General features: G+C 53.6%; 9 protein-coding genes and 1 pseudogene across 27 annotated transcripts in view; 6 read left to right on the forward strand and 4 right to left on the reverse strand.

Moving 5' to 3' along the window:
• Positions 1-2,208: 2,208 nt before the first annotated feature.
• On the forward strand, positions 2,209-49,032 carry NPRL3 (NPR3 like, GATOR1 complex subunit). 6 transcript variants are annotated; one of them, XM_066275482.1, is made up of 15 exons: positions 2,210-2,605; positions 7,783-7,852; positions 13,848-13,886; positions 17,641-17,770; positions 19,047-19,121; positions 27,429-27,582; positions 29,227-29,308; positions 38,554-38,691; positions 39,787-39,943; positions 42,677-42,783; positions 43,668-43,797; positions 45,032-45,070; positions 45,830-46,019; positions 46,642-46,834; positions 48,389-49,032. In XM_066275482.1, exons 1-15 carry the CDS (start codon positions 2,488-2,490, stop codon positions 48,552-48,554), a joined length of 1,788 nt encoding a protein of 595 aa, XP_066131579.1. In that variant the 5' UTR covers positions 2,210-2,487; the 3' UTR covers positions 48,555-49,032. The 6 variants fall into 6 exon arrangements, with proteins under 6 accessions (XP_066131584.1, XP_066131579.1, XP_066131580.1 ...); XM_066275487.1 differs by lacking the exon at positions 13,848-13,886 and having other exon boundaries at positions 2,209-2,298; XM_066275483.1 differs by lacking the exon at positions 45,032-45,070.
• Positions 49,033-49,182: 150 nt separating this feature from the next.
• On the reverse strand, positions 49,183-57,675 carry MPG (N-methylpurine DNA glycosylase). The gene is made up of 4 exons (XM_066275488.1): positions 57,535-57,675; positions 55,229-55,462; positions 52,122-52,326; positions 49,183-49,627 (listed from the first exon to the last, which is right to left on the reverse strand). Exons 1-4 carry the CDS (start codon positions 57,556-57,558, stop codon positions 49,251-49,253), a joined length of 840 nt encoding a protein of 279 aa, XP_066131585.1. The 5' UTR covers positions 57,559-57,675; the 3' UTR covers positions 49,183-49,250.
• A 5,598-nt stretch (positions 57,676-63,273) lies between these two features.
• RHBDF1 (rhomboid 5 homolog 1) lies at positions 63,274-79,973 on the forward strand. 4 transcript variants are annotated; one of them, XM_066275460.1, is made up of 19 exons: positions 63,274-63,399; positions 71,578-71,717; positions 71,787-71,917; positions 72,189-72,293; positions 72,836-73,049; positions 73,464-73,673; positions 73,745-73,867; positions 73,939-74,096; positions 74,488-74,745; positions 74,853-74,964; positions 75,088-75,162; positions 75,251-75,412; positions 77,604-77,704; positions 77,852-77,915; positions 78,307-78,401; positions 78,629-78,704; positions 78,778-78,878; positions 78,994-79,147; positions 79,270-79,973. In XM_066275460.1, exons 2-19 carry the CDS (start codon positions 71,601-71,603, stop codon positions 79,687-79,689), a joined length of 2,676 nt encoding a protein of 891 aa, XP_066131557.1. In that variant the 5' UTR covers positions 63,274-63,399; positions 71,578-71,600; the 3' UTR covers positions 79,690-79,973. The 4 variants fall into 4 exon arrangements, with proteins under 4 accessions (XP_066131557.1, XP_066131560.1, XP_066131558.1 ...); XM_066275463.1 differs by having other exon boundaries at positions 78,778-78,828; positions 79,270-79,407; XM_066275461.1 differs by lacking the exon at positions 72,189-72,293.
• Positions 79,974-80,324: 351 nt separating this feature from the next.
• On the reverse strand, positions 80,325-83,456 carry SNRNP25 (small nuclear ribonucleoprotein U11/U12 subunit 25). Its single transcript, XM_066275464.1, has 5 exons — positions 83,203-83,456; positions 81,926-82,016; positions 81,596-81,701; positions 81,263-81,337; positions 80,325-80,829 (listed from the first exon to the last, which is right to left on the reverse strand). The coding sequence occupies exons 1-5, from the start codon at positions 83,242-83,244 to the stop codon at positions 80,772-80,774; spliced, it is 372 nt and encodes a 123-aa protein (XP_066131561.1). The 5' UTR covers positions 83,245-83,456; the 3' UTR covers positions 80,325-80,771.
• A 129-nt stretch (positions 83,457-83,585) lies between these two features.
• Positions 83,586-87,918, forward strand: POLR3K (RNA polymerase III subunit K). Its single transcript, XM_066275466.1, has 3 exons — positions 83,586-83,810; positions 85,584-85,671; positions 87,635-87,918. Exons 1-3 carry the CDS (start codon positions 83,700-83,702, stop codon positions 87,760-87,762), a joined length of 327 nt encoding a protein of 108 aa, XP_066131563.1. The 5' UTR covers positions 83,586-83,699; the 3' UTR covers positions 87,763-87,918.
• Positions 87,919-96,256: 8,338 nt separating this feature from the next.
• Positions 96,257-107,384, forward strand: IL9R (interleukin 9 receptor). The gene is made up of 9 exons (XM_066278392.1): positions 96,257-96,284; positions 100,776-100,877; positions 101,196-101,307; positions 101,435-101,613; positions 102,130-102,275; positions 102,759-102,960; positions 103,318-103,423; positions 105,110-105,194; positions 106,784-107,384. The coding sequence occupies exons 1-9, from the start codon at positions 96,257-96,259 to the stop codon at positions 107,273-107,275; spliced, it is 1,452 nt and encodes a 483-aa protein (XP_066134489.1). The 3' UTR covers positions 107,276-107,384.
• A 1,111-nt stretch (positions 107,385-108,495) lies between these two features.
• Positions 108,496-116,068, reverse strand: LOC136335742 (pre-mRNA-splicing regulator WTAP-like; annotated as a pseudogene).
• Positions 116,069-122,976: 6,908 nt separating this feature from the next.
• Positions 122,977-180,235, forward strand: LOC136334795 (interleukin-4 receptor subunit alpha-like). Of its 10 annotated transcripts, none has more exons than XM_066275481.1 (10): positions 122,977-123,114; positions 158,425-158,515; positions 162,523-162,661; positions 164,399-164,553; positions 166,287-166,438; positions 169,297-169,453; positions 172,790-172,889; positions 174,979-175,054; positions 176,457-176,506; positions 177,333-180,235. In XM_066275481.1, the coding sequence occupies exons 2-10, from the start codon at positions 158,446-158,448 to the stop codon at positions 178,873-178,875; spliced, it is 2,442 nt and encodes an 813-aa protein (XP_066131578.1). In that variant the 5' UTR covers positions 122,977-123,114; positions 158,425-158,445; the 3' UTR covers positions 178,876-180,235. The 10 variants fall into 10 exon arrangements, with proteins under 10 accessions (XP_066131578.1, XP_066131575.1, XP_066131576.1 ...); XM_066275478.1 differs by lacking the exon at positions 122,977-123,114 and adding an exon at positions 135,538-135,657 and having other exon boundaries at positions 158,428-158,515; XM_066275479.1 differs by lacking the exon at positions 122,977-123,114 and adding an exon at positions 135,551-135,657.
• A 46,595-nt stretch (positions 180,236-226,830) lies between these two features.
• On the forward strand, positions 226,831-261,837 carry IL21R (interleukin 21 receptor). Of its 2 annotated transcripts, none has more exons than XM_066275489.1 (9): positions 226,831-227,385; positions 245,739-245,802; positions 247,807-247,909; positions 251,269-251,468; positions 255,408-255,556; positions 256,492-256,669; positions 257,084-257,183; positions 258,614-258,695; positions 260,460-261,837. In XM_066275489.1, exons 2-9 carry the CDS (start codon positions 245,754-245,756, stop codon positions 261,219-261,221), a joined length of 1,623 nt encoding a protein of 540 aa, XP_066131586.1. In that variant the 5' UTR covers positions 226,831-227,385; positions 245,739-245,753; the 3' UTR covers positions 261,222-261,837. The 2 variants fall into 2 exon arrangements, with proteins under 2 accessions (XP_066131586.1, XP_066131588.1); XM_066275491.1 differs by lacking the exon at positions 226,831-227,385 and adding an exon at positions 228,601-228,755.
• Positions 261,838-272,629: 10,792 nt separating this feature from the next.
• Positions 272,630-277,692, reverse strand: part of GTF3C1 (general transcription factor IIIC subunit 1) — a 78,323-nt gene continuing 73,260 nt past the window's right edge. Inside the window, exons 34-37 of the mRNA XM_066275493.1 lie at positions 277,046-277,595; positions 276,345-276,396; positions 274,564-274,756; positions 272,630-273,945 (exon numbers count right to left, since the gene is read on the reverse strand). Of these exons, the coding sequence (XP_066131590.1) occupies positions 273,733-273,945; positions 274,564-274,756; positions 276,345-276,396; positions 277,046-277,595 (1,008 nt within the window). The 3' untranslated portion in view covers positions 272,630-273,732. The remainder of the gene's footprint in view (positions 273,946-274,563; positions 274,757-276,344; positions 276,397-277,045; positions 277,596-277,692) is intronic.

Here is a 277,692-nt window from a genome sequence, read left to right on the forward strand (position 1 = left end):
TTAGTAGAATGGTATAAACTTTACCACAAATTTAGAACCCCCAAAGAAACCCCATAGCAGTCACATACCTCCAATTACCCTAGTCCTAGACAACCTAGGAATCTGTTTTCTGTTTCTGTGGATTTGCCTATTCTGGACATTTATATAAATGAAATCATACACTATGTATTTTTTCAAAGTTCATTCATGTGTCAGTTCTTCATTCCTTTTTATGACTACATACCATTCTATTGTATGGACTATCCCAAATTTTATTCACTCACTTATCAATCGATGGACATTTGGTTTGTTTGCACTTTTTGACTATTACAAATAATGTTGCTATGAACATGCAAGTTTTTTTAATTGAACTTATTGGGGTGATATTGGTTAATAAAATTATATATGTTTTAGATACATAATTCTGTAATACATCAATTGTATATTGTATTGTGTGTTTACCACCCCAAGTCAGGTTTCCTTCCATCACCATTTATCCTCCTTGAATATGCAAATTTGTGTGTGGAATTATGTTTTAATTTCTCTTGGGTATATACCTAGGAATGAAATAGTTGGGTTGTATGAAAATGCTATATTTAAGCTTTTGAGAAACAGCCACCATTTTATATGCCCTCCAGCAGTGTGTAAAGATTCCAATTTCTGCCTGGCTTGTGGTGGTGCAGTGGATAAACCATCCGCCTGGAATGCTGAGGTCACTGATTTGAAGTCCTGGGCTTGCCTGGTCAAGGCACATACAACAAGCAAGCAATGAACAACTATAGTGAAGCAACTATGAGTTGATACTTCTTGCTCTAACACCCTCTCTCTGTAAAATCAGTAAATAAAATAAAATCTTTAATTATATATAAAAAAAACCGATTTCAATTTCTCCACCTTCCTTGCCAACACTTGTTATGTTGTCTTATTATTATTTTTTTTGTATTTTTCTGAAGCTGGAAACGGGGAGAGACAGTCAGACAGACTCCCGCATGCGCCCCACCGGGATCCACCCGGCACGTGGGCAACGCTCTGCCCACCAGGGGGCGATGCTCTGCCCCTCCGGGGTCTCGCTCTGCTGCGACCAGAGCCACTCTAGCGCCTGGGGCAGAGGCCAAGGAGCCATCCCCAGCGCCCGGGCCATCTCTGCTCCAATGGAGCCTTGGCTGCGGGAGGGGAAGAGAGAGACAGAGAGGAAGGGGGGAGGGGGGAGAAGCAAATGGGCGCCTCTCCTATGTGCCCTGGCAGGGAATCGAACCCGGGTCCCCCGCACGCCAGGCTGACGCTCTACCGCTGAGCCAACCGGCCAGGGCCCACGTTGTCTTATTTAGTATAGCCATCCAGTCATCCTAGAGGGTGTGATGTGGTATTTCGTTTTTATTGATTTTTTTTTTTTTTTTTTGAGAGAGAGAGACAGAGAGGAAAGGAGGGAAGGAGGGAGAAAGAGGGACAGAAGCATTCATTTGTTGTCCTACTTAGTTGAGCATTAATTGGTGACTTCCCAAATGTACCCTGACCTCCGAGATCCAACCTATTTCTTTTTGGCTTTTTCATTTCCCTAAGGCGTAATGATGCTGAACATTTTCATGTGCTTATTGGCCATTTAACTATATTCTTTGGAGAAATATCAATTCACTTCTTTTTGCGTATTTTTCAGTTGGTCGCTTGTCTTTTTATTGTTGAGTTGTAAGAGTTTTTAAAAACTATATTTGGATACAATTTCCCAGATATATAAATTGTAAATATTCTTTTCCTATTCTGTGGGTGCTCTTTCTACTTTCTTGTTGGTGTCCTTTGAAGCACTAAAGTGTTTAATTTGATAACGTCCAATGAAGTTTTTTTTATTGCCTTTGCATTTGGTGTCATATATAAGTAATCACTGTCCCGTCCAACCTCACGAATATTTACCTCTAAGCTTTTTTGTAGGACTTTCATAGTGTTAGCTCTTACATTTAGGTCTATGATCCATGCAGTGATTTTTAAAACCTGTTTTTATTTTAGTACTTGATAAGTTTAAACTTCCTGCTCAAAGCAAGTGCTACTTTTGTAACGAAGAATGCACCATTTAGATACAGGTGCTTTGACCTCTACAGCTGAGCTGGCCCCAGTTTCGCCTTCACGGAGGTGGGCGGATCCCTTCCCTCAAGCTAGAAAGGGCGGTTCCACGCGCACGCGTAGCTTCCCAGATGGAGCCTCGCGCCTGCGCACAGGGAGGCCCGCGCCTGCGCAAATGCCGCTGGTCCGCACAGCGGCACCTTCCGCGCTTTTGCCTGGCCCTGTAGCCGAAATCTCGCAAACCGGGCGGGACGAGCTCGGTGGCGCGTAGGTTTGGTGTATGTGGGTGCTGGCTCGGTCGGCCTGGCTCTCCGCCCCGGGCTTTTCCGGGACCTCTCTTGTGTCCTTGTCGGCCCCCTTTCCGTTTCCCCGCTCCGGGCGCGTCTTCCTAAGGCCCCCCACCCCAGACTCGTGCTCAGAGCCCCTCCACCCCCGCCCTCGGGGCCCCACGGTAGGATGGGGGACAACACCAGCCCCATCAGCGTGATTCTGGTGAGCTCGGGGAGCAGGGGCAATAAACTGCTGTTCAGGTACCCCTTCCAGAGAAGCCAGGAGCACCCGGCGTCCCAGACAAGTAAGTGGGCGCTGGGGCAGTGGGCCTGCCGCTCCCGGGCATGTGCCTGGCGCTGGACCCGAGCCCCGGCCGCAGGGGCCCCTTCCCTCGTCGCCCTGCGCACTAACATTTCAAGCCTCCCCCCCCTTTTGTGATCACACAGTCGCTGCCCACAATCGGCAAGTGTAGACAAGTGAAAAGAAACAGGAGAAAAATCACTTAGGCCAGAGCCGCTATTGTTAACATTTCATCCATGTCTGCAGCCTTAAAAAAAAATTGTGTGTGTGTGTGACTATAATCTTAGCATTGCACGTGTTAATCTAAAAATAAAAGACCAAATTGAGAGGCAACAAGTATTTATTTGAAATCGATGAGAATAGCTATTTGAAATGCCTCAAATACTGTTCTGATTAAGAGACAAAGGCATTGGGTATTTATGAGAAAGGGCAGGGGAGCGATTTTATTAATAGAAGGCATTTATTTCTATCGGTCTGATAACATATTGATGTTAACTCTAAACAGTGTTTTTAACTTTCAGTCCAGCAGTGTAAGGCAGATGGTCATCAGTCAGGCAGTCACAGTCTCTGCTTTCTTGTATCTTTGCAATCAGTGCTTCAGGGCACAAGGTTGCTGAGGCGTGCAATTCAAAGATGGTTTTGTCCTGTTTTACCATTTTAATGGTTTGAGGCATTAGACATGCAAGGCAGTTCCTCTGGCGCTCCAGTTCCGTTTTAAAGTGGTTCCATTTATTGTTGTTTTTTGACATAAAAATGTATTCAGCTTAGAAAAAATATGAAATTACAGATGCAGCTGAAGTTTTCTTTGACTACCTATCCTCAGTTGTCCCCCATTGCAGGGATAACTGCTTACCATCTTAGTAATTGTCGCTCCTGTACATAGGTGCCAACCATGCATCCGTAGGAAAACAGCGGTTGTTTGGGGGACTTTCCCCCCCCCCCTTACATAAATGTATTCTGCAGTGGCTCTTTTTTCCATTGAACAGTTTTTGGGTTTTTTTTCTGTTGAACAGCCTTGGAGAAGTACTTTGTGATTTAGTAAACAGAGATCACCCTCACTCAGTTGTATAAAATTACTTTTAGATTTTGCATTGGTACAAAGTTTTAAAGGTACAAACAGATTTAGGTTATGAAAAGAAAATTCTTTCCCACCATTGGCCACTCAGCGACCCAGCCACCCATTTCCCCTTGTAGGAGCAGCTCCTGTTGCCATTTCCAGTCCTCTGAGTCAATACAAGCATATGGAGGCATTATTTTACCTTTCTTCTAAGCACAAGTGAACACTCTGTATACAGACACGGTTCTGCGGTGCTGTTTTCATTTTCACTTTACATCTTGGATATAATTTCAAAATTATAATCAGAATAACGGAATGAACATACTGTGATTTATTTATCCAGTCCTCTGTTGATGGGCATTTAAGTTGTTTCCAATCTTTTGCTGCTGTAGCCAGTGCAACTGCCCTTTCTGTATATATCACTGTTTTGCTGGATAGAAGATTAATTCCCAGAAGTGAGATGGTAGGAGCTAAGGAATAATGAGCATATTTCTTTTTTCTTTATTTAAATTTGCCAACTACAGTTATATATTCAATATTATTTTGTGTTAGTTTCAGGTGTACAGTATAATGGGTAGACATTAATATAATTTGTTAAGTGATCCCTGGATAAGTCTAGTACCCACCTTGCACCATACATAGTTATTACAGTATTTTTTTTTAAAGATTTTATTGATTTGAGATAGAAAGAGAGAGTGAGAGGTGGTAGAGGTGGATCGGGAAGCATTAGCTTGTTTTAGTTACTTCTTGTATGTGCCTGGACCAGGCAAGCTCAGGGTTTCAAACTGGCAACCTCAGCATTTCAGGTCGACGTTTTATCCACTGCGCCACCACAGGTCAGGCTATAGTATTATTGAATGTATTTCCTATGCTGTACTTGACATCCTGTGACTATTTTGTAACAACTTATTTGTACTTCCGAATCCCTTCACTTTCTTACCCAGCTTCCCAGCCCCCCCTACTTGGCAACCATCAGTTTTCTGTATTTATGAGTCTATTTCTGCTTTATTTTGTTCTTTAGATTCCACATATGAGTGAAATAATATGATATTTGTTTTTCTCTGACTTATTTCACTTAGTCTAATACCCTCTAGGTCCATTCATGTTGTTACAAAAGGCAAGATTTCATTGTTTTTTATGGCCGAGTAATATTTCATTATATATACACACACACACACACACACACACACTATATCATCTTTATCTTGTCATCTATTGATGGGCACTTAGATAGCTTCCATGTCTTGGGTATTTATTATAAATAATGCAGTAATGAGCATAAGAGTGCATATATCTTTTTGAATTAGTGCTTTGGGTTTCTTTGGACAAATTCTCAGAAGTGGAATTGCTGGGTCATAAGGTAGTTCTATTTTTAATTTTTGGGTAAACTTCATACTGTTTTTTTTTTATTTTTTTTATTTTATTTATTTATTTATTTTTACAGAGACAGAGAGAGTCAGAGAGAGGGATAGACAGGGACAGACAGACAGGAACAGAGAGAGATGAGAAGCATCAATCATTAGTTTTTCGTTGTGCATTGCAACACCTTAGTTGTTCATTGATTGTTTTCTCATATGTGCCTTGACCGTGGGCCTTCAGCAGACCGAGTAACCCCTTGCTTGAGCCAGCGACCTTGGGCTCAAGCTGGTGAGCTTTTTGCTCAAACCAGATGAGCCCGTGCTCAAGCTGGCGACCTCAGGGTCTCGAACCTGGGTCCTTCCTCATCCCAGTCTGATGCTCTATCCACTGCGCCACCGCCTGGTCAGGCTCATACTGTTTTTTATAGTGGTTGCACCAGTTTGCAAGCCCACCAACAGTGTGTGAGCGTTCCCTTTTCTTCACATCCTCACCAACACTTGCAGATTTATTGATTATTGATGGTAGCCATTCTGACAGGTGTGAGGTAATAGCTTATTATGATATTAATTGGCATTTCTCTGATTTCTTATGTCTAATCTGTATTTTCTCTTTGGAGAAATGTCTATTCAGGTCCTCTGCCCATTTTTAAAGTGGATTTTTTTTTTTTAATGAAGTGAGAGGCAGGGAGGTGGTGAGACAGATTCCCACATGCACCCCTACTAGGATCTCCCCAGCAAGCTCCTACCAGTTGATGCTCTGCCCATCTGGGGCTGCTGCTCTGTTGCTTGACAACTAAGCTATTTTTAGTACCTGATGCGAGGCCATGGAGTCATCCTCAGCATCTGGGGCCAACTTGCTTGAACTGTTTGAGCCATGGCTTTGGGGTGGGGTGAGAGAGAGAGAGAGAGAGAAAGAAAGAGGGAGGGAGAGGGACAGACAGGAAGGGAGAGAAATGAAAAGCATCAACTTGTTGCATTACTTTAGTTCAGGGGTAGTCAACCTTTTTATACCTACCGCTCACTTTTCTATCTCTGTTAGTAGTAAAATTTTCTAATTACCCACCGGTTCCACAGTAATGGTGGTTTATAAAGTAGGGAAGTAACTTTACTTTATACAATTTATAAAGAAGAGTTACAGCAAGTTAAAGCATATAATAATAATTACTTACCAAGTACTTTATGTCAGATTTTCGCTGTTTGGCAGAATAAATCTTTATAAAACAACTTACTATTGTTAAATCTATCTTTTTATTTATACTCTGGTTGCTCCGCTACTGCCCACCATGAAAGCTGGAACGCCCACTAGTGGGCGGTAGGGACCAGGTTGAATACCACTGCTTTAATTTTTTTTTTTTTCTTACAGAGACAGAGAAAGAGTCAGAGAGAGGGATAGACAGGGACAGACAAACAGGAACGGAGAGAGATGAGAAGCATCAATCATTAGTTTTTCGCATTGTGACACCTTAGTTCATTGATTGCTTTCTCATATGTGCCTTGACCACGGACCTTCAGCAGACCAAGTAACCCCTTGCTCAAGCCAGCGACCTTGGGTCCAAGCTGGTGAGCTTTTGCTCAAACCAGATGAGCCCGTGCTCAAGCTGGCGAGCTCAGGGTCTCGAACCTGGGTCCTCTGCGTCCTAGTCCGACGCTCTATCCACTGCGCCACCACCTGGTCAGGCGACTACCACTGCTTTAGTTGTTCATTGATTACTTCTCATATGTGCCTTGATTGGGGGACTCAGGCTGAGCCAGTGACCCCTTCCTCAAGCCAGTGACCTTTGGGCTCAAGCCAGTGACCATGGGATAATGATCATGATCTCATGCTCAAGCCAGCAACCCCATCCATGCTCAAACTGGATAAGCCCATGCTCAAGCTGGTGACCTCAGGGTTTCGAACCTGGGACATCAGCATCCCAGGTTGATGCTCTATTCACCGCCCTGCCACCAGTCAGGCAAGCATATTAATTTTACTAGATCAGATTTTTCTATCTGTTTCATGAGCCTCTTGTGCATGGTGAACTTAGGTTCACCCTTAGGTCTGGTAAGGTGTTATTGTTTGTGTACATGTAGGATATTGATATATGGACATTTAAAAAATCTTTCTGTTGCCTTTGCTTTTTTCAATCTAGTTGACATCATACACTGAGAGGATGTGTGTGTATCTATGTGTGTATATATATATATATATATACACACATATATATATATATTCTTTTTTTCCCCTAGCTTAATAGTATCAAAACATTTCTAATGTTATCATTATGGGAACCATGTTTTTAAAAAATTTTTATTATGCCAAAAAATATATATTCTAAAATTTGCCATTTTAACCTTTTTTAGTGTATAGCTCAGTGGCATTAATCATATTCACCATAATTTATTCACCATACTGTATAACCGGTACCACTATTTCCAAAATTTTTTATTACCCCAAACTGAAACTTGTAGCCAAGCAATGACTCCCCATTTCCCCTGCCCTCAGCCTCTGGTAACCTCTAATCTACTTTCCATTTCTATGGATTTGCCTGTTGTAGATATTTTATGTAAGTGCAGTATTTGTCCATTTGTGTCTGGGTTCTTAGCATAATGTTTTTAAGTTCATCCACGTTGCAGCATGTCTCAGAACGTCATTTCTTTTTATGGCTGATTACTATTCCGCTGAGTGTATGTACCACGTTTTACCATCACTTCTACTGGCTCCACAAGCCTCCGGTATGTGGCTGGATCCTGGTTTTTAGCCACTATCTCCTTTTTGCCCTCACTCAGATAAGCCTCGTAGCAGATATGCTGTCAACAACACCGGAGATCATGCTGAGGACCAGGACGGTGACTCCAGGTAAGGGTTCTGATGTCACTCTACGATGGACCTAGTCCTGTCCCAGTCCTGTCCCTGGCATTGGCAAAGTCTCACCTCCTATTGACCTAGATGTTTTCCCAGAGAAACCTGGTGCTTTTTCCCCATTTGGTGGGTGTTTGGGGAACGCAGAGCTGGGGACTGTTTTGCCAGTCTGGCTTGCTGCGTAATCCAGCCGCGCGTTCCAGCGGTGGGCTGTGTGATTGGTAAAGCAGGTCAGAGAACAGGTGAGGCCGTGTTTCTGTAGGACATATATCTCCCGGGAGAGGAGCGTGGAGGAAAGCAGACCCCAGTGCTGGCCTCTGACCTTACTCCTTAAGCACGTGCCCAGAGGTCAGATGTAGCTACTTGGATGCAGTACAGCCTGTCCAGGTGGTGATACGGGCTGAGAACTTGGCTGATTTGACCCTTGCTCTCTTAGGGCACAGATGCAAAGCAGGTCTTGTTCCTTTCTCTGTGCCTTCCTATTCTCTGTGTTAAGGGCTATCGAGCAAACGTGAGAAATGACTGCTTCTGCCTTCTTAGGTTCATAGTAACACTGGCCTAGATGAGAGAGGAAAGATTGTAAATTGTCTGTTCTAGTTCCCCTAAACATAGCCAGGTCTTTGTGAGCTGAAGGACTTAGCCTCCACAGTTCCAGTCACTCAGTTCTCTGACAAGTCACCACAGCTACTATAGTGTTGTGTTGTACAGTTCCAAGAGTATTTTTTTTTTTAGGTGAGATGAGGGGAGATAGTGAGGCAGGCTCCCACATGCACCTGACTGGGCAACCCTATCTGGGGCTGATGCTCAAGTACTGAACTATGTTTAGCACCTGAGGCTGATGCACTCCAGTGGAGCTATCCTCAGCACCTGGGGCCACACTCAAACTATTTGAGCCACTGGTTGCAGGAGGGGAAGAGGGAAAGAAGGGGGAGCAGGAGAGGTGGAGAAGCAGATGGTCGCTTCTCTTGTGTGCCCTGACTGGGAATTGAACCTGGGACGTTCATATGCCAGCTGACTCTCTATCCACTAAGCCACTGGTCAGGGCTGAATATGGTTTTTATTATCTTTGTGTGAGGACGTTGGGGGCCTCTGGCATGACCAATGACTGTCTCTGAAGAGACTGGGCTTTGGAAGAGGGACTGGCAGGAGGGAAAGAGGATGTGGGAACAATTGGACATTCCATGGGTCCTTCTGCTTTTTTTTTTTTTTTTTTTTTTGTATTTTTCTGAAGCTGGAAACGGGGAGAGCCAGTCAGACAGACTCCCACATGCGCCCGACCGGGATCCACCCGGCACGCCCACCAGGGGCCACGCTTTGCCCACCAGGGGGCGACGCTCTGCCCCTCCGGGGCGTCGCTCTGCCGAGACCAGAGCCACTCTAGCGCCTGGGGCAGAGGCCGAGGAGCCATCCCCAGCGCCCGGGCCATCTTTGCTCCAATGGAGCCTTGGCTGCGGGAGGGAAAGAGAGAGACAGAGAGGAAGGGGGGGTGGAGAAGCAAATGGGCACTTCTCCTATGTGCCCTGGCCGGGAATCGATCCTGGGTCCCCCGCATGCCAGGCCGACGTCCTACCGCTGAGCCAACCAGCCAGGGTCTCCTTCTGCTTGATGTACAGGCACACAGAACGCTTTTTGCCCCCGCACACCAAGCGGGTGCGTTTTGTCCTGTGCCACAGACTAGTTTAGAGCAGCGCTGGCTGGCCGCCTGCTGTTCTTCCTCCAGGCTCCATGGATGTGAGGCTCAGGATGTGAAAACTCAGAAAGAGCTCTTGGAATGGTCTATGTGGAGGTGTTTTTTAGGAGTCTGTAATTCCTGCAGTTAATTTTCAGAGGCTTATAATAAAATGACTATGAGGTAATGTCCTTTGGTCATGTTAGCATATTATAGCATCTGATGATCTCACTTGCCACGTTTTCAGAGATGTAGGTTCATATCCTTCGGGCCCAGCCTTATTGTGTCACATAGGCCTGCCTAGCTGCTACTCTGCACCTGGCTCCTGGGGTGACCCTGTTGTACCTCAGACGCTTTCCTGGAGCACCGCAGGAAGGTGCATCATGACTGTTCCGTTTCCCTTGATTGTCGTTCTCAAAGGTGCTTTTCTTCTGGAACCAGCGGAATGTTCCTGCTTGTCAGTGTGCGGGCTTGAAGCAATGTTAACAGGCCACATGGTAACTTCTCAGTGTGGTGGTGGCCTGCCGTAGGGAAATGAGGGCCCAAGGCTGTGCTGCCCAGTGGTATAGTCACTGGCCAGTGTGATCATTTAAATGGAAATGAACCGAATTCAAATAAAATTGAAAATGTGTTTCTTCAGTTGCACTTGCCACATATCAGGTGCTCAGGGCCACATGTAACTAGTGGCGTATATTGAATGGCGTAGATTTTTTTTTTTTTTTTTTTGGCATTTTTCTGAAGCTGGAAACGGAGAGACAGTCAGACAGACTCCCGCATGCGCCCGACCGGGATCCACCTGGCACGCCCACCAGGGGCGAAGCTCTGCCCACCAGGGGGCGATGCTCTGCCCATCCTGGGCGTCGCCATGTTGCGACCAGAGCCACTCTAGCGCCTGAGGCAGAGGCCACAGAGCCATCCCCAGCGCCCGGGCCATCTTTGCTCCAATGGAGCCTTGGCTGCAGGAGGGGAAGAGAGAGACAGAGAGGAAGGCGCGGCGGAGGGGTGGAGAAGCAAATGGGCGCTTCTCCTGTGTGCCCTGGCTGGGAATCGAACCCGGGTCCTCCGCATGCTAGGCCGACGCTCTACCGCTGAGCCAACTGGCCAGGGCTGAATGGCGTAGATTTAGATGATTTCTGTCACTGCAGAAACTCTGACAGCGCCGGGTTAGAGGGTAGGCTGGCTTTATAAGGTGAATCATCGAGATGATGTGTTTTAGGGTAAAGGTTAACAGCCACTTTAAAAACCCTACTAAAATTCAGAAGGGAGAGAAGAAAATAGATACTGTCTGTTGTCCCTAAGGCTTGAAATTCAAGTTTACAAAAGTTGTGGTGTCCTTGTTTGTTGGGTATTAGGGGCCAAGGAGCTAATGCTTAATTCCGTCTCTGGTTTAATGAGCCCACACCTGCAGGGACAGAGCCATCTGGAGAGGTACAACAGGGAGCCTGGTGTCCACCGGAAAGGCTGTTGTGGGCCAGACCTCCTGATGTGGTGGCCATCTCTGGCCTCCTCTCCATGTTTCAAGCAGTATTCTGAGAAGGAGGTGCTGGTGGCTTGGAGAAGAGTTGACTTCATTTGAAACGCCCTGAAATCATTTTTATTTTTTTTTAAAAAAAGATTTTATTTATTCATTTTGAAGACGAAAGAGAGAGAGAAAGAGAGAGAGAGAGAGAGGAGCAGGAAGCATCAACTCCCGTATGTGCCTTGACCAGGCAAGCCTGGGGTTTCGAACCAGCGACCTCAGAGTTCCAGGTCAATGCTTTATCCATGGCGCCACCACAGGTCAGGCACAGATCATTTTTCTATAGACATCACCCAGAAGACCTTCCCAGAGCTGTGACTGGGTTCTGCCTCTGCCCTTTCTCTCCCCTTTGCACTGTAGGGCACTGGAATCAGGTGGCGCTGCGGCCTTTCTCAGACTTAGCTACCTTTCTTGAAGCAGCGGGTCCAGCTTCTAGGCACTGATGCCTAGGCCAGACGGGGGCCTCGGCCAGGTGAGCTGCGGCACACACTGGCACACTACATGCAAGTCCTCCATCCCAGGCACGCCTGGGGCTCCCCCGCGGCCTCTTTGGACAGCTTTGCCTGTGTGGCACATGTGCAGAGATATGTTGAAAGATGCCCCTACTTGCAGGAGTTGAGGTCAACACACAGAATGCAGATAAGCAGTGTTGCCCCCAAGCTTGGGTATCTTCTTTCCCTCTTCCTGCCCCCGCCGAATCCACACTGGTATCCACATCGGCATGTCCCTGCAGGGTAGTGTGCTGGGACAAGTGCAGGTTTAGGGTCCCAGGTCTGATTCTCAGTCTGTGTCCTACAGGATATGACCTTGGGCCTGTGCCTTAGGCAGCGAGCCTCCTCTGTAAGATGCCTGCAGGTGGCAAGGCACCTCTGCCTTGCCCTCTTCGGTCTAGAGGTCATGGGGACATCTGTGTCTAGGTGAGAGGTCTTGCTGATGGCTCTGCCTCCCTCAGAGGGGCAGACACAAGTCCATAAAACATGTCACCAGCACTCCCCAGTAAGGAAAGGAACACTGCTGACACTCGGACTCCGCCTGTGCTGCTTCCCTTTCGAAAGTGAAGGCATTTTGTTGTGACTTGTCTCGTGGTAGGAGTTACACTCAAGCTCCTTCGGATTCTGACTTTCTTAGTGATCTTGGGAAAGTCCACAAAACAACTTGCCCCTTTAATGCTGTATAATCTGATGAGCTAAAATTTGGCAGCTACTGGAAGAAGGTTTTTTGTTTGTTTGTTTGTTTGTTTTACAGAGACAGAGAGTCAGAGAGAGAGATAGATAGGGACAGACAGGAACGGAGAGAGATGAGAAGCATCAATCATCAGTTTTTTATTGTGGCACTTCAGTTGTTCATTGATTGCTTTCTCATAGGTGCCTTGACCGTGGGGCTACAGCAGACCGAGTAACCCCTTGCTCAAGCCAGGGACCATGGGTCCAAGCTGGTGAGCTTTTTTTTTTTGTTCATTCCAGATGAGCTGGCAACCTCAGAGTCTCGAACCTGGGTCTTCCGCATCCCAGTCCAGTGCTCTACCCACTGCGCCACCGCCTGGTCAGGCGGAAGAAGGGTTTTTTATTGTGTGTTTCACTGTGGGTGTTTGGCAATGCATGTTTCTTGGTGAAAGCTGTGGTAGCAGCAGTCCCAGGAGGGCAGCCCAGTGGACCTGACGTGACGTCACGGCAGGCTCTCCCCCTCCGATGCTGTCTGCACCGTGGGGCTCAGGCCAACTTCCTGTTTCCAGGAAGCTCGGAAAGCACGTCCCAGGACACAGGCCTCTGTAGAAGAGCTTTGACTCTTTTTTAGTGTGTGTATTTTTCTGAAGCTGGAAACAGAGAGAGACAGTCAGATAGACTCCTGCATGCGCCCGACCGGGATCCACCCGGCACGCCCACCAGGGGGCGACGCTCTGCCCACCAGGGGGCGATGCTCTGCCCCTCCGGGGTGTCGCTCTGTTGTGACCAGAGCCACTCTAGCGCCTGGGGCAGAGGCCAAGGAGCCATCCCCAGCGCCTGGGCCATCTTTGCTCCAATGGAGCCTCGGCTGCGGGAGGGGAAGAGACAGAGAGGAAGGAGAGGGGGAGGGGTGGAGAAGCAGATGGGTGCTTCTCCTGTGTGCCCTGGCCGGGAATCGAACCCGGGACTTCTGCACGCCAGGCCGACGCTCTACCACTGAGCCAACCGGCCAGGGCAAAGAGCTTTGACTCTTAAATATACTTTCTAAAACACCTCAGGTCGGATAGTGCAGAGGTCTCAGGTGTTTTGCAGTATAAATCTCTACAGATCTGCCGTGACTGCCTGGCTGCTGAAGGGCCACAGTCATGTTCTGGACAAAGGCTCGGTGACATCAGCTATGCAGGTGGTCACAGCATCTTAAGAATTGGGGCCGAGATTTTCAGTGGCATTCTACAGGTTTCATAAGGCTTTTACCAGTGGGGATCTTATTTGATCCTGTTGAGATGGTTTGGCAGATTAAATACTTGTGCCCAGGCATCTAGCCAGTGTGTGTGGTGCTAGGCTCTGAGCCAGGTCTTCCGACTTTCCTCTTGCTCCTGCATCCTGACCCTCCTTCTTGCCCAGTCTGTGTTTACGTGAGAGAATTTGAGCTTTAGTGAGAAAACTGTGGTAAGTCTTCAACTTGGGGAGTGTCTGTATCCATTCTTGTCTGGTAAGTTGCATAGCCTTCATCTCAACAGTTAATGCTTAATGGTGGTACTTCTGCTAGACTTTAATACTGTTTGGATAAAACAACTAAGTTGTCATGATTTTTAGTCAATGTGTTTTTGTTTGGTCTTGATGATCCTGTTCCCATTTCAGCGAGCCCTGTCCTCCAACCGATGAGCAATTGGTTGCAGGGTAAGACCAAGACTTCTCCACAGTTTTTCTGTCTTGATTCCTGCTACCTTCTCTTCTTGTAATTGTGCTTAATCACTGATTTCCCTCCATGTTGAAGAATGACTAATGAGGCACACAGGCTCTTGCTCGGACGCACTGCCCTGATCCCCCACGAGTACCTAGGCTTCCTACAGCCCTTGCTTTTTCTCCACTTGGAGTTATTCAGCTATTTCACATTTACCCAAGGGGCCCAGGCGAGGCTGGCTGGCACCAGGGAGGCTTCTGGGACTAGGCATGCACTCAGACCTCCTCCTCTAGGCAGGTACCCGTGGCCCTGTGAGGGTGGTGGGTGAGCAGGAGTAGGGTTTCCTGTCTCCCTAGCTTACCACCCTCCTAGAGAGACCCTTGATTACTGCTTCTTTCCTTCATTTCTCAGAGCGTGTTAGTGGGGGCCTCTCCCAAGGGCGGGGGTTAAATGTACTGCTGGAGCGTAGATGCTGTTGTGTGTGCCCTTTAGAGTCAAAAATGTACTCACGGAGTTTTTACGGCACTTCTCCAAGAGGGTGCGAGTAAGGTGGGCCCGTCCTTGCCCCGACAGGACAACTCCATGCATTGGCGGTGTATAGGACGTCTTTGAGCCGGCACCCGTAGCAGGAGGGGGGACAGGGGCGCTCCCTGCCGTGCCAGAGAGCAAGCCCTGCTCCTGAGTGTCTCCGGAGGGACGGGAGGTCTTGCCTGTTTTCCGCCTGGGCTGGTTCATCTTCTTAGATGTGTGTGTGGTTTTTTATTTCTAAGTTATTCTAGGAATATTAGTTTTTTAGGGTTTTTTTTTTTTTGGAATATTAGTTTTTTGTAACAGCTATATTATTGTGCAAAATATATTTCACCGGGCTTTTTATCATCAAAGCAAAGAAAAAGGATATTTGTAAATTTTGGAAACAACAAATATTGTCACTTGTTTTTGTTTCAATATGCTATTTATAATAGTTATGTTCCCTACCCCCAAATCTCATGATAAAGCTCTGTGCCTTTGTGTATGTCAGCAGACACACTATAAAAAGTATAAAGCCACTCAAGTGGTGTTTTCATAGTAAGCGTTAATATTACGGCAGTGAGTGGATTTCTGTGAGGGCCAGACATGCTCAAACAGAGCGACAAGCGCCATCCTGCTGGCCGCCCCAGAGGGCCCCTCCTACGCGGCCCCTTAGGGCATTGTGGCTTCTAACTTCAGCAGCACATGGCTTTCCAGCCGGCGCCTCCTGCAGACCCTGGCCTCTCTGGTCGTGGGGAAAGCACTTTTCATTTGGCACTTGGAAGGGTGCTTTCAGATTTGGGTATTTATAGCTGTCGCTAGACCACCACTGCTTGCCTCTGCCAGACTACTCAGGCTCCGGAGCTTGTGGCTGAGGGCCGGGCTGAGGCTCATCTGTGGGTCTTGAGGAGAACAGAGGTTTTTAATGGAGGTATTTGGATATAACAAGAAAGAGGGAACTCTCTGGAGTAGTGGAAAGTTGTTTTCTGTACCTTATCTCTGTGTCCGAGTCCCTGGGTGCAGAGTGGAAGGGCCATTTGTTCTGATAGGATGTGAAGTGCTGTCACTGGACCAGTCATTAGGGCAGAAGTGTTTCTTCGGGTTTATCACCCTGAACCGTCCCTCAAGTCACCATGTCCCTCAGACAGGAGTTACAGGGCAGAGTGAGCGAGGCAGAGTTTTTGAAGAAAGCATATACTGCCTCTGGTCTAAGAGACTGCAATCTTCTATCTCTGGTCTAATCATTATGGAGAGCAGTGTTCCAGGGAAGAGAGACCCACAGTGGGCAGCTAAGGACTTGAGCTGTGGGTCCCACGTTTCCCAGACCGTCTCTGACAACCTTGGTGTCAAAGGGCCAGGTGCAGGTCTGATGGTGCAAGAGCAGACCCTCTGCATCTGGTTTGTCTGGGGGCCACAGGGCCACCTAGGATGCCTAGGGGACCATGTCAATCCTGGGGAAAACTGGAGACCAATGTGACACCCTCCCCCTCCCCAAGGCCGTAGCGGTTCTAGTCCCCCCCCCCCAATTTGTCGGGGAGAGACTTGGAAAGAGGCCCCTAGCTGCTTTCTTGCAGCTTGTCCGAGTGCTGGTTGATCAGCAAGGCTGGCTCTAAGTTACTCTTACAGTAGGTTGTGGGCCCTGCCATGTGTAAGGAGCCCAGAGCAGATGGCCCCTTCCTGGGTCCCTTTATCCCAGAGTCACTTGTTATTTTAGAGTTGAGCTGAAGCAGCAGTTTGTAGCAGACACCAGACTGTCTTTTTTTTTTTTTTCTGAGAAAGAGAAACAGGAAGGGAGAAAGATGAGAAGCATCAACTTGTAGTTGTGTCACTTTAGTTGTTCATTGATTGCTTTTTTTACATGCCTTGACCATCGGGCTCCCGCCAAGCCAGTGGCCCTTTGCTCAAGCCAGCAACCATGGGGTCATCTCTGTGATCCCACACTCAAGTTGGCGACCCTGCACTCGAGCTGAATGAGCCCACACCCAAAAGGTTTCAAACCCGGGACCTCAGCGTCCCAGGGGGATGCTCTCTCTGCTGCGCCGCCCCAGTCGGCCGTGCAGGCCGTCTTTTCTCTTTAGAGAGTGGAGAGCTGTGGTGTTAGTTGCCCCTTCCTCCCACGTCCTCCAGGAGAAAGCATGTGGACGATGCCTGATTCGCTGTAGTTCACAGCAGAGGCCCAGGACACACGCTGGAGTGTCTGTCCTCAGTAGCTTGTAGGACGGTTGGGCTCTCTCTGCCCAGGGGCAGAGCATGGCCCACGGGGAGCTGGAGCCACTTCCCCCAACACAGTGTGCCCTCCCAACCTGGATGCTAGAAATGCCTCCCTCAGCTGGAGAGGTGAGCACAGGGCTGGGCTCTCTTCTGGCTCCAGCTCAGACTTGGTGCGTCAGTGTTTCTAAAGCGGAGGCCCCTCTCCAGGCCTGGGCTTGGAGATAAGAGTCCACACCGCACCCTCCAGCACTCTCCTCCCTGTGGTGACTCCCTTATCTGCCCCCCTCCCCCACCGCAGGAAGGAACAGGGTTGCCAGTAAGAAAATGTAAGTGCACAGGTGCACCTTGCAGAGGGTGGACTTGTGTCCAAGTTCGTGCTCACCTGCTCCACAGTCGTGCCCACTCCGCGGTGCCCAGCCCTGTGCATCCTGTGTTCATATACCAGTCGATCTGCACGTACATATCTTAAAAGTTTCTCCTGATAAAAACTGGAAGGTTGGAATGTTCAGGATAGGGAGAGCCAGGCAGCTGTGGTGAGGAAGGTAATGAGCAAGCTGCAGTCAGTGCTGTACCCTGGCCCTTTACACAGCACGAGGGCTTGGGGGTTCCTGGGAGTCGAGGGGTACAGCCCGGTAAACCTGGGCCTGGTGGTGGAGCCCCCACCCCACACCTGCGAGCCTTAATGAGCAGCTAGCTCCTCAGGGCAGCGCCAAGCTTCAGCTGTTCCTCCTTTTAAAAGCAAACTGCAACTTGTTTCTCTCCTGAATTTCAAAGAGCATGCCCAAAATTGACAGCATGTGCCTTCAGTCTATGCTTCTCATGCCTGTGACCTTGTAATTTTGGTGATTTTGTGTCTTGAATCTTGGGGATTGCTTCAGAAGGCGACTGGTAGACGCTTTCAGGCCATCAGTGGGGCCCAGCCACTTCATGCGCAGAGCGACCATACACTGAGGTCCTTCTCCTCTTAGGGCAAGGGTCTGGGGCTGTGACACTTGTTTACTTATTTCCACTCTACCTCTTTTTAATTTTAAGGTTTTCAGATGTCATTCTGGCAACAATTTTGGCAACCAAGTCTGAAATGTGTGGCCAAAAATTTGAACTGAAGATTGATAACGTGCGTTTTGTTGGGCACCCGACGCTCCTGCAGCATGTGCTGGGGCAGGTAAGGGCCCCCCTGGGCAGACGGGCCCTCCCGGGCAGGCCTGGTTCACCCTGGTCTGGGCCCTCGGAACTGACACAGGCTGTGGGAAAGGCCGCCACTGTGCAGCAGGCTCGATGGGCTCCTTGCTGTCAGCTGCACATTGTCTTAGGTCCCGAGGTCCCTCAGAGAAAGAGACGGGCATCCTTAGCCCCAGAGTTTCAGTCCCTGACCCTAGCTTTTGTGAAGTGGTGTAAGCACTTCTTCCTGTTAAGTCATATTATAGCCAATATGACTATTAATTTCGCTCTTACTGTGGTGCTGAACCCTGTGCATGCATTCTCTGATGAATGAAACGCTGCAGTACTGGGAGCTTCAAGAAGATCGCATGTACGGTGACCCGAGGGAATTTGCACACCAGAACCTGCCTGTCAGTCCTTCTCACACAGGCAGAATCAGCGACAGCATCAGTCAGATTCGGGAGGGTTTTGATTTGACAGTGTAAGATTTAGCTCCATTTATATGATCCAGAAAGATGAGGGTCTGTGATGTGGTCCTCAGATCTCCATGCCTGAGCACATGGAAGGAGCTTCTGGGGTGGTTGGGGGTGCCAAGACAGGAGGCCCCGGCACACCCTCCCTCCTCCCTGAAACCACCGCGGGCGGGGATTAGTCCCTAACTGGGACCTGTGGGTGCTAGAGGGTAGACATGGCAGCCTGCCAGCAGTCAGAAGTGCACAAAACTGGAGTGACAAGGTGATGAGTCAGTGGGATGGGTCAGGGAGAGCTGGGGTCCTGGCCTCTTATGCCCCCTGGCGGTAACTCTTGTAATCAGCTTGGTGTCTGTGATGGGTTGGCTGGATGCCAGAGTGGCAGCCTCGTCTCTGCTGCCTCTGAGCGTCGTTCTATCCCAGGTCATCCTGAGTTCTCATCATGCCTGGCAGAGACAGCCTGAAGAACTCAGGTGGACACTGGGGATGGCAGTGGTGGGAGTCTGGGCAGAGAACACTCCATCTTATCTTGTCCTCTGGGCACTTCAGCTCACTTCCAGTGACTGGGACAGCCTCGTCACTTTGGGTCATAGCACCAACCTGTTCTTATCTAAGTGGTGACTCATCTGTCCATGCAGCCACCACCAGCTCATGCAAAGGCACTGATCACTTTTCCAAGACCCTGGGCTTCTGTTTTCTTCTGGTTCTGCTATTCTGGAACCTTCTCCCATGCCTGAAGTAGAATAGCTCTAATCAGCCCTTTTTGGGAAGTGGTGGCTCTCATTCATTAGAATTATGCCTCTTTTACAGGTTTCCAAAACAGACCCGTCCCCGAAGAGGGAAGCGCCCACCATGATTCTTTTCAATGTGGTGTTCGCTCTGAGGGTGAGTGCTTGTGCAAGTGGCTGACAGGCGCCGGCCGGTCAGGGAGGAGGGGCAGGGGAGTACCTGCAGCTCATCTCCGGTGGCTGTGTCACTGACCGAGCTCAGACTCAGTGGACGGGCACTGGTCTACTCCCACTGCTTTCCTCTTTTAAAATAATTAAATACACATAAAGTAAAATTTACCATTTTAACCATTTTAAAGTGTAGTTTGGTGGCATCTAGGAACATTGTTTTGTAACCATCACTATTAATAGTTTCAGAATGCCCTAAAGGGGACTAATTATTCACCTTTCTCTCCCCCGCCCCTTCCCAGTCCTTAGAAACCACCAATCTGTTTTCTTTCTCTGTGAAATGGAACCCTACAGAATGTGACCTTTGGTGTCTGGTTTCTTTCACCGGGCATAGTGATTCTGAGATTATCTCCTTATATATGTATCACTACTTTCTTCCTTTTTATGGTCAAATTATATTCCATTGTATGGATATACCACTTATCTAATCATTGTTGGTGAATATTTGGGCTGTTTTTACCTTTTGGCTATTATGAACAATGCTATTAAAGACATTTCTGTACAAATTCTTGTGTGGACACATGTTTTCGTTTCCTTGGGCACATACTAGGAGTGGAATTGCTGGGTTATATGGTAACTCTTTGTTTAACCAGACTGCTCTTCACTGTGGCTGCACCATTCTATTTATACATTCCCATCAGCAATGTTCGAGGGGTCTCATTTCTTTACATCCTGATAACACTTGTTATTTTCCATTGTTCAAATAATTAAGCCTGATTGTTCATAAAGCAGTTCTCAGTGTTGTCTGAAGTTATGGGTGTTTTTTTTGGGGAGGGGGTTGTTGTTATTGTTAGCAAGAGAGAGACAGAAAAAAGAGAGAGAGGAAGGTAGAGAGAGATGAGGAGCATCAACTCATAACTGCATCACTTTAGTTATTCATTGGTTGCTTCTCATATGTGCTTTGACTGGAGAGCTCCAGCCAAACCAGTGACCCCTTGCTCGAGCCAGTGACCTCTAGGCTCAAGCCAGTGACCACGGGATCTGCACTCAAGCTGGTGAGCCTGCGCTCAAGCCAGCAACCTCGGGGTTTTGAACCTGCGACCTCAGTGTCCTAGGTCAAAGCTCTATCCGCTGCAGCACCACTGGTCAGACTAAAGTTGTGCTTTTATTTGTTTCAGGTAATTCCTTTTCAGTAAAGCTGTCAAAATATAAGGAATGCAAATAAACATGGAAAGCACCCCTTGGTAAAAACTGGCTTATACCTTCAAATCCCTGGGCTTGCCCGGTCAAGGCACATACAGGAAGCAACTACTATGAGTAGATGCTTCTTGCTTCTCCCCCCGCTTTCTCACTCTCCTTCTCTTTCTCTCTCTCTTTCCCCCCTCTCTCCAAAAAAAAAATCTTAAAAAAAAAAAAATACTGGCTTTTATTATGAAGAAACTTTGGAATACCTATGAAATTTATATTCAGTGACATTTATTTATTTACTTTTTAAAAGATTTTATTTATTGAGTTTTAGAGAGAGGAGAGAGATAGAGAAGTGGGGAGGAGCGGGAAGCATCAGCTTAGTTGCTTTTCATATGTCCCTTGACTGGGCAAGCCCAGGGTTTTGAACCGGTGACCTCAGCATCCCAGGTCAGCGCTCTATCCACTGCGCCACCACAGGCCAGGCTACGCAGTGGCTGTTAAATAATGGCATTCCTCTGAAATGTCCCAGTATCAGTTTTCACCAAAGAACCTAGTAGTTCTTTCTGGTTGGGCGCGTGATCTGTGCGATGGCTTTTGTGCTGCAGAAATATGAGCGAGAAAATGACTGGATTTCAGTAGCAAGGAACAGGATGTGCTCTGCAAACCTTCAGAGTAGCGGAAACGAGACTGAATATAAAGAGAACCTATAAAATTAGATGCCATTCTAAGGCCCAAGGTGTTGGTTTTTTTCTATGGTGGCTTTTTTGGTGTGGAGACAATAGGTCTCACTGTGAATGGTTCAAAATCAAGATAATGCTAGAGACAAAAGCTCCATTAGAATGAAGCTAAGTGTGCCTGACCTGTGGTGGCTCAGTGGATAAATCATTGACCTGAAACACTGAGGTCACTGGTTTAGAACCCTGGGCTTGCCTGGTCGAGGCACATAGGGGAGTTGAAATTTCTTGTTCCTTCCCCCATTCTCTGTCTTCTCTAAAATGAATAAATAAATAAAAAATTCTTAGAAGCTAAATTTTTAAAACTGGTGTACCTTGTTAATAATAAGGAACTACAAAGTAGAATAAAATGACTTGTTAATGGGGGGGCACGAGGTTCCAAGAGCCCTTCCTACATTGTACACTTCCTTCCGTACTTGCAGCTTCACAATATCCTTGTATTATCTAAGTACATAATACAAAACATCCACAAAGGGAACTCAAATTAAGTGAAAAACGAACAAAAACTATGACAGACCACCTCATACCTGTTAGAATGGGTGTTGTCAATAAGACACGTGATAACAAGTGTTGGAGAGGTTGGAGAGAAAAAGACCTCCCACTTGCTGCTGGTCGGAATGTAAACTGACACGGCCACTATGGAAACAGTATGGTGGTTCCTCAAAAAATTAAGAAGAGGCCCTGGCCGGTTGGCTCAGCGGTGGAGCGTCGGCCTGGCGTGCGGGGGGACCCGGGTTCGATTCCCGGCCAGGGCACATGGGAGAGGCGCCCATTTGCTTCTCCACGCCCCCCTCCTTCCTCTCTGTCTCTCTCTTCCCCTCCCGCAGCCAAGGCTCCATTGGAGCAGAGATGGCCCGGGCGCTGGGGATGGCTCCTTGGCCTCTGCCCCAGGCGCTAGAGTGGCTCTGGTCGCCGCAGAGCGACGCCCCGGAGGGGCAGAACATCACCTCCTGGTGGGCAGAGCGGCGCCCCTGGTGGGCGTGCCGGGTGGATCCCGGTCGGGCACATGCGGGAGTCTGTCTGTCTCTCCCCTTTCCAGCTTCAGAAAGGTAAAAAAAAAAAAAAAAAAAAAATTAAGAGTTACCATATGACCCAGCAATCCTTCTTCTGGGTATCTTCCCAAAAAAACTCAAAAACATTTATTCACAAAGATATATGCACCCCTATGTTCATTGCAGCATTCTTCACAGTGACCAAGACGTGGAGAGAACCAATGTCCTTTGACAGGACTGGACAAAGGTGTGGTACATGTGTACTGTGGATCACTACTCAGCCATAAGAAATGAGGACATCCTGTCATTTCTGACAACATGGGTGGACCTTGAGAATATTCTGCTAAGCGAAATAAGTCAGTCAGAAAAGACTAAGAGCCATACAATTTCACTCATGTGGGCTATAAAACAGAAACTCGTGGACACACAGCAGAGGGAAGGTTCACCAGAGGGAAGGGGTGAGGGGAGGAAAGGGTATAGGGGGCTGAATATGTGGTGATGGGAGATGATTTGACTTTGGGTGGTGGGCACACAGATGTCATAGAAATGTACACCTGAACCCTATATGACCCTATTGACCGGTGTCATGCCAATAAATTTAGGTCTTTTTGTTTTTTGTTTTTGTTTTTGTGGCAGAGACAGAGTCAGAGAGAGGCACAGACAGACAGGAAGGGAGAGAGATGAGAAACATCAATTCTTCGTTGCGGCTCCTTAGTTGTTCATTGAGTGATTTCTCATATGTGCCTTGTCCAGGGGAGGGCTACAGCAGACTGAGTGACCCCTTGCTCGAGCCAGCAGCCTTGGGCTCAAGCTGGTGAGCTTTGTTCAAATCCGAAGAGCCTGTGCTCAAGCTGGCGACCTCAGGGTCTCGAACCTGGGTCCTCCACATCCCAGTCCTACGCTCTATCCACTGCGCTACCACCTGGTCAGGCAAATTTAGTTTTTAAAAAAGAAAATACACAAATAACAGAACAAAAATCCAGTTTAACATAGTCATTGCAAGGAAAGAAAAAGCAGGAAGAGGAACACATTGGCTCAAAGACAGTTAAGAGAGAAAATGCCAGTTCCTGGTAATAATATACAGCAACAGGACCTCTGTGCATTGCGGGCATAATTCTGAGTGTTACTACATTCAGTTTGTCAGCTTCTTATAAAGCTAAATAAAGTCTTACTAGAGGATGCACTCAGTGTGTTCCTAAGTATTCATCCAACTGATATCAAGACTTGTGTGCACACATAAGCCTGTGTGTAATGTTAGTAATGGCTTTCTTCATAATACCCAAAACTGAAAGCAGTCAGGACATCCTTTAGTAGGTGAATGTCTAAACAAATGATGGTTCGTCCATACAGTGGGAAATTGTTTAGTCATAACAAATAAGCCATCTAGCAACTCATGGAATGACATAGGTGAAAATTAGGTGCATATTTCTAAGTGAAGGCAGTCTGAAAGGCTGCATACTATTTGATTCTAATTATTTGACATCCAGAAGACAAACTGGAGAATAAAAGAATCAGCGGTTGTGAGGAATTTGGGAGGAGAGAGGGGGTTGAGTAGGTGAAACACAGGACTTTTTAGGGGGGTCAGACTGTTCTGTATGATACCATATGTGGGTATAGGATTGTAAGCATTTTTTTAAAAAAGATTTTATTTACAGATTTTACAGGGGGAGGGGAGCAATAAAGATCAACTCATAGTTGCTTCACTTTAGTTCATAGCTTGCTTGTTGTATGTGTCTTGACCAGGGAAGCCCAGGGTTTTGAACCCGCGACTTCAGCATTCCAGGTTGATGCTCTATCCCCTGCGTCACCACAGGCCAGGCAGACAGTAAGCATTTGTCAAAACTCACTGAACTTTGTATCACAAAGAATGAACTGTAATGTGTATACCAGGTTAAAAATCCGTTTAGGAAGTCGGGAATTCCATGATGAAATGCAGAATGTGACAAAACAATCTAAGTCCATTACAAATCTCTGAAACAACTCTCTACAGGGGTGGGGAGAAAAGATGCTAACATAAGTGAATTTGGAAAGGAGTAGAGCTGGGAAAACAAAGTAAAAGAAACTGCGCACAATAGTATATACCAGCTGATGAGGGCGTTTCCCGTCGGGGTGCAGGTTAGCAGGTACATGTACACTGGAACTGAACACTTACCTACACAGATGGCTCTGGCCCCGTGGCCTGCTTGGTTAGAGCATTGTACTGATGCATGGAGGTTGCCAGTTTGATCCCTGGTGAGGGCACAAACAGGGACAGATTGATGTTCTTGTCTCTTTCCCTCTTCTTTTCTCTAAAATCAATGAATATATTTTTAAAAAATTAAAAAGAAATAGATGGCAGAAGATGTAAGCCAGGTTTCTTACTGTTGGAGTGGGAGTTTATAGATAAGTGAGAAAGTGGCTCGAGTAATCCATTTGTTCATAAGTTAGTGCTGGAGACATCAGTATAAACTTATGATTAGCTTACTGTGGATATAGATGGGCACAGAGACATTTGTAGATGTGTGCATGGACACAGGTTAACACACGCACACGTTACTTTGCTCAGCCTGGCCTGCGGTGGCGCGGTGAGTAAAGCGCAGGGCTGGAACGCCGAGGTCGCGGTTTCGAAACCCCGAGCTTGCCCGGTCAAAGCACCTATGAGAAGCAACAAGCAACCATGACCAACTAAAGTGAAGCAACTATGAGTCGATACTTCTCGCTCCCCCTCTCGTCTGTAAAATCAGTAAATTAGAGAAAAACACATGATGAATCCTGTCCGCCTGTCAGCCCTGATAGCCGCTGTGGGCGGGGCCGAGAGGAGCAGCCGCAGCCCCGCCCCAGGTGCTGCCGGCAGGCCCTCCTCCTGGGCGGCCTGTGATAGCATGTGCAGCAGTCAAGAAAACAGACCTAGTTTGAAGTTGTGTAAAGATCTTTATAATGATAATTAGGCTGGAAATAGTTCTGGTGTCCAGTAGTTGAGGAATGATGGGAAAAGGTGGTGGTTATTGTACCCTGGCCTTCCTGTGGCCATGACAGAAGAGAACGGGACCATACCAGGACCCGGAGGATTGTAGGTTACCGCCAGGTAAAAGCAGGCACCGAGAGCGTAGGACTTCACATAGTCCGCGCCATTACGTTGAAGAGTGGGAGGAATTTTAAATAATGTCAAGAGTTGGTATTTTAGGGTAGACAACTTTTTTTTTCTTTTCAGTAGTCATATAAAAATGTGTACTTTTTTTTTTTTTTTAATTTTAAACAAACCCCGAACTAGTGCTATTAGGTTGATAAACCTCTACGCCGGCCTCTCTGATCCCACAGCTAGTGCCTTTGCACCCTGGCTGCATTTGCATTTACCCCCCCCCCCAGGCATTTCAGAACAAGCCAGACCTCATGTCTGTGTGCATTCCTACGTACTTCAGAAGGCATCGCTGTGAAAACGTAGACATTGATTTTATACCAGAACACCCTTTTCAGACTGGAGAAAATCCACTACAAGTTGGTATCAAGTAGTACATGGTTCGTTGAAACTTTCCCAGTTGCCACAACATTTGGTCCAGTTGGCTCGTCTGAACCAGGATGGAAACCAGCCCTCGCAGCATGTTGTGCTGTCTGTAGATCTCTGCCAGTCTAGGCCTCTGTCCTGCCTTTGTCAGACTTGCTCTCTGCCCCTGTATTTCCTGCAAATGAGATGTTAGCTCTGAAGGCCTGATGACATTTGGGTATGAGTTTTGGGGACAAGAAAGCCTCACAGGTGATGCCCTAAACTTCATGCTGCTTCACATCACATATGGGGAAAGGGTGGCATTTCTACGAGCTCCCACTCAGGGCTGGCATGTCCTAGGTGGTTACTCTCAGGGTGGCCACACGGCCTCAGGCTCAGCAGGCACCTCGAGCAGTGCCTGCCTGTGCAGCCGAGCAGGACACCCTGGCACACTCCGTCCGTGCTGTCGCTGGGCCTGGCCTGGGTAAACGCCACCTTGCCTGTCGGGAATGTGGAAGAGTCAGGCCCTGCGCATCTGACACTGTCATGCCCAGCCAGCCGGACCTCTAGCAGGGGGTCAGGTTCTCAGGTGTGACTCGATTACTTCTTCAAGGGAACAGTAATGCCCGGGATCAGTCTCCTGCCTCAGCTATGCTGTGGGAGGATTTTTATGCAGATTCTTCCCTTAAGTGTTTTTGTTTTGAGACAATTGTATATGCTCTATAACCGAGACCCTGCAGTTTTGTAATCTTGCAGGGAGCACTGTTGAGGGGATGATGCCCTTGACACGAAGGGGCAGGGCTGCCGCCCAGTGGTGGACGTGGCGTGGGAGCACAGGAATGCTGCCAGGTCTTAGTTCTGTTTGTGAACATGAGGTCTGCTAGGAGTTTAGGAAACCTCTCCAGCTGCAGGTGATGGGGGTGTTTACGATGGACACTGTGGGCAGGGCCCTGCCTAGCAGATAAACTAGAGAGGGAGGCAGCACCAGGGGCTCTAATCAGCGGCACCACTTGTCCCTCTTCCTTCTCCCACCCCGCCCCTGGGATGACTCAGTTGCCCTGCGGGCCTCCTGAAGCACTGAGTCATGGTTGGCCGCCTATCTGCTCCAAGGGGCATCTTCACAGCCACCTGCTCCGCCCTGGGCCCTGCCTGACTGCGGCCCCTGATAGTTTCCAAGTTAACACGGGCATGGAGGATGGAGGGAGCTCAGGGGAGGGGCGGCTGGAGCCTGCTGGCTTCCCATCTTAGCCAGGGTTATTTCTGCTGGGAAGAGCTGCTTAATCTTGAGGACAGGAAATATTCAGTGGACAGTTAGCCTGGTGTCTGTCTATTATACTGTGTATGTCCCTGTTGTAATAGGGGCCATGAAACTGCATTCTCACATAGCAGTCCGGTCCCCCAGCCTTCAGCAGGACACTGGTGACCACAGACGCTGTCTGGGTGTTTGCTCTGGACAGGCTTTGTTCTGAGCACTTGACATTTCTGACTAATGGGTGAGGGAGGTGCCACTGTTGTCCCTTCTCAGGTGGGAGCCTGTGACCCAGGGTCAAACAGCAGGTGGGTGCAGAGACCTGCCCTTCCCCTGCCCCACTGGCTGCCTCTGCCAGGCCCAGGGTGGATGGCAGGCCTGCGGCATGGGAGCCTCTCTCTACCTGTTAGAAACGTCTGGGTCCCCACCCCACCCTGGCTGACCCCGCAGAGCGTCTCTGCTGCCATTCAGGCAGCTGTCCCCAAGATAGGATGCTGAGCGGGCTGGCATTTGTGGGCAGCCCTAGAGGGACACAGGAAATTGGGGGCAGCAGTGGCACCAGGAACGGGAATCGAGGAGGGTCCTTTATGGTGTGAGGTTTTGCGCTGTGTGTGTATGTGTGTACCCCCCGGGTGCGTACGTTGCGTCTGACCGTGTGTGGCCTCTCCCGCAGGCCAACGCCGACCCCTCGGTGATCAGCTGCCTGCACAACCTGTCCCGCCGCATCGCCACGGTGCTGCAGCACGAGGAGCGCCGCTGCCAGTACCTCACCCGGGAGGCCAAGCTCATCCTCGCGCTGCAGGACGAGGTGTCCGCCATGGCCGACGGTGAGTGCGCGGGGGCGCTCCCGTCCCAGCGCCACGCAGCCCGCGTTTCCCGGCCAGACGCTGACCCGGTGTTGCAGGCTGGGAAACGGAGGTACTCAGAGGTTCCGTGATCTTCACTCCGCGCTGAGCATGCCCGGGAGCAGGGGAAGAGTCCCTGGGCGTGTAGCTGTAGACCCCCTTTCTTGAACTGATGTGCTAAAATTGATTCCTTAGCCCGAAACGGTCTCCTCGCCCACAAATGCTGCATGATGGCTCTTCCTGCGGGTCCGGCCCTGCCACCTGCTGGCCTGCTTCCCTGGGCAGCGGACATGCCGGCGGGGGTGGGGACAGCGGGAATATCGGGCTGGCAAAGGGGTGCTTTCCAGTTCTTTGCTTTCAACTATATTAAAGGAGGACGTAATGGAGTTATCAACTGGCAAATTATTAAAAATAATTATCACTGGTACATTACCATGTGGATTTTGGCATACCATCAACATTCCAGAGCTCAGAGAGACACCCACCTGTAATAAACCGCCTCCACCTGCTCAGGTGAGCACCTCTGAAACAGAAGAGAAGGCTAGGCACACCTCTGAAGGGGAACCCAGGCTCCTTTAGCAATAAGCACACCTACTGATCACATGAACTCCCTCACTCAGGGGCACTTTTTTTTTTTTTTTTTTTTTGGTGGCAGAGGCAGAGAGAGTCAGAGAGAGGGATAGATAGGGACAGACAAGACAGGAAGGGAGAGAGATGAGAAACATCAGTTCTTCATTGCAGTTCCTTAGTTGTTCATTGATTGATCTCCCATACGTGCCCTGACTGGGGGGCTACAACAGACCAAGCGACTCCCCACTCGAGTCAGCGACCCCGGGCTCAAGCTGGTGAGCCTCGCTCAAACCAGATGAACCCGCGCTCCAGCTGGCGACCTCGGGGGTCCTGAACCTGGGTCCTCCACATCCCAGTCCGACGCTCCATCCACTACACCACCGCCTGGTCAGGCCAGGTGCATTTTCAGTAAAAATTTATTTTTTATGTTTGACAATTTGCTGTCAAAGTTTGCTTCTGTGTTAGCCACTTATGTATTAATTAATAATGAAGTTTTATTTTAAAAAATATTTTCTTTAAAGTCTGTGACTTTATCACAGGAATTTAATTTAGGCCTGACTGATGGTGGCATAGTGGATAGCATCATCCTGGGACTCTGAGGACCCAGGTTTGAAACCCTGAGGTCGCTGGCTTGAGCACAGGCTTGCTGGCTTGAGCGTGGGATCATCAACATGACCCATGGTGGCTGGCTTGAGCCTAAAGGTCACACTGGCTTAAAGCGCAAGGTTGCTGGCTTGAGCAAGGGGTCACTGGCTCAGCTGGAGGCCCCCTGGTCAAGGCACATATGAGAAAACAATCAATGAACAACTAAAGTGCCACAACAAAGAATTGATGCTTCCCATCTCTCTCCCTACCTGTTTGTCCCTATCTTCCCCCCTCGCCAAAAAAAAAAAAAAAAAATTGTAAGAAGCAGTTGTGAATATCCTGACATTCGATTTGAAGTTACTTAAAATTCTTTTTAAGTTAAACTTGTTTTTAAAGGTATTTTCTATTCTAGTCCATGCAGGTTTTCTTGCTTTGGAGATTCTAAATGCTTCTGTGTTGCAATTCTTACAGCAAATGATGGTCCTCAGTCCCCGTTCCATCACATCCTGCCCAAGTGCAAGCTGGCCAGGGACCTCAAGGAGGCCTACGACAGGTGAGAGGGCGGGAGCACACGCTCCCTGCACTTCCTTCCCGTGGGCTTGTTGCCTGAGTGGTGTCTGAAGATGGAACTCCCTCTGCTGGGTGCTGTTCTCTTGTGCTGCTGCTGCAATGGGCTGAGAGAGGGCTGGTAGTCCGACCCCTCTGATGTGTGCCCTCTGGAGCAGACTTCTCTTAAACCAGAAAATGGACCTCAATTATACGTGAGAGCGTGAAAGTGCTTTTGTGTCCTCAAATGCAAGGTGATTGTACTGAGCATTACACAGTGCCAAGTTCTGGGTCTGCCTTCCTTAGGTAGGTGTCATTGTCACCCTTTCACCCTGGAGGAAACGGGCTCAGAGGACAGAGCTGGGGTTGGCCCTGTTCCTCCTGCGGGGGGGGGGGGGACTTGTGGGTCTGAGACACTAAGTGTATGAGTGCAGCAGGTGTTGGACACACAGTGGAAACCTCACGGTTGTTCTGATTATATTTGTGGCTCAGCATCTACTCTCTTAAATGTGGATAAGCTAAGAACTTCCTTTCTTTTTAAAGGAGGTTCTTGTGGCTCTGACCACCACTCCCTGGCCCTGGGTCTGCAGTGGGGAGACTGAGGATTTGGTGGGCGCAGGTACCCAAGTGACAGCCCACCTGGCAGTTTTGCCTTCTCTGCCCTGCCTGGCCCGTTGGCTCCTCGGGGTCATCACTCACAGCAGAGGGTACCACACGGCACCGGCCAGACAGCATGTACGTGCCGGCCTCTGGTCCATCTGCCTTCTCTTCCTCCCTCCATCCCTCTCTCACTTTCCCTCGTTCTCTTCGTGAGTGCATGCCGCTCAGTGCTGCCTCCTGGCCTTCCCAGGCTCCACTCGGTCCCACTGGACACTTCTCCCCACTGCGATGGCCCTGATCTGACAACTGTGGCCAGTGACACCACGTGTCGTCTAAGCCCAGAGTTGGTTTGGCCAGGATCCTTTCCCTTTTTTATGTTAATGTTTCTTAAATTTTTTTCCCCAGATTTTACTAACATATAGACATTTAGGAAATACAGAAAAGCATAAAGAAAATAAATGTCATTTATAACATTATACCCAGTAATAACCACTATAAACATTTTGATAAACTTCTTTTTAACTTGAGCTTTTGAAAAGGTCACATATTCAAGTCTGAAAAATAGTGTTGAGTTTTTCTTCTGCGGCACTGCCACCGGCTTCTCATCCTGGGGGCAGGATGAGCCCCGGCGGGCGGCTGCGGGTCCGCGGGTCCGGCCTCCTTCCTCAGCGTGTGCGGGCAAGTGCCCCGCCTCCCTTCACCCAGCGCCAGCACGTGCGCACTTAGCCTGCCCTGCTGCGGGTCCGGCCTCCTTCCTCAGCGTGTGCGGGCAAGGGCCCCGCTTCCCTTGCACCCAGCGCCGGCACCTGCGCACTTAGTCAGCCTGCCCTGCTTCATTCAGCACTGTGCTTAGACTTCTGCCTGTCCTGGTAAATGAAGACTTTTTCTTGTTCTCTTCTCCTCTTTTTCTTTCCCTTTTTCTTTTCTTTGCAGCGAGAGAGAGAGAGAGAGAAGAGGAAGGACAGACAGACAGAAGGGAGAGAGATGAGAAGCATCAACTGGTAGTTGTGGCACTTTAGTTCATTGATTTTTTTTGCCGTATGTTAGCTAGCCCCTCCCTTGGGCATTTAGTTGGTTACACCTCTGGCGGCTGTAGGACATGCTGCGCATCCGCATGCGTGTGTTATTTTGCACATGTACCCACATATGCACAACAGAAATGTCTAAAAGTGGAACTGCTGGGCCAAACAGGTAACATGCCTTTTCCTCTGTGGGTTTGTGCCTCCGTCTGCACTCCCACCGGCAACACGTGGGATGCCTGTCAATACTGGGTCTCCGTGAGCTTTTCGGTTTTAACCAGTGTAGTGAATACAGCTTGATAACTCAGTATAGCTTCCCATGTTTAAACTATCCTGTGTTCTGTTAGCTCTCTGTGCAGATCCCTGGCTCGTTCTTCTGTTGGGAGGTGTAGGTGCCTTTATAAAAGAGGAACATTTGTCCTTTGTGAGGGCAGCTTGTGTGTTTCCTTTGTCTTTATTTTGGCGACCTGTGGGTGTGGCTTCTGGGTGTTAGAGAACATCATAGCAGCCTGAAACAGTCCTTGCTGAGTGATTGCTTTGGTTTCTGGTCCTTCCCGCTCTGGAGAACTTGACCCAGAATGGGATTTTGGCCTGTAAAGCTGCCCCTGTCTTTCCATCCCCTGTGATCACATTGATGTTCTCTGCAGTGAAAGAGTAACTGCCCTCTGGTCTTGGGTTGACTGGTATCAGAAACCCCTTCCTGGGAAACTGTCCCCTTATCTGAATGGCCATTTTCATGCCTCAGCTGGGACTTGATCTTAGCCAAAAGGCCAAGAAGTGATCTCAGCGAGGATTAGACTACAGCAAAATTCAGGCTAACTTGGACTTAAATAAAAATCAAACCAGAAACAGACTTAATATTCCTAAAGAAAGAATGGACTGTGATTTCTTACGTTTGGACGGTACTGGGCAGCTAGGGGGATGAGATCCTGAGTTGTGTGTCTGAGGGCCCGCTGCAGCTCAGAGACGAGGCAGCCAGTGCCCCCTAGTGGGCATCAGTTTGAAGAAGGACAGGAGTCGGTTTTTGACAAGACAGCTCCCAGGATCTCCTGTCCAGCACTTAGCTTCCTTCCTCTAACTCAGGCTTGCTGTTCGGCTCAGGAAAGAACTTCCTCCAGGCGAACCGCCATCCTACCCTGTTCCCAGAACCCACCCTAATCAGTACTGGTCCTGGGTCCATCCCCAGGGAAGCCATGGGCAGTTGTATCCACTTCTGTACCGTCCCAGCCTGGCTGCGGCAGTGGCTCGGTGACTGTTCGGGAGCCTCTCTGGCCTGTGGCCTTCCCTCTGACCGTGTCCCACCGGGTCGGTGTTGGCCTCAGGGTCTGGCCTTGCTGGCCCCCACCAAGGGAGAGACTGAGTGTCCATTACTGATGAGATGACATAGGACGCTGATAGTGACTTCCTGAAGACCCTGGGACAGGTTCTCTCACAGCAGAAGCGGGAGACAGGAGGCTGGGAGACTTCATGTTGGAGAGTGGGGTGGAACTTTTCAAAGGAATTGTTCTGGATTTGGTGGGTTTTTTATTTGTTTCGTTTTTTTTTTAAGTGAGAGGAAGGGAGATATCCTGCATGCGCCCCGACTGGGATCTACCCGGTAAAGCTCGTCTGGGGCTGATGCTCTGCCCATCTGGGACCATGCTCACTACTGAGCTATTTTTAGTACCTGAGATGGAGGCTCAAGGAGCCATCCTCAGCACCTGGGGCCAGTATGCTTGAATCAATCAAGCCATTATTGTGGGAAGGGGAAAGAGAGTGAGAGAGAGAGAAGGGGGGGGGGGGGAGAAGCAGATGGTTGCCTCTCCTGTGTGCCCTGACTGGGAATCAAACCCAGGACTTCCACATGCTGAATTGATGCACAAATGCTGAGCCAACTGGCCAGGGCTGGCTTTGATGATTTAATTAAAACCTAGGCTATGGTATGGCCTGGTCGCCCTGTGCTCTGTGCATATAGGCTGGTAGTATGAACCCCTTGGGAGGCCACCCCACTGTTCTAGCACCTTTGTCTTCCTTTGGAACTTGGTTCCCTCAGTGATAACGGCCCACTCATCTGAGTGGCTGTCAGGTTGGGTCTCCCACAAGGTCAGGGACACCCCTTCACTTTTCCATAACGTAGCCCTTGTGCTCGCCATGTGGAGAAGCACAGCTCGTCCACGCATGGTCGAAAGGAAGAGCAGATCGGAGTCACGTCGATGTGGAGTCTGTCGTGTGAAGAAGCGTTTGTAGACTGGCTCTCTGTAGTTACCAGGGCCTGGGGCGGGGGGTCCAGGAGGCTGTCCAGGGCCGGCTGGGCAGTGGTGATGGTGGGGAGTCTGCGGCTGCTCCTCCCTGCCTCGCACGGCGGCCTGCCCAGAGTGGACAGGGGTCCGCAGACATCTCCACGAGTACCCGGGGACGCCGTCTCTATTTCCATAAAGTGTATCTGCATAGAAACTTCAGATGGCATTTCGAGGCGGGCCTTTTGGAGCCCCGCCAGACCTCTGGGATCGGGGGCAGCATTTCACTGGCTGCCGGAGAGCAAAGGGACCAGGGTGCAGGGCCGGCTCGGAAGGCCTCTGGCCGAGGGTGGGAAGAAGGGTGACCAAAATACGTTTCAGTTTTTAGCCAAAGGCTGGGAACTGAAGTTCTTCCTCAGGTGCTAAGGTCTAGGGTGATGGGCTGAGTGGTGAGCGTTTCTGCCTGGGCTGTGGGGGAAGATAAGAGCACGTGTCAGGCAGCACTCGGCCTCGTGCACAGTCAGGCCGGGCTCTGGGCGCGGGTGGCTATCTCTCGCTGCAGACAGGGGTTGGCTCCCCCTTCTGGCCCAGAGCCATGTGAGGGGCTGGATAAGCCTCACACGGGACAGCGTTTCCCCCCCAGTGCTTCCAGATCAAACCATTAACTGCCCTACAAAGAGAAGTACAGCGTACTAGGAACCTTTGAGGGCCCAAACCCCTACTCTGCTAGTCAGGTCTTTTTTTTTTTTTTTGAGACAAAGAGAAAGACAGGGACAGTCAGGAAGGGAGAGAGATGAGAAGCATCAACTCGTAGTTGCAGTGACCCCTTGCTTAAGCAGTGACCTAGGGCTCAAGCCATCGACTTTGGGCTTCAATCCAGTGACCTCAGGGTTTCAAACCTGGGTCCTCCGCATCCCAGTCCAGCGCTCTATCCACTGCACCACAACCTGGTCAGGCTCATGTCTTAAAACTGTACTTTACCAACAGGCACAAACCTTCCTCTTCCTCCTCTTCCCAGGTTTCAGTGCAATTCCTAGTTCACCTCTTGACGTGAGGGGTTTACAGGGCTTCTCTGGGAGCTTGAGGGCCATTCCCCCTCCCCCTGACTCGCTCAGGGCTTTCCAGGGACTCTGGGGCCTGTGGCTGGCTGTATGGGACGCTGCTGGGGGTCCACACTGTTTGTACAGAGGCACCAGCCTTGGTGCCGAGTTCTCCAGGGGAAGGGTTCTGACAGGTGAGCAGATGCTTGGAGAAGTGCAGAAACATTCACATGGAAACCAGGAAATCAACATGGGCATGTCCCCCCAGCCCAAGGAGAGGACCTCATGCCCCTGTACACCAGATAGTATGGCAGGGCTCCGGGGACAGCTGACGTGTGGACATGCTACCTGGGCCTCATTCACTTCCCTTGCACCTAGATCGGGCACTTGCTGCTGTCTCTTCACGAGGCCCGCCCCAAGCCCCGAACATCTGCCCCACCACGCACACCCCGGCACCCTCCTGCTGTCCCTTTTCCTGCAGCTCTCTCCAGCTCCTCATGTTTCATACAACTTGCTTTCCCAGCCCTGCTGAGTCAGAGCCCCCCAGATGTAGAGCTGTAAGTTTTATCCCAGGAGCCTGAACCAGTGCTCGGAGCCTCAGCACATGACTGGTCGTTGGCAGTTTGCACACGGCACCACTGGGCACCTGGGTGGATCAAAACCAGCTACCTTCAAAACGATAGGAGTCTCTTTAATTCTGATTCTGTGGTGTTCAAACAGCTACTCTGAGCCATATATGAAAGAGGATAACTCAAAAATAGAAAGGCTTTCATTTTCAGTTGACCAGCCTTTCTGACCAGGTGTGAAGTGAAACGGGAGCCTGGGCATTTCATTCTGCCGACAGCCCCTGGTTTTCACTGTGCTGCTTTTCTTCTTCTTTTTTTTTTTTTTTTTTTTTTTTTTTTTTTTTTTTTTTTTTTTTTTTTTTTTTTTGCATTTTTCTGAAGCTGGAAACAGGGAGAGACAGTCAGACAGACTCCCGCATGCGCCCGACCGGGATCCACCCGGCACGCCCACCAGGGGCGACGCTCTGCCCACCAGGGGGCGATGCTCTGCCCATCCTGGGCGTCGCCATGTTGCGACCAGAGCCACTCTAGCGCCTGGGGCAGAGGCCACAGAGCCATCCCCAGCGCCTGGGCCATCTTTGCTCCAATGGAGCCTTGGCTGCGGGAGGGGAAGAGAGAGACAGAAAGGAAGGCGCGGCGGAGGGGTGGAGAAGCAAATGGGCGCTTGTCCTATGTGCCCTGGCCGGGAATCGAACCCGGGTCCTCCGCACGCTAGGCCGACGCTCTACCGCTGAGCCAACCGACCAGGGCCTCTTCTTCCTTTTTTTTTAAGTGAGAGGAGGGGATAGTGAGGCAGGCTTCCACATGTGCCCTGACCAGGATCCATCCGGCCGCCCTGACTGGGGCCGATGCTTGGATGCCAACTGTTTTTAGCACCTGAGGCTGGTGCAGTCCAACAGAGCCATCCTCAGTGCCTGGGGCCACAATCGAGCCACTGGCTACAGGAGGGGAAGAGGGAGAGAAAGTGGAGAGGGGCAGGGAGAGAAGCAGATGGTCGCTTCTCCTGTGTACCTTGACCAGGAATCGAACCCAGGATGTTCATATGCTGGGCTAATGCTCTATCCACTGAGCCACCAACCAGGGCCTTATTTCTCTTCTGTATATGGATACCGAGAGCATAAATACTGCTCCTGTAATCAAGTGGAGCGACTAACTGGGTCTCCTGGGCAGCCCTCATGGTGTGAGCTTTGATTCCTTAAGGGGCTGGGCCGTTTCTCAGGGTTTGGTATTCATCCAGCAGAAACCTGCAGCCAGGGATGGGCAAGGCTATGGGATCCTTCATCTGCTTAGATGTACTTGTTTAACACTCAGTTCTGGAGGAGGCAAGAGTGGAGTCCTCCTCTGGGACCTTGGGGAAAGACCCTGCATCTCTTCCCTAAATGATGACACTCATCAGACCTATTCGTAGGCTCCACCCTGCAGGACTGTGCTGCCAGCAGCCCAGACCTTCCCTTGCAGCCTCAGCTGCAGCCACAGCCATAGCCACAGCCCCCACCCCGTCACCTGCAGCCAGGACTCCGAGGTGGCATTGAAATCCTGGGGGAGTGGCATGGATGTTCCCAGTGCCTTCGAGGCAGGGCGGAGACGGTGTTTGGGAGCTCTGGGGCAGTTTGGCAGGAGTCCTAGGAGTAGTTGAGATGAGAGATGTGCTCTGTTCCTCCCACTGTTTTCTCTCCCCGTTGCCATTCCCTGCTTGAGAGAATCCAGACTTACTTTTGCATTTGACACTGCTGACCACAGATTCTGTCGGCCCTCCAGTGGGCCTGTGGGGAGAAGCTTGGGGTCCAGGTTTGCTGCTTGAGACTCGAGGGGAGAGACTGGAAGAACAGCTTGTGGACGTGGGAGTGAGGGCCCCAGGGCTGCTCCCAACACCGCGCACTTGGCTGCCCCCAAGAGCAGGCTGAGGCCTGGGCGACGAGCCAGCTCCCGGCAAGCCTCCGCAGCCTCTGGCCTGCCCCACACTCAGCCGATGTGGGCACCGGGGCCCATCCCGCCACCTGGGAACAGTTGTCAGGGTTGGAATGTGGTGTGAAGGGCACCGCTTAACCTGGCTGGGGCACGGCAGGCCGGGCTTTCACGGGGGCACAGGACGGGTCAGCGCCAGGAGTTTCTCCTCCTCTGCACTGAGCGCAGGGGCGGGCAGCCAGGCCGTGGGGCGGAGGTCAGAGAGCTTCTCTGTGGGCAGTTTCAGAAGCTCCTGCTGGAAACGGCCCCTTTCAATGTGGTTCCCCAGTGCGGGGAGTATGCAGCCATCCGGAGCTGCCAGGAGCCCGCTTTCTGGGCAAGGGCTTCTGAGAGTCCGCCAGAGCCAGAGACACATTCCCCGGGCCCTTTCCTTGCTCCATTTATGAACTGCCCAGTGCCCCCAAGTGTCCCACACTGAGCCACCATACCGTGAGCAGTGAACAAAACACAGGACCCGACCTCATGGCTGAGTTCTGGTTGAGGAAACAGCATTAACCAGCAGACAAGTAGTTGTGTCCTATGGTCAGGCGCTCAGGACACATGTGACAAGCGAGCAGCAGTCAGATGGCCTGTGGATCTGGGGCCGGCGTCAGGGTCCACCTCACTGAGGAGGTGGCACTTGAGTTGAAACCTGAAGGAGGGAAGGAGCTGGGGCACCTGGAGGGGGACTTGTGGTCAAGGGCCAGGACAAGGGCCCAGAGAGCAGCAGGTCCTGCTGTAGCTGGACCTGCCTGGGTAGCAAGCAAGGTCAGAGAAATGTGGACAGGTCACGCACTGCTGCTGGCATTTTGGGGTCCTGGCTGGGACAGCTGAGATGGGAGCCATGGGGGTCTGTGGAGGAGGGTGGGCAGCGGGGGCCAGTGCTGAGAAGGTCTGGACTTTGTAGGTCCCTGCATGTGTCACAAGGATTTGCTAATGGGACTGACCAGGCAGTGGCTCAGTGGCTCGAGCGTCGGCCTGGGACACTGTGAACCCAGGTTCGAAACCCCGAGGTTGTTGGCTTGCGAGCAGGCTCACCAGCTTGAGCACAGGGTCACCGGCTTGAACATGGGATCATAGACATGACCCCATGGTCACTGGCTCAGCTGGAGCCCCCCCCCCACGCCCCAGCCCAGGCACATAGAGAAAACAATCAATGAACAAGTAAAGTGCCACAGCTATAAGGTGATGCTTCTCATCTCTCTCCCTTCCTGTCTCTCTCTCTCGCTAAAAAGAAAAAAAGGATTTGCTAATGGTTTGAGGTGGGCATGAGAGGAATGAGGGGTCAGGGACAGAGTTGCCGTGTTTGGCCTGAGCAGGACCCAAGCACCTGGAAGAGTGAAATTGTTTTCACCAAGGCTGGTTTGGATAGTGGCTGTGGCGCTGTGGGGCGCTGCTGGCGTCTGGAGGCTGTGTGCCCTGCCTGACAGGACATCCTGAGACGCTTGGCACCCCCACCCTTCTCCTCTGGGAGATAGGCCGGGCCCGGCCGGGCTGCCCACCTGTGATGGGCCCCGTCAGGTGTGCAGGAAGAGGCACGAGAGCCCCCGGCGCACTGAGCCTCTGGGCAGGAGGTCAAGCTTCCCTCCGGCCCTCACGCTCTGGCTGGACTGGAGTCCAGGAGGACTGCCCAGAAATACAGTTTGTGTGTGTGTTCCAAACACACTTTCTTCTCTTCACCTGCTGAGGTCTGCAAAGATACTTTCTTGCCACGGAGGTTTGTTTTGCACTGGTAGTTTCTCCCGACCAGCAGGAGTCCTGTACTGGGTCGAAGCCCTCAGCAGGGTTTGGTGTGAGCTGTGTCTGGGTAGGCACTGCTGTGTCAGTGGACGGTGGCTCCCACAGTGATGGAGTGTGCTGTCTGCAGCTTGTGTACGTCTGGCGTGGTGCGGCTGCACATCAACAGCTGGCTGGAGGTGAGCTTCTGCCTGCCGCACAAGATCCACTATGCTGCTGCCAGCCTCATCCCCCCCGAGGCCATCGAGCGGAGCCTGAAGGCCATCCGGTGAGTGCCGGCCTGAGCGCACTCCCTGGGTCCCCTTCTCTCCGCTGAAGTTTCACCACGTACTTTGTTCCAAAAGTTCTGTTCCTCTTCTGCCACAGAAGCTGGCAAATAGGGCTCTTCCGTTTACAGAAGTAAAAACACACGTTTTTGTGTCTGGTTTTGTATAGAAGTGACCAGTCCCTCTTCCCCCTGGGCCTCTGGGCACTGCCTGGGTGCCTGAGGCCCCAGGCTGAGGTCTTCGCCCTTAGTCCTTGTCCTGTGGGGTCGGACCTGTGTTGGGCGGGGTGGGAGACGCACCTCCTCCGGAGGGATGTCCCCGCATGGTGTTGCTCACTGGTCTGGCATTTGAATCTGAACGTGTGGGATCTCTCTTTCTTAATTTGGCTAATTTCCTGCAAAGAAAGAGCTGAACCCAATTTCCTCTAGTCTCCGCCCCCAACCAAGTCCCCAGTTCCTTAAATGTTTTTTAACTAAAAAAAGAAATCTGAGCAAATTACGGAAATTGGGAAGAAGACAGAAGCAGAGCACTGCTTCATTCCCTCCACCCCCAGTCTGCTCCGAGTCCGCGCCTGCCCTCCTGCCTCCCCTGCTAAGTGTACTTTCACACAGTTCTGTTCCTAGTCGCAGCCACGGTCTTCCTTTTCCATATTTGGGACTCTTTCCTTAGGAAAGATTCATTCATTTTTTTTCAATCAACAAATGTTTGCTGGGCCATCCCAGAGGTGGGAGATGGAGTCAGGTCATCAGACCTTCCTCAGTTTTGTTCTGATTTGTTTTTTTTTCTGAAAGCGACAGTAATCCTTGCAGATGTTTAAAGGACGCTGGACAGAGCACGGCCCTTGTGTCTAATTCCTCCCGTGGTCTCCGCTCTCCGAGGCTCAGTGCCTGCAGGCGCCCGCTGCACCTCTGTATTCCAGGTGCACAGCCGGTGCAGGAGCCTGTGGCTCACCCGTCCTGCTGTCCGACTGCCCCACAGCCCGTACCATGCCCTGCTGCTGCTCAGTGCCTGCAGGCCCCCGCTGCACCTCTATTCCAGGTGCACAGCCGGTGCGGGGGCCTGTGGCTCACTCGTCCTGCTGGCCGACCGCCCCACAGCCCGTACCATGCCCTGCTGCTGCTCAGTGACGAGAAGGCCCTACTGGCTGAGCTGCCGCTCGACTGCTCCCCGGCCCTGGTGCGCGTGATCAAGACCACGTCTGCCGTGAAGAACCTGCAGCAGCTGGCCCAGGACGCGGACCTGGCCTTGCTGCAGGTAGTGCTCTGTGGTCCGGTCCGGTCTGGGGGCCACCGTGGTGGGGAAGGCGGGCGGGAGGAGGGGCCGGGCACATCACAGCCGGTGACCCTTGTTTGAAGCTGGGAGGTGCTGGGGTGTCAGGAGAGCAGGCTGCTGATGGCCAGACGTCCAGACGAGCTGGTGACAGGCAGTTCTGGGCCCGGCTGGAGGTTCTGGAAGCTGAGTCAGGCTTGGATTCAGGCTTGGCCTGTGAACTAGCTGCAGGGCTGACTGACTTCCTTTCTGAGGGTGGTCAGGCTGCAGCAGGGAGCAGCAAGGCCCTCCGGAGCTGGGCAGACAGGATGCCAGGGCAGGGTGGCGTGCCGGGCTGAAGCAGGGCAGTGTGGCCACATGAGAAAGCAGGACTGCATCCTTGAGGTGGGAGTAGGGAGAGCAGGACACAGTGTGGCTCTGCCCACACGCACAGCTGGGACCTAACTTCAGGGCCTTGACCACCCTCCGAGGGTGGGCGTTCTGTGCAGGCTGCCAGCTCCTGGCTGCACCGTGTGCTTGCGGGCTGCCCTTTCTGATTGGAGGAGGGCCCCTCAGCCTGGTTGTGGGTCTGATTGGAGCCTGGGCAGGGGTCAGGAGGTGAGGAAAAGCACAGCAAGAAATTGTAGGCCAGGGGCAGGGGCCCCTCAGGTGCTGGTGACAGTGGGCACCATGTGGCCACCAGAGGGCAGCAGAGTCTGTCTCACCCACATGTGGTTCCTGCAAAGGCCAGTGGGCGGCAGCTTGCTCGGGCTGGGCTGGGGAGGAGGAGCCCAGGAAGAGGCTGGCCCCCTGGGGCCCATGAAGGGCGGCAGAGAAGCTTGTCCAACTGGCCTGACTCTCAGGCCGGGTTTTCCCAGAGCAGTCATTTTGGATTCTGTCATCCAGAATTGGGCCTTCCCTCATCTGTACCTATGACCTTTGTCTGCCCCCTGTTGAGAACATTTGTGGGATTCTGCCTTGGTATTTCCCGTGGGCTCCAGTGAGGACCATGTCCTGCCTGCCTTCACAGCACCTTAAATATGCACTGCCGAGTTTGTATCCTGAGCAGTAGTGGCTAACGGCAGTTCCCATCTCAAGCTTTACAAGATGCTGACCCTTCACTGTCCACTGAGGCTGCCCGGCATGAAGTCTGTCTGGACGCCATGCCTCACCTTGCTGTCAGTCTCCTCGGACAAAGACACAGCTTTGATGATGTCCCCTTAGCTTCCCTCCTGGCCTTGTCGTGGGGAGACTGTTTTAGTTCCCTTGCATACCCACTACTGGCTGGTTGTACGGCAGCCCCTGGGCCCAGGCCTGGGGACGGACCTCACCAATGTCTGGGACGCCTGCTTCCCACAGTGGGTGGCCCAGTGCGGGTCCGTGTCAGCGTCAGGTGTGACCATCACCAGTGATTTTAAATCTACAAGTAAATGTGTTCAGATTTTTTGGTCATGATAGAATTAATATGTTCTTTCTTATAAAAGTTTAAGTAGCCCACAAATGACAGACACAAAGAGAAAGTCCCCACAATCCAATATCCCAGACGTAAACACTGTAGATTTCTCTAGGTTTTTCTCATTGGTTTTGAATAACAAAATTAGGATCACACTACATTAACTGAACAATGCCCACAGGCCTCCACATTCTGATCCACAGGACCTGTGAAAGTGACCTTGTGTGGGACTTCGCAGGTGTGATTAAGGATCTTGAGATGGGGCAATGTCCTGTATCCTCTGGGTGGGCCCAGTATAGTCACAAGGACTCTTGTAAGGGAGCCAGAGGGAGTGTGCCCGCTCTGTGGCCATGTGCCAAGGAGCGCTGCAGCTGGCCGAGGCAGAGGGCAGTCTTCCTTAGAGTCTCTGGACAGAGCTGTTCTGCCGATACCTGTGCCCAGCCACGTGACAGTGACTTTAGACATCTGGACTCTGGAATGGCGCTCTGGCTGCCGGGAGGCGGGAGGTGGAGACCACCGGGGAAAGGTTGTGGTCAGTGGGACTTGGGATGGCAGAGAAGAGGGTCAGGGATAGAACTGAAGTTTCTGTTGTGCTCAAGGGGGTGGCACCACCGGAGGGCCCATGTGCCAAGGTGAAGCACGGGTTTCTTCAGCAGTGCCATAGGCATTGCATGCAGTTAGGGGTGACTCGTCCCCTTGGAGGATCTCAGTGGTGAGGAGGGGCAGCGGGCCCGCCGGGGCAGTGCCTGCCGAGGGTGATGCAGAAGCCAGAATGCCCAGTCCCCTCTCTCCCTGAAGCGAGGTGGTGCTGTGTTCTCAGACCTGGCCTCCCATTGTGAGGCTGGAGGGGATTTCTGCCATTTTGGTCTTTCTGTGGCCCATCCTGATGTCCAAGGGTCCAGGAGAGCAGGGCAGTGGGATGTTCTCCAGGATTCTGGGGCACACAGGGGTGGGTGCCTGGGGTAGAGGGCAGTTCAGTGACCCACATCTAGTATCACGTGGAAACTCATCCCCATGCCAGAGTCCTGGTGGAGGTGGGGAGCCGGCCACTGCCAGAATGTCCAGCCAAGCCCCTTGCCCAGCTGACCTGACCCAGTGATGCACAGAGTCCTGGTGGGAAATGACAGTCCCTGTACGGGGACCAGTGATAAAAAGGCTTGTTGCTCTGAGCACAGAGAACGGTGTGTGCTAGCTGTGCCAGGCACCCTGGGGAGGCTGGGCTGTCGGGGCGGAAGCCACAGTGGGTCAGCCTCCCGGCACTGTCCCGCCGGACCCTCTCCCTGCAGGTCTTCCAGCTTGCAGCTCACCTGGTGTACTGGGGCAAGGCCATCATCATCTACCCGCTGTGCGAGAACAACGTCTACATGCTCTCTCCCAATGCCAGCGTGTGTCTGTGCGTACCGCTGTCTGTCTGCCAGGGCCCAGGGCCCCGAATGGGATGGGGGGGTACTGCTGTCTGCCAGGGCCCAGGGCCCCTGAATGGGGGAGTACCGCTGTCTGCCAGGGCCCAGGGCCCCAAATGGGAGGGGGGTACCGCTGTCTGCCAGGGCCCAGGGCCCCGAATGGGGGGGGTTACCGCTGTCTGCCAGGGCCCAGGGCCCCGGAATGGGGGGGTACCGCTGTCTGCCAGAGCCCAGGGCCCTGAATGGGAGGGGGGTACCGTTGTCTGCCAGAGCCCAGGGCCCCGGGATGGGGGGCGTGTGGCTGGCAGGGCCCAGGGCCCCGGGATGGGGGGTACCGCTGTCTGCCAGAACCCAGGGCCCCGGGATGGGGGGTACCACTGTCTGCCAGAGCCCAGGGCCCTGGAATGGAGGGCGTGTGGCTGGCAGGGCCTTCCTGGGGGTGCTCCGCAGGTCAGCCAGGCCTTCCCTGGGACCACATACCTGGCCTCTGCTGTACCCAGGTCCCAGGTCTCGCCTGGCCCAGCACCCTGTGGCGCTCCCTGGGCCTGTGCTCCCCCGGCACCTGCAGCCTCCAGGAGGGCCTGCGTCTGCCATGTCTACAGCCAGTGAACTCGGGGGGGGGGGTGCCTGCTGGGAGGTCAGGAGCCTTGGCCTTGACTTAGTCGCTCAGAGGGGTTGTGGGGCAGCCTGTGCCCGTGGCTTCTGCTGCCCCTCGAGGAAAAGCAACTGGGGTCTTGTCTCATAGGGCCCACTGTGCCCTGCCTTCCCTGCTGCACTTCCTGGCTGCCCGGCGCAGGCTCAGGGCCTGGGCACGGGGGCTGGGAAGCCTGCTGGGGAGGCTGCGGGGCCCGTAGACACCGCCTCCCTCTCCCAGGTACTCCCCGCTCGCGGAGCAGTTCTCACTCCAGTTCCCGTCGCATGACCTGCCATCTGTCCTCGCCAAGTTCTCCTTACCCGTCTCCTTGTCAGAGTTCAGGAACCCCCTCGCACCCCCTGTGCAAGAGGTGAGTTGTCAGAGCTGGGGGAGCCCAGGAACCGCACACCCAGCCTGGGGTTCTGGTCCGGGGCCCTCAGTGCTGCGGCTCCCTCAGCTCTGGTGGCGGGAGGGCAGGGCCTTGCTGTGTAGGGTGCACAGCCCTACCGGGGAAAGTGAAACTGGCTCCCAGCCCGGCCGCCTGCACGTGCTTGGCCAGTGACCCAGCGTGTGGACAGACAGTCCCGGACCCTCCAGCCTCCACCCCCTGGAGCCCACCCGGCTGCAGTAGGCTGTTGTCAGGGTTAGAACCGCAGTCAGAGCCCCAGTCAGCAGGGTGCTGATCTTCCCTGGGGGGGGGGGGCAGAGCCACCTGGTGCCCGCTTCTGGGCCTGGGTCCCACACACGGAGGATGAGAGGTAGTGTTGTTTTCACTTGGCCTGGGCTTGCCCTGCTTTTCCCTCCCATCATGATCCAGGTGGTCCCTGGGTCTAGGCTCACTGGTACCCAGAATCTCATCCAGGAGGACCCGGAGAGGCTATGCTAGGCTGGGACCCCCCAGTGGATCTGGGCCAGGGCGAGGGGCAGGTGGAGGGGCTCCCGGGAGATGTGAGGCATGTGGAGTGGACGGTGAGTTCTGTCCGGGGCTGTGGCAGGGCTGAGTGTGGCCTGGATCTTCCCCTCCCCCGAATGCCCGGCTCTGGGCAGGACCAGATGGGACAGGTGTCGGAGATGCGGCTGGGTACTGTCCAAGTTTTGCCTTCAGAAGTAAAGTCTTTGCTTTAATAAGCGGATGTGTTAGGCAAAACCAGTTTCTTGAAGCAAGCCGTTTTCTTTGTCAAATTGTGAATGAGAAGGCGATCCTGGTTCCTCGGTTCATTTAGATGCGGAGTGAGACGGAGCTCTAAATGCCGTCTTTCATGGAGCCTTGGCCTCCAGGAACCGTGCCAGCTCATGCCAGCCGAAAGAAAGACACATTTTGCATCTGTGCCTGCCCCTCCCCAACAGAAACTTCCTGATGGTCTGGAAGGTGGGTGGGTTTTTCAGGCCCTGCCTGAGGGGCAGCCTCACGCCTTCACGCCTTGTCAGGGGCCTGGATGGAGCTGGTTTCCGGCTGCACAGTCCCTGGGGGAGGCTGCCGGCCTCTCCCCTCCTGCTTCCGGTCTGGAAGATGCTCTTCGGTGCTTATGGAGCCTCTGGTTTATTTGTTAATTGAATTTTAAGTTTATTTTACAATCCTTTTCAATTTTATTTGGTTTGACCAGGTCATACATGCCCATGGTACACCCCTATTTCCATGCCTGGTAAGCGAGCCCCTCCCAGGAGGGGACCCCCCAAAGATGAGCAAGTAGTGTATGTATCTGAGAACACGGCCACCACCTGCATGCATTTTCCTACTCACCAGTCCTGGCGTTCTGCCCGCGCAGGGCTCCTCGCTGCTCCTGGTCAGGTGCTAGCTTTGTGGGCGAGGGGTGGAAGCCAGGCCCTGGGGACCGCCCGCTCAGCAGGGTCCCCGGCCGTGGGCAGGCTTTCGGGCTGACCTGAAGAGAGGGCTCTGCTCTCGGGGCGGCCACCCGCAGCCTCTTTCTGAACAGCATCCAGGCCACAGGGCGGGGTCCCAGACCCAGCTCCGGGTGGTGGTGGGCTCAATGGCAGGGCCCAGTGGACTGGGGGAGACAGGGCAGAGGGGCAGCTCCGAGCAGGGGCACGTGTGCTCCCACATCACAGGTCCTGCTCCTCCGGTCTGGGCAAGGCCAGGCCCGAGGGTAGCCCAGGTGCATGGTGGGAGAAGTGCAGGTGAGGCCCGCGGCTCTCCCGGCTATGCTGCTGTCCCTGGAGCGGTTGGGCTTGCAGACCAGCCGGCGGCTCACAGCTCCTTCCTGAGCAGGGGCCTTCCTGCCCGAAGGCGGGGCTCTGGAGCTCGGGCACCCCCTGCCTGATTTCCAGGGTGACTGGGGGCGATGTCTTAGGCCGTGGCCCCCCAGTCCCAGCAGGGAGGGAACGGGGCAGCGGGGGCGGGCAGCCTCCCCTAGGGCCCAGGCCTTATGCCGCCTGTCCCACAGACCCAGCTCATCCAGATGGTGGTGTGGATGCTGCAGCACAGGCTCCTGGTCCAGCTGCACACCTACGTCTGCCTGATGGCCTCGCCCAGCCAGGACGAGCCTCGCCCACGCGAGGACGAGGTCCCCTTCACCACCAGGGTCGGCGGCCGCAGCCTCAGCACCCCCAATGCCCTCAGCTTCGGCTCCCCAAGTAGGAGTCCCCTCCCAGGGCATCTCTCTGGGGGGAGCACCTGGGGGCTTGGGAGTGGTGGCCGGGAGGTCCAAGCAGGGCTCTGCTGGGAGTGGTGAGCGACCTTCACGTGGCCGTACGTGCACACGCCTGTCTCTCGTGTGAGCAGCGGGGCCTCATGCACACAGCCTTCCTGAAAGGGGGACAGGAGACCCCTCCCCCACTGCCCTGCCCTCCGTGGTTCTGAGAAGGAGGCTGTACCTTTGGGTTCTTGAGCAGGGGCTTGCTCAAGTCAGGAGCAGCCTTTCCCAGCCTGCCCTGTCACCCATCACTGGGAGGACAATTGAAACCTTGTACCCCAGGGCCTGTGAGGAGACAGTTACTGTCATGGTCCCTCCTTGAAAGAGCCATTGTGGCCAAGCATGACCCCCAAGGCAGCAGCGCATTTTCAAGCCCCAGTTCCCTAGGCTTGGGGAAGAGGAGGGGCTGGGAGGCTTGGTGGGCAGCACCTCCCCAGGCTGAGGCCTGGCCGTGGGCTTTAGGCTCTGTTAGGACCTGGCCTGCCCAGTGCTCCCTGTCATCCGTATGGGGTGGGAGGGGAGTCCTTGGGGCCCAGCCGCGCTCTGACCCGTGCCCATCACAGCCAGCAGCGACGACATGACCCTGACCAGCCCCAGCATGGACACCTCCAGTGCAGAGCTGCTCCCCAGTGGGGACTCGCCGCTCAACAGGAGGATGACAGAGAGCCTGCTGGCCAGCCTGTCGGAGCACGAGCGGGCGGCCATCCTCAGTGTGCCCGCGGCCCAGAACCCCGAGGACCTCCGCATGTTTGCCAGGTGGGGGCTAGGGGCCTGCTGGGCTGGGGCCAGGGCTGGGGTCGGGACAGAGGGACGGGACATACCCAACAACCCAGCCTGAGTCCATGGGTAACAGGTGGCTCTCATGGTCAAGGGGTGTCCCATGCACTCGGATGTGCCTCCTGGTGCCTGTGTGTGCCGGTGTGAGGCGCTGTCGTTGCTGACACACCGGGTCGGGAGCCTCTGTCCTGTAACTCTCCAGCACTTCCTGAGCATTTCTTGTCACTCCGGAAGCAGCAGCAACTCCTCAGTCTCATGGGGCATGGCAGGGATTTTCCCAGGACTCGGCCTGGGAGTCAGGGGACCCAGATCTCCACATCACAGGTGACCCCCCCCCCATCATAGGTGACATAGACTTTGCCACACCTACCTGTGACTAAGGAGGCATGTAGATATATGGTTTTCTGTAACCGGTCAGGCTGTCAGGACCTGAGCCCCTGTTAAGAACCACATGCCAGGCAGCTTTTTTTTTTTTTTTTGAGAGGGAGAGTGAGGGGAAGGGGGAGAGAAAGAGTGTGTGAGGAGAAAGGAGAGAGAGAAGCATCAACCTGTTGCACTTAGTTGTGCACTCATTGATTTAAAAAAAAAATTTTTTTTATTTATTGAGAGGAGGGGAGGCACACAGTCCTGCATGCACCCTGACCGGGATCCACCCAGCATACCCACCAGGGGGCGATGCTCTGCCCATCTGGGGTGTCACTCTGTTGCAACCAGAGCCATTCTAGCGCCTGAGGCGGAGGCCATGGAGCCATCCTCAGTGCCTGGCTCAGTGCCTGGGACCAACTCACTCCAGTTGAGCCATGGCTGCAAGAGCAGAGAAAAAGAAAAAGAGAGAGAAGGGGAAGGGTAGAGAAGCAGATGGGCGCTTCTCCTGTGTGCCCTAACCAGGAATCGAACCGGGGACATTTACATGTCGGGTTGACACTCTACCACAAAGAGCCAGGGCCCATTGATTGCTTTTCATACTGGGACTCAAACCAGCAACTTTGGAGTCGATGCCGTGACCTCAGGATCTAGCTAGTTCCCTCAGGATCCAGCCAGTGACCCCAGGGTTGAAATGGCAGCCTTGGCACTCCAGGATGACACTCCGTCCACTGTGCCACAGGCCAGGACCAGGCAGCTCTTTAAGCAGCTGGCCCAGGCATGGGTTCAGCCCCAGCTGCAGATGCCGCCTGGAACAGTGACCCATTTGGATGCAGAGCTACTTGGGGCTCGCTGCCACAGTATCATGAAAAAGAGACACCTCTAGCAGACCTGTCCCCCGTGCGACCCCACCCACGCCAGAATGCTGAGGGTGGGTGTGGCCTGCAGGCTCAGATGGGCTTCAGGGTTTCAACAGCCATGTGTCCCTGTGGCCCCACTTCAGGGGACTGGTGGGAAGTGGGTCCAGGACACTTACTTGCTCCTGTTGGGGGGGCGTGGGTGGCTGCTTCCCTGGGCCTGAGACCCCCCGGCCCCCCGCCAGCTCTGCTGTGGGCTGTGGCTGCTCCATGGCTGTGAGCACAGGCCAGCAGGCACTGTGCTCCCCCCCAGGCTGCTGCAGTACTTCCGGGGCCGCCACCACCTGGAGGAGATCATGTACAATGAGAACACCAGGCGCTCCCAGCTGCTCATGCTCTTCGACAAGTTCCGCAGCGTGCTGGTGGTGGCCACCCACGAAGACCCCGTCATCGCTGTCTTTCAGGCACTGCTTACGTGAGGCAGGCGCTGCAGAGGGTGAGGGCACCAGCATCTCCCCACCCCAGGGCTCCCTCCCTACTGCCTGGCCTGAGTCCTCAGCTCTGAGGCCTCACTTCAGGCCAGTTCAGCTGCCCAATGGGGCTGCTGCCCTCGGCATTCTCTCCGATGCAGTCCTCAAACCATCGGGTGTCTGAGCTGAGAAGGCGAGGCTCTGAGGTGGGCGGGGCCTGCACCTGTCCCCCGTTTCCCTGTCCTTGCCCCCAATCCTGCCTGTGTTCCTGGCTCCTCCAAGACCAAGGGCAGAGTGCCTGGTCCATTTTGTGGGCCTAGCACGGCCTGGCCGTCACCAGAGCCCTGTTAGCCTTCAGGAGGTTCATGGCCACGCCGTCCACTCCCCTTGGCTGCCTGAAGCACGGGCCTGGGCTGGTCCCTGGTGCGTACTTGGCTGCCCCTTGCGGGTGGGTCGGCACTGGCGCTCCCAGTCCTCCCTCACGGGGGTGGGGGGTACCTCCATCGGGCCTGAGGGAAGAAGTGTCTGTGCTGGCCCAGCTCTCTGCCACCCTGCTGCATACACAGGGCCCGATGTCCCCTTCCTGGGGGAAGAGCTGATCACTGAGGGCGGTTCTGGCTGAGACACAAGACACATATTTTCTAGAAAGGAAGCATTTATTTGGTTTGTAAACAATTAAAAAGCCTGTCAGGAGCAGACCCTTGCTCAGACCCGTGCGTCCTGCTCGGCCACTCTGTCTACCACACTGACCCAGGGGCTGCCCTGGACGTAGAAGCGCAGAGGCTTCTGGGCCCACTCTCCTGCGCTGCCAATGCCCACTCGGGCTGCGGCCACCACAGCCAACTCCCTGGGCCACGAGGGGCTGTGCTCTAGCCACACGGCCTTGTCCTTGGTCAGGTCCCGCTGGTCAAAGCTCTTGTCAATGGCCAGGGCCTGGCAGAGTTTGGAGGGGCCACTGCAGAGCTCACGGTCTTTGAGGGCTCGGCTGGTCTTGCCTTTCCGGTAGGTGCTGCGAAGCTGCCGCATGGTCTCCAGGCCCCCCAGGGGCTCCAGCGCTCGGAGCAGGACACACGCGCCATCCCCTGTGGGACAGACAGCGGGCAGTTGGTCCTCCCTACCCCAGGGCACAACCAGTGCGGCAGGGACTACGCAGCTGCCTTCCTGAGCACTCCTGTCCTCATTCACTGTGCAGACCCTGCCTGCCCCTCCTCCTGCACACCCACACCCCGGGGCCCTGGCTGGGGCCTCCCGCTGGCCACCTCTGGTTTGGTGATCAGCAGCAGTGCTGAGGCCTGTAAAGGAAACCTCTGGGCATGGTCACCCCACCAGGAAGCTGAGGCAGAAAGCTTTGGGCCTAGCCCAGACCCCTGCTCTGCCCCAGGATCCCCCATCTGCCTCTCCCCACTGAGTGTATACTGGGCAAGCAGGAGGTGGGCTCAGAGCAGCTACCAGTATGCAGAGGGTACTGGGTGCGCCCATCCCATGACGCGGTGGGGAGACCAGCAGGGCGGAAGTGCCTGCCAACAGGACCCCTCGCCTCCCTTGGGATCTCTGCTGGCCCAGCACTACCCCACCAGCCCAGGCTGCTTCGGTGGCCAGACAGTAAACTGACACCCTGGGCCCAAGACGACACGTTTGTCCAAATTCCCTTGGCCCTGCACTGCTGGGGGCAGTGGTTATCTGAAGTCTGGCCAAGGAGCCACAATCCTGGGACACCAGCTCTCCCAACTCACACCTACCCTTCCACCTGGGAGTCAGGCTCAGCCTGAGGTGTGGCCAGGCCGATCCCCACTCTTGGGCCTCAGCAGCACCTGGAAGCTGGCCCTGCGTGGACATAGCAGCCACACCCTCCTGCCCAGCCAGCAGCTGGCAAGTGGGGTTTTTGTGACCAGACACTTTTAATCAGCCACTTTCATAGGACCTCAAGATACACTTCAGTAGAAACAAAGTTCCAGCCCCTCTGGGCCTTTCCCAGCCCACCAGCCTCACGGCTCCGTGTCCACCCTGAGCTGTGGATGTCACATGTCCCCCACTGTCTCCCCAGGCCCCCAGGGGGGGTGGAAGGAGCAACCTATGCCATCTGTCACCGCCCCACCAGGCCGTCTCCTGGAGCAGTCCCTAGTCCTGCATCCTGACATGAAGTCTCAACGCCCTGGCTTCCCCACCGAGCCTCCGATCCCACTCCTGCCCCTCTGCCGGCACCGCCTCACCTGCTTGGCCTCCACAATCTCCCCTGCCTGCTCTCCTGGTCCTTCCTGCAGCGCGTCCACACAGGCGGGTGGGCAGGGATCATGGACACGGCCTCCCCTCTCCCTGATGCACCTGGATAACCTGTGACCCTGACTGTACCCATGGGTTTCCTTCCCCCTTAAACTAGGGCATCTTGGGTCATGTGTCTAGAAAGTAATCGCCACCTCCCATGTCTGCCTGTCTGACCTCAGAAGCCCTGGCCTGGCCCCCTTGCTGACCACAGCCCAGGCACCGCTGGACTTAGTCTCCTTATCTGAATTCAGCCCCGCCTCACACAGGAGGAGGTTGGCTGTTGCCAAAGAAATGCTCGAGGACCAAAATAAGCTCTCCAGGATGATAACAGGGCTGTGTGGGGTGGTCCCCAGCATCCTCTGACATCTGGTCACTCAGTTTCACTAACACCTTTTACTGGGCCAGGCACGGGTTCCCCCACCCCTCTGCCCCTGCAGCCCTGGCACTGAACATGCCCCGCTGTCCTCTCTGGGCCATCACAGCTCCCACACCCCAGAATCATTCAGCAAACATGTCTGGCTTCCAGGGTAACAACCCATGCCCGCACTGGCCGCCTCAGGCATTCGCATATCTTGGGACCAGCAAGAGGCTTGGCAGATGGATGCCAGGACTGGCTGGTCGGAGTGGGATGGGCAGACCGGCTCCTAATCAGCAGTGGCTCCAACAGAATGGTGCCGTGGGCTCTTCAGAGGACCGGCCACCAGAAAACAGCCACTTGCTCACAAAGGAGGGAGGCTGCCCCCCAAGGTCCCATGAGGTGTGTGGGTCTTCCTGGGGGCACCAGAGCAGCACCTCCCTGCTCTGCTGACATTTGGAGTGGATGGTTTCCTGTCCATCATGAGCTGTTCAGTACCGTCCCAGCAGCTGTGATGACCAGAAAGGCCCCCAGACATTGTCTAACGTTCCCCCAGGGTGGCCGAAGCACCCCCAGCTGAGAACAGCTGATTCAGACTCCATAGCTGGCTGCCAGGCAAGGCTCCGACTCAACTAAAATAGATTCCTCCCTCCTTTCCCTGCAGTCAGCCCCCTCATGAGTCTGGGCTAGCGGTGATGCCAGCTCTGAGCTCTGGGACCAGCGGTGGCCTCAGGGAACCTGTCTGCCAGTGTTCAGGTCAGCCCATGACCTCTGTATTTCACAGGCCCCCTGCCCCTCTGTGAGAACAGCCAGAGCTCCTGAAACCCTGACCTAGACCAGCAATGGCGTCTTCCACTCAAGCATGTGCCCCACCCTGGTCCCCGCAGGGGTCTGTCTCCCAGCTGCCAGCTGAGGGGCCTGTGCCCAGGCTTCCTGCTCCGGCCCCCAGCAGTGCTCACCTTGGCTGGAGACATTCATGCAGAAGTACATGCCATAGATGAGGTACACGTACAGGGTCCCCGGCTTCATGAACATCCCACGGTTGCGGGGGGTCTGCCGGCCACCCCTCGAGTGGGCAGCTTCATCCTCCGGCCCCAAGTATGCCTCAGTCTCCACAATGCGGCCACGGAGCTCTGTGCCGTCGTCCAGTTGCCGGACCAAGACCTGCAGGCAGCCGGTGTCAGCTCAGGGCAGGAAGGGATGGGTCTCCTCCACCTGACAGTCCATAGTCTGAACCTTGCCTCCCCAGCTCAGGACACACCAGGGCCAGCCACTTGCCCGTCCCGTCTTGCTGGACCACTGGAAACAGACCTTATCACAGCCATTTCATACTCTGGCCATGGCTGGGCTGCAAAGCGGCACTACTGAATTCACACACTGTCCTCTCAAGGGGCTTTCCGTCACACTGCCTCCTCCCCGGGTACCCCTGAACTTCCTCGCTCAGGCTGGGGCAGGGCAGTGGGTTTTCCGATGGCTTTAGGCGACCCCTGTGTTTTGGTCGTCCGACCCCCGCCGGGGTCACGACCCACAGGTTGAGAACCGCTGCTCCAGAGCCTGTGGCACTCCCTCTTTGACCTCAACACAAAGGATGGCACCCTCAGCTCCCACCCACCAGCTCTGAAAGGCCGTTCTGAGCAGCAGGACCAGCTGCCCCCTATGGCCTGGGCTGTATCTGGCTCCACTAGAAATGCGGTGTGTGGGCAGAGGCCAGGATCAGCCTAGCTGTGGCTGGCTGGGACAGCGCCCTGGGAAAGGGCAGGGCAGTGTGGAGGGCACACCAACGGGAAGGAAGGCCCTGTTCCATCTCTGAGGCCCAACTTGCATCTTTCCAGGAGCTCCACGGGGCGTCCCCCATTAGCGCCACTCTCCATGGTCCCACACCTCCAGGAGGCCGATTTGGGGACCAGGTACCCTTCTGTAGAGGAGCTTCTCGTGGTCCTTTTCTTGCTGTCATTGTTTTCTGTTTGATTTTTCCACTCTGATAAAATTTCCAGGTAGCAGATGTTGGCTGCCTTCCATGCTCCTTACAGACATCTCTCCCCTTTGCCGGTGGAGGGTCCTGGGGAAGGGAGCCCTCTTCCCAGCCAAGAGGGTGACGGGAGAATGGTCTGGGTGTCATGGCAACTCACTGCTCCTTGCAATGACCTGTAGAGGAATGCCCAAGCCTGGCCAAGGGGTCAGCAAGGACATCCCTGGGGAGGCTGTCTCCCTGACCAAAGGGACACAGAGCAAAGTACCCCCTTCTCTGCTGGATCCCACCCTGTCCACCCTCGGGCTCAAGCAGGCACGATGGCGGCCTATGGGGAAATTGTGACATCCTGAGGTCCTTGGGCCCCTGACCTGATGCTGGGACTCCCCTCTCCCATTATGTGAGATCATAAACCCTCATTATTTAGGGTTCTTCTAGAAGGATCTGTTGGCCCTTGCAGCTGAAGCACTCTCATGGGCACAGATCTGGTCCTGACCCACCGAGTCCCACTCTGGGTTACACTCCCCTGGCCCACGTTTGAGGGCCTATTCCTCTCCGCGCCCAACTCCTGGCACTAATTTTTCTATCAGTCACAGAAACTGACTTACCTTGGCCATTTTAACCTGGAGGCAGCCTCCTGAAATGACACAAGGTAAGCTGTGGAACCTCTAAGAGGACCAGAAAAACAGGCCTGGAGTTTGACCCCCAGTAACGGCACAGAGATGGTGCTCCAGACAGATGTGGCTAATGCCGCCGTTGCTGGCACGCGCGCCCTGCACAATGCCTGCTTCCCAGTCCAGACCCTGGGCCTGGAGGGGCTCCCGGGGAGCCAGCACCAGCACCATGAACTGCTGCGGTGGGAAAGAGGCTATCACATTGCCCTGCCCCAGCCTGAGCGAGGAAGTTCAGGGGTACCCGGGGAGGAGGCAGTGTGACGGAAAGCCCCCTGAGAGGACAGTGTGTGAATTCAGTAGTGCCGCTTTGCAGCCCAGCCATGGCCAGAGTGTGAAATGGCTGTGATAAGAAGGTCTGTTTCCAGTGGTCCAGCAAGAGGACCCTGACAGCAACCCTGCCACTGGGCAGTCTGCGGGCCATGGCCGCCACTCTCATGTGGCCAATGCTGTTACTGTTAAACGTTCAGATGCGCAACAGAGGTGCACTAACTGTATCAGGGGTCAGGGTAGGCAAAGTTACCTTCTCACCAATACTGGGGCCAGCACATGAAGGGAACCTGCCTCTCCATCCCCCCAAAAATAACAATAAAAGAAAAAGAGAAAAATACAAGCTATGGCCCTGCCCGGTTGGCTCAGTAGATGAGTGTTAGCCCCGTGTATGGACATGCAGGGTTTGATTCCCAGTCAGGGCACACAAGAAGCAACCATCTGCTTCTCTTCCCCTCCTTCTCCCCCTCTTTCTCTTCCCCTCACAGCCAGTGGCTTGACTAGTTCAAGTGTTGGCCCCAGGTGCTGAGGATAGCTCGGTTGTTTCAAGTGTTGGCTAAAGACGGGTTGCCGGGTGGATCCCAGTCGGGGCTCATGCAGGAGTTTCACTATCACCCCTCCTCTCATTTAAAAAAACAGCCTGACCTGTGGTGGTACAGTGGGGTAAAGCATCGACCTGGAGTGCTAAGGTCGCCGGTTCAAAACCCCGGGCTTGCCTGGTCAAGGCACATATAGGAGTTTATGCTTTCTGCTCCTCCCCCTTTCTCTCTCTCTCTCTCTCTGTCTCTGCCTCCTCTCTCTAAAATGAATGAATAAAAAAACAAAAAAAAAAAAATACAAAAAACAGAAAAAGAAAAAAAGAAAACAAGCTCTCCCAAGGGCAATATCAGGTGAGAAGGCAGGCTAATGTCCCCAGTGCCCAGAGCACGCAGGCAGACACGGGCTCCCCTGCCTCCACTGAGGGCAAACACCACTAACCACCTCAGCGCCTTTCCCAACGGATCCCGGCCCCAACCACTGAGGTGAAGCTATCTAGGAACAAGTGTGCACAAAACAGGTCCGAGTCAGGGATGTGTGCTCTGCAGTCAGAGGTCTGGGGCCCAGACGTTGCACGGCGATGACCACCTCAGCAGAGGCCGCGTCACTACGTCATTACCTGTCCCAGAAACGCCTGGGCCAGGGGGATTGCAGGCTGGTCGAAAAAGTCTAATCCCAGTCGAGCAGCGTGATCCTTTGGGCTTGAGAAATAGATACTGCGCTGGGGGCTCAGGGTCGTGGGCCGACCCCGGCGGGGCACCTTGGGGAAAGGTGTGTGGGCTTCATCTGGTAGGCTCTGATGCTGCTCTGTCTCCAAAGGTCGCTGCTTTCTTTGCCCCAGTTTGCGGGAAAGCTGGAATGAGAAAGACAAAGCCTCTGACCAGGAGAGGGCAGAGGACTGTGCGGTGACGTCAGACTCGCAGAGCATCAGGACCACATTTGACTGCCTGCCTCAGTTTTCCATCTGGAAAATGAGGGACCCACTCTGTGCAAACAGAATGCCAGACCAGATGTCCTCAGCCCCTTGGGTACAAGCGGGCCCCAGGAGGCCTCAGAAAATGAGTGCATGTGAGGAAAGGCTGGTGGCAGCAGCGACAGGGTAACCATTCTGCTTCACATGCCCACCACATGCAGGAGATATACAACTCGGTGGCAAAGGGCTGCAAGGCCCAGGAAGGGGACAGTAGCACCTGAGCCTGGGACAAGAGGGCTGCTATCTTCCGATTCCCATTTAGCACATGGATCCCAGATGAACTTCTGAGCTTGTTTCTGGAAACCTGCCCTTTGCGCTTGACCTTAACCAGGACTTGGAGGAATGAATTGTGGGTCACATCGACCCCCCCAGCCCCCGTGGACACATCCACTGTGACAGACCCCACCTCAGAATGACCTCTCACACACAGGTGGGTAAGGACCAGGCTGACCATCTGCTTGGCCCCACTCTAAGCACATGACCCCCTAGTGAGTCCCCAGCTATCCTCTGCCTCAGGACCCAGGGTGTCAGAATGATCAGGAGCAAGTAGGGCGAAGGTGAGTTCTCCTGAGGGATGAGGAGGACCTGCTGAGACACCCCCAACACACACTTTCTGCCTCTTACCTGCCCCACCCCCACCCTGAAACCTGAGCACCTGCCCTGTGCTGTTCTAGGGACAGCTGATCTTCAGGGGGAGATAAAGGGAACAGGGGGAGATAACGGGAACAGGCAAGCATCAGGGCCTGGAAGCACCATCCTCAAGGGTTGAGCGTCACTATGCTAAGTACCCATGTCTCCTTAGCATGTGACAGACCCATTATTTTTATCATAAGCGCTGACATCCCATGTCAAGTGGAGACCGCCAGTCTGCTGAGAACGGACACTGACGTGACCGTCTTTGCAGTCCAGCCCGTCTGTCAGCACCCACCACGGGACCAGACTCTGGGACGCTGCAGCCCCCGCTCTCACCTCGAGTTTGGCCCCTGGTCTGCCCCATAGCACTCGGGTCACGTGGGTCTCTGCCTTGGCCCACCTGGGTGCTGGGACACTCCTATGGCAGTCCAGGGACTGGGCTCAGAGAGGCATCGCTTCCCCATTTAGACCTAGCATTGGAAACTGCCTCCAAGGCCTTCATGGTTGTTTAACCCGGGGGCTGAGGAATGGGGTGACCCTGCTGTTGCAACCCAGAGTGTTACCTCAAACCGTCCACCTGGGCACCTCACACGCATCACCTGGCCCTGGTTAATAATGAAGGTTCCCTGGGTAAGAAGGCCCAGAAAATGCCCAAAGGTGTCCGCCACTGTTTCCTCATCTACCGTAAGAGAACCAACAACATCGGCACTGGAACTGAAATGGGAGAAACCAGGGAAGCACTTGGCTGCCACACAGCAAGCACTCAACGAATCTAACGTTAGAAGAAACACTCTCCACCGGAAATACCCACAGGCAAGACTTGGGACAACAGTCCCTTGCCAGGCTGAGAGGGCGTGGCCTGGGTGGAGGGGTCTCCAAGGGACCCATCAGCCCTTCATCAAAACCTGGGCGAACAAGGGACAAGTAAAGAACGGGAGAGCATTCATATGGCTGTGACAGACTCGAGGGGTAACGACTAGGCCAGTCCCATGGTCATTTTTGACGGGAGGCTGGCGCCTGGGCAGAGGCATCTGAGCTGGCCTCTAACCAGTGTCGGTGCCAGGGTCTCCTCCCAGAACTCCTCGGAGACCTCGGACCTGGCCTCGACTTGACTTCTGGCAAATGGCGCCCAGCCGGGAGCCCGACCCCGCGGGTGCGCCCTTGCCTGGGAACCGGAGGCCCTGTCGGGGGCCAGCGGTGCGCACGTTACTGGTGTTCTGCGGGCTGGGCGACTCCGGGTGAGATTTTCGCCTTCGAAGGCTGATTGATCCTCGGCCACACGTGGAGCGAGAAGCGCGCTCACCCAGGCGCGCACTCACCTGGGTCCCGCCACGCACCGGCATCCCGCAGCTCCCGCGGGGCGTCTTTCGGGACTGGGACCAGCCCGGAGCAGAGACCACCCACGAGCTAACCCCGGAAGCTCCACTCTTCCCCTGGTGGGGTGTCGGGGTTGGGGGTGGGCGGGGATGGAGCCGGCGCCTGCGCAGAGGAGGACGGAAGCCCGGTGGAGCGGCCTCGGGAGCGAGGCGCAGACTCCGCCCCATAGGCGGGCCCGGGCTCTCAGTCTGGGGCCACACGGGGGTGGGGCCACACGGAGAGGGCTCCGCGGGACCCAGGCTTCCGGGAGATCCCCTTGCCAGGCCCCCCACCTCCCATCCTGGACAAAGGCCCAGGACTGCTGGGGCTCTGTGGTGTGAAAGGGGGAGAAGGCGGCTGGGATTGGGACGAGAGTCGCCGCATCTCGATGCCTCTCCCACTGACCTGTTCCCGGCCCCTCTTCTCTGGTCCCCCCACTACCGTAGAGCCCACTCCACCCTCAACCGGTGGTCAGACCACCGAAAGGACTGTTCGGTCATGAACTTTGGGCCCTGGAGGGGCCCCGGTTGGAGGTGTGTTTTGGGGAAGTTGCCTGTAGACGATGGGGTACACGTGGATGTGTCACATGAGGGAGGTGACGGGATACTCATTTCTGGGACACCTTCCTGGACCTGGGAGGGAGTCATTTGCGTGGAGAGGGCAGGTTGGGCGGGGGCGTGGGCCGGAAAGACTTTGTCCAGGAAGCGGATGCCAGGGTCATCACAGGCGGTCCTGGGATCTGTCTTCAGTGGAGCCCCCGCTCCTCCCATCCTGGAGTGGGCCTGCTGGAGCATGGCCAGCCTCCTCGTGAGGCTGAGGCCTGGACTAGGGCTGTAGGGACTCGAGGGGACGCTACTGCTGCCTTGCCGGGCAGCAGCTCGGGGCAGAATGGGGAACACTGCTGCCCATCACTTCTGATGCCACTCCCTACACGCTGCACCAACTGCATCCATCCCCCCTACTCGCCCCCCTCCCACCCCAGGCCGCCTAGCCTATAGTCTCTGGTCAGATTTGTGTCCCCAGAGGGAACGGAAGGGGAATCTGGGGAGGGCAGTGCTGGCCCAGAGGAAGGAAAGGCCCGTGGGTAGTTGCTGTTTAGGCACAGTGCTGTTCCGGGGGAATTTCCCCGGCGGCGGCGGTGGTGGCAGCGGGGGTGCAGGGTGCGGGGGGGGGCTCACTGGTAGCACCTCACACCCAACCCAGCCACCCCTCTACTCTGTCACTCTATGGTTTATCTGGGTCTGCAGGGCCCCTCTGCTGTGCAAACACAGTCTCACCCCCTATACAGCCCACCCCTGTCCTTGGAAAATCCTGGCCCTGGGAGAGGGTACTCACGGCCTGGGAGAGCAGTTAGGCATAGCATGGTGTCAGATGGGGAAGGGTAGCTGGACGGGTCATGTGATGGGGGAGGGGTGCGGGTCTCAGATGATCATGGCACCTGGTCTTAGGGCAAGTCCAGCTGGGAGGACCCTGGTTTCCAACTGCTCTTTCTCCTCTGATCAGCCCAGGGAATGGACTCCAGCCCTCCAGACTCCCACCCCCACCCCAGGGCCCCAATGAAGGCTTCCTGGGGAGGGAGCGACAGTGCCTTCCAGCCTGCTGGAAGCCACCCAGCAGTTTGTGGCACTAGTGCTGCTTCCGGGGGTGGGCATTGTGTCATAAACCCCTGCTTGTAAGGCAGGCTGGATGTGCCTCCCACCCCTTTCTTTCCTTCCTTCCCCTGCCCTTGCAGCCATTCAGCCTAACAACGACTCCCGCTTCAGGCCTTCCTGTGTGCCCAGGCCCTTTCCCCTCTCCCTCACTTTGGGAGGGAAACTGAGGCCTCAGTTAGGCTTCAGCCCCCTGGTGAGGACAGGAGCAGGGTGGATACCGCTTTGTATTAATTTTTATTCTTGTTTAACAAATGGTGCTTGGTCCTTGTAGAAATCAGGAAAGTCCACACACCCCAGAGCGGTGTTTTATCCCTGTCTGGAAGATGAGGAAAGAGAGGCTCGGACAGCAGCCCTGGCCCCAGGAGGAGGATGGAGCAGGGCCAGCAGGGCCAGCGCCAGCAACCCACTTCTCCAGATGTTCTGGCATGGGCTTGCACAATCTCTGCATGGGGGGGCGCACCCCCTTCTGCCCCCCACTTCCTGGTTTGTGGTCTGAGGCCCCACCACAGGCTGGAAGTGGTGGGTTAAGCATTCCCACTGTGGCCTGCAGGGCAGACTGGCTGGGAGAGAGAGAAGGTGGTGCTAGGCCGGAGGGGCCTGGAGCCTTCTCTGTCCCCAGAGTGCCTTGCGCTTTGCTGGGAAAGACATGTTGGAGGATGTCAGCTGAAGACGGAGGTGAGGACACCCTCAATACTTTCAAAAGGATCAGCGCTGGGGTGAGCTGCTCTGTGCCCCACTGGGCCAGCTCATGGTCTGTGGAGGGACCACCAGTCACCAGAGACGTTGGAGAAAGGACAGCCGCTCTGTCAGCCACACAGGCCAGAGCTCCAGCCAGTGGTATGATTCAAATAATTTAATAACCAGTTCTCTGCCCTAATGACCGTTTTAAGTATAAAAAAAGATATGCCGAAAGGTAGTTTATTATTTCATGCATTTAATACTTAAATAAGAACAACAAAAGAGGTACACAAAACTAGGTTATAAGAAAAGAGTTTTAAAATATGAATGAAAAAATATAAAATAATACCTGACAAAAAAACAATAAAACTGTAATTTAAGATATGTCCGTATTGCTTCTTGACTGGCGCCTTCACTTGCAATTTTTTCACCTATGGATGGAATGAACATTCCTACAGGCGCTTAGAATACGATGTTATGCAGATGAACGTTAAAAAGGAGTAAGGAATGTACATTTGTGATTTCCACATTGGGTGGCTGCTCAGGCGCCCACCTTAGAGAGAACCCTGATTCCAATGCTATTTTAACAACTGGTTCGCTGAACTGAACAAAAAATTAGGTATCGGTTCTGCCGAACCGGTGCGAACCGGCTGAATCCCACCACTGGCTCCAACCCCAGCACTGACTCGGCGTTCTCTCTAAGGTAGGGCCACAGGGACGGCTGACCCCTTGAAGAGCGAGTTGAGGGGCTTGTCAGAGTCTCCTTGGGTAGAGAGGGCAGCTGAAGGCGGTGTGTGTGGGCTGCATCCTCCCCTCCTGGGGCTGTGCTGCCAATGCAGCTGGGCCCTGGGCCCAGGTACTCACCAGACCCCTCCCCATCCCCTGAGACATGGGGGGAGGGGCAGCTGTTTCAGAAATAGCCAGTGACTTCAGGCTCCTGGCTGGCCTGGCCCTTTTTGGCCACCTCCCCAAATAGCCAGGGGCTGGTCCTGGCCTCATCCAGGCCCCCTCAAGCCCAGGGACTGGCCTGCTGAGCTGAGGGTTCCGGAGTGGCTGGCAGGGCCTCCTCCTGCAGGTCAGGCCTCGGAGCCCCTTAGGTCCTAGAGTCAAGTGTCCACTCAAGGATGTTATCTTGGACTCAACCACTCCCCAGTCCCTCACCCACATGCTGGGCAGTTGCGGCTGATTTCCAGTTTTCCAGGGCTGGGCGAAGAAGGCACAGGAGCACGGGGGGGGGGGGTTTCCTTGCAGAGGGCTTCTCCACCAGGGCACAGGGCAGTGGGGCAGACGCGAGGCAGCACACACGTGTGCAGACATGTGTCCGTGTGGATTAGGTCCAGGTGTTGGCCCTTCTCTGCTCACACCATCCTTCGGATGCCAGGGCCCTTGGTTAGGAAGTGAGGGTGGGCAGAGACCCTGGGATTCCTGGGTGTACCTGCCAGGGTAAACTGGGGCATGCTTTGGAGCAACACCTGTGAGGAGCAAGGCTTTGCCACAGAGGCTACTGTGGGTCCTGCTGGAGCTTGGAAACTGAGGGGCTCTTTGGAAGTAACCTGAATGGGAGAGGGTGGCCGTTCCTCTGTCAGTAGACACATAGACCACCTCCTCTGAGGAGGGAGCATCATTTTGGGCAAGGCAGCTCTTGTCTACTGAAGGTGACTCCTCAGGGGTTCTCAGCCGGGAGCCGGCTCTAGCGGGTGCTCCTGGCAGCTGTGGATGAGTGTCTGGGTCACTGAGCGGGTCTGGATGGCACCCTGCAGCATCCACTGCAGGAAGGGGCCTGCCAGTACTGGATGCCCAGCCGTGGCATGCTTTGGAGGTGAGCCCAGGCCCTCGACTCCAGAGGGGACACTGCTGCATGCCCTGCCAGCCCAGTCTGGGCAGCCAGGTGGGCAGGGCCTGCTTATTCCTGGCAGGGGTCAAGAATGCTGGGCATGAAGAGACTGTCCTGTCTGGCTGAGAGCCTGGCATGGGAGGTTGGCATGTGTGGGCTGCAGGAGCCTTAGGCATCAGCACTGGGGCCACCTCCCTCTTGCCTTATGTCCCCACTGCACCTGTAGTCACCCCCTCCACTAGTGAAGGAGTCCCCTTTAGCCCCTCCAAAGTTTTCACTGTGTCCCTGTACCTAAGGACCCTGTTGATATACCTGTGTTCACTGAGGACCTGGAATGTGCAGGCAGCCCCCTGCTCCACGGTGTGGACGAGGGTACAATCAGGAGATTCTGTCCCTTGCCCAGGCTCCGGGGCGACCTGTACGTTGGCTGCACTTCACATTGTCAACTTGATTTTCTGTGTAGCCATAGCCCAGGCTGTTGTCTGCAGACATCAGGCATAGTTTGCTGATCACGGCAGCAACACTGTTCAGAGAGGGAGAGTGCACCCAGTTGCAGACCAGCAAAGGGCCTGAGGAGGCTTGAGGGGCTGGGTCTCCGGTGCCCAAGGTATTCTGGCACCTGGTGGAAGGGTCATTAGATGTAGAGAGGGGCGCTGAGAAACCCCCACCAGCGGTGTCAGCCTCAGCCTCGAGCTCAGACTCAGAGAGCGTAGTCCCCCTCCGAGAGAGTGGAGGGGCGGCTGGTGAGCTCTGGAAGAGGGAGAAACAGTGTCACCAGACACTGTACTGCTGCCCCTGCTCCAGGGTCTCCAGGGGCCGGGAGCTCCAGCACAGTGGCTGGGGAAGGGGTAACAACTGCTCTGGTCCTCCTCTAGTGGGTGTGAGTGTACATGGGTGTGCAAACACATGAGTAGAACTGTATACTTGTGGTATGGGCCCCCGTGCAATGTGTGAGAACGGGCCTGAAAGTGTGTATAATTGTGTATATGAATAGGTGTGTGTTTGTGAGTCTGTGAACAGGTGTGTGGGAATGATAGAGCATGAATGTGTACGTGCAAGTGCATGAATACATGAGCGTGTGTATGAGTGTGAACGTGTGCAGAGTAGTGTGAGCGCACCCGCGGCACTGGGGGAGTGGAGGGATGTAACTTGTCAGTGTGTGGGGGAGGTTCCTGGTCTGGTTCACAGGACATCCAGGGACACTCTCCGCCCCTTTCTCAAGTACCCTTCAAGGCAGATAGGGTCAGGAGCTGCTCTGAGTCAGGGGGAGGCTGAGGAGCCCAGGTCTGTAGTTGACCATCGGCCTCTGTCCGGCTGGGCCATCACGTCCTCTTCCCTCAGCTGCGGCCCTCACGACCCCTCAGCCACAGGTGTCCCCGCTGCCGCAGCCGGACACTGGGGAGAGCAGAGCTCAGCTGCCTTCCCGGAGGAGGTGACTCCGGCCGGGCGGGCCGCGCGCATTCCTGAGCCCTGAGTCAGCGCGGCCGCCCCCTCCGGCCGGGCCCGCCCCCGGCGCGCACGCCTCTGGCTCCCTGGCATTCCCGGCGGGCGGGCCGGACGGACGGGCGGGCGGGGACTCGGCGCGGAGCCCTCCCGGCCGGCGGTGGCAGCCCCTCCCCGAGCTCTCAGGACCCCCGAGGAGCCCGGGCGCTGGCGGTGCGGCGGTGAGTGAGCGTGCCGGGCGGGCGCAGGGAGCCGCGGGCCGGGCGGGCGCCGGGGCTGTGCGCTGCGCGCGGGGCCGGTCCTCAGCACGCCGCAGCCGGAGCCGGTCGGAGCGGCCAGAACCGGGTCGGGTTCGGGGTCCAGGTCGGGTCAGGGGCCGGGGTTTTGGTCAGTCCCCTCCTGAGGCCCCCTAACTTTCCTTCCCGGAGTTTCCCGAGCCGCCCGCGGAGGCGGCCCAGCCCCGGATTCCAAACCCGGCGCGCCGCAAAAATAGCCTGTGGCCGGATTAGCATGTCCCAGCGGGCTGACCAGGCCGGACAGCGCGGCTCCAGCCCCCGCCCGACAGCTGAGGGTCCTGGGAGCGGGAGGGCGCCGAGTCCGGGGCTGTCTCCAGGCTCCTCTGAGCTGTGTACCCTCCCCCCTTCTGTTCTGTTCTCCTTCCTGGCCACCACCGATGGGTGGTGTCTCCAAGCTGAAACTCCTGCTCAGAGGGTGGAACTCTTTGGGATCATCCCGGTCCCAGCTGTGCTCCCTGGGGATGGTGATCAGATCACTTACCGCAGGAGCTGTGGCGCTAGAGTTGGAGACTGACCCCGGTCTCCTCGTCTGTAAATACTGAAACCACAGGGCTACTCCCGAAGATACCCCCCTACCCTATGCTCAGTGGTCAAGAGGAGCAGGCCCTGGCTGAGCCTGAGGCCACTAAAGGGTGAAGCAGGCCTTCTTTTGGCTAAGGAGGGACCCCAGCTACTCGGGGCAGGGGCTGGGGGACCTGCTGTCTGTCCTGCTGGGGCCTGTCTGTAGAGCTGAGCACGGAATAGGCAGGGGTTCCCCTGCCATGCCTGCCCAAGGCCCACATGGTCCGGAGCAGAGTTCCTTCTTCTGTGTGTACAGCTTCCCGCTGTGTGTGTGTGTGTGTCCCTGTCTGGATGGGCGGGGCCGCGTTGGAGGCCCTGGTTCTGTGCTAGGAAATGCACCCCCCCCCCAACTTGGGACTTCCTGGCAGAGAAGATTCAAGGATGAAACTGGCTTTTCAGGTTTAGCCTTGCTAGATGCTGGGCTCTCCCATGGAACCAGCCTCAGCCCCCTGTTCCCCACCCAGAGATCGGGAGAAAGCAAGCGAACCACGCCACCGACTGGGGCCCAAGGGGTTCCTGAGGCCCAGCTCCCTGCCACCTGGAGTCATTCTGGGCAGTCTGAGTTTTTTTCTCTGAGAACCAGACAAGGGCTAACGGGGACACAGGAGTCAAGCCCCAGGCCCCTTCCCAACCCTTCCAAACAGCCTCCACGGGCGGACCTGCCTCGGACTGCACACACACTGCCCAAGGGCCCACCTTCCCTCCTTCAGTGTCAGTGTGCTGGCCAGACAGCCCCCTGCCCTTGGGAGCCTGCATGCTAGGGGGCACGCTTGGTTCAGAGGGAACCACCCAGGTGTCCCCTGCCTTTCAGGGCCCTGTTAGGGTCTTCTCAGCTCCGACTCCCGCTCCAGGGGCCCCCTCCCCCGTCGCTACTCTCCCTGGATGTGAGGGGCTCCCAGATGCCAGCTCTGGTTTCCCTAACCCTAGTGTCTGTGACAGGATCAACTTTCTGTCCAAGGATCGGATTCCTTGGCTTCTGCCTGTTTTCTGGGTTGGGTATGTTTGAGGGTGACTTCCTCCTCCCTGAACTGAGATGCTCTGGGTTGGGCAGGGTTGAGTGAGGGCCCAGAGGGGCCTGGCAGCCCTCCATGCCCTGAGGAACCCGCTGGCCTGCCCTTTACCTTGTGAGCTGTGGCCAGGGTCAGCTCGGGAGGCACATGGGTCCCTTCTGTTCCAGCTCCTGGGCTGACATGGCCCAAGGCTTTAAACCCCCTTGGAGAATCCCGCAGGCAGTGATTGGCCTCTATGAGCCCCCGTTTCCTTATCTGTAGGATGGACACAGGGGACCCTCCCAAGGCTTGTGATAATTCAGTAGGTCAGTCAAGGGTCTTCGGTGTGAGGCAGGTGTGTCAGGATTGTGATGACTGATGCCATTTCTGTTCTGACAGTGGCCTTCGGGGACTCGGTTTCCCCTCGTGGGGCCTCTCCAGCACTATCCAGCAGCCAGTGTGTCCTCGGAGAGGGTTACTAAGCCCAGAGCGTGTCTGGGCACCAGACAGTATGTGTGTGGAGTCAGTCAGGTGCAATTCTGGGAGCTCTGACTGGTGACCAGGCATGTTGATGGGATCTGGGCCTTTTCCCTCTGCAGTTTGAGGGGCTGATTTCACCTGACTCCTAAGGTCCAACTAGATCTCGGATTGTCACACCAGCTGCTCTAGCTAAGTCCCTGCCCCTATCCCCTTGCTGACTGTGGCATGGGCTGATACGTCCTTCCACCTTTCTGAGCCTTGGGGCTCCCCAGCCCCAGGGCACGTCTGCCTCTGTCAGACTTAGCAGGTTCCCGGCTCAGTTCTGGCCACTGGTCACGCCCTGGGCCATATGCACCTTTGGGGGAGCCTTTGGACAGTGCCTTCTCTGCAGGGCAGGCGCCCCTGTGCCTGCCCTGGGCACCACCCTCCCAGGCCAGGTCCTGTGCCCTCAGGGCCTCCTGTCGCAGGAAGACTTTTGTTCTGTTATTGGCTCTCTGCTTGCTCCAGCGGGGTGACAGCAGGTGGGGGGGACGTGGGGAGGCAGGGATTTGATGTGTCCTCCTTCTGGTGGGTAGAGGGTACCGTGCAGCTCAGTGGTCAGGTCGCCGGCCTGCCCGGCTTCCCTCTGAAACTCACTCTCCCGCAGAAGGGTAGAGAGGTAACTGGGAGCGCCGAGAAGAGCTGAGGCCAGTATGCTTCCCACTCTGATGCCATTTACCGATGAGGAAAAGGAGCCCGGGCAGGTGGCGTGGTCTGCCACACAGTAGCATGTGGTGGAAAGGACTGGGTTCCTGGCTTCCAGACAGCGAGGGATCACCCTTCCCGAGAGAGGTCAGGGCTGGGCAGTAGATTAGGGGTCAAGCAGAAGACTGAGGGTCAGAAATCAGGACTCTAGGGGAGGTTGGAGGAGCTGGCTTCTCCTGGGACCGTGCTCAGGTGAGCTGGGGACACGTTGGGGCATGTGTCCTGGGGTGGGGCCCATTGCTCCAGCTGACCTCAGTGGTGGGCGGTCCCCTGGGCCGGGCCATCCACTTGGCCTCCAGCTACCCTGCCAGCGTCCTGCCAGAGGACGGGGAAGGCCTGTGCGCTGTGGTGGCTGCTGCTCACGCCTGGACACCCAGCTTCACGCCAGCTGTGGCCACTGGCCAGGCCTGGGCTGGCCAGAGCCTCTCCCCGTCTCCTCCTGCCTCCAGGCCCATCTTCCTGAACAGGGCATCTCTGAAGGGTTCGATCCCGTGCCCCCGTGGCTCCTGCTCATGGCCCACGCTCTTGGGCCCTCTTGTCCCCAGGCCATCAGCCCTTCCTGGGGCTGCCTTCCCAGAGCCGGCAGGCATCACCAGTCTTTCTGCTTCTTGAGCGCGTACTGTGTGCTGAGGGCTGCGGTGGCCCCTGGCCTCCCTGCCCGGGCTCCTGCTTCTGTGCCCCTCCTGCACCCTTGCACAGTGCCAGCCCAAAGCGTCCCCAACCCGCCCAGCGCAGGAACCGGGGGCAGTGGGACCCGCGCCCTGCTCCCCGCCCAGCCCCAATGCTGCAGCAGCCCCGCCCCTCTCACTGCTGCTTGGAGCAGACCCGTGGTCCTGTGACTCTGGGCGGCCCTCGGCCATCAGCCCCCTTCGGGTCCTGCCCCACGCTCATCCTGAGCTGTTTGAAGAGCCCAGAGCGCAGTGCCCTGGGGTGCAGTGTCGATTTGTGCCCCCCTGCTGCCTGGGTCCCCACCGCTGGCGTTTGCTTGGTCAGCAGTTCTCACTTTACTTCCAGATGCCCCTCTGGGTGTCCCCTGATGGGCTGGGCCCTGGTGGGCAGCCCTGAGAGTGCCAGAGTGACTCAGATGCTGTTTGACCCCGGGCGGCCAGGCCGTCCTGGGGCTGTGGTTTCTCCCCACTCTGCGGGGGCCAGCGGAGCGGAGATGTGGTTGGGATTTCCACTGTGAGGGGCTGTCTGGGAACAAGAGCCCACTGTATGCCGGGGGCGGCCCGGACACTGAGCCACTGTCTGCTCTGGACGGGCGCAGCGCCCCTCCCTGGCCCGGACTCTTTGTCCAGCCTGGACCTGCCCTCCCCCACACCCCAGGGTCCCCGTGTGGAGCACGCTTGTGAATCCCGTCCACTTGAGGCCCGAATGGGGAACCGGGAACAGAGGGGTGGGACAGGTTGGGCGTCCTGGAGCGGCATGGGTTACGGAGCTCTCAGGAGGGGTTTGGGGGGGAGGCGAGGACATCAGAAGGTCTAGGTGTTCAGGCAAGGAGCTGGTGCCTCCATCATGAGCAGAGTGGCTCTTGTATTCCTGGCCCGACTATGGGCCTGGGCCCGCAGGGGCTGAGGGCTCTCCAGCGCCCTGTGCGTGTTCACCACCCTCTTCCCACTTTGTTGGTGCCGTTCCTGTTCTGACCTGGTCATATGGTCAGCTCCTCCGCCCACACCCAACTGAAGGGTCATCTTCAGGAATCCTCCATCCCCCAGGTCATGGGGATCGGCCCTGCTAGCCTGTGCTTCCAAGTGACCAGTGTTGACCGTGCAGTGGCTCTAGAGCAGGCCTGTCCTGGGCCCTGTGGACCCGGCAGCCACGGGACAGCACACGCGCGGGTGAGCTCCCGGCTGTGCTGGGAAGTCCCGGGCCTGGCACAGGGCAGCCCGCCTGAGGCTGCAGGCCCAAGGCCACGTGGGAGGTTCGCAGTGTGCAGGGGCAGGGCCCTGAGACGGGAGGGAAGCGGTCGTCCGGCCTGGAGAGGCCCCGGGGCGGGGGGCAGTGGGAGCCACCGAAAGGCAGGGATGTGTGTGGTGGGGTGAGCCAGTCAGCCAGCTGGCGAGGACGCCTTATGCTGCTGAGTGGAGAGCCAGCTGGTGCCCCCTGGGAGTGCTGGGCACACCCAGGGCAAAGCAGGAGAGGCCGCCTCCCAGCACGCAGGCTGCGGAGTCCCAGCGGTGGCCCCAGGTGCCCCTCTTGGCCCTTGTCCTCTCTGGACCTCACCGTGGCTCCACCAGAAGCACTGGCCCGTTTCCCCCGAGAGAACCCTGAGCCTCCGGGAGGCTCATGGTGGTTGGGTGGCAGGGACAGACTGAAGGCGTCCTGGCTGTCCCATCTGGAATGCTAAGGGGGTCCCCATCCTGTCTAGTCCCTCACGCACAGAGCCCCACCAGGTCCAGCACAATCTCGGGGGGCAGATCTCCTGGATTCCTGCCTGGCCGGTGTGGCTTGACCGTGGCTCGGACGGTACACAGGAGACGCCGTGGCAGCAACGCAGGCTCTGGAAGCCCCAATCTCGTCACCTTATGTCTTCCCAACATGCCTGATACCGTCTGAAGTGCCACCCCTAGCTCTCGAGACCCTAAGCTGGCCTTCCCAGTCGCTTCCTTCCCAGCAGCGTGATCCGTGGAGGGAGGGCTCGCGGATTCTGACCTCCGCCGTCCTGTTGCTGGGGCTGGGCCGTGTCAGGGAAAGCACAGGTCTGGGCTGGGTCTGTGGTATGAGTTGGTTGAGTGCTGGTCTCCTGGTTCAGATCCCAGAGGGACCCATTCTCAGATGCCTTTATGTCAGATACTGTTTCCCCCAGACCCTGCCTGCTTCCGTCCCCCTGTAGGGACCCCTCTATCTGACCCCACGTTGTGGGAATCAGCATGGCAAGGGTGCCCAGAAGGGATTCCTAGCGATATGCAAACAAACGCTGCCTTTAGCCCTTGCTCTGAAACCAGACTGGGTTAGTGCAGGGGTCAGGGGCTTGGCTCTGAGGGGACTACGTGAATGGAAAGGCCCCTGGGTCTTTCTTTTTTATTTCTTTGTTTTTTACAGGGACAGAGAGAGAGAGAGAGTCAGAGAGAGGGATAGATAGGGACAGACAGGAACAGAGAGAGATGAGAAGCATCAATCATCAGTTTCTCATTGCGACATCTTAGTTGTTCATTGATTGCTTTCTCATATGTGCCTTGACCGTGGGCCTTCAGCAGACCGAGTAACCCCTTGCTTGAACCAGCGACCTTGGGTCCAAGCTGGTGAGCTTTTGCTCAAGCCAGATGAGCCCGCATTCAAGCTGGCAACCTCGGGGTCTCGAACCTGGGTCCTCCACATCCCAGTCTGATGCTCTATCCACTGCGCCACTGCCTGGTCAGGCGCCCCTGGGTCTTTCTGAGGACTCAGCTCAGAGAAGAGGTCAGACCAGGAGGAATGGGCTGAGAACTGAAGGACTCCTCACCAAGGCTGCTCCTGGTTGATGGTAGTGCACGTGGGGGCTGTGAGCGGCTCCCTGTGGCTGTCCCTAACGTGGATAAGGCCAGTAGGAGTGTGCGTGGTGAATAGTGTCGCTATAGAGCTAATAGGATCTGTGAACAGTGTCCCGTTCCCTGGCCCTAGTCAGTATAGAGCCAGTAGAAACTGCAAGTGGTATTTTGGGCTCACCCATTTTGGTAGAAGGCCAACAGGGACTGCCAGCCATATCCTGGCTTGGCTCCTAATCGATACAGGGTCGGAAGGAGCTGTGAGCAGTGCCCAGGGCTGTTTTTGGTGTGTATAGTACCCGCGGCAGCTGGGAGAATTGTTCTGGCCTGTCCCTGGTCTGTGTAGAGGCAGGAGGAGCTGTGCGCAGCCCTCTGCCCTCCCTGGTCTCGGGAAGAGCGGAAGCAAACGCCGTCCTCCGACTTTCCCAGGTCAGTGCGGAGCCAGAGCTGCTCTGAGCGGAGCCCTGGGCCTTCCCCGGTCTGTGTAGGTCCAGGAGCAGCTGTGAGCAGCATGCTAGGCCTGTCCCATGTTGTGCTACCCTGAATAGGTGACTTTGGGCAAGTCAAGTCTCTGTGCTCTAGGCCTCGGCTTCCTTATTTCTAAGGCATCGGTGGGACTTTCTCGTATTTACTCCAAGCAGTTGGGAGGGAGGCTCAGATGTGGAAACTGTTGCTAGGGGTGTTGGTGGCTGGGTCATTGGCCGTTTGGGGACTATGCCCTGAGGGTTGCCTGGCCACTCCCCTGGTCTCCACATCCCCGTTGTGTTCAGGGAGCCCTTCTGATCGTGGATATTCTATTTACAGATTCTTTGTGGTCCTTCTTTGGGAGAGGGGATCCAGAGCTGTCCTGAAAGTGACGTTTTTGGAAGAGGAGAAATAGCCACGGTCACGTGACCTGTGCCTCCCAGTTACTTGGCCAGGCATTGGTGGCCCAGCTCGAACCTTGGCCTCTCTGGTCTGGGCCCTGGGCCTTTACCCTGTGCTTAAATGATAGATTTGGGGATGGGTCTCAGATGCTTGGGTTTGGTGGGGGACAAGCAGCCCTCCCAGGGTTGAGCTGCTCTGCCGCTGTTTCTGAGCACATGGCGCCCCCTGGTGGTCACGACAGCGCCTGCACCCAGGTAGTTTTCAGGAGGTCCTGTTGCAGTAACAGCTCTCAGACCCTGGGAAGCCACGCGGCCACTCTGTGACGTGGAGGCTTTGCACACCCCAGTTGTGGAGGTAATGGGCCCTCTGTCTCTGGAGCAGATGACGTGGTGCTTGAGAGGGTGAGGTCTGAGGTTTGCCCTGTGTACAGCCGGGTCGCTGCTCCATCTGCCCGTGTCCTCAGCTCACTCAGACCTCTGCCCTGGCGGTTCCCTGGGCCAGAAAAGACCCCGCTCCCCAGCCTTGCTAACTGGATCGCTTCCTTTAAGCCTTTGCTCAGATGTCACCTCACAGGGAGGCATCACTGCCACGGCAACTGTAATGTGCTGATTTTTGTCCCTGTTGCATTTCTTTTTCTTTTTTCCCCCCTTTTTTTAAAGTGAGAGGAAGGAGGGGAGATAGACAGACTCCCACATGTGCCTTCACTGGGATCCACTCAGCAACCCTGGTCTGGGGCCGATGGTTGAGTCAGTCGAGCCACCGGCTGCAAGAGGGAAAGAGAGAGAGAAGGGGGAGAGGGAGGCAGAGAGAAGCAGATGCTCGCTTCTCACGTGTGCCCTGACCGCACACGTCAGTGCTGAGCGCAAAGAACTTCAGCAGCAGGGGCCGTGACCACCCCTACTGGGGTTATCGTTGCTTCTCCTTTCTCCTGGGTCTGGGCCCGAGGGACCTTCGGGTATCTGTCAGCTTCGTTACTGAACAGCATGCCACACCCCCAGGCCTGCACCCCGCACCTGGAACCATGAGCGAGGCCCGCAGGGACAGCACGAGCAGCCTGCAGCGCAAGAAGCCGCCCTGGCTGAAGCTGGACATTCCGGTCGCGGTGCCCCCGGTGGCAGAGGAACCGAGCTTCCTGCAGGTAGGCACTGGCCGGCAGGGGCTGTGGGTGCATCCTGCTCAGCCCCCTCACCGTGACCCCGTTGTCCAGCCCCTGAGACGCCAGGCTTTCCTGCGGAGTGTGAGTATGCCGGCTGAGACCGTCCACGTCCCTTCGCCTTATCATGAGTCCCGCCGGCCGGTGCTGCAGCGCCAGACGTCCATCACGCAGACCATCCGCAGGTACTGCACGCTGCCCCGGCCACTCCGCGGATCAGGGCTGGGGGCTGGTGGGACAGGCAGGCATGCAGGGGCCCCTCTAGGTGCTGAGGCTGGGAATGGGGCAGGGGCCCCTCCTGTCTTGGCTTTCTCCTCGATCTTGTTGCCCTTGTCACCCTGCCCTCCTCCTGCTCTGGGGACAGACTTCTCTCACCTACAACCCTTCTCTGCTCCCCCCAGCACTTGCTCTCTCCTTCTCTGTCTCCCTCACCCCAATGCTCTGGCCTCTGAACAGCCGACAGGTGCGCTTTGGGCGTGTCCACACTCTGCCCCTGCTGGGCTCCCCCGCTGCCCGCAGGGCCCTCCCACAGCGCCGGTCTCTCTCGCGGTCCCTGCTCAGGTACCGTGGGCAGGGTGTGAGTGCGCTAGCATTAGCTGGCACGTGCATGGCTCGGGACCCCTCGGGAGCTGCCGGCACCGTCCGTGTGCGCTGGAGCTCCTCACGGTGGGCGCTGGCGCTGGCTTGGCTTGCGTGTCCGAGGGCTGTGGGCAACCCGCCTGGGCTCGCAGTGCCCATTTCTCAAGTTCTGTGGTGTCCAGTCAAGCTGCTGCCCACCTGAGCGAAGGGCTGAGCCCTGAGCACTCTCTGGACTCAGTGTCCCCCCCCCCCAGTGATGTGGTCTGGGGGCCAGGTAAAATACTCACCTGGACGAGGCGTGTTATTCTGCGGTTCTAGTGGGCATTTGGAGTTGGCTACTTGTTTAGAGGGTAGCCAGGGCTGGAACCCACTCATCCTTTTAACTGGGTCCTGCCCTTCTAGACCCCAGACACTGGAGTGACCGGAGGCCTAGGGTGGAGCATGCGACCCAGGAGGCGGGCCTCCGAGGGCCCCGCTGGGGAGGGGAGAGACTGGCTTCCCGTGTTGAGTCCCTCCCATGGCAGGGGCACAGCTGACTGGTTTGGAGTGAGCAAGGACAGTGACAGCACTCAGAAATGGCAGCGCAAGAGCATCCGTCACTGCAGCCAGCGCTATGGGAAGCTGAAGCCCCAGGTCATCCGGGAGCTGGACCTGCCCAGCCAGGACAACGTGTCGCTGACCAGCACCGAGACGCCCCCGCCGCTGTATGTCGGGCCGTGCCAGCTGGGCATGCAGAGGGTAAGCCTCTCACTCTGCGCCCCTGGGCTACGGCCGGGGACACAGCCAACCTGAGCAGAGGAGGCCCCTTGGAGCTCACGGTCTAGGACGGTGGTCAGATGGTCCCGTAAAGACCCCTAAGATACTTTCTGGGTAGGAGGCACGGGGGGAGAGGACAGGGTCCTGGGATTCTATCATGGGCCAGCTCTGAATGGGAGAGCACTCCGGGGTGGATAGCAGTGTTAAGGCACTACAGGCAGGAAGAGGGACCCCTCTAGGTGCAGGGGCATGGAGGGCATACCCACCACTGCCCGGGCTCCCCGCGGGGGTGTGGGAGGAGCAGCGGCTGTGTTCTCACCGTGGGGCTGGGTGGGGAAGGAGCCTCTGGGGTAATGACCCAGCCCCTCAACTCCTGCATCTCCTCCCCTCCGCCAGATCATAGACCCCCTGGCCCGGGGCCGGGCCTTCCGCATGGCGGATGACGCCGCCGACGGCCTGAGTACCCCGCACACGCCCGTCACTCCTGGTGCTGCTTCCCTGTGCTCCTTCTCCAGCTCCCGCTCCGGTTTCAACCGGCTTCCGCGGCGGCGCAAGCGCGAGTCTGTGGCCAAGATGAGCTTCCGGGCAGCCGCAGCGCTGGTGAAGGTGGGTGCCGGGGCTGGGATGGGAGTGGGGTGAGCTGGTTGCATGCCACACGCTCACCTTCTCGCTGGCAGGGTCGCTCCGTTAGGGATGGCACATTGCGCCGGGTGCAGCGCCGAAGCTTCACTCCTGCCAGCTTCCTGGAGGAGGACACAGCTGACTTCCCCGACGAGCTGGACACCTCCTTCTTTGCCCGGGTAAGAACACAGGGTGTCACCCGAGACCCCTCCGCCTATGCACTCCACCCTGACCGCGCGTGTTTGCTTAGGAAGGTGTCCTTCACGAGGAGCTGTCCACATACCCAGATGAGGTGTTTGAGTCCCCATCGGAGGCGGCGCTCAAGGACTGGGAGAAAGCCCCGGACCAGGCGGACCTCACGGGAGGGGCGCTGGACCGCACGGAGCTAGAGCGCAGCCATCTGATGCTGTGAGTGGCCCTGGTGAGGGGGCGGGGACTGGGAGAGGGCAGAGGTCAGGCGCAGCTGGGCCCTAGGACAGGATGCCCTGGAGGGCTAAGGGCTGCTGTGGCTGGGCCCCAGGGCTGGGCCCCGTTCAGGTCTCAGCTGCCCACCTGTGGACAAGGAGCACAGTCCAGAGTCCTCAGGCTGGACAGAACTCAGGGGAGGCTAGGGAACCGCTCATAGCTCGGGTCCCATCTCCCGGCCGTCTTCAGGGGGTGCTCAAGATTCCTCTTTACTGGGTAGGGGGTGCAGTGCCCTCACCACTGCGTGGGAGCAGGACAAAGGGGAGGCTGCCTTGGTCCTGCCAGGGCCATGCTGCAGCAGGACAGGGGTGGGGTGACTGTGCCCTTCCCCCAGGCCCCTGGAACGTGGCTGGCGGAAGCAGAAGGAGGGGGGACCCTCGGCCACGCAGCCCAAGGTGCGGCTGCGTCAGGAGGTGGTGAGCACAGCGGGGCAGCGGCGCGGCCAGCGCATCGCGATGCCAGTGCGGAAGTTCTTCGCCCGGGAGAAGCGGCCCTATGGGCTGGGCATGGTGGGCCGGCTCACCAACCGCACCTACCGCAAACGGATCGACAGCTACGTCAAGCGCCAGATCGAGGACATGGACGACCACAGGTAGGCATGGGGGTGTGTGGCTTATGACAGGCAAGGCTCGGGGTCGGGGGTGGGGGCTCCGAGCTGGAGACCTGGAGACGCCAGCTCCGCTGACCTCTGCCCCGCAGGCCTTTCTTCACCTACTGGCTCACCTTCGTGCACTCGCTCGTTACCATTCTAGCGGTGTGCATCTATGGCATCGCCCCGGTGGGCTTCTCGCAGCACGAGACCGTGGACTCGGTGAGCCCCGGCCCCCATCCCGGACCTCAGCCAGTGAGGTCCGGGCTCTGGACTCCTTCCTGCCCACTTTGGGGGGAGAGGGCCCGGGTGGGCTCCTTCTGATCTTTCTCCCCAACTTCCCAGGTGCTGAGGAACCGTGGGGTCTATGAGAATGTCAAGTATGTGCAGCAAGAGAACTTCTGGATCGGGCCAAGCTCGGTGAGGGCGGGGCCTGGTAAGGCCGGTGGGCAAGGACTCTGGGCTGGAAGGGGACCGGGGTCTCAGCTGCATGTCCTGTTCCCCGCAGGAAGCGCTCATTCACCTGGGTGCCAAGTTCTCACCTTGCATGCGCCAGGACCCACAGGTGCATAGTTTCATCCGGGCCGCACGGGAGCGGGAGAAGCACTCAGCCTGCTGTGTGCGCAACGACCGCTCGGGCTGCGTGCAGACCTCGGAGGAGGAGTGTTCGGTGTGTGCCCTGCCTGCGGCGCGCGTGCTTGTCTGCACCACGTGTGTTAGGGGTTGTGGTGACTTCAGATGGGCCTGGTTGAGTTATCCTTTATCCTAGATCTTGGCACATTACAGCATTCCCTTTAGGAAAAGGTCTCTCACATCACGTTCATTACTTAAAATAAAAATTATTGATTTTTAGAGAGAGAGACAGAAAAACATCGATTTGTTGTTCTACTTATTCTTGCTGTCATGATGGGATTGAACCCGCAATGTCAACCTGTCGGCATGTTCCCTATTTTTAAGAAAGAGAGGGACAGACCGGGACAGGAAGAGAGAGATGAGAAGCATCAACTCATCGTTGTGGCACCTTAGTTGTTCATTGATTGCTTTCTCATTTGTGCCTTGTCCGGGGGGCTCCAACTGGGCCAGTGACCCCTTTGCACAAGCCAGCGACCTTGGGTTTCAAGCCAGTGACCATGGGGTCATGTCTATGATCCCACGCTCAAGCCAGCCACTCTGTAGTCAAGCTGGTGAGCCCACGCTCAAGCCAGTGACCTCAGGGTTTCAAACCTGGGTCCTCAGCGTCCCAGGTCGATGCTCTGTCCACTGTGCCACCTCCTGGTCAAGCCCACATTCATTACTTTTCATTTCCCAACTTCTCCATCTCACCCATAGACAACCATCGTGCTGTCTTTGAGTGTGCTCTTTCTGGTGTCTTTTGTCCATGTCTTAAGTTGACATAACTGGTATAGCCTTATGTATTCCACTAAACAATTACAAAAAAAGATTTACCCAAGTTTTATTGTTTTTTTTTTGTATTCTTCTGAAGTGAGAGGTGGGAAGGCAGAGAGACAGACTCCCATATGCACCCGGCCAGGATCCACCCGCCATGCCCACTAGGGGGCGATGCTCCGTCCATCTAGAGCAGGGGTCTGGAACCTATGGCTTGTGAGCCAGATGTGGCTCTTTTGATGGCTGCATCTGGCTCGCAGACAAATCTTTAATAAAAAAAAAATGTTAAGAGCCCTGGCCGGTTGGCTCAGCGGTAGAGCGTCGGCCTAGCGTGCGGAGGACCCGGGTTCGATTCCTGGCCAGGGCACATAGGTGAAGCGCCCATTTGCTTCTCCACCCCTCCGCTGCGCCTTCCTCTCTGTCTCTCTCTTCCCCTCCCGCAGCCAAGGCTCCATCGGAGCAAAGATGGCCCAGGCGCTGGGGATGGCTCTGTGGCCTCTGCCCCAGGCGCTAGAGTGGCTCTGGTCGCAACATGGCGACGCCCAGGATGGGCAGAGCATCACCCCCTGGTGGGCAGAGCGTCGCCCCCTGGTGGGCGTGCCGGGTGGATCCCGGTCGGGCGCATGCGGGAGTCTGTCTGACTATCTCTCCCTGTTTCCAGCTTCAGAAAAATGCAAAAAAAAAAAAAAAAAAAAAAAAAGTTAAAAATATAAAACATTCTCATGTATTACAATCCATTCATTTCCTACCGCTCATGTTCATGGTTGCGGGTGGTTGGAGCCAATTACAGCTGTCCTCCGAGACAACACCAAATTTTTATTGGATAATGCGTAATGTACACGGGTCATTGTATGGCTCTCATGGAATTACATTTTAAAATATGTGGTGTTCATGGCTCTCTCAGCCAAAAAGGTTCCCGACCTCTGATTTAGGGCATTGTTCCGTTGCAACCTGAGCCATTCTAGTGCCTGAGGCGGAAGTCACGGAGCCATCCTCATTGCTAGGGCCAACTTTGCTCCAATGGAGCCTTGGCTGTGGGAGGGGAAGAGAGATAGAAAGGAGAGGAGGAAGGGTGGAGAAGCAGATGGGCGCTTCTCCTGTGTGCCCTGGCTGGGAATCAAACCCAGAACTTCAAAATGCCGGGCTGACACTCTACTGCTTAGCCAACAAGCCAGGGCCCATCCAAGTTTTCATTACATCATTTTATGATGAGATGCCAAAGTTTATACTAGTCCTTGATTTTGGACACAGGTTGTTTTTAATTTTATGCTAATAGGAATTATGCTCTTGAGCTCATAACAAAATCTCCCCATATGCATGCACATTTCCAGAGTATAAATTTATAGGTTTTTGTATAGATTTTGGGTTGTAGGCTCAGGAGGATTTCAGTGGTTTTGCTTTTGATTCCTGCCTTCTAGTGAATCTGCTGGGTGAGGGGTGGGTGGTGACCAGGGACTGACCCTGTCTTCCCACAGTCCACGCTGGCAGTATGGGTGAAGTGGCCTTCCCATCCCAGTGCCCCAGATCTTGCCGGCCACAAGAGGCAGTTTGGATCTGTCTGTCACCAGGACCCCAGGTCAGTCCTGCTGACTCCACCCTCCCTCTTTGTCCACGTCTCCTTGGGCAGTGGGGATAGGGGAGAGGCTTTCTTTGTGGATTGGGCAGAAGGGTGTCAATGCCAAAGGCACAGAGCAGGGTCTGACCACACACTGGGATCATGCAGGGTGTGTGATGAGCCTTCCTCTGAGGACCCCCATGAGTGGCCAGATGACATCACCAAGTGGCCGGTGAGCTGGGGTCGAGGGCTTATTGGGGTTGGGGAGTCATCCTAATCATCTGGGGGAAGGATCCACACCTCACCCATTTGGGATGCCAAGAGGTCCCCATTAGAGGACCACCCTGTTTTCAGATGCAATGCCCCTGGCCTTTGCCTACCCTGTCACTCCACCAACACCTGCCTTTCTGAGCAGGTAGAGCAGGAGAACCAGGGAGAGACTGGGGAGGTCAGGTGGCATGTCAGTTTAACCGATGGGAAAACGGGCTTAGGGTGCAATGGCTTGAAGTCAAAGCTTGCTTTCTACTGTAGGGGTCTGTCCATCTTTGCCCCAACCCTCAAGCATGGTGTGGGGCCCAGGGTCAGAGGAGGCTCTGACCCACTCACCTCCATTTGTGACCCAGATCTGCACCAAAAACAGCGCTGGGAACCACACCAACCACCCACACATGGACTGTGCCATCACAGGCAGGCCCTGCTGCATTGGCACCAAGGGCAGGTAGGTATGCCTGGGCCCAGAGCACTGCCCTGGGGCTCCGCCCTTCTCCCAAGTCCTGAAATAATGCAAGGTACTAAGGGTGTGGGGTGAGGAAGGGTCTGGACTCGCCCAGGGCCAACAAAGATGGGGCCGAGCACCGGGGCTGGGTGGTGTCGTCAGGTGCCACTGACCCTGGGCCCCAGCAGCCCCCCTGTGCAAGTCTTCCCAAGCCTGGCTTGACCTTCCAGGTGTGAGATCACCTCCCGGGAGTACTGTGACTTCATGAGGGGCTACTTCCACGAGGAGGCCACACTCTGCTCTCAGGTAGGCCTCCCGGGTGAGTGTCCTTCCCGTCTCCCCCCAGCCGCGGCGCGTGCTGACAGGCCACTCTGCGCAGGTGCACTGCATGGATGACGTGTGCGGGCTCCTGCCCTTCCTCAACCCCGAGGTGCCCGACCAGTTCTACCGCCTGTGGCTGTCCCTCTTCTTGCACGCTGGGCAAGTGATACTATGTGGGCTGAGCACGGCTGGGTGGTCTCCGGGACCCCGGGAGTGGCTGGCCACAGGGTGGTGGCGGGGCCTTCCCTGCTGAGTGACCCCCCCACCCCGACAGCATCCTGCACTGCCTGGTGTCCGTCTGCTTCCAGATGACCGTCCTGCGGGACCTGGAGAAACTGGCGGGCTGGCACCGCATCGCCATCATCTACCTGTTGAGCGGCGTCACCGGTAACCTAGCCAGCGCCATTTTCCTGCCGTACCGGGCGGAGGTAAGGTCGCTGCCGGGGCCCGTGAACAGCACCGAGCCTGGCGCCCAGCTCAGGAGCCTGTCCCTGGGGCTCCGGGTCCGCCGTGGGCCCGGGGTCCCGCTCAGCGCGCCCTCTGCCCCCAGGTGGGCCCGGCCGGCTCGCAGTTCGGCATCCTGGCGTGCCTCTTCGTGGAGCTCTTCCAGAGCTGGCAGATCCTCGCCCGGCCCTGGCGCGCCTTCTTCAAGCTGCTGGCACTGGTGCTCTTCCTCTTCACCTTCGGGCTGCTGCCCTGGATCGACAACTTCGCCCACATCTCGGGCTTCGTCAGCGGCCTCTTCCTCTCCTTCGCCTTCCTGCCCTACATCAGCTTCGGCAGGTTCGACCTGTACCGGAAGCGCTGCCAGATCATCGTCTTCCAGGCGGTCTTCCTGGGCCTGCTGGCCGGCCTGGTGGTACTCTTCTACTTCTACCCCGTCCGCTGCGAGTGGTGCGAGTTCCTCACCTGCATCCCCTTCACCGACAAGTTCTGTGAGAAGTACGAGCTGGACGCCCAGCTGCACTGAGCTGCTGGTGGAGCTGGGGCCCCCGGCCTCCAGCGGGCTGGAGCCAGGCGGACTGTCCCCCACTCCCCAGCCTCACAGGCCACTGGGCTGTCAGCGAGCCCTGTGGGTGTCCCGGCCGCTTCCTGGACACGGACCTCTGGTGCCTTGTTCACTGTTGTTGAACCTCTCGTACTTCCGGGCATTTATTACACTAGTTCCTGTGATTACCTTCTAACTAGTCTCTTGACAACCACCTCAGGTGGCCAATAAATGGACTGGGAGCGTTTTAGCTGCCACTAACTCGACCAGAGCTGCCTCCTTCTTTCTGACAGAAGGTGTCCAAAACACCTCCTATCGAACGAAGTCCCTAAGCCAGGTGGACCCACCTTGCTCCCCTTCCTTAGTGACTAGTAGCCACGTGGGACACAGACCCACACATGAACTACCCCACTTTCTGTACACAAGCAGAAGTTCCCCATCATCCCAGCCAAAAGCTTGTTTCAGACCCAGGTGAGCTCCCACCCTAGGAGCCCAGGGGAAGGCACGGAGGCAAGTGACGCTATGGGTGGAGGCTGGGGACCCTGTGGCCGGAGGCCGGGGACCCTGCTCATGGCTGTGCTCACGAGCCCTTGTTTCCCTACAAGCAGAAACAGAACGCCAGCTGCTGTTTTTATTTCCTCGTGTTGTAGAGATCACAGTAACAGGGTCACGTGGCACCTTAGCTTTTAGGGCTCGTCTACACCATCCTCTGCCCCTTGTCTCCCCCAGGACAGGGCTGTGTCAGGCCCCTGTGCCCTGGTACTGTGACTTTTTGACTTTTCAAACTAAAGAGCAAAGAGATTTATTCTGTACACAGAACCAGGCCCACAGCTCTGTGGGATCTGCCAGAAAATTGGCATAGCTGGGCCGAGGGAGGGGGTCAAGCTCAGGTCTTGAGCACCGGCTCACCCAGTCCTACTCCTGAGGGCCCAGGGTCCACAGACAGTTCCAGTTGTGCACAGCTGGGTGAGTCCGCCTCAACACTCTCCTGTGAACGGGACAGTGACCCAGGCTCCTGCTGGGGAACAGCGTGGCCACCAGCAGAGTTGTCCTTCTTTGGAGGCTCACTTTTGCCTCAGTTTTTTGATGAAGGACACCTCGTCCCGATTCCGGATACCGTAACTGCAAGAGAAGAAAGAGTGTCAAGTATCTAATCTGCACACTCTCTGTGACTCCTTGCCAGAGGCCGGTGAGAACCCGAGAGAGACCCAGAGGGGAGAGTGTTGTCCAGGAACCTCCCAGACCCCGACAGCGCCAGCAGGCAGCCTGTCACCTCCATGCAATTTCTCCCCTCTTCTTGGCTCTGTGTAGCCCTGCACTGTCCCCGGTGAGGAGGAGCAGGCCCTCACTGCTCCCTACCTCCCATTCCCCAAGTAGGGAGGGCTCCCAGCAGGAGAGCATCAGTCCAGCCAGAGTCTCCTGGCCTCACAAAGCTCCCAGGAACTGACCGAAGACCCCTCCTTCCTGGGAGGGGCTGTAGCCCTCGGCAGAGCACATGACACCAGAGGTCACAGGCCAGATGCCTCCCTGTGGCTCAGGACGCGGCCTGACTTACTCTCGGAGCTTCTTTCTGTCTTCCGTGAGCTTCTCTCCCGCCGAGGTGAGGTAGTATGTCCTCCACACATAAGACCTGCAAAACGGGGACTCGGGTGAACCGCATGCAGGGCGGGCTGGGCAGCTGGGATGCGGAGGCCGAGTGTGAGATGGCTTCACGGTGTGTGGCTCCTAGGTTCAGACCCCACCCAGTCCGACCGTGAGGAGGAGCTCAGCGCTCCAGGCAGTACTCTAGCAGAGACCAGGGGATTAAAAAGCACGTGTCCAGCAGCTGCTCTGCAGAGTCCTCCACCAACTCCTGGGAAGGGCTGCGAGGAGCCCCTGTGACACTCACCAGCTGATGTGCTGAATGCCCCCTTCGCGCTCCTGCCTGAGCTGCACGTATCTCTGGATGGCTTTCTTCAGGTCTAGGACTGTGGCGTTCTGTACTACAACCACAGCTGCAACAAGGGACACAGGTGAGAGAGGATCCCACAGCCAGGGCCTCAGATGGCAGCAGGGGAACCCAGAAGTAGCCCTGTCAAGCCCTGTTCCTGACAGGCTCAAGTCCACTTGGGCAGGGTGGGCTTGTGGTTAGCCCACCCCCGGGGCGTGGCTGCTTGGCCCCCTACCAGACAGCCCCTATGAATGCTCAGCCCACAGGGCCCGAGGGGAGGGCGCTCACGCATGACTTCTCCATCCATCTGGCACACTCGGACTGTCATTGCTTGGCCATATTCCAGGGCTATTTGGGAATTGACCTCTTCCAAAGTAACCTAGAAAAGACCAGAGGTGGAGGTGGGAAGCCTGGCAACCTTTACCACCCAAACAACGGAAAACAAGCTGCCAGTGTCCAAACAAAAAAGGGGAGGGCCTCTTGGTTATATGTTAGGGCTTCCGAGTTTCTCGAGATCTCACTCTCATGAACATGCAGAAGCTGTGTGTTCCGCCACGTTTTCTATTTAAATTCCAAAGCGGACAGAGGCGGGGAAGAAAGGGACACAGAAACAGGCAAGAGGAGGAACAGCCCTGGATCCTCCCACCCAGGGGCTGGGTTTCGAGGACTAACATGGCGCTTGTCACTTCAGTCTGAGGGCCCCTGATCACCAACCAGGATCCAGGCCAGGGGCTCGGGACAGGGTTGAGGCAGGTGTGCAATGATAAACATTGTATGACAACTTTAAAGAAATTAGAAGTTAGTTTTTAAACTCCATTATGGGCAAATTAATACTGAAGCCTGAAAAAGGAAAAACCAGCAATACTGACCTTATCTCTATTATTTTGTTTGCCATTAGCCTTTTCTTACATCAACTCTGAATTATAAACACATTGTATTAAAACTCCAGGTATTCTGGCTCTGGCCGGTTATTTCGGTTGGTTAGAGCGTCCTCCCCATACGCCAGGGTTGGGGTTTGATACCAGTCAGAGCACAGACAAGAAGCCACCAATGAATGTATCAATAAGTGGAACAACAAATCGATGTTTTTCTCCCTTTCTCTCTTTAAAAATCAGTTTAAAAAGTTTTTTAAAGTGTTATGTATCCCGATTACTGGCTTTTTTTTTTAACTTTTTAAAAATTATTTATTTATTTATTTATTCATTTTAGGAGGGGGGAGAGAGAAAGAGAGAGAGAGAAGGGGGAGGAGCAGGAAGCATCAACTCCCATATGTGCCTTGACCAGGCAAACCAGGGTTTTGAACCAGCAACCTCAATGTTTACAGGTTGACGCTTTATCCACTGTGCCACCACAGGTCAGGCATTTTTTTTTTTAACTTTTTATTTTTTGCATTCTTTTCCATTTTGCACCCAAGGCAAGAGCCTCACTCACCCCTAGGCCCAGTCCCGGGTAAGACCCTCGTTTACCCCCAGAGGTGTCTCGTTGCGGCCTCTGGGCGGCAGTGCTAATCAGCACCGGGGGCCTGTCCACGCCCTACGCTCCCGCGGTCCCCTGCCCGCACGCACCTGGATAGGGAGATCGCAGAGCAATGGGTCCTGCACCACCATAGCGAGACCCTCCTGGAACACGTCCACCGCCTCGGAGTGCGGCAGCGCCTCCTCTTCGTCCTCATCGACCTCCTGAGCCTCGGGCCGCGCTGCCACCGCCTCTGCCGCCTCCGCCGCCGCCTCCTCCGCCGCCTCCAGGGCGCCTCACTGCCGGACGCGTTCCGTCCGCACCTCCTATCCAACTCCCAGCACAACGGTGAAGAGCGCAACAAACAGTTCCGCCAGTAGGCCGCCGGGGGCGGGACTTCCGCGAGAACCAATTAGAGGTGCGAGACGGCCCGCCGCAGTGCTCGCTGGGAGAGCGAAGCGGCGTGTCCATTGGTGGGTTGAGGGGGGCGGTGGCCAGCACCACTGGGAGCTCGAGGCGGGCATATAGCGTCGGCGCACGGCGGGCCGCAGGGGCTGCGGGAGACCTGCGGAAGACCTGCGGGAGCCGGCGGGTTTGGTCCCCTGCCATGCTGCTCTTCTGCCCGGGCTGCGGGAATGGGCTGATCGTGGAGGAGGGACAGCGCTGCCACCGTTTCGCCTGCAACACCTGCCCCTACGTGCACAACATCACCCGTAAGGTGGGTCCCGGAGCCCGGCGTCGGGCCTGGGAACCTGGGAGCCTCCCACAGAGCGTTCCGCCGCGCTCCACGCCCACCGCCCGCGGAGTCTGCCTCCAACCGCCTTTTCTCTCGCTGCCGCTTCCCGTCGGTTTTACCCTGGGTTATTGTCGTTACCTCCCCTCGGCCTCCGGGTCACACATAAGTTCCCTTTGCTGTGGTCACAGCAGCGGCCCGGGTGGTCCCCTTAACGCCCAGGGCAGGTCGAGTCCGGCCTGTGCTCAGAAACCCTCGCCAGTTGCCCAGCGCACTCAGACTGAAAGCTAGCGTTCTCCTAGGGTCCACCGGAGGCTGACACCTACCCTTTCCCCTGAGCCTGCCTTCTCCGATTTCACGCGCAAAGGTGCTCCTTGGCCCCAGCCTCTTAGGGGACCGCCCACCATTCGCGCGGCACTGTTACCGGGACCTCAATTCCAATAGGTCCTCCAGTGGAGGGTCCTGGTCTGTGACAGCGAGAACATTATTTTCATTTAGTCTTTCTCTAGTTTGTTGTTAAAGGAAGGAAGTCTGGGGGCAACACTAGAATCTATGTAAACACAATAAATTAAAATCAATATATGTAGTCATCACTAAAAAAATAAAAATAAAAAAAAATAAGGAAGATGCCTAACCTGTGGTGGCGCAGTGGGTAAAAGTGTTGACCTGGAATGCTGAGGTCGCCTGTTCGAAACCCCAGGCTTGCCTGGTCAAGGCACATATGGGAGTTGATGCTTCCTGTTCCTCCCTCTGTTCTTTCAATCTCTTTCCTCTCTCTGTCTCTCTCTCTCACTGTGTCTCCTCTCTCTAAAAAAAGGAATAAAAAAAATTTTTTTTTTTTTTTTTGTATTTTTCTGAAGCCAGAAACGGGAAGGCAGCCAGACAGACTCCCGCATGCGCCGGACCGGGATCCACCCGGCACGCCCACCAGGGGGCGACGCTCCGCCCATCTGGGGCGCCGCTATGTCGCGACCAGAGCCACTCTAGCGCCCGGAGCAGAGGCCAAGGAGCCATCCCCAGCGCTCCAATGGAGCCTCGGCTGCGGGAGGGGAAGAGAGAGACAGAGAGGAAGGAGAAGGGGTGGGGGTGGAGAAGCAAACGGGCGCCTCTCCTGTGTGCCCTGGCCGGGAATCGAACCCGGGACTTCCGCACGCTAGGCCGACGCTCTATCACTGAGTCAACTGGCCAGGGCCAAAAAAAAAATTAAAAAAAAAAGTAAAAATAGCCCTGGCCGGTTGGCTCAGCGGTAGAGCGTCGGCCTGGCGTGCGGGGGACCCGGGTTCGATTCCCGGCCAGGGCACATAGGAGAAGCACCCATTTGCTTCTCCACCCCCACCCCCTCCTTCCTCTCTGTCTCTCTCTTCCCCTCTCGCAGCCAAGGCTCCATTGGAGCAAAGATGGCCCGGGTGCTGGGAATGGCTCCTTGGCCTCTGCCCCAGGCGCTAGAGTGGCTGTGGTCGCGGCAGAGCGACTCCTGGGAGGGGCAGAGCATCGCCCCCTGGTGGGCAGAGCGTCGCCCCTGGTGGGCATCCCGGGTGGATCCCAGTTGGGCGCATGCGGGAGTCTGTCTTACTGTCTCTCCCCGTTTCCAGCTTCAGAAAAATACAAAAAAAAAAAAAAAAAAAAAAAGTAAAAATAAAAAATAAGGAAGGAAGTCTGGGGAGACCCTTGAAGGCAGGTGTGGAGGTATGGTTTGGTGGCCCAGATCTGTCCTGTTCACTGATGTGGAGAGTTGGAAGACTTGCTGTTGTTTTTTAGGTAACAAATCGAAAGTATCCGAAGCTGAAAGAAGTGGATGATGTGCTTGGTGGAGCAGCCGCCTGGGAGAATGTTGACTCAACTGCAGGTGAGAAGGAAAACCTTTTTTATTACTGAACTGTGGGTAAGTATGAGGCTGGTGACTGCTGCTCCGTGTCAGAATCTGTCACTACTTATATGAAGTGGGCTTTTTAAAATATTTTATTTATTGATTTTTAGAGAGAAGTGAGAGAGAGAGAGAGAGAAGGGGGAGGAGCAGGAAGCATCAACTCCCATATGTACCCTGACCAGGCAAGCCCAAGGTTTCGAACTGGCAACCTCAGTGTTCCAGGTCGATGCCTTATCCCACTGTGCCACCACAGGTCAGGCTGAAGTGGGCTTTTAAAAAGTATTTTTGTGGCCCTGGCTGGTTGGCTCAGTGGTAGAGCGTTTGCCAGCGTGTGGATGTCCTGGGTTCGATCCTGGTCAGGGCACACAGGAGAAGGGCACACATCTGCTTCTCCAGCCCTCCCCCTCCCCCTCCTCTCTCTCTCCTTCTCCCACAGCCGTGGCTCACTTGGTTTGAGCGCATGGACTCCCCAGCGCTGAGGATGGCTCGTGGAGCTTCTGCCTCAGGCGCTAAAAAGTAGCTTGGTTGCAGCATGGCTCCAGATGGGCAGAGCATTGGCCCCAGACCAATGGGTTGCTGGGTGGATCTGTTCTGTGCATACGGAAGTCTCTCTATCACCCCTCCTCTCACTTGGAAAATGAGGGGGGGGAAAGGTGTATTTATTTTTTTCTGTATTTGTTTTTTAATAACTTATTTGTTACACAAATAATGTTGGCACAAACCTTGGAGTCATACAGGCCTGAGTTAGTCTCAGGGTGACTTCTTACTGTTTTATGACCTTGGGGCTAATCCATACTCATAGATGGTTAGAACACAAAGTGAGTTATACCGTGTTTGGCATAAACTGGCACTGAATATGTGGAAGCTGCAGTAGCAACAACAACAGAAGTAATAAAAATTGGTCTAAGGAAAAAAATACGATCTTTTTGTTCTAATGCAGAGTTTTAAAAGTTAATACCAGAGAGCATTAAACTGCAGTTTCAGCAAAAGAAATGTTTATTTTGAGTCTGGATTCATTTCTGATAGAGAGAGGTGTGACCAAAGAAGGACAGAGGAGAGACCTAGACACAGTCATGATTGGTACTGTTTCCCCTACAGAGGAGCATCCAAATCTGCTGTGTGAAAAGTTTAGCAATGGACCTGACCTGTGGTGGCGCAGTGGATAAAGCGTCAACCTGGAAATGCTGAGGTCGCCGGTTCGAAACCCTAGGCTTGCCTGGTCAAGGCACATACAGGAAGCCACTACTATGAGTTGATACTTCCCACATCTCACCGCTTTTTCTCTCTCTTTGTCTAAAAAATCAATTTAAAAAAATTTAGCAGTGGCAGAATTTGTCATTCAAAGATGAACTATGTATCAAATGTTCAAAGTGGTGTTTGAGAGTGTTTGAAGGTGTTTCCATCACGAGTGGGGTTAGTTTCTTAAAGTGAAATCACTTTGAAGGGCAGTATGTGTCGTGGGGCGTTCTGAAATGGTGCAGGATGTGTGCAGAGGTCTTGGTAAGAACAGCCTGAGGTACTGACTGCCAAAATGGGTCCCTACATTCGAGGGGAAGTGGATTGGTCACCAGTGGAGCTTGTGCGGGGAGATGAGAGGGCGTGCTGGCTGCCCGGGTGATGGGGATGCACTTATTAGGGGGAACCCGCAGGGCGTGCACGCTGTAATTCACACAGCAGCCCTGAGACGCTTCCAACCAGTCTTCAACCAGATTTGAGGAGAAAAGTGGGATGGGCACTGTTTTCAAGCTCTCCTGGATTTCCTCAGTGTGAGAGCATATTGGGAATGAGACCGCTGTTTTTAGCCTTAAATCACGGTACAAGGGACAGCAGATGAGCAAGGAAGGTCTTTGCTGCCTTTCACCTAACGTCTGCTTCTAACGGGTAGGTTGGTCACAAACATCATTTTTTATGTGGCTCCCTTGTTTGTTTTTTTTGTTTCTAGAACCATGTCCCAAATGTGAGCATCCTCGTGCCTACTTCATGCAGCTTCAGACCCGCTCTGCAGATGAGCCAATGACCACCTTCTACAAGTGCTGCAATGCGCAGTGTGGCCACCGCTGGAGGGACTAGGGCCAGGCTGGCCCAGCTGTGCCAGCGCCTGCTTCCTGTCTCCTGGTCCTGCGTCTCTTTTGTTTGTCAGGCACTTGACATTCTTTTACTGTCCACCAACACTCAAATATTCACATTGTTTGCACAACTAATAAAGTAAGATTTATTAACTCAGTATATTAGTTGTTCCTAGATGTGTATTTATCTGTTAATTACACACTTAATCAAAACTTATTCTGAATATCTAATTAAAATGAAAAGTTTAATATTACCTTCTCAAAGTTTTAAATGACTTAAGAAGTAGATATCAAACCACAAATCATGATTACAAAACTACTAAGGACTAAACTGGGTACAAAACTGCTAATGAGGTGAATTTAAATTTTTTTATTATTTCTATTCTTGTTTCTTAGGATTACAATAAAATTATTAGATATTATGTTTTTATACTTTCTGTGTTCTTTCCACACTGAAAAGAAAACGGACATTTTAAGCTGGGGACAGCAGGATGTAGGTGATTGATAGATTGATTGCTTGCTCAGGGCCTCGGACTTAATTGCTTTTCCAAACCTTGTAATAATGAAGTCTCACTTATGAAGTCATGGGATTTAAATTTAAGCCTTTGATGCAGATTTTTTACTTTTCTTTTTCTTTCTTCTTTTTCTTTTTTTTTTGAAAGAGGCAGGGAGAGAGAGACAGGAACATCGAGCTGCTTCTCTGTGAGCCCTGACCAGGGAATCGAGCCAGCAACCTCCACGCTCCAGGTCGATGCTATAACCAGCCGAGCTATCCAGCCAGGGCTTATTTATTCACTTTTTTTTTTTTTTTTTGTATTTTTCTGAAGCTGGAAACAGGGAGAGACAGTCAGACAGACTCCCGCATGCGCCCGACCGGGATCCACCCGGCACGCCCACCAGGGGAGAAGCTCTGCCCACCAGGGGGTGATGCTCTGCCCCTCCGGGGCATCGCTCTGCCACGACCAGAGCCACTCTAGCGCCTGGGGCAGATGCCAAGGAGCCATCCCCAGCACCCGGGCCATCTTTGCTCCAATGGAGCCTTGGCTGCGGGAGGGGAAGAGAGAGACAGAGAGGAAGGAGGGGGGGTGTGTGGAGAAGCAAATGGGTGCTTCTCCTATGTGCCCTGGCCGGGAATCCAACCCGGGTCCCCTGCACGCCAGGCCAACGCTCTACCGCTGAGCCAACCGGCCAGGGCCTATTTATTCACTTTTTAGAGACAGAGAGAAGAAGGGAGAGACCGGAGAGGGGAATGGAAACATTCATTTATTCCATTCAGTCATGCATTCATTGGTTTCTTCCTGTATGTACCCTGACTGGCGGTCAAACCCTCAATCTTGTTTTGGGATGACACTTAACTGACTGAGCTAACTGGCCAGGCCAGATTATACTTTCCTGAGACTTGGTTTTATTTTTCAGAAATAATTGTTTTTTCTTTTTTTTCATTTTTCCGAAGCTGGAAACGGGGAGGCAGTCAGACAGACTCCCGCATGCGCCAGACCGGGATCCACCCGGCATGCCCACCAGGGGGCGATGCTCTGCCCCTCTGGGGCGTGGCTCTGTTGCATCCAGAGCCATTCCAACGCCTGAGGCAGAGGCCACAGAGCCATCCCCAGCGCCAGGCCATCCTTGCTCCAATGGAGCCTCGATGCAGGAGGGGAAAAGAGAGACAGAGAGGAAGGAGAGGGGGAGGGGTGGAGAAGCAAATGGGCGCCTCTCCTGTGTGCCTGGCCAGGAATCGAACCCGGGACTCCTGCACGCCAGGCCGATGCTCTACCGCTGAGCCAACCGGCCAGGGCTTGTTTTTTCTTTTGTAATTTATTTTTATTTTTACAAGTTATACCATGATAAAACTATTAAAGTCACTCGTGAAATACGGTATTTTTCTTTAACATTTGATAATTTAGCCTCACCTGTAGTGGCGCAGTGGATCAAGGGTCAACCTGGAACACTGAGGTTGCCGGTTCAAAACCCTGGGCTTTCCCAGTCAAGGTACATATGGGAGTTGATGTTTCCTGCTCCTCCCCCCCTTCTCTCTTTCTGTGGCTCTCTTCTGTAAAATGAATAAATAAAAAATATATATTTTTTTGTATTTTTCTGAAGTTGGAAGTGGAAAGGCAGTCAGATAGACTCCCGCATGCGCCTAACCGGGATCCACCCGGCATGCCCACCAGGGGGCGATGCTCTGCCCATCTGGGTGATGCTCTGTTGTGACCAGAGCCATTCTAGCGCCTGAGGCAGAGGCCATGGATCCATCCCCAGTGCCCAGGTCAACTTTGCTCCAATGGAGCCTCGGCTGCTGGAGGGGAAGAGAGAGACAGAGAGTAAGGAGAGGGGGAGGGGTGGAGAAGCAAATGGGCGCTTCTCCTGTGTGCCCTGGCCGGGAATCAAACCCGGGACTCCTGTATGCCAGGCCGACGCTCTACCACTGAGCCAACTGCCCAGGGCCTAAATAAAACATTTGATAATTTAATCAAATGCATGCCACAATCAACTTTTTTTGTTGTTTAATTAGGGGCTTCTCATGATTTTATTCTCAGACAAATTTAAGCTGAGACTACAGTTAGAAATAAATTTAGAGCCCTGGCTGGATAGCTCGGTTGGTTCGAGGCTTGTCTGAAACTCAAGGATTGCTGGTTCAATCCCTGGTCAGGGCACATACAGGAACAGATCAATGTTCCTGTCTCTCTTTCTAAAATTAATAAACAATAAAAAAAAGATTGTGAGTAGTAAAAGCTGCATACCAGTTATAAATTAGATGTTTTCATTGTCATGAATCCTCAGTGCAGCCTGGATTAAAAACCAGTCCTCCAAAAAAGATGAAGGTATTTTGGAAAAAATACAGCAGTTCCATAGTAGACTATGGTTTTTTTCTTTAGCAATGTAACCTCCAGAGAAAATCCTGGCTTTTGGCAGTCAGAGAGCCAAAAGCCACCATGAAACCAAGAAACAGACAAGTGCAAGCCCGTTGACCCAGGAAACCTTGACTGGAATTATCACATACCTCAGACATGTCCATTCGATACTGCATTGATCATTAGGAAGGCTATGCTATGAATGGCTGGACTCTTCTACAGTGGGGTAAATGACAGCTGCGCCTATGGTAATCCAACAGCCTGTAAAAAAATAGAACACTGCCTGACCAGGTGGTGGCGCAGTGGAAAGGGCGTTGGACTGGGATGTGGAGGACCCCGGTTTGAGACCCCGAGGTCGCCTGCTTGAGCGTGGGCTCATCGGGTTTGAGCAAGGCTCACCAGCTTGAGCCCAAGGTTGCTGGCTCGAGCAAGGGGTCACTCGGTCTGCTGTAGCCCTCCTGGTCAAGGCACATATGAGAAATCAATCAATGGACAACTAAGGAACCACAATGAAGAATTGACGTTTCTCATCTCTCTCCCTTCCTGTCTGTCTGTCCCTATCTGTCCCTCTCTCTGACTCTCTCTGTCTCTGCCACAAATAAATAAATAAATAAATAAAATAAAATAGAACACCAATAGCAACAGTATTGAGTTCCTGCCCAGATCAATGTATTCCGAGCATCTCAAGTTTCTAGAGATCCAGACATTTCTTCAGGACAGTCCCACCCCACCCATGCAGTCTCTCCGGCGCCCTGTGTCATGATGCCACTTTCAATCCAGAAACGATTAATCTTTAAGTTACACATGATTTTTCTTCTTTTTACAAGAGAGAGATGAGAAGCATCAACTCGTAGTTGTGGCACTTTGTTCATTGATTGCTTCTCATATGTGCCTTGACAGGGGGTGGGGGGTGTTCCAGCCAAGTCAGTGATCCCTCGCTCAGGCTGGCGACTCAGGGTTTCGAACCTGGGACCACACCGTCCCAGGTCGATGCTCTCTACACTGTGCCACCACCATCAGGCGATGTGTCATGTAGTTTCTAAACCAATTTCCCCCAACCATTTATTTATTTATTTATTTTTTTTACAGAGACAGAGAGTGAGTCAGAAAGAGGGATAGACAGGGACAGACAGACAGGAATGGAGAGAGATGAGAAGCATCAATCATTAGTTTTTCATTGCGCGTTGCAACACCTTAGTTGTTCATTGATTGCTTTCTCATATGTGCCTTGACCGTGGGCCTTCAGCAGACCGAGTAACCCCTTGCTGGAGCCAGCGACCTTGGGTTCAAGCTGTTGGGCTTTTGCTCAAACCAGATGAGCTCGTGCTCAAGCTGGCAACATCGGGGTCTCGAACCTGGGTCCTCTGCATCCCAGTCCGACGCTCTATCCACTGCGCCACTGCCTGGTCAGGCCAACCATTTAAAAATGTATAAACTATTTTTAGCTCACAGGTTTTCATGAAAAAGGGGTGCACTGGATTTTGCTGTGGAACTTTTCGCTAACACCAGGTGTAGCATAGGGTTGTGAGGATTTATGTTGCCTAATAGAGATACAATGCTTACAACATGACTGACTGATAGTGTTAGTGCCTGCTGTTTTTTTCACGCTGTTGTGTTTTCACAGGGATTTGGTGACTCCCGGGTATGTGTTCTTTGTGTTTGATATTTTCCCTGTCTTTAGGTACTATTTTTCTATTCATCTCCATTTATTATGGGATAGAGGTAGGGTGTCAGGGTGTGCCGTCAGGGCATTTTCTGGGCAAAGAGGCACCGGCCTTCCCGAGCCCAAGCACCCAGTAAGGGAACCTGAGAGCAGATTCGTCTTCTAGTACTGCCCGGTGCCAGTGCAGGTGTGGGGAACCAGCTGCCCGGTGCCAGTGCAGGTGTGGGAAACCAGCTGCCCGGTGCCAGTGCAGGTGTGGGGAACCAGCTGCCCGGCTCTGCTGTCCCAGCTCTGCCGTCCCGTATCGGGGACGCCGGCTAACCCTGGGGACTGTCTGCGCTCTCCTGGCTCCCTTTCACCACCCAGGAAGGGCTCTGTGCCTGCTTTCTCAGAAGTCCTCTCTTTGTTTTTATGTTTGTTTCTATGTATTTTTACGAAGTGAGAAGCTGGGAAGCAGTCAGAAGCAGGGAGGGAGGCAGTCAGACAGACTTCCACATGCTCCCAAACAGGATCCACCCGGCATGCCCACCAGGGGGCGATGCTCTGCAGTCAGAGAGAGGGATATATAGGGACAGACAGACAGGAATGGAGAGAGATGAGAAGCATCAATCATCAGTTTTTCGTTGCGACACCTTAGTTGTTCATTGATTACTTTCTCATCTGTGCCTTGACCGCGGGCCTTCAGCAGAAGGAGTAACCCTTTGCTCTAGCCAGAGACTTTGGATCCAAGCTGGTGAGCTTTTTTGCTCAAACCAGATGAGCCCACGCTCAAGCTGGTGACCTGGGGGTCTCGAACCTGAGTCTGCCACATCCCAGTCTGACGCTTTATCCACTGCACCACCGCCTGGTCAGGTGGTTGCTCTGGTTTGGCTGGAGCCATTCTAGAGCACCTGAGGTGGAGGCCATGGGCCATGGAACCCTCCTCAGCGCCCAGGCTAACTTTTGCTCCAATGGAACCTTGGCTGCAGAGGGGAAGAGAGAGACAGAGAGGAAGGAGAGGGGGAGGGGTGGAGAAGCAGATGGGCGCTTCTCCTGTGTGCCTTGGCCAGGAATTGAACCTGGGACTTTGACACGCTGGGCTGATGCTCTACCGCTGAGCCAATGGGCCAGGGCTCTCTCCTGTGTGTTTTTTAGGAAATGATTTCCTGTGTCAGCCGCTTGGATATCACTTCTCTCCCTTCTTTCAAAGATTCCTCCCATTAAAGCTCCATCTTGTTTTCTGCACTGTTATGATGTATCCTTTTGTTTAAGATCCACATTTTTCACTTGTATATTCTGCTTTTGGTTCTTTTTTTCCTCCCAGTCTATTTCTTTGAGATTTCCAATTTATACATTGGGATCATATTTTCCTTTATGTCTTTGAAAATAGAGTAGCTGCTTTAAATCCTGTGCTATGTCTAACAACTTCGTATTGAATCTGTCTCCATGGCTTGTCTTTCCTCTTTTGTGTGGGCCACATAACTCTGTTTCTTCATATGTTTAATAATTTTGGATCTATCTGGAAATTGTGAATAATGTACATTGTAGAGAGTATAGATTCTGTTGTGTTTCCCAGAAGAGTTTTTTTTTTTAAGGCTATAAACTGTGTTTCTGTTGTGAGCAGCAGATGAAATCTCTGTTCCGTTTGTTTAACCTTTGCTGGGCTGCTTGGAATTGTCCTGTTCACAAGTAGTTCAGGGGTCATCCAGAGATTTTGGTAGAGTTTAGATCAGAATTTGGGGCTCTCCTTTCTGGATTTTTTTCTTTCCATGATTTCCTCCCGCCCAACCTTTGTGGTCTCCCCTTGCGGGATCATGCTGTGGGTGGTGTGGTCTGCCGGCTTTAAGTTAGTAAATTCTAGCTACAGCAAGGTGGGAGCGAGGCCCTGACAGACAGGAGAAAGCTCTCTTGATAAAGATACTAGTGAAGGGATGGCTCCAGTAAGTATAAAAGTATGTCTTTGTAATAGGTAAGGTTGGGCAAAGCTGATTGAAGTTTAAGTATTAGAAAGAAATGTAGTTATGTCCCTGGTCGTTCATATGGTATTTCCTGGGCTTGAACCTTTGGTTCCATCTCTCTATCTCTCCTGGTGTTCTCAGACTCCAGAGGGCTGCAGCCCTGATGTACTCAAGCCTTCCTTGCCCAAGATGTTTTGATGCACAGAACACACACATTCACACACATGTGTGCACACAGGAACTCTCACTGATAAACGTAGGTGGATACGCACACTGAAATGTGACTTATTTGGTGTTGAAAAGAACACACAGCCAATAGGTCTATGAAAAGATGCTTATCTTCACTAATAACCAAATCCAGATAAAAGCAACATTGAAATAGCTTTGCCTATCAGATTGACAAAGATGAAAGAGACTGATAATGTATACTCTCAGTGTGGGTTACAGCATTCTTACACATCTGGGGGAGTAGAAGTTGGTACATTTTTGGAGGGCCACTAGGCAGTACGTACTGATATTTTAAAATGCTGAACCTTAGACCTACAATTCTATCTCTAGCAGAATTTTTGTACAGAAGTATTTATTCTGGGGATTAAAGACCCATGCCCAGAATTGTTTGCCACTTCATTTAAAATAGTATATATACACTTGAAGCTAATGTACTGTTATATGTCAATTACATTTCAATAAAAGTTAAAATAGCATATATAGGCAACAATCCAAATGGCTATTGGCAAGATTATGAAACCATAGCTTGTTATGACCATTAGAGACAAGAAATTGGTTTTTGTGCTGACCTAGAAAAGTGCTGAAAATAGCCAGAGAAACAAGGAGGCTGTGAAGCTCAGAGCACAGTACGAGCCCATTAAAAACGGGCACTTGAGCTCTGGTTGAGTAGCTCCGTTAGTTAGAGTGTCATCCCTATAAACCAAGGTTCTGGATTCAGTTCCCGATCACGGCACATACAAGAATCAGCTAATGTTGCATAAATAATGTGGAACAATACATTGATGTTTCTTCTCTGTTTTTTCTTTTTCTTGAGAGAGGCAGGAACATCAGCTGCTCCTGTCTGTGCCCTGACAGGGGAATCGAACTGGCAACCCTCCTCACTCCGGGGTGACACTCCAACCAACTGAGCTATCAGACCAGGGCTTAATTTTTGTTGATTTTTAGAGATCCAGAGAGAAGAAGGGAGAGAGGAGGGAAGGGGAAGGGAAGCACTTGTTGTTCCACTCTATGGTGTGCATTTTTCGGTTGCTTCTCATGTGTGCCCTGACCAGGGATCGAATCCACAACCTCTGAGGATTGGGACAGTGTTCTAACCAACTGAGCTATCATCCAGCCAGGGCCAAACCGATGTCTTTGTCTCTCTTTCTCTTTCTCTCTCCCCTTTCATCTCTAAAATCAATCAAATAAATAAATAAAGATGTGCCGTTGATCTTAAAAGTGTCTGGCGTGACTTGTGCCTCCCTTCTCACGGGGGCTACCTCTGGGGGAGAGATAAAGGCGACTCCCACTTTTTATTTCCTTCTGTACTGTTTGCTCTTCTTTAGCTGAACCCGCCCTGTTTTATGTTTAGCACCCTCTCTAGCCCCGATGGCTCACAGATTGCCTTAGCGGGAGAGCAATCTGATCTTCTGGTCTCAGAAAAGCCTCGAAGGGGGGTGAGGCCTGTGGCGCCGCGCCTGCTCAAGGTCCTCGCCTCCTGGGACTAATTTGTTGCATCTCAGTCGTGTTCCTTGGGAGACATTCCACAGACGCTCATCCACCCATCCACCAACGGACAAGTCCCCAAAGTCCACAGCAACCTCGAGTATCATGGGGAACGAACGTTTTCCCACCTCCTGAGTCTTGGGTTTATGATTAGTGGTGACAGTCACCTCTCAGCCCCGCCAGGAACAGCTGCTTTGCGACAGGCTCGCTCGCTGGTGGTTTCAGATGTGGGCGGCCTCTGTCAGCCTGCTGTGCGAGGCTCACGTCGCTGGTTGGTGCTTATCTCCTCAATCACTGAGGGGCTTTGCTCTGAGCGCAGGAACGCTCCTTGCCATGGGACTGGGCAGACGCATCTGGGAAGGTAAGTCTGTCATTGCAACTTTCTAACCACTTAGGTCAGCGTGCGCTTCAGAGAGACCTGGACGGACAGGCGGGCAGCCCACCTCCCCGGAGCCCCAGAGAGAGCCTGTGGACGAACCAACCTTTGTAGTGGGGCATCTAGTCTTATCTTCTCTGGTGTCCTCGCCGTGTGCATCTTCCGGAGGTGGCAGATTAGCAACGCTGACCGTAGGATGGCGGGTTGTCATTTCCAGAGCCAGAGGGAGGGGCTGAGTGCTGGCCTAGGGCAGGGGCACTACCTTCCTCAGGCTGAGTGCTGGCCTAGGGCAGGGGGCACTACCTTCCTCAGGCTGAGTGCTGGCCCAGGGCAGGGGCACTACCTTCCTCAGGCTGAGTGCTGGCCTAGGGCAGGGGCACTACCTTCCTCAGGCTGAGTGCTGGCCTAGGGCAGGGGCACTACCTTCCTCAGGCTGAGTGCTGGCCCAGGGCAGGGGCACTACCTTCATCGGGCTGAGTGCTGGCCCAGGGCAGGGGCACTACCTTCCTCAGGCTGAGTGCTGGCCCAGGGCAGGGGCACTACCTTCCTCAGGCTGAGTGCTGGCCTAGGGCAGGGGCACTACCTTCCTCAGGCTGAGTGCTGGCCTAGGGCAGGGGCACTACCTTCCTCAGGCTGAGTGCTGGCCCAGGGCAGGGGCACTACCTTCCTCGGGCTGAGTGCTGGCCCAGGGCAGGGGCACTACCTTCCTCGGGCTGAGTGCTGGCCCAGGGCAGGGGCACTACCTTCCTCGGGCTGAGTGCTGGCCCAGGGCAGGGGCACTACCTTCCTCGGGCTGAGTGCTGGCCCAGGGCAGGGGCACTACCTTCCTCGGGCTGAGTGCTGGCCCAGGGCAGGGGCACTACCTTCCTCAGGCTGAGTGAGTGCACGTGGGCACTCTGGGACCAGACAGTCGCAGCTGTGACGGCCACAGGTGGCGAGGAGGTTCAGGCCCTCGGCTTTGGGGGACTTGAGGACAGAAGAGTTGCTGGGAGTCTGGGGAGATTCCCCCCCTGGGGCTGTGGGTGGGCAGCTGGTGAGGGTGGGATTCCGGAAGGAGGAGGGCAGCCAAGCAGAGGAAGGGGAGGAGAAGGTTCTTGCTCAGGTCAGGCCCTGAGCACCCATCCCTGGTGCCCAGAGCATTAACATTAGCTAGAAGCCAGGGCGGCTTCGGCAGGGACTTCAAGATGCGTGTCTTAAGCATTTAGGCGGGTGCAGGGGGCACAACAGAAATCGGGCTCTTGCCCTGGGGAATCCAAGGTCGGGAGCGCAGAGGGGCAGCCAGGGCTACCGGAGAGGGGGAGCTGCAGAGGAGGCGTGTGTGTCGCCCCATTTCATCTCCGAGACCCCCAAGGAGAACCGTGTCAACACCCTTATCAAGCTCTTATCCAAAGCTGCTCCCTGCCTCCCCGCTCCTGTCGGTCTGGCTGGGGAGGCAGACTGGGGCGCTCAGGGAGGGCTTCATGGAGGAAGAGGCATGTTACCGGGAAGGAAGCAGGACAGAGGGGACGGCGAGAGAGAGGCCAGGAGGTCATCTTGGGAAGCACAGGGTTGTAGAGCAGTCTGGCAGGGCCCCGCGCGAGCTCCCGGGGCTCCCTCCACCTCTCCGAGCTCCTCTGACTTCCACCCTCAGTCCTCTTCCTCCCACGCCCCGAGTGCCTCTCTCCCTGCGCCCCTGTCTGCCTGGAGCCCGGCTCCAGCCCTTACCTCGCCCGGAGCTCCCGGGCTGTGTCCCTGTCCCCCAGACACGCGCTCCCAGAGGGAGCTGCCCCTCCCCTCGCCGCTCTTAAGAAGGGTGTGCCAAGTGCTCCCCGGGGCACCGTCCCCCTCCAGCCCTCTCTGCAGCCTCTCTGGGCTCACAGCAGCGCTCTGCTCTGCCCCGCTCCCTGCCCTGCCCCTGCGCGGTGCACCCCCCATAGGAATCACGGCGTCCTCACGTCCTCGCGTCCTCACGGGCTTTCTGCCCAGAGCACCTGCGGTGCCCGCCGGTGCCAGACGTGGCCCACACAGAGAGCTGGCTTCTGCTCCCGTTTCAGGCCCCATGTCCCCCAGTTCTGGCTGCATTTGAGGAGCCAGGGTCCGAATTCATTCCTCCTCCCCAGCAGAGAGAAGACAGAAGACGTGTCCATTTAATTAGCCACTTTCATCTCATTCACCTCCGTGTCTGCCCGCTGCTTGGGTGGGCGGGAGAGTAACAGGATGTCACTCCCTTCTCTTGAAAAAATACAAAATAGACTGCAAACGGGGACAGTGAGTAGATGCAGTGATTAGCGCGAAGCCGACCCAGGAGGGTGTGCTGCAAGGCACCAGGACCCCCATGGTGGGCCCCGGTGGCGGCGGGCCTGCCTGCTCTGGCCTGGGACTCCACCCGGCCTCAGGTGAGTGCGCAGGGAGGGAGGGCCAGGGAGGCCAGGGACTGAGTCTGTGTGGAGACCAGCCCCGGTCTGGTAGCGTCCATCCGTGGGCCCTGAGGCCAGGATCCAGCCGCAAGGCAGCCCGTGACTTTGGGATGGGCCAGGAAATCATGGCAGGCAAGCTGACCGTGACTCCGAGGCTATAATGGAGGAGGAGATGGGGTTCTGAGAAGGGCTGGAATGGTTGTGGGCTGGTGGCTGCGTCCACAGGCCTGACGGGGGAGGGGCAGCACGGGGTGGTGATGTCAGCCAGGCTCCCGGGTATGACTACAGGTGTTAGGGGGCTGCTCTGTCCCAAAGGAGCAGGCACTGGCCCCTGCTGCTCACAGCCATCCGAGACGGTGTTGTCTTAGCCGTGGTTAGGTCTCCCTGGTTGTCCGATGCTGCTTACAGGACCGGGGAGTATGCAGGTGGGGCTCTGCGCCACCCTGCCCAGCGTCTGTCTGTAGGACAGGGTTGCCCTGCCTCAGTGAGTTTCCTCCTTGCGCCTGAGGAGCCCTGAGAGAGAGACCAGTGCTGCCCCGGGGAGCTGGTAACTCACAGGTTTGCCTGGGAACCGAGAACAGAGGTGATAGGTGCCAAGTACTGGGCAAGTCCCCGGTCTCTCGGCCTCAGTTTCCTCATCTGTAGGAAGGTGGGGGCCCCGGGCCCCACCCTCCCAGCTCCCTAGGTATAGACAGGAGTGACCTCTGCAGAGGAAAAACAAGGACCACCCCCACAGGGTGATCCTGCTCAACTCTTCGCTGCTGGTGGGTCCCCGCCGCTGGGGCCTGCTGCCCCTGGGGCCACCCCACATCATGCTCTTGAGCCATCTGCTCCTAGGCCAGCTTCTTCTGCACGGATGCAGCTATCCCTCCGCCCTGCGGCCTGGGCCTGCTGTGCCCGAGCTCCGCCAGGTCCGGGGGCTCTCTCCATCCTGCCTGCACACGCCCAGAGAGGGACAGAGAGGGAGCTGTTGTTGGGCTGCTCCCCGTCTAGTAATGGCTGCAGGAGGGGACAGAGGCCGTGGCCTGTGGGGCCAGGTGCTGCTTCATTCTAGGGAAGGGTGGGGTCTTCCTGATCTTAGTCTGCTGGGGACGTGGGGCGGGGCTGGAGTGCTGTCTGCTGCTGGGTGTGAGTGTGTGCTGAGGTCTGTGTGCACGTCTGTGTGTACGTTGACATATTTTTTGCCTCCTTATCACCCATCAGGCTTGCATAACCAGGCTGACCCTGCTTCCTGCTTAGGAGCTATCAGTGCAACATCTGGAGCTGCAAATGGGGTGACAGGGCATCAGCCTTTTCCCTGCGTGCACCCCCCCCACACACACACTTCCTAACACCCAGCCAGCCCCTGTCTCCCCCAGGGGGCCGGGGCTTGGGCCAGCACCTCCAAACAGGGCTGTGACAGAGAGTCTAGGAAGGGCCTTCTGTCGCGTGGACAGCCCTCTGCCGTCCCTCTCCGCCTTCCTGCGGCAGATCGCCGGCATAGGTCCGACTGAGGAGACAGAAAGGGGACAGGCTACGTTGGACGTTTTAGCTGTGTGACCCTTGACGGGGCACTTCCCCTTCCTGGGTGGTGAACGGGGGACAGTCTTTCTGCCTCACAAGTCTTGTGGGAATCCCAGTGGATAATGCACGGTACACAGTCAGCATGGGATGTGACACACCGAGGAGGTCAGGCTAGGACCCGGGCCCAGGGGTCAGCACGGGATGTGACACACCGAGGAGGTCAGGCTAGGACCCGGGCCCGGGGGCAGGAGGCCGGGCTGGCAGAGGACACTGTGTCTGCACAGAGAGGAGGCCACCAGGCAGACTCAGACGCGTCGCTGATTCAGACTCCGGAACCCTGAGGTCCGAGTGTGAGGGTCCCCTCTGGGACGCTGTCGCCACGAGTCTTTGTCGGGCAGACTGACTTGTCTGAGCTTTGGTTGCTTATTGGTGCAGCTTGGTGCCAACCTCTCACAGCTCGCACGGACACGGGGAGTGTGCAGGTGGTGACGGGATCCGAGCACCCTGCTGGGAATCTGGTGGGGAGCATCCCTCCGGCTGCTCCTCACACAGAGCCCCTCAGCTCCATCTCTTGCAGGCTGGACCTTGGACAGTGAGGCCCTGATGCGTGGGATGGGCGCCTGGCTCCTGGTCTGCACCTGGGTTGGCTTAGGAGTCTCGGCGCCAGGGGAAGGAGGAGGTGAGGGCGCCGGGGTCTGCGTGAGGTGGGGGACGTGAGGGGGGCAGGGCTGTCCTCTGGCAAACCTCACAGGGGGGGGGAGGTTTGGCCCGAGCTATGCTAGGACCCGTCCTCCAGGGACCAGCCTGGACTCCAGGCCCACCCTGCTGCCATGGGTGCCATCGTCCTCCAGGTCTCCCAACCCTGCCCTGGACGAGGGCCCCTGGTATAATATCATTCTTTGGGGACTACCCTGTTAGGGTGTCAGCTTCCAGATCCTCCCCCCCCCTCCCCACCCTGAAGCAGCCACTGTGGGCTCCCCATGGTCACTGTTCCCAGGGCCCGAGGCTGGGACTTTCACCTGCCTCAACAACAACATCCTCAGGATCGACTGCCACTGGTCTGCCCCACAGCTGGGCCAGGACCCCGGCCCTTGGCTCCTCTTCACCAGGTGAGGCGGAAGGGCCCGGCCCACCCGGGCAGAGGGCAGGGGTGAGGGATGGGGCCCCGTGACGGCAGCCGCAGGGGCTAGGCTGGTGCGGTGGCAGCTTCTGAGCGCTGACACGTGCCCTTTCTAGCAACTACCCGCCGAGCAACAAATACAGGTGTGTCCTCCGGGCGGGCGCGTGCACCGTGCAGCTGCCGCCCGAGGAGGTCATTGTGCCTTCCGACAACTTCACCATCACCCTGCACCGTCTCATCTCCGGGAAGGAACAAGTCAGCCTGGTGGACCCCCAGTACCTGCCCCGGAGGCATGGTGAGACCCGGCTGGGGCGTCTCGGCTGGAAACCTCCCGGCCGCCTGGGTGTTGGGGGCAGGGCCCTGCAGCCGGGCGTCCCTGGGCCCATGAGCGCTCAGACTCAGGGCTCTGCTCAGGCTGGGCCTGGAGGGGACGTCCACCGGTGGCCGGAGGGGGTGGGTTTGAAAGGACAATGAAGATGCCGGGGCGTCCACTTGGGGCCCAGGCTACAGCTGGAGTCACTTGAAGGGCACTTCAGTCCCAGCAGGGAGGAGCCCAGCCGGACAGTGGGCCCCCTCCAGCGGCAGCCGTGGAGGAAAGGGAGGGCAAGCCTTGAGAATGGCCGTGTCGGCTCTGCTCCGGGGCTGGGAGAGGTCGGGGCTGTCCCGACTCAGTTGGGGTGTCTCTGGATCAGCCTCCCAGCTGGGGCCCTGGTCTGAGAGGACCTTGACCACGACCTCCCAGGAGTCTTCCCGACCGCCAGGCCTGGGCGTGTGGACAGGCACATGCTCACGAGGCCTCGTTCTGTTTCAGTGAAGCTGGACCCGCCCTTTGACCTGCAGAGCAACGTCAGCTCGGACTCCTGTGTCCTGAGCTGGAGCATCGATCCCGCCCTGGAGCCCCTGGCCTCGCTGCTCAGCTACGAGCTGGCCTTCAAGAGGCGGGAGGAGGCCTGGGAGGTACCGCCTGGGCTGACCCCTCGGGGCCTCTCTCCTGGGGACAGCAGCCCAGGGCCACCCCTCGTCCCACACAGGGAGACTGCAACGTGAAATTATGAGACGGGGGGGGGGGGGGACCACGTGTGCAAGCATGCACGGGTGTTTGTATGTGTGTGCACACAGCTCTGTCTGCTGGAGAGGGTGCCTGCGCGTGACTGTGTGTGTGTGCAAGCATGCACGGGTGTTTGTATGTGTGTGCACACAGTTCTGTCTGCTGGTGAGGGTGCCTGTGCGTGACTGTGTATGTGTGTGCAAGCATGGTGAGTGGTCCCGCGTGTGCATGAATATGTGTGTTTATGTCTAGGAGTGCTCACAAGGGGTGCCTATGGGTATGAGGGTAGGGAGGGTGGGGCGTGTGTGTGCTGTGTGTGCACATGCTCACGTGTGTGCTACGCGCTGACAGACCCCGCCTCACCTTGCTAACTGTCCTCTGCCCCCCCGTAGCAGGCTCAGCACAGGGGTCACATTGTGGGGGTGACCTGGCTCAGCCTTGAAGCTGTGGAACTGGACTCTGGCTGCAGCTATGAGGCCCGACTGCGTGTGCAGATGGCCGCCCTGGGAGATGATGTCTCAGAGGAGGAGCGCTACGAGGGCCACTGGAGCGAGTGGAGCCGGCCCGTGGGCTTCCCCTCTCCCCGGGGACAAGGTGGGCACTTGTGGCCGCCCGCCCCTGTTCGCTGCCCCCTCCCACCCTTTCACTTCCTGGGACCCACCCTGTGGCAGCCACGCCGCTGACCACCCTGCCCCGGAGGCAGAGGCCAGTGTTAGGAGGCTGCCAGGACCAGAAGTCAGGGAGGGGGTGCGGGAGGGACGCTGGCCCTCTGCACAGAGGTACCCCGAGGCTCGCGGACCCGGACGCTGCTTGAGCAGGCACGGCACGAGCCTCCAAGGCCCACTGCAGGTTCCGTGTCGGCCCAAGGCACTCGTCGGGGTCTGCCAGGTGGGTTTGGAGGCCATCCTGGTGCTGAGGCTGCTCACAGCTCTGAGCCCTTCCTGCTCACAGGCCTCCTCGTCTCACCTTTGGGACAGCCCAACAGCACCCTGGTCGCTGTGTCTGTCTTTCTTCTGCTGAGCAGCCTGACCTACCTCCTGTTCAAGCTGTCACCCAGGTTGGTAACACCCAGGTGTGTGTGGCTGTGCATCTAGATGTGTTATGGTACGTGTGTGTGTTTGTGTGTGCACGCGGATGTGCGTGCATGTCAGTGTGGAAGGTCGCTGGGGCGCCAGGGGCGGGACCAGGACCCAACCCCTGCGCCCCTCCCCTCCCACCATCGGGTCCTGGACGGGGTGGGGTTTGCGAGCCTCTGCCTTGGGCCAGTGGGGAGTTTCCAAGTTGCCAGGTTTGGGAGGAGCAGTGTGACCCTGAGGAGCTGAGGAGAGACCCAAAGGCACCAGGACCAAGTCACCTGAGACCCTTGTCTCCAGCCTCTGGAGGTGCTTGGTGGTTTGCTCACCGGTTAACACATTTTATGAAAATATGGTTTGGGGCATCTGGTGTGCCTAGGACCCAGTTCTTAGCTGGGTGGACACCACAGAGAGCAAGGTGGACACAAGGGCCTCCTGAAATAAGTCATCACGCACGTCAGGTGATATGAGAGGGCAGAGGGCCTCATCAAGGAGGGGCCACAGGAGACTGGTCAGGTGTGACATGTGGCAGGGAGGGGGAGGGGAGGCCGGGGGAAGAGAGCAGCGGGGTCCTGAGTGGGGAGGAAGCTGGTTGCCGGGCAGGTCTGGTGGGCCGGGCCGAGAAGGTAGAGGCCACTGCCACGCTTGTCCTTGGAGCAAAGGAGAGCTCATGAAACGTGTTAAACAGTATGTGACATGATCTGCCAACCAGAGCCATATTAGCGCCTGAGGTGGAGGCCATGGAGCCATCTTCAGTGCCCGGGCCAACTTTGTTCCAATGGAGCCTTGGCTGCGGGAGGGTAAGAGAGAGACAGAGAGGAAGGAGAGGGGAAGGGGTGGAGAAGCAGATGGGCACTTCTCCTGTGCGCCCTGACTGGGAATCGAACCCAGGACTTCCACATGCCAGGTTGACACTCTACCGCTGAGCCAAATGGCCAGGGCCTGCTTTATATTTTGAAAATGGATTGTTCAGGTACCAGGGGCTGGGAGGGTCTGCTAAGAGGCCGGGGTGGTGTCCAGAAAGAGGCAGTTCAGCTTGAGCCAGCAAGAGAGGCAAAGAGAGAGCAAAGGGGAGGAACTTACTAGGGTCTTAGGAGGAGAAACTGAGGGCACAAGTGGGCAGAGGAGGGGACCAGTGACTCCTGCTGTCACCCCTGCATGGGGGAACTAGAGGCTCCAGGCCCCAGGGGAGGTTGGTAAAGTTGGAGCCTGTGCCATATCCTTGTAGGAGGACCCGTGGGCCAGGGCAGGTAGACCTGGTGCTCAGGGAGAAGTCAGGAGGAGGAGGCAGTTGCCACCTACCTGCTCATAATGACAGAGCTGGGGTTCCTGCAGGTGCTGCCTTCTGTGGGCTGAGGTCACAGCTGGTTACCCCACTCCTGAACTCACTGTCACAACCCACCCCCAAAGGACCCATGTCTCGGTATAAATCAGTTCCACGGGGTCATCAGTAAGGGGGGCCACAGGGTGCCAGGTGGTGTTGGGTCTTCCCCGGAGAGCAGGTTTGGACCTGGTGAGAGGAGAGGGCGTGGCAGCAGCATGGGTGTGGCAGAGCTGGTCACCTGCTGGTAGGAAGACAGCTGAGCTGCTGCAGGGACTGGCGCTTCCTGGGGGTGGGTCTGGGGGGCCCCCTACCGCTCTGGCCCCTGACTGTCCTCTCCCGGCCTCAGGGTGAAGAGGACCTTCTGCCAGGACGTGCCCTCCCCGGTGGCCTTCTTCCAGCCTCTCTACAGCGTGCACAGGGGGAACTTCCAGGTGCGTGTGCTGGCCGCGGTGGGGGGTGGGGCCGGGGCCGGGGGTGCCCAGATCACTGGCCTGCTCAGGATGTGGGCTCCAGGCAAGGCTTGGGTGAGCACGGGGGGCCTTTCATGTGCTTTGAGTATTTTTGGTACATATAGTGAGTTTAAATTTACACACTGTGTCTCAAAGGGGCAAAAAAAAAAATTAGCTTTATTTTCTATTACTCATTTCTTTTTATTCTCATGTCTCTAATTCTACTGTTGATGGGGGAAAAAAAGTAAACTTTCTCATGACATTATCTATCTCTTCTGGTCTGCAGTAGCCTCTTTGACAGATGGTCAGTTCAAGGTACAAATGACGAGGCCGTCTGCGCTGCCCACGTCTGGCTCTTTCTTTATCTCTGAAGGAGTCCCTGTCTGTCTGGCGGCTGTGTGGGTGTGGGGAGCGTCTCGTGCTTGAACTGTCCTTGAGGCCTTCACTGGCCCCTGGGCTACTGCTCTGGTGGCCAATTGGGGGCTGTCTGGCCTTTCCCGGTCACCCTGGGCAGCAGGCTGGCGCCTGGGCAGGCGAGCGGACTGCGTTTCCCCTTGGTGGAACCCTGGTGGGCTTCCATAGGGCAACCTGGAGGGCGCGTCTGTGGACCTTTCTCCTCCCTGCTGGACTAGTGGTTCACGCTCCCCTGGCGGGAGGAGGGGCAGGGCCAAGGCACCCCCACGGGGGTCTCTGGTTTCCACCCTCCTGGGCCTCTCACTTTGGGCAAAGGCCGGCAGGCAGTGCTTCCTGGCATCCACTGAGCCGCCCTGCCTGGGGCCCTCCTCTTGATGTTGGGGTGGGGGTGGGGGCTTTCCTTGCCCAGCCCCTGACTCTCAGCAGGGAGCCTGGTTTTCAAAATTGCTGTCCGAGAAAGTAGCATTTGAAGCTTAGAGCTGAGCACTTTGTCTTTGTGGAGCCCACCTCTTTCCCTGAGGCAGAGGATGTGACAAGACCCCTGAGGCAGCTAAGGACAAAGGCTGAGAGGGGGACAAATGTTTTAACTGCCCCTGACCGGGTCCCCTGGCAGGGGACAGAGTCCCTGTGTGGTCTGGAGCCCGGGTCGATCTCCCAGGAAGCCTGGCAGTGATGGCAGTGGTGGTGTGTGTGGTGCATTTCGTGGGGACTCCTGGTCTCAGCCAGGGAGCAGCCTCCTTTTAGAGGGGGGCTCCTGTGGCCCCACGGCAGGGCTCCAGGTCTGCCTGCCATGTTCCAGTGGCGTCTCCAGTCTGTGGTGTATGTGTCAGGATGTGAGCGGGGGCCGGGTGAGCTCAGTAGCTGCGGAAAGTGCCTGGAGCAGCAGCAGAGGATTTCTGGGTCTGCGGCCCCTGTGACCCTCTGCGCCCCGCTGCTGTGAGCTCCAGACCCTGTGCTAGGAGAGTGGTGAGGGCCTGAAGGGACTTAGGGTCCTATGTGGAGGCTGGGCTGGCACCTGGGGGGGGAAGACCCCACATTCAGGGCACAGGTGTTTCTTGGCCTCTGGGTAGGGTGTCAGGGGAGCTTCCTGGAGGAGGAGGGGCAGCCGCTCCCAGGGTAAGTCCTGAACTTACCTGATTCCCCGTGTTCTGTTCCAGACCTGGACAGGGGCCCACAAAGCTGGTGTGCAGCTGAGCCGGGACTGTGTTGGTGCCGCACAAGGAGCCTCGGAGTGCAGCGTCTGGGAGGCCATTACATCGCTTACCTATGAGCCTGCAGAGCCCTGGCCATGCGTGGGCCTGGCGGAGGGGGGCACTGGCGCTGGACTCCCCGCGGATGTGTTGCCAGCAGCCCTGGAGTGGGGAGGGCAGCCGCCTGCCTACCTGCCGCAAGAGGAGTGGACCCTCGCGAGCCCCCCCGAGCCAGCTCCCCCACGGTCAGAGGGCAGCAGCGGCAGCTACTGCGCCCTGGGCTCTTATGGGGGATGCTACCCCTCGCCTTTCCCAGAAAACGCGCAGAGTTCTGGGCTCACCCAGGCCTTGGCCTGTGGCCCTTCCTGTGACCAGCAGAGCCTGGATGCCCGGCCAGGAGGTCGCTCTGTGGAAGCTGGAGACAGTCAAGTCCAAGACGCTGGTGAACAGGCTGCCTGAGGACCTCTGGGGCGTCCCTGCCCTCCTGTCCTCGGCAGACAGTGGGCTCCGTCCTGAACGTTCCGGCGCCCTGACGCCGCCAGCTGCAGCATGTCCCTTGTGGGGACAATGGACTAAAGTTTCTGGAGCTTACCCTTCTGGAACTGGACCTCCCACAGAAGGCCACTCACGTGCCCTGTCTGGATGGAAGCAGGAGGCCCCTCCTATCCTCTCTCCTCAGCACCTGTGGGGAGGGGCTGCTGCACTAAACATCCTGCCCCCCCCCACTCCTCTCCCTGCTTCCTGGTTCCATTCCAGGCTCCCCTGAGAAGGGGGCTGCCCCCCACAGCCTTTCCTGTCCTCCCCCCCGGAGGGCCCACCCGGGCCCAGTGGACACAGCTGAGACGCCGTGACCAGACTGAATGTCTTCTGTGCCTTCCTGAGGCATCTCTCCTGCTGAGGTTAAGAGCGTGCTGTGGCTGTTCTGCACTGCCGACCGGCCGTGGCTCTGGCCGTTCCGGGGCTTTCTGGGCTCTGGGAATAGCAAAGTGGAGGCTCAGTGACCAGCTCCAGCTGAAGGCAAGCCCTGCCCCTCCTCGTCCTCCTCCTGTCCTGGGGGTGCCTGGGGCTGGGAATAGCAAAGTGGAGGCTCAGTGACCCGCTCCAGCTGAAGGCAAGCCCTGCCCCTCCTCGTCCTCTTCCTGTCCTGGGGGTGCCTGGGGATGGGAATAGCAAAGTGGAGGCTCAGTGACCCGCTCCAGCTGAAGGCAAGCCCTGCCCCTCCTCGTCCTCTTCCTGTCCTGGGGGTGCCTGGGGATGGGAATAGCAAAGTGGAGGCTCAGTGACCAGCTCCAGCTGAAGGCAAGCCCTGCCCCTCCTCGTCCTCTTCCTGTCCTGGGGGTGCCTGGGGATGGGAATAGCAAAGTGGAGGCTCAGTGACCAGCTCCAGCTGAAGGCAAGCCCTGCCCCTCCTCGTCCTCTTCCTGTCCTGGGGGTGCCTGGGGCTGGGAATAGCAAAGTGGAGGCTCAGTGACCCGCTCCAGCTGAAGGCAAGCCCTGCCCCTCCTCGTCCTCTTCCTGTCCTGGGCCCCAGGAGGCTAAGAACTGTAGCAAAGTCAGGGCTGGAAGTGAGCACCCAGCAGTCGCCTTGGCCTGTGCAGGGCCCTGTCTCTGAGCCCCACGCCGGTGGAGAGTCGTCACTGAACCAGCCTCCTAGGGCCTCCTCGACAAAGTGCTGCACCTCAGGCGGCTTTGAGCGACAGAACTTTTGTCGTCTCGTGGTCCTGGCAGCTGGAGGTCTGAAATCCAGGTGTCGGCAGGGCCATGAAAATGCTGGGGAAGGTCTCTTTCAGGGCTCTCTCCAGCTTCTGGTATTTCCTCTGCTCGGGACACCATAGCTCCAGTCGTCACAAGGTGTTTTCCTGTGCTTGTGGGGGTGTGGCTGTCCAGCCCCCCCCCCCCCCCCCCCCGCCCCAATAGCAACACAATCATAGTGGGTTAAGGCTGATCCAAATGACTTCATCCCAACTTGGTTATCTAAAAAGACTCTATTTTCATATAAGGTCACATTCCCAGGCACTGGGGATTAGGACTTCAACACAGGAACTTTCTGGGAACGCCACTCATCCTGTCAGAGTGTCCCTGCCTCTGTCAGCGAGCTCCGCCTCCCTGCTGGCTCCCGGCACAGCGGACCCCCAGAGCAGCACCCCCACTCACTCCTCCTGGATGCCTTAGGAGGAAGACCCCTTCCCACGGGGCCGCTGGGCTTGGGGTTGGTGCTCGGATCCTCTGCCCGGCGGTGGCCGGGGAAAAAACTGCTCTGGACTTGAAAACTGCTGAAGTTTGAAAAGTAGGATGAAGTGGAGGCCTGTCTCTCTCTCTCAGAGCGGAGTGTCTCCGGTGTCGCCTGTGGCCTGGGCGGAGAAAAAGCACTTAGAGCCGCAAAGGAAAAGACCCCTTCTGGCTCAGCAAGGCACCCCTTCCCTCCGTGTGTGTGTGTGTGTGTGTGTGTGTGTGTGTGTGTGTGTGTGTGTGTGTTTGCGCGCGTGCGCGTGTGGCGCCCCTGAGGTTTCGTGGGGAGCCTCCGCCGAGCCGGATCCTGGTCAGCAGGACCGAAACAGGACCCAAAATACATCTCTAGCGCCCAGAGAGCGTGAGGGATGTGGACGGAAGAGAGGTGCAGGCATCCTCCGCTCTAACCGAGTGTAAAAATACCACCGCGAATCCACTTCCTGAGGCCGACCCCTGGGGAGCCCCAGGCTGGTGTATTTATAACAGTCTCTGCAGGGCTCCTGCAGCTTCACGTGGGACCTGGGCCACCAACATGATTGGACAAGGGACCCCCACAGCTGAGACGCCTTTGCTGCGTGGCCAGGGACAGTGTTCGTTTGATTCACACACTTTGTCTAGGTAGCACCTGGGGACTTGACTCTAGGCTGGAACTTGAGTGGGACGCCACCTAGCGGCTGTAGGGTGTGATTGATTGTAGGTGAGCTCACCTGAGCAAGATGCCAGCACACTGCGGCGCTCAGAAAACACTAATTTCCCTCATTGACACGAGACAGCCCCCAGAAACCACGTGCTGAGACCCCGTGTACAGCAGAGCAAAGTGCAGGAGACCTCGAGAGGCCTGCCGAGGGAGCCACGACGGCAGGGCAGCTGTGGACGAGTCATAGGAGGTGGCCTGCGGAGGGACTGAAGACACTGCTTGTGGGTTGAGGGGTTGAGTGGACAGTATGGCTGGAGCACAAGTGTCCAAAATGTGGCCGGCCAGTCCCCAGGTGGCTGGACTGTGGGGCAGCTGCTGGGAGCGTCAGGCTAAAGAAGCAGAGAGGGAAGAGGATGCCATGGGCTGACTTCTTCCCTTCCCTTCCCTTCCCTTCCCTTCCCGTCCCTTCCCTTCCCTTCCCTTCCCTCCTCTTCCTTTCCCTTCCCTTCCCTTCCCTTCCCTTCCCTTCCCTTCCCTTCCCTTCCCTTCCCTCCTCTTCCTTTCCCTTCCCTTCCCTTCCCTTCCCTTCCCTTCCCTTCCCTTCCTTCCTTCCTTCCTTCCTTCCTTCTTTTTTGAGAGAGAGAAGAAGGTTAGTGAAGAGTGAGAGAGAGAGAAGCATTAACTTTCTGTTCCATGTAGTTGTGCCATTGACTGCTTCTCATATGTGCCCTGACTGGGGCTAGAACCTGTGACCTCCGGGTCGAGCAAGCATCCTCAGGATTGAGCCAGTGCCCTTGGGACCAGCAGCCCTGGATTGAACTGGCAACCTCAGCTCTCCGAGATGATACTCCATCCACTACGCCACTGACCAGGGCACTATTTTTTTTTTCAATGAGGTAAAATTCACATAAGATAATCAGCTTTTTTTTTTCTTCTTTTTTTGAGAGAGAGAGAGGCGAGAGAGAGAGAAGTGAGAGGAGGGAGATAGAAGATGAGAAGCGTCAATTTGTAGTTGCTTCACTTTAAAAGTCATTCACTGATTGCTTCTTGTATGTGCCTTGATGGGATGGGGGGGCTTAAGCTGAGCCAGTGACCCCTTGCTCAAGCCGAAGACCTTGGGCTTCTTGCCAGCAACCGTGGGAATCATGTCAGTGATCCTGTGTTCAAGCTGGCGACTCTAAGCTTGAGCTGGAAACCTCGGGGTTTCGAACCAGGAACCTCAGCGTTCCAGGTTGATGCTCTAGCCACTGTGCCACCACAGGTCAGGTTGGAATCGACTGTTTTAATGTGTACAACTCAGTGACATTTAGTACGCCATAATATTGTACAACCATCACCTCTATCAAGTTCCAGAATATTTTCATCACTCCGAAAGGTTGTGCCCTGGCCGGAAAGCGTCTGTCCTCCCTCTGACCTCCGGCAATCTCTAATCTACCTACTTTCTGTCCCTATTCTCGATGTTTCACATAAATGGAATCATCTCGTGTGTGACGTTTTGTGGTCAGCGTCTTCCTCTTGGTGAAATGTTTCCGAGGTCTTCCCACATGGAAGTATTGGCACTTCAGTCCTTGTTATGGCTGAATGCAGCATGGGGCAAGAGTCGGTGTACAAGTCCTGTGGAAAATAATGCAATAATGAGTAAGTAATAATACATATAAGTCGACTCTGTGTTTCCGGTACTCACAATTGTAAACTTGCTTCTGCCCCACCTGTGACACCCCACCGTGTGGACGTGCCACATTCTGTTGACCCATTCATCTGTTGATGGACACTTGGGTTGTGCCCGCCTTTGCCCTGTTGGGAACAGTGCTGCTATAAGCATTCACGTACAGGTTACTGTTTGAATACCTGTTTTTAATTCTGTTGTGTATATTTCTAAAAGTGGAATTGACGGAACATACGGTAGTTCTCTGCTTAGCTTGGGAGGAGCTGCCAAACTGTTTTCCACTGTGGCTGCAACATTTTACATTTGCATCATGAGTGTAGGGCTCTGATTTCTCCACATCCTCGCTAACTCTTGTTAGCGCGTGTCTGTTTGGGAGTAGCTGTTCTGATGGTTTGAAGTGGTCCCTCACTATGGGTTTGATTGCATTTCCCTGATGGCTAGTGATGCTGAGCATCTTTTCAAGTGTTTGTGTGTCTTCTTTGAAGAAAAGTCTATTTAAGTCCTTGGTCCATTTTAAAAATTGGGTTGTTTCTTCTTTTGTTGTTTAGTTGTAAGAGTTCTTTAGTAACTGGATACTAAACCCTTATCAGAGATATGTCTTGCAAATACAGTCTATCACTCTTAGGTTATCTTTTTTTTTTTTTAAGAGACAGACAGAGGGACAGACAGGGACAAACAGACAGGAAGGACAAGAGATGAGAAGCATCAATTCTTTGTTGTGGCCGTTTAGTTGTTCATTGATTGCTTCTCATGTGTCTTGACTGGGGGGCTTCAGCTGAGCCAGTGACCCCTTACTCAAGCCAGCAACCTTTGGGCTCAAGCCAGTGACCTTGGAGTCATGTTTATGATCCTACACTCAAGCCAGCGACCCTGTGCTCAAGCTGGTGAGCCCACACACAAGCCAGATGAGCCCACGCTTAAGCGACCTCGGGGTTTCAAACCTGGGTCCTCTGCGTCCCAGGCCGATGCTCTATCCACTGTGCCACTGCCTGGTCAGGCAACAGTGACATCTTGACCTAAGTTGTTTTAGTTCCTGAGCCCCAAGATGGAATGACTTCCTTGCTACTTTTCCATAAAACTGGACAGAGGAATGCAAGAGCAGACCTCAGAGCTGTCCTCAAGACCTGGAGAAATGATTTATTACCCTTACCTCACCTCCCACCAACATGACCCCACATGATTTTGAAAAATGCATAGCGTCAGGTATCTGTTGCTAAAGTATCATATGGTATACTTCAAACCTCCACCTGTAGGGTTGATGCCAGACATGGCCCTGCCCGCTCCTGGAAGGTCACAGATCCCGACTGTGGGCCATGAGATAGAAGGTAGTAAAACTCTAAGTAAGGTTTTACTAAGAACAATGGAACTGAGTCACCAGGTATGTATCAAGGAAGAACAATACAGAAGGGTGCATACTCTTCCCCTACTACCTGCGCACCTGCTTGTTTGCACAAAGAGTTTCATTTGAGTAACCACCCAGGGCTTTGCTAGTTAAACTGCAACCCCACCCAGCAGAGCATAGAACTTTTACCAACTGCTGCCGTTAGTGCTGCCCCTGTATATAAGTAATAAAGGCTATGTCCAATCCATCTGGTCCTCTTGGTGGTTTCTTTGGGATCTTGCAACAACATCAGATCTATCTTCCGGGTCTGGACCCCCTGTGTTATACCACCTCATGATTTACCACCATCTCTAGACTGGCGTTTTCCAGAATGTCATGTAAATGGGGTCAGACAGTGGATAGCCTCTTCATATAAGCCCCTTCATTTAGCAATATACACATATATCTTTGCACAGGGTGATAGTTTATTCCTTTTTTATTGCTGAATAGTATTCCATTGCTTGTATAGGGGAGGAAAAAGAATTTTCCCTCTGCCTGACCTGTGGTTGTACAGTGGATAAAGCATCAACCTGGAATGCTGAGGTCGCCAGTTTGAAACCCTGGACTTGCCTGGTCAGGGCACCTATGAGAGTTGATGCTTCCTGCTCCTCCCCTCTTCTCTCACTCTCTCCTTCCTCTCTCTCTAAAAATGAATAAATGAAACATTTAAAAAAAATTTCCCTCTATTCTTCTAGGTTCTTGGCTAGGAACCCCTTCTACCACCCCACTAATAATACAGTGAGATACCCAAGAAAGCTGAGTAATTCCCTGAAACGGCCCAAGTTATCACCTTAGATACCATATTCAGCTAAAAGCAAAAGAAAGGTGTTGGGTGGGGGAAGCCAGTTAAGGCAGGTTATGAGGCAAAGCACAGTAAAACAATATATGGTTGTTATGAAGATTTAAGTTCAGGCCTGTCTCCATTGAAAAGAATCTCTTGAAATTTAGTCATCCTTTCCTGGTACAGAGAGGGAGACACCCTTAAAAATGGAGAGTTCCCTTATACGTGTAAATTTTCCTCACAAAAGGGCAGCTTTTATACAGGGGGTCCTTGGGTTATAGACACAGTTTTGTTCCTATGACAGTGTCATAACCTGAATTTTGGTGTAAGTCGAAACACACCCTAGCCTAAGTCACTTATCTATCCTAACACAGTTGTAAAATCATAATCTAGAACAAAAAGACACAACTAAGCCATGCATGACCAAACTAGTTCACCCACGTAGTCTGTAAGCCTGACGCTAATGGCGTAAGTCAAAACAATCACGTCTCAATTTTTTAAAGGTTTTATGGGAGTGAGTGTCTTAAGCTTGAAATGTCTAATGTTGAGACTGTTGTAACCCAAGGATCCCCTGTAGCTTTTAGAGATTCTTCTGTGTCCAGTGGATTTAAAAATTTTATCGGCTAAAAAATAACCTATGTAAAGAACAAACCATTGATTAAAACTACATTGAGTTACGGCTCATTCAAGTAATGTAGATCCCCAAAGTAAATGGTTAAATATATGAACTACTTGTACTGATATCTATTATTTGATTCTCTTATAACTATTACGTTGTTTCTTAGCAAATAAACCCTCTAAGGCAAAATTCACCTCATTTGAGTTTTTTTTTTTTTAATTTTTTAATTTTTTATTTTTTTTTTACAAAGACAGAGAGAGAGTCAGAGAGAAGGATAGATAGGGACAGAGAGAAGGATAGACAGGAACGGAGAGAGATGAGAAGCATCAATCATTCGTTTTTCGTTGCGACACCTTAGTTGTTCATTGATTGCTTTCTCATATGTGCCTTGACCATGGGCCTTCAGCAGACCGAGTAACCCCTTGCTGGAGCCAGCGACCTTGGGTCCAAGCTGGTGAGCTTTGCTCAAACCACATGAGCCCGTGCTCAAGCTGGCGACCTTGGGGTCTCGAACCTGGGTCCTCCACATCCCAGTCCGACGCTCTATCCACTGCACCACCGCCTGGTCAGTCATTTGAGTTTTGACCAAGAAGTTCAACAACAGTCATGAAGCCCACAGTCTTATTGGTGAAACTGGTCCACGTGACTCTTGGTCCCTATGCTCAAGGTGAAGAACGGTGCAGCTTCCATTTTTACATTTTACTGGAATTTTAAAGGTTCAGTGCATGATTTTAAATCTCTAGGTTTTCGTTCCTACCAACCGTCTGAAGACAAAGTGTGCCACAGACGTAATAAGACTTCTGTTTCTCCCCTTTCTTCCAAGGGAAACATTTCTCAGTGTCTACATGTTGGAGAAGGGAATTTTTTTTTTCTTTTTTCTTTTTTTCTGAAACTGGAAACGGGGAGAGACAGCCAGACAGACTCCCGCATGCGCCCGACCAGGATCCACCTGGCACGCCCACCAGGGGGCGATGCTCTGCCCCTCCGGGGCATCGCTCTGCCTCCGCGACCAGAGCCATTCTAGCGCCTGGGGCAGAGGCCAAGGAGCCATCCCCAGCGCCCGGGCCATCTTTGCTCCAATAGAGCTTTGGCTGCGGGAGGGGAAGAGACAGAGAGGAAGGAGGGGAGGGGGTGGAGAAGCAAATGGGCACTTCTCCCATGTGCCCTGGCCGGGAATCGAACCCGGGTCCCCTGCACGCCAGGCCAACGCTCTACCGCTGAGGGAGAAGGGAATTTTTTGAAGGTAGCCACTTCCTCAGAATGGTCCGACACCATCAGGCCTCTGAAGCAAGGGGTGGGGGCAGAGAAAGAAGCTGAACCAAGGGTCATCTGGTAAGTTTTACATTAACCATTCCAAGCTGAAGAGTATAAGAATGTAGATTTTTTTTTTTTCCAAAAAGTCCGAGTCTTGGTGTGGAAACGAGTGAAATGGGCTGTCTCGCAGCTCTCTCGTCGTGGGACCGTCGGGGAAGCCTTGACTGGGGAGTGTGATTTGTTTCCCTGCCGGGCGTAATCTTCCAGGCCCCCAGTTCATTTGGGGCTTGTTCAGTTTGTCTTCCGTCTATCCGAGTTTTATCTTTAGGAGAGACAAGGTGATCGCGGGGTCTACCGTTGTTGATCTCCGCGGGGACAGCGCTCGGCCGAGGGGCTTGCTCAAGCTCCTGCGTTTGAGGAGTGCACGCTGCCTGGTTGCCGGTGGCACTCACTACGCGGCTGTTTTCCCCGCGTGCAGACCCGTGCTGCTGTTGCTTGAGGTGTTCTTCCGCCTCCCTTAAGCCGGGTGCCTCGCTAGAGCTCAGATCGGTGTGCCTGCCCTCCAAAGCTTGCACGTGGGCTTCGTCCTCCTTCTATCTCAAAGTTAACTCATCTCGTGCCATAACGCTGATGTCTGACTCCCTCAGTTGGACACTTTTTTGGGAGAAGGGTACTCGCTGGTCATCCTGAATCCGACCTGTCACCTCCCGATGTGCCTGCATCCATCTGGCTGCCCTTACAGTATTTTTTTCACTATCTCAGTATCTTCTCTAACCAGGTGTCTTTTCAGATCTTTACCCTTTCTTTTTTTTTTTTTTTTTTTTTTTTTTTTTTAGTGAGTGAGAAAGATACTGACAGGGACAGGCAGACAGGAAGGGAGAGAGATGAGAAGCATCAATTCTTTCTTTTCTTTCTTTCTTTTTTTTTTTTGTATTTTTCTGAAGCTGGAAACGGGGAGAGACAGTCAGACAGACTCCCGCATGCGCCCGACCAGGATCCACCTGGCACGCCCACCAGGGGCAACGCTCTGCCCACCAGGGGGCGATGCTCTGCCCCTCCGGGGCGTCGCTCTGCCGCGACCAGAGCCACTCTAGCGCCTGGGGCAGAGGCCAAGGAGCCATCCCCAGCGCCCGGGCCATCTTTGCTCCAATGGAGCCTTGGCTGCAGGAGGGGAAGAGAGAGACAGAGAGGAAGGGGGGGGGGGATGGAGAAGCAAATGGGCGTGAGAAGCATCAATTCTTCATTGCGGCACTTTAGTTGTTCTTGATTGCTTCTCTTATGTGCCTTGACCAGGGGACTCCAGCTGAGCTAGTGACCCTTGCTCAAGCCAGCGACCATGGGGTCATGTTTATGATCCCATGCTCAAACCAGCAACCGTGTGCTCAAGCTGGTGAGCCTGCACCCAAGCCAGTGACCTTGAAGTTTCCAAACCTGGGTCGTCAGCACCCAGTCCGATGCTCTATCCATTGTGCCACCTCCTGGTCAGGCTTTACCCATTTTTAATATATTTTTTTGTTGTTCTAGAGTGCTTTGTGTATTTTGAGCTGAAATATCCTTTATCAGGTATGTGTTTTGCAAATATGGCTTGTCTTTAGAACTGTTTACTTTTATAAGGTCCACATTATTGATTTTTTTTTCTTTAGTGACTGGGCCTTTGGTGGTTTTTTTTTTTTTTTTTCTTACAGGGACAGATAGAGAGTCAGAGAGAGGGATAGACAGGGACAGACAGACAGGAACGAAGAGAGATGAGAAGCATCAATCATTAGTTTTTCGTTGCGACACCTTAGTTGTTCATTGATTGCTTTCTCATATGTGCCTTGACCGCGGGCCTTCAGCAGACTGAGTAACCCCTTGCTGGAGCCAGCGACCTTGGGTCCAAGCTGGTGAGCTTTGCTCAAGCCAGATGAGCCCGCGCTCAAGCTGGCGACCTCAGGGTCTCGAACCTGGGTCCTCCGCATCCCAGTCTGACGCTCCATCTACTGTGCCACTGCCTGGTCAGGCCTGGGCCTTTGGTGTTGTGTGTTAAAACTCATCACCAAAGCCAAGGCTGCGTAGATTTTCTTTTATGTTTTCCTCCAAGATACTTGAGAGTTTTGCATTTTAAATTTGTCCATAGACAGTTTTGAGTGAATTTTGGTGTATATCATAAAGTTGGTGTCACTTCATTCCCTATGGTTTCCAACTAATATTTTCCTTAACTATTTTTGGAGAAGTCATGGGATATTTGGCTTCATTGCAGTTTAAATTTCCAAAGTTGAATGGATTTAGTAGGACTGCTCAGAGCGGGTCTGGCCTCCACTGAACTGCATTGCTCCGCCGCCAGCGGCAGGCAGGGGGCGTCAGAGCCCGCTTTTTTGACTCGCGCGGCCCTTGTTCATTCTGCCCATGAACTTGGCTTCTCCTGCAGGCCCAGGAAGGTCTTGTTTCCTCAGGATATCAGGGAGAGACGTTGACAAGGAGCTCAGTGTCCCGAGAAGCCACTGGGGAGCGCCACTGAGGGGCGAAAAGGTGAGGAGAAGCTTCAAAATGCTGAGGGGCCACGGGAGTATCAGTCTTCAAATGACTCAGCAGAGGAAGAGCTTTATGTGGACAATTGTGGGGTTTTCTGTTGGTGTTATTTTGTGTGTGGTGTAAGATAACGTCCAGTGGCTTTCTTTTGCAGGGGCTGTCCAGTGTTCCCAGTGCCATTGATGCGTGTTCATTTCCGGGCTCTCTGTTCTGTTTGGTTTAATCTGCGCGGCTGTTTTTATGCCAATGCCACACTGTTTTGGTGACTCTAGCTTTGTGATCTCTTTTGAAGTTAGGGAGGTGCTACCTCCAGCTTTGTTCTTTCTCAAGAGTGCTTTGGCTATTCAGGGTCCTTTGTGGTTCTATATAAGTGTTAGGATTGTTTGTTCTATTTCTGTGAAAATGCCATTGGAATTTTGGTCGGGGTTGCATTGAGTCTACGGGTCACTCTGGCTAGACCAGACGTTCTGACAATATGAATTCTTCCAATCCATGAGCACAGGTATCTCCCTGTTTATCTGTGTCTTTTCTTCTTCCCTTTCTTTCAGCGATGCTTTGTCGTTTTCAGCGTACAGGTCTTTCACCTCCTTGGTTAAATTTCTTGCTAGGTATTTTGTTCTTGTTTTGTTTGTTCTTTTTGATACAATTGTAAGTGGGATTGTTTTCTTAATTTCTATTTCTGATAATTCATTATTCATGTGTAGAAATAAAACTGATTTTTTTTTCAGGTGAGAGGAGGGAGAGACAGTGAGGCAGACTCCTGCATGCACCCCACCTGGGATCCACCCCGCAAACCCTGTCTGGGGCTCATGCTCACAACTGAGTGATTTTGAGCAACTGAGGCTGATGCGTTCCAACAGAGCCATCCTCAGTGGCCCGAGCCACGCTGGAACCGATTGAGTCACTGGCTGCAGGAGGGGAAGAGGGAGAAAAGGGGGAGAGAAGCAGCTGGTTGCTTCTCTTGTGTGCTCTGACTGGGAATCGAACCTGGGACGCCAATACAACTGGGCCACCACTCTATCCACTGAGCCACCGGCCAGGGCCACAACTGATTTTTGTACGTTGATTTTGTGTCCTGCAAATTTACTGGATGCATTAATTAGTTCTAGCAGTTTTTGGATGGGGGAGTGATGCGGAAAATTGGAATTCAAAAATCCCACTGTGTCTGCCGCATCCCAGGTTATCCACGACAACCAGACATGGTGGCTGCTTGTATAATCTTCCCGCAGTGCCTCTCGATAAGGGGATGGCTGCGCGTGTGATTAGCTCTACCACTTTGGCTGAACTGGGTCTGCCTAGGGCTTGGCCTCGCTAATGAAATTTCATGTCATTCTCTGATTTTCTGGCATGGTATTGACATGGTTGTTTCAAAAAGTAATTTACTTCCCAGTAATTTCAAATGTCCAGGACATTTATAAGAGCAATCCAAATATTCTCTCTCCTCATTCAGATTCCAGAGCTCAGTTTATCTACTTTATTTATTTATTTATTTATTTTACCGCATTTGCCATTTCACACAGTACTGCGGTGTTTCATCCAGAACAGGTGTCCCAGGGACCCGCCACAGTACCCCCAGGAGGAAATTACTGTGCTTTCCACCTTCTAATCCAGTCCACAGCCCCACCTCACCTCTAACCCCGCCCCGACCGTGTGAACCTGCCCTTTTCCATTGCGGTCCGATTCTGTTTTTCTGAGACTTTTCCTAAGACTTTCCCTTGTCTTCACAAACCTGATGGGTTTAAAGTGCCCAGGTGATTCCAATCTGGGTGGGTTTTCTGCTCGGCTCTGTTCACTTAGGATGTTTTCAGTGTTTGTCGTGTCTTACCGTGTGTCAGTACTTAACTTGTTTGTTTTTTCATTGTGATTAAATCTATTTCAACACATTTACTATTTAAACCATTTGCAGTATACAGTTCTATGACATTAACTATGTTTACATTGTTAACAAAATCATCAACACCATCCATCTTTTATTATTATTATTTTTTTATTCAGTGGGAGGTGAGGAGGCAGAGGTAGACTCCAGCATGAGCCCAGACCTGGCTCCACCCAGCAAGCCCACTAAAAGTGCAACGCTTTGCCCATCTGGAGTGTTGCTCCATTGCTCAGCAACCAAGCTCTTCTTAGGCCTGAGGCAGAGGCCATGAGGCCATCCTTAGCACCTGGGGCCAACTTGCTCCAATTGAGCTATGGCTGCAGGAGGAGGAGGAGGAGGAGGAGAAGGAGGAGAAGGAGGAGGAGGAGGAGGAGGAGGAGGAGGAGAGAGAGAGAGAGAGAGAGAGAGAGAGAGAAAGAAAGAAATGAGAGAGAGATAGAAAGTGAATAGAGGGGTGGAGAAGCAGAAGGATGCTTCTCCTGTGTGCCCTGACCAGGAATTGAACCTGGGACATCCACACACTGGGCTGACGCTCTATCCACTGAACAAACCGGCCAGGGCCACCATCCATCTTCAGAACCTTTTATTTTCCTCAGGTGAAACTCTGTATCCATTAAACACTAACCACTCATTCCCTCCCCACCCTTGCCCCCTAGCCTCGGCAACCACATTCTGCTTTCTGTCTATGAATTTGATTTCTCTAGATATCTCATATAAGTGGAATCATATAACATTCGTCTTTTTGTGACTGTCTTATTTTACTTACCATAGTGACTTTATGGGACATCCATGTTGTACTATGTGTCAGAATTTCCTCAGTTTTTTTTTTTTTAATTGATTTTTTTAGAGAGAGGTAGGGAGAGAGATGGAGGGAGAGAGGGGGGGAGACATCAATTTGTTGTGTCATTTATTCTGTGCAGTCACTGGCTGGCTCTTGTATGTGCCCTGAAAAGGGATCGAGCTTGTAACCTTGGTATATGGGGACAACACTCTATCCAACTGAGCTACCTGGCCAGGGCAGAATTTCCTCAGTTTTAAAGGATGAATGATATTTCATTGTGTATATACCACATTTTACTTAGCATCCATCGGTGAACATTTGGGGTGCTTTTGGCTACTGTGTATAATGCTTCTATGGATATGGGTATACAAATATCTATTTCAGTCCCTGGTTTCAAATCTTTGGAGTTGGAATTGGAGTGGAATTGCTGAGTCACATGTTAATTCTGTGTCTGTTTTTGAGGGACTGCCGTACTGAGTTTCCACAGCGGCTGCGCCATTCTCCTTTACTTTCTTACGTGGCAGAATGATTTAATATCTGGATTAACCTCATTTTGTTTATTCGTTCACCCATGGATGGCCGTTGGAGTTGTTTCTACCTTTTGGCTATTGTGAACAGTGCTGCTATGAATATTCATGTAAAAGTTTTTGTTTGAATACCTAATTCAATTTGGGGGGAAATATATTTAGGCGTAGAGTTGTTGAATCACATGGTCATTTCTTTTAAGGAAATTCCAAACTATTGTATGCATATGTTGCACCATTTTATATTTGCACGAACAATGTTTAAGGGTTCCCATTTCTCTACATCATTGCTGACGTTTGTTATTTTTAGTTTTCTTTTTTCTTAATTCTTTTTTTTTAAAGATTTTATTTATTCATTTTAGAAAGGAGAGAGAGAGAGAGAGAAGGGGGGAGGAGCAGGAAGCATCAACTCCCATATGTGCATTGACCAGGCAAGCCTAGGGCTCTGAACCAGCGACCTTAAAGTCCCAGGTCGATGCTTTATCCACTGCGCCATCACAGGTCAGGCATTTCTAGTTTTAATTTTTTTTTTTTTGCATTTTTCCGAAGCTGGAAACAGGGAGGCAGTCAGACAGACTCCTGCATGCGCCCGACCGGGATCCACCCGGCATGCCCACCAGGGGGCGATGCTCCGCCCATCTGGGGCATCGCTCTGTTGCATTCAGAGCCACTCTAGCGCCTGAGGCAGAGGCCATGGAGCCATCCTCAGTGCCCAGGCCAACTTTGCTCCAATGGAGCCTCGGCTGCAGGAGGGGAAGAGAGAGACAGAGAGGAAAGAGGGGGGTGGTGGAGAAGCAGATGGGCGCTTCTCCTGTGTGCCCTGGCCGGGAATCGAACCCGGGACTTCTGCACACCAGGCCGACGCTCTACCACTGAGCCAACCAGCCAGGGCCTTGGATAGCTTCTTTAGAAACATAAAAGTTTTGAATCTTGAAGAAATCTCATTGTCCGGTGGTGGTGCAGTGGCCACCGCATGGGAAGGTGTCCTCTGACCGGAAGCTGAAGCAACCACTCCACAGAGTATAACAGAATTCACTGCGGGGTCATTACGGGAAGATCAGGTTGAGTGGGACAGACGACCCAGCCATTCTGGGCAGATGGCTCTCCACTAACAGACCCCTGTGACCGTTCTTTTTTTAATAGAATAACTTGGGGACTAATGACTGACAGGACAAAGGGACAAAGAACATAGTAGCGCCAGGGGCCATGCCTCCTGGTTGTCTTGTGATAGGTAATTGCTGATAAGCACTACTATTCCCAGTCTGATATTTATGTTGGTTGTCATGCCATTCTGGCTGTTAGGGGTAAAAGTATTGTATTTACGGCTACACTGTAAGGAACACAGACAATCATCAACTAGAAAGCTTCGATGTGCTGGCCAAGGACAGTGAGGTAGGTCGGAGGTCAGGACATGAAAGGGCGTGAAGAGGGAGGTGGGCTTTGTTCACTTCTGCCTCTGTGCACCACCCCAGGCATCTCTGTGGCCCACACAGTCTTACCTGCCCACCTCCCTCGGCGTCCTTGGGACCAGATCCCAGGAGGTGGCCTGCACGCTTACACCACAACAGCAAAGGCAGTGCAAGCCTGCTGGGCATCAGAGAATTCCCTAAGCAGCTGAACCCATTTCCCAGGGAGAGAAGCCAGCCGATGACCGAATGCACCAGTGAAGGGAAGCGGAGCGACCTCACCTACAGTGTTCTGCGTGTGGGTGAAGAGGTCATAGGGTTGGGTTCGTGAGCAGGAATGGGAGGACAGCATTCTTCTGTAAGGAGAGCCCAGGTCCCATATTGTACTGCAGTGAGCATATAGAAGGCTGTTCTATTTTGCAAAACCAGTTTTTTGTTTTTTTTGTTTTTTTCCATTTGAACAGCTTCTTGGCAGCAAGAACATGTTCTGTTTAGAATCACTTAAGGCAGCTGCTGTGAACTTTGCCAAGGCTTGGATTTCTTTCTAGCTTGGCACAAACACCGGCGTGCCAGGGAAGAGAATGGAAACAGGCCATTCCCACCAGACAGATTGAGTCCACGGAGACTTTAGAGCAGGTAAGTTTTGATAAAATCTTATGAATTTCCTGGTATAGTCTCATAAAAGTTCCCTGGTAAGGTAGGAAGGCCTAACGTACAGTGCCGGTCCACCCAGAGGAGGCGGTGCAGCCGGGACCGTGTGCCACACGGTACATACCTTCTTTGGGGGCCAGACACGCACCCGCCGTTAAAGAGATGGGCTCTCGCCTGATCTGTGGTGGGTGCACTGGATAAAGTGTTGACCTGGGAACGCTGAGGTCGCCGGTTCAAAACCCTGGGCTTGCCTGGCCAAGGCACATATGGGAGTTGATGCTTTCTGCTCCTCTTCCCTCTCTCTCTCTCTCTCTCTTTCTCTTTCTCTCTCTCTCTCTGTGTCTCTCTAAAAAAAACCTGAATAAAGTTAAAAAAAAAGAAAAGAGATGGGCTCTCTTCCTGTCCAATCAGTGTCAAAGACATATCCGACAAGTGGTGGGTGGGGGCCACCCCATGTGTCTGTGCCCACGCGTGGTGTGGTGACTCCGCTCTACACAAAGTGGAGTAAACCTAGCCGCTCTTTCGTGGTCAGCACATACCCATCCTTAGCCATCCGAAACATAATAAGCAGTGGGGATCATAGAAGAGTTCATGTGATGTCTAATTAGATCAGAGACATACTTTTAAGTAAGTTCAAAATTAAAGGCGGACCAATAGCCCTGGTCCTGGGAGTCAAACTTCTCAGGTTCTCCCGGATAGCCTGTCCCGTCCACTGTTACTCAACAGAGATGTGGAGGGGGGAGCGCTGTCCAGGGCGTGCCTTCCGAGCTAGGCCCGGGCGTGGTGCGCAGGCCCGGCAGTCAGACTGATTGCATATTTGTGCTCAAGTGGCAGTTCAGGGCAGGAAGCGATTTCCTGGCACTACAACGATGGCTCCCAGGAAGAGCAAGCTGAGGGCAGTCAGACAGATGGTTAGCAGGCATCTGGTGGGGGAGGTCCTCCCCTGCCATCACGACAATAACAGTACTTTCATCCTTATTCGTCAAAAACTATGCAGCCTGTGGCTTCTGGGCAGGAGGCACATGCCTGGCACATTGCCCAAGGGGCGCGGGTGCCGGGATCATTTATAATTTGAGCAGGGTGGCAAAGGACCGTGCTAAGCGGCCAATTATAGTCGGTGCCTTGAGTACTGGCTTTTGCTGACTGTAGTCACACGCAGAGCACGCAGGCCCGGACTCTGGCCGATCGACGAGGGCCACTTTATTCGGCCGGGATATTCCTCACTCTCTGGCAAGAAGTATCCTGTCCAACCTGGGGGAAGTTGCCACGCCAAGCCCTCGACAAGTGTCCCTTCCCGTGATCTGATGTCTCAAGGAGCTCTGAAGAGTAGCTGACGGTGGCCTTTTAGCAGCCTGGCTTTAAGGCATCGGGCTGCAGCTTTCTAGCAGACTTGGTGAAATGTCCTGTGTAGCAGATCCCAAGTGTTGGTAGGGGGCCAACCCTGTGCTGGTATCGGCCAAATTTATTTTCCTAACCGCTTTGGCAGTGACCTTCACCCACTTGTGCGAGGTGGAGAATTGTAATAGGGTGAATACAACTATGTCTTTAAAATACTAAGTTTTTGAGAATTTTGGAATATCTAGTCCTTATAAGCACTTGTTCTTTTTTTTAAAATTTATTATTATTATTTTTCTATATACTCTTCTTTTTTTTATTTTTATTTTTTATTTTATTTATTGACTTTTTAGAGAGAGAGGAGTGTGAGAGAGAGAGACAGAGAGAGAGAGAGAAGGGGGAGGAGCAGGAAGCTTCGACTCCCATATGTGCCTTGACAGGGCAAGCCCAAGGTTTCGAACTATATACTCTTCTGAAGCTAGAAGCAGGGAGGCAGTCAGACAGACTCCCGCATGCGCCTGACTGGGATCAACCTGGCATGCCCACCAGGGGGCGATGCTCTGCCCATCTGGCCGAAGCTATTTTAGTACCTGAGGTGGAGGCCACAGAGCTGTCCTCAGTGCCCGGGGCCAACTTTGCTCCAATGGAGCCTTGGCTATGGGAGGGGAAGAGAGAGACAGGGAGGAAGGAGAGGGGGAAAGGTGGAGAAGCAGATGGGCGCCTCTGCTGTGTGCCCTGGCTGGGAATCGAACCCGGGACTTCCACACGCTGAGCTGATGCTCTACCACTGAGCCAACTGGCCAGAGCCACAAGCACTTGTTCTTAAGCCAATTACACAAGACTCTTTTACGAGTTAGCAATATTATCCAGAGGTAGAAAATACTACACAAATACTATACACACACACACATACACAAAGAAATATACACACTGGTGTAGAGACCTCATGGCTGCTATCAAAGAAGTGGGATCTGTTTGGAGGACCTCCCCCCACCTCTATCAGCCGGTCCCCTTGTTGGAAGAGCTGTAGACATCCTAACATCTTTTTTTTAGTTTCAGTTCTTTCTCTAACTTCCTTATTCTAGCTTCTACCTCTAGCTGGGTGTTGGTGGCCACTCATACTGCTCATACGAAGGGCCAACCCACAGCTGTGGCCATGCGCCTTCCCGGCTTGCCACAGTACACGATGTATAGTTTGAAGGCACAGTCCTTCAAACACATGCATGAGACCTGTCGGCATTTTCGGGGTGTCCCAGTCACTCACGTGGTGATCCATATGCATCGTGCATATGGGCTAGCCTCCCACATCGAGGTGGATGACCAGCCTGGGATTCCCCCAGAGACAGCGGACTTCCCCGGACACGTCCGTCTTACCCAAGCCCGTGTGACTGTCCTCTCCTGGCTGGCTCACCAGTTATCTGGTGGTGGGGTAAAAGTGCAGTGGCCACCGCATGGGAAGGTATCCTCCGGCCGAAAGCTGAAGCAGGCCGCTCCACAGACTGTAACAGAATTCACTGCGGGGTCATTACGGGAAGATCAGGTTGAGTGGGACAGACGACCCAGCCATTCTGGGCAGATGGCTCTCCACTAACAGACCCCTGTGACCGTTCTTTTTTTAATAGAATAACTTGGGGACTAATGACTGACAGGACAAAGGGACAAAGAATATAGTAGCGCCCGGGGCCATGCCTCCTGGTTGTCTTGTGATAGGTAATTGCTGATAAGCACTACTATTCCCAGTCTGATATTTATGTTGGTTGTCATGCCATTCTGGCTGTTAGGAGTAAAAGTATTTACGGCTACACTGTAAGGAACACAGACAATCATCAACTAGAAAGCTTTGATGTGCTGGCCAAGGACAGTGAGGTAGGTCAGAGGTCAGGGCATGAAAGGGCATGAAGAGGGAGGTGGGTTTTGTTCACTTCTGCATCTCTGCACCCATGTATCTATTTTTTCTCTTGTTGCTTGGTTTTTGGTGTCAGGCTTAAGAAACCATTGCTGAATCTGAGGTCTTGAAGATTTCTTCCTATGTTTCCTACAAGAGATTATAATCTGACCTTCTACGCTTAAGCCCCTCATCTATTTTGAGTTGAGTTTTGTATGTGTTGAGAAGTAAGGGTCCAGTTTCTTTCCCCTGCATGTGGATGGTCAGTTACCCAGCACCCTCTGTTGAAAAGACCCTGCATGGCTCAATCTAATGTTGCCCTTGTCAGATATCAAATGATCACAGATGAGTGGCTTTATTTCTGGGCTCTCAATTCAGTTCCATTGATCAACAGTCATGCACCACATCCTGACATTTCAGTCAGTGACAGCCTATACGACAGTGGTCCCATAAAGATGGTAATGGAGCTGAAAACGTCCTGTTCCCTAGTGACCTGGTGGCTGTCCTAATGTCATACATAGCACAGTGCATCACTCACATGATCGTGGTGAATGCTGGTGTAAATCAATCTACAGTCATCTAAGAGCAGATACAGTTATGTACAGTGCATAATGATCATGATACGCGAGCATGTTAACTGGGTAGTGTGTTTACTGTATTAGAATCTCATCGTGACTTCAGAGTGTACCTCTTCTACTTGGCTGTCCGGCAGTGTGCTGTGTTCCATCTCGTGCTTACTGTGACACTTGACGCTGTCCTTCTCAGCAGTGCTTTGTACTGTCTTACGTTGTTTTGTAGAGTGACGTGACGTGCAGCTGTGTACCCTCGGAGCAGCGGGTTCTACCACAGAGTCTCGGTGCGCAGCAGGCGATGCCATCTAGGTTTGTGTGAGTAGTGCATGCACTCCGTGATCTTTGCCCAGTGACGAAATGGCCTGATGCATTTCCCAGAACACATCCCCACTGTTAGGGGGTGCGGCACTGGATATTGCGAAGTTTTATTTCCTGTGGCTTTGCAGCAAGAGTTTAACTTGGCAACTGTGAACCTCCAGCTTTGATTTTCTTTCTCTAGAGTGTTTTGGCTCTTCTCGTTTTCTTGAAATTTCATATGAATGTCAGGATCAGCTTGTGCATTCCTTCCCAAGGGGGAATGTTTATAGGAATCACGCTGACTCTGTAGATTGCATTATGTGCTTCTGCCATCTTAACAATATCTAGTCTTTCCATCACTGTCGGATGTCTTCACATATATTTAGGTTTTCTTTCATTTATTTTGGTAATGTTTATACTTTTTCAGATTATAAGTCTTGTGCTTTGGTTAAATCTATTCTTTAAAAACATTTTCAAAAATTTTCATTTACAGTTTACATTCAATTATTTTTCTGGTTAAATCTATTCATATTTTATTTTATTATGTTGTTCTATTCCTATTTTATTAATGTTGACATTGTTTAAAATGGAATTGTTTTCTTAAATTCCTTTCCAGATTATTCATTGCTAGTATATACAAATAAAATGGATTTTTGTGCATTGCTACTTGGTCCTGTAATTTGCTGAATTGGTTTATTAGCTCTGATATTTCTGGCTGATTCTTTAGGATGTGATATGTGGTCTGAGTGAATCGATGTAGGTTTGCGTTCTCCGTTCACACTCGGCTGGCTTCTCTCTCTGTCCTCTGTGCTCTGGGTAGAACTGCTGGGACGATAGTGAATAACAGCGGCAGAAGCCAGCATCCTGGCCTGGTTTCTGCTTTCAGGAATAAACCTTTCAGTCTCCAAGTTTGAGTATGATGTTGGCTATGAGTTTTTAAACACCGCTTTTTATCATATTGAACAAATTTCCTTTTATTCCTCCTTTCTTGAGTGCTTATATCATGAAATAGCCCTGGATTTTGCTTAAAGCTTTTCCTGAATTAATTGCTATGATTATATGTTTGTACTTTACACAATTATTGTGTGTATTAAATTGGTTATAGTTTATGGTTTATTGTTTACAGGTATGGTTATGATATTTGGTTATGGTTTATGATTTATGATTATGGTTTAGGTTTTTGCTTGTGGTTATGGCCAATGGTCTTGGTTCATAGTTGAGGGTTATGGTTTATATTTTATGGTTTTGGTTATATTTAGGCTTATGGTTATTTGTTGTTCATGGTTATGGTTCTCTGGTTTATGGAATTACAGTTAATGGTTTCATGGTTTTATGTTGTAAATTTTAAGGTCAGTGGTTAGGTTTTATATTTTATGTCTTGTGTTTAAGACATTAGAAGTTTAGGTGTTTAAGAGTTTAAGGATTTAGAGGTGAGGGTTGGGAATAGGGTGTAGGGGTTAGGGTTAGGGTTGGAGGTTAGGGTCCAGGTCCCAGGTCCATCTCTGGGATCCATCTTTGAAGTTTGGCTTTGGCTCTGGTGTCCAGGGTCTGGGGTCCAGTGTCCATTTCTAGGATCTGGCTCTGGGGTCTGGAGTCTGGGGCTCTAGTTCTGGGGTCTGAGGTGGGGCAAGCATTAGAAGTTAAGGAAAGGGGGAAGGGGGAGGGTTAGGAGGTTAGGATAAAAATTAAGGTTTAGGGTTTAGGGGTTTGGGGTTTGGGGTTAGGGTTAAGAGTTTGGGGTAGGGATGGGGGTTATGGTTATTACTATGGTTTAGTGTTAGGTATTAGAATTGGGGTTAGGGGTTTGGGATTAAAGGTTAGGGGTTAGGTTATAGGGTTAGAGTTTGGGTTAGAATTCTGTGGAAATATTCCTAGCTGAAGAATCATGCCATAATTTGCTGACAAATGGCTTCCATCTGGAATACACTTTATCAGCAATTTAGGAAGCTGTGTGGATTTAGTTTTAGGAAACAAACTACTTTTTGGACCCACTACATTCGTACCAGCTAAGCCAAATCCCCCTTTTTGCCTATTGTTTGGGACTCCTGAACCATAAATTGACAAAACCCTTGCAGGAATTAATAATTGCATTCCTGCTCTTATTATGCAAAGCCTTACTAGGGTGGAGAAATGAAGGTTTCCATGAAATCCAGTTCCAGAAGCTCCATGTGTCCGGCTTCAGGAAGGTCTCCTACCAGCAGCACAAAGAGGATGAGACATGCTCGGGTTTGGACCGATCCTCCCTCTCCGGACATGGTTCAAAGAGAGGCTTTTCATGAGGCCCTTTGGCAAGCGGCCTGCAGTGTCCTTTGGGGGCTGCTGTGAGCTCAACTATGCAGAACAATGGCCTTGCCTCTTGTCGCCCACATACCTTGTTGTGCCTTTAATGACATTAGAAAACCAGCACCACCCAAGGTTGCCTGGTCATTCAAGGGCGTTGCGAGGAGAGCACATGTATCAGCACTCCGCTCTGTGTGATAAGGGATGCACCAAGATATTTGGGTGGTTTGGTGTTCTCCTGAGGAGAGTACAAGGCAAGCCTCCTGCCTACCCTGGGGCGTGAGATCAGTTGAGTTTCAGCAGTTCTTTGTGCTCGTGTGGTAACAGCGGTGTTCCCGGGAAACTCTGAGACAGGCTCTGTGCCTACTGGAAGCTTAAAATGAAAGTTAGCAGTGACTTCGTACTCTGGAAAGCTGTAGCCTGTTTGAGATAACTTTGAGAACTCCAAAGCACTACTGTTTCAGTGGAAAAACAAGGAGCCTGACTAGGTGGCGGCACAGTGGATACAGCGTCGGCCTGGGATGCTGAGGACCCAGGTTCAAAAACCTGAGGTTGCCGGCTTGAGTGTGGGCTCATCCAGCAAGAGCAGTTGCCAGATTGAGTGTGGGATCATAGACATGACTCACAGTCTCTGGCTTGAAGCCCAAGGTCTCTTGACCAGAGGACTTGAGCCCAAGGTCGCTGGCTTGAGCAAGGGGTCACTGGCTTGGCTAGTGCCCCCCCCCCAGTCAAGGCACATATGAGAATGCAATCAATGAACAACTAAGGTGCCGCAACTGTGAGTTTATGCTTCTCATCTCTCTCCCTGTTTGTTCCTGTCTGTCTGTCTCTGTCGCAAAAAAAAAAAAAAAAAAAAAAAAGTGAAAAGACAAGTAGAAAGATGCTTCAAAATGGTCAGGTGGTGCAGTCTTCTGCTTGGAGAAAATAATTGGCCCAGAACATCTCGTGTTCAGGGCATGACAAGAGCTGTGGGCTCTGGCTCTGGTGCTGGGGCGGGAATCCAGCTGAAGCTGCTTACCTGCTCTGGGGGAAGCACCTGGGGAAGGGGCGGGGCAGGAAGTGTCTACAGGGAGGGAGTGTTTGTGGCTGTGTGGGCTTGGAGCTGGTAATTCCATCGTAGGCCGAGCACCAGACCTCCACCCAACCGTGTCCTTTCAGGACAAGGGCAAGGCCAGTCTGTGGGTGCTCTGAGGAGGGTCTTCAGGTGGAAGCCCAGGGAGGGCAAAGGGGGGCGCACCAGGCAGTATCGTTCATTCCCCCCTCTCCTAGGGTCCACCAGAGACTCTCTGATGAATAGTGACCTCAGCTAACTTGATTAGGCAACAGGGAAATAACTAGGGCTGAGATTTAGGCTTCAAACTAGTAATTATAATAAGAACACATTCCCTAAAGTCTGCGCGCACATTTTCAAGATGGCAAGGAAAACAGATTGGTACAATTGCGGTGAGATCATTGCAACAGCCACACTCCTCTTGGCGGATACGACCCGTAGCCTGCCCGCGCTACTCACCGCCTTGCTGGGCACCTGCTCACGGTTCTGTCTACACAGCCCTGAACAGCGGTCCTGGGGAGTTAAGGAGGGGCAGGTTAGTGAACATCCAGAAAAGAGAAAGAAACCATGCTACATTTTCTTTTTTTTTTTATAACTTTATTTTATTTTGTGACAGAGACAGAGAGAGGGACAGACAGGGAGGGAGAGAGATGAGAAGCATCAATTCTTTGTTGCAGCACCTTAGTTGTTCATTGATTGCTCTCTAATATGTGTCTTGACCGTGGTGGGGTGGGGGTGGGGGGCTACAGCAGACTGAGTGACCCCTTGCTTGAGCCAGTGACCTTGGGCTCAAGGTGGTGAGCCTTGCTCAAACCAGATGAGCCCGCGCTCAAGCTGGTGACTGCGGGGTCTCGAACCTGGGTCCTCCGCATCCCAGTCCGACGCTCTATCCACTGTACCACCGCCTGCTCAGGCCATACTATGTTTTCTGTGAAACCTATAAGTCTGGTATTTCTTGTCCCTTTCCTCTCTGTGGTGGGGGAGGTATTTTTTTCACTTGAAGTGTCCCCACCCTGTCACTTGCATTACGGAACCAGAGATGACAGGAGAGCTTAGCTAGAACTGCTTTGTTTCTTCCCAAACCCTCCCTGGCCTTCCTGGGCCTCAAGTGTTTCACTCTCCAAAGAGTAAAGGATACTTTCCTTGCTACCACTTTGACCGTATTGGTCCATGGTACGGCACACATGTGAGACTGCAAATGCTTCTCACTGAATGTGTATATATGTAAAAAATATATAAAATATAAGACATATTTATTCTTGTTTGAAATCTGAAAATTATAGTCGGCTCATAATCGGGTTTGTGGTACATTTAGCTACAAATGTAAGATCACAGAGCAGAAGAGGTTGAGTTTTTGTTTTAAGAGAAGAAAGTCGTATGGAAGGCAAACAGGAGAACGTGGCTGTCTTCGGATGAGTGAATGGGTCATAAATATTATGAGCCTGCTGTGTGCCAGCTGCTGCACCAATCAGCAGAAAAACAAACACCTGTGTGATCACACATAAAGCTGCAAAGGGCAGGAATCCATTTGACTTAGTGACATCTCACTGTGTGAATGTCCCCCAGCGTCACTGAACTCCCGGGCAGAAACGAGGAGGCAGATGGCTGGACCATAAGGATTAGTGGTGGTTGGGGGTGGGGTTCCAGATGAGTAAGAGGGGAAAGAGAAAGGCAAGGATGATGGAAGACATTTGCAAGAATGTCTTCCAGGGATGAACAGATTCCATTTGCCCATGGAATGGAATGGACCATATTTAGCTCACTTGGAAGCTGAAACCAGTGTCTCCTGCAGAACTAAATATACAACTGGAAACCCTCAAATTCCAAAGAAGAACTTGGGAGACTTAGAAAGTGGGGACTTTCAGCTGGAAAAACACCTTGTTTCCAGGTACTCACCACTGGGCTGTCTTATAATATGTTGAGCTACTTCTTTATTTAAAAATTTTTAAGTGTTTAATTTTATTGATTTAAGAGAGAGGACGGGGGAGAGTGAGAAAGTGAGACAAGAACATCGATCTATTCCTGGATGTGCCCTGGCCGGGGATCGAACCGGCAACCTCTGTGCTTTAGGATGATGCTCTAACCACCTGAGCTATCCGACCAGGGCATATTTAAAAAAATTTTTTTAAATGACAAATGTTTATTGGCTATTAATGTTAATAGATTTACATTAAAGAAACATTTTTCAAATATACTAATAACAAAAAAGACCCAGAAACATGGATGATACTGGGTGGAAGTTTCAGTGTTTTGAACATAAATAAAACTCAGATGTTTTTATACGATTTCTGGGATATTTATTAATACTCCTCCAACAATAGACTTGGTATTGAACAGGAATATAAACATAGGAGTAAGTCCCATCCAATCCATTTCAAAACAATCAGTTCCTTGAGGACAGAGATTCTGTCTTTCATAAGCACCCTTGTCATTCATGGAGGAGAGAGGTCAGAAGATTTGCCCGTGAATTCCAAACCAGAATTCACGGACATGCCTCCCCCACTAAAAAGAAAACCATGCGGGTGGGAATCCAACGCATAAAAATACAGTAACCACATAATAATTAAAAGCACAATAATGTAAAACAAATATATTTCACACTTCTACAAACAAAACAAAGGCATCTTTTTGGTTCTGTTGTTTGTTGTTTTTACAAAAACTATGTATATACCTGTCTGTGTATGTGTATTCTTTTTTGTGTGTGTGACAGAGACAGAGAGAGAGACAGAGAGAGGGACAGATAGGGACAGACAAACAGGAAGGGAGAGAGATGAGAATCATCAGTTCCTCATTGCAACACCTTAGTTGTTGATTGTTTGCTTTTCTTATATGTGCCTTGATGGGGGGGGGGGGCTACAGCAGAGCAAGTGACCCCTTGCTCAAGCTAGTGACCTTGGGTTCAAGCTGGTGAGCTGTGCTCAATCCAGATGAGCCTGCGCTCAAGTGGTGACCTTGGGGTTTCAAACCTGGGTCCTCTGAGTCCCAGTTCAATGCTCTATCCACTTTGCCACCGCCTGGTCAGGCCGTGTATGTGTATTCTAATAGAAAATGTCATGAATACAGAAAAGCACATAAATAAAAATCACCTGTCACACCATCCACACGAATGTTACTCTGTTGGCAAGAGCAGGAAAAACTCACCAAATCAGAGATGATCCGGGAAGTCTTTCCAGCTCCAGGATCTGCTAATGCCAACTCACCACCTGCTTCCAAGTCCACAGGCCGAACCTCTTGTTAGGCTCTCAAACACCTCTCCTGTTGCCTGACTCCCCGCACCGCTGCATTCTTCACCAGGCCAGTTGTGATCAATAAACAAAAATGACAAGCAAGGCCGTGACTCTAACCTAAAACTATCTGTCCCCCAAATATCAAAGCTAGATGGACTCTTAGAAGCTCATTTAGTCCTCTCCACTGTGCCTGTCCCCATTTTTTCAGGGGGAAACAGACAGAAAGGGGCGAATAGCACTGGTGAATAGCACCAGTCCCTCTGATTGCCGGTTCCAAGCTCCGTCCTAGTGTACACATGGTGCAGGAATCTCCCCAGGTGATGGGATGACAGTTGGTATGTGGTCAGACTGTGAAAGAACCTGAAGGGCAGACCATAGTGGACCTGTCCAACCAGATGCAGCTACGTAAACCTCCAGTTAGCTCCAGGGAGACAAGTCTCGCAGACAGACCATGGAGCCAGATGAAGGTGTGTGCCCTGGGGGCAACTGGTCATAGGAACCAGGTGTGAGCCCCGCGCACTCCACGGAGCTGTGGGCCTGATCACTTTAAGATGATGTGAAGATGTGCATTTTAATTCTGAGATGCAGAATGGCTCAAATGTACTGTTGTTTAATGGACATTTGGATGCTATCACTTAAAATGGGATTTTGAGGCCATGACATCAAAGCTTCCAAAAGCAGATAAGCAAGGTGTCGTGGATCAAAGTAGAGTTTTTACCTGGGAAGAAAGCATTTTATAATGTTTTAAGACTAATACTTAAAAAAAAACCCAACTAAGTACATATATGATTTTTAGCCTTTATTTCTTTAAGATGTCATCTATGCAGAGGCTGGTAACCAGGTATATATATTCTATATTCAGGAAAAAGGTAAAAAATTCAAAAATGTCAGGTACTTAAGTTAGATACAAGGAAGACTCCTTTAGTAGAAAAATTCCCCAGGCTATAAATTCATCTGTGCCTGGCACTCAGAATGCAGTAAGGCGATTAACATCAGGACATATTTAGAAATGACTGTGGACAAACCCCATGGTGGTCCCTGTTAGAAACTAAACGTACCTGTGCAGATTTCAGGGTTTTTTAGTTTATTGATTTTAGAGACAGGATAGAGAAAGGCGGTGGGGGTGGGGGGAGGTGGAGCAGGGAAGAGCGGGAAGCATCCACCTATAGTTGCTTTGTGTATGTGCCTTGCCTGAGATCTCAAACAGTCGACCTCAGTGTTCCAGTGTTCCAGGTCGATGCTCTATCCACTATACCACCACAGGTCAGGCCTGGACTTGAGATCTTTAAGTGTAGTCGTTTATACAAATATATCACCATTTGTTCATTAGAACTCATGTTTCTCTTTAAGTTGCCATAATACCTACGTTTAGATAAATTGACCTCTTTACCAAGCCTCAGAGCAAACTATAAATTTGAAATACACCGTTTAGTGTTTTTCTAACCTTCTGGCTGCATCAGAGCTTTTATGGTGATCAGCGGAGCCTGGGTTCAATGCCACATCTGCTGTATGGCTCTGAGCAAGTTTCCTCTCAGAGGTTCTGTGTCCTGGTTTCCTCATCTATAAAATGGGTGGTAGTAATAGTCTCTTCGCAGAAAATTGTGAGGATTAAATGAGTTCACACAAGCCCTAGTGCAGGCCTATTAGATGGACTAGCTATTGATCGAAGGGTTGTTTTACTGTCTAAACTTTTCTGGAGCCTAACATATAGTGGGTGCTCAGTAAATATTTGCAGGAGGAAAGAACACAGATTGGCACTTAGCCGCTGCTGGGCTTCTGAGGGGAAGAAGAGATAAAAAGTTGCAGTGGGAGGGGCGCAGGGACCGGCCAGAGCGAATCGGGGCCTCCTCCGGAGAAGGGCTTTCATTCCGAGAGCACCGGGTAACTACTGCGGGTTCTCCGCGGGGCGTGACCTCGGGCTGCTGCGGGGAAGCCCGCGATCAGGGGCGCCCCCAGGAAAGGTCAGCGGCCGGGCCCAGAGGGAGCAGAGGAACAGGGACAAGGAAGCTGGACTGGGCGCCCTCGGCGGGCGGGGCGGTGCATGCAAATCTGAAGGCGGGGCTGGAAGGCCGGAGGGGTGGGTCCGCTCCAGGAAAGCCCCCGCGCAGCGCAGCGGGCCTGGCCACCCCGGGGTCCTCACTTCCCGCTCGGGCGCCGGATGGCGAATGGGCCGGATCGCGCCGGTAGGACGGGGGCCATATGGGGCGGAGGCGGGGGTTCGCCCGGGGACACTTCTCCGGCGTCGGGGAGGGGCTGGGTCGCTGGCGGGGCCAAGCTGACCGCCCTCGCGCTCCTCCCGGTTTGGAGGGCGCTCAGTCCATGTTGTCCAATGGGAGTCGTGGAGGGGAGCTGGGAAGGCAGGCTGGCCCCTGGTAGCTCAGGGACACAGTGAGCCCTCCAAACTCGTGCAGTGTGTGACAACCTCTCCCGGGCTTGGGAACTTCGGGATCGTGGGGTAAGGCGGGTCTTGGGCCACGCAGGCCCCCTTTTCTGAGCAGTCACCTCTGGGGGCCGATACAGGGTGGGGGGAGGGATGATTGGGAGGGAGAAAGAAGGGGAGACAATTCTGAAAACTGTAAAATTGATTAGTAGGTGTAGGAATCTGGGGAAACAAGGCCCTTTCCACCTTTGAACTCATTTGAATATTGTTGGATAGACCTAATACTAGGGATAATTCTTTCTGGGGCCTTTTTTGGTGCAGGCTCCGTTCTGAACATTGAGTGTATTCTGAGTTAAATCTCAGAAAACCTTCCTCGTCCTGCTATGCTTCAGGGTCATCGTTTTCCAGATCAGGGCCCGTTGGCACAGGAAGCTGAAATAACTTGCCCAGGGTGAGGCCCACCGGGAAAGTGGGTCAGGACGGGACCCAGGCTGTCTGACGCTGGAACCTCCTGCCCTCCACCTGCCAGTGGTAGTTGTCAAACTACCCTATAGACGAGTTCTCTCGGCATCTGAGTGAACTGCAGATTTCCGGGTCCCTTTCCTTGAGATTCAGATTCAATAAGCTCGGCAACTGGATTTAAAACAAAGCCAAAATTTATATTTCCTGTAATCAGGAGAGACTTGAGGACCAGCAGACTGGTGGTCCATGCTGGGGTTCATGGATCGCCCCTGGCCAACACTAATCCCGCTTGACTCCTAGTCTCTGCCTGTCCGCAGTCCTCTGTGAGCTGTGACCCCCTGCAGCTCCTCCCCCAGGGGTGGCCTCTTAGAAGCTGGAGCATTTGCTGGGACATCAGCACTTTTATTAACATCCTGAAGTCTGGTGGGGAAACTGAGGCTCGGGTGTCCATTTGGCCAGGGTGGCGCACAGTCAGGGGACTCCGGAGTCCTGCAGAGGCCCCTGAACTCAGCTAGTCCGTCCACCCTGTGATTACAGAGGAGGGTGCTGAGCTGCGGACTGGGGGGGTGACCAGCCCAGCCATCGCCTCCCTCACTAGCGCACACAGGGCCCCCTGCGCTCTGCCCTGGTGCTGTTCAGGGCACTGGTGTTTGGCCTGAAGGAGGCCTCCCTCTGGGGAGAGGGGGCATACTCGGGGTGATCAACTCTTCATGGGGCAGTGAGACGGGCTTCCCGGAGCAGGGGCCCCTGAGCCAGCCTTGGAGGGGCTGCAGAGGAGCTGGCAGGTGGAGAAGGGGAGGGAAAGGTAAGCTGAGCAGGGAACAGCGTGGGCGGAGGCTGGGAAGTGAGGAAAGCGTGGTGTGCGGCGCCTGGGGAGTGGGAGAGTCAGAGAGGACGGACAGAAAGGTGGGCTTGGCCACGTGGGAGAATGTCTCCAATGCCGTGCTGAGGAGCAGGCCAGTGCATTGTACCTTCGCCTGAGCGATAAGCGTCCCAATGCAGATTCCTGGGCCTTCGGAGCGGAATCTGGAGGGAGGCCATGGGAAGGCAGCAGGGGGGAAACCACTGTCAGTTGCCCTGGTTACAACACACCCGTTTCCCAGCAGGTCTGGGATGACCTGAGGATTTCCACATTCTGGGCGGTGACTCAGTTCCGATGTGTTTTGTACTGCACGACCCCGGGTCTGCAGAAAGCCCTGGTGGGGCTGGGGGGGGGTGCCCCCTAAGGCACTCAGTTTTCTGATGCTCAGATTTAGAAAGGAGCTGAAGTGAGGTGTCACAGAAGTGAGAAGAGAACCTGTCCTGGACCCCTCCCCCCCACCCCTTCCCCACCCCAGGTTGGAGGAGTTTGGGATCAAATAGCTCACTGCCCTCAGTTGCTTTCCTTGCACCTGGGAGGGGAGCAGGGACAGAAGCCCATGGGGTTCCCTCACGTTTGTAAAATTGGGTTTTCATGAGGGTCAATGGCATCATGTTTTATAAGATACTTAACACAATTTCCAACACACGGTACGCCCACAAGTAAACGTTCCTCCGTTGTTATCTGTCAGGAAGTGTAGCCTGGAGGTTAGGAGCGTGGGCTTCGGAGCTACACTGCCTGGGTGCGGAGGCTTACTATGTAGCTGGCGTCTCAGGACCTCAGTTTCCCCATTTGTGAAATTACAGTGACTACTTTGTACCGTTGTTGTGATGATGAAATGAATTAATAAATGTCAAGCATACAGAACAGAGCCTGTTAGAATAAGCACTATGTATTTGTTAAATAAAGAAGTGAACCGCATTGGATGGGGTTTAGTCGACCCATTTTGCAGGTGAGAAAACTGAGAATCAGAGATGTGTGTGGTGCCTTGCCTATGGACCCAGGTCTAGGAGTGACACAGGGAGGGATTCGAACCTGCTTTCCTTCCCAGCCTATGTTCTTTCCCACTGTCCCAGTTTGCTGGGTGACCAAGAGGGACATCTTTCCCAGCATTCCTCGTGGTCAGCACTGTGGAGACATGCCTGGTCACATCTGACCAGACTGCTATTGGCTAGTCTAAAAAAGAGGATGTTGTGTGAACTGGCCCTTGGAAGAGTGTGGACCGGAGAACCCAGCAGTGGCTGGAGGGTCCGGCAGGAGCCAGCACCTGACTGGCCGTATCCGCGTTGCGTTGTTGTGTGACTTCCAGCCAGTTTCTCTGCCTCTCTGAGCTAGAGGCACAGAGGAGGGCGCGGGCTTGAAGACGGGGCCCCAGGTTCACATGTGAGCTGTGGCTTCCTCGCTGTGACCTGGAGGCAGTTGCTAACCTCTCTGAGCCTCAGTGTGCCTGTCAGTAAAGTGGGTAATGGGGGGTTGTGAGATAATTTTTATAGGCACCTTGCCCGTGGCTCAGTGACTGCAGTTTCTCTCCCCATTTAGGACAGAGTCGCTTCTCCATACCCAGCACCTGGCTTCCTCACTCATTTCTTCTTCACATATTTATTGAGCACCTACCTACACGTGCCAGGCACTGTGCTAGGCGCTACTGACAGAGCACTGGACAAAGTCCCTGCCCTCCTGGAGTTTAAATTCTAGCTGAGAAGGCGGGCAGATGTATACCGACAGAGCGACACCCCAATCAGTAATTCCGAAATCCCTCTGAAAACCCGCAGCTTTTCACAACCCAGTCGGGAGCACTGCCTGCTGTGAGTGAACCAGGTGATGGCCAGGCTCTTTTGGGCTCCTGCGATTTCCGGGGGCGTGTGTGTGTGTGTGTGTGTGTGTGTGTGTGTTTCTGGCAGTTGGCATTTGGTATGAGATGGCCTTGTACAATCTGAGTGCGTCTGGATTGGGGAACATGCCTGGCCCCCGGGCATTCACACAAGAGATCGTGGACCAGCGGTGTCCCGTGGAGTGGTGACAGTGCGGGAGGACAGTGAAGCTGGGTGCGGGCAGGTCAGGGCCCCTCCGAGGAGGGGTGTTAGAAGGACAAGGGATGGAGGCCTGGAGGCACGGGCCAGGCGGAGGGACCCCAGCAGAGATCTTGTCCACCCCGCTTCTGCGCTGGTTGCAGGGCGCTGTGTGCGCAGGTCTGTCTCTCTGCGCGTGTCAGCCTTTCCAAGAAGTGGTGATGGCCCTGAGGTTTCCGGTTTGGCTCCGCCTGACTCATCCTCCCGCTTGAGGCCACCACGGGCCTCGTTAAGGCCTCCAGGTTGCTCAAGAAATCCAGGCTCTTGGCTAAAGCAGGCCTGGGCGCTGTGACTTGCTGGGCCATCACCAGCCGGGCCAGCATCCGAGTGCCCTTCTCCTCCCTCCCGGGAAGGACGGAGGATGTGTGTCGGGGTGAGAGGAGGGGCGCGTGGCCCTCCGGGGTTTGGTGGAACAGACTTCCTGAGGGAGGGCGCGCAGTTCTGAGCAGAGGATTTATTAAGGGACTAACAGCCTGCAGCCTACAGAGCAGCTTACAAGTGAAAAGTATCATAACTTGTTTTGAGTGCCAGCGCCCGGCTTGCGGCTTACATTCACTCAGCAAACATGCCAGGGGCTGGGACACAGCGGCCAAGTGAGGGCCCTTGCGGAGCTGACAGTCTGGTGGAGGAGGTGACTCCTAGGAGGTGGCTCTTGAGCTAAGACCTGTGTTAAAAAGACATGTGGTTATCTGGGAAAAGAGTATTCCTGGCAGAGACCGGTAAGTGCAAAGGCCCTGAGGTGGGAACAGGCTTGGTGCGTTTGACCCACAACAAGGAAGCTGATGCGGTTGGATGGAATTTAGCAAGGCGGAGAGGGGCAGGAGCGTGGTCAGGGAGGTAAACAGGAGCCAGATACCCGCATTACCTCATTCGACTTGTAGAATAACCCTGCAAGGTAGGAACTGTGCCTATCCAGTTTTTACAGATGAAGAAACTGCACAGAATGGTTTAGTAACTTGTGAAGAGTCACACAGCTGGAAGGTGGCAGAGCAGGGCTGTGAACCTGGCAGCTCCAGAGCCCTCAGTCATCAGTGTTTCAACACATAACGGAAACTGGGCTTGCTACTACTACGGCCATTGCTGATGTGCCCGCCTGCTTGTGGGTCATCCCAGCAACCCAGTGGGTGTGGTCAAGGCCAGGATTGGCCGTACAGATGATCCAATACTTGTGTGAATCATTTACAGATCTTTTTACCAGTGAGCGCCTTCCCCAAGGTCAGACGAGGAGGACGCAGCAGAGCAGAGAGGTTGCAGAGGGCCGCAAGTTGGGCACTGTGCTGGGGGAGGTACTGTGCTGTGGGCGGCACTGTGCTGGGGGCGGCACTGTGCTGGGGGCGGCACTGTGCTTGGGGAGGTATTGTGTTGGGGGAGGTACTGTGCTGGGGAGGTACTGCGCTGGGGGAGGTATTGTGTTGGGGGAGGCACTGCGCCGGGGGAGGCACTGCGCCGGGGGAGGCACTGCGCCGGGGGAGGTACTGTGCCGGGGGAGGCACTGCGCTGGGGGAGGTACTGTGCTGGGGGAGGCGGGCAGATGAATGGGTGGGAAGTAAGGGGCGTGGTCACGGTCAGGCCCTGAGAGCCGTTCTGGGGAATGCAAGGCGGGCCTGAGGCCCTCCTGGGGCAGCGTTTTCAGAAGAGGAAGTGGGGCTTCTCGGAGAGGAGACCCCAGCTCTGGGCTGGCAGCGACCGAGCCCACAGAGCCACAGCCTCCTGACGGTCTCGCCGTAACGAAGGAGCACAGGCTTTCCAGGAGAGGCAGCCCAGCTGGACCGCTCTGACTGCGCAGGCTCTTTCCTGGGGTTCAGCCAGATTCGCTTTCCAGGAGCTTTCACTTGCTGGCTCTGGTTCTGCCCCGCGGACGCAGTAACCCTCGCCCTCCAACAACAGCCCAGTGTTCCTCTTTTTCAGAATACACAGCCATGGTTCTTTTAATCATTCTTCCTGACTCAGGGAGTTATAGAGTTCCATCTAGCTCTGGACATGATCCAGTTGGTCAGAGTCCCAAATAAAATGCATTACTTCTTCTGCAAAACCTATTTAGTCAGGGAGGGGGGAGACCATCACCTTTTTGGATCTGGAACCTATACCTCTGTTGATGCAACCTGCAATCATACTTTGTAGCTGCCACATCCCACCTGGGAGTCATATTGGGCTTGTCAGTTAAACCTCCAGATTTTCTTTTACCTGAGCTGCTATTAAAGCTTCTTCCATTCTGAGATTCCTTGTTTGAGGCAAAAAGTTGTTATCAGTTTTTCTTAATTTCTAGTAATTCGACTTCAGGCTAAATGGCTATATTATTTTTGCCTGAGTACTGTTTTGGCTTTGTTCCATAGGTCTTGTCACACAATGTTATTCGTTGCTAAAATAGTTTATACTTTCCCTTTTGTTTAAAAGTGTTGTGTACTTTTTAAATGTTTTAAGTGGATGGAAGACAGTAACATTGAGCTGTTCTGTGTGTGCCCTGACTGGGGACTTGAACCAGCAACCTCTGTGCTGGTTCTGGGAGGATGCTCCAACCAACCTAGGTCTCCAATCAGGACTTAATTTTTTATTTTTTTAGAGACAGAGAGAGGAAGGGAGAGAGAAGGAGGGGGGGGGAAGGGAGGCATTCATTTGTTGTTGCACTCATTTGTGCATTCATTGGCTGCTTCCCATGTGTGGGGATTGAACCAGCAACCAACCGTGTTTCTGGACAACTGATTTAGCTAACCCGCCAGGGCAAGTTTTTTTTTTTTTTAAGATTTTATTTACTGATTTTAGAGAGAGATGAGAGAGAGAGGAAGGCAGGGGGAAGGAGTGGAGTGGGAAGCATCAACTCCAGGCCCTGACCGGGCAAGCCCGGAGTCTTGAACCAGTGACCTTAGTGCTCCAGGTCCACGCCTTATCCACTGCGCCACCACAGGTCAGGTGAAAGTTTTTTATTTTTATTGTTGATTTCTAAATTTGTTGCACTGTGGTCAATATTTGTGGCTTTTATGATATCAACAATGGAGAATTTATTGAGATCTTGTTTGTAGGATTTTCTCGCCAATTTTCGTATGCTTCTCCTGTATGTATTTGGAAAGATATATTCTGTTGGGTCTGTGAAGTTCTGTAAATATATCTGTTAGATTCAGCTTGCTAAGTTAGCATTCATCATGCCCGCGTTTCTGTGTATTTTGGTCTATCTGATTTGTCTCCCACTCTGAAAGAGGATCTATTTATTTCTTGGTGGCTTCTCCAATTCTTGCTTGCTTTTAAAAGCTATGTTATTAGGTTTATATAAATAGAATACCCTTGTATATGAATAGAAGAAGGGTCCCTGATTTTTATGCCTTTCTTTGTGACTTGCTCCTTTTATCAGGATAAAACAACCTCTTTTCTTTTAATTCTCTGATGCTTTCAATTATGTTTTATTTGGTATTAATATACCTGTTGTCTTTATTTGTACTTTTTTTTTTTGTAATTTTCCGAAGCTGGAAATGAGGAGAGACAGTCAGACAGACTCTCGCATGCGCCCCACTGGGATCCACCCGGCACGCCCACCAGGGGGCAATGCTCTGCCCCTCCGGGGCGTCGCTCTGTCGCCTGGGGCAGAGGCCAAGGAGCCATCCCCAGCGCCCGGGCCATCTTTGCTCCAATGGAGCCTCAGCTGCGGGAGGGGAAGAGAGAGACAGAGAGGAAGGAGAGGGGGAGGGGTGGAGAAGCAGATGGGCGCTTCTGTGTGTCCTGGCCGGGAATCGAACCCGGGACTTCTGCATGCCAGGCCGACGCTCTACCACTGAACCAACTGGCCAGGGCCTTATTTGTACTTTTCTTGACTAATTTTGATTCTTTATTTTCTTTTCTTCAACTCTAAAGTTGTGGGACTTCTCTTTGACTTCAGTGGGGTGGCCAGATGAATTTTAAAAAACAAAATTCATATCTCAGTCTCAACTCTGCAACCCACTTGCTCAGTCACCTTAGACAAGTCACTTCCCTGTTTGGGCCTTGATTTCCTCATCCACAAAGTGGCCACCCTGGGTTGTCTGCCTCCCTATTCACAAAGGGACATGAGTCAAGACCCGATCTGGAAAGGGAGAGAAGTGACGGGCCCAGCTCAGTGTCACCGAGAATGGAAAGGATGTGGGGGCAGAGGGACAGGCAGAGCGCCGAGGCGGCTGAGGAGAGAGCAGGGTTCGACCAGGAATAACCAAGGTGGTGGCACATGAGGAGGCTACTGAGAGGCAGAAGAGGGGCCCAAGCGAAGTGCACAGTTGGGGACCCGTGGCACGTTTGGGGATGGGTGGGGCAGGGTGGGAGAGCTCAGGATTTGTCAGGACGGTGGTCTTGGGCCCCTTGACCTCCCCCACTGAGGAGGAAGGCAGTGCGGCTTGCAGAGTTTTTGGAATCCTCACTGACACCATGATGCTGCCCAGGCACACGGACCAGGCAAGGGGGTGGCTCCAGCCCCCTCCTTTCTCATCACCATAGCAGCTGGCATCCCATAGTGAGCACAAGGCAATAGGAACAGAAGGCAGGGAACATTTGGGGTGCTGGTGCTTGGGGAAGGTGTGGGGGGGTCTCACCTGTTGGTGTTTCTACTTGTTGGGGTGCCCTGGCATCTCAGGACACTTACCCACCCACCCACCCGGTGATTGTAAGCCAAAGAGGGACCACAAATGTGGAGTGTCTTTTTTTTTTTAATTTTTAATAATTGATTTTAGAGAGAGAAAGAGAGACCGAGACAGGAACATTGATCTGTTCCTGTATGTGCCTTGGCCAGGAATTGAACCTGGAGTCTCTGTATTTCAGGGTGAAGCTCTAACCAGCTCTAACCAGCCAGGGCATGTGGAATGTATTTTTTGGGGTTTTTTTTTTTGTATTTTTCTGAAGCTGGAAACGGGGAGGCAGTCAGACAGACTCCCGCATGCACCCGACCAGGATCAAACAGGGGGTGATGCTCTGCCCATCTGGGGGGTTGCTCTGTTGCAACCAGAGCCATTCTAGCGCCTGAGGCAGAGGCCATGGAGCCATGCTCAGCACCTGGGCCAACTTTGCTCCAATGGAGCCCCAGCTGCGGGAGGGGAAGAGAGAGACAGAGAGGAAGGAGAGGGGGAGGGGTGGAGAAGCAGATGGGCGCTTCTCCTGTGTGCCCTGGCCGGGAATTGAACCTGGGACTCCTGCACGCCAGGCCGACGCTCTACCACTGAGCAAACTGGCCAGGGCTGGAATGTGTTTTTTAAATATTGAACTCTTTCCTAACACTTACCGACCAGGATAACATGCATAAAAATCTGGATTTCTGGCTTCTTTTGGAAAATGAAAAGACCTTCATTGTCACACGGGGGAAACCGCGGAAGCAGCGTGGGGCCGCCCTGTGGGACGGCAGGTGCTCACCACTCGTCCCTCTGTACTCCTCTGTACTCCTCTGTACTCCTCTGTACTCACCGAGGCTACGCGCCCGAGTTCTCTAGGTCTTTGCGTTTACTCTGGAGGAGGTGACTCTGCCCTGAAGCAGGGGGCCCAGGGCCGGGAGCAGCTGAGCAGAGGGCAGGTCCCTGGGGGACCTGAAGTAGCACCGGGTGTGCACGGAGGGCCTTTGGGGTCCTTCCAGCCCTGAGGACAGACGCTTCTGAGACCTCTGTTGACACACCCAGTACCCTGGATTGCACACTCCGATCTCTTCCCTCTCGGCTGTCTTTTTTCTTTCCCTTTTTATTGCAACATACGTGCAGACAAGCTCGCCGCTTCACTCACGTTCACAAAGTGAACACGTGCGTGTATGACCCAGTCCAGAAACGAAGCGTGGCCAGCCCCCAGAAGGCTCCAGCCTGCCGCCGCCTCCAAGGACGCCGTCCTGACTTCTGCCCCGGGACCGCTCTGTCTCCGTTTTACTCGGTATAAAATGGAGCCAGTGTCGCCCTTCTGTCGCTCAGCTCGTGCTGGACACCTGTCTGCGCTGCCGCGGCCGCCCCTGCCGGAGACCTGTCTGCGCTGCCGCGGCCGCCCGTGCCGGAGACCTGTCTGCGCTGCCCTGGCCGCCCGTGCCGGAGACCTGTCTGCGCTGCCCTGGCCGCCCGTGCCGGACACCTGTCTGCGCTGCCCTGGCCGCCCGTGCCGGACACCTGTCTGCGCTGCCGCGGCCGCCCGTGCCGGAGACCTGTCTGCGCTGCCGCGGCCGCCCGTGCCGGAGACCTGTCTGCGCTGCCCTGGCCGCCCGTGCTGGACACCTGTCTGCGCTGCCGCGGCCGCCCGTGCCGGAGACCTGTCTGCGCTGCCATGGCCGCCCGTGCTGGACACCTGTCTGCGCTGCCGCGGCCGCCTGTGCCGGAGACCTGTCTGCGCTGCCGCGGCCGCCTGTGCCGGAGACCTGTCTGCGCTGCCGCGGCCACCAGCGTTGACTCAGTGTCTCCGTGCGCTTACTTGGTGCTCAAGACGAGCTTTTGTCACCTGCTCCATCTGCACTGTCCGAGGCCTCCTCCACAGCCCTGGTCTCTCTGCCTCCCTGCCAGCACCCCACGAAGCAGATGGTTCTGCCCTTACTTCACAGATGAGGAGACTGAGGCTCTGAGGGGACCCCCAGCTTGCCAAGGTCCCCCAGACAGTCAAGGGCGGGACCCGCACACTTAGGCCCAGAATTATGCGCTGTGTCTTAGATGCCCCGGAGTCCCTGCCAACATGAGTGGCTCCGCACGCCTGCGTCCCTGACTGCCAGGCAGGATTTAGGGTGAGACAACAGGAAGAACTAGAGGGAGCGCCTCCCCTGCCACCAACCCCCACGCCTGTCTACAGGCAGAAACTGGGAGCGCTTATCTGTGCTGACGTGTTAGCTGCTTTGAGTTGGCTCAGGGGCAAAGTCCTGGTCACTGCTGAGGACTGGGCAAACAGGATGGAGGCAAGTCCTAGCTTGGTCATTTCCTGCCCCGTCACCTTGGGACCCTTTCTGAACCCGTCTGAGCCTTGGCCCCCCCCCTCCCCCGTGTGCCGGGGGACTGTTTGGCCAGGTCTTTCCCAGGGGGCTTGTTGAAGGAGCCAGCAGAGACGTGTGTAACAGGACCAGGTTTGCGGCTGCTTCCTCTGTGCCGGGTGCTGTGCTGTGAACTCCAGAGCCAGGAGGTCTAGGTTCAAATCCCAGCCCCACCACTTACTCGCTGTGCATCCTCAGGCAGGTTTCTGAACCCTCCTGGGCCCTGGTTTCCCCATGTCGACGCGGGGATGATAATAACAGTCAGCACTTGCCACATTCTTTGGTTGGGAGGGGTGGAGCCCGTGGGCAGAAGAGCCATTAGAGACCATGGCTTCCCTAATGGCTTGGGGAACTGGGGACATGCAGAGGCAGCTGTGGTGACTTGTGCACACTTCAGGCAGAAGGCCCACTAGGAACTGTGACTATCGCTGAGACTGACAGAATCTATCGTCTTGGGGCCAGACGTCATGCACCCGCCTGCTCTTCAGGGAAATGAGTAATAATCACGGCAATGCCCCAGTTACCAGCTCCCTGGAGGTGGCGGTCCCCAGCCGCCCACCGGTGCCTGCCTTAGGGCATTAAGGAGACTCCGAGCCAGAACTGGTCAGTGTTTATCCGGCAGTGAGAGCCGGAAACTCCCAGCCGTCCGGGCCCCTGCACTCGGCTGGGGGAGGGTGTCCATTCATTCCTGCACTCGGCTGGTCTCTGTGGACCCCTCCTCTGTGCAGGGCTCTGGGGCTACAGCGTGGAGGTGCGGACACAGGCTCTGGCCTGCGGGAGCCGGCACTCCTGCGGGCGTTTGGTCAGTGACGGGCGTGCACACGGGTGCTGTGCTGCGGGCATGAGAGCGGGCAGAGATGGAAAGCAGGAGTGGGGCTGGCAGATGGTGGAAGGGTCGGCTGCTGCTTCTGAGCAGGTGGTGTCGGACCTGGGTCCTCAGGTTAGCCTCCTCCCAGGGGCCTCCTGTGCCTTCTGCAGATGGCTGTGGCTTCCAGAGTCCTAGGCGGGGCTGCCTGGGTACCTCCCCAGGGGTCCCATTGACCTCTTGGACTCAACGCGTCCACAGCCAGCACTTGTGTATGCATTGCCGCGGCCATTGGCACAAGACGCCAGCCTGTCCCCAAGATGGTGCCTCCCTCCAGGGTGTCTGGCTGGCCGTATCCCATGAAGGAGGTCACAGTCTCCAGCCTCTCCTGTCTCTCTCAGACAAAGTTGTGTCCCTGCACAACCCCAGGCCTTCAGCCACAGCTGGTGACCCTCAAACCTGTTTCCAGCCCGAGCCTTCCTCTTGAGCCTCGGCCACTAGGACACATGGCTTCCCGATGGCTCCCAGGGCCCATGGCTGTGTGCACTCACGGTGTCTGCAGTGTGGCGGAGTGCGTGGTTTCCCCAGAAATCCCGCTTCCTTCCCCGCACCACTGTCCGCCCAGGGCCACCTGTCCAGTCCCCGCTGCCCACCCCCAGCCATCATGGCAGAGCCCTGCTGTGTCCACTGCGAATGGGGCTGGCACCTGCCCCTCCTCCAGCACCATCAGCGCCGCGGGGTTGCCCCGTGGTCGTCCACACACACGGCCAGTGGGACTCCTAGAAAGTAGTGCCTCTCCTGTCTGATGCCCTGAAGTGGTGCCCACTGCCGGGGGTGCAGTCACAGCGCTGACCCGGGGGTGGAGTCACAGGCTGACCGGGGGTGGAGTCACAGCGCTGGCAGGGGATGGAGTCACAGCGCTGACCCGGGGTGGAGTCACAGCGCTGACCCGGGGTGGAGTCACAGGCTGACCGGGGGTGGAGTCACAGCGCTGACCGGGGGTGGAGTCACAGCGCTGACCCGGGGTGGAGTCACAGCGCTGACCGGGGGTGGAGTCACAGCGCTGACCAGGGGGTGCAGTCACAGCACTGACCGGGGGTGGAGACACAGCGCTGACCATGCTGGTGGACAGTGTCGTCTTCTGGGCCGGTGGCCCTCTCCTGTTGATGCCCTGCAGTGGCGCCCTGCTGCCGGGAGTGGAGTCACAGCACTGACCGTGCTGGTGGACAGTGTCGTCTTCTGGGCGGGCCACCCTCTCCTGCCCGTGGCTGCAGCCAAGGGCCCGACTGGTGGTGGGAGCTGGCTGTGCCCTTCCTCCTCCAAGCTGGTCACTCATTCCTTACCTGTCCCTCCTCTCCTTCCCTTCCTCTCTTGGGACCATTCAGAGTCTGTAAAATGGGTTTGGTAATTGTACTCACCTCAGGGTGCTGGTGGGGGTTAAAGCATTCGGAACAGTGCGTGGCATTACGGGAGCACTGTGGATGTGTGACAATAAGGATAAAGTGAGGCCACCTGATCACCTGCTGAGTGCCTGCTGAGTGCCAGGCACTGGGCTCCATGTCAGGACACCTGGACAGACACATTCCTGCCCTCAGGGAGGCATCCATTAATCCTCCCCTTCACACACACACACACACACACACACACACACCCCGCCCCAAGGGAATTCTTGTTCATCCGCCCCTGGGACACCTGACCCTCAGGGGCCAGCGTGCATCCTCACCCACAGCTGCCGCTTATGTTTCCTGATGGTGGTGCTCCCACCGCCCTCAGCGGGCCTGTCTTTCACACTCACCCTCCCATGGCCCACGCCATCCGGAGACATGGCCAACCCACCTGTTCAGGGGCTCGGGGCTCTTTAATTTTCCTTTCCTCTCGCCCAGCCAATTTCATCCTGGCAACAAGTGCTTTTGGCTCCGCCTTCAGACAGATCTAGAGCCCACCCACTCTCACCAGCACTTCCCCACAGCCCTGTGTGGGCCCAGCACCTCCTCACTGGTCCCTGCTTCTGCCGGTGACCCCATAGGCCTTTCACACCACACAGCCAGAGGGGTGGTTTGAAAAAGTCTCATGATGTCAAGTCTCTGCTCAAACCTCCAGTAACTTCTCTTCTCACTCAAATGTTTGTCAAAGGAAAGAAGGAAGAAAGGAATGAATGAATGAATGGCCTTTTCACATCTGTAGTACCTGGCACCCAGTAGGGGCTCAGTAAACAGCCGCAACAAGAACGCACAAGGGCGTGAGCGAGCGGGTGAGGACCTGGAGCACACAGTAGGGACACGGGAGCCTGCTGGGCACTGCTGGCTGAGGCTACTGATTCTTGCTCCTGGCGGCAGCAGAACCAGCCTGCCACCACCCCTTCCTATCGCTCGAGGGGCTGACGCTGGGGCAGGCAGGCTGATCCCAGGCCATTTCAAGGCATGTGCCTGGCCTGCCCCACCGTCCTGGGCGGGGCTGCTGATTTGGCTGCTGGTTCTGGGAACCCCAGCCAGGCAGTGTTCCATTCCGGGAAGGCTGCTGCCTCAGGAAGCAGTGTGACCCTGTGTCATCGTGTCCCCCCACACCACACCAGACCAGCTGTCCCGAGGCCAGAGGACGCTCCAGGCTGACCTACGATTGTGGCGTTTTAGGGATCAGTGGCTCCCCAGGGAGGCCACCCCAGCCCGCTGTGTCGCTGCTTCCTCTCCACATGCCTCTTATCACTGGACTGGCTGCATCCTGTCTGCCGAGCCAGCCCCCTGAAGCTGGTCTGTGGCCAGGAGTGAAAAGAGCAAGAGGCCTGCACTGTCTGAGCTCAGGAAGAGCCTCCTCAGTCGCTTCGATTGCTGCTGGCTTCTGACATTTCAGGGTTCGCCACTCACCTCCCCCCAAATACAAAGAGCGGGTTCAATGTGCTTCCCTGCCACAGGAGTGCGTTCCCATTCCAGGCGCTCCTGCTCTCTTCCTGGCTCAGGCTGTGACCACAGGCAAGTGCTCTCACCTCTCTGAGCCTCGGTCTCCTCATCTGTAAAATGGGGGTTTTAATGGTGCCTCCCTCACAGAGCGGTTGTGAGAACCGAGTTGATTGATACATTGTAAGCACTGAGAACGATGCCAGGCACCATCACCATAAGCACTGTATTTGCATAACTGTGATGATGGGCAAAAGCCTGGTACGTGCCCATGTTTAAAAATAGGTGACTGAACTTGTTACTGTGGATTTGAGCTGACCATTCAATGGCTGTCTACTGAGCATGTGCTTTGGGTGTATTGGGCACTGTTCAGGCTCTGGGGACAAAGCAGTGACGACAGCAGACACAGCTCTGCCCTGCTGGGGCTTGCATTCTCAGGTACACATGGAGACAGAAATAATTTAAATGTTACAAGTTATCTTTCACCCTCCCACCTCCAGGAACTGGCAGCAGAATGAGAGGCGCTATTTCTCCTTTGCCTATTTTACAGGCGTGTTTGTCTTACTGATTTTTTTAAGACCTCTTTATCTATGAAGGCCATTAACCCTGTCTGGTAGATTATTACCTCTTTCTAGTCTTTTTCTTTTTTCTTTTCTTTTTTTTATGGCATGTTTTGATCTGGGAAACTTGAAACTTTTTTGCAGTCAGATCTTTCTGTCTTTGCCATCTACATCCTGAAATTCACATTCACACGTGTAACCTCAGTAATATGATTAGAGACAGTGATAAGCATATGACAGAAATAAACAGGGAGCTGTGATAAGAAGCAAGAGGGGAGCCCTGGTTAGATGATGGGGTTTCTGGGTGTAAAGGCCCAGGACAAAGGGGCCGGGAGTGGGTCCGAGGGCTTGGAGGCCCCTGGGACTGAAGACCTGTGGGGGAGGGAGAGGAGATAGGAGGGACAGCGGGTGGGTGGCAGGGGACCTGAGGTGTTTTTCTTTTCTTAAACTTTTCATTTTAAGGTAATTGTGGAGTCACAGGCGGTGGTAAGACATAATAGAGAGAGTCCCTGCACTCTCAGTTTGCCCCCAGGGGGACACCTGACAAGGCTAGGGCAGATGGCCACAGCCAGGATGTGGACTTCCATACAGCCCCCTGGTCTTGTTCAGGTCGCCCATTCCCTGCTGTGCTCGTTCGTGTGCGCGCAGGTCTTCAGCTCTGTGCAGTGTTATCACGTGCACGGCTTGGTGTCTCCACCTCCGTGGTCCAGAGAGACCGGTTCTGTCATCACAGGGATCCGTCCCTGTGTTCGTTTCTTTCTTTCTTTTTTTTAAGGTGAGAGGAGGGGAGATAGTGAGGCAGACTCCCACATGAGCCCTGACCGGTTTCCACCCCAACTGGGATCCACCCAGCAACCCTATATGGGGCCAATGCTCGAGTACCGAGCTATTTTTAGCACCTGAGACTGACATGTTTGGACCAGCCAAGCTATTCTCAGCACCTGGGGCCACACTCAAACCAGCCAAGCCACTGGCTATGGGAGGGGAATAGGGAGAGAGGGAGGGAAGAGAAGCAGATGGTTGCTTCTCCTGTGTGCCCTGACCAGTTATCACACCTGGGATGTCCATGTGCCTGGCTGATGCTCTGTCCACTGAGCCACTGGCCAGGGCCCCTGTTTTGCCTTTTATAGCCACACAGACCTCACTTCCTGCCTGCCCCCGCTTTACCCCCAGCCCCCACTAACCTGTGCCCCATTTCCACGTGCTGTCATCTAGAATGTTCCATAAATGGAATCGCACAGGGCACCCTTTTGGTTTGGCCGTTTTCACGCCCGGGCTTAGGTTGTGTCCTGTGTCAGAGTGCTCCTCTCAGATGGGCCGTGACCCCCAGGAATCTGTGGTCGCTGGGTGGAGACGCCCTTCAGGAGCCAGAGGAGGATGTGCACGGGCAGTTCCTGGCCTGGTTTTTTATTTGAAAACGCCTCTGCCTGCAGTGTGGTGAAGACGGGGGACTTGTGTCTACGACCACTGCGGACTGCCCCTGGTCCCCATCCCACTGTTCGCCCAGCCTCGGACTGGGCTCAGAAGAGCCTGCTGCAGCCCTGCCCAAGGACCCTCAACGTCTGCTCCCTGCCTGGAGGAGGGGCCTTTGACCTGGAGTCCTCACTGGGCTCCGGGGGGCTGTGAGCCCCTCCAGTGAAATGCAGACTTACGTGTTTGCACTTGTCTAGAGAGAGGGTTTGGAGTTTGCACCAGCTGCTCAGACGGGCCTGTGAAGGACTCTGGCTGCAGACAGACAGACAGAAGTGAAGGGCTGAGGCACTGGAGCCTGGCCGCCCTGCTCAGACCCCAGGACTGTCACAGCGGTGCCACCATAGGCCAGTCCTAAACCCTTCAGTGCCTCTGTTTCCTCATCTGAAAATGGCGGAAACAACAGTACCTGCTTCACGGGGCTGTTTGGAGTATTGGATGAATGAACATGACTAAAATATGCAGAGGGGGATCGGCAGGTGGTAAATATCGCATGTTAGGTGAGTGGAGGCTGCAGGGCGTAGGAGGGCGGGCCTCTGAGGCACAGACCTTCTAGGCTCCTGGGATTTGGGGCCCTCTCTGTAAGAGGGCGGGGCCTCTGAGGCACAGACCTTCTAGGCTCCTGGGATTTGGGACCCTCTCTGTAGGAGGGCGGGGCCTCTGAGGCACAGACCTTCTAGGCTCCTGGGATTTGGGACCCTCTCTGTAAGAGGGCGGGGCCTCTGAGGCACAGACCTTCTAGGCTCCTGGGATTTGGGGCCCTCTCTGTAGGAGGGCGGGGCCTCTGAGGTACAGACCCTCCAGGCCCCTGGGATTTGGGACCCTCTCTGTAGGAGGGTGGGGCCTCTGAGGCACAGACCCTCCAGGCCCCTAGGATTTGGGACCCTCTCTGTAGGAGGGCGGGGCCTCTGAGGCACAGACCCTCTAGGCCCCTGGGATTTGGGACCCTCTCTGTAGGAGGGCGGGGCCTCTGAGGCACAGACCCTCCAGGCCCCTAGGATTTGGGACCCTGTCTGTAGGAGGGCGGGGTCTCTGAGGCACAGACCCTCTAGGCCCCTGGGATTTGGGACCCTCTCTGCGTCAGGCATCATCCTCTCAACGAGCTTCAAGTCAGCAGGAATTCTTCCAAAGGGATGCACAGGTGTGGTTGGGCGCTATCACCTCCCTTGTTCTGGATCTCACATCTCTGTTAACATGGCTTTAGCTTGCATTTTGTATGTTTGTTTAGTTGGTGCTTGACCTCTGGCTCATGGGGATTTGTAGACAATACAGATACTCAGCTTTTTCTGCTGCTCAGTCAGGCTTTCTGGTCCTGTGCTTGGGCAGTGAATGTTTGAAGTTGATAAGCAGGATGGCCCACTTTCCCTGGCTCCTGTCATTTATCTCGTGGGTTCAGCCTGTGGTTCTGGGAGAAGAGGTTGAAGGCATTGAGGCATTGGGGAGTACCTTGGGCTCAGAAGCCGGGAGACCGGGTTCTGGCTCTAGCTCTGCCCTCTCATTGGCTGTGGGACCTGATGGGCAAGTTATTTGGCCTCTGGCACCAGTTCCCTTGCGTGGGAAGTGGGAGTAACAACTCATCTTGCAGGGTTCCTGGCAGATTCGATAAGGTAGTGCTCCTACTGCACTTAGGAAAGGGTCAAGCACAATGTGAGTACTTGGAAAGCAGGGTTTTATCTACATAAATCCTCGGCTCGACATAAGGAAGCTGTTTGCGACAGTCAGTCTCTGGTCAGCCAGGACCGGGGATGAGCGTCCCGTCTGTGGAGGAGTGCAAGCAGACTCTGGGCTGCACCATGTCGGAGATGGGTACGTGCAGGGCACCCTTGTCCAGATCAGCAGTTGAGCTAGGCAGGTGACCCCTGAGACCCCTTCCAACTCCAACAGGTCCGGGGTGAACTTGAAATTGTTTCCTCTTGCCACATGCTTGGCTGGGGTCACTTGTAATTATTGTTTTAATTCCTTTACTTTGTCCTTCGTTCCCTGTTACGTTTTGGTTGCATCTGTGCCATGGTTTCCTGTGAAGCCAGCTGGTGTGTGCGTGTGTGTTTGTGTGTGCATGCACTCACCTGGAAGTGTCCTCCGGATCAGATCAAAAGTAGCACCCCTGACTGCCGTCGGTGGGATGCATTAAGCCACCCTTATCATGATAGCCCTGCTGTGTGACCTTAGACAGGCATCTTGGCCTCTCTGTTCCTCTTTATTAAAAACCAGGCCTAATGTGACACCTTTGCCGTCTCCGCCACAGGATGCTGTGGGCACCTGTGAACTTGTGAGAGGGAAAGTTACCGGGACTTTGCAGAGGAAACCAGCGTGACAGACCCACCACCGCACTGCCACCGCCCCTCCTTCCTTGATCGTCCCTGTGACTTTGCAAGGCAGGCGAGAAGGGGCTCTTTTCAGCCCCATGGTGAGCCCATTAGGGGCCTCACTTCATGTCCAGAATGGCTTAATTCGACAGACATCAGCTGAGCACGTGCTGTGTGCCAGCCGCTGACGTGGGCACCAGAACTCGGCGTGCACAAGGGAACCGCTGGCCCTCGGGATGGCAGACACATGCAAGGCTGGTCCCCCACACGCTCCGTGCCTTTCGCCCCCATGGCGTGTTGAAGGGTGCCGGCCAGTGTCCTCAGAGACTGCCCTCAGTTTAGGTCTGTCTGGCGCTTCCGCTGGACCTGTGAGCCTGGGGCGGGAACGCCGGAGACGCAGTGTCCTGTCCTCTGGGGGCGTAGTCCCAGAAAGCGTGTGGCCTTGATCTGTCCCGTTCCTGGCGATGCTAGCTTTGACCCCTCGGTTAAGGTGGTGTCTGCCAGGCTTCTGCGTATAAAGTTATGTACAGCTGTGTATATACAGTATATACAGTTATAATGTTAAGTGTTTAGACTCATTAATTAGTAAACACTCAACATGAGGTCCGTGGGGAGGTAGAGGCCGCCGTGGTGGAAGAGCTGTCCCCCCTACTCACGCTCTGTCACTGCAGACCCCTGCACCCCTGTTCTAGCCCCCAGGGTGACAGCTGGTTTATATGATTTTTTTTTTTCATTTTTCTGAAGCTGGAAACAGGGAGAGACAGTCAGACAGACTCCCGCATGCGCCCGACCAGGATCCACCCGGCACGCCCACCCCACCAGGGGCGAAGCTCTGCCCACCAGGGGGCAATGCTCTGCCCATCCTGGGCGTCGCCACGTTGTGACCAGAGCCACTCCAGCGCCTGAGGCAGAGGCCACAAAGCCATCCCCAGCGCCCGGGCCATCTTTGCTCCAATGGAGCCTTGGCTGCGGGAGGGGAAGAGAGAGACAGAGAGGAAAGCGCGGCGGAGGGGTGGAGAAGCAAATGGGCGCTTCTCCTGTGTGCCCTGGCCGGGAATCGAACCCAGGTCCGCCGCACACTAGGCCTACGCTCTACTGCTGAGCCAACTGGCCAGGGCCGGTTTATATGATATTTATTGTGATGCTTCAGTTGTGCACATTTGGGCCGGTGAGCCGCCATTCGAGCTGACTCCTGTGTCTTTCTGTCGCGTCCCCCGCGTTCTTGGACCGGTCCTTGCTTTCTGGCCCAGGAAGGAGTCCAGGCCTGTTGTACTCGCCCTGCTCCTGGAGTCAGCCATTCCTCTAGGGGGCGCTGGCTTCTCCCAAAGCAGAATGGTATTTAGAAGCCGAGACCAGGGAGTGGGGACCGCAGGGTAATCGGAGACACTGCCCCTTCCTGGACTGGTAGAGGCTCTATTGAGGCAAGTAGCACAGTGGAAACAGGGTCAGTGGAGTAGGTGGCCGTTGTGCATCAGAGTATATTTCCTGACTTTGAGGGTTGTGTGGTCCTGTAGGAGAATGTCCTTGTTTCCCTAACATAAGGAGAAGGGTTAAAACCCAGAGCTGCATGCTCAGCAGGACACCGTGGCCTGAAGCTTTGGGTCTGCGTTCTGTGGCGTGGAACGATGTTAAGGATACAGTGAGTTTAAAGTGTAAGTTTTTTTTTTTTTCTTTTTTTTTTTACAGAGACAGAGAGAGAGTCAGAGAGAGGGATAGATAGGGACAGACAGACAGGAATGAAGAGAGAGAAGCATCAATCATCAGTTTTTCATTGTGACACCTTAGTTGTTCATTGATTGCTTTCTCATATGTGCCTTGACCGGGGGCCTTCAGCAGACCGAGTAACCTCTTGCTCAAGCCAGCGACCTTGGGTCCAAGCTGGTGAGCTTTGCTTAAACCAGATGAGCCCGCGCTCAAGCTGGTGACCTCAGGGTCTTGAACCTGGGTCCTCTGCAACCCAGTCCGATGCTCTATCCACTGTGCCACCGCCTGGTCAGCCTAAAGTATAAGTTTTTGTGTGTAGACGGTGCCGCTAATTTGGTGAGTAAAATTCATATCTATCTCCCTAAATTCATAGCAACTTCTGAAAGAACAGATATCAATGTGTGAGTGGGATTATTGTGGGGCCTTGTGATTTGGGGGTTTGAATTGTGTTTTGTCTTTGGGTGTCTGTACCTTCTAATTTTATTCCCCAATCCTGTCTTGTGAGATGTTGTTCTTTCAATAAGGGCGGTTCGTGATTCTACTGTAAGAACTGCAAAATAGCAAGGGTCATCGCTGGGGTTGGGGGTCGGGGGTCGGGGTGGGGGCAGGGACGGGGAGCAGTAACAGCGTTGAGTAACAGGTGAGCACACAGCCGCGGGGCCCTGTAAGGGACACTCACTCAGCTCCAGTGTGCGGGGCTGACGGGGAACAGTAACAGCGCTGCGTAACAGGCGAGCACACAGCCGTGGGGCCCTGTAAGGGACACTCACTCAGCTCCAGTGTGCGGGGCTGGCAGGGAACAGTAACAGTGCTGAGTAACAGGCGAGCACACAGCCGCGGGGCCCTGTAAGGGACACTCACTCAGCTCCAGTGTGCGGGGCCCTGTAAGGGACACTCACTCAGCTCCAGTGTGCGGGGCTGACGGGGAACAGTAACAGCGCTGAGTAACAGGCGAGCACACAGCCGCGGGGCCCTGTAAGGGACACTCACTCAGCTCCAGTGTGCGGGGCCCTGTAAGGGACACTCACTCAGCTCCAGTGTGCGGGGCTGGCAGGGAACAGTAACAGAGCTGCGTAACAGGCGAGCACACAGCCGCAGGGCCCCATAAGGGACACTCACTCAGCTCCAGTGTGCGGGGCCCGGTAAGGGACACTCACTCAGCTCCAGTGTGCGGGGCCCTGTAAGGGACACTCACTCAGCTCCAGTGTGCGGGGCCCTGTAAGGGACACTCACTCAGCTCCAGTGTGCGGGGCCCTGTAAGGGACACTCACTCAGCTCCAGTGTGTGGGGCCAGCCGTCTGGGCGTGGCTGATCTCGTGGGCCCGCTCATGCATCTGAGGCCAGCGGGCAGCCCTGCTGCCGTGTGAGCTCACTCACGGGACGGGCAACCTCCTGTTGCCTGGTGCAGAAGGGGACTGCGGGGACTTGCCCGTCACCATCCCCCAACAGGCTAGCCCGGCGTGTCCTCAGGCAGTGGTCGTGCCAGAGCAGACCTCCGCATGCCCCACTTTGGCTGATGTCCTGCTGGCCAACGCTAGTCCGTGGTGTGTTCAGAGTGCAAGGGCGGGAAGACGCCCTGCCCAGAGCGGTGGGCGTGGGGGCACCACAAGGCTACGTGGACACAGGTGTGAAGAACTGAGGCTGTCACTGTAGTCAGTGTGACACGCTCATCAGCATTGTCAGGGGCCGCCTAACTCTTCATTGCCTGGGTTTACCACCCTTGACTTCACCGACTCTGGACCGTTGGGTTAGCATCTCCAAACGATTTAAAGGAATGGTAAATCCTTCAGGGGTTTAAACATACACACACACACACAGATAAAGGTTGGTTATTTGGTAAGTGTGGGGTTAAAGGAAGAAAAATAAATTTCTTATTGCAGGACATATCAGAACCTTTACATGCAAATGTGCATTATGAACTAACAAAAGTCTGAGGGATGCTCCCTCCAACTTAGCAGGCCATGGGATTCTTTCCAGGAAGCATATCTGGGGACTGGTGTTCTGTGGCTCTCACTCTGGGCTTTGTCCATCGGGCTGTGTTTTGTGGTTATCAACAGATCTCTGGTGAATGTGAAAGGCTCATTGTTGGCAGAGACACAAATGGTGGCCAGGGCTGGGGACGGTTGTGTCTGGGGTGAGTTCTGAAGGTTGTACTAGGGTGACAGGGATGAGGGGGACCCTGAGTTGGCACTAACCTGGCTCACTTTCTCTCAGCAGGTGCCTTCGGATCTCCCAATGGGGCGGCTTGGCTCTGGGCTCACGCTCCCGGTGAGCTGCCTGATCCTGGTATGGGCGGCAGGCTCTGGTAAGTCACCATCTCTCCTTCCTTCCTTCCTTCCTTCCTTCCTTCCTTCCTTCCTTCCTTCCTTCCTTCCTTCCTTCCTTCCTTCCTTCCTCCCTCCCTTCCTTCCTCCCTTCCTCCCTCCCTTCCTGCCTTCCTGCCTTGCCTTGCCGAGATTACATTGTAGTGGGAGGAGACAGCCTATGACAGATGGTCCTAATTGTAAGTAAATTCTAAAGATCGTTAGAAGGTGATAGAAACAGTCGATATAGAATAGTAGGGAGGACTGGGAAGGTTGGGTCGAGTGGAGGATTGCAATTTAAAATACGTGCTCAGGGAAGTCTTCACAGAATGACAAGCAGTCAGGCAGAGACTTGAAGGAAGGGGGCGCCGGGCAGTGAGTGTCTGGGTAGGAGGATCTCAGAGGACCCCGGAGCCTGCCCGGGCTGTTGTAGGGACCACAGGAGGCTGGGATGCCAGCAGACGGGGTGACCGAGTCAGAAAGGGCCTTAGGGGGTTGAAGCAGAGGAGCAACCTGACCTGTCACATTAAAAGGGACCCCTTGGTCTGTAAGTACAAGGTGCGGCTGGGAGGCCAGGAAGGAGGCTCCGCAGCAGCTGGGCAGCTTGGCCCAGCTGGGGTGACAAGAGGGAGCTGGCTTTGGGCCCATTGGGAGGGAGATTTGAAGACAGACTGGAATTGGGGGGAGAGAGAAGTGTCAGGGATGACTCTGAGGTTTCTGACCTGAGCGGCCAGGAGGGACATGGTTGTTATTTCTGAGATGGGGGCAGAGAATCAGAGGAGGAAAGTCTGAGGTATTTATTAGATCTCTAGGAGTCTGTTCAGCATGGTGAGTCCTTTACCCAGAGGACAAATGCAGACTGATGGCAGCTGCAATGGGGCCGGTGCTGGCCACTTGGGCACAGTGTCGCCTGCCAGTCAGTGCCAGGCGCTCAGAGCCGGGCGGTCAGTGCCGGGCGCACAGAGCCGGGCGGTCAGTGCCGGGCGCTCAGAGCCGGGCGGTCAGTGCCGGGCGCACAGAGCCGGGCGCTCAGTGCCGGGCGGTCAGTGCCGGGCGCTCAGAGCCGGGCGGTCAGTGCCGGGCGCACAGAGCCGGGCGCTCAGAGCCGGGCGCTCAGTGCCGGGCGCACAGAGCCGGGCGCTCAGTGCCGGGCGCTCAGAGCCGGGCGGTCAGTGTCGGGCGCACAGAGCCGGGCGGTCAGTGCCGGGCGCTCAGAGCCGGGCAGTGGCTCTCAGACATGATGGGGCTGGTGCTGGCCACTGGGGCATGGCGCCGCCTGCCAGTCAGTGCTGAGCACTCAGAGCTGCTCGGGTGTCAGTGCTGGGTGGTCAGTGCTCGGGTGTCAGTGCTGGGTGGTCAGTGCTCGGGTGTCAGTGCTGGGTGTCAGTGCTGGGTGGTCAGTGCTCGGATGTCAGTGCTGGGTGGTCAGTGCTGGGTGGTCAGTGCTCGGGTGTCAGTGCTGGGTGGTCAGTGCTGGGTGGTCAGTGCTGGGTGTCAGTGCTGGGTGGTCAGTGCTGGGTGGTCAGTGCTCGGGTGTCAGTGCTGGGTGGTCAGTGCTCGGGTGTCAGTGCTGGGTGGTCAGTGCTCGGGTGTCAGTGCTGGGTGTCAGTGCTGGGTGGTCAGTGCTGGGTGGTCAGTGCTGGGTGTCAGTGCTGGGTGTCAGTGCTCGGGTGTCAGTGCTGGGTGTCAGTGCTCGGGTGTCAGTGCTGGGTGGTCAGTGCTGGGTGGTCAGTGCTCGGGTGTCAGTGCTGGGTGGTCAGTGCTGGGCGGTCAGTGCTCGGGTGTCAGTGCTGGGTGGTCAGTGCTCGGGTGTCAGTGCTGGGTGGTCAGTGCTGGGTGGTCAGTGCTGGGTGTCAGTGCTGGGTGGTCAGTGCTGGGTGGTCAGTGCTCGGGTGTCAGTGCTGGGTGGTCAGTGCTCGGGTGTCAGTGCTGGGTGGTCAGTGCTCGGGTGTCAGTGCTGGGTGTCAGTGCTGGGTGGTCAGTGCTGGGTGGTCAGTGCTGGGTGTCAGTGCTGGGTGTCAGTGCTCGGGTGTCAGTGCTGGGTGTCAGTGCTCGGGTGTCAGTGCTGGGTGGTCAGTGCTGGGTGGTCAGTGCTCGGGTGTCAGTGCTGGGTGGTCAGTGCTGGGCGGTCAGTGCTCGGGTGTCAGTGCTGGGTGGTCAGTGCTGGGTGGTCAGTGCTCGGGTGTCAGTGCTGGGTGGTCAGTGCTGGGTGGTCAGTGCTCGGGTGTCAGTGCTGGGTGGTCAGTGCTGGGTGGTCAGTGCTCGGGTGGTCAGTGCTGGGTGGTCAGTGCTGGGTGGTCAGTGCTCGGGTGTCAGTGCTGGGTGGTCAGTGCTGGGTGTCAGTGCTGGGTGGTCAGTGCTCGGGTGTCAGTGCTGGGTGGTCAGTGCTGGGCGGTCAGTGCTGGGCGGTCAGTGCTCGGGTGTCAGTGCTGGGTGGTCAGTGCTCGGGTGTCAGTGCTGGGTGGTCAGTGCTCGGGTGGTCAGTGCTCGGGTGTCAGTGCTGGGTGGTCAGTGCTGGGTGGTCAGTGCTCGGGTGTCAGTGCTGGGTGGTCAGTGCTGGGTGGTCAGTGCTCGGGTGTCAGTGCTGGGTGGTCAGTGCTCGGGTGGTCAGTGCTCGGGTGGTCAGTGCTGGGTGGTCAGTGCTGGGTGGTCAGTGCTCGGGTGTCAGTGCTGGGTGTCAGTGCTCGGGTGTCAGTGCTGGGTGGTCAGTGCTGGGTGGTCAGTGCTCGGGTGTCAGTGCTGGGTGGTCAGTGCTGGGCGGTCAGTGCTCGGGTGTCAGTGCTGGGTGGTCAGTGCTCGGGTGTCAGTGCTGGGTGGTCAGTGCTCGGGTGTCAGTGCTGGGTGGTCAGTGCTCGGGTGGTCAGTGCTGGGTGGTCAGTGCTGGGTGGTCAGTGCTCGGGTGTCAGTGCTGGGTGGTCAGTGCTGGGTGTCAGTGCTGGGTGGTCAGTGCTCGGGTGTCAGTGCTGGGTGGTCAGTGCTGGGCGGTCAGTGCTGGGCGGTCAGTGCTCGGGTGTCAGTGCTGGGTGGTCAGTGCTCGGGTGTCAGTGCTGGGTGGTCAGTGCTCGGGTGTCAGTGCTGGGTGGTCAGTGCTCGGGTGGTCAGTGCTCGGGTGTCAGTGCTGGGTGGTCAGTGCTGGGTGGTCAGTGCTCGGGTGTCAGTGCTGGGGGGTCAGTGCTGGGTGGTCAGTGCTGGGGTGTCAGTGCTCGGGTGTCAGTTCTGGGTGGTCAGTGCTGGGTGGTCAGTGCTGGGTGGTCAGTGCTGGGTGGTCAGTGCTCGGGTGTCAGTGCTGGGTGGTCAGTGCTGGGTGGTCAGTGCTGGGTGGTCAGTGCTCGGGTGTCAGTGCTGGGTGGTCAGTGCTGGGCGGTCAGAGCTGGGCAGTCAGAGCTTAGCGATGGCTCTCAGATGACTTGGCAGACCGTTTAGACATCCTGCCGGTTTCAAGAGCAGCTCTGCCACTGCCCGGCTGGAAGAAGTGCCCAGCCCCTCACCCCGCCTTTGAGATGGGCCCAACCCGACAAGAAGCCAGAGGACAAGGGCACCTGGGTGACAAGACCTTGGGGGCCAGCCTCCTGAGCTCAGAGAGGGGTGAGAATCGAGGGGGGTGGGGAGTGGGCGCATGGAGAACAGCCACCCTCCCCCCACACCCCGCTGCAGGACAGACGGCCCCTGGGCAGTAGTCGTCCTTAGACTGGCATGCATGTTGCTTTACTTTGACCAAGGGCCGGTCACTGAGCTGCATAGCATAAAGGTGCACTTGGGGGATCCCCGGTAATGGACCCTGCACCCCAGTATTTCTTCAGCTTCAGGAGTCACCTCAGTGCCAGCTGGGAGGCCTCAGGAGCCCAGTTCCGGCCCAGTTCTGTGAAGACGGGCACATGATGTGCCCGTGACTGTGGTGTCCTTGTTCTGGGAGGGCCCTCAGGCGTGTCCGGGCCGGTTTCCGACTCTCCGGGCAGCGCCTGTCCCCGCTGCCGGGCTCCGGCTGCTCAGGGTGCTCCCTGTCCCCCAGGGAGTGTGGAGGTCCTGCGTCAGCCCACCTGCTTCTCCGACTACATCAGCACCTCCACCTGTGAGTGGGGGATGAGTGGCCCCACCAACTGCAGTGCCGAGCTCCGCCTGACCTACCAGCTGAAATTTTGGAATTCGAAGTAAGCAGGGAAGGCTGGGAGCTGGCCCTGGGGTTCGCTGGTCCCGGGGTGCCCTGGAGTGCCCGGTGCTAAATGTGGTTCGCTGCGGCTACTGGGCAGGGGGTGGGAGCGGGGCGCCCTAGGGCGGGGTGTGTGTGAGATGCAGGGAGTGCGCTGTGGTCCTCTGAGCACTGTCACCGAGGCGTGTGGCAAGTGGATGTGGGTGGAATACTGGACCACACCAGCGGTTCTCAAACATTCAGTCTCGGGACTCTTGCATGTTTGAAAATTAGTGAGGACCCCAAACGCTTTTGTCTAGGTAGCTTATAGCTATTGATATTTACACTATTAGGAATTAAAACAGAAAATTTAAATCTCAACACACAAGCCATCAGAGCAAAGGCATCATAACATGCCATGTAGCTTCTAGAAAACTCTGCTATATGCTTGTGAGAGAAAGAGAGTAAAGTGGAAGATAGCATCTTAGTGTGATAATGAAAACAGGTTGAGCTGGGGGGTGCCCAGTCCACGCTTGGAGACCCGCTGCACTAGACCACTGTTTGGGGTGCAGTGTTAGTGGTGGAGTTCACCATGGAATGTGGCTAATCCGTGTACACGGGGTACTGTTACAGGTGTGCCCAGGACACGGTCAGGTACACAGGGCACGCAGGGTCAGGCACACTGAGGTACAGGACAGACACACCAGGACGTAGGCACACCACAGAGGTGGCATTCCATGATGCACTGGGGTGGGCGGGCTGTGCTTCTGTGGGCAATACGTGGGCCTAGCCCGGAGATGGGAAACTATGGCCCCTGAGCCACAGCGGGCCCACCACCCGTCTGCCTAGGCCCTAGGGACAGTTTTGTTGGTCACAGCCAGGCGCATTCACTTACATATTGTCTGTGGCTGCTTTTGTGCCAGGTCAGCAGAGTTGTGTGGTTGGGACAGAGATGGTGTGGCTCTCAAATCCCAAAATATTTACTCTCCGGCCCTTTACAGAAAACGTTTGCTGCCCCCAGGCCTGGCCCCTGAGACGCGGGGTTGGCAGTTTCGGGAGGCACGTCAGGATCGTGCTGTGGTGCCCAGGGCGTGTGCCCCAGCCCTCTGTGCGCTGGGTCAAGCTGTGCCCCCAGAGGTGTTATAGAGCAGTGGTCCCCAACCCCCGGGCCACGGACCGGTACCAGTCTGTAGGCCATTTGGTACCGGTCCGCAGAGAAAGAATAAATAACTTACATTATTTCCGTTTTATTTATATTTAAGTGTGAACAATGTTTTATTTTTAAAAAATGACCAGATTCCCTCTGTTACATCCGTCTAAGACTCACTCTTGATGCTTGTCGCGGTCACATGATACATTTATCCATCCCACCCTAAAGGCTGGTCCGTGAAAATATATATTTTCTGACATTAAACCAGTCCATGGCCCAAAAAAGGTTGGGGACCACTGTTATAGAGCACACACGTGTGTCGTTACAGATTCCTTATGCCACGGGTTCTCCCCTTCCCCTGGCTTTTCGGGATAAGCTGAGTCCTTGGACCACGGCCATGGCCACAAGTGTATGAGTCCCTGTGGCCAGCAAGGACAGCAGCCCTGGTCCACTGTCCCCACCACACACCCTGGCCTCTCTGCTTCCATGTCCGCTGACCTGGTCCTTGAGGCAGGGTGGCCAGGGAACTGGAAGAGCATGCGGTTCCTTGTGGCGTGTACAGGGACACCCATGCGTGCAGGCCTGCCTAACGCAGCGCCCTGTCTACAGAAACCTCACGTGTGTCCCTGAGAACAGAGAAAGCACGGTGTGCCTGTGCGATATGCTGATGGATGTCGGCATGGTCTTTGGGGACACCTATCAGCTGGACCTGTGGGCTGGGACGCAGCTGCTGTGGAACGGCTCCTTCACGCCCAGCGACCATGGTGAGTGGGGCGGGGCGGGGCCCTGGGGTGGGCGGGGCTCTGAGTGGGCAGGGCTAGACTCTGGGGGAGCAGGACCCAGGCAGCCTCTTACTTTTTCTTAAACTGGGTGAAGTTCTTGCCCTAATCTGGGCCTTAGTCTTCCCATCTTTGAAATGGGGTGGGGCTCAGCAGTACATGAGGCCCCCGTGAGCTCAGGTATTTGTACCCTCAGAATTTCCGTGCCCTACTGGGGCATTGGGAGCGGGCCTGTCTGACAGAAGGCAGGCCTGCTGCAAACCTGAGACAGAACCTGGTGTTGTCCCTCCGCTCTCTGTCGACTGCGCAGCTGCTGCGGCTTCAGACAGTCTGGTGGTGGAAGGCTGACCTTGTCCTGCTAGCGAGTCCTGCAGGCGTTCCCTGGGAGCTTGCTGGGATGTAGGGACAGGACTTTAAAACACCATTTATTGCTGTGTGTCCTTGGGCAAGTCACATTACCTCTCTAAGTCTGTTTCCAGAAGAGTGTTACTATCCCCATTTTGAATTGAATAATCTGTAGTACAGAGAAGGCAAGTAACCTGCCTAAGGCCACACAGCTGCTGGGCAGCAGAGGCAGTCTCTGTAATGTTGCAGAGCTCACAGGCCCCCCTCTCGCCCCCACCCCATGGGCATTTTCTAAAGGGCCTGCCCATCCCGCTGGTGGTCAGGGGTTATTTAAATTGACTCAAGAAGCCCTGGCCGGTTGGCTCAGTGGTAGAGCGTCGGCCTGGCGTGCAGAAGTCCTGGGTTCGATTCCCGGCCAGGGCACACAGGAGAAGTGCCCATCTGCTTCTCCACCCCTCCCCCTCTTTCTCTCTGTCTCTCTCTTCCCCTCCTGCAGCCGAGGCTCCACTGGAGCAAAGATGGCCCGGGCGCTGGGGATGGCTCCTTGGCCTCTGCCCCAGGCACTAGAGTAGCTCTGGTCGCAGCGAAGCGACGCCCCGGAGGGGCAGAGCATTGCTTCCTGGTGGGCAGAGCGTCACCCCTTGGTGGGCGTGCCGGGTGGATCCCGGTCGGGCGCATGCGGGAGTCTGACTGTCTCTCTCCGTTTCCAGCTTTGGAAAAATACAAAAAAAAAATAAATAAATAAATAAAAAGTTGGCCGGGGCGCTGAGGATGGCTCTGTGGCCTCTGCCTCAGGCACTAGAATGGCTCTGGTTGCAGCAGAGCAACGCCCCAGATGGGCAGAGCATCGCCCCCTGGTGGGCGTGCCGGGTGGATCCCGGTCGGGCGCATGCGGGAGTCTGTCTGACTGCCTCCCCATTTCCAGCTTCAGAAAAATACGGGGGAAAAATAAATAAATAAATAAATTGACCTATGAACAAACCCATGAATTAAAAGAATTCTTACCTGTGTGTGTTGATTTTAATGCATATCGTATACTTGTGACCTTGTTCACTGGTGTGATTCCTTAAAAACAGACTTGTTTTTAAACACATAGATCAAAATCAGGATTGAATCACGCTTTCAGCCACATCTGTGCGCTGTATTATTTATTAAGTATTTTTCTTGATTTTGGTTCGCTGGAGAAAGATAGCCACTTTGGCACCAAGTAGCAGTGTAGCCACATTAGGATGAGTGTTACGGTTGTCATTCTGTTATGACTCTGATTATGCTGCGTGGCACCTTACAACTGTGTATGGAGGTGGGGTCTGCGGTCCGCCCGGCTCTCGCCAGGCACCGCTTCACCGCTTCACCACTTCTCCGCTTCTCCGCAGTGAAACCCCCCGCCCCCGGAAACCTCACGGCTGTTGCCAACATCTCCCGCACATGGCAGCTGACCTGGAGTAACCCATACCCTTCTGATAATATCCTGTACTCCCAGCTCTCCTACCTGGTCAACATGTCAAATGACGGTGACCCCACAGAGGTGAGTGGGCACTGCAGGAGTTCTGCACCTCCTCTTAGGACTCGGTGGTGTAGACCCAGGCCCTGGGGTGGGAGACAGAGGGGCAGTCCAGGCGGACAGCAACCCCGGGAACCTAGAGTCCTGGCTTCTGCCCTGGCTCTGGGCGGGGCCAGTCCCTCCACCCCTCACAGATGCCCAGTGTGCAGTGAAGAGACATTGTTTCCCGGTCTGTTCCTCATCTGTAAAGAAAGGCTCTGGGCCACGTTTCTGTTTCTCAGGGGCTGGGAGGGAACACAATTCAGTGACCACGTCCCACAGTGAGACAGTCACTCTGTGTCATCTCTCCCAACAGACGTGTCAAGGAAGGCGTCTCAGTTTACTAGAGTCCTGTTGTAACAGGAGGCCGTGGGCTCAGAAGCTGCCCTCGGGAAGCAGGGTCAGCCATAATTTAACGCCCTCTCTGGGCTCCCACCGTGCTTGCTTTTATTTGACACCCGTGACGTCTGACACTTGCTTTCCAGCCACAGCAGAGAGAGTGGGTTCCTTTTCCAGTGAGTGTATGGACACTTGTCACAGGCAGAGCTATCTGCCCAGTCAGTAACAAGAGCTGCAGACGGTGAGGGCGTGGCCCGTCTATTTCAGCTGCAGGTAGAGGTGAGGTGACCTCCTGCCAGGATGTGTCCTCCTTTAGACACTCCCACCGGAGCTATGGCTGCACACCATGGGCCCGCGCCCCACGGAGCTGGGTTCCAATACCTGCCCTGCTCTTGCCCACTGTGTGATCTTGAGCATGTCACTCGACCTCCGTGTGCCTCAGTTTCCTCATCTGTAATATGGGGTAACGATCCCCACCCCATGGGCTACTGAGAGCACGGGGTGGGTAGCACGGACAGGCTCCCTTGCCCCGCACAAAGAGTATTGACACACCCTCCTCCTTTCTCCCTGGCAACTGTGGGCCTATAGAGCTCCATCCGCCCCACCTCCCACAGCTCCCTCCCAGCCTCAGCTCCGCCCCCATCCGCTCCACCCTCTCACAGCTCCCTCCCAGCCTCAGCTCGGCCCCCATCCGCTCCACCCTCTCACAGCTCCCGCCCAGCCTCAGCTCCGCCCCCATCCGCTCCACCCTCCCGCTGCTCCCTTCTAGCCTCAGCTCGGGCCCCCATCCGCTCCACCCTCTCACAGCTCCCGCCCAGCTTCAGCTCCGCCCCCATCTGCTCCGCCCCCATCTGCTCCGCCTCCATCTGCTCCGCCCCCATCTGCTCCGCCCCCATCTGCTCCGCCCTCCCGCAGCTCCCTTCTAGCCTCAGCTCCGCCCCCATCTGCTCCGCCCTCCCGCAGCTCCCGCCCAGCCTCAGCACCCCGCATACTTCCTGCACCTCCACCCCGTTTCTGGCTGTGCAGCCTACTCCGGCGCCCTTTACACCAGACCGCTGCCCCCCAGCACGGGTCCAGCAGCCGGGAAGGGGCTGCAGGGGCCTGAGGACCAGGGAGAGCTGCAGAAAAAAGGACCCCGTAGAAAGGGGAGCCCCAGGCAGAGGGTTTGGGCCACTTACTTGCCAGCAGAATCGATCTTGAACACAGATTTTATTTCACTTTTTATTTTTTTTAATTCTTTAAAAGAAAATAAAAGTAGTATTTACTTGAAGTAAAAAAATCACATGGTAGAGAAGGACTTAGAATGGGAACATGTTTCTCTCCGATGGCGACTGTACCCTCCAGTCTGTCTGCTCAGGGGCTGAGCGTGGTTCTGTCCCTTGTCAGGGCAGGGAGGCCGGCCCAGGGTCCAGGGGTGCGTTGTCCTTCCAGAGTTCATGTCTGTGCAACAGATGTGCATATTCATTTACCACCGCGTTAGTCTTCCCTTGCTACATCATAATGTCACCACAGACGTAGTGGCCTTAAACAGCACGCATGCATTGCCCCCCAGTTTCTGGGGGTCTGGAGTCTGGCACGGCTCACGGGTCCCTGAGCAATCCAGGAGTTGGCCAGGGCTGTGGTCTCACTATGGACTCGACTGGAGAAGGATCACTTACAGCTCCTGGGATGTGGGCAGCATTGTTTCTTGTGGGCTGTGGGACTGAGGGCCCCAGGTTCTTGGCAGGAGGCCACCCTCTGTCCCTTCCCTTGTGGCTTTCTCAAAGCCAGCACGGGAGAGAGAAAGAGAAAGAATATCCTAATGAGTTGGGATTACATCTTACATAATGCAGTCACACACGTATCCATTGCCTTTGCACGTTCTGTTGGTTAGAAACAATTCTTGAGCCCTGCTCATGCTCAAGAAGAAGGGACCACACAGGGCTTGATCCAAGGTGGGGACCACGGGGCCCTCTCAGAGTCTGTCTGCCACCAAGAGAGCCATGAAGGAGAGAGAGGGGCTCAGTGACTGTGCTTCAGAAAGAGCACTGTCATGCTCCCAGTGGGCCAGGCCCTATCTAAGTGCTTACCTGGATTAACCGATTTGATCCTCACAACAGCCCTGGGAAGTAAGCCCCCTCATTATCGCCATTTTGCAGAAGAGTACATTGAGGCCCGAGTGGTTATGTCACTTACCTAAGGTCACACAGTCGGAGAGTGAAGTAGGGACCCTTACCCTCTATGTACAGATGAGGAAACGAAAACTCTTCCGTGCACAGTCAAGTTGTATGGCTACTCAGTGGGGGGTTAGGACGGTGGGGTGAGGACGATTTCCTGACCCAGCTCACTAGACGCTGGTCAATGTTCTGGAGGTGGCACACAAAGGACTGATCTGGAGGAGTAACCAAATACCCAGGCTGGTGGCTCTTACTCACTGTGGGGCCAGCTAAGGACAGCAGGCAGAGTGGGAGCTGGCATGCCCCTCCCCCCAGCTGGTGCAGTAATGTCTTCCTCTCCTCTGCCAGTTCAGCGTCCACAATGTGACCTACAAGGAACCCATCCTCTACATCCCAGCCAGCACCCTAAAGCCTGGGACTAACTACAGCGCACGGGTGAAGGCCTGGGTTCCAAGCTACAACAGCAGCTGGAGTGAGTGGAGCCCCAGTGTCAAGTGGTTTAACTGTGAGTATCTATCATGAGTCCCGGGCAGTCAGCGTCTCCCCTCCCCATGTTGACTCTGTGGCCAGACATTCCCCTGGCGGAGCTCTGGGTTCCCATATCACATAATACCTCTGACCACAGGTAACTGAGGACAGACTGACACGGTGTACTGGCTGGTAGGTAGGCCAGGCTGCAGTGACACAGCCCACATGGTCCGGCCTTAACACTGTCCACATGGATTTCTTGCTCGTGTAACAGTCTGACATGCCCTTTTCTGGCCTGTGGGTGGTTTTCCTCCTGCTGGCTCTGCCATTCTCTAGGACAAAGATGATTAACCATCTTGTATCATGGACCCCTTCGGCAGTCTGCGGGGGCCTATTCATAATATATATTTATATATATATATATAGCATAATAATATATATATATATTTATTTTTTTTGAGAGAGGAATGGAGAGAGATACAGGAAGGGAAAGAGATGGGGAGGGAGACAGAGAGACAGAAGCATCAACTTATTGTTCTACTTAGTTGTGCATTGATGGCTTCTCATTCATGCCTTGACCTGGGATTGGACTGGCGACTTCGGGCTCAAGCTGATTCAGCGAACTTGGGCTCAAGCTGATGAACATGCGCTCAAGCTGATGACCCCGGTCTCAAGCCAGTAACCCTGATGCATTCAAGCTGGTGAAACTGAGCTCAAGCCAGCGACCTCGGGTTTCCAACTAGCAACCTCAGTGTTCTGGGTTGATGTTCTGTTCGTTCTGCTACCACCGGGTCAGGCCAGAATAATATTTTTAAATGTCTAAAATAAAATACATAGGATTACAAGGGGAACTAATTTTGTTGAAATGCAATTATAAAAATATTTTAAAATGTATTTATCTAGGAATATATGCCTCTGTCTTAACACATTAAAAACAAGAGCTAACTGCAGTTCTCATAAACAGTATAATTTCAAAGTAGATGAACATAAACGATAATTTGTCATCCAGCAGCTGAAATGTGATGTGAGAATAACTGTGATTTCTGTTGAGAGTCCAGTGACTGATACTGTTCTTCCTGTGGTTTGTTCCCTCCATTCTAATGGGAGGAAATGCTAGGTGTCAGAAGTTAGTGAAAATAAAGATGCTGTTTCCCATCCAAGTTCCCAGACCCCTGAATTCTGTCTACAGCCTTTTTGGATGTCTGTCGATCCCATGTTAAGAATCTGTACAGGCCCTGCCATTGCCCGCATCCAGCAAAAACAGAAGGGGAAATGAGAGCAGGGTGACCACACCTGCTTCTTAAAAGCCTTAGCCTGGAAGTGACACACATCACTTCCTTTCAAGTTCTATTGGCGAAACTGGTCACATGGCATCACAGAGGTGTAAGGAATTCTGGGAAATGTAGTCCCTTATTTGGTAGTTGCATTCCCAAAACAACTCTTTGAGACTTTATCACACATGGCTTTTGCAATAGAAATATTGAATTATCTCATGTAAAGTGTAGTCTTACAAGTGGACCTTCCCAGGTTTATACAGCAGCTCAGTGATGTCACTCTGGATCCCTGTCTTCCTTTCTTCTGCCATCCTTAGCATGGTAGTGTTTTAGAGATGTGTCACCACATGGCCCCAAGCTGGCTACTGCACACACCCTCAGGCCCCAAGGACCAAAGGGAACACACCTCGTGCATCTCTCTTATCAGGAAGCAAAGTATCTTTCCGGAGCCTCCCTAGCACACTTCCCCTTGCATCTCATTGGCCGGACTGTCCCGTGGCCTTTCCCAACAGCACGGAGGCTGGGAACTCACCTGTCTGGAAGGGGACTAGGACACACATTGCTACCAGGGGAGAAGAGGGGGAGATAGGTTGGGAGGCTGCCTCAGGCACAGTGGGGGAGTGGGGGGTGTTGTGTGCATTCACTGAAAGGCTTCTTCAGAGCGCAGGGCACAGTGGTGCCTGGAGGGTGCTCCAGCCCCGCCCACCACACGGCCCTCTCAGCATCGCTCACCTTGCTCCATGGATGTCTCTTCGCTCACCTGCCTCCCACGCTGGGCTGGGAGCTCTGTGGGTAGTGTCTACCCGGTCTGTGTCTCCCGTGCCCAGAACAGGGTCAGGCACAGTGTAAGTTAGGGGTCCCCAAACTTTTTACACAGGGGGCCAGTTCACTGTCCCTCAGACCATTGGAGGGCCGGACTATAAAAAAAAACTATGAACAAATCCCTATGCACACTGCACATATCTTATTTTAAAGTAAAAAAACAAAATGGGAACAAATATAACATTTAAAATAAAGAACAAGTAAATTTAAATCAACAAAGTGACCAGTATTTCAATGGGAACTATGCTCCTCTCACTGGCCACCAATGAAAGAGGTGCCCCTTCTGGAAGTGCGGTGGGGGCCAGATAAATGGCCTCAGGGGGCCACATGTGGCCTGCGGGCCGTAGTTTGGGGACCCCTGGTGTAAGTCCTCGGGAAACTGTTGTGGGATTGATCTGATCCTACCATTGACCTGGGGAAGGGAAGGGAAAGGAAGAGAAATAGCTTGTGTGGAACAGACACAATGTGCTGGATGCTCGCTTGTTAGTTCCACAGATATTGAATATTTATTGAGCTCCTACTATGTGCCTGGTCCCGTGCTAGACCCTGGGGAGTCCGCAGTGAACACAGCAGATAGAAGCCCCTGCTCTTGAGGAACTGGCATTCTGGAGGGGGAGACAGAAAATAAACGAGTAAATCAGATCCAGATCCAGATGGCAGGAAGTCTGGGAAGAAAATAAAGCGGGGGTGAGGGGTGGAGCGGTGGAGGGGCCGCAGTAGAGAGGGGAGAAGGGAAAGTGGAGCAGGTGACAGTGACAGGGAAGGAGGAGGAGCCATCTGTGCTGAGCCGATAGCGGCACCGCTCCTGGGTGCACAGACACCGTTCTGCGTGCAGTAGATACTAAGTCGTGTATCCCCACGGCAACCCTCTGAGAGCAGTACTGTCAGTGACCCCACTGCACCGTTGCGGGAACCGAGGCACAGAGAGGGTGAGGGATGTCCTGGGTCACCAGTGAGGATGCAACAGAGTCAGGCTCTGAACTCAGGTAGTCGAGGTCCAAGGTCACTGTGCTTGACCTCTGTGCTTCAGGAAAGAGAGCAGCAAGTTCAAGAACCTAAGGTGGTACTGAGCCATGGAGGAGCAGGGAACAGCGAGGAGGCCCGTGTGGTGAGGGCTCGGTGTGCAGGGGAGGGGAGGACGGGGCGAGCCAGGAGGGCAGTGGTGGCCACATCGCGCAGAGTCTGAGAGACCACCTTCCCGAGGCACGGGTCCTCAGCTCTGGGAAATGGGGACCAGGCACAGTGTGCTCACGGCTGCCCTCCCCTCCCCCTTCCAGACTACAAGTGGCCCTGGGAGAAGCACCTCCCACTCGCCGTCAGCATCTCCTGCCTTGTCATCTTGGTCATCTGCCTGTCCTGCTATTTCAGCGTCCTCAAGTGAGTCCTGGGCCAGCCCCTGTGGGGTGCGGAGTGGGCAGGGACCCTCTTCTCACCTGTCAGCATGCCGTCCTTTGTCCACAACAAATGTTTACTGAGCGGCTACTACGTGCCAGGCTCCGAAGCAACAGCTGAAACAAAACCGACAAGGACCCTGCGCTCCTTCTGGGAGACAGAGGTCAGGTCACAAACAACCACGGTCGTTTTCCACAGTGATCCATGCGCTAAAGGAGATAGACCAGGCGAAGGGCAGAAATGTTCCAGGGTGCTGTTTCAGGTGGGGAGGCCAGGGCAGGCTCCTCGGAGGAGGTGATATTTGAGCTGAGACCTGAGTGTGGGGAGGAGCGGGCCAAGGTAGAGCTGGGGGAAGGAACTTCCTTTGGCAGAGGGAAATGGGTCAGGCCCAGGGTACAGTCCAGACAGCTGGGGGCATGTGACGATAGCCCAAGGAATTCTAGACGACTGGTCTGACAGAGTCAGGAGAGACCTGGGTTCAGATCCTGCCCTTGGCACTTGGTAGCTGTGTGACCAACAGCCTTGGGTTCCTCCTCTCCAGGCTGAGACATAGTGAGAACACATCTCCTCAGTCCTGAGCTCCTAAGGGAGTCTTGGGTTGCAGTGGGTTGGAGGTGGGAGGAGCCCGGTTTCCGGTGAGTTCGAGCCTTAGCAAACACGTCTCATAGCCTCAGTCCTCCCATCTCTGAAATGGGGCTAGCAAGCTCTACCTCACCGTGTGTATCAGTGATGGCTGAGGATCGACATGAGGGAGTGTTCCCCGCCCTTCACTGGGCACACGTTAAGTGTGCAGGGATTGCAGGTTCTCTTCTCCACGTCTTGTCACTGACACCTCTTAGGCACCCGGGACCGGTCTTTCCCCTTCTCTGAGCCTCAGTTTCCCCATCGCCTGTTCTTCCCAGCCCTACTCGCCGTGTCCCAGAGCCCCAGCCTTGCTGTTCTTTGAGCACACTGAGCAAGTTCCCTCCGAGCCTCTGCACTCACTGTGCTCCCTCCCTGGAGAGCCCTCGCCCACCTTCAGTCATCACTCAGGTCACCTCCTCAGGGAGGCCTTCCTAGATCACACTCTCCATTCCTCTCTATTCCCTTATCGCAGGGGTCCCCAAACTTTTTACACAGGGGGCCAGTTCACTGTCCCTCAGACCATTGGAGGGCCGGACTATAAAAAAAACTATGAACAAATCCCTATGCACACTGCACACATCTTATTTTAAAGTAAAAAAACAAAATGGGAACAAATATAACATTTAAAATAAAGAACAAGTAAATTTAAATCAACAAACTGACCAGTATTTCAATGGGAGCTATGCTCTTTTCACTGACCACCAATGAAAGAGGTGCCCCTTCCGGAAGTGCAGTGGGGGCCGGATAAATGGCCTCAGGGGGCCGCATGTGGCCCGTGGGCCGTAGTTTGGGGACCCCTGCCTTATCGTCTTTATTTTTATTGATGGCACTGAATGCTGTATCCAGTGATGTCAGGTATTCATTTCTGTATCTGCTTGTCTGTCTCCCTCTTCTAGAAGGTCAGTTCTGTGAGGGCAGGGCTTTGGTCTGTCTTGTTCACTGCACAGTGAATGGTCCACAGTAGGTGATCAGTAAAGACATGTTGACTGACTGAGGAGTCAGCGGAGGCTGAGCCAGGGGTAATCTGAGGACGTTCCCTCTCAGAGCTGGCACTCCGTGGCTCCAGCCGACCCAGGGAGAGGGAAGGAACTGTTTCTCTCCGGGTTTCCTCAGCTTCTTGGGCCATCCCTGGCCTCTCCCTGCTCCTTGCTCTCAGCTGCTCCAGCGAGGGGGCTGTCGATGGCAACAATCAGAATTCTCTGCAGCTTGAGTCTCTTCTACTTCTCTGGGCTCGTCCCCACCGAGGACAGAGGTGGCGAGTCAGGAACTAGCACGACCTGGCTCTCTGCCTGCCAGGTGTACTTTACCTCTCTGAGCCTCCGTCTGCTCGTCTGCGAATGGGGTTAGGGTGAGACTTCCCAAACCATCAACGTGGTCTCTGACCCCGAGTAAGTACTGGCGACTACGATTGATTTTATGGGAGGAGAGACCAGCACCTTTTCTTTTTCAGGATTAAGAAGGGATGGTGGGACCAGATTCCCAACCCAGCTCACAGCGCACTCATGGCCATTGTCCAGGAAACTAAGGTAAGAGAGGGCTGGTTCTGATGCTCTGGGCTACACTTATCAGGAAATAGGATTCGCGAGGTCTGGGATGTTAAAGCCATTCACTGGCTTTGGAACTGCGCCTGAGCAGTCAGGGAGGTCTCAGGGGGCTGATTCAGCAGCTCAAGGTGGTCATGAGGAGCCCCGCGGCTTCCCCGCCCTCCCCAAGGCTTTCAGAGTCACTTTTTCAGCTTTGGGTGGGTTCCTCTCAGGTTGCTGACTTGCTTTGTTCCTCCTCTGGGAGGAGATGATCCTGAGGTCCGCTGCATGTCACATGCTGGGGAGGCACCTGTACCACGGCAGAAGGCCAGGAGGAGAGGGAGAGGGGACATGTGCCTGTATCTTCCTCTTCTGAGCAGGAAACTGCCGCCAAAGCACCACCCAGTCCCTCATTTCTCATTGGCCTAAATTGTATCACATGCTCTTCCCTGAACCAATCACCTGTAAGGAGTGGGAATACCATGAGACCAACCAGGTGGCCACTCCTGAGCTAGGGGTAGGGCCAGTTTCCCACTGCCACCACGTGGTTGGCCTGAGCTAGATCCGTTCTCTAGGAAAGAGGGAATGTGGGATGCCGGTAGTGTAGACTCTAGAACCTCTGAGTGTTCTCAGTTCTCCAGGGACCCTGTGGCAGGCTCTGGAGGCTGAAGTCTGCTGGTGCTGGCTTCAAACCCTGGCTCTGCCACGTACTTGCAGAGTGGACTTGCGCAACTTCTCTGAACCTCAGTTTTCTCCTGTGGGTTACAGTGGTACTTAAATAACAGGGCTGGCATTGGAATTCACTGAGATAATACATGTAAAGTGTATATGACAGGGTCCTGCACATAGTGTTGTTTATGTATCAGTCAGCTTTTGCTATGTAACAAATTTCTGGAAACCGAGTTGAAACAACGGCCCTTTTCTGTAGCTCTTGCTTCTGCAGCTTGGCTCAGCGGTGGGGGGGGGGGGGTCTGGGCGGGGCTGGGCAGGTCTCTTCTGGGCCAGCTCATCTCCAGTGGCTTCACCCACAGGTCTCACCTGAGGCAATGGCGGTGACTAAGCCATGTGTCTCTCATCCTCCAGCAGGCTGGTCCAGCCGCGCAGTGTCACCTGTGCCACATTCTATTGGAAAAAGCAAGTCACATGACCAGGCCAGATTCAGGGTGGGCGGAGCTACAGATGACCGCCAGCCACAGCAACTTAATATTCGGGTGGTCTCACTAATTCCCAGGAAACTGGGGCTCAGGTTGCTGAGTGGCTGGACTCGAGCTCAGACCCGTGTGATGTCGAGGCTGACAGCCTTCCCAGGGCGTGGAGACGTGCGATGCTTCCTTCTGAGCGCGCTGTGCCCCAGGCCGGCCACAGTGGCCTTTGCACTGTTTCAGTGGCTGTCTGTGTATTTCAGGTGCCACCGTGGCAGGAGAGGCCTGGAGGCCAGGAACCAGCCAAGAGCCCGTACGTATATGAACTTCGGCCATGGCCTGTGTGGATTTGGAAGGGGACGGAACTGGGGCAGTGGGCCCCATGCTGAGAGTAGGGTCACTTGGCCCCTCCATGTCTGCTTTCTCTTCCTCGGCATTCCACACATATCTGGTGACCCTGGGTCTCAGGGAGTGGCAGGAGGAGGCGTGGCCGAGCCCCTGAATTTCCCTAAGTAGGTGTGGCCTGTGCCTAACCCTGTGGGACTGCACAGTCTGGCCTGAGGGAGGCTGGTAGAGTTGACTACCAGGGAAGCTGCTACAGTTGTTAAAACGCTAACTGACATAATTGCATACTGGTTGGCAAATACCGCCATCCCGAACCCTTGAGGACATCACCGTCACCTTGTCCTCCTTCGCTCCTCCCTCTGGGCTTCCTGGGCCTGCCCACAATCCAGCAACTAAAGGGTTTACACCTGACACAGCAGGGGACTCAGGACGATGTCCTAGGACCTCAAAGCCATTCTAGTTGGTCAATACTTATGCGGTATGTTGGTAAGTATTTTAAATACCATCATCCCTGACAAAGACTTTTCCTTATTTTATAGACTGAGTTTGTATTAAGAGCTAGGTTGTGTGCTGGTCCCCAGACACCCCAGAAGAAGGCACAGGCCCTGCCTACAAGGAGCCCCAGGGTAGTAGGGGGTAGATGGGGAGATTACTGATCATGAAGTCAGGAGGCATGTCTGCAGTAGGCAGACCTCGTCGGTCCAGGGCGACTTCAGGCTGGGTTTTGAAGGATGAATAGGAGTTTTTCTAGTGAAGAAACTGAACCCTGACCACACTTCTCTTTGCTTGTGCAGACACTGGAAGACTTGTCTCACAAAGCTCCTGCCCTGTTTACTGGAGCCTGGCGTGGAACAGGAAGGCACTTCTTCCAAGGCTGCCAGAAAGGGCCCTTTCCAGGGTCCTGGAAAGCCAGCATGGTGCCCTGTGGAGGTCGGCAGGACAGTCCTCCAGCCAGAGAGCATCAGCGTGGTGAAGTGTGTGGAGCTGTTGGAGGCCCGGGGGGAGAGCGAGGAGGAGGAGGTGGAGGAAGGTGAAGGGAGCTTCTGCCCATCTCCCGAGAGCAGCGGGGGCGGCTTCCAGGAGAGCAGGGCGGACATCGCAGCCCGGATGACAGAGAGCCTGTTCCTAGACCTTCTTGGGGGTGACAACGGGGGCTTCTGGCCGCAGGGCCCGGGGGAGTCCTGCCTCCTTCCACCTGCAGATAGTGTGAGTGCTCCGATGCCCTGGGCTGAGTTACCAAGTGAGGAGCCCGCGGAGACATCAGTTCAGGCCAGGGGGCAGCCTTTTTACCCAGAGCCGGCCCCTCCCGCCACTCTGACGCAGAGGCAGAGCGCAGCCTGCCGGGCCGTCACAGAGACGCCGGCCGTCATCACAGACAACCCCTCTTACCGCAGCCTCAGCAGCTCCTTGAGCCGGTCCTCGGGTCCCACAGAGCCGGACGCAGACCCAGAGCTGGCCGAGCCCCGGGGGGAAGGGGACCCCGGCACCCTCTCTGCCCCCCAGCCCTCTGAGCCGGAGACCTGGGAGCAGGTCCTGCGCAGGAGCATCCTCCAGCACGGGGCAGCCCCGGCCCCCGCCCCCGCCGGCGGCTATCGGGAGTTTGTGCGCGCGGTGCAGCAGGGCAGCGCCCCGGGCGCGGGCTCCTCCGGCTTCAGCCCATCTGAAGACGCTGGGTACAGGGCCTTCTCCAGCCTGCTCGCCAGCGGCGACATCTGCCCAGGGCCATCTGGGGCTGAGGTCAGCAGTGGGGAAGGGTCCTACAGGCCCTTCCAGAGCCTCGCTTCTGGCTGCCCTGGGGTCCCTGGCCCCCTGTTCACCTTTGGACTGGACACGGAGCCTCCTCACAGCCCCCAGAACTCACTCCTCCTGGGCAGCTCCCTGGAGTGCCCCGGTCTGGAGCCAGTGGCAAAGGGAGAGGACAGCCAGAAGCCTCTGCTCTCCCTGGAGCAGGCCACAGACCCCCTCAGGGACGACCTGGGCAGTGGCATTGTCTACTCAGCCCTCACCTGCCACCTGTGTGGCCACCTGAAACAGTGTCACGGTCAGGAGGAGCGTGGCGAGGTCCACGTTGTGGCCAGCCCCTGCTGTGGCTGCTGTTGTGGAGACAGGTCCGAGCCCCCAGTGAGCCCCCGGAGGGCCCCAGACCCCCTGCCAGGAGGGGTTCCACTGGAGGCCAGCCTCCCTCCAGCCTCTCTGGCACCCTTCAGTGTCTTAAAGGGGGGGACGTCTTCCCTGTCCTTCCAGCCTGGCCCCAGCAGTGCTCAGAGCTCAAGCCAGACTCCCAAAATGGCAGCGGCCATGCTCTCCACGGGGCCCATGTGCACGAGTGCTCCCTAGTGCGTGCCCTCGTGCTGCTGTGTGCCTCCCAGGCCCGGGAGGGCCTCGCCAGGAAGGCGGCCTGGCTGGCAGACTTCCGAAAGACTCGAGAACCCCGGTGTGAAGTGAGGTTGTCTGACACTGGGGTACAGAGACCGGACCCCCCTCCCCCTGTTCTCAACACTGACTAGACTGAAGGGTCAGCACGTGCCATGGGAGGGGAGGGTGCCAGGCAGCTGTGCCCAGAGCAGTCTCCTGCAGGGATCTGGAGGGTCCTGGGCACCTTGGCTTATAAACGAGCCATTGGCCACTTCCTCAGTCCACAGCTTCTCCAGCGTGCTGTCCCTGCCGGGCCCGCCCAAGGCATGCTTTGTCCACCTGGTCACGCGGTTGCCCATGTCTTCCCAGTCCTGGGACTAGCTGCTTGTTGCCAGGTCACTGATGGGATGCTGAGCCTAGAAACTAACTAAGCCTGGGGAGGCCTTGGGCAACTGATGGGAAATTGCGGTCATCTGCCCAGAGGTGCCCATTCATTCAGCAGAGCTTCATTAGGTGGATGCCGGAAGCAGGATCTGGGCTGTGGAGGGGTGCTCAGTGAAGTGGGGGTAACACAAGCACATGAGAAATGGTGGTCATGGCCCTGGCCAGTTGGCTTACTGGTAGAGAGTCAACCCAGCATGTGGATGTCCCGGGTTTGATTCTGGTTGCAGCGCACAGGAGAAGCGCCCATCTGCTTCTCTACCCTCTCCTTTCTCTCTCTCTCTCTCTTCCTCTCCTGCAGCCATGGCTTGATTGGTTCAAGTGCATTGGCCCCAGGCTCTGAGGATGGCTCCATGGAGCCTCTGCCTCAGGCACTAAAAATAGTTCAGTTGTGAGCATGGCCTCAGGTGGGCAAGCATCTTCCCTAGACAGGGGTTGCCGGGTGGATCCCGGTTGGGTTTTATACAAGAGTCTATCTCCTATCCTCTTACTTGGAAAAAATGAAAAAAATTAAAAAAAAAAATAATGGTCACCAAGCAGTGACAGTTTGCCGTTGGATTTCTATACAACCGTAAGGCCGGGGCCCTGGTTAAGTATGGGATCCCCAGAATAAACACGCCCAGCTTGGGGCCGATCCGTGCCCCACGGACACCGTTGCTGTCAGCCATAGAGAGACCGTAGGGAGAGCTTCGCGTCTGTGATCACTGAGCTGGGCGTTCCAGACGCCAACACCAGGCACACTGAGCTGGCACGCTGGCCTGGCCCTGAGGATGAGCAATGTTAGTGTGCCTCTCAAAGACTGTGTCAAACCTGATATTTGTATTTGCTGAGGAAGGGGGAATGACAGGGTGGCATTTTATAGAAATAAAAGTTTTTTCTTTTCATTCATTAAACAAACATACTGGCAGGCATCATGGTGACTGCTTTATCTCTATTAACTCACTGAACCCTCCCATCCAGAAGAACTGAAGCCCAAACGGTTAAATAACTTGCTGTCCCTGCTTGGGTTTCCCTGAGACAGGGATTCAAGGAGGTGATGCCAGGAAACCCTGCCTGGGAAGTCGGGCAGCGAGGCGGGGAAGGCAGGCAGGAGGCAATAAAGGTGTGTTATCAAACAGAGTGCCGGCGTGGGCAGCTGCCGCCGGAGCCTGCTGAGAGCTTTGGGAAGCCGGAGCAGCGCGTGCCTGGAGGTGTCCCTGCAGAGGGCCGTGGGGGGAGCTGGGTTGTTTATCCACCAACTCCCGTCCGTCATTGGTGGAGGGGCGCTTCCAGGGGCACCGGCAGCTGCTGCTACACTTTGCCAAAGTCACACAGCTAGTTAGGGGCAGGCCCGTGACTGAACCCAGGCAGTGTCTGTCACCAGGTGATCTGTTCTGGACTTAAGGCAGGTGTGGTGAAGTGGGCCTCAGATGGGCCGGCAGGGGATCTTAACCTCTCTGTGGTCGCTCTGTCTCTGTCACACTTGCAAAATGAGGGGCTTGGCTGTTTGAGGATTCTTCCTCCTCTAGCATTCTACACAATGCACTAGAGGTGATGAGGAGTTCACCAACTTCCATGCAGCCTGATGTTTGTTAAAATTGTCTCCTTTGCCTGCCTCGTGGTGGCGCAGTGGATAAAGTGTCGACCTGGAACACTAAGGTCACCGGCTTGAAACTCTGGGCTTGTCCGGTCAAGGCACATATGAGTGTTTCTCCTTCCCTCTCCACCCATCCCAAATCAATAAATAAAGTCTCTTAAAAATTGTGTCTTCTTTCTTTTTTTTTTTTTTTTTGTGTGTGTGTGTTTTGTTTTTTTTTTGTTTTTTGTTTGTTTGGGTTTTTTTGTGTCTTCTTTCTGTTGAGCCCAAAACTATTTCATTAGCTGCCAGAGCCATCCTCCCCCCACACACCCACACATACACACACAGTTTACAGATGGGAAAAATTAGCTTTAGAGAGGAAAAGGGGCTCACTAACATTAACAGTGAATGGTAGATCCTGAACTTTTATAACATAAAATATAAGGTCTACCGGAAAGTTCTGTCCGTTTTTGGAATAAAACAAAATACAAATTTTTCTTACTGTCAATAAATTTTATTAAATAATATATTTCCACACCAATCCTATCTTCTGAATATGGTCCGGAATGGTTTGCTGAGCTGAATTAAGCCTTTCTGCGATCTCTGATGTTGTCAGAAAAGGATCTTGCTCCAACATGGTCTTAACAACATCGACATCGATCAAAGATGGTCGCCTAAAACGTGGCTCATCAGAAAGGTTGAAATCACCTGCTTTGAATTTTTTGAACCATCTTCACGTCTTATCAGAAACTGTACCTTCACCAAACACTTTCAATAAACTTCTACATGCTTCTGTAGCATTTCTTCCTTGTTGAAATTCGTCTACAATGCAGTGGTGTAAATGAACTTTATCAGTAGCTATGGGTACACTATTGCGTCACACATAAGACTAACATGAATCAACTTTGTTTTAGTTAATTTGCTACGTCAGTATGTATATATACATTAAGTGATAAAAATAGAGAGGCACACGTGCGCCAAATAAATGTGCTTACTTGTCGAAACTTGTTGTGATAGAAACGAACAGAACTTTCCGGTAGACCTTATAAAAATAACTGTTTAGTGTCCAGCAATATGCTAAGTGCTGCATGTTATGTCAGCTCTGGTAGGCAGGTTCAGTTTCCCCAATTTTATAGGTAAGGAAGCAGCACTCCCAGGGAGGTTGAGGTGTGGCTTAGGGCCACACAGCTAGGAGGTTCTAAATTTGAACCCAGGTCTGCCTGCACAGCTCCCAGCGCCCGCAGAATGTCATCTCGTGTACAACAGGGCACCTATTCCAATGTCAGCTCTAACCCACTGTGCCTGAGTCCTGTCTCAGAGAATCCAGTTTTAAAAAGAGATAGAGGAGATACATTTGTGTGAGGAGTAGAGGAGCAGTTGGATTGGAAGTCCAGCAGAACGGAGGCCGGAGTCATTGGTCTTTCCTCGGGATCTTGTAAGAGAGAGACCTGAGTTGTCGGCTGAGGCTGATAATACAGAATCGGCTGGGCTTGGGAAGCTGGAATGGAGAATTGGAGACACCTCCCACCCCTGACCCGGATTTAAACCCACCCTCTCAGGCTCAGGGCAGCTGGAGAAAGGCCACTGTTGCTCTCCCAGCCCCCTTCTCCTGCTTACCGCCGGGAAGGAGGAAGCAGAGGCAAGAAGCCGAGCGCAGGAAAGCCCCACGCCCCAGCAGTATTTGCTGAGCACTGCTGGGCGCTGAGGAAACTGTGAGACGAGGTCTCTTCCCTAATGGACCATACAGTTCAGTGCGGGAGACAGGCATTAAACTGGCCAAAGGAAAAAATGCCAACACTGATGGGTGCTGTAAAGAAAATAGGGTCTGAGACAGGGGGAGTTAAAGGGAGGTCTTGAAGGAGGTGACCTGAGCTGAGCCCTCAGTGCCTAGAAGAAGCCAGGCTGGACAAGGGGAATGCATTCTGAGTGGAGGGTAGGACAAAGGCTCGGAGGCTCAAGGAGCCTGGCGTGTTCACAGCACAGAAAGATCAGTTACAGCGCAGGAAACCAGGGACAGTGGTGGGAGATGAGGTTGGCCATAAGTGCGCTGGAGTGAGGAATTTATATTTTGACTGAAATGCACATTAGCCCCACCCACCGAGAAACATGGTCCAATAGTCACCAGTCTCTCTTCAATTTCCCCAACCCCAAAATATAACCTGACATAAACAGGAGCCAATGAGAGAAAACGGAGCCAGTGGAAGTGTTCCTCCAATAGGACTCCCTCTCACCTTGCAGAAGCGAAGGACTAATGTTCCCACTGACACCAGCGCCTACAGCTATTAAAAATCTCATTGCTGATGTTCTCACTTAAGAATAAAGTGACTCCATCAGGAGTTGATTTGCACTGGGGAATGGCTGGCTGGCTGCCAGGCTTTTCTTGGAATTTCTTTGAAAAAAGACTTTTAAAAATCCCCTTGTAATTTAGGCCTTGGCCTCCCAAGCCCTAGTCTCCAAATTAGGTATGAAACCCCAAGGGTCTTTGAGACATAAAACCCTAGACCCCTTCTCTGCTTCCGATGTCCCCTTAATTCTGCTTGTGCCTTTGTTTTCTTATATGTAAAGCAGAAAGGTTAATAAAATCTGCTTTGTAGGGTTTTCCTCAAGACGGTCTGCATTATCACCACGTTCATCATCTCTTGGGTTTTCTCCAATGTCGCTGGGGCACGGCTGACAAGAGTCAGAAAGTACAAACAGCTCAGAAATCTAGAATTCTTGCCCCCCGCCACTGCTCCGGGCTTCCTCCAAACTTCCCTGTCAGTCTTGCTCCCGCCTGGTTACACCTGATATGGGACCCCCCCTCCCTGGGTCCCCTGCCGTCGGACTCCTCCCTGGGTCCGGACTCCCCCACACTAGGCCTGATGGGTCACTCCATTCAAATATTACTCCCTGAGAGACAATTGTTAAAACAAAAGTACACTTCTCAAATTATGAGCATTGTAAAAGTTTTAGAGTATTTTAGATTTTCAGGAAGGGAATCAGGAAAAAAAAAAAGCTAGAACTTTGGTTCAATGAACAACCCTAGAAAGTGATTTTACACAATGACAGTATCTAGGACAGCGCTGTGCGCCAGAACTTGACTATGGAAACAGCGCACCGTCCAGCACAGCGGCCATCAGCCCTGTCCGGCTATTAAGCATTTGAAATGTGGCCACTGTGACCGAGCAAATGATTTTTAAATTTTACTGAATTGAACTTTAAATTTGAACAGCCCTATGTGGCCAGGGATTACAGTATCGGCCAGAGCAGGGCTAGTAGACCACTCAGTCGACGCACAATTTAGTCGTTTCAGCAAAGAGGGGAGAGAAACAGATCCAGAAGGATGGAGGAAGAGAGAAGAGGAACAACTGACGGCGCCGAAGCTCCGCCTCAAGAGCCACGGGGCGGGGTCCAGTGGGGCGGGGTCCAGCGGATCCGGCGCGCAGGAGTCAGGCCTGCGGCCGCGGGAGCTGCCAGTGGGCGGAGCGCGTGGGCGGAGCGCGTCGCGGGCTGTGGAGTTTCCCGGCGCCCCCTCGAGGCTGGGAGGTGGTGGAGCGCCTGAGAGGGGCTGAGAGTGGCCGAGCCCTCTGTGGAAGGCCTCAGCTGATCCCCGCAGGCCCCCAGAACCATTGATTTTGGGGTCCTTCTTCCCCGAACCCGCATATCCTCAGTCTTGATTTACAAGATATTTCCTGGGTGGCGGGGTGGTGGCTACGTCTGCTTTTTTTTTTTTTTTTTTTTTTTTTAACTAAAAGCCTACTTGTTTCTTTTTTCTGATTACTGAATTGGCACGTGCCAGCCTTCTCCGATTCAGAGAAAACCTACAGGTATAAATAGGAAAGTGAAAACCACCGGAAATCCCATCCCCCGCCCCAGCACCTGGCACCACGTGGGCGTCACCAATGAATGTTTCTGACAGTGTATCTCCGCTTACATCCTGTTGAATAACTTTTCTGATATTTTCCTACGAAGGTTATTAATTAAAAATAAAAAACCCAGAGGTTTTTGAGCCCCCACTGCAAGGGAGGCATGACCTCACGGCTCCTCTCAGCCGCGGGGACAGCTGTGTGGGACTTGCCCGTGATGCACCCCGACTCCGACCCGCCCCCCATATTCTCACACCCCTGTAAACAGGTGAGAACACGAGACTCAGAGAAGCAAGGGCTCTACGCTCATCCTGCCTGTTTAACCTGCCTTTGCCGAGGGAGCTGGGGGACCCATGGGCAAGCTACTTGATCTCTCTGAGCCTCAATTTCCTCCCCATCAAAGATAAGAGCAGTGCCCCGCAGCCCACAGTGGGGGGTGAGGAGCAGACGTCACGATGGGTGAAGGCCAGGCGGTGCCAGCTGCTCTGGTGATTAACTTGCTCAAGCTACCTGCCAGCAGCAGCACTGCGCCGGGCTTCCTCAGAGTCCCACGCTTTCCCATGCTGTCTATTGACAAGCTGGCCAGTGGAGGTCTTGGTACCTGCTGCCCCCTAGTGACCCACTCTGGCCCTAGCGCCTGCCTCTGTTCCAGTAGGTCCAGGTCCACTGTCCAAACCCAGGGCCTGGGAGAGCCTCACCCATGCGACCCCACCCTCTCTTTCATCCCTGCATTTCTTCCTGACCCCCTCCAACACCCTGCAAAAGGGCTTAGCTGACTTTTGTTAGGAACTCCCGGTCCTCCTAGGGCCAAGCTGTGTGAGGTAGGGCCAGGCATGTAACCTCTCTGTTTTTGCTTCCTCATCTGTAGAATAGCAATAATAACAGTACCGCCCTTGTGGAGACATTGTTAGAATTAAATATGTTAATACATGTAAGGCTCACAATGGCTCCTGCTTGTAGTTAATACTGTTCAAGTGTTTGTTAGCATTCTCACTATACTGAGTTGATCTGTGGGTGTTGAAAAAAATAAGATTGTCAGGTGGAAACGTCTTGAGAGAGAGGGACAGCGGGAGCTCCTCTGAGTGACGGAAGCTGAGACCCGAGGGGTGAAAGCAGGTGGGTCGAGGGAATCAGCAGGAGTGCTCTGGGCAGAGACACCTTCAAGTACAAACCCGCTGGAGCAGGAGCCTGGCACAGAGGGCAAGGCGGAAGGGGCGGCCAGTAGGCTGCCGGCTGCCACGCGGGGTGAGGAGGTCCGATTTTACCCTGAGTGCATTGGTAAGCCACCTGAGCTATTTCGTGTGTGTGGTAAAATACACATAAAGTTTAACATTTTAACCATTTTTAAGTGTACAATTCAGTGATATTTGGCATATTACTGAATTGTATATTTAGCAATGTTGGGCAATTATCACCTCCATCTAGTTCCATGGCATTTTCATCATCCCCAGGAAGAAACTCCGTACCCACTAAGCAGTCGCTTCACACTGTCCCTCCCCAGCTCCTGGAAACCACTAATCTCCTCTCTGTCTTTATGGATGTCTATCCCAGACATTTTATATAAATAGAATCATACAAAATGTGGTCTTTGGTGTCCAGCTTCTTTCACTTAACATGTTTTCAAGGCTCATCCATGTTGCAGCACATATAAGGACTTTAGTCCTTTTCATTGCTGTATACTATTCCATTTTATGGCCTTACCACATTGTTTTTTCATTCACTTACTGATGGATACTTGGGTCATGCCCACCTTTTGGCTATTGTGGATAGTGCTGCATTGAGCATTCATGTACAATGTTTTCTTTGAATACAAGTTTTTGTTTTTAATTCTTTTGAGTATATATCCAGTAGTGGAATTGCTGGGGTCATGTGGGTAATTTAATGTTTAACTTATTGAGGAGTCACTAAAACCACTAAAACATCTTCCACAGTGGCTCTACCCTTTTACATTCCCATTTGGGAAGTAATGAGATTCTAAAGTTCATGTTACTTTCTTGCTTCTAGAATGGACAGACGGGAACAATAGAAGTTTAAGACACATGGTCTTGATGGCATCATCCCACCAACTCGTGTTTGTGTCTGTCACATGACCCCTAGACATTGTCCGTATGCAGAACCAGTGTTCGTGTATTTGCAGAGGTTTGTATCCTATATTTCTCACCATATCCATTACATCATTTTCCCCTCCTCCTCTGTCATTTTCCTCTTGTCCCCTTAGCTTCTTCCATAGGGGCAAGAGGGGCAGAGATATGAACAGAGAGAAACATTAAACCAAAGTTCTGATTCTAATTCCAGGTTGATATCTAACTCTGGCCACATAATGACTTCTGACTCATGCCATAGTCTGGTTTTGACCCACACTATGGACCTATTTTTGATGCTGGCTGCTGATTGACCCAGGCAATGCTGACTCCTAAACCTGGCCACAGATTAATCGTTGACCCCAGCCATAGCCTGATCTCTGAGTCTGACAGCCCGAATCCCTCACTGACACCCCACCCCATCCAGGAACTGGCCATTTCCTGATTTCCAGCTGGTAAATTCAGCTTGGGATGGTCAACATACCTGGTGTTTATGTCCTGCCTCTCTGCCATGGAGCCACAGGGCAAGCTGACAGTTTTTCAAGCCCTGTGAATCAAAGAGAGCAGCATTAGGAGAAGGCCCCTTTGCCAACATCCTTCAGGTTTGGATGTGATGTCTGGTGGTTTGGCAGCCGTCTTGTGATCATGAGGGGACAAACCTGGAGATGAAAGCTAGTGCTCTGGATAATGCAGAGTGGGAGAAGAAAAGAGCCTGCAGCCTCGATTATTTCATCAAGTGATCACATTAGCCTCTGGATTCTTAAATAAACCACAAACCTGCTTTTGTTGAAACCACTGTGGAGTTGCTTTTGCAGCCATAGAGCAACCTTAAAGATTGTAGTAGGTTAAATAATAGACCTTCAAAGATACTCACATTCTAATCCTTGGAAACTATGACTGTGTGGAATCAAGATTGCTAATCAGCTGACCTTAAGAGATTGATGATCTGGATGGGCCCAGTATAATCACGAGGTCTCCTTTTATGTGAAAGAGGGATATGGGGACTTAGGGTCAGAGAAAGGTTGAATGCTATATTGCTGGCTTTGAAGATGGAAAATGGACCATTAGCCACAGAAGCTGGAGAAGTCAAGGAACAGATTGTCTCTGAGTTTGCAGAAGGAGTGCAGTCCTGGGGCACCTTGACTTTTAGTTCAGGAAGACCAAGTTTGAACTATGACGCCCAGAATTGTGAGATAACACACTTTCATGTTTTAAGCTTGTTCAATAGGGGACATATTCTTTCACACATCTGACTGTGGGTTCTAGATGCCTTCCAAGCCCTTTCTTCGTCAAGCCTTTGCCCTAGGTCTCTGTTCTCTCCCTCATTACTGGCGCTCAGCCTACAAGTCCAGAGGATTCTGTCAAATGTCTGTCCACTCTCTACCTCATCAGCATCCATTGTCTCTTGTTAAAGAGAACGTGGGCAAGGCCGGCCTTGTGGACATGCCCTCAGTGCAACAGCACAGGCAGTGGTGCTTGGAATCTGAAGCTCTGAGGTCTCTGTCCTGAAATTCTTTTTAGCTTTTTTTTTTTTATTCAGTGAGAGGAGGGGAGGCAGAGAGACAGACTCCCGCATGCACCCCAACTGGGATCCACCCGGCAAGCCCACTGGGGAGTGATATTCTGCCCATTTGGGACCTTGCTCTGTTGCTCAGCAACGAAGCTCTTCTTTAGCGCCTGAGGCAGAGGCCATGGAGCCATCTTCAGCACCCAGGGCTAACTCGCTCCAATGAGCCATGGCTGCGGGAAGGGAAGACAGAGAGGAAGAGAGAGAGAGAGAGAGAGAGAGAGAGAGAGAAGCAAGGGGGGGAGGTAGAGAAACAGATGGGCGCTTTTCCTGTGTATCCTGACTGGGAATCGAACCTGGGGCTTCCACAGGCTAGGATGATGTATCCTGAAATTCTTAATAATTTAATCTTTGCATTTGTGTAAGTCCCTGTCCTGAAATTCTAAAAAACTCAATCACTACATTTGTGTTTTGTAAGGGGAGTCCAGTTGGACAATGGCACATGCAGCAAGGGTTTGCAGTCTCGGTTCACACGTGGTCCACCTCCCACCACCTGCCTGCTTCCCAGGGACGGGTTCTTGGCCACCTGCTCCTCCACCCCCTGGGAGGGGAGGGACAGGCATCAGCCTCCTCCTTCCCACCTCCATCCAGCAAATGTGCTGCCTTTGGCTCAGACACAGCGGAGGGTTGACTGAGCTGCTCAGCTCCTGCGATCTTGGGCTGGTGGTGGTCATCCTGCCATAGGTGTGTCTGCCTTGTGGCCCAGAGGCCACAATTTAAGCAAGTTTGCAAGTCAAACCTGTTGCCCACTCTTGATGTGGGAACCAGGAGTCATTATCTTGAATTCTTAGTACTTTTTGAACAAGAAATCTTGAATTTTCATTTTGCCCCAAGCCCCTCAAATTATGTAGCCATTTCTGACATAGGGTCATTCCTTCTCTACAAAGCTGACCCGCGTCTCCCTCTGAATACTAAAACACCATCACGCCCCGCTGTGTTTCAGCTTCTTCCTTCTGCAGGCTTCTTCCCATCACCATGGTAATCTGTTCAAGTCCCTTCCATCTGCAAACAACCGAAGATTCCCTCCACCGTGCCTCCTCCTTCTCCCTCTCCCTCCCCCTCGTGCTCCCCAGACACCACTCTTTTTTTTTTTTTTTTCTGAAGCTGGAAACGGGGAGAGACAGTCAGACAGACTCCCGCATGCGCCCGACCGGGATCCACCCGGCACGCCCACCAGGGGGCGACGCTCTGCCCACCAGGGGGCGATGCTCTGTCACGACCAGAGCCACTCTAGCGCCTGGGGCAGAGACCAAGGAGCCATCCCCAGCACCCGGGCCTTCTCTGCTCCAATGGAGCCTCGGCTGTGGGAGGGGAAGAGAGAGACAGAGAGGAAGGAGAGGGGGAGGGGTGGAGAAGCAGATGGGCCCTTCTCCTGTGTGCCCTGGCCGGGAATCGAACCCGGGACCCCTGCACGCCAGGCCAACGCTCTACCACTGAGCCAACCGGCCAGGGCCAAGACACCACTCTTGAAAGCTGTCTTCTCTCTCTGTCTTCGCTTCCTCCCTGCACACCCCTCCTCAGCCCTCTCTGTGCAGAAGCTGCTGCATTGCAGCCATGAAACTGCTTTCACCGAGGCCGGCGGGAGGCCAAGTGCAGGTCTGTTTCAGCCCACCTCTTTCCCGCAGCGCCAGCCTCTCCCTCGTTCTTCATCCTCCGCCCCTCGCGGTTCTTCCGCTGCTGGCTCCTTGCTCCTGTACGGGCTCCTTTCCCCGGGTCTTCTCCTCTGTCCTCCCCTAAACATCGGGGGTCCTTGGGGCACACACACACACACACACACACCACACTCCATGGGCAATCTCATCTATCTTCATCTTCATAGAGTTAACTACAACCTTTTCTAAACCCACTGGAGTTTCGTGAGGCAGGGACAGTGTCGCCCAGCACCTGGCACAGCGGCTGGCACACAGAGTGTGCTCAACAATCACTTGTTGAATGAATAAATGATGTCTTCTAATTATATGTCTTGCGTGAACCTCAGGCCGATAGATCCATCTCAATTTCTACACCTTCCTCCCAGACGTGTCGCATGTCCTCTCTAGTAAACATCACTACCCACTGTGACATAGACGATGAGACAGGGTGTGTTTTAAGTCCTTTATTTGCTCTCAGGCCTCCCGCTCCTGCCCCACTGGAAGGTAGTAGACTCCATGGGTACAGAGGGTTTTGTTTCGTCGGTTCACTGCTGTATCTCGGGGCCTTAGAACAGCCTGTGGTACACAGAAGGTGCTCAATAAATACTTTCTGAACAAATAAATGAATCTTCACAAGATGTGCCCACATCTCAGACCCCAGATATCCAAAACTGAGCCCCCATGTGCTCCCCACACCTCCTCCCCTGGGGCGCTGGTCTCAATTGTCAAAGTTACAGAGCAGGCGTCACCCCAGCCTGCTTGCCGCCTCACTCCCTAAGGAGACTCAGGGGTGGGTAGTCTGTCCCTAAGACCCCTTCTCTCCAGCCACTCTGTTTGGACCAGTCTCCTCATTTTTATCACCTGGAATTATACAAACGGCATCTTTCTTCACAAACACTCTCTCCACTGTGAGCGGAGCTATTTTTTCTGATCGTGTCTTTTTCCTGCTCATTCAGGCTCCTGGCTTCCATTAGCCAAAAGCGTGGGACACATGCCCCCCCCCCAGGTAACCTGGGTGAGGGACACAGCCCCTGGGGGGTTGTCAGGGTGACTTTAGGTGGCACAGAGGGGTGGTGTAAAAGGGCATCAAGCTGAGACAGCAATTCCTTTTTCAATTCTCTTTCTTTCCCTCTGACTGGTCTCCCACAGGAGCTAGAAGTTGATAACTGGGTTTTGGTTTCATTGTTTGTTTTATAGTTCCCTTCTACTTAAGATAAAGAATACCGGTCATCCATTCCTGATTATGACAATGTTTCTTTCTTTTTTTTTTTTTATAAGTTATTTAAATAAAACAAGTAAGTCAATATGAGGAAAATCTTTAAGGCAATAACGATGGAGAAAAAAATGTAAATATGGAACTTGCGGCAATACTCCTGAGGGACGAGTGTTTGGAAGACACTGGTCTGCAGACCGGAGCCCAAACCCCTTTGCCCCTGGCTCCTGGTCCCTCCCTTCTCATTTCTTCAGCCCGTGTTACTCCCTGGATACTGTGACCTATTACCTCTAGACACTGTGACCTCTTACCCTTAGAATCCATGACCTGACCACCACTAGACACCATAGCCTGTCACTCTTAGAATCCATACCCTGGTCACCACTAGACACCATAGCCTGTCACTCTTAGAATCCATACCCTGGTCACCACTAGACACCATAGCCTGTCACTCTTAGAATCCATACCCTGGTCACCACTAGACACCATAAACTGACAATCCTAGACCTAAGGACCTGCTGTTACTGAACCAAAGTCTTGTGTCTGTTTCTTTGCAAGGCCAGAGCACAAAAAGTCAGTGTGAATGTCCCGGGTTCAATTCCTGGTCAGGGCACACAGTAAGGAAAGGTTTATTGATTAAGAAAGTGCCAACTGAGAAGGTGGGAAACCTAATCCTCAAATTCATCTTGCTTGCTGGTCTAGGTTAAGGTTTTTAAAAAATTATTACTATTAAGTGTGAGGCAGGGAAGCAGACAGACTCCTGCATACACCTGATTGGGATCCACCCTGCAAGCTCCCTACTGGGTGATGCTATGCCCATCTGGAGCCGCTGCTCTGTTGCTTGGCAACCGAGCCATTTTAGTGCCTGAGGTGAGGCCATGGAGCCATCCTCAGCGCCCAGGGCCAACTTGCTCGAACCAACTGAGCCATGGCTGCTGGAGAAGAAGAGAGAGAGAGAGGAAGGAGAGGAGGAGGGTGGAGAATCAGATGGTCACTTCTGTGTGCCCTGACTAGGAATGGAACCTGAGACTTCCACATGCTGGGCTGACGCTCTACTGCTAAGCCATCTGGCCAGGGTTGGTTAAAAGTTTTTAAGGGACTTAGGAAATAGGTATGTGAAGTGTTGGTCAGGCAAGTTTCAGTTGGAAGACCGTGGACCTTGGCCATTTATGTAAAGAGGCATCAACACTGTATCTTTCTAGAAAATGGACCTTTGGATTCTGAAAGGGTCCTGGTGTCCAAGTTCTGGTCATTTTCTGGTCTTATGTTATCAGACGGGGAGGGGGTAGTACTTTGGCTTTGTGTGCAGCTGAAGGTCAACGTTCTCTCCTCTGTCAATACTTCGGTTGTATAACTTGTGGTTTTGGTTTGTTGTTCTGAAAAGCAACTCAGTATCTGATTAATCAGGATAAGACTATTTTGAACTAGTTCTGTGGTTACACTGTCACCCCTCATATTTATGACCTGGGCGCTGTAGGCACCATGACCTGTCACTCCGAGACACTATGACCTAGGCACTGCACACCCCTAGTATCTGTGACCTGGTGTGATATTGTGGTTTATTATAAGAAATATATATTTGGTCTTTGCCCCCATTCCTGGTACAGAGCTCCTAAAACTCTTGGGATTTCCTAAGTGATGAAAACCTTCAGTATCTTTTGCTGTGTTAAAGAAGTGACCTTTGGGAAGCCCTTAAGTTACCTAAGGATGGGGCTGGTTGCCAGAGAAACCAACCATGTGATTAGAAAGAAACTGTCAGTACTACCCTTCAAACTCTGGAGAGGGGAGAGGGGCTAAAGATTGATTCAAGCCCTGGCCAGTTGGCTCAGTGGTAGAGCACTGGCCTGGTATGTGAATGTCCCAGGTTCAATTCCTGGTCAGGGCACACAGGAGAAGTGACCATCTGCTTCTCCAACCCTCCCCGTTCTCTCTCCCTCTCTCTCTTCCCCTCCCACAGCCATGGCTTGATTGGTTTGAGTGCATTGGCCCTGGGCTCTGAGGATGGCCCCATAGAGCCTCCACTTCAGGTGCTGAAAATAGCTTGGTTGCAAGCATGGCCCCAGACAGGCAGAGCATTGGCCCTAGAGGTGGATTGCTGGGCGGATCCCAGTTGGAGTGCATACGGGGGTCTGTCTCTCTATCTCCCCTCCTCTCACTTGGAAAAGAAGAAAAAAAAAAAAGATTGAGTTCAGTCACTAATGGCCAATGATTTAATCAACAATAAAGCATCCGTAAAAACTGCAGGGCTTGGGAAACTTCTGGGTTGGTGGATCCGTGGAGATGCTGGGAGATCGGCCAGCTCTGGAGAGGGCATGAAAGCTCCGCGTTTCTTTCCACATACAGCAGCGGTTCTCAACCTGTGGGTCGCGACCCTGGCGGGGGTCGAAGGGCCAAAACACAGGGGTCGCCTAAAGCCACGATGTTTTGGTCGTTCGACCCCTGTTGGGGTCGCGACCCACAGGTTGAGAACCGCTGACATAGGGTGTCCTCTGCATCTCTTCCCTCAGGTTGTTCTTGAGCTATATGTAAGTCAGTGATCTAGTAAGTAGATGTTTCTCTGAGTGTGTGAGCTGCTCTAGAAAATTAGTTTAACCACAGGAGGGGGTCGTTGGAACCCTCCCTCTATTGCCGGCTGGTCAGCACAGATGACAACCTGGACTTGCTATTGGTCTTGCAATGCCTGAAGTGCAGGGGGAGGGTCCCCCCCGGGAGGGTCCCCCCCTCCCTGCGGGATTCAATCCCCCCCTCCCTGCGGGATTCGATCCTGTCTCCAGGTCCATAATGTCAGGATTGAATTAGTTCTTGTGGTGTACAAACCCCCACACACAAACGCACACATGCACACATCAGAATCAGGGGCAGAATCGTTCCTGGGTACCCTCACACACTGTGACCTGGCCACTCTCCAGACATCAGGACCTGTCACCCTTAGCCATGACCTGACCACTGTAGACAGACTACACTACACATGTGTAATCCCCTCCCCCACGCCTTTACTCATGCCCTTCCCTCTACCAAGCATGCCCCCCGCCCACGTCTCCATCGGGCACCTCACCCTCACGCAGAGGGACTCTGGTTATGTCTACCCAGCACCCACGCCTTCTGACGGTTGCACCTGGTCTTCCTTGGGCACAATCACTTCCTACTCTTAGCTCATGTTGTTTCCATGGAAGTAAACTCACTCCCAGCTTTCCAACAGGGCACGTGAGTCAGGCTTGGCCAATCAGAATACCCACCCACTCCCACGTATACTGTGGTTGGTTTAGGGACAGGCAAGTGATTAAACCTGACCAATAAGAGCCTTGCATGGGATGATCGCTGGGACTATTGAAAAAAGATCTGTTCTTTCCTTTGTGCTTCCTAGGCTGGTAAGTTAGATACGAATCTGGACTTCTGAGAGCATTTGTTTGTTCTTGTTTTTAATTTTTTTATTTTTTATTTTGTCACCATTGGGTCTCACTCAGACTGTTTGAGAATGAAGCTGACACAGAAGAAAGCAGGCCCCAGAGGCGGAGCCTTCCGGTCTGAAAACACCATTTGAACACCTTCATTCATTCATGAAACTATATTCTTGAGCTTAAAAAATTCTTTTAAGTCAGTCAATTCATTAAAAAAAACTAGTCTGTCACTTGCAACCACAAGGTTCCTGGTTAATATAACTTTTTTTTTTTTTTGAATGGAGATAGAATTCACAAAACAAAAATTTTAATCATTTAAAAATATGGGTTTTAGTATATTTCAAATGCTGTACACCCACCCCCATTACCTATTTTCACTATCTCTCACCACTGTTCTTCACAAAAACCCTACACCCAGTGGCAGTCACCCCCAGTTTCTCTGCCCCCTTCCTTTGTAACCACTAATGAAACATCATTTTTATTCTTTTTTTTTTTTTTTTTTAACAGAGAGAGAGAGTCAGAGAGAGGGACAGAGAGGGACAGACAGACAGGAAGGGAGAGAAATGAGAAATGACAAGCATCAATTCTTCGTTGCAGCTCCTTAGTTGTTCAGTGATTGCTTTCTCATATGTTCCTTGACCCCCCGGCTATAGCAGAGTAAGTGACCCTTTGCTCAAGCCAGAGACCTTGGGCTCAAGCCAGTGACCATGGGGTCATGTCTATAATCTCAAGTTCAAGCCAGTGACCCCTAGCTCCAGCTAGTGAGCCCGCGCTCAAGCTGGATGAGCCCACGCTCAAGCCGGCAACCTTGAGGTTTCGAACCTGGGTCCTCCACGTCCCAGTCTAACACTCTATCCACTGTGCTACTGCCTGGTCAGGCTGAAACATCTTTTTTTTTTTTTTTTTTTTTTTACAGAGGCAGAGATAGACAGGGACAGACAGACAAGAATGGAGAGAGACGAGAAGCACCAATCATCAGCCTTTCATTGTGCGTTGTGACTTCTTAGTTGTTCATTGATTGCTTCCTCACATGTGCCCTGACTGCGGGCCTTCAGCAGACTGATTAACCCCTTGCTGGAGCCAGCGACCTTGGGTCCAAGCTGGTGAGCCCGCGCTCAAGCTGGCGACCTGGGGTCTCGAACCTGGGTCCTTCCGCATCCCAGTCCGATGCTCTATTCACTGCGCCACCACCTGGTCAGGCTGAAACATCATTTTTAAAGACCCAGTTGCAATGGGCATTTGTCTGTGAACATTTCCCAAAACACAGGGCAGAACTGTGCATATCCTTATATTATCACTTATTGTAATATCCCATTTTGCTTTTTGTTTCTAATAATGAAATAACCTGAACATATGTAAAGTCACTACTCTTGCCATGTTTCTCCTTGAGGGCAGGGACTAAACTCTATTTCTTCTTGTGACTCACAGCCCTAACCCAGGACCTGGCCCGGTGGAAGTGTTCAGTGAAAAGAAAAATAACAAAACAAAACAAAACAGAAAGTGAGCAAAAGCTTACTCCAAATATCCTGGCATTGGCCGGGCCAGGACATGTTTGTTGACTGGCTGATCAATGTCTTTGGCCAACACTTCCATACTGGGCAACATTCTCGCCTTGTTTGTGTGTGAAGGGGGTGGGGGAGCCTGCTTTCGCTGCACTGATCACTTCCCACACTCTGACATTTAATTAAACCCAAAACTAAACTTACAGTTGGTTGCTGTGTCTGGGTACCCCATAAAATTTCCCCAAGCCTCACTGCTTCAGATGTTTAAAGGTAGTGTCGTGGCGGGGGGGGGGGGGAGGAGAAGAGAACCAGCAACCGTGGGCACACTGACTTAACTTCTCAGTTGTCCCATCTCTACAGTGAGGTGTAAAAATAGTAAGTACCTCATAGGGTCATTTGGAGGATTTAATGGGTGAAGATGTGTAGCACTTAGATGACGCTGGCTCATCTAAGAAGTCTGTCAAACAGGATGCTTCTTCTGCTGGGCTAACCAAGAAGGGCATGAGATCGCTGAGCCGCGCACAAGCTATTTCCTCTGCTTGGAAATAGCTCGTTTCTACCCTCACTCACTGCCTCACTCCATCACGTTTCAGCTTAGATGTCACCTCCCCCAGGAAGACCCCTGGCCCCAGGCCTTGGTTAAGTTTTGCTCCTCAACACTCATGCTTCCCATTAGCACGGGCAGGGGTGGTCTGAGATACCTTGGGGTGCTCAGTGTCCAGCACAGAGTGGGTGCTGAGCTGATGAAAGGACAGATCAGGATGTGCACTGGAAGATGAGCAGGGGTTGTGTCTCAGCTCTGTGTCCTGTGACTGTGACACGGCCTTGGCAGCTTGGGATTGACTGTGGTGGGAGTGTTCACCCCCCAAAAGCAGCGGACACCACACATCAGGTTTTTGTTTTTTGCTTTCTGATTGTTGGCTCACCAGCACACTGCCAGTTGTGGTTTTGGGGGCCATAAGAATGCTGTCCCACTGCCAGGCTTTGTGGACGCCCTCCTGCCCCCAGCCTGGGCCATGCCCCACCACCTTCACATCCCACTCCCCGCCCCTTCCGCTGACCACGGCTCCCTCATGGCCCCTGACCTTTTCTAGAACAAGGCTAGTGCTTACTCCTCCCCCTCTCCCTGTGCCGAGCAGCAGCTGTCAGTAAACGCTTGTTGACTGACTGACGGACAGCTGTTGCTAAATATTTTCGTGAGTTTGAGCTTTCCCCTGCGTGAATGCGGGGAAACCACGGCAGCCTGAACTTTCAGTAAAGAGGAGGCTCTTTGAGGAAGGGAGTCTTTGCTGAAACTCACCACAGCTGCCTGGAAGCCGAGTCATCGCAGCCCTTCCTCCCCGGCTGTGCAGTCTCTTGGAAGACCCAGGTGTCTCTGGGCCACTGCTCCCTCATGTACAAGACACGGGAGGACGAGGACTTTGAGGCAGAGGTTCCTGACAAGGCAGGAGGTCTGGAAGGACCAGGGGAGCTTGCACACACATGTGCACATGCGGGTTGTACACATGTCTGCCAATATATGTGGTATTTGTCACTTGGATCATGGTTTGGTCCCTGGCAGGTTGAAGGAGGCTCAGGGATCCTCTGGTTACAGTGGGGGCTAAAATAACACTGATCTCTGTCTCCTGCACCCCATTTACCCCTGTCAAGACGCGAGCTGTGTCCTGTGGCTCCTGCACATAGGGAGATACACACTCACAAGTGTGCAAGTGCTCATGGGGGCACGGTCCTCACAGGGACTCTTAATGCACTGGCGAGTTCAGCTCTGCATTGGACAACAGTAAGCACTCGATACCCAGGACGTGTCTATCTGATTTGACCACTGCACGCACACGTCTGTGCACACATGTGCCCCTGCTAGATTACAAATACTGGCGGGATGGGAACTCTGTTTCTTCGCTGTTGTCTGCCTGGCACATGGCAGATCGGCCGGGGTGTTGCCTGGTTTCTATGCAGGCACTTGAATAGGGACACGCCTGCCTGGGTGTGAATGTGCCCGAGGACTGTCTGAGAGTGACTGGGGTAAATCCTCGCTGGTCTGTGTGACCGTGTGTGATGAATTCCATGCTATGAAGAAATCTGCGTCTGGGCTGGGATTGTATGTGCACATGGGTACATGAGGAAGGGTGTGATTTCACGTGCACGCATGTGTATATAAATTATGTTCACATGTACACGTGTGGTTGCGTGGATGCTTGCGATAAAGATTATTGTAGCCCTGGCCGGTTGGCTCAGCGGTAGAGCGTCGGCCTAGCGTGCGGAGGACCCGGGTTCGATTCCCGGCCAGGGCACACAGGAGAAGCGCCCATTTGCTTCTCCACCCCTCCGCCGCGCTTTCCTCTCTGTCTCTCTCTTCCCCTCCCGCAGCCAAGGCTCCATTGGAGCAAAGACGGCCCGGGTGCTGGGGATGGCTCTGTGGCCTCTGCCTCAGGCGCTAGAGTGGCTCTGGTCGCAACATGGCGACGCCCAGGATGGGCAGAGCATCGCCCCCTGGTGGGCAGAGCCTCGCCCCTGGTGGGCGTGCCGGGTGGATCCCGGTCGGGCGCATGCGGGAGTCTGTCTGACTGTCTCTCCCAGTTTCCAGCTTCAGGAAAAAAAAAAAAAAAAAAAATTAAAAAAAAAAAAAAGATTATTGTGTAGTGCAGGGGTAGTCAACCTTTTTATACCTCCCGCCCACTTTTGTATCTCTGTTAGTAGTAAAACTTTCTAACTGCCCACCGGTTCCACAGTAATGATGATTTATAAAGTAGGAAAGTAACTTTACTTTATAAAATTTTTAAAGCAGAGTTACAGCAAGTTAAAGCATATAATAGTAATTATTTACCAAGTACTTTATGTTGGATTTTTGCTAAGTTTGGCAGAATAAATCTTTATAAAATAACTTACTATAGGTAAATCTATCTTTTTATTTATATTTATACTTTGGTTGCTCCGCTACCGCCCACCATGAAAGCAAGAATGCCCACTAGTGGGCGGTAGGGACCAGGTTGACTATCACTGGTGTAGTGGGTAACAGCTCAGCTCTGGAGCTAAAGCGTCCAGATTCGAATTCCGGTTTTGTTTTTTTCTATCTGTACAGCCGTGGACAAGTTATATAGAGTCTTTGTGCCTCGGTTTCTTTATCTGTGAGGTGGGGATATTAGCACCTGCTTCCTGCTTGGGGAACTGAAGAAGATACTAGCAGCTGGCACACAGTGCGTGCCCAGTCATGCCACTTGTGGCTGCTTTTGTGTGTTGCATGTGCCTGTTTAAGCAAATCTGTATCCCCTGACACCAACATGTCCCTCACCCCAGCCCTAGAGAGAGAGAACCTTATCTCTGGGCACCCAGATTTGCATGTGGGTTACAAGGAAATGATTGGGCTTCTGGCTGAAGATAATTGGGGGTCGGGTGGAGGTGGGGGGAGGCCTGTGGGGAGCGGTCTGGACTCTGAACCGGGGTGTGCGTGCCTGTGTATCACACTGCCCTTCCTCCTCACTCACCGAGGAGAACTTGTTCTTTCCTCGGTTGTCTGGTTCCATCCTTCCAGCCTGGAGAGCTCAGTCTTTCAAGGGCAGCTCACTGGGCTCGGAGGAAGCAGAGAAGAGACAATGGTGTGGAGCTCACTTCAAGGAATAGGTGGTCTGAGAATGAGTCTGCAGTGAGTCTATTTGGGGCTGGTTCTGGGCATGCCCATCCTCTGACCCATTAGGCCAGATTAGTCCACAAGTGCTCACAAAACAAACAGAGCCAGGTACCTTTGAGGGCTCTACAAAGAGCTATAATGCTCAGAAGGGAAATATCATACCTCAGAAGGGGTAGTGGGCTGGGCGCAGTGGATAGAGCATTGGACTGGGATGCAGAGGACCCAGGTTCGAGACCCCGAGGTCACCAGCTTGAGCGCGGGCTCCTCTGGTTTGAGCAAAGCTCACCAACTTGGACCCAAGGTTACTGGCTTGAACAAGGGGTCACTCAGTCAGCTGTAGCCCCACGGTCAAGGCACATATAAGAAAGCAATCAATGAACAACTAAGGTGTTGCTACGAAAAAATGATGATTGATGCTTCTCATCTCTCTCCATTCCTGTCTGTCTATCCCTCTCTCTGACTTCTCTCTGTCTCTGTAAAAAAAAAGGAAAAAAAAAGAAAAAAAAGAGGAGGAGGCTCCCGTTGCTCCTGCCCAAGCCCTGGGAGGCCCTGGCAGACGGGAAGTGACCACTGAAGCTAATGCAGTGTTTGTTCATCTGCTGATTCACTCAAACCACATTTCTTGAGTTCCCACACTGCTCTGGTCCCTGCCCGTGTGGAACCTGAGGTCAAGAAGACAAACATCAACAGTGCAGTGTGGTGGTGACGGGATGAGGGAATTGCAGGCCCCGGGGAGGGAAACTCACCCAGCGTTGGGGCATCAAGGAAAGCGCCCTGCAGGAGGTTGAAATCAGAAGGGACAGAGCTACTTTTCCAGGAGATGGCGGGGCAAGAGCGCACCAGGTGGAGGGCCCCCCACGTGCAAAGGCCTGGAGGAAACAGCCCCACCTGGCAGGGCCACACACAGCGAAGTGGCTGAGGTGGGAGGTGACACTGGAGGGAGAAGTAGGGCCACGTGAGCCACACCTTGTGATTCGTATTCCGGCCTGAACTGGGGCTGGCAGGCGTGAGTCTAAAGTGCGGGTGGAGAGGAGACCCTTGAAGTACGCCATCATTCCACGAAACTGAGCGCCAGGCACCGCCTTCGGGGCTGGGAGTCTGCAATGCACAGGACAGACACATCCTTCCTTTAACGAGCAAACTTGACTCGAAGGAACCACCGAGCTAAAGCCCCCCCCAGTCTTCCTCTAAGGAAGCTGCAGTGTTGGGGCAGGTGGCCAAGTGTGTGCACAGCGCCCTGTGTGATGTTGGGGGGCACGGAGCACCTGTGAGCTGAACTCTGAGGTGCGGGGGCGCAGTGTGAAGGTCCCGCTGGCCACAGTAAGGACTTTGGGTTTATTCTACGAGTAACAGGAAAGCTTTGGAGGGCTCACAGCATGGAAGTGACGTGGCCTGATTTTTGTATTAAAATGGTTCCTCTGCAGTGGGGAAAACAGGTGTTTTTTGAGGGGGTACCATAGTAGAAGTGGGGACACTATATTGTTAGCAGCGGCCGTAACCGTGCGCTGTGGCCATGCTGGGGACCCAGCCCCGCACGCGGTCCACCCCTGCAGCCTGGTCGGGGCAGTGGAAGAGCGTCCTCAGCACCTCTGCTCTCTGTTGTGTGTCAGTTCTGCCGGGCTCTGCCTAGGCTCGGTGACCTCATCGCTCCTCCTATCCTGTTTGTGTGGGTCTTCCCGGCCCCACTAGGCAGGGAGCGGGGGCGGGGCCAGAGGCTCAGCAGAGGCGGGGCCTCGCCCAGGGTCACGCACCTCTAAGGTTGGAGCTCTCACTGAGCTGTCATTGAGAGGACTGTGGGTCTGGTGTTCCTCCCACCACAACCCCAAATCAGTGGTCCCCTCTGACGGACACTGTTGGCCTTCACCTCGGTGAACAGTTGCTGCTGACACCCAGCCGGTAGAGGCAGGGGTGCACTCAACAGCCAACACCGTAGTGGGCACAGTGTGGCTCCACAGCAAAGAACGATCCAGCCCACACGTGGACAGTGCTGAGATGGAGAAACCCGCTTCCCCAACCTTCCAGGGCCTTCTCATGCGGTTTGGGAGCCCCTCTCGGACAGGGAAGTGCGCTGGGCCAAGGTGGCAGTGGGCAGAAGGCGGCTGTGCTGACAGTGTTCTTCAAGACAGAGGCTGGTTCCTGGAACACTGAGCTTGACCTCCTTGTGGCTGTGCTCCTTTTCATCAGCGGGGGCGGCTAGGGCACGGCTCCTTATCTGAGGAGGGTCTCTAAGGCCCCCCCCCCCCCCGTGGCCCAGCCCACTGCCCCTGCTGAGAACCTTCCATGGCTTCCAACCCCCACAGAGAGGGGCTCTGCTCCGGTCCCTCAACAGGGCCACTCCTCTGGGCCCTGGGCATCTGCATGCTCTGCCTCCTATGGCTGCCTCACTTCCCTCCCGCCCTGTGGCTTCCTGTGCCCAGTCTGCCCACACCGGGGCACTCACTGAACGGCAGTGCAGCCGCGCCTCGGGTCTATGGCTTACCGACCACCCGGTGGGACTGTGTCGGTCCTCCCAAGGGATGCGGATGCTTCCTTCCTCTTTCAGTCTGTTTTTATCTGGATTTTTCTTCTTTTACTTTCTTCTGTGTGTGTCTTGCTACTCTTTTTCTAACTTCTTGAGAGGGATGTTAGAAACATTCATTTTTAGCTTTTCTTCTTTTCTCATTTACGAACCTGAAGGCTACCATTTTTCCCTCTAAGTCAGGGGTCGGGAACCTATGGCTCATGAGCCAGATGTGGCTCTTTTGATGGCTGCATCTGGCTCGCAGACAAATCTTTAATAAAAAAATAATAACGTTAATAATGTAAAACATTCTCATGTGTTACAATCCATTCATTTCCTACTGCTCATGTTCATGGTTGCTGGTGGCTGGAGCCAATCACAGCTGTCCTCCGGGACAACACCAAATTTTTATTGGATAATGCATAATGTACACGGGTCGTTGTATGGCTCTCATGAAATTACATTTTAAAATATGTGGCGTTCATGGCTCTCTCAGCCAAAAAGATTCCCGACCCCTGCTCTAAGTATTGTTTTAGCTGCAACCCATGAGTTTTTTTGTTTTGTTTTTTTGTATTTTTCCAAAGTTGGAAACGGGGAGGCAGTCAGACAGACTCCCGCATGCACCCTACCGGGATCCACCCGGCATGCCTACCAAGGGGCGATGCTCTGCCCATCTTGGGGCGTCACTCTGCCGCAATCAGAGCCATTCTAGCACCTGAGGCAGAGGCCATGGAGCCATCTTCAGTGCCCGGGCCAACTTTGCTCCAATGGAGCCTTGGCTGCAGGAGGGGAAGAGAGAGACAGAGAGGAAGGAGAGGGGGAGGGGTGGAGAAGCAGATGGGCGCTTCTCCTGTGTGCCCTGGCCGGGAATAGAACCCGGGACTCCTGCACGCCAGGCCGACGCTCTACCACTGAGTCAACCGGCCAGGGCAACCCATGAGTTTTAATATGTACTTTTCAGATTGTCCGGGTAAAAATGTTTTCTGATTTTTCCATTGTGCTTTTTTTCATCTTCCCTCAGGTTATCTAGAAGAGTATTTCTTAACTGCCCCATCCACAGGTTTAAAGGTTTCGAATGGCCTCTCCTATCTTTCCAGCATGATGCAGTCTTCCTCGCCCTTCCACGTCCAGTTCACATGACCCCGCCTCTGCGCAGCCTTGCCTGGCCACTCGTCCGCACCCCTCTAGGCACCTACTTTAACTGGCAGCCGCCTCCCCCCTGCTCCCATAGTACTTTGTGCAGACCATTGTTGTAGCACTTTCTGGCTCACAATGATGTATCTGCCAAGGCTCTTTCGTTTCAAGTGAAAGAAAACTGACCCAAACCAGCCGAAACCAAAAGAGAACTATTGTCTAATTTCACTGAAGTGTCTGGCTGGCAGGCACAGCTGGACCAAGGGCTCCTGATTCCTGATGACTCAATTCATTTCTTGGGCTATTTCTCGTATGTTGACTCAGTTCTGAGGCAAGTTTCCCATTGTGGCCACAAGATTTCTACAGCAGCTGCAGAGAGCACACACAGAGTCTCTGCTCCGAGTCTGCAGTCTCTGCCCCAGTTGTCCCATCAAACGTCCCACTGGGTCTCATTGGTTCTAACTGGGTCGCATAATCTGATTGGAGCAATGAATAGGGCCTGGGGTAGAGAGTGGATTGGCTTAGGACAGCGTCATGGGCACCCCGGGGAAAGAGACTGAGAGTAGATAAGGGGTGACGTCCCAGAACACAGTCAGGATACCATGTTCACAGAAAGGTAACTCAGCTCCGGAAAGCCCCGTCCACCCAAATTCTCTCTGCACTCGCCGCGCCACTGGCCCAAGCGCCTCACTTTTACTTCCGCAGGTCCCTTCCTCACAGGACTTGAGACCTCCAACAGCGAAGAGAAGGTCATTTCTATTAACTGAGAAAAATTGGAGGTCACAGGGAGTGAGGGGACAGGCAACTCCTCCTTGACCCTAATCAGCCTGCCCTCCGGATTTGGTGGCTGGCACCTCTGGGCCAGGCAGGGTCCCCTAGGAGAAGCTAACAGACGTGCCTGCTTAGCAATAAGCCTGTGTCGTCTGCGGTGCTGCCCAACAAAATGCCACGGAGTGGGAGGTGTAATGACAGAGGTTTATTTCTCACAGTTCCGGAGGCAGGAAAGTCCGGGATCAAGGCGCCGGCTGATCTGCGTCCTGTGAGGACCCACTTCCTTGCTTGCAGGTGGCCGCTTTCTTGCTGTACCGTCACATGGCTTTTTCTTGGTACATGTGGGGAGAGAGAGAGAGAGAGGGAGAGAGTGAGAGAGCTCCCTGGTGTCGCTTTTTATATGGCTATTAATCTAATCCTTAATGGTTTGCTAGGGGCCCCATCTCCATATGCAGACACACTGAGGGTTAGGGCTTCAACATATGAAATAGGGGGTACATGAGCATTTGGTCCGTATCCATCTCTTACCGGGGTGAGTCCTCCCACATCTTTCCAAAAATCAGAGACACACAGGCACTCAGCATAAAAGCAGACTTCACGGGCCTGTGGTCCAACCACACACTCAGTCAATCTAACCATTTACCCACATCAACAGGTGGCCAAGCCTTGGTTTGCATACCACCAGGGACAGGAAGCTCACCATTCACCCCAGTCGGGACGCTGACGGCACTGGCGTGCACCTAAAGGTCAGCTCTCACGCCGCCCCACCCCGCCCCACCCCGCCCCACTCCGAATTTTCTCTTCCTCGGGCTGAGGGCTTCTGCTGCTCTCTTGTAATTTGCAGATGCCTTTCACACCCCCTGCCCCCATTTTCTTCAACTCCAATTTGTCAGTGTTCTTGAAACAAAGGCCCAGAACTGGACATAGACTGCAGGTGTGGCCATTGCAGAGAAGCTACACTCCCTTGTTCTGGGTATTACACCTTTGTTAATATGGTCTCAGGGAGCTTCAAGTTTCTGGTCCTGTAACGCACTTTGACTTTGAGGAAAGCCCCCAAGCACATGCTGCTTCAATGGTTCTAATCCTTATACAGGGGACATTGACTATGTGTCCTGAAGTACAGAACATTGTACTCGTCCCTGCTTCGTGTCTTTGGAAGGACTGCTACTCACATTTCACATTTCTACAGCCTTTTAAATATCTCTTCTCCCTACTGTACCCTCTCCCTGGCATGTTGAGGCTTTGTGACCTTCCTTTTTAAAAAAATTTCTGATGTGGAAATAGTTTGATTGTTTTCCTTAGATTTTAAAAGTAATATATAATTTAAAAATCAGTACAAAAAAGCACAAAAAATTTAAAAAATTCTTATCACCGAGAAATAGCCTTAGACTCGACAGCACAGTTTTAGGGTTTTTTAAAAAAGATTTTATTCATTGATTTTCTTTTCTCTTTTCTTTTCTTTTTCTTGAGAGAGAGAGAGAGAGAGAGAGAGAGAGAAAGGCAGCGAGAAGCTGAAAGCATCAACTCATAGTAGTTGCTTTCTGTATGTGCCTTGACTGGGTAAGCCCAGGATTTTGAACCCGCGACCTCAGCATTCCAAGTCTGCCCAGGTTCAAATCTTGGCTATGCCATAGGTAGCTCTATGATCATGGGCAAGTTGTTTGATCTTCTGGACCTCTCTTTCCTTGTGTCTAAATGGGAGTATTAAAAGATGGTTGAGATAGTTTAGTACAGTGTCTGCCCGATGGTAAATTCCTTAAAAATGTAAACAGTGTTGTTGTTTTTGTTATTAATGATTGTGTTAGTCAGGGTGCTGTGTCTCTGGAAACTCTGACTAATGCAGATGACTGTCTCATCCTGCTCGGGCTGTCCTAACAAAAGACAGAGACTGGGGGCTTAGGCCACGGAAATGAATTGTCACACGGTGCTGGAGGCTGGAAGTCTGAGGTCAAGGTGGCGACATGGTCATTTTCTGCTGGGGGCTCTCTTTTTACAGACAGCCACCTGTTTGCTGTGTCCTCACATGGCAAAGGTGGGGGGAGAGGAGAAGAGAGGAGAGGAGAGAGAGGGAGAGAGAGGGAGGAAGCAAGCTCTGTGATCTATTCTTCTTCTAAGAAACCACAGTCTGATCAGATTAGGGTCCCATACTTATGCATCATTTAACTTTTTTATTTATTTTTATTTATTTTTATTTTTCTGAAGCTGGAAACAGAAAGAGACAGTCAGACAGACTTCCGCATGCGCCCGACCGGGATCCACCTGGCACGCCCACCAGAGGCAATGCTCTGCCCACCAGGGGGCAATGCTCTGCCCCTCTGGAGTGTCGCTCTGTTGTGACCAGAGCCACTCTAGCTCCTGGGGCAGAGGCCAAGGAGCCATCCCCAGCGCCCGGGCCATCTTTGCTCCAATGGAGCCTCGGCTGCGGGAGGGGAAGAGAGAGACAGAGAGGAAGGAGAGGGGGAGGGGTGGAGAAGCAGATGGGCGCTTCTCCTGTTTGCCCTGGCCGGGAATCGAACCCGGGACTTCTGCACGCCAGGCCGACGCTCTACCACTGAGCCAACCGGCCAGGGCCTGCATCATTTAACTTTACCTCCTGAAGACCCTATCTCCAGAGACACTCCCATTGAGGGTTAGTCATGAATTTGGGGGGCACAATTCAGTCATGGCAATGATATTAGTATGTGTAGTGGCTCTTGTCCTTGTGCATTGTGACCCCGTATCCTCACCCTCTTCTTTTTGTGATAGTCCAGTGGGATGGGTTGGCAGTTTCTCACTCAACAAGCTTCCCTCCCTCTGGCTACACTGTCCGGTCCAGGAATGACTAGGTTGCTCAAGCTGAGCCATTGTTGACCCCAGACTAGTGCATAGACTGGCCCATGACTCACTCCCAGCCAGTGCAAATACTCCCTGGGATTTTTCTGGTAGGAGTCCATGGGCTCCATTCCTTCCCACTCTGACTGCAGCTCTGGCAAGGGAGGCAGGAGAGGGGGCCGCTGGCACACAGGCAGGGGTGGGCACAGGGCTCCTCTTAGCACGCTGAGCCCAGACGGTATTCCCCAACAGCTCTGTCTTTTCTGAGCTTCGGCTACGTGACGCAATAAATTCCCATTTCTGCTAAGCTTGCTTGATTCAGTTTTCTCCAACGGCAACTGAAATAATCACGGGCTCTAAGAAATAAAATTTATTTTGGGGATATAACAGAGATTGTTAGTTGCCTACTCTGTACCAGTTTAATCATCCATCCATCAGTTAGGATTCTAGCTACATCTACATCTACCTCCGTGTCTATATCCACATCTGTATCTAAGTCTGTACTTGTGTTACCGTATTTCCCCTTGTATAAAGATGCTCTCATGTAGGGCTCTGGCCGGTTGGCTCAGTGGTAGAGCGTCGGCCTGGCGTGTAGAAGTCCCAGGTTCGATTCCCGGCCAGGGCACACAGGAGAGGCGCCCATTTGCTTCTCCACCCCTCCCCCTCTCCTTCCTCTCTGTCTCTCTCTTCCCCTCCCGCAGCCGAGGCTCCATTGGAGCAAAGATGGTCCGGGCGCTGGGGATGGCTCCTTGGCCTCTGCCCCAGGCGCTAGAGTGGTTCTGGTCGTGGCAGAGCGACGCCCCGGAGGGGCAGAGCATCGCCCCCTGGTGGGCAGAGCGTCGCCCCCCTGGTGGGTGTGCCGGGTGGATCCCGGTCGGGCGCATGCGGGAGTCTGTCTGACTGTCTCTCCCGGTTTCTAGCTTCAGAAAAATACAAAAAAAAAAGATGCTCCCATGTATAAGACACACCTTAATTTTGGGGCCCGAAATTTGAAAAAAAATGTATTATATAGTTATTGAACTCAAGTTTTATTCATCATAAACTTCATACAACTCCTCATCACTGTCGAAAGTCCCTCCCATTAGCTTGTTCTGGTCCGTGTCTGATGACGAATCACTGTCTTCATATCAGTTCCATCTATGGACCTCGTCCTCAGTTCCATCGATGGCATTTGAAATACTACAAGCACTGTATAAGGTGCACCCAGTTTTTAGACCCCAAATTTTTCGGAAAAGGGTGCATTTTATACCTGGGGAAATATGGTAGTTCAGGGGCCTACCACAGAAGCCCAGGTTGACAGTGGCTTAAATAATGGATGGAGGTCATCATGTGGAGGGAGGTGTCCAGGGCTGTGTGGTGCTCCACGAGGTCACCCAGGGACCCAGGCTCCTCCATCTCACTGATGTTCCAGCCCTAGAAGATTGCCCTGGTCTGCATTGTCAAGATGGCCACCATCTTGCCCACATTCCAGGCAGTAAGAGAATGGAAAAGGGTGGAACTGGAGGTTACTCGCCCTCCCTTTATTTCTTTACTAATTATTTTATTGTTATTATTTTCTAGTGGTTTTAGACAGTCATTTTCTTGTGATCATGGATTCTGTTGGGTCAGGGATTTGAACAGGACATAGCAAAGATGGTTTGTTACTTCTCCGTGGAGTCTGGGGCCCTCAGTCTGAAGGCTGGAGTAACCCAACAGCCAGGGTCTGGCATCATGGGACGGCTTGGCTTCCCCACAGCGTGGCCACATTAGGGTCTTAAACTTTCTGCATGGCAACTCTGGACTCCCAGCCAAAGAACCTTCATCTTCTTTTAGTTTTAAAAACTTTAAAAAAAATCGAAGTATAAGGAACCTCTGTAGAAAAGTATGACTCTGAAGGGTACATGGCACTTGCACTCGCGTAACTTGATTTTCTCCTGAGAGCTATTTGTATATCGTCTATTTTATATACAAATTAGTTACCACTTTTGATGATCTGCAGAGCCTTCCCTTTTGTGGATGTTCTATAAATTATTAATTCAACACTCTTTTCCTGGTTTATTTCAGTTTTGTCAATGTTTTGATATGTGCCGGACATAACTTGCTTCAGCAGTTTGGTATACACATAAGTCCTTTTGTCTTTTTTTTTTTTTTACAGAGACAGAGAGAGAGTCAGAGAGAGGGATAGACAGGGACAGACAGACAGGAACGGAGAGAGATGAGAAGCATCAATCATCAGTTTTTTGTTGCGACACCTTAGTTGTTCATTGATTGCTTTCTCATATGTGCCTTGACCGTGGGCCTTCAGCAGACCGAGTTACCCCTTGCTTGAACCAGCGACCTTGGGTCCAAGCTGGTGAGCTTTGCTCAAACCAGATGAACCGGGGCTCAAGCTGGTGACCTCGGGGTCTCGAACCTGGGTCCTTCCGCATCCTAGTCCGAGGCTCTATCCACTGCGCCACCGCCTGGTCAGGCCCTTTTGTCTTTTTGATTGTCAGTCAAGCCCTCGCATGGTTAGAGTTGCCTTCAGGTGCTATAATAGGGACCAACCGCAGAGACTAAAGTACTGAGGGACTTACTATTCTCCTATGTAATGTGAAGCCTGGAGGCGTCGGTTTATAACCTGTCATTTCAGGGCCCTGTGATTCCCTTGGTCTTTCCCTTTGGTTTCAGATGGCTGCTTCGGGTCCAGCCGTCACACCCACACTTTAGGCAGCAGAAAGGAGGAGGAGGAAGAGTCGGAGAGCCAAACGGTGTTTGCCGAAGCTCTATCTGAGCACTTCCATTGCTCGCTGCGAGAGAGGCTGGAAGCGGTCCGTGAGCTGGACCTGTCACCGTCCAGAATGACACCGTGGCTCTGAGTGAGGAAAAGGGCAGGATGGGAGCTGGGAGGCCGCCAGCGGTCGTTGCCCTCTGCGCTGCAGCGGGCGTGGGAGCCGCACCTGCACCCTCTCAGTGCACACCCTGAGACAGCCTTACTGCAAACACCTGCAGCTCCACCGGAGAGCCCACCATGGCTGCAGGTGCACACAGTGGGGCAGCTGGAAGCCAGAAATGGTGCCCCTGGAAGCAGACTTCCTCTAATACTCGCTGGACTCTTGGTGGGAAATGCCCCAGTGTCCTGGCTTCTCGTCTGGGAGAATAGGGAAGAGCATGCTACACTGTCTCTCACAGGCCGCCGCAGGGTTAAGCTCTGGGTGCTCAGAGCAGTAACCCGTCCTTTAAAACACCTGCACTGGCTTTTCTCCCCGCCACACCTCACTTCCCCATTGCCCTACAAGTGTTTTCTGGGGTTGCTTCCCGAATCCACTACACACACTGGAATCCTTGTCTTAGATATTGCTTCTAAGGGAACAAAAGCACTCCTTTTGTCTCAAATATAAATCAATATGCTCAATGGCTAAGCATTCTGATCAGCCCACCAGGCAGCCAAGTGTTGGGAAGAGATTTTTAAAATTCTACGATCATTCTTATCATCTGCCTGAGCGATATCCTTATGGCTTCAGAGCCTTATCCAAACTGAGGTGAGTCTTTACAACTGGGTAATCATATCCCCTCTATGTTATTTACAGCTGAGGGTCCTACTTTTAGTTTTTATTTTATATTCAGCCATTGCTCTTGATATAAGCCCACTGTATCAGGGTAACTGAATGTAAATGGGGTTCCCAGGCTCAGCCACATGTGTGTTCAACCCAACCCTCCTGCCATGACTGTTTAGAGGTTGCCTTCCTTTGTGGCGAGCCAGTCCCAGGGAAACACCTCCTGCCCTTCTGGGGCTGTGGCCCTCAGCAGATCATTTGGTCCATTAGAGAAATCCCACAGTGTTGAACCTTAAAAGGGAGTGAATGAGAAAGGGGGTGTCTGAGAGGAAATTTTAAAGATCTAAATAAATGGAAAGATACAATCCATGTTCATGGATTGGAAGACTCAGCATATATATATTTTAGTTGTTTGTTTATTTATTTATTTATTTATTTATTTATTTATTTATTTATTTTTGAGGAAGGTAGAAAGAGAGAGAGAGAGAGAGAGGGAGACAGGAACATCGAGCTGCTCCTGTATGGGTCCTGACCAGAGAATCGAACCAGCAACCTCTAGGCCAGAGCGAAACTGCGAAACTCCAACCGAGCTATCCGGCCAGGATTTAATTGTTATTGACTTTTAGAGAGACAGAGAGAGGAGAAGAGAGAGAGGGGAAGGGGGAAGGATACCTTCATTTGTTGTTTCATTCAGTCATGCATTCATTGGTTGCTTCCTATGCGTGCCCTGACCGGGGCTTGACAGCGCTCTTAGTCAACAGAGCTAACTGGTCAGGGCCAAGACTCAATATTTTTAAGACGGCAAATCTCTCCAAATTGATCAATAGATTTAACACAATACTTGTCAAAATTGCAGCGGGTTTTTAATTTTTTTTTTTTTTTTGGTAGAAATTAACAAGCTAAACCTAAAATCTATATGGAAATGCAAAGGACCCAGAAAAACCTAAACAATTCTAAAAAAAAACCCCAGACTTAGAATCAGATGACTTTCACTTCTCAATTTCAAAATTTACTACAAAGCTACTGGACTCAAGACAGTGTGGTACTGACATGTGGACAGACATGTAAAGCAATGCGACAAATTAGATAGCCCAGAAATACACGGACATTTATAATCAATTTTCAAAATAAGTGTCAAGGTAATTCAGTAGGAAAGGATAATCCTTTCAACATATCATACTGAGACAATTGGCTATTCACATGCGAAACGATAAAGTTAGATCATTATCTCACATCACACACCAGAATTAACTCAGAGTGAGTCATAGTTCTAAATGTAAGAAGTAAAACTACCATTTCCAGAAGAACACATAAGAGAAAAATTTTATTATCTTGGGTTAGGCAAAATATTCTTAAATATGGCACCAACAGTGTAATTCACAAAAAAGAAAAGTTAGTAAGTTGGACTTCGATAAAATTTAAAATGTTTATTCTTCAAAAAAAACACCATTAAGTATCACCAAGGAAACGTGGAAGAATAGAGAACTCTTAAGAATAAGTCCTTCCATTGACACAGCATTAAATGGCAAAAACTATCAGAATAAATTGTTTTGGAAGTCTGGAATCTAATCAAACCTTACAGCACCCAGAGGAGTGCTGATTGAATAAAGAGAATGGTAAGTTTGGTAAGAAACTGCTGTGACTTTTTTTTTTTGCTGTGACATTTTTGCTTACTTGCCTGCCATGTCCCTTTCCCCAGCTCAGTAGTGGCTGTGGGAACAGTAGCCTTGCTATGACCTGCCAGTACCAGAAAGGGCAATAAAGACCTAGCTCTCAAAAAGTTGCGGCTGTGTGCTTTTGGTCTGTCTTGTACTTCCTGAGGGATTGGTTCAGGGACTTAACTTTATTTTGCTGCCCTTGAAACTCTCTTGGGGCTGGACCAACTTCCTAGGCAGCGACTGTTGAAAGAATTTAAAGATATGTGCTGTCCAGTGGGGAAGGGATGATGAACAGTGTAAGAAGCAGAGAGACCAAAAAGCTGGGAGAGAGGTGACTGAGGAGGATAATACAGGGCTTTGAAAGTCTCCTTCCATACCGTGGCTGGATGGGTAGCTCAGTTGGTCAGAGTGTCATCCCCATATACAAAGGTTGTGGGTTCGATCCTCAGTCAGGGTACAGACAGGAACAGTCTTCTTTGCTTTCTCTAAAACCCATAAATAAATTTAAAGAATACATTAAAAAAAGATAAAGTCTCCTCACACATTTTTTTCTTTTTTACAGAGACAGAGAGAGAGTCAGAGAGAGGGATAGATAGGGACAGACAGGAATGGAGAGAGATGAGAAGCATCAATCACTAGTTTTTCATTGCGACACCTTAGTTGTTCATTGATTGCTTTCTTGTATGTGCCTTGACGGAGTAACCCCTTGCTCGAGCCAGTGACCTTGGGTCCAAGCTGGTGAGCTTTGCTCAAACCAGATGAGCTCGTGCTCAAGCTGGTGACCTCGGGGTCTTGAACCTGGGTCCTCTGCATCCCAGTCTGACACTCTATCCACTGTGCCACTGCCTGGTCAGGCTCCTCCCACATTTATCAGGGAATCTGGAATGCAATGCAATGCATACTCTCAGGTTTGAATGCACAGAAAGAACATATCTGAAGGACACCTCTAGTTGGCCTTTGGGCTCTACACAAGCAAGTAAAAGCTAATGTGAAAGCTAACACAGAACTGTGGTCAGCCTAGCTAAGTATTTTTATTTTTTATTTTTTATTTTTTATTTTTCTGAAGCTGGAAACAGGGAGAGACAGTCAGACAGACTCCCGCATGCGCCCGACCTGGATCCACCCGGCACGCCCAGCAGGGGCGATGCTCTGCCCACCAGGGGGCGATGCTCTGCCCCTCCGAGGCGTTGCTCCGCCGCGACCAGAGCCACTCCAGCGCCTGAGGCAGAGGCCAAGGAGCCATCCCCAGCGCCCAGGCCATCTTTGCTCCAATGGAGCCCCGGCTGTGGGAGGGGAAGAGAGAGACAGAGAGGAAGGAGGGGGGTGGGCGGAGAAGCAAATGGGTGCTTCTCCTATGTGCCCTGGCCAGGAATCGAACCTGGGTCCCCCGCACGCCAGGCCGACGCTCTACCGCTGAGCCAACCGGCCAGGGCCTAGCTAAGTATTAAAGAAGTATCTCAACTCAGAGACAATCTACAAAGCCTGAGAAAATACATTTTCTGTTTTGTGGATTTTTTTTTGGTGTGTGTATTTTTAAAAATTAATTAATTAGCTAATTAATTTTTTTGGCTCTAGGTGTTTAAGGAAATCTCTGTCAGATCACTGGCTGACTGCTGAGATAATGGAACAGAGACTTCAGTGAACATGCATGGCTAGGGATAGAGTATTTGCAAAAATAGGTTGAAAAGTCACTAAACAAATGGATGATTACAGTCCACAACAATCAAGAAAGCAAGCCCGGTTGAGGCAGAAGGGTGGGGAGAATCTGATTTTCACAGTTCTCATATTATGATATTCAAAATTTCCAGTTTTCAACAAAAACTTATAAAGCCTACAAAGAAAGAGGGAAGCTTGGCCCATTCATGGGGAAAAAATATAAACAGAAGCTATTTCTGGAGAAGTCCAGAATTTTTAGGCAAAGTTTTAAAATCAGTTGTCTTAAATATGCTCAAAGAGTTAAAGAAAACCATGGATGAAGAACTAGGGGAAACTAGAATAATATATGAACAAAATAGACTAGCAGTAAAGAAGTAGAAATTATAAAAGGGAACCAAATAGAATTTCTGGAACTGAAAAGTATAATACTGAAATGAGAAATTTATAAGAGGGGCTCAACATCAGATTTAAAGCAGGCAGAAGAAATAACCAGTAACTTAAAGATAGGTAAATTGAAGTTATCCAGTTTGAAGTGCATACAAAATAGTGAAGAAAAAGAAACAGAGCATAGGGGACTTACAGGACACCGCTAAGTATATCAACATTGCAAGAGTTTCAAAAGGAGAAGAGAGAAAGGGCCACAAAGAATAATTGAAGAAATAATGGCCAAAAGCTTCTCAAATTTGATGAAAGATGTAAATCTAAACAAATAAATAGTTTAGAAAACTTCAACTAGGATAAAGGCAAATAAATCTATATCAAGATATATTATAACCAAAAGAGTTGCAAACAAAGAATCTTGAAAACAGAAGTGATTGTCAAGTAGGAGTCCTCAATAAGAGTAACACCTGACTTTTCTCTGGAAGCCATAGAAGCCAGAGGCAGTGTGTTGACATGTCTAAAGTGCTGACAGAAAAAAACTGTCAACCAAGAATTCTATATTGGCCAAAGTATCTGTGTAACTTTGGAGTAATTAAGACATCGAAGATAAACTGAGGGAGTTCGTCACTGGTAGATCTTCCCTACAAGAAATGTTTGAAGGGAATCTCTCAGGTTGAATGAAAGGGCAGCAGGCAGGAACTTGAAACTATATGAATAAAGAAAAAATAACCCAGTAAAGGTAAATACACATAAATGTAAAAGCTGGTATTATTATATTTTTGTTTTATAATCTCTCTCTTTTTCCCCACATGATTTAAAAAAAATAATCCATAAACAGTAATTATGAATCAATTTTAATGAGCACATAATGCACAAAGATATAATATGTGACAATAGCAGCCTAAGGGGGTAGGAGGTGAGTTGCATGGGAGCAGAGTTCCTGGATGCTACTGAAACTCGATTATTGTAAAGTTAGTATAATCGTAATCCCTAAGAACTGAAATATATAAAAAAAGAAATGAGGAGAGAATCAAAATGGCACATTAGAGAAAATCAATCAAAGACAACAGAAGGCAGTAATGGAGGAGATGAATAACAGAAAGATACGATGTATATAAAACAAACAGCAGAATGGTAGAAGTAAGCCCATTATCAGTAATCACTTTAAATGTAAACTAATTAAATTCACCGGTTAAAACACATACATTTACAGAGTAAATAAAAAACATAATTAAACCATATGTTATCTATAAGAGAGTTACTTTAGATCCAAAGATACAAATAGGTGGACAGTGAAAAAAATGGGAAAAGATATCCTATTCATATAGTAACCAGAAGAGAGCTGGAGTGGCTATAATAATATCAGTAAAATAGGCTTTGTGTCAAAAATTGTTACAAGAGTCAATGAGGAGATTATATATATATTGATTAAAGTATCAATTCATCAAGAAGACATGATATTTATAAACATAGGCATTAAATAACAAAGCCCCCAAATAAATGAAGAAAATATTGACAGAATTGAATAAGAAAATAGAAAGTTTTATCATACTGTTTAGGGACTTCAGTATTCTACAGTACTTTCAGTAATGGGTAGACCATTGAGATAAAAGACGAATAAGGAAACAGAGAACCCGAGCAACATCATAAGTCAACTAGACTTACCGCACGCATGTAGAGCATACAACCAAACAACAGCAGCAACCTCTAAGAGCATATGTAACATTCTTCACGTTAGATCATATATCAGGCCACAAACCAAGTCTCAATAAATTTTTATTCATTTTTTATTTTTCTTTCTTTCTTTCTTTTTATTTTTTTGGGTATTTTTCCAAAGTGAGAGGTGAGGAGGTAGACAGACTCCTGCATGTGCCTGACCAAGATTCACCTGACATGCCCACCAAGGGGTGATGCTCTGACCATCTGGGGCATTGCTCTGCTGCAATCGGAGCCATTCTAGCACCTGAGGCAGAGGCCATGGAGCCATCCTCAGCGCCTGGACCAACTTTGCTCCAATGGAGCCTTGGCTGTGGGAGGGGAAGAGAGAGACAGAGAGAAAGGAGAGGGGGAAGGGTGGAGAAGCAGATGGGCACTTCTCCCGTGTGCCCTGACCAGGAATAAACCCGGGACCTCCACATGCCAGGCTGATGCTTTATTGCTGAGCCAGCCGGCCAGGGCTCATTTTTTATTTTTCAGTTACACTTGACATATAATATTATACAAGGTGGGGTAAAAGTAGGTTTACAATTGATCATATGGAAAGTAATACAAATGTAAATAATAACACAAGAATAAACTGTTTTGTGTACTCACAACTGTAAACTTAGTTTTGCCCTACCCTGTATTACTTTCAGGGGTACAACATATTGATTAGACATTTGTGTACCTTGAGAAGTGATCAATCTTTAAGTCTAAGTAAGTTTTCAATAAATTTTAGAAGATCGAAATCATATTGATTATCATCTCTGGCCACATGACTGAAGCTTAATATCAATTAATAGAAGGAAAACTGGGAAATGCACAAGTATGCAGATATTAAACAATAAATTCTTAAACAACCAATGAATAAAAGAAGAGCTCACAAGGGAAATTAGAAAATAAGGAAGAAGGAAAATGAAAAGACAACATACCAAATGCATGTGACATAGTGGAAGCAGAGCTAAGAGAGAAATTTTATGGCTGTAGATGCCTTCATCAGCAAATGAGAAAGACTGAGAATCCGTAATCTAACTATACATCTTAGAAATTAGAAAGAGAAGAGCAAATTAAACCCAAAGCTAGCAGGAGGAAGGACACAATAAAGATTAGTGTGAAGAGAAATAAAATAAAAAATAGGAAAGCAATAGAGAGGATCAATAAAACCAAGAGTTGTTTGTTAGAAAAGATCAGCAAAATCGAAAACCCTTTCCCTGGACTAATCCAAAAAGAGATAAAATGCAAATTATTCAACTCAGAAATGAGAATAGGGACATAACTACCAATCTGACATAAATAAAAGGATTCTGAGAGAATGCCGTGCCTAACTGTGTGTCAACAGATTAGATAACGTAGATGAAATGGACAAATTTCTAGAAAGACAGAAATTACCAAAATTGACTCAAGAAGAAATAGAAAATCTTAGTAGACATATAAGAAGTAAAGAGTTGACTCACCAGTCAAAAACCTAACAAAGGTAAGTCTAACCCTGGCCGGATAGCTTGGTTGGTTAGAGCATAATTCTGAAGTGCAGCTTGCTGGTTGGATCCCCAGTCAGGGCACATACAGCAACAGATCTATGTTCTTGTCTCTCTGTCTTTCTCTCTCCCTTCCTCTCTCTCTAAAGTCAATAAAAAAAACCCTTAAAAAATAAAAATGCCTGATTAGTGGTAGCTCAGTGGATAGAACCTCGACCTGGGACATTCAGGTCCCAGGTTCAAAACCCTGAGGTCATTGGCTTGAGCGTGGGATCATCAACATGATCCCATGGTCTCTGCCTGAGCCCAAAGTTGCTGGCTTGAGCAAGGGGTCACTGGCTCAGCTTGAGCCCCCACCCCAGGTCAAGGCACATATAAGAAGCAATCAACGAACAACTAAAGTGCTGCAACTACGAGTTGATGCTTCTCATTTCTCTCTGTTCCTCTCTCTCTCTCTCTCTCTCTCTCTCAAAAAAGAAAAGAAAAAAAGAAAAGTCTAGAGTTGGATAGTTCCACTTGTAAATTCTACCAAATATTTTTTTTTTTTTTTTTTTTCTGAAGCTGGAAACAGGGAGAGACAGTCAGACAGACTCCCGCACGCGCCCGACCGGGATCCACCCGGCACGCCCACCATGGGGCGATGCTCTGCCCACCAGGGGGCGATACTCTGCCCATCCTGGGCATCGCCATGTTGCGACCAGAGCCACTCTAGCGCCTGAGGCAGAGGCCACAGAGCCATCCCCAGCGCCCGGGCCATCTTTGCTCCAATGGAGCCTTGGCTGCGGGAGGGGAAGAGAGAGACAGAGAGGAAAGCGCGGCGGAGGGGTGGAGAAGTAAATGGGCGCTTCTCCTGTGTGCCCTGGCCGGGAATCGAACCCGGGTCCTCCGCACGCTAGGCCGACGCTCTACCGCTGAGCCAACCGGCCAGGGCTCTACCAAATATTTAAAGAAGAATTAATACCAATCCTTCTCAAGCTCTTTCACAAAATAAAAGAGAATACTTCCTAGCTCATTCTATGACACAAAGCCAGACAAAGACACACAAGAAAAGACAATTGTGGGCCAATATCTTTTATGAAATTAGATGTAAAAATCTTCAACAAAATACCAGAAAACTGAATCCTACCACATGGTGAGAGGATTCACCATGTGCTATACTGCATGACCGCGTGAGGGTTATCCCGGGGATGCAAGGCAGGGTCCATACGGTGACTCAGGTGTGCAACACAGTGGAGCAGCTGCACCACACGAATAGAGTGAAGGGGGAAACATAGCACAGCACAATAAAATGAAGAGAAAATACACATGGAATGATGCAGAAAAAGCACTCGACAAAATTCGACAGTTATGATAAAAAAAAACAAAACACCCAGCAAACTAGAAATAGAAGAAAAATACAGCCTGACCAGGCGGTGGCGCAGTGGATAGACCGTTGGACTGCGATGCGAAGGACCCAGGTTCGAGACCCCGAGGTCGCCAGCTTGAGCACGGGCTCATCTGGTTTGAGCAAGGCTCACCAGCTTGGACCCAAGGTCGCTGGCTCAAGCAAGGGGTTACTCGGTCTGCTGAAGGCCCGCGGTCAAGGCTCATATGAGAGGGCAATCAATGAACAACTAAGGTGTAGCAACGAAAAACTGATGATTGATGCTTCTCATCTCTTTCCGTTCCCGTCTGTCTGTCCCTATATATACCTCTCTCTGACTCTCTCTCTGTCTCTGTAAAAAAAAAAAAAAAAGGAAAAGAAAAATACCTCCATATGATAAAAGCCATATATGGAAATGCACAGGTGACATCACACTCAATGGATGAAAGACAAAGCTTTTCTCCTGAGATTAGGAACAAGTATGCTCATGTTCACCACTGTTATTCAATGTTGTGCTGAGGCCCTGGCCGATTGACTCAGTGGCAGAGTGTCAGCCTGGCATGTGGGAGTCCTGGGTTTGATTCCTGGTCAGGGCACACAGGAGAAGTGACCATCTGCTTCTCCACTCCTCCCCCTCTCACTTCTCTCTCTCTTTCTCTTCCCCTTCTACAACCATGGCTTGAATGGTTTGAGCAAGTTGGCCCCAGGCACTAAGGATGGCTCCATGGTCTTACCTTAGGTGCTGAAATAGCTTCATTGCCAAGCAGTGGTCCCAGATGGATAGAGCATCGCCCTGTAAGGGGCTTGTCAGGTGGATCCCAGTTGGGGCACATGTGGGAGTCTGTCTCTCTGCTTCCTTACTTCCCTGCCTCTCACTTAATTTAAAAAAGTAATAAAAAAAAATGTTGTGCTGAATGTTTTAGCCAGAGCAATTCAACAAAACAAAAGAAATAAGAGGATTAAAAAACAAAGTAAAACTATTTCTATTCACAGATGACATACCATACCTAGAAAATCTTTAACGATCAACAAAGAAGTTATTGGAGATAATAAACAAGTTAAACAAAACGGCAGGGTACAAGATCAACAAGCAAAAATTGTGTTTCTCTACCCTAGCAACGACCAATCTGAAGAGGAAATCGAGCAGATGATTTCATATGCAACTGCATCAGAAAGAAAAAGGTCCTTAGGAGCAGCTCTGACAAAGGAGGTGGAAGACTTGTGCAGTGGAAACCACACAGACACTCTGAGAGAACTTAAAGAAGATTCAATAAATGAAAAAGAAAATCCCACAGTTACGTAACAAAAGACTGAAGAGGGCAAATATTCCTCAAAGTGATCTACAAATTCAATGTCATCTCCATCAAAAGGGAAAAGTGGATCCTAAGAAAGGGACCCAGAACAGACAAAACAATCTGTAAAAGAACCCAACAAACTCGAACTCCCAACTTCAAAACTGACTACAAATATAAGGGCACTAATCCCATTCGTGAGGGCTCTGCCCCATGATTCACGTCTCAGAGGCCCCGCCTTCTAATAGTATCACATTGGGGGATAGGATTTCAACATATAAATGGGGGGGGCCACAAACATTCAATCTATAGCATAAACCAATTTAGAAATGGGCCAGGGGGCCCTGGCCATGTGGCTCACTGGACAGAGTGTCGTCCCAGAGCGCCAAGGTGGCCCACGGCTGTGAGTTCTATCACCCGTCAGGGCACATAGGAGAAGCAACCAGTGAGCACACAACTAAATGGGACAACCAAATGAAACAATGAGGTGATGCTTCTCTCTCTCTCTCTACTTTCATACCCCCTCCCTCTTCATTTCTCTCAAATCAATGGAAAAAAAACCAAAACACCAAAATAAGGGCAAAAGATGTGAATAAACTTCTTCAAAGACACTACACCAAGGACTACCAAGCACACAAAAAGTTGCTCGTTCAACATCATTAGCCACTAAGGAAAAGCAAAGCCACAACGAGACACCCCCTACCCCCCCTGGAAGGGCTCTAAGAGAAAGGAAGATAGTAAGGGTGGAGGAATTGGAACCTGCCTTGATGGCTGGTGGGAATGTCAGACGGTGCAGCTGTTGCGGGAAACATCTGTCAGCTCCTCAATAAGTCAATCACAGAATTACTGTATGACTCAGCCATCCACTCCTGAGTATATATGCCCCGAAGGTCTGAAAACGCACGTCTGCACAAACACTTCCACGGCAAGGTTCACAGCGGCGTTACTCATAACAAAGACAACGTGAACAGTCTAAACATTCATCAGCTGGTGAAGGGGTGGACCAGGGTGACGCCCCCACGCAGTGGGATGTTATTCAGCAGTACAGATGAAGGAAGCACAGGCCACAGCACGGATGAACCTCACAGACTGATGAAAAACAACAACAACACAAAAGACCACGTGTTGGATGATTTGCTATGTAAGAAAAGTCCGGGAAAATGAGTAGTCGCAGGAAGGTGATTAGCTGGCCGGGCGTGGGAGTAGTCTGACTGCCATCAGACACAGAGGTCTTGCTGGAAATGTTCTGCAATTCCACCTCAGCCTCCTAAAACTCATTGCACTGTGTGCTAACGATGGCTGAATTTTATGCCATGTAAATTATACTTCAATAAAACTGTTGAAATAAAAATAAAAAAGAGGAAATGGGTTGAATTATTTCCACCAACCCCCCCCCCCCCCCCGCCCCCAGGTCCCTTGGCTGAAATGCAAATTTAACCACTTCCTCCCCAGTGACCAGCTCTGAGCACTAAGGGTGTTGGGAGGGTGCTGAGAGGTCCTAGTACATCCTCCTTCTGTGGCCCGTGGACCATGCTCATGAGACCCATGCAGACCCAAAGGGGCCCTGAAGGGACCCTTCTCTTGACACCGATCTATTTCTGAGGAGCCTTCTGGTCACCCCAGTAGATGTGGTGGATGTTAAATTTCAACATTCAAAAGCATCTACTTTAAAAGAAATTGTTTATCAGCCCTGGCCAGTTGGCTCAGCGGTAGAGCGTCGGCCTGGCGTGTGGGGGACCCGGGTTCGATTCCCGGCCAGGGCACATAGGAGAAGCTCCCATTTGCTTCTCCACTCCCCCTCCTTCCTCTCTGTCTCTCACTTCCCCTCCCGCAGCCAAGGCTCCATTGGAGCAAAGATGGCCCAGGCGCTAGGGATGGCTCCTTGGCCTCTGCCCCAGGCACTAGAGTGGCTCTGGTCGTGGCAGAGCGACGCCCGGGAGGGGCAGAGCATCGCCCCCTGGTGGGCAGAGCATCGCCCCTGGTGGGCGTGCCGGGTGGATCCCGGTCGGGCACATGCGGGAGTCTGTCTGACTGTCTCTCCCCGTTTCCAGCTTCAGAAAAAAAAGAAAAAAAAGAAAAAAAAGAAATTGTTTATCAATTTTAGAGAGATGAATGGAGAGAGACAGAAACATTGATCTGTTCCTGTTTGTGCCCTGACTGGGGATCGAACTGGCGACCTTGGAGTTTTGGGATGATGCTCACCAAACGAGCTATACAGCCAAGACCAAAAAGGATCTACTTTTTAAATGCAAGGAGTTAAGTTACCTCTGCCATTCTCGAAATTATGATCTGAGCACTGTTTTTGAAAATGTAAATTGAATTAAGTCACTCCTCCAATGAAAATCTCAGTTAATCCTCAATTTCCTTTGGAACTAAATCTACTTACTTGCATTGTCCTGCCAGGTCCCCTGGGGAGTGCAGGATGTGTGACTTCTGTGACCCCCGCCTTCTAGTATTCCTTTGCTCATTCACCCCATTGTGCCACTCTGTTCCCAGGTTCCTGGAGTGCGCCATATTTCCTCCTACCTCAGTGCCTTTGCACTTGCTGCTCCTTCTGCTTAAAATGTTTCCCCTGTGGCTGGGGTCTTCTTATCATCCAGCGTGTGCATAAATGTCACTACGTTGACCTCTCTTATCAGTTTTCTATGACACTTAGTTTACTTTCTATGAGAATGTGTTTAGTTTGTCCATTACTTCTCTGTGTCTGTCCTTTCCCACTAGAATACAGACTCTGTGAGGGCTGTCACTTGTATTTATTTCTGTGGGACAGCCCCAGGACGTACTCAAGCAGCTGCTCGGTATTGGTAGGTAGAAGGCAGGAAGGAGAGAAGAGATAGTTGGGTGAGCAGGCGGATAAAGGAATGGATGAGTGGGTAGGTAGGTGAGTGTGTGGGTGGAGAGAAGGGAAGGGATGAAGACAGGTGGCGGTGGGAGGGAGGAGGGGCCGAATATCCCTGGGTTGACACACACCCAGAAGCAGACTGTAAGCTCAGGAGCCCAAATGACTGAGTTTAATCCCAACTCTGCCACTCACCAGCTGTGTGACCTTGTGTGGTGAACAGAATAGAATGGCCCCAGAATGTTATCTGCGATTGCACCTCGACTGGACTTGGGTTCAGCAGCCTCGGTACTTGAGTTCCAGGTAAGAAATAATTCACAGTCAAGACTCAAACTGTAAGAGAAAGTTTATTCAGAAAGTCACTGAGATATGAGAAATGAGCTGTAGAGGAAACGGGCTCAGGAAACAAGTTACAGAGGAAAAAGAAGGGCCCTTGGAGCTTAGGGGGGGAGAAAGTAAAGGTAAGGCACCTGGTGGGGGGCGGGGCGGGGGTGGGGGAGGAGAGGGGATGGCAAAGCTGTACTTAGGTCCCCTGTCCTAGGGTGTTTAAGGGCAGTGATTTTAGGAATGGTTCCAGGGGAGGACCTCAAGAGAATGTTCATCAGCTTCCCAGGGGTGTCCTTTCTGGGTCATGGTCTCCCCTGATTGGTCAGCGCCAGGGCAGGGGGTCATTGGTCAATGCAGCTGGCCCTGATGTCCACCATGGCGTTGCTTGTCTTGTTTCGCCATTTGTCCGGGCCTGGAGCTGAAACACAACTGAGGCCTAGATGTCTCTGATGTAGGTCAGAGCCTCGTTGTCCTGGAGGCTTACTGCTTAAGGGCTATTCTCTGGGCCTCCTTGCTTATTCCTCCTTTAAGGGGGTCTGCCACATGACTGGTGACCCGCCAGGGGAAGGAGGGTCGGGAGGGTCTGCACCGCACGACCAGTGATATGCTGGGGGGGAAAGGTGTGTGACCAGGGCCGCCACCATTGTGGCCATGCAGGTTCTCATTGAATTCAACAGACGGTAAAGAAACAGTGGAGTCAAATAACGGTGGGCCGTTCCTTTATTAAAGTCTCACCCCAGCTGATGAGCAAACAGTCGCGGAAAACACTTCCCTCTCATTCAGTGGCTCCCAAAGCCCTGACACATTCTCCGGTTCCACAACCAGGAGAATCTTCTCCGGTTCCTCCTAGAATCAGAGGTCCCCCACATGCCTCAGTAGGGCTCCCAAAGCCGCTCACCTCTGGTTCCCCATCCTCACACCTTCTCTCTCTCTCTCTGCACAAACTGGCTTCTTCTTCAGCACTCTGCATTCTCTCCGCTCTTCCTGCAAAACTACCTGGGCCCACAAAGACCCCTCCTCCAGCAAACATTTAGCAAAACAATGGCCCTTCCCAAGCAGGAAGGTAATCCATCATTTGTTGTTTTTTTTTTGTTTGTTTGTTTTTTAATTTTTATTTTATTTTATTTTATTTATTCATTTTAGAAAGGAGAGAGAGAGGGAGAGAGAGAGAAAGAAACAGAGAGATAGAGAAGGGGGAGGAGCAGGAAGCATCAACTCCCATATGTGCCTTGACCAGGCAAGCCCAGGGTTTCGAACCGGCGACCTCAGCATTTCCAGGTCGATGCTTTATCCACTGCGCCACCACAGGTCAGGCGGTAATCCATCATTTGTAATCAACTGTGCTGCTCTGAAGGCAAGCACACACAGGGCTGCCCAGCGCCATTTTCTTTTTTTTTTAATTTTTTAATTTTTTATTTTTTAAATGGTTGATTTTTTAAATTTATTTATTCATTTTTAGAGAGGAGAGAGAGAGGGAGAGAGAGAGACAGAGAGAGAGAAGGGGGAGGAGCTGGAAGCATCAACTCCCATATGTGCCTTGACCAGGCAAGCCCAGGGTTTCGAACCTGCAACCTCAGCATTTCCAGGTTGACGCTTTATCCACTGCACCACCATAGGTCAGGCCCAGCGCCATTTTCTAACAATAAAAGTGAGCAAACTCAAAAAATACAAATTTTACAAACTCATTTGCCCAACAAAAGGTCACCCTGCAAATGAACGAGGTCCCTGTTTTCTCAGCTTTGCTCGTTGCTAGGCACCCGGGGCTTTCCTCTCCGGTGACCTCTGGACCTGGCCCATCATCCTTGCTCTGCTCATGTCTGTCTAAGTGCCTACCACACTTGGACACGTCACTTAACCTCTCTGAGCTTCAGTTTCCTTACCTATAAAATAAGGATGATGATGATGATGATAGTAATAACTATCAATATTTCCTCAAGTTATTCTGAGATGATATATCTTTAAAGTTTTTGGCGCAGAGCAAGCTTTCAGCAAATATTAGCTCTATTTTACTGTTTCTTCCCTGGTCTTTCCATCACCACAGATGTATGATACACAGTGTAAGAAAGCGCACCCGCCTGACCTGTGGTGGTGCAGTGGATAAAGCGTCGACCTGGAAATGCTGAGGTCGCCGGTTCAAACCCTGGGCTTGCCTGGTCAAGGCATGTAAGAGAAGCAATTACTTCGATTTGGTGCTTCCTGAACCCTCCCACCATTTCTCTCTCTCTATTCTCTCTGAAATCAATAAATAAAATCTAAAAGAAGGAAGGAAGGAAGGAAAGAAAGAAAGAAAGAAAGAGAGCACCCTGAAGATTAAGAGAAAAAAAAAAAAAAAGCTGGCTTTCTTCCAAGATTTGTTCTCCAGAGAACAGGAGATAAATACTTCAGGAGTGGGGAAGAGAATTTCTATAGGACAAACAATCCTTCAAATCAGCCACAGGGGAATTTGTACCAAGTTCCTCAAAAACAGCTAGAAAAAGAAAAAAATAGAAGAAATGAAAAAATACCAAGACGCTTTCTCTTTTTCTTCAGAGCGGTCATGAGGGTTAGCTGCCAATTATTTCCCCAAAATGAGTCAGTGGGGAAGAGCTGGCAGGCGCGTCGGGGCCGGCCTGGGTCGTCCAAAGGGCAGAAAAGAGCCCCCGCCGCCCTGGCAACCTGTTGTCCCTGTTCCCGTTCCCGCAGCCCAGCGCAGGCTTAGGGATCCCACGCTCCCAGGTCCAAACCCCGGCTGTCACGCTTCTCCGTTTGTGTGCCGTTCCAGCCCTCTGAGCCTTGGTTTTTTTCTGCCAGCAAAATACCAGCAGTCTTGTCTGCCTCATAGGGTTTGTGCTACAAAACAGAAAGGAGAGAGGTTGTAGCAACAGCAGCAGCTCTTCCTTCTAGGCTGCTGGGTGTGAGCTTGCTGAATTTTGTACAGGTCTGCCAGAGACCCCTGACCTCTCAGAGGACCCTGGCTTGTCAACAAAGGGAAGACTCCCTTTAGAATCCTTTTCTCTATCTTCCTCCCGAGTTCCCTGTGTTAATGACTGCCCTGTCCGCCCCCCCGCCCATCAAGTGCTGCCCCCATTGAACAGATGGGCAGAGGGAGGCGTTCAGGGAAGGTGTGACATGCCCGGAGGTTGTCTTCTCGAGGGCTCAGAGACAGGGTCCTGCTCCCTGCAGCCCTGTAGCAAGAGGCTGGGTTCAAAGGAAGCAGAAGGAAGCAGGGGTTCAGGACTCTGGAAGGGGGTCCCAAACTCAGACTTCCACTAGCCCAGGCAGGCAGCGTGCTTAGTGAGGCAGCCCAGACTGCAGACGCCGGAAGGGGTCCCTGCCACGGCCTCTCCATGGGACCTGGGCTCTCAGTCTTCTCCCTGAGCTGAGACCTGGACTCTCAGGACCACCCGGTCCAGTTACAGCCTCCCTGCGCCCCTCTGAGCCTCAGTTTCCACATCTGTGAGAAGCAGTGGCTTACGTCTGCCCTGCCTGCCTTATGGGTCATGACCTTCAGGCAGACGTCACCCTGTTAGCCTCAAATGTGTTCCTAGCAGGTGACCTTTGGGGAGCGGTGGCCCCCTCCTACCTCTTTCTCACTCTGGGGAGGAGCCCAGGCTCTGTGGGCGGGGCCGGTGGAAGCTCTCACCACATCCTCCTCTTCCTCCCCACCCTGCACACACTCTGGGGCAGGGATGGCAGTCGCTGTGTCCGACAGACCCACTGGTGTCTCTCTACCGAAGAACTGATGGGCTTCTGGTTCAGATGTCTGCCTGCTCCTCCCTGAGTGTCCCCGAGGGCCTGCCTGACTCTCTGTCTCCCTCCTGCCTGTCTGCCTGGCTGTGGGTCTCTCGGTGTGTCTGTCTGGCTGGCCACCTGACTTCTCCTGTCTGTCTGCCTGCCTGACCAGCCCTTGCCTGCTGTCTGTCCATCCCTCATGCAGCTGATGGGTCCCTGTCCCACAACGACTACCTTCTGTCCATGTGTGACCACTTCGGGATGTGACTGACCATTGCATGGTCTGCCTGCCCAGAGCCTAGCTTCCAGCTGTCCAGGTGACAGGTCATATGCCTGTCAGGTTGGTGACTCGGGGCAGGCTGTGGATTCCCATCCCAGACCCCTGCCTGTCCTCTCAAACCCTCCTCTTCCACTGGAGCCCAGCTGCCACCCCCCCGGAGCCCACCTGGATTGCCCCCAACACATGGAATGGATTTCTGAGGGAGAAGCTGGACTAGCAGGTAACTCAACTCCAGCGTCATTCTCCGTGGGGACCAGGGCACCTTCTCTTTCCAGGAGGACCCAGCTCCTGCCTGCATTGGAAGGGTGCAGAAGGGTCCTGTGTCTTCCTCGCAGCTGGGGACAGTGAGTCAGGCCAGCAGCGTTGGGCTGGAGTCTCTTGTTCAGTGCCACTCAGGGTGACCAGAGGGCCTTTGTGCTGGTCTGCTGGAGGTCCGCGGGCCTGGGGGCGGGGGCATGGCTGAGATGACCCCGTGAACTGTCTGGAAAGCCATCCTCCAAAAGGCAAAGGGGCTGGGGAGGGAAAGCTGGATCCAGACGGCACCTGACCCAACGGTCCCTGTGGTTCCAGGCAGCTGAGCCGGGCAGGGGTGGACACGGGTGTGACAGTGTGGCGCTGCTTGGGGGCCCACTTTGGGGGTGGATGGAAGGGCACCAACTTTGTGCCAGCTTCTGTGTTTTATCTCCTTTATTTGATCTAATCTTTTAAAATAAGTTTGTGTGCCCATTTCACAGATAAAAAGCTGAGGTTCAGAGAGGTAAAGTGATTCTCCCAAGGTGACTGCACCAGTCCCTAGCAGGGGAAGCAGGTGACAGGGCTGGTCCTGCCCTCCACACGCTGTCTCCTCACCTTTCCCAGGAAAGGGGAAAGCTCAGGGGACCAGCGGACGGTGAGAGGCAAACTGGTTCCCAGTGCGAGTGTGGGAGGGGGCTGGGGGGCAGAGGCCGAGCCGTGATGGACGGGTTGATTTCTGACTCTGAAACAGATGCCGGGAGGGAAGGAGCAGGCAGACGCCTTCCAGGGCGGAGGAGTTGGGTCCGGAGGGGCCTGGCGTGGGAGCTTAGGACCTGTGGAAGGAACGGCAGCAGATGACCCCGGGCAGGGGCTGTGACGAAGTCGGGGATGCTCTGGGGAGGACAGCTGCGTCCCCGGGGGGAGCGCGGGGTTTTAGAAGCACATGGTGGAGCGAGGGGAAAACCTGGCGGGTGCAAAACAGCCACGCGCCTCCCCAGCTGGGCAAGCTTGGGCAAGTCTCTGTGCCTCTTCCATTTACATAAAGCCTCAGCTTTCTCGTCGGGGAATAGGGGGGCAAGGCATGCCCATCCTCGTGGGGCTGGTTGTGAGGATTCGGAGTCATAAGAGTATGAAAGCTGCCGGCTGGAGGTCGTCCCAGGAAGGGAGTTTGCATCGCTTTGAGGAGCCTGGGGTTCAGGGAGGAGAAGGGCTGCTCTCCCGGAGTGGTAGCCGGTGCGGGGCCACACTCGGGAGCCCGCGCTCCGCCTCCCTCAGCCCCTGGGTCCGGTCCGCCCAGCCCCGGAGCTCAGTGTGCGGCAGGAGCCGGAGGCTCTTCCAAAATCCTCGCGACGCCAGGTGAGGCTGCTTGTCTCGCTCAGCCCGCGTCACAGAGGAGGCTGTGGCTCCGTGGGGGAACCTTGCTCCAGGTCAGCGGTGACTGTGAGATGCAGAGCTGGGGTCTGGGGTGGGGCCCGCAGCAAGCCCACAGCCTGCTGGACAGCATAGCAGGGATGTAAGACTCTCAGTCCTGGGGCCCCTCCTGAGGGCGGGGATTGGATCTAGAGGGCTAGGCAGACCCGGAGGGGCGGCCCTGATCACCTGCTCCCTGTGGTGGGCTCAGCAGAAGCTCTGGTACTGCCCACCGCACACCTGGCATCCTTACAACCCCTCAGTGGAGAAAGCTAGGAGCCCTTATGTTAGGAGGTGGTCAAGATCCGGGGCGGGAAAGGGCTGAGAGCCCCCAGCTGAGCTGCATGCAGGCTCGCACCTCCCCAGAGGGGCGGGGCTGGAGGTCCTAGAGGCTGTGGGCAGTGGGTGGGGGCAGATTGAAAGGAGAAGCCAGTTCAAGAGAAAGTGGAAAGAGGAAAGCAGGGCACCAGAAGTTTGGGGGGCACCAACTTCTCTGCAGCATCACAAACTTCCTGGCTTCTGATAAAAAATATATGAATAAAAGGAAGGAAGTGGATCCTTCCTTCCACCATGCCTTCATGGCCAGGTGGGGGCGCTGGATCTGGCTGACCAGCATTGATTTGGAATCATCCCGGCTTGGGGTTGAGTCCCAGCTCCATCAATAGTACCTGTGTGACCTTGAGTAAGCCACTAACCTCTCTGAACCTCAGTGTCCTCACCTGTTACATGGAAATAAAAACGCCGGTCGGGCTTGTTGTGAGGTTTTGTTTCACATGTATTTACTGAGCACCTACTGTGCGCCAGGCCCTGTCCTGGGCCCTGGGGATGCAGTGCACACAGACAGACAGAGCCAGTGCAACAATGAGGCGAAGAGAGCACAGCAGTGGCTCACAAGGACGAGGAGCTGTGATGTTTTACTTTCAATATTATGGGCAATAATCAGCTAGGACACCCGCATAGCTTCTGGCATGTGCCAAACCCTCAATAAATGATAGCTCTTATGATGATTCTACTCCCCACTTTCACAGATGGGGAAACTGAGGCTCAGAGGGGGGTAGGGTTTTCTGGGAAGTCATTTACAAGTGGAGGGAAGAAAGCTGCGAAGACAGGGGAACAGACACATCCTTCCTCACGTGCTTCTCCCTTCCCTGCCCTCCAGTGCCCTCCAAACCCGAGGGATGGGGGCGGGGGAGCCTCACCGCCACCCTCAGACTCACAGGTGCCACCCCCCACCCCTCAGCCTGGCACCCAGCCAAAGGGACTTTTTATGACAGCTCAAATGAGAGCTGTGAGTAAACTTGGAAATTCTGAAATGACCTGAGAATATTAACTTCCCCGGGGTGTGGGCAGAGGCCCCACTGAGGGCCCCAGAATGGCCAGAACACCTGCAGCAGGAGCCCAGGCTGCTGGTCCCCACGGCCCCCAGGGGGGGTCTGGTTATGAAAATCCTCCCCAAGGAGGTGGTGCAAGTATACCAGCGCGGGTCCCTGCTCAGACCCTGGTCCTTCCTTGCTGTGCAACCATGGGCAAGGCTCTGGACCTCTCTGGGCTTCTATTTTCTCATCTGCCAGAGGCCTGATGGGATAGACTGGGACTAGACCTGCAAACTTTCTCCAGTACAGATCAGTAACCCTCAGGCTACACTGGCCAAGGCCAGGCCAGGTCTGGCTGGTGGAGGGCTGCAGGGCGAGGAAGGGATAGAGGCAGGTGCCACGCCTGCCCCAGTCCTCCCACCTTGTGGCCTCAAGCAGTTGTGGTTCAAAGCATTTTTTTTTTTCTCTGCCTTTCAACGAGCCCCTCCTGGTCTGGGGGAGGAAATGGGGCTGGAGTGAGAGGTGGCACAGCCTGGGCAAGGGCGCCATGTCAGACGGGCGGCCCAGCATGGTGGAGGTTGCAGGGCAGAAAGAGACTGTGCAGGTAGGGAAGGGTTGCTGAGAGCGGAGCCAGGCTTCTAAGCTAGGAGAGGCTGCGCGGGCTGGAGGTTCCAGGGAAAGGCTGTTCAGGTGAGAATAGGCTTCATGGACAGGGATTCATGGCTGGGCTGGAGGAGAGAGAACTGGGAGGTTCCACAGGCTCAGAGGTTGTACATACTGAGAAGAGACAGGCCCTGCCTCTCATGTTCAGTGCCTACTGACTAAGCTCTAACACAGGGGTAGTCGACCTTTTTATACCTGCCGCCCACTGTTGTATCTCTGTTAGTAGTAAAATGTTCTAACCGCCCACCGGATCCACAGTAATGGTGGTTTATAAAGTAGGAAAGTAACTTTACTTTATAAAATTTATAAAGCAGAGTTACAGCAAGTTAAAGCATATAATAATAATTACTTACCAAGTACTTTATGTCGGATTTTTGCTAAGTTTGGCAGAATAAATCTTTATAAAACAACTTACTATAGTTAAATCTATCTTTTTATTTATACTTTGGTTGCTCCGCTACTGCCCACCATGAAAGCTAGAATGCCCCCTAGTGGGCGGTAGGAACCAGGTTGACTACCACTGCCTAACACCAGTGTCTTGGCATACCTGCTAATAGACACCCACGACTCACCCCACATCACTGGCAAAAAAAAAAAAAAAAAAAGGGTAAAAAGCAGCTATCATTACCCACACACCTGCAGTGTGCCCAGAACCTGCCTCACACTCCCTCAGCCAGACCAGGGCACAGGGCACTGCCTCCATTCTACAGATGAGGAAAACCGAGGCTCAGAGAAAGGAGGAGATGTGCCCAAGGTCCCTCTGTGAGTTAGGGGTGGAGGCTCCTTTCTGTTCCAGAGCCACCAGTCTGCTTCTTACCCAGCCCGAAAGCTCTTTGTAGGTAAGAACTAGCTGCTTGACCCTGGGCAAGCCACCATGCCTCTCTGAAAGCTCCTTGTTACTAACTAACAGCAGTCGTGATCACTCAGACCCTGGGAACCGAAGGTGTTGCCCAAGGTGGGGGAAGTTCCTGGGGACTGTGATGAAGTTAATGGGGAAACCGAGACCGGTCAGGGGGCTGCCTCAGGGTTACTCCGTGTATGACTGGGCACAGCAACTCTTAGCCTCATTCATTCATTCGTTCATTCATTCCTCATTCTTCTTCACCACCTACTGTGTTCCAAGCCCGGTTCTTTGCACTGGGGATGCTGTGGTGAACAACACCGGTACATTTCTCCTGGGAGCTTATACTCCAGGAGAGAGCTAGGTCATAAACACAAAACAGGGCCATTTACTAAACCAATCCTATTATTACAGTTGTGAAGACAAAGGGATGAGTGTGGCACAGAGCATGGCAGGGAGAGACCCATTTCAGGAGGGGTAGGTTGCCTCTTTGGGAAGGCAACACTGTAGTTGAAATCCGAGGATGAGAAAGCAAAGAAGCACAAGGAAAAGCATTCTAGGCAGAGGGAATGGCATGTGCAAAGACTCTGAGGTGGGGGGAAAAAGTTGAAGCATGGGCGCTTTTATCCTTCTCAAGTACGCAAAGATCCTCAATGCGTTGGATTTAAGAGAGAGGGGTCCGAAAGAATACGATTTAACTTTGGAGTGTGGTCTACATAGGCTTGAACATGGAGGTGAAGCTTCGAAATCCATTATGATAGAACGCACACTCTTCCGTTCAGTCACCCACGGAGCAAATGTTTCGAGCACCCATCAGCCACTGAGGATTCAGCAGAAACCAAGAGACACATGGTCCCCTGCCTGGATGTTGCTCCAAAGGTCACTAAAAGCATCATGAACAGTGTGCTCTGGTGGAGGGATGGAGCCCAGCGGAAGGAATGACTCATGCTCTCTGGAGAAGTCAAAGAGTTACAGAGGAGATAGCATCTGAACTGGACCTGGAAGGCTGAATAGGAGGCTGCCAGTCAGCCCGGGCGGGCGGAGCGTTCTGGTGGCTGAAAGGCACGGGCAGAGGCATGGCAGCCAGTTGTACAGGCACGCGGGTGGAGCTGGTGCCCCTGGAGTCCGTGGGTGGAGCTGGTGCCCCTGGAGTCCGGGATGAACACTGGGGAGAGGGGCGGAGGGCAGGTTGGGGGTTAGAGCCCGACATTGCCTGAATGCCAGGCTGAGGAATTTGGGATCTTCTCTGCAGGGCAGTGAGAAACCACAGAATGGGGCTGTGGGATGAGGCAGGGCTGCGAGGGCCAGAAGCAGGGAGGTCAGGCGGCAGGCAGGCGGGAAGGCGGGCAGAAGTCCTTGAAGATCAGGGATGAACTAGGAGCCTTTTCTTCTGTGTTCCCTTTTGGGAAGTCCCTCAGTTTTAACACTTCCCCTTCTGGTGACCTGCTGGCTTTTGCTTCTGGCCCTTCTGGGGAGTCCCTCTTCATCTACCCTCTTTCTTCTTGATCCCTATGGGAAACAGGTCCTTGTGCTTTACCACACCCCTCACCTTTCACTTTCAACGCCCATCCCCACCTGAATTACACTGGAGATGACGGCTGACTTGAGGAACTAAATGGATGCCATTCCTGAATCAGCAGCAGGGAGGGAAAGAAGGTGCAGAGACACCGAGAAGTTGGGTTCTTTCCAGTTCGGGGAGGTTGTCAACAGTGCTGCTGTGAACACACTGGCACATGTCTGCTTGTGTGCCTATCTACGCATTTCTCTTTGGTGCAGAAGCTAGACACGGACTTGTTGGGTCTCCTGTGCAACAGAAGTTTCCCAAAGGGTCGTGCCAGTTTGCACTTCTACCAGAAAACGGTGGCGAGATCGAGAGTTCCGGTTACTCCAGATCCTTACAAGCACCTGGAATAGCCTGCCCTTTTCACAGCCATTCTGGGTTGATGTGCAGTTGTATCATACTGGGATGTAAATTTGTATCTCCTTGATGAATATGGTTTTGAACACCTTTTAATATGCATATTGGCCATTTGGATTTCTTCTTTTATAAATGTCTGTTTAAGCTTTTTCGTCTGTTTTTGAAAAAATTAAGTTCTGTGTTATTTATTATTGTTTTGTAGAAGTTATTTATATATTCTGGGTACAGATAGATTTATGTGTATATGTATGTATATAATATATACATTATATGATGTATAATAATTATACATTATATAAAAAAATGGTATATGATTATATAAAATTATATACTAGATAGGGAGATATAGATATAGTATAGATATAATCTCCCATTTCAGTTTTTTTTTTTACAGAGACAGAGAGTCAGAGAGAGGGATAGATAGGGACAGACAGACAGGAACAGAGAGAGATGAGGAGCATCAATCATCAGTTTTTCATTGCAACACCTTAGTTGTTCATCGATTGCCCTCTCATATGTGCCCTGATTGGGGGGGGGCTATAGCAGACCAAATAACCCCTTGCTCAAGCTATTGACCTTGGGTCCAAGCTGGTGAGCTTTTTGCTCAAGCCAGATGAGCCCGCGCTCAAGCTGGCGACCTCGGGGTCTCAAACCTGGGTCCTCTGCATCCCAGTCTGACGCTCTATCCACTGTGCCACTGCCTGGTCAGGCTCAGGTTTTTGTTTTTTTGTTGTTGTTGTTGTTTTTCATTCTCTTAATGAAATCTTTAGATGGAGATAAGTTCTTAATTTTAATGAAGTTTAATTTATCAGTCTTTTTCTTTATGGCAAGAGCTTTGTGTGTGCTGTTTAAGAGTACTGCATGCCTGAAGGTCATGAAAATAATAACCTATGTTTTCTTCAGGATGTTTTATTGCTTTACCTTTGTTATAGGTCCACCATCTAGCTGTAATTCACTTGTATGTATGGTGTGAAATAGGGGGTTCAAGATTTATTTTTTTCATATGAATATCCAATTAATCTACCCTCATTTTCTAGGGTCACGCTTTCCCCATGGCTTTGCAGTGGTGCTTTTGTTGAAAGTTAAGCGGTTAGATATGTGAGTCTATTTCTGTAACTGACTGTGAACAATCAATTGAGATAACTCACTACCTTCGGACCAGCCTATTTCTGGACTTTCGTCTTTTTTCATCGGCTTATTTGTTTTTTCTTGCAACAATGCCATATCTCTCTTCAAGATTGTCTAAACTGCTCTTGGTTCTTTGCATTTCTATGTACATTGCAGAACTAGCTTGTCAATTTCCACCAAAGAAAATCCTGCCGGGAGTTTTGTTTTTTTTTGAATCTTTACATTGAAACTTTAGTTCAATCTGGGGAGAATTGATGTTTTTAAAATACTGTCATTCTTGGATAAACAGAGAGGATTGGTCCCAGTATCTCCCATGGATACCAAAATCCAGGGATGCTCAAGTCCCTTACAGAAAATGATACAGTGTTTGCATGTAACCAGTATTTGCACAGAGGTGACAGCTGGGTCTGCTTCCCCCTCACTTCAGTCAGGTGGATTCAGCATAGTGTTGAATTTCATGCTTTGCTTTTTGAAACTTTCTGGAATTAAAAAATATAGTTCTGATTCGCGGTTGGCTGAATTCACAGTTGGAAGCCCCACAGATGTGGGATTGACAGATACAGAGGGCCGACTGTATCAAAACTTCCAACCCATGAGCATAATACATTCCTCCATGTATCTATATTTTGAGAAAGTATCTTACAAATATCTTCTAGGTTTCTGTATAGCGATCTTGTGCATCTTTCATTAGAATTATGCAAATGTAAACAATATGCAATAACTTCAAAAATTTTATGTTTGTTCTTAGTGTGCAGAAATACAGTAGACTTTTTTTTTTTTTTTACACTGTGTTAACTTTGTTAACACATCTTTTCAAGCTGGAGTTCTAGATGTAGGAAGAAATAGCCACAAACCCCAGCCCACTTCAATGAACCAGGTTGGGGACTTTCTACCTTTACTTTTGTAATGTTTGTAGAGCTCTTCATCTGCTAATCCCGTGACAAAGGGTGTTGTAATGCAAAGCAGGATTTCTAGCCCTGGACTTCATAAACCAGTCAATATTGTTTACCGTCTTAACAGTTTTTAAGTGCATAACACAAACAGGACAGTATTGACTAGATGCACAGCGTTGTACAACTGAACTCTAAAACTTTTCCATCACGCATGACTGAAGCTATACCCGCTGAACAACAACTCCCCATTATGCCCCTTCCCTTCAGTCCCTGGCAACCCTCATTCTCCTTCCTATTTCTATGAGTTGGATTAGATATGTCACATCAGTGGCACGCAGTACTTGTCTTTCACTTAGCACAATGTCCTCAAGAATCATTCCTGTTATAGCATCTGGCAGAAGTTTCTTCCTTTTTAAGGCTAAATAGTCGTCCATTGTATGTCTGTATCACATCTTCTTTATCGATTCACCGGTTGATGAATTCGGCTTGCTTCTGCACCTCGACTATTGTGAATAATGTTGCAGGGAACACGGGTTGCAAATATCTCTTTGAGATCTTATTTTCAATTCTTTTGGTTATGTATCCAGAAATGAGATTGCTGGTTTACATGGTAGTCCTATTTTTAATTTTTTAAAAAAGAAAACCCCATATGGTTTTCTGTAGCATTTATACCATTTTACAATTCTACCAACAGGGTGCGAGGGATCTTGGTTTTTCCACATCCTCACCAGCACAGTGATCCTCTTTAGCAGGTGTGAAGTAGCAACTCTTTGTGGTTTTGACTTGCATTCCCTGGTGGTTAGTGACGCTGAGCACCTTGTCATATAACCTGTTGGCCATTTGTGTATTGTCGCTGGAGAAATACCTATTCAAGTCCTTGGCCATTGTTTACACTGGGCTTTTGATTTTGTTTGTCACTGAGTTATAGAAGGTTTCAAGGTTCTGAATATGTGCAGTATCAGGTTTGCAAATGTTTCCTATCATTCTGTTGGTCTCACCGTCACTGTGTGTGTTGACTGTGTCCTCTGCTGCTCAGAGCTTTTAGTTTGATGTGGTCCTATTTGCCTGCGTTTGCTTTGTCGCTTGTGCTTTCGGTGTCGTATCCAAGAAATCATTCCCCGGCCCAATGTCATGACGTTTGTCCCCCTTTTTTTTTTTCTAGGAGTTTTATAGTTTCAGGTCTTACATTTAGGTTTTTAATCCGTTTTGAGTTAATTTTGTATATGATGGAAGATAAGAGTCTATCTTCATTCTTTTCCATGTGGATATTTAGTTTACCCAACACCATCTGTTAAGACAGAGTCTCTTCTCCCCATTGTGTAGCCTTGACATCAAAGGACCTTGTCAAAGGTCCTTTGATCCTGTACACAAAGTTTATTTCTGGGCTGTCTGTTGTGTTCCATTGGTCTCAACATCTACTCTGTTTCTCTTTGTGCCAAGACCTACCTTGACTACTATAGCTGGGTAATATGTTTTCAAATCAGGAGTGTGAGCCCTTCATCTTCATTCTTCTCTCTCAAGATTGTTTTGGTTATTTGGGGCCCTCTGAGATTCCATATGAATTTTAGGATTTTTTTTTTCTATTTCTGCAAATAATGCCCTTGGAGTTTTGACAAGAGATTGTGTTGAATCTGTATATTTGCTTTATTTTATTTTATTTTATTTTTTCATTTTTCTGAAGCTAGAAACAGGGAGAGACAGTCAGACAGACTCCCGCATGCGCCCGACCGGGATCCACCCGGCACGCCCACCAGGGGCGGTGCTCTGCCCCCCAGGGGGCGATGCTCTGCCCATCCTGGGCGTCGCCATGTTGCGACCAGAGCCACTCTAGCGCCTGAGGCAGAGGCCACAGAGCCATGCCCAGCGCCCGGGCCATCTCTGCTCCAATGGAGCCTTGGCTGTGGGAGGGGAAGAGAGAGACAGAGAGGAAGGTGCGGCGGAGGGGTGGAGAAGCAAATGGGCGCTTCTCCTGTGTGCCCTGGCCGGGAATCGAACCCGGGTCCTCCGCACGCTAGGCCGACGCTGTATATTTGCTTTAGACATTAAAAAATATTAAGTATTCCAATTCACAAACATGAAATATTTTTTCCATTTTTTTGTGTCTCCTTTAATTTCTTTCAGCTGTTCTTTTTGTAGTTTTAAGTGAACCAGTCTTTCACCTCCTTGGTTAAGTTTACTTCTAAATATTTTATTTTTGGTGCTATTGTAAACGGCATTACTTTTTAGTTTCTTTTTTGCATTGTTCATTGTTAACATATAGAAATGCAGCTCATATTTGAATGTAGCTTTTATATACTTTGCTGAATTTGTTTATTAGTCTAACAGGTTTATTATATGGAATCTTTAGAATTATTTATATATAAGATCATGCCATCTGTGAACAAAGATAATTTTACTTCTTTCTTTCTGACCCGACTGCCTTTTATTTATTTTTCTTGCCTAATTGCTTTGGCTAAGACAACTAGTATTATGCTAAATGGAAGTGGCATGGGTGGGCATTCTTGCCTTATTTCTTATTGTTTGATGTTCAGGTCTAATGTATAAAATATTAGAGAAAAAGCTTTCAGTTTTTTACCATTGAGATGAAGAGTGGGCTGTTATTTATGGCCTTTATTATGTTAAGGTAATTTTATTCTATTCATAGTTTGCTGAATGTCTTTATCATGAAAGGATGTTGAATTTTGTCGAACGCTTTTTCTGCATCTATTGAAACAATCATGTCCTTTTTGTCCTTTATTCTGTTTTTCTGGAGTATTTTCATATGTTGAACCACTCTTGCATCCTAAGGTTAAGTTCCACTTATTCATGGTGTATATTCCTTTTTAATGTGCTGTTGAATGTGGTTTGCTAATATGTTGTTGAGGATTTTTGTGTCACTATTCATCATGGATATTGGTCTGGAGATTTTTTGCTCTGGCTTTGGTATCAGGGCAGTGCTGGCCTCAAAAAATGAATTGGGAAATGTTCCCTTCTCTTCAAATTTTTTGGAAAGGTTTAAAAAGGTTTGGCCTTAATTCTTTTTTAAACATTTGGTAGAATTCTCCAGTAAAGACTTCTAGTCTTGGGCTTTTATTTATTGAGAGAATTTTTATTACTGATTCAATCTCTTTACTAGGCTTATGCCTGTTCAGATTTTTTATTTCTTCATAATTCAGTCTTGGTAGATTGCATGTTTTGAGAACTTTATCATTTTTTATACATAATCAAGTTTGTTGATACATAATTACTCATAGTAATTCTTTTAATCCTTTTTATTACTGTGGCATTTGTTGTAATATCTCTTCTTTCTTTTCTGATTTTAGTTATTTGAGTCTTCTCTCTTTATCCTTAGTCTAGCTAAAGTTTTATCAATTTTGTTGATCTTTAGATATTCAATAGATTCTTTGTATTGATCTTATTTCCACTGTATTTACTTAACAATTATTATTCTAATAGCTTATCTGTCAAGTTTCTGAACTTTCTAGGTATTCAATCCTTATACCATTCCAATCCTTATAGTGTTTTAATATTTATAAATTTATTTATTTTTCTTGCCTTATTGCATTGACTAGAACTTCTAGTGCAAGATATTTTTGTCTTTTTCCTGACCTCAGGAATAAAGTGTTCAATATTTGACCATTAGAAATAGTGTTAGCTGTGTATATTGCATGTGTGTGTGCACTCCCTAACAGATTAAAGAAGATTTCTGGTTTTTTGTGAGTGTTTAGAAGTTATGAATGGGTGTTACAATGTATTAAATGTGTTTTCTGAACCTATTAAATTAGCATATAAAGTTTCTTCTTTATTTTATAAATGTGGTGAAATAGATTACAGTAGTCTTCCCTCATCCACAGGATACATGTCAAGAACTCCCTTGGATGCCTGAAACCACAGATAGTACCAAACCCTATATAAACTATGTTTTTTGTATATATACATACCTATGATAAAGTTTAATTTATAACTTAGAAACAGTAAGAGATTAACAGCAATAACTAATAATAAAACAGAACAATTAAAAAATATAATTTAATAAAAGCTGTATGAGTGTTGTCTCTCTCACTCCCAAAATATCTTATTGTGCAGTAGTCACCCTTCCTTTTGTGATAATGTGAGATGATAACAGGCCAAACCTATTCCTAAATCTGTGTGACTGTCCTTCCATTGCAGTAAATGGTTTGGTGTCGCTTGTGTCAGGGATCTTTGTATAGTCTTACTGCTTCCTGGTGCAACACGTTGCCGTCGATCGGGACACATTATCTGTTCATGTCTTCCACCAGGTTTAATCCTTTTCTTTCTATCTTAGCTAAGCACTTATCATGCCCTGTGGCTGTAACTTTAGCAGTTTGAAGTTTGACACCAAAACTAGTGTAAATTTCTTTTTCTTTCTTCACAATATTACAGGTTTTTACTGTAATATTCATTCTTACTGTATTTCTTAGCAACCTCAGAATACGATTTTATTTCTTTTCTTATTAAGTTTAGAACTTCCACCTTTTCACTTAAAGGAAGCACTTTATAGCTTCTCTTTGGCATATCTGAATGGCCAGCATCACGTTACCCTTTTCTGTATTTTTAATTTTTTCTGCATGCTGCAACCTCAATTTTCCAGTTCACCAATCCTTTCTTCCTGTGTTTCTAATCTGTTGCTAAATCTATCAGTTCAGTTTTTATAAATTTTAATTGTATTTTTTATTTCTAGGGTTTCTGCTTTTAAATAGATTTTTACTTTTATGGTGGAATTCTTGAACATACTAATCATAGTTATTTAAAATCTTGTCTGATGATGTCATTTTCTGAATCATCTATGTGTCTATTTCCAATGTCCTTTTTCCTCTTGGTTTTTGGTCATTTGATATTGTTTTTTTTTTTTTTTTGGTTTTCCTTGTCAATTTAAGTGAATGCTGAATATTGTGTATGAAAAATATAGAGGTTTTGGATAATGCAAATATTTCCCAGACAGATTTTAATTTACTTTTCGCAGACTGTATAGCATGTAGGCAGATCACCTTGATGCTGTCAAGGATAAACTATTTCTGATTTTTTTCTTACTTTTAAGGCATAGGCCACCCTTCTTGCCAGGCCTGCAACTTCAATACCTCCCTCTGCATCGTGAAACTGCCCAAATCTCTTCCTGGCTTTTCAGCCGAGCGTCAGACGCTCTCTGCTGGGTTTCTTGCTGTGTAACTCATTGGCAATGACTTGGCAAATTATTTGAGGGGAAACTGCATACAGAATTTCACTGCGTCATCCTTCACCCAGACACTCTGGCCTCTCCAGTGCTGTCGGCCTGGGCTGCTCTCTCATCCCTTCTCACAGTGCTTTTCCTGCTGAGTAGCTGTTCTCGATAGCAGAAGTAGTCTGATACCAGCGACGACTCCATCATGGCCAGAAGTGAAAGTTCCCCCTCCACTTTCTACTTTACAAACTTAAGCTTCACTTACACTCAGAATGCTGTGAAATAGTTTGGACCTACAAAAGGGTAGGTAAAAAAAAAAAAAAAGGTAGGGTTGGGCAAAGGTAGGTTTACAGTTGTTTGTATGGAAAAATAATGCAGTAATTGTTAAATAATACGATACTAAACTCTGTGTTTTGCGTACTCACAACTGTAAACCTACTTTTGCCACACGCTGTAGTCAACATTGAGGGTCACTTCACTCAGTTTTGCTGAACTGTTGAGACCCCTTGAAGACCCGTCCTCATCATATGTCCTCCCTCTCTACACTACATGAAGTTGGGCAGTTATTGTCCCTTGAACTTCTCTCTATCCTTTCGGGACATGTGAATGAGCAGTTTTACATGGTGTTAAGTGAGACACAGGTGGCGTTCTTTTCTAACTGACTTCTTTTCCGTTTCGCATTTTCTCTGTGAGAGTCATTTGTTTCGTGGTGCGGAGCTGTGGCTCATTTTCACATTGAGTGATTACACCACGGTTTACCTTTCCATTCTCTTGCGGATGGATATTTAGGTTGTTTCCAGCTTTTCATTATTAAAATCAATGCCGCTATAAACATTTCTGCATATACTTCCTGTGCCCACGTGGCCGATTTTCTTTTGTATTGGACATAAGGGTGAAATTGCCGGGGTCTCGCTCAGGCGCTTGCTCAAGTTAATTCAGATTGCGTCAAACTACTTTTCAGTCCAGTTGTATCAATTTACATTTCCACGAACTGAATGAGAGTTTCCATTCCGCGTGTCCTCAGCCACATGTGATGCCGTCAGACTTTTAGTTTTTGCCCGTTGGTAACCGAAATGGTACGTCACTGTGTTTTTCATTTGCGTTTCTCGGTTGCCTGTAAAGGTCAACACTTTATGTTCTCCACAGCGCCGACTTCGATCTGATTTCTTACTCGCAAGCTTCTCCATCTCCCCAGAATCTTCTGAAATCTGGCCAACTTTTCATCTGAGTTACCACAAGCCTAGAGACGGTTTCTTGGCACTGGCGTCTGGTAGATAAGCGCCCCTCCAGGGCTCTGGGCCATCCAGGGCTGGGTCAAGAGCTTTATAAAGCAATGATGCCTTTGGCGCTTCCACAAACCTGTAGCAAAGAGCCAGGACCGGCACTTTATACGTGAGAAAACAGAGAATCAGAAAGGTCAGGAGCTTGTCCAAGGACACCCAGTGGGGACCTGGCGGACTCCAAGCCAGAGGCTCTTCACTCCTCTGCAGGGTGGGGTGCTGCCGCAGGGCTCCCACAGCAGGGCGCCCACAGCGGGGTGCCCACAGCAGGGCACCCACAGCGGGGCTCCCACAGTGGGGCTCCCACAGCAGGGCACCCACAGCAAGGCGCCTCGCGGGGCACCCACAGCAGGGCTCCCACAGGAGGGCGCCTCGCGGGGCACCCTGGTGGTCTGGTGTGCATCTGGGAAGTACGTTGCTGTTGCCTTCAGGAGTCAGCCCGAATGGGAAGAGCCATGGAGAAATGGATTCGGGGCAGGGAGCACAGTGGAATGGGGCGAGTTCCCACGGGGTTGGGTGGGAGTGCGGGGAGAAGCCTTCATCTTTCGAGGTGGTGTTTCCCAGAAGTGAGTGGCTTGTTTTAGATGGTGGTCAGTATTCCTGGATGCCCGGTGAAAGAGTTCGACCCTTTTCACACTTTCTTCTCTCCTCCAATGATGGAGAGGGTGAGAATCTTGGTTTGGTGCTGATATTGTCTTAAACACCTCTGCGACACTCTTTGATCTCTCTTTTTAAAACAAAGGCAAACAAAATCTCAAGTCCTAAGAATCTTGGTGGGGGTGGGGATGGGGGGGTAGTCTTTTCTTAAAACTCAGTTACTGTCTTTTGTTTTCCTTGTATTTAGTTTTTACATTTCATTGTATATATTTGGTTCTATGGTAAGTTGACTCTTTTGTCTAAGAAACACTTACATAACATCTCTTTTACCTGTCAGGCTCTGTTCTCAATGCTTTATGAATACTGGCTAATTTCATTGTCCGGAGGTCCTCATGCTGTGAGGACTGCTGTGCTCGTTTCTGTTTCACAGAAGAGGACCCTGAGGCCGGGAAGCAAACTTCCCCGAGGCCACACAGCCTGTCCTGGCAGCACAGGGACGTGAGCTGAGGCAGGCCGGCCCCGAGTCCATGTGTTAGCGGCTCGGTACACACTGCCTCTCCGTTTTGTGCTAGTTACTCGTCAGTGGTAATGGTGGCACATCTTACAAGCCCTGTTTATTGGAGCAAAAACTGGGAGGTCCAGTAAAGATAAAGAGCAAGTAGAGCACAGCAAGGATGGAAACCCTGGACACAGAGAGCGGCAGGAGTTCTGGAACTTTCAGTGTGGCCCCGTGGATGCAGGGTTAGAGCAGGGAGGCCACGAGGGCCGTGTCTGGAGCGATGGGCTCTAGCTATGCCGGGCCTCGTGCTGGGGCTGGGGTTGTTGGAATCCATGGGAGTCTGAAAGACCAGACTCACAGGCTTTATTGAAAGGAAGAAAGGAACCCTGCTGGGCACTTCTCGGGGGGAGATGAGCGCCGGTTACAGACTAGGGGCGAGTTATATAGTGTTTGGGAGAGCCTGAGGGGATACTGAGGCAAAAGTTCTGGTATGTTCCCTTTTACGGTTTTAGGATTTCAGCTTTCTGGAATGCTCCTTCTTGGGGCAGGTTGACCAGCTTCTTGGAATTCCTCTGTCTCAAGGGCGATAGTCCAGTAAGGGTGAGGTCTGACAGTTAAGCGGAACATCAAAAGGGCAGTTTGGAATTCACGTATCTATCAGGGGTCCCAGGCGTGGACGGGCGAGTGAGGGGCTGGTCTGGCGGGAGGTCGAGACCTCCAAGTGTGATAGACACCAGGACTCCTGCTGGGTTCGAGGCTAGATCAGTGTTCTTTACAGCAGCTTTGAATGGGATTTGCCCCATGTTATCTTTTTTTAAAATTATTATTATTTTTTTTTTGTATTTTTCTGAAGTGAGAAGCGGGGAGGCAGAGAGACAGACTCCGCATGCTCCAGATCGGGATCCACCAGGCAGGCCCATTAGGGGGCGATGCTCTGACCATCTGGGGCATTGCTCCATTGCAACTGGAGCCATTCTAGTGCCTGAGATGGTTGTCCTCAGAGCCTGGGCCAACTTTGCTCCAATGGAGCCTTGGCTGCGGGAGGGGAAGAGAGAGACAGAGAGAAAGAAGAGGGGGAAGGGTGGAGAAGCAGATGGGTGCTTCTCCTCTGTGCCCTGGCCGGGAGTCAAACCCGGGACTCCCACATGCCAGGCCAACATTCTACCACTGAGCCAACCAGCCAGGGCCACGTTATCTTATTTTAATAGCACTGTTATTCATTTTAAAGTATGTTGGGAAAAAATACACAGCTATGGAGATTATTGCTTAGGATGAGGTTGGAATTCATTTTTAAGTGACTTCATGCCGAGACCAGCTTGGCTGTGGGCGTGCATGAGAGGAAGGCGCTGCAGGACTTAAGAAAAAACACACACAAGACACAACACAGAGAAAAGATGGGTACAGGGGCCTCCCAGCCTCTAGGACTGAGAGCCCAGATCTCTGCAGCCTCATTGTATTTATTGATCTCTTTGCTCATTAAGCTAATTAGCAGAGCCTGGGCTCAGGTGCAGAGAAGGGTAATTAACTAATGTCTTTCAGGCACGTAAGGAAAAGGCCATAGGGATCAACTGTTTCCTTTAAACAGTCTCACCAGTGCTTGCAAGGGCAGCGTTCTGCCCCCGCAGGGCTCGGCGTTCCAAAGTCCGCACCAAAGACTTGTCTCAGGACCACAGTCTGATTCCCAGCCATTTCCACACAAAGTAACACTTTCCGAACCAGGGTCCCTCCTTCCTCGGTCCTCCCTCTTCCTCGCTTAACTGCATTGACGCCCGCATTTAATTCCACACACAAGATAGACTAAGTCTGTGTGGGACAGCAGTGAGCCCTCCATTTCTTAGAAAAGATTTTATTTGTGGATTTTACGGGGGAAGGAGGGGAGCAAAAGGTATCAACTCATAGTGGCTTCATTTTAGTTGTTGCTTGTCATGTGTGCCTTCACTGGGCAAGCCCAGGGCTCCAACCCAGCGACCTCAGCATTCCAGGTCAGTGCTCCCCCCACTGCACCACCACAGGCCAGGTGTGCCCCTCCATTTTTTTTTTCTTGTGGGAGAGACAGAGAGGCAGAGAGAAGGACAAATAGGGACAGACAGACAGGAAGGGAGAGAGAAGAGAAACATCAATTCTTCGTTGCGGTTCCTTAGTTGTTCATTGATTGCTTTCTCATATGTGCCTTGACTGGGGAGGAGGGGGTACAGCAGACCGAGTGACCCCTTGCTTGAGCCAGCGACCTTGGGTCCAAGCTGGTGAACCTTGCTCAAGTCAAATGAGCCCGCGCTCAAGCTGGCGACCTCGGGGTCTCAAACCTGGGTCCTCCGCATCCTAGTCCGACGCTCTATCCACTGCACCACCGCCTGGTCAGGCGTGCCCCTCCATGTTTGAATTCACCTGTCATTTGTAACTGCAGAAGGGGGACCGGAAGAAGGTGGTGGAAGTGGGAAGGGACCCACAGGGAGAGTCAGCCATCTCTAAGGGGCAGGAATTCTTGGGAACGTCCTTGGGCTCCTCCAAATCTTGTGTTTCTGAGACAAATCCAAGACTCTGAGGGCAGTCTTCCACAGGAATGATGGGGACCAGAGGGAGGCTGCCCAGGGTCCTCTGATCTCCAGGCCCCGGCCCACCCTCTGCTGTGTGTCTTCCAGGGCCCGGGAGTCAGCATGCTGCGTGGCTGGGCCGCCCCTCTGCTCCTGCTGACGCTCCAGGGTGGTGAGTAGCTGGCCCCGGCTGTAGTGGGAGGGCTGGGCCGGCCCGTGGGCTCCGGGTCATGGCCAGAGGCCCCCGAGTCAGAGTCATGGATCTGCTTGAGGGTGACACAAGTGGAGCATCCAGCTCTCCACGAACCAGACTATGCAACCAGAGAGCTTCATTATCCGGAATAGGGGTCTCAAATGGCCCATCCCCCAGCTCGGGTCTTCCTGTCTCACTGGGGCGATGAGAGACTGCTCCTCCATTCCCACGGCTTTCTGCCACGGGCAGTCCTGCCTTTGGTCTCGCCTCGAACTCTAGGGGATGTTCTTCTATAACCCCGGACCCTTGGCAGGCGCTGACGTTCCCCAGTGTGAGAGAGTGGAAGTAGAGATGGGAGCACCCGGAGTCCTGGAAGGGGCCCCGGAGGGTCAGGAGATGCTGCGGTCAGAGGGAGGCGTTAGAGACCGGGCTGACGAAGGCCAGGACTTAGACGTGGGGGCACAGCCAGGGCGGAGAGATCCAGGAAGCCTTCCCGGAGGAGGTGGGATACAGCACAGGCTCCAGTGGGGCTGGACTGGGTGGCAGGAGGGCCTCCTGCAGGTACTCTGCTGACCATTGACATTTCTTTCTGATTTTTACTCAAAGACCCAGAGCCGTAAATAGTTCCTCCAAGAAACAGATGGCGGGCTCCTTTATTCGGCCTTTCCGAGGGAAAAGCACTCTCCTCTCGGCAGAGTGCTTAACCGGCCCCTCTGTGCCTCTGCCTGGGGGGTGGGGTGGACTGTGCCCTCCCAGCGGGGCGCCTCCTCCCGCCGCAGGGCCCCTTCCCCAGTCAGATCCTGTGGGAGCGGCTGCCGGGTGAGCTGCTGAGAAGGGCCCGAAGCCCAGGCCCAGGCGAGAGTGTCACTATGAACTAGCAATGTCTGCCACATGTGTGGGGAGGAGGAGCTATGGCAGATCAGGTGTCCCGGGGGAGTCTCAGCAGCCCGGACCCAGAGAAACAGGAGAGGCGCGTGTGGTCTGGAGCCTCGGTGTTCTGGTCTAGAAAACGGGAGAGGACGGAAGGTCTTCCCAGCGGCTGCGTTCTAGGCCCCGGATCCGCTTCTGATGTCAAGTGAGGTCCCAGAAAGGAATGGGCCCCCATTCCCTGCATCTTCACTAGTCAAGGAAAACCAGGGAAAAGCCACTAAAAATGAACCCATTTATTTAAGCAGGGGAACAAACAGCGGGGAGGAAAGTGACAGTGTTGGCCCTCAATCTTACAGAACGAAACTAAGACTTATTAAATGTATTTTGTCAAACTTTGAACAAAATTTAGATTATGACCGCACCTGTATTTTTAGCACAAAGTGAAGCAGTAAATGGTGGAGGTGGGAGAGGGTTAAATTTTCCAATAGAATTGCCTATGCAGGCAACCCACGCGTCACCTGCTGGCAGCGGTATTGGTTTGGGCGGCAAGATACTGCAGACATTTTGGCAAAAGCATTCAAGGGCTTCTTGGTTTTCTGAGGTTTCCTTTCTCTCTGAAGCACGTGCGGCCTCCCTGAGGTCTGGGTCCTGCCGGGCCAGCTGCTGTGGAGCAGAGGGTTACTCCTTGTCAGCGTCAGGGATCGGGGCAACTTCCAGCCACAAGCTCGTTAATTTCATGAATGCTTCTTGAGCGATATGCGGGTTCCCCCTGCATCTGGGGAGTTCAGGACGCACCACTCCGGGAGGGTGACTGGCCTTGTGGCGGGACACAGGCTCTAGGGAGCGAGCGGAGCTGGGACCCACTCTTCACATTAAGCATAGGTTGTCTCCATAGCTAGCCTTGGAACTTTGGGGGCTCAAATGAGAAATCTTGGGTGACAAAGACTTCCTTGCCTCAACCCCACATCTTAGGGGCCCCTGAATTGCCATATGCAATCTGGCCCTGGGACCTGCCTCCACTCACCCTCAGTCCTGGGTGAGATGAGGAAGTGAGGAGCTCCGCAGCCCCCTGCCAACCCTCCACCAAGGCCTCTCTCTCCCCTCACCCTCCAGCCTGGGGTTGCTCGGACCTCGTCTGCTACACGGATTACTTCCAGACAGTCACCTGCACCCTGGAGACGTGGACCCTCCGCCCTAGCACGCTGACCCTCACCTGGTAAGTGGCTGGGCCCTACCAGCCCTAGGGGTGCTGCCAGGGGAGCCTGGTCCCGGGGCAGGACCGTGGGAGACCACAGACAGAGTTGAACCTACTGTGCACCAGGCATAAGACAGAGTTGAACCCACTGTGCACCAGGCATAAGACAGAGTTGGACCTACTGTGCGCCAGGCATAAGACAGAGTTGGACCTACTGTGCGCCAGGCAGAGAGTTTGGCAATAAAAATAATAGTTACCACTTTTGGGGGCTCACTCAGTAACTTCACCAACAGCATTTGGTTTCACCCCAAGAAAGACTGAGATGAGAATCACTGTGCCCACCTTACAGACTACACAGGGCTCACGGGACTTGTCCAGAGCCTGAGCTGAGAGGTGAAGGGGACAGGGCTGTTCAGCTCCAAAGCCCTGGCTGTGGTTCTGAGACCCTGAGATGACTCGGCTCCCACAAGACTTTTCTGAGCACTCAGTACCTGCCGAGCAGCCCGCTGTGTGTGTCACAGGGGTGATCCCCTCCAGTCCTCACAATTATGGCTCTCATAAGTGAGGACACTGAAGTTCAGAGAGTTTATGCAGCTTGCCCAAGATCACACAGCCAATGAATGCTATACCTGGGATGCAAACACAGGCAGCTTGACTCCAAAATCCATGGGTCCCTATGAGTACATATTGTTAAAGAAAAAAAATCATTCATGACACTCGTTAAAGAACGGTAGGGCAGGCTTTATTTAAGACTACTGTAGTCGGTGTAGGGACCACTGCCTGGGGTTCTGCTGTGGAGCGAGAGATCAGGCTCAACCCCAAATGTAAGGACGAGCTGGGGTTTACAGCCAAGGAGCAGGCAGTGTCAGCGGATGGAAGCTGACTAGGAGGGGACGGCAGGGGGAGAGGGTTTCGGGCTAAACGGGCCTCCCAGGATTCTTGCTGACGGCAGGGGGAAGAGGGTTTCGGGCTAAACGGGCCTCCCAGGATTCTTGCTGACGGCAGGGGGAAGAGGGTTTCGGGCTAAACGGGCCTCCCAGGATTCTTGCTGACGGCAGGGGGAAGAGGGTTTCGGGCTAAACGGACCTCCCAGGGTTCTTGCTGACGGCAGGGGGAGAGGGTCCCGGGCTAAACGGGCCTCCCAGGATTCTTGCTGACGGCAGGGGGAAGAGGGTTTCGGGCTAAACGGGCCTCCCAGGGTTCTTGCTGACGGCAGGGGGAGAGGGTTCCGGGCTAAACGGACCTCCCAGGGTTCTTGCTGACGGCAGTGGGAGAGGGTCCCGGGCTAAACGGGCCTACCAGGGTTCTTGCTGACGGCAGGGGGGAGAGGGTCCCGGGCTAAACGGGCCTCCCAGGGTTCTTGCTGACGGCAGGGGGGAGAGGGTCCCGGGCTAAACGGGCCTCCCAGGGTTCTTGCTGACGGCAGGGGGGAGAGGGTCCCGGGCTAAACGGGCCTCCCAGGGTTCTTGCTGACGGCAGGGGGGAGAGGGTCCCGGGCTAAACGGGCCTCCCAGGGTTCTTGCTGACGGCAGGGGGGAGAGGGTCCCGGGCTAAACGGGCCTCCCAGGGTTCTTGCTGACGGCAGGGGGGAGAGGGTCCCGGGCTAAACGGGCCTCCCAGGGTTCTTGCTGACGGCAGGGGGGAGAGGGTCCCGGGCTAAACGGGCCTCCCAGGGTTCTTGCTGACGGCAGGGGGGAGAGGGTCCCGGGCTAAACGGGCCTCCCAGGGTTCTTGCTGACGGCAGGGGGGAGAGGGTTCTGGGCTAAACGGGCCTCCCAGGATTCTTGCTGACGGCAGGGGGAAGAGGGTTTCGGGCTAAACGGGCCTCCCAGGGTTCTTGCTGACGGCAGCCCAGGGGGGTCAGACATCACCCAAAGATGGTGGAGGATGAGGAAGCCAATTTGATAGTGAGTGGGGAGGTTTCTGGCTACTGTGACTTAGCAGGGGTTCTGCCAAAAAGTAGAAAACACGGAGACAGAAACAGAAACTCAGAAGTCAGGGCCTAGTTGAGGAGAGGGTTCAGAGGGGCCCGAGGAGAGTTTGGCCAAGGAGCGCGTCCTCTTCAGCACGCTGCTCAGGATGCAGAATTTCTGGCGATCGTTCGTTCGTTCATTCATTCATTCATTCATTCATTCATTCATACGGAACACACTCGTTAAGCTCCTGTCTGACACCTGCAGGCACTGGTGACTCGGCGGAGCCCAGACGCAGTGAGGTGACATGCTGCAGGGGGAAGGGCTGGTGAGACAGGTGACAGACTCACAGGCAGCCAGCAGGAGGCTCTCTGTTAGCAATGAGTGCTGTAAAGAACAGGAAGCTGGCCCATGGGGCAGAGAGCAGGTGCCGGGTAGGCAGGCCCATGGGGTCAGGGCAGCCAGTGCTCAGGGAGAAAGGGCATTCCGGGAGGAGGGCACTGCCTGGGCCAAGGCCCTGGGCCGGAACAGCTGGTGGGTTTGGGGACTAGTGAGGAGGTCAGCGTGGCCAGAGGGGAGGTGTGGAGCCAGTGTGAGGGAGGGTGACCAGCCAAAGAGACGAGGGGCTGGCAGGGGCTGTTTACACCGTGTGCGTGGTGAGAGGCCACTGAGGAGTCTCAGGCAGGGGAATGACAGGGAGTTTTTAAAGGCCCCCTGTGCTGCTGTGCAAGGAAAATAGATGGCGGGGAGTGTGGGCCAGGGAAGACAGTCCCGGCCGGAGGCCTGGAGAGCGTTTACGGGAGAACTTCCTATTCCAACAAGCCTTCAGCAGAGACCTGAGCCCCTGTGCCCATATGGGCCCTGGAGGGTGAGCATGTTCAGAGGTGGCCCATGGATTTGTGGGCAGGGACATAAATAGCTGGTGAACTTCTCTATGTACTCGAAAACCCATTGCTTCTGCCCAGTGGGAGTCAAAAGGCCAGAGCATGTCCCCCAACCCTATGTGAGCCTCCTCCCTGGAAGTCCACCCAGAGCAGGGACCGAGCTTCATTCTGCACTTATCCTGGTCCTTAGCACAGGCGTTCCTGGGCGTTCGGGGCGTGTGATGGAGGAGAGTGGGCAGGGGACCTGAAATGCTTAGCGTCCTTCCTGCAGGACAGAGACCCCGTTGATGGGCCTGACAGGGACAGATTTAGGCTCAGTCCAGGCAAGAATGGCTCACATTTCTGAAGTGGCAAGTTCCTGCTCTCAATGAGATAGCGAGTTCCTGGTCTTCTGGAGGCATGCGAGGGGAGCCTGGACTCAGGCCCGGGGACACTTCAGGGGAGGGTACACCTTCCCTGGGAAAGGGCTGGTTGGATGAGGTGACCTCAAGTCCTTCCCCCCCGAGATTCTGGGCTTCTGTGCTGGCCCTGTGCCCTGAGTCCCACCGGCCCCCAGCCATGACCAGCTGCTCTGTCCTTGAAGGCAAGACCCGTACGGAGAACTGGCGGATGAGGTCACCTCTTGCAGCCTCCACCGGTCTACCCACAATACCACGCACACACAGTACACATGCCACATGGATATGTTCAACTTCATGGCTGACGAAATCTTCAGTGTCAACATGACAGACCCGTCTGGCAACCACTCCCAGGAGTGTGGCAGCTTTGTCCTGGCGGAGAGCAGTGAGTACTTCTTGGAGGAGGAACCCAGGTGGGGGTTGGTTGGACCCCCATGCTCCCTGGACTGGGCCGCGCCCACCCCCTTCTCCCGCGAGAGTTCTGCCCTTTAGATGCGCTGCTGTTTACTGAGGTGTGACGGGTGACAACAGGGTCTGGGCCTGGACCGGAGAGAGGCAGCAGGGGTATGACGGGAGCTCGACTAGGGCCGGGACCTTGGGCTCCAGTTCTGGTGCGGCCCCTGCCTAGTGGTGACCTTGCACTGTGACTGAGGGTCCTGTAACTCTGACCCTCTGGGACTGTGCCCCACCACGAGGCAGGTCACAAGAGAAAAAGCTCCCCGAGTTTTCTCCCATTCGTGAGCTCCAGTGGGGCCTGCAATTCCCTCCTCGCTGGAGGCAGGGAGGAAGCCGGGGGCAGAAGGGACCTGGCTGGTGGAAGCAGTTGTCCTTGTGGGTCCAGAACCAGGGTGGAGCGGGGACAGGCCCAGAAGGCGGCTTTTACTGTGTGTGTGTGTGTGTGTGTGTGCGCGCGTGCGCATGTGTCCCAGTGGGGTGTCCCGGCAGCAGGGAGAGGCCCGTCTGCAGAGGCAAACACAAATTGCAGAGAGCATCCCGCCCTCAGGAAGGCTCAGCCCTGAGGTTTGGGGGTTCTGTCCCTAGGTCCCCAGTGGGGTGTCCCGGCAGCAGGGAGAGGTCCGTCCGCAGAGGCAAACACAAACTGCAGAGCGCATCCCGCCCTCAGGAAGGCTCAGCCCTGAGGTTTGGGGGTTCTGTCCCTAGATCCCCAGTGGGGTGTCCCGGCAGCAGGGAGAGGCCCGTCTGCAGAGGCAAACACAAATTGCAGAGAGCATCCCGCCCTCAGGAAGGCTCAGCCCTGAGGTTTGGGGGTTCTGTCCCTAGGTCCCCAGTGGGGTGTCCCGGCAGCAGGGAGAGGCCGTCCCCAGAGGCAAACAAACTGCAGAGAGCATCCCGCCCTCAGGAAGGCTCAGCCCTGAGGTTTGGGGGTTCTGTCCCTAGGTCCCCAGTGGGGTGTCCCGGCAGCAGGGAGAGGTCCGTCCGCAGAGGCAAACACAAACTGCAGAGCGCATCCCACCCTCAGGAAGGCTCAGCCCTGAGGTTTGGGGGTTCTGTCCCTAGGCCCCCAGTGGGGTGTCCCGGCAGCAGGGAGAGGTCCGTCCCCAGAGGCAAACAAACTGCAGAGCGCATCCCGCCCTCAGGAAGGCTCAGCCCTGAGGTTTGGGGGTTCTGTCCCTAGGCCCCCAGTGGGGTGTCCCGGCAGCAGGGAGAGGTCCGTCCGCAGAGGCAAACACAAACTGCAGAGTGCATCCCGCCCTCAGGAAGGCTCAGCCCTGAGGTTTGGGGGTTCTGTCCCTAGATCCCCAGTGGGGTATCCCAGCAGCAGGGAGAGGTCCGTCCGCAGAGGCAAACAGAAACTGCAGAGCGCATCCCGCCCTCAGGAAGGCTCAGCCCTGAGGTTTGGGGGTTCTGTCCCTAGGTCCCCAGTGGGGTGTCCCGGCAGCAGGGAGAGGCCGTCCCCAGAGGCAAACAAACTGCAGAGAGCAGCCCGCCCTCAGGAAGGCTCAGCCCTGAGGTTTGGGGGTTCTGTCCCTAGGCCCCCAGTGGGGTGTCCCGGCAGCAGGGAGAGGCTGTCCCCAGAGGCAAACAAACTGCAGAGAGCAGCCCGCCCTCAGGAAGGCTCAGCCCTGAGGTTTGGGGGTTCTGTCCCTAGGTCCCCAGTGGGGTGTCCCGGCAGCAGGGAGAGGTCCGTCCGCAGAGGCAAACAGAAACTGCAGAGCGCATCCCGCCCTCAGGAAGGCTCAGCCCTGAGGTTTGGGGGTTCTGTCCCTAGGTCCCCAGTGGGGTGTCCCAGCAGCAGGGAGAGGCCGTCCCCAGAGGCAAACAAACTGCAGAGCGCATCCCGCCCTCAGGAAGGCTCAGCCCTGAGGTTCGGGGGTTCTGTCCCTAGGCCCCCAGTGGTGGGACAAGGGAATCGGCAGGTGTCTCTCACTCACACTCGGGTGGTCCATGTTATAGCACTTTGCTGAGTGAATGTCACGCCACAGAGGGTGTGAGCAAAGCTTCAGACACACTCAGACTTACACACACACACAGCCCCACCCTCAAAGGCACAGATGACTCACCAACTCCTGCCCTAGACAGCACAGACACAGGCGCCCACACTGTCTCTCAGGCGTGCACACATGCATGTACACACATGCATGTACACATGTGCACACATACTCAGCCATGTCTGTAGACCCAGCTGTGGTGAGTTCGCAGGCAGCGGTGCCCGGCCGTTGCCCTGGGGGAGCTGAGCAGGCAGCCCCGCCCACTGCAGAGGCAAGCACAGGACAGGGTTGCCACTCCACCGTGCAGGGGGGCTCCACGTTGCATTTCTCTTGGGCCCGCTCACTCCTGCCCTCCCCGCTGGGGTCTGGGGCCAGGCCAGGCTCGGATGTGGCTGGAGGCGGCACTCTGCTCCCCGAGCACCCTCTCCAGTCCCTCCTCTTCCTGGGCCCTGGGCTGTGACAGCATCTGCGGAGTTCCTCCCGGCCTGGGTCCCCACCAGCCAGCCCGAGCCACGTCAGGCAGTGACCAGCCAGGCTTCCCGCGGCCTGGGGAGGAGAACAGAGGGTTCGGGAGCCAGTCCAGTTCAGAGGGACCCCTCGCGGAAACAGCGGCAGGAAAGCCCTCAGCAGGCCCCTGCCCGGGCACCTCCCCACTCCCCCGGCCCGGGCCGAGGCGGAAGCCGCTCAGGGCCCCTTCAGAAAAGCAGAATTGAGCAAATATTTCCTGAGGGTCCACTGTGTGCCAGATCCTCTCCTCAGAGGTGCAGGCACAGCACTGACCCAGGACAGCCCAACCTCCGGCCCAAGGAGCTAAGCTCCCCCCGGAGAGGGGGTGGCTGGTGGCCAGGGCCACGGCGACGGTTAGATGGTGGCACACAGACCTCAGAGAAGGCGAGTGTGCACAGGGGCCCGTGGCCTCTCCTTCCAGGGACACAGCGTGTGTCACCCGGTTCCCCGAAGGTATCTCCTCTGTTAGTGCGGTCCCATGAATTCTCGCCCTGAGTGGTAAGGACTGTGTCCCTCTCACGCAAGAGGAAATGAAGGCACGTGCCCTGTGGTGTCCTGCTCAGGCTGTAAAACAAATTGGGGCTGAGAACTGGAAGCTGGGCTCTGAGCCTGGCCGGAGGAGCGCCCCGGAGGCCGTGGGATGGGATCCAGACCTTTGTTCCTGCACTTCCCAGACGACATCCGTGAGATGAGGCAGTCGGGTCCCTGGGCCACCGTGGCCACAGGGACAGCTCGTCAGACTGCCCAGGGCAGACGGCCCCGCAGGCACCCGGGAGTGGAAGCTTCCTCCATGAGCACTACACACAGCATCGGTCATTAGAGCATAATTATGCACAGTGTCATTAATTAGCACCAATGCTCATTAGAGTCTTTTGACTCCTTAGGGAAGCCGGAGCTCAAAGAACCGATATCCTCGTTTACAGCAGAAGCAGGGGGACAGTGGGCCTGGCCCACAGGGAGCTCAGAAAGTTTTCGTGTTAGTAACTAACTTTAACACTTGAGAGATGTTTCACAACGATCTGAGTTTCCAGGGTTTTTTTCCTTCCTGGCCACCCGGGTCTGCAGTCCTGTCTGGCCGCCGTGGACTGGGCCTGAGTCGTGTCGCCCCCTTCAGCCCGGGAGGTCCCTAAACCCGCTTCCCGCCATCTCTGTCACCTGTCCGCCTCTTAGTGGCAGCCCCAGTCTAGTCTAAGTCTCTCATTTTTCAGATGAATAAACTGAGGCCCAGAGGGTAGGGGGCGCTTTACCGGAAGTCACTGGGGGATACTGATCCTGATCGTAAAAATGGATGGGTCCTCAAACCTTCCTCAGTGGCTACAAACTCTCACCTATTTTATCTTTCTGGCTTTTTTTTTATTTTTTTTAAGTCAAGCCATCTCCTCCTTTCAACGTGACTGTGACCTTCTCAGACGGACGTTATAACATCTCTTGGAGCTCCCATTATGACTCGTACATGTTCAAGGGCAAACTTCAGTATGAGCTGCAGTACAGGAAGCGAGGGGACCTCTGGACCCTGGTGAGACTGCAGGGAATCCAGGAGGCGGGGCAGTACTGAGCATCCGGGTGGGGGATGGGCCCGGCCAGCACCTCTGTCACAGCCGAGAAGGGGACCCCAGGACACACCAAGGACAGAAGCTCCCGCTCCACGCCCTCTCCTCATCTCTGCCTGTGGGAACGCTTCCTTCCTGGCCCTGCCTCCTCCTCTGTGGGCGCGACAGAGAGGAAGGATTGGCGCTTCCGCTGTTGCCACCTTGAGTCTAGTGACAGTCGAAGCCTCGGAAATGGGGCCATTTGGAGGAGTCACCCTAAGTCCACTTTGTGTAGGGTGGCCATAGTTAAAGAGTTCTAAAAGTATCAATAACCGGAACGCCCAGCGTTAGAAGGACCATTGAATCAAATGCGGAGGTTCTAGCAGTGGCCTTTGTTTAGAGTGTTGGAAAGTTCCGGAATGGCCCACTATTTAAAGGAGTTCTAGAATTATCTACCCTTTAGAATGGCCCCAGTTGAAGATTTTCCACAAATGCCATTGTTTAGAATGGCCCCAGTGGAAGACTTCCGGAGGTATCCATTGCTAAGATGTTTGTAGTTGAAGACCTTTCAATGCCCACTGTAGAGAATGCCCGCTGTGGAAGAATTCGAAAAGTGTCCCCTGTCTGGAATGCAGCCAGTTAAACATTGCCGGGAAGCCGCCATTGCTGCTCCTGGGACATTCCCAGTCCCAGCAGGGAGGGTCCCCTCTTGAAGGACCAGAGAGAAGCAGACCAAAGCATTGTATCACAGGCCAGGCCGAGACAGGGCCCCTGGCTCCGTGCTGCCCACGCTGGAATGGGCAGAACTCAAGCTGGGGGCCTGGCAGGAGGACTTCAGCCTCCTGGGTGGAGCTGGTGACGCGGGTTGTGCCGAAGGCAGCTGCGTGGCCTGACCCGGGGCGTCCTTTCCCTGTGCCGGCAGACTCCAGGGAGAAAGCTGATCTCCGTGGACACGAGAAGCGTCTCGCTCCTCCCCTTGGAGTTCCACAGGGGCTCCAGCTACGAGCTGCAGGTGCGCGCGGGGCCACAGCCCGGCTCCATCTTCCGGGGAGCCTGGAGTGAGTGGAGTAAACCCGTCATCTTTCAGACCCAGCCAGAAGGTCGGTGGACACCCCACTCTTTGTGCCAAACCTTGTCCCCAGCCCTGGGTTTCCAGCAGGGTTGGAAGGTATCCCCCCAGTTGCAGACATTTGACTTTTCTGGAGCCCCTGCCTGCCAGGCCCTGTGTGTGGTGCAGGGGGCTCCTCCTGGCAGGCTGTACATACTCCTCATAATAGCTCTGTGAAGTAAACATCAATATCCCCATTCTGCAGATGAGATAACTGAGGCTCCATGACATAAAGTCCCTTGCCTGGGTGGGAATGAGATGCCAGCCCCTATCCATATCACTTCAAGACACCAGCAGCCTTCCCACCCGCATCCACTCCACCCAGACCCATCGCCCACGGTGTCCACTCTGGGTGGGCTCTAGCAGCGATGAGGGCCCCCCGACCCAGTGTTCGCTTCTTCCCCAGAGATAAAGGGAGGCTGGCACATGGGCCTGCTGTACGTCTTCCTGGTCTTCCTGGCCCCCATCCTCGTCTACTTAGGGCTGAAGATCCGCCTGCCTTGGAGGTGAGGCCAGGGGTTCAGGGAGATGGGGGAGGGGTCCAGTCTGGGCCACAGCCCCTTTATGACTCACGGGGGGCTGGGGACACCCTGTCATCATGACGGTGAAAATGACCGTGGTGGTGACAATGACCAGCTCCCCCTGTTCTACGCGCTGGGCGCTGGGCAGAGCCCTCACTGAGCCTTCACAGCAGCCTGTGAGCTTGATGCCCCGCCATCACCGCCATCGGACAAATCAGGAAACTGAGGCACAGAGTTGTCAAGGAACTTGCCCAAAGTTGCAGGGCTCTAAAATAAAGGGGGGGGGACTTTGACCCTGGCCTCTAAATGGTGGCTTCGGCTGCGATTGTGTCCGGTGAATTTTAAGCCTTGGTTCCTGAGGGGACGGGGCACCGCCAGGTGGGGCTGACAACCTCGACTTCAACCCGAGGTTTGTCTTTTTTTTTTTTTTTTTTTTTGTATTTTTCTGAAGCTGGAAACGGGGAGAGACAGTCAGACAGACTCCGCATGCGTCCGACCGGGATCCACCCGGCACGCCCCCCAGGGGCGACGCTCTGCCCACCAGGGGGCGATGCTCTGCCCATCTGGGGCATCGCTCTGTCACAACCAGAGCCACTCTAGTGCCTGGGGCAGAGGCCAAGGAGCCATCCCCAGTGCCCGGGCCATCTTTGCTCCAATGGAGCCTCGGCTGCAGGAGGGGAAGAGAGAGACAGAGAGGAAGGAGAGGGAGAGGGGTGGAGAAGCAGATGGGCGCTTCTCCTGTGTGCCCTGGCCGGGAATCGAACCCAGGACTTCTGCACGCCAGGCCAACGCTCTACCGCTGAGCCAACCAGCCAGGGCCTATCTTTTTTTTATATATTGGTTTCTGTTGAACACAGTCATTGAGATTAAAAATAAACCATAAGCTCTCCTGGCCTCCGTGAGCGCTGCGGGCTGCACAGGCCCGGCTGTGTGTGCTGAGCCGTCGCTGCGTGGCAGGCTCATCTGTTCATCACCATCCTAGATGACGGAGGCAGCGGCAGTGGGGGCGGGGGCAGGAGGGGTACCGTGTGGTCAGGAGTGGCAGCTTGGCGCTGGGCGCTGGATGCACCCACCCACTTCCGCACAGCCCTGCGGACCTGGCGCTGCCCACCCAGGTCCTGGAGGAGGAGGCTGAGGCTCAGAAGGGCAGCGCCGCCCAGCACACCACAGGCTGCCGAGCCTTTAAACTCTCTGCTCCTTCAGAGCCTGCGGGACGACTCGCTGCCCTCAGTTCGCAGATGTGGACATTGAGGCCCCAAGCAGGCGGGGGGCTCTGGGCAGGGTGGCAAGGAGGTGCCGGGCTGTGCCTTGGGAGTCGCTGAGTCTCCTACAGGACAAAGTTGGGGAGCCTCGAGGGGGAGGCCGGGCTGCCCTCTGGGAGAGCTGGGGGGCTCACCTCATCTCTGTCCTCCCAGGCTGTGGAAGGTGTGGGTGCAGGTGCCCAGCCCAGAGCCGTTCTTTCAGCCCCTGTATGTGGACCACAGCGGTAACTTCAAGGTGAGAGCCCACCCCCCCCACCGCACCCCCCAGTGACAGCCTTTGAAACCATCACCCTCTCCCTCTCCGGGGGCCCAGCCAGGCCAGCAGCCAGACCTCGGTCTTGGCAGCTGCCAAGTGCAGGAAGTAATTACGGGGACGAAACTAAACCAGATCCTGCAACCCCTTCCTGTGCCCGTGGGCCAGGTGTGCCCTTGGGCCTCAGGTTGGCTTCCTGGCCCTTAGATGCCCCTGATATGGGAGTGGAGAGGGAGCAGGTTCTGGGAAAGGCATGGCACCTGCAGAACACACCCGCCCCCTGCCAAGCTTCAGCCACAGCAGCCGCCACCAACGCCCACGGCTTCCCTGGGCCCATTTACCGCTCAGCACCCACCCGGCGGTGGCGGGAGGGGCCGTCCCACCGAGAGGATGTGGTGTCGTGGGAGGGGCAGCCGCTGCTCCAGCAGAGCCTGGAAGCCAGGAGACGTGGACGGGAGCGTTGACTGAGCTCCTGCTGTCGGTCGGAGCAGAGCTGTGCTGAGTGCTCTCAGCCTCCACCGCCTTCATTCCCACGCAGCTGCAGCCCCTGTGGGCTGGGGGCGCCATCCTCCCCGGGAGACCTGCAAGGAGACCCAGGCTCAGATCGGAGAGGTGGCCTGGCCGGAGGCTCGCTGCCTTCGGCTCGCAGATGTGGACATTGAGGCCCAGGGCGGGGAAGGGTGTGGGGGCAGGGTGGCAAGGAGGTACCTGGCTATGTCTTGGGAGGCTCCGTCCAGATCTCCTACAGGACAAAGTTGGGGGGCATCCGAGGGGAAGACCGGGCTGCCCTCTGGGAGATCTGGGGGGCTCACCTCATCTCGGCCCTCCCAGGCTGGGGAAAGTGTGGGTGCAGCGTGGGCCCCAGCCCACATGGGGTGGACCCTCTTTTCTTCCCTCCACACCTTCCCGGAAGCTCAGACGTCACATCTATTTCGTATTGATTTTACCAACACTCCCGCAGCACTCGCTGTGTACAGGGCACTCTGTTCGAGCCTCCCAGATATTATAATTAACTCACTCTATCCTCACAACCACCCTGTGGAGTGGGTACTATTAGCAGGCCCATTTTACAGGTGAGAAAACTAAGGCACAGAGAAGGTAATTAACTGTCTCAAAGCCACACAGCTGAGAAATGACTTCAAATTAGCGGTAGTGGCTACATCAGGGTCCTAAATATGAATTTTCCAAGGGTGATAGGCTCAAATCTGGGAGAGTCCAGTTCTCAGGGATTCTCTCTGCTGATTGGTTGGAGACCCTGAGTCAAGAGGAGGGTCCTTAATGCTTACGGGCTGCTGCCTCAGTCCCTCATGACTCTATAGCCTTTTCCCGCCCTGCACACAGAGGTCATTCCAAGAAGATTGTCACTGATACACACTGCTCCATTCATGTAGTTCCTAAACATTTATTGGCCACCTGCTGTGTGCCAGACACTGTGTGAGCCTCTGGGGGTACAGCTGTGACCAGAAGAACTGGGGCTCCTGCCCTGGCCGAGTGTCCACTGAGCGGGGACACCAACAGGAGAATGCTGGGTTTCCAGTTATGTCTGGAGGAAATAAAACAGGGAACAGGGTGAGGGCTCTGTCACTCAGACTTCAGACTTTTCTGCCCCCATGTCACCCCAGCTGGGGAGGTTTGGCCCCTATCCCCACACAGACCCCAGGCCACTGGGCCACCCGTGATCTGAGTTTATATGCCCCACCTGGCCCCCATCCCATCGTGACTTTCCCTCCCCGTTCTCTCTCACAGAAATGGGTGGGCACACCCTTCCCTGCCTCCAGCCTGGCACTGGGCCCCTGGAGCCCGGGGGCGCTCTCGACCCTGGAGACCTACAACTGCTGCCCACCCCTGAGCGCAGCCAAGGGGCTGGCGCCCACCGAGCTGCCTGCGGATCTGGTGGAAGCGGACAGCGCGCCTGAGCCCGGCTCCTGGGGCCCCGCCCCCGGCACCTCGGACGGCTTGGGCAGCTCCGCCTACAGCCAGGAGGGGGACCGGCCTTACGGCCTGGTGTCCATCGACACGGTGACGGTGCTGAATGCAGAAGAGTCCTGCGCCTGGCCCTGTACCTGTGGGGAAGATGGCTACCCAGCCTTGAACCTGGACGCCGGCCTGGAGCCTGGCCCGGCCGCTGAGGACCCGCTGTTGGGAACCGGGGCCACAGTCTTGTCCTGTGGCTGCGTTGCAGCTGGTGATGCTGCCGGGCTGGGGGGCCCCTTGGGCAGCCTCCTCGATAAACTGACGCTGCCCCTTGACGATGAGGCGGCTTGGGCGCCAGCGCCGCCGTGGCAGGGCGGGGGGCAGTCCGGGGTGGTGTCCGACAGCGAGGCGGGCTCGCCCCCCGCCGGCCTGGACATGGACACGTTTGACAGCGGCTTCGCAGGCTCCGACTGCGGCAGCCCCGTGGAGTGCGACTTCAGCAGCGCCAGGGACGAAGGGCCTCCCAGGAGCTACCTCCGCCAGTGGGTGGTCATGGCCCCTCCCGCAGCCGGGCCCGCGCCCCAGGCCAGCTAGCGAGGCCGGCAGGCCGCTGGGACCTGGCTGGGCCTCCGGGCCGTGGGACGCGGCCACCCGGGCTGGGCTGTGAAGAGGCTGCAGCCCCTGCTGTCCTCGACGGGGCCCTGAGCCTGGAGTTTATAGAGGGCGTGTGCGGCTCGCCAGCACACCCCTGCGCCTGCGTGTGTGAGCAGCACGCGTGCCTGTGGGCACAGGGTGGCAGCGTCCCTCCCTGCCAGGCACATGGAGGGCTCCTGAGTCACACGCTGAGAGTCTGGTCCAGTGCTGCCCACAGAGCCTCCTGGGACCAGGACACTGCCTGTGACAGAGCCCGCCCTACCCCCCAGGTCCCGTGCCTCCGGGAGCCACCAGAAGTCCCTACTGTTCCTTAACCAGCTTTCAGGCGCGGGAAGACTGCGGAGGGGGGCAGTACGAGGCGTGTGCGAGGTCTGAGTCTCCACTCGGGTGCCTCGCGGCTGTGCCGCCCCGGGCGACTTACCCCCCTCCTCTGGGCTGGGGTTTCCTGTCTGGACGATGGGGACGGCACGGCTGACCCTGGGGAGGAGCCAGTGGAGTCGCCCACCCCGTGCGCAGCCCACAGCAGACCCTCAATAAACGTCAGCTTCCTTCCTTCTGCGGTGGGACCGAGGCTCTTGCTGGAGGTGGGTGGGGGCGCGAAGGCGGCCAGAGCCCAGCACCTGCGGGCTGTCCCCACCCTGCAGAGGGACACGGAGGGAGCGGGGGTTTCCGGGCTTAAAATCAGTCAGCCTTTCTCTTACGACAGCTCCCCACCAACCAAAGTTTCCTTTTCTGGCTCCTTCTGCCCATTAAAGAAAAATTATTTATTGACTTTTGATAGAGAGGAAGGGAGAGAGAGAGAGAGAGGGACAGAAACATCGATCTGTTCCTGTGTGTGTCCTGACGAGGGATCCAACCCTCGACCTTGCCTATGAGGATGATGCTCTAACCAACCGAGCTATTTGGTCAGGGCTCCTTCTGCCTGTTTTAAACTCCCCTTTATGCGCCCAAGAAATATTCATTGAGCACTCACGGTATGTGCTAGGCATTGTGCCCAGTGCCTGGGTACAGGGTGGGAAGCACAGGCCCCCCCCCCACCCGCCTGGCACTCACAGAGGGGGTCAGGGGCAGACAAGAATCGGTGGTAATGACACAGCCCTCTTGTTCCCCTGGCATCTTATTTACTGATCCAGAGAGTTAGGGGGAAGTCAAGTTTTTATCGATGATTTGTCAAAGAATCTATTGAAATGTGAATTAAGAAGCCAAGAACATAGTTCTTAGCTATGTTTTGAAGGCACCTTATTCAACATCAGTTTTGCACAGGAGGCAGATATAAATGCTACATATTGCACACAACTCACTTGAAAAAAATTTTTTTCCCATTGATTTGAGAGAAAGAGATAAGAATGGAGAGAGAGAGAGAGAGAGAGAGAGAGAGAGAGAGAGAGGGAGATGAGCATCAACTCGTTCCACTTAGTTGCTTAATTTAGTTGTGCACACAGTGGTTGCTTCTCACATGTGCCCTGACCAGGGATCAAACCCACGACCTTGGTGTGCCAGGATGGTGCTTATCCACTGAGCCACTTGGCTAGAGCCTCATTTTTTTTTTTTAAAGAAAATAGACTGTTGCAGTGGATACAGTGTTGGCCCGGGATGGTGAGGACCCTGTTTGAAACCCTGAGGTCGCTGGCTTGAGCGCAGGGTCACCAGCTTGAGCGTGGGGTCATAGACATGACCCCATGATCGCTGGCTTGAGCCCAAAGATTGCTGGCTTGAAGCCCAAGGTCTCTGGCTTGAGCAAGGGGTCACTCGCTCTGCTGTAGCCCCCAGGTCAAGGCACATATGAGAAAGCAATCAATGAACAACTAAGGTGCAGCAGCTATGAGTTGATGCTTCTCATCTCTCACTACAAAAAAAAAAAAAAAGTATTTTCCCTGAGGGTTTTGACCTTTAGAGGAGGTGTTTGAAGACCACCAAGCTGGGTGAAGGCTGCAGGAAGGCTGATTCAGAGGCCTGCTCCCGGGGCCCCGAGGGGGACCCCACCCTGGGCTGGGACCCCCAGCCTGTCGTCCCCCCAGGGGCCAGGCTGTGGGGCGATGCTCTGGCTTCCCCGCCCTCTTGGATGAGTCTGAGCTAGAAGCTGGTCCAGCTGAAAGCGTCTCAGTGACTCATCTGTCCAACTGGGTGGTCGGGAAGAGTTACCGAGATAATACTTGGGTCCCTGGTGTGGAAAGTTCTAGAGCATCAATGGCTTTACTAGTGGGACTATTAACCTGGCTTCATCTGTATGCGGCTCAGACGGCAGCACAGACCTGAAACTCCATCGCCTGCACATGTGAACAGCCCTGGCGACCCACCGTCACCCTGGAGACACTGGAGCCAAGGTGTGCTGTGGTTTTCACACTCTCTTGGGAGCAGGGGGCTCGAGAAGCCACTGGGTCACAGGCTCCCTCGGGCAGCGGCTCCGCTCTGCACACACGGAGCTGTATGCTGGGGGGGGCTCCGCTCTGCACACACGGAGCTGTATGCTGGGGGGTGGGGCTCTGCTCTGCACACACGGAGCTGTATGCTGGGGGGGGGCTCCGCTCTGCACACACGGAGCTGTATGCTGGGGGGGGGCTCCGCTCTGCACACACGGAGCTGTATGCTGGGGGGGGCTCCGCTCTGCACACACGGAGCTGTATGCTGGGGGGGGCTCCGCTCTGCACACACGGAGCTGTATGCTGGGGGGGGCTCCGCTCTGCACACACGGAGCTGTATGCTGGGGGGGGCTCCGCTCTGCACACACGGAGCTGTATGCTGGGGGGGGCTCCGCTCTGCACACACGGAGCTGTATGCTGGGGGGGGCTCCGCTCTGCACACACGGAGCTGTATGCTGGGGGGGGCTCCGCTCTGCACACACGGAGCTGTATGCTGGGGGGGGGGCTCCGCTCTGCACACACGGAGCTGTATGCTGGGGGGGGGCTCCGCTCTGCACACACGGAGCTGTATGCTGGGGGGGGGCTCCGCTCTGCACACACGGAGCTGTATGCTGGGGGGGGCTCCGCTCTGCACACACGGAGCTGTATGCTGGGGGGGGCTCCGCTCTGCACACACGGAGCTGTATGCTGGGGGGGGCGCCGCGCGGCACACACGGAGCTGTATGCTGGGGGGGGGCTCCGCTCTGCACACACGGAGCTGTATGCGGGGGGGGGCTCCGCTCTGCACACACGGAGCTGTATGCTGGGGGGGGCTCCGCTCTGCACACACGGAGCTGTATGCTGGGGGGGGGCTCCGCTCTGCACACACGGAGCTGTATGCTGGGGGGGGCTCCGCTCTGCACACACGGAGCTGTATGCTGGGGGGGGCTCCGCTCTGCACACACGGAGCTGTATGCTGGGGGGGGGCTCTGCTCTGCACACACGGAGCTGTGTGCTGGGGGGGGCTCCGCTTTGCACACACAGAGCTGTATGCTGGGGGGTGGGGCTCTGCTCTGCACACACGGAGCTGTATGCTGGGGGGTGGGGCTCTGCTCTGCACACACGGAGCTGTATGCTGGGGGGGGCGCTCCAGGGAGACTGGCCGAGGCCAGGCCAGGCCCGGGCTGGACCAGGGCGCTGGCCTGGGCCGGACACAGCTCTTGGCTGGCTGCATCTTCAAAGGGTCCCAGCTCATAAACGTGGATGCCAAACGCAGACAAGAGCTGGCCCACGTGGGACGCTGGATTTGTAGGAGGCGGGTAGACAGACCATGGCCGGACCAGTAGGTGCATCGGTGTGTGGGTGGCTGGACAAATGCACGGACAGGCAGATGGCAAACACGTGAAGGAAGAATGGTGTGACGGATGGATGGAGATAAACAGGTGTTAGAGACAAAAGTGATAGACAAACAGAAGTTCTATGCAGGCAACAACTTTATTTTGTTCGTGGCTTTATCCTCAGCCTGGTACATAGTAGGCGCTCAATAAAGCCTGATTTGTAGTGTTTGCTGATTTTCATGGTGTAAATACTTCCACCATGGCTGGTTTCAAGCACCAACTTAATGACTCTAAACATGGGATTGGGAAGAGGCATCTCCCTGCTGGTGTGAGCTGGCCCTGGGACACCACTACTGGCAGCCAAGGGGACGCCAGGAGGGGAGGGGAGTGGGGGCTGCAGGGAGGAGGAGGCACTTGTTGAATTTTGAGAATGAAAAGGAATTGTTAGGTGCACCAGTGATCCAGGCAGACGGAAGAGCTTGAGCAAAGGCCTGGAGGTGTGACCAAACCCTGAGCACCCTGGTCACCCAAAGTCCAGGCCAGAATTGCTAATGACCTGCTCTGAAGAGGCAGGAGGACTGAGAGCCACTCCCCCGGAACAGATAGGCATTCTGCTCCCGGCCCCGCCCTCTCTCAGCCGCAGGCTCTGAAGGGGCAGGGGTGGCCATCTGGCAGGTGCCGTGCAGGTGTGGAATGGGCTGTGGACCCGCCTGAGGCCACACACCGTGGGATGATGGGCTGTGGACTCGTCTGAGGCCACACACCGTGGGATGAAGGGCTGTGGACCCGCCTGAGGCCACACACCGTGGGATGAAGGGCTGTGGACCCGCCTGAGGCCACACACTGTGGGATGATGGGCTGTGGACCCGTCTGAGGCCACACACTATGGGATGATGGGCTGTGGACCCGTCTGAGGCCACACACCGTGGGACGATGGGCTGTGGACCCGTCTGAGGCCACACACCGTGGGACGATGGGCTGTGGACCCGCCTGAGGTCACACACCGTGGGATGGTGGGCTGTGGACCCGCCTGAGACCACACACCGTGGGATGGTGGGCTGTGGACCCGCCTGAGACCACACACCGTGGGATGATGGGCTGTGGACCCGCCTGAGACCACACACCGTGGGATGATGGGCTGTGGACCCGCCTGAGACCACACACCGTGGGATGGTGGGCTGTGGACCCGCCTGAGACCACACACTGTGGGATGATGTGCTGTGGACCCGCCTGAGGTCACACACCGTGGGATGATGGGCTGTGGACCCGTCTGAGGCCACACACCGTGGGATGGTGGGCTGTGGACCCGCCTGAGGCCACACACCGTGGGATGGTGGGCTGTGGACCCGCCTGAGACCACACACCGTGGGATGGTGGGCTGTGGACCCGCCTGAGACCACACACCGTGGGATGATGGGCTGTGGACCTGCCTGAGACCACACACCGTGGGATGATGGGCTGTGGACCTGTCTGAGACCACACACTGTGGGATGATGGGCTGTGGACCCGCCTGAGACCACACACCGTGGGATGGTGGGCTGTGGACCCGCCTGAGTCTACACGCCTAATTAACGCTCAGAGTCACAACTTGAGCTCTGGGCTCCCCATCCGAAGTCCAGCTCTGGCTTGTACGTTTGTCCAGCCATCCGTGCACCAATGCACCTACTGGTCCAGCCATCGTCTATCTACCCACCTCCTACAAATCCATCGTCCCACATGGGACCCAGGTCAAGAGGTAAGACGCTCTTAGCAACACCGTGGGTGCCTGTTTCCCTGGGCAGCAATGGGGTGGCTGACTCCAGCTGTGGGAGGGGCCATGGGACCAGTTTTGGCCAACAGAGCATTCCATCCCCTGTGGCCACAGAACCAGTCCAGGGGAAAATGTGACCCAAGCTGACCCATGCACTTTTTTTTTTTTTTTGCAACAGAAACAGAGAGACAGAGAGAGGGACAGATAGGGACAGACAGGAAGGGAGGGAGATGAGAAGCATCAATTCTTCGTAGCGGCACCTTAGTTGTTCATTGATTGCTTTCTCATACGTGCCTTAATCAGGGTTTTGGGGGGGGGGCTACAGCACACCGAGTGACCCCTTGTTCAAGCCAGCGACCTTGGATTCAAGCCAGCAATCTTTGGGCTCAACCTAGTGACCTTTGGGCTCAAGCCAGTGACCATGGGGTCATGTCTATAACCTTATGCTCAAGCCATTGACCCCATGCTCAAGCTGGTGAGCCTGCGCTCAGGTCAGTGACCTCGGGGTTTTGAATGTGGGTTCTCTGTCGTCCAGTCTGATGCTGTATCCACTGCGCCACTGCCTGGTCAGGCTCCATGCACTCTTTCTGGGGGGATTACTGAGCTGGTGGGGGTGGACTAAGCCTGGGGCACTGACGGGCACGGGAGGGAAGAGCTCTCCTAGCACCCAGGAAAGCAGAGTTGGGAGATGGAGACACAGTCCTGGTCATATCTCTTGAGCTCCTGGATCCAGCCACGCCTGAAACTATAGTCCCTGTACTCTGAGGTCCATGAGTAGGGAAGGTCCCAGCCCTTCCCCGATCTCCTCCCCAGACAGTTCTTGAGGGTCTCCATCCAGAGGGCCTTGGACCTGATGTGTCCTCCTGCCAGGATTTGAAGAACCCGAGAGCTCAGCTTCCCGGCCACGCCCCATCGAGGTCCTGGGCGCTCTCAGCCTGGGATGCCATCTGGCTGTTCTGGACAAAATGTTTTAGGAAGGAGGGAGAGGGTGGAAATCAGACCTCGCCCCTCATTTTACCTTTGGCGAAAGGAGACCCAGAGGGACAGTGACTTGCCCACAGTCACCTGGAGTCCATGCACCTCACTCCATGTGCTGGGCCCCTGTCGGAGCCCCTCCCGTTGGAGGGAAAGCCCCGCCCCCACTTCTCTCCGGGGGCGCGGTTTGCCTGGCCTGGCTGCCCGCAACACGCTCAGCCCTCCACAGCCCGTGCCCACTGCACTTGCCCCACGGGCACCATCAGAGCCAGGGAGAGGCCTTCCCGTGGAGGACGGAAGAGTGGGCACAAGCATTTCCCATCCGGGGAGCCCATTCATTACATCAAGAGCAAAGGAACAAGACGTCCGAGTTTTCACCTGTGAAGGGAACGGGAGAGGACACGAGAGGGGTTTGTTCAGTCCTTGCTTGCATGGCGCCTTCTCAGCGGGACCTGCACTGGGTCCCTTGCTCAAAACCGCAGCACCCCACTTCAGTTTCAGTGTTCCACAACACTTAAGACACTCTTTTGCTTGTTCATATTTACTCTCTGTCCCACTGGCACGGGGATATTGTCTGTCTTATTCACGGCTGTGTTTCCTAGTCTACAACAGTGCCTGGCACATAGAGGGTGCTCAAATATATTGAATGAATGAATGAGTGAGTGAATCAGTCAACCAATGGCAGAGTAGGGACTGAAAAGGCAGGTGCTGAGAGGAAGGAGAGGACTGAGGCCAGGGGAGAACCTGGGTCCTGTGGCCCCTGGACCTGGAAACGCCACAGGATGGGATGTGGAGGTGGCCACAGGGGTCTCCTTGGAGGTCAGTAAACGGAGCCAGACACCCTCCGCCACTGCTCATCCCATGGGGCGGCTAAGGGCCTCCCCCCACCCCTAACGGCAACACATTGGAAGGTTTTCTTTTAAAAACGGATGGTCCCAGGGAAGAAACCTTTGCATTCTGCTATCTAGGGGGTGTCCCAGCATAATGCTGGCTCCCCAGCCCGAAGCAAACACAGTCCCTGGCAAGTGGAGTCAAGGATGTAAGGCCAGTAGCCGCGGCCACCATCACAGCCGCCTGGTCCGTGCAGGTTCTCATTTAATTCGGACAGACGGTAATGAAACAACGAAGCCAAGAACTGGTGGGCCATTTTCCTTTATTCTAGACTCGTACTGACCGAGGAAAAACAAACGCACGGGGCACCGGAACCCACCCACACGTTCGGCTGTTCCACAACCGGGGGAATCGTCCCGGTTTTTTCTAGAATCAAAGACTCCCGCCATCTTGCTCCCTGTCTCCTCTGCAACCTCGGGGCCTCTCTGCGCTGCAACAACGTGGTCTCCTCCTTTCATGAAAGATTTTTCGGGGCGAAAGTCCTCCCCCAGCACACATGAGCGTAACCAAGCCCCTTCCCAAGAAGGAAGGTAATCAGCCGCCCCCACGTGGGCCGCGCCATCTTTAACAGAGTGAGTATAAAAATCACATTCAACTTATCTGCCCAACAAAGGAGGAGGGCTTTGAGGGAGGATGTCCGCCCTGGAAAGCCAGCAGATCCACTCAGTAAGCTTCCAACCTGGCGGAAACGATGTATTTTTTTTAGCTCCCGGTGACTCAGTTTCCTCATACATGAAATGGGTATTCCGAGTGGACATCCATTTTATGTATGTCTCACGGTTGTGAGACCAGCGCCCCAAACAGTGTCTGTCACATTTCGAGTGCTCAGAAAATGCTATAAATTTGTTCATTTTTATGGACGAATCACATAGCGCCCCAGTGAGCTTTTTACTGAGCTGAACCTTACACGTGGAGCTATTTCTGTACGTGGAGACTGCAGTGAACAGCAGGGAACGGAGACGTTGGACTGCTGGCGCCGCCTGCTGGTGACCACTGGAACTTGCCCGAAGTGTCAGCTTAAGGTGGTGCCCTCCTGTGCTTTGCTCTCCGGGGAACTCCACCGCAGCTAGGTGCCAGGCGCTGTGCCGGGTGGCCCTGTGCAATCACCACCGTGGCCCTCTGAGATGGGAACATGGTGATGAGGACCCAAGGCGAACTGGCAGTCTCTTTTTTGAATTCAGTGAGTGCTGACTTCTCCTAGACCAGGGGTCGGGAACCTATGGCTCGCAAGCCAGATGTGGCTCTTTTGATGGCTGCATCTGGCTCGCAGACAAATCTTTAATTTAAAAAAATGTTAAAAATATAAAACATTCTCATGTATTACAATCCATTCATTTCCTACCGCTCATGTTCATGGTTGCGGGTGGCTGGAGCCAATCACATCTGTCCTCCGGGACAACATCAAATTTTTATTGGATAATGCGTAATGTACACGGGTCGTTGTATGGCTCTCACAGAATTACATTTTAAAATATGTGGTGTTCATGGCTCTCTCAGCCAAAAAGGTTCCCGACCTCTGTCCTAGGGTGGGTAGACCTGCGTCGGGCACTGGGCAGTGCAGGTGGTGAGATCTGAGGGCCAGAGCACATGCGTGCACGTGCACACACACACACACACACACACACAGGGAACACGCACACGCACGTTTGGCAAACCCCTGGCAGAATGGGTCAAGGGCCCAAGGGAAGGATGGTGGTCAGGGGAAGTCAGGGCACAGACGGCTCCCTGTCAGCCCAGGGGTGCGGGCGGCTGGAAGGATGGAGGGGGCTCAGGAGGAGCCCAGCAGCAGCAGAATGAACAAGACCTGCTGAGCACGCAAAAGCAAGGGCCACCGGTCCAAGAAGGCAGCGCAGGGCGCTGGGGGATTAGCAGGAGCGGTTTCAGTGCTCACCGTCAGAGGAGAAAGGGAGGGAGCGCGGAGGGAAGGGACTCCAGCCCTCGGGCCAGGCCCCCTGCCATTGAGGGGAAAGCTCCGCAGGAGCAGAAGTGGATGTGCTGGGGGTCCCGCGGGGTCTCGCTGGGGGAAGGGCTCAAGCTGTGTAGATGGCACATTTTATGGCCATTTTAAAGATCGGCCTCATAGGCCCCTGTTTTCTGGGAGTGCATACCATGGACGTAAATGAGAGGTGTGAAGGCGACAGGTGTGTGGAGGTGTGAGTTATATCTGTCCTGTGTTTAAGAGAGAATGGGGGAACTTACCGCTGAGGTGAGAGGAAGAGTGAAGGGGGGCAGAGCAGGGACCCCAGCAGGACAGAGCCCCAGGGGCCGGCCAGGGCGAGCAGGGTGCACCCCCTCTGGGCTCAGTGCCCGCCCCGCTCTCCCTTTTATTTGATAGTCTGCATTACTTTATTTTTTCTTTTATTTATTTATTTATTCATTTTTAGAGAGGAGAGAGAGACAGAGAGAGAGAAGGGGTAGGAGCCGGAAGCATCAACTTCCTCCCATATGTGCCTTGACCAGGCAAGCCCGGGGTTTCGAACTGGTGACCTCAGCATTTCCAGGTCGACGCTTTATCTACTGCACCACCACAGGTCAGGCCTCTACTTTATTTTTTCTAACTGTGAATTTCTTCATGCTCCAAGCATGCACATTTTTGTTTTAACAGGTCCCTAGTATTTAACCCAAGGCCTCCCATTTATCGTTTGGGTTATCTTCCTGGACCCTGAAGGCATCTGAGCTCACAGCTGTGTCTGCACGGTGGTTACTGGAGCACGTTGTGCGGGGCTGGGTGGGTGGGGTGAGTAGACGGAGGGGCAGGCGGATGGATAGATGGGGTGGGAGGGTGGACAAATGGATGGGTGGAGGGAGGGAGGGAAGGCCGACCAGGCCACCCCTGCACAGGAGGCTGTGGCCACAGGGAAGCCCCAGATCTCCAGCGTGTGCCCAAAGTGTCCCTCATCTAGGGGCAGGGGGCAGGGGACAGGCAGGGAACGGCTGAGCCCTCCCACGTGCTCGGACTCGGTGGTCTTCAGCCCGTTGGGCCCTCCTGCGAGGGAGATATTCTGCGAGAAAACGCAGGTTCTGGGATGTGAAGAGTCTCGATGCCCAAACCTCCTTTCCTTCTATCCCGTGGCAGTGGTCCCAAAGAATCAGCATTTGTCAAGTACTTTCTGTTTATAAAACAGATCACTTACATTATCCTACTTGATCTAAAAAACCAAACAGCCAAAAACAAGAAATACCAATCCAAAACACTATCTTCTTACACTTGAGCAAACATGAAAAAGGGAGGAATTTTTAAAACTTGGCCAGGTCTTGGCTGTGCTAGAGTTCACCACCGAGACTCTAGACCCCTGTCCCTGTCCCTCGTCTTGAAGTCAGGCCCAGAGTGACCAATGGCGAGGTCCCTGGTGGAGGGAGGATGGGCCAGGTCAGAGGCTGCAGGGCAGACATGCCCAGACGGGCTGCTTACGTCAGGAACAGGCGCTTCAGGGGCTGTGAGACCCAACCACGTCAGGAACAGGCGCTGCAGGGGCTGTGAGACCCAACCACGTCAGGAATAGGCGCTTCAGGGGCTGTGAGACCCAACCACGTCAGGAACAGGCGCTTCAGGGGCTGTGAGACCCAACCACGTCAGGAACAGGCGCTTCGGGGGCTGTGAGACCCAACCACGTCAGGAACAGGCGCTTCGGGGGCTGTGAGACCCAACCACGTCAGGAACAGGCGCTTCGGGGGCTGTGAGACCCAACCACGTCAGGAACAGGCGCTTCAGGGGCTGAGACCCAACCTGGGGTGGGGGTGGGGGTGTGTGTCCCAACTTCTGACCTAAATATTGAGTTACTGGATCTTTCAAAACTGTGAGACCAATTTTTTAAAATGCTGGTAACTAAAATAAAAATAAAAGGACTTCCATGGACCAAATCCATGCCAGAGGCCTGTGGCTCCGCCGCCTGGCCCGGCTGGGCTGCCGAGGAGGGGGAGGGCAGAGGCCACACAGAGGCCGAGCTCCGCCCCTCCCTTGGCTCCGGGTTCTATGGGAACACCCATTCCCACGGTTAAGCAGCTGAAGACAAGAAATCCCTGGGGACCAGACTTTAGGAATCACACAAAACTATATGCATTTTACGTCACTTTAATTGAAAAATAAATACATGCCAGGGGACTTTATTTTTAAATGAAAGAAGTTGAAAAACAAAAATCCTAAACCTACAGGGACTCCTGTGAGGGTGTGCCTACGAGCTGGAGGCCTGCCAGGGGCCGTGCCAGGCTAAATGGGGGCCTGCAGCCCCCCTCTGGGCAGTGCAGTCCCGGCCCCGGCTCAGAAGTCCTGTCCGGACAGGGGCCCATCTCTGCTGGGGCCCCTGGTGGCCGGGCACAGCCTGTTTCGTGACAGAGCCCTGCTGCTCGGGGCACCTGGCCTTTCTGGGGAGCCGGGGAGTCTGCTGAGGTGCTGGGACCTGGAACAGTGGGTGCCCATGGACAGGCAAACCCTTCCACCCAGAGCCGCCGACCCCCTGGCCCACAGCTGACAACTCAGGCCCTACGGGAGGCTCGGACGGGACAGGGGCGCTGTCCCCAGATGGCAGCCACACCTCAGAAGCCCGAGGGGAAGAGCTCCTCGGCCTCTCCCACTCACAAGACCGGCTCCAGACAGCGGCAGCCAGCTCTCTGGGGCAGAAACTGGCCTGCAGCTCTGGCTGAGGCCCTGGCAGGAGAGGAGGGTGCAGGTGGGGACCAGGCCCCTGGCAGCCGCTCCCCTACGGCTCCAGAGTTGCCAGGCCCGTCCGGGCAGAGAAGCGGGCGTGGGGCGGGGTGCTGGGACAGGGGCTCAGCACAGACCCATCCCTGGGCACCGGTAGGGTGCAGGGCCCTCTGCGCCCCAACATGGACACTGGGCACAGGGGGGGTGTGGGGCCCTCTGCACCCCAACATGAACACTGGGCATGGGGGAGGGGGTGTGGGGCCCTCTGCGCCCCAACATGGACACTGGGCACAGGGGTGGGTGGGGTGCGGGGCCCTCTGCACCCCAACATGGACACTGGGCACCGGTAGGGTGTGGGGCCCTCTGCACCCCAACATGGACACTGGGCACGGGGAGGGCGGTGCAGGGCCCTCTGCGCCCCGACGTGGACAGGACATACAACACGGACAGGCAGGAAAGCGTGCTCCCCCTCAGGAGCCAACAGTGTGGAAGGCAGGGTCTTGATGGCCACATGTCCTCATAAGTGGACCCACTTGTTCCAGTTGACCTCGTGGGGGAAGACGCGGCCCAGCCGGAGGGTGCAGTCCAGCGTGGGCTCGTAGAACACCATGGAACCCTCACTTGGGCTCGAAGGCCCGTCTTCCACTTCGGTCACGGGTTTGGAGAAGAGGGAGACGGCCGCGGGCTTCCTCAGCGAGCGCTTCGTAATGCAGCCAAGGAACTCCAGGCCCTGGAGGCAGAGGCACACAGGCGGGTGGGCGCGTGGGGGCCACGTGCACTGCTTCCCGGGACAGGGACACCGGAACCTGGCCTCACATGGGAAGCAGGCATCTGCCAGCACGGTTAGGCAAAAGCCCAGGGCAGGAGAGACTTCAGCGTGACCAGCATTCCCACAGGCCCAAGCTGCTTCCAGGTGGGGTTTGTTTGGACATCGGTGCTTTAAGGTGCTGGAAGTTTTAGTTTCCAGCTTGCGTTGAGGAGCTGGTCCCACTGGGACGCATCTGCCCTCAGGCTGGGGGTTCGCCTCCCCCATCACTGCCACCCATGAGGGCTTATCACTCATTAACATCGTGGGCCTGTGAGCTCGTGACCCTTGCTCTAGAGCAAGCGTTGGAGAGAAGGCCCCGGGAACGCGGCTGTCCCAGCCTGAGCAGCAGCCTGGGCCGGAGAGGGGATGGCAGGGGCTGCGGGAAGAGAGCTGGGCCGAGAACGGAGGAGGAGGAGTGCTTAATACCGAGGCTCCTCGGAGGAGCCTGGCTCTCTGGGTCTGCATGTGGCGGCCGAGCCCTGGCACCGTCCAGCCCGGCCCCCCCACCCCCCCAACACTGCGGCCGGGCCGCCCGCGCACCTGCAGCAGCTCCAGCACGGCGATGGGCTGCAGCACGCCCTGGTAGTGCTGCAGCAGGCAGCTCTCGGGGATGCCGGGCTTGGTCATGATGTGGTACAGCACGGCCTCCAGCATGCCCTTGCACACCGGCGTGTTTAGGTGGCCGTCCACGATGCGCCACGGGCGGCTGATGAAGCAGATGCTGTCATGGTCCCTGTGGGCGGTCACACCATGTCAGGCTTGGAGGGACGGGGACAGCTCATTCACACGCAGCCCCCACTCCACCGATGGGGCACTGGCTTAGGGAAGTCTGAGTTCTGGCCCAGATCACAGGGATGAGGATGGTCTAGCTTCTGCTCTTCCCCCACCAGCTCCCCTCCCACCTGGACAGAGGGGTCCCAACCCCAGGGCCCACGGGCACCGGCTGAGGCCAGAAGCAACGTGGGGGGTGTGCTCAGGCTCAGCCGTGACCAGGACTGAAGAGCCAAGGACCCCGGCCCCTGCACTGGCGGGGCTGGGGGGAGAAGCACTGCCTCCCAGACTCCCCAGCTCCGGGGGACCCCAGGCCCCTGCACTGGCGGGGTGGGGGGAGAAGCACTGCCTCCCAGACTCCCCAGCTCCGGGGGACCCCAGGCCCCTGCACTGGCGGGGGGGTGGGGGGAGAAGCACTGCCTCCCAGACTCCCCAGCTCCGTCGGGGACCCCAGGCCCCTGCACTGGCGGGGTGGGGGGGTGGGGAGAAGCACTGCCTCCCAGACCTCCCAGCTCCGTCAGGGACCCCAGGCCCCTGCACTGGCGGGGTGGGGGGGTGGGGAGAAGCACTGCCTCCCAGACTCCCCAGCTCCGTCGGGGACCCCAGGCCCCTGAACTGGCGGGGGGGTGGGGGGAGAAGCACTGCCTCCCAGACTCCCCAGCTCCGTGGGGACCCCAGGCCCCTGAACTGGCGGGGGGGGTGGGGGGAGAAGCACTGCCTCCCAGACTCCCCAGCTCCGTCGGGGACCCCAGGCCCCTGAACTGGCGGGGGGGGGGTGGGGGGAGAAGCACTGCCTCCCAGACTCCCCAGCTCCGTGGGGACCCCAGGCCCCTGAACTGGCGGGGGGGTGGGGGGAGAAGCACTGCCTCCCAGACTCCCCAGTTCCGTCGGGGACCCCAGGCCCCTGAACTGGCGGGGGGGTGGGGGGAGAAGCACTGCCTCCCAGACTCCCCAGCTCCGTGGGGACCCCAGGCCAGCCAGCGGCTGCCTCCACCTTCACGTCAAGCTCACAGAGGCTATCATGCAGCTCTACCCCGGGGTCATGGGCAGAGGGCTCCAGACACCTGTCCTTGGAACAAAGGTTTCTGCTATGCACTAAACCAGTGACTGCTCTGCCACACGGGACCTGGGTGTGGGACAGGCGTGGACTAGTTGGACACTGGCTTTGACCACCGTGACTGGGCCCTGGGTGGACAGACTCTGAGCTCCTGGGAGCAGCAGCACGTGGGTCCCACTGAGCTGAGGGCACTGTACACACAGGACAGCGCCCTCACCAGAAGGGCTTCTGTGACACCCGCCGCTGGGACAAACCAGCCCGGGCCCGGGCCCAGGGCTTCCAGCCCCGTCCGCCACATGTGAGGAGCACCCAGCCTGCCCCCGTGAGTCCCACACTCTCCCACGAGGACCACTGTGCGGGCCAACTGTCCAGTATTGCGCCCCCGCAGAAGGTCGTCACGTCACCACCTCTGCCTGTCTGGTCCTGTCTGGGATTCTGAGGACAGGCTCTGCACACTGCCCCTGCCCGGCCTCGTGATCCAAGTCACACTCACCCTTCCCGTGCTGCTTGGGAGAGGCTGCCGGTGACGGAACTCTCTGCCCCACCTGACGGAAGGGAAGAGGACGTGAGGGACTTCAGAAGGGGAGCCCCTCTTCCTCTCCTGGGCTGTGGGCATGAGGCCATGATAAAAGGACCTCAGTCCTGTTCCTCATGGAGCCTCCGGCCTTGGAGGCCAAAGCCAGCACCCCCAGAACAGAACCGGGACGGACCCCGTGTGCACATGTGGGGGCTCAACCCCAGGGCCCTGAGGACCCCCACACCAGGGAGGCGAGTGAAAACCTCATCTATCACGAGCCCTGGCCACAGAGCTGTGTGTATAAACAAAACACCTTCAGAAACCACATGGAGAAGCCACTGTCGAGATGAGACAAAAGGATTCACACCCAGGATGGCCCAGCAGGAAGGGAGCCCTCTGTCCCCCCATCCCCCTTCCACCATGGCCAGAAAACCTGCTTCCAGAGCCACCCGGCGCTGCTGCCCCAGCCAGTCTCAGAGAGCCCAGGCCCCGGACCCACCCAGAGTCGCAGGCGCCTCCTGCCCTCTGCTGGGAACACCAAGCGTCAACAAGGCGGATATCTCCCCTCCAGGGTGAGGCCCCTTCTGCCAACAGCGGCAGGTTCCCAGTCTAGGACGGTCAGGCCCAGGGACGGAGAATGGCGCGTGGGGGACAGGGTGGGGGACAAGGTTCTGTACCTCTGGGGTCCTCCGAGCCCTCGGGAAGCTGGGCCCGACAGCTCAGCTGCTCTGGGCCCGGGCAGCTGGGCAGCCAGACACCCTCTCGGTCCTCCTGTCTGGCTTCCGATGCCCCTGGGAGAGGCTCCCCTGCACCTGTGTCTCCAAGAGCAACAGAAAGAACAGGTGCCGGGCCTCCCGCCCCCTCCTCCGCTCTCAGGCCGGGGTCCAAGCGCACGTCCTGAAGGGTGGGCCTCTTTGCTGGGGGCTTCTGGGCACTGTGGGGGTCGGTGTCCCCACTCTGCCCGGCCAGGTCGGTGCCGGCCCCGCTGGCACGCCTCTTGCTGCCCTGGGAGCCCTGAGGAGGCGCTGCCGGCCCCGCGGGGGGGTTGTCCTCGCTGGAAGGCCCCTCCAGGGGTCTAGCCTGGGGCTCTTCCCTCTGAGTGTCAGCGTCCTCCACTCTCCCTTTCGGCCACACTGAGTGCAGGAGCCAGGGCTGGGCAGAGGCCACGGTCACCAGGCGAACAGAGTTGCCGCCAACTTCCAGAACCTGTTGTCGCTCCACGAGGTCCTAGGAAAAGCAGGTGACACACCGGGTCTGCGTGGAACCCCAGGCCCATCAGGGCTGCTCCCGGCCTGATGCGGTTCAGCGTCCGAGCCAGGGCCCC

Source organism: Saccopteryx bilineata, chromosome 4 (assembly GCF_036850765.1).
Source record: "Saccopteryx bilineata isolate mSacBil1 chromosome 4, mSacBil1_pri_phased_curated, whole genome shotgun sequence".
Lineage (NCBI taxonomy): Eukaryota > Metazoa > Chordata > Mammalia > Chiroptera > Emballonuridae > Saccopteryx > Saccopteryx bilineata.

Coding starts and splice junctions, on each gene's coding strand:
- RHBDF1 (XM_066275460.1), top strand. CDS start 71,601: ATGAGCGAGGCCCGCAGGGACAGCACGAGCAGCCTGCAGCGCAAGAAG. Junction 75,163..75,250: donor TCTGGATCGGGCCAAGCTCG/GTGAGGGCGGGG, acceptor TGTTCCCCGCAG/GAAGCGCTCATTCACCTGGG. Junction 77,705..77,851: donor GTCTGTCACCAGGACCCCAG/GTCAGTCCTGCT, acceptor GGGATCATGCAG/GGTGTGTGATGAGCCTTCCT.
- LOC136334795 (XM_066275473.1), top strand. Junction 158,516..162,522: donor GGTATGGGCGGCAGGCTCTG/GTAAGTCACCAT, acceptor CCTGTCCCCCAG/GGAGTGTGGAGGTCCTGCGT. Junction 162,662..164,398: donor CTGAAATTTTGGAATTCGAA/GTAAGCAGGGAA, acceptor CCCTGTCTACAG/AAACCTCACGTGTGTCCCTG.
- IL9R (XM_066278392.1), top strand. CDS start 96,257: ATGGGACTGGGCAGACGCATCTGGGAAG. Junction 100,878..101,195: donor GGCGCCAGGGGAAGGAGGAG/GTGAGGGCGCCG, acceptor CACTGTTCCCAG/GGCCCGAGGCTGGGACTTTC. Junction 101,614..102,129: donor GTACCTGCCCCGGAGGCATG/GTGAGACCCGGC, acceptor GTTCTGTTTCAG/TGAAGCTGGACCCGCCCTTT.
- POLR3K (XM_066275466.1), top strand. CDS start 83,700: ATGCTGCTCTTCTGCCCGGGCTGCGGGAATGGGCTGATCGTGGAGGAG. Junction 83,811..85,583: donor TGCACAACATCACCCGTAAG/GTGGGTCCCGGA, acceptor GTTGTTTTTTAG/GTAACAAATCGAAAGTATCC. Junction 85,672..87,634: donor GAATGTTGACTCAACTGCAG/GTGAGAAGGAAA, acceptor TTTTGTTTCTAG/AACCATGTCCCAAATGTGAG.
- IL21R (XM_066275489.1), top strand. CDS start 245,754: ATGCTGCGTGGCTGGGCCGCCCCTCTGCTCCTGCTGACGCTCCAGGGT. Junction 247,910..251,268: donor AGCACGCTGACCCTCACCTG/GTAAGTGGCTGG, acceptor CTGTCCTTGAAG/GCAAGACCCGTACGGAGAAC. Junction 258,696..260,459: donor ACCACAGCGGTAACTTCAAG/GTGAGAGCCCAC, acceptor TCTCTCTCACAG/AAATGGGTGGGCACACCCTT.
- MPG (XM_066275488.1), bottom strand. CDS start 57,558: ATGCCGGTGCGTGGCGGGACCCAG. Junction 52,327..55,228: donor CCCAGGCGTTTCTGGGACAG/GTAATGACGTAG, acceptor GGCTGCCTGCAG/GTCTTGGTCCGGCAACTGGA. Junction 49,628..52,121: donor CATGAATGTCTCCAGCCAAG/GTGAGCACTGCT, acceptor TCTGTCCCACAG/GGGATGGCGCGTGTGTCCTG.
- SNRNP25 (XM_066275464.1), bottom strand. CDS start 83,244: ATGGTGGTGCAGGACCCATTGCTCTGCGATCTCCCTATCCAG. Junction 82,017..83,202: donor TCTGCGATCTCCCTATCCAG/GTGCGTGCGGGC, acceptor GGTCTTTTCTAG/GTTACTTTGGAAGAGGTCAA. Junction 81,702..81,925: donor GATGGATGGAGAAGTCATGC/GTGAGCGCCCTC, acceptor CCCTTGTTGCAG/CTGTGGTTGTAGTACAGAAC.
- NPRL3 (XM_066275482.1), top strand. CDS start 2,488: ATGGGGGACAACACCAGCCCCATCAGCGTGATTCTGGTGAGCTCGGGG. Junction 17,771..19,046: donor TGCAGCATGTGCTGGGGCAG/GTAAGGGCCCCC, acceptor CCTCTTTTACAG/GTTTCCAAAACAGACCCGTC. Junction 27,583..29,226: donor GGTGTCCGCCATGGCCGACG/GTGAGTGCGCGG, acceptor CAATTCTTACAG/CAAATGATGGTCCTCAGTCC.